Source organism: Chelonus insularis, unplaced genomic scaffold (genome assembly GCF_013357705.1).
Source record: "Chelonus insularis isolate UGA/USDA-ARS -01 unplaced genomic scaffold, ASM1335770v1 contig_131_pilon, whole genome shotgun sequence".
Taxonomy (NCBI): Eukaryota; Metazoa; Arthropoda; class Insecta; order Hymenoptera; family Braconidae; genus Chelonus; species Chelonus insularis.
This window is the reverse complement of record NW_023276372.1, coordinates 2,728,827-2,971,665: the sequence shown is the minus strand read 5'-3', so window position 1 is coordinate 2,971,665 and position 242,839 is coordinate 2,728,827. Positions and strand designations below refer to the sequence as shown.

At 29.9% G+C, this 242,839-nt stretch overlaps 26 protein-coding genes and 2 long non-coding RNA genes across 49 annotated transcripts; 12 read left to right on the top strand and 16 right to left on the bottom strand.

The window, feature by feature from the left end:
• Positions 1-8,246: 8,246 nt before the first annotated feature.
• LOC118073867 (Basic helix-loop-helix neural transcription factor tap) lies at positions 8,247-9,387 on the bottom strand. Its single transcript, XM_035094634.1, has 3 exons — positions 9,248-9,387; positions 8,987-9,176; positions 8,247-8,852 (listed from the first exon to the last, which is right to left on the bottom strand). Exons 2-3 carry the CDS (start codon positions 9,173-9,175, stop codon positions 8,322-8,324), a joined length of 720 nt encoding a protein of 239 aa, XP_034950525.1. The 5' UTR covers position 9,176; positions 9,248-9,387; the 3' UTR covers positions 8,247-8,321.
• Positions 9,388-12,269: 2,882 nt separating this feature from the next.
• Positions 12,270-19,608, top strand: Cad74A (cadherin-74A). Of its 2 annotated transcripts, XM_035094929.1 has the most exons (5): positions 12,270-12,485; positions 13,585-13,888; positions 13,969-14,844; positions 14,923-19,063; positions 19,150-19,608. In XM_035094929.1, exons 2-5 carry the CDS (start codon positions 13,591-13,593, stop codon positions 19,364-19,366), a joined length of 5,532 nt encoding a protein of 1,843 aa, XP_034950820.1. In that variant the 5' UTR covers positions 12,270-12,485; positions 13,585-13,590; the 3' UTR covers positions 19,367-19,608. The 2 variants fall into 2 exon arrangements, with proteins under 2 accessions (XP_034950820.1, XP_034950821.1); XM_035094930.1 differs by lacking the exons at positions 12,270-12,485; positions 13,585-13,888 and having other exon boundaries at positions 14,384-14,511; positions 14,574-14,844.
• Positions 19,609-19,914: 306 nt separating this feature from the next.
• On the bottom strand, positions 19,915-23,283 carry LOC118072925 (uncharacterized). Its single transcript, XM_035093103.1, has 5 exons — positions 22,915-23,283; positions 21,793-22,211; positions 21,265-21,720; positions 20,685-21,182; positions 19,915-20,377 (listed from the first exon to the last, which is right to left on the bottom strand). The coding sequence occupies exons 1-5, from the start codon at positions 23,077-23,079 to the stop codon at positions 19,915-19,917; spliced, it is 2,001 nt and encodes a 666-aa protein (XP_034948994.1). The 5' UTR covers positions 23,080-23,283.
• Positions 23,284-23,526: 243 nt separating this feature from the next.
• LOC118072565 (proline-rich extensin-like protein EPR1) lies at positions 23,527-27,593 on the bottom strand. Of its 3 annotated transcripts, none has more exons than XM_035092552.1 (5): positions 27,445-27,593; positions 26,080-26,225; positions 25,133-25,960; positions 24,302-25,020; positions 23,527-24,253 (listed from the first exon to the last, which is right to left on the bottom strand). In XM_035092552.1, the coding sequence occupies exons 1-5, from the start codon at positions 27,445-27,447 to the stop codon at positions 23,811-23,813; spliced, it is 2,139 nt and encodes a 712-aa protein (XP_034948443.1). In that variant the 5' UTR covers positions 27,448-27,593; the 3' UTR covers positions 23,527-23,810. The 3 variants fall into 3 exon arrangements, with proteins under 3 accessions (XP_034948443.1, XP_034948452.1, XP_034948436.1); XM_035092561.1 differs by having other exon boundaries at positions 23,528-25,020; positions 25,133-25,670; positions 25,827-25,960; positions 27,445-27,592; XM_035092545.1 differs by having other exon boundaries at positions 23,528-25,020; positions 27,445-27,592.
• Positions 27,594-29,656: 2,063 nt separating this feature from the next.
• LOC118072620 (uncharacterized) lies at positions 29,657-30,368 on the bottom strand. Its single transcript, XR_004691022.1, has 3 exons — positions 30,256-30,368; positions 29,951-30,098; positions 29,657-29,858 (listed from the first exon to the last, which is right to left on the bottom strand). It is a non-coding gene; the product is annotated as an uncharacterized lncRNA (long non-coding RNA).
• Positions 30,369-31,256: 888 nt separating this feature from the next.
• On the bottom strand, positions 31,257-33,514 carry LOC118072582 (uncharacterized). 2 transcript variants are annotated; one of them, XM_035092574.1, is made up of 3 exons: positions 33,368-33,514; positions 32,969-33,047; positions 31,257-32,743 (listed from the first exon to the last, which is right to left on the bottom strand). In XM_035092574.1, the coding sequence occupies exons 1-3, from the start codon at positions 33,383-33,385 to the stop codon at positions 31,299-31,301; spliced, it is 1,542 nt and encodes a 513-aa protein (XP_034948465.1). In that variant the 5' UTR covers positions 33,386-33,514; the 3' UTR covers positions 31,257-31,298. The 2 variants fall into 2 exon arrangements, with proteins under 2 accessions (XP_034948465.1, XP_034948474.1); XM_035092583.1 differs by having other exon boundaries at positions 32,978-33,047.
• On the bottom strand, positions 33,401-35,023 carry LOC118072597 (uncharacterized). 3 transcript variants are annotated; one of them, XM_035092604.1, is made up of 4 exons: positions 34,818-35,023; positions 34,521-34,617; positions 33,912-34,144; positions 33,401-33,545 (listed from the first exon to the last, which is right to left on the bottom strand). In XM_035092604.1, exons 1-4 carry the CDS (start codon positions 34,830-34,832, stop codon positions 33,537-33,539), a joined length of 354 nt encoding a protein of 117 aa, XP_034948495.1. In that variant the 5' UTR covers positions 34,833-35,023; the 3' UTR covers positions 33,401-33,536. The 3 variants fall into 3 exon arrangements, with proteins under 3 accessions (XP_034948495.1, XP_034948487.1, XP_034948504.1); XM_035092596.1 differs by lacking the exon at positions 33,401-33,545 and having other exon boundaries at positions 33,782-34,144; XM_035092613.1 differs by lacking the exons at positions 33,401-33,545; positions 34,818-35,023 and adding an exon at positions 34,724-34,773 and having other exon boundaries at positions 33,782-34,144.
• Positions 35,024-41,731: 6,708 nt separating this feature from the next.
• On the bottom strand, positions 41,732-45,430 carry NT1 (Neurotrophin 1). Its single transcript, XM_035092625.1, has 10 exons — positions 45,308-45,430; positions 44,661-44,837; positions 44,351-44,524; positions 43,775-43,883; positions 43,498-43,621; positions 43,254-43,415; positions 42,825-42,989; positions 42,449-42,756; positions 42,092-42,365; positions 41,732-41,990 (listed from the first exon to the last, which is right to left on the bottom strand). The coding sequence occupies exons 1-10, from the start codon at positions 45,344-45,346 to the stop codon at positions 41,753-41,755; spliced, it is 1,770 nt and encodes a 589-aa protein (XP_034948516.1). The 5' UTR covers positions 45,347-45,430; the 3' UTR covers positions 41,732-41,752.
• Positions 45,431-47,754: 2,324 nt separating this feature from the next.
• On the bottom strand, positions 47,755-90,071 carry LOC118073348 (serine-rich adhesin for platelets-like). The gene is made up of 7 exons (XM_035093807.1): positions 89,728-90,071; positions 52,728-56,317; positions 51,111-51,236; positions 50,695-50,992; positions 49,549-49,730; positions 48,508-48,748; positions 47,755-48,216 (listed from the first exon to the last, which is right to left on the bottom strand). Exons 1-7 carry the CDS (start codon positions 89,846-89,848, stop codon positions 47,969-47,971), a joined length of 4,806 nt encoding a protein of 1,601 aa, XP_034949698.1. The 5' UTR covers positions 89,849-90,071; the 3' UTR covers positions 47,755-47,968.
• A 2,100-nt stretch (positions 90,072-92,171) lies between these two features.
• Hr39 (Nuclear hormone receptor FTZ-F1 beta) lies at positions 92,172-102,317 on the top strand. 2 transcript variants are annotated; one of them, XM_035095188.1, is made up of 4 exons: positions 92,172-92,886; positions 93,876-93,947; positions 98,358-98,828; positions 99,056-102,317. In XM_035095188.1, exons 3-4 carry the CDS (start codon positions 98,516-98,518, stop codon positions 101,449-101,451), a joined length of 2,709 nt encoding a protein of 902 aa, XP_034951079.1. In that variant the 5' UTR covers positions 92,172-92,886; positions 93,876-93,947; positions 98,358-98,515; the 3' UTR covers positions 101,452-102,317. The 2 variants fall into 2 exon arrangements, with proteins under 2 accessions (XP_034951079.1, XP_034951078.1); XM_035095187.1 differs by lacking the exon at positions 93,876-93,947.
• A 2,974-nt stretch (positions 102,318-105,291) lies between these two features.
• Positions 105,292-107,584, top strand: Irbp (Inverted repeat-binding protein). The gene is made up of 3 exons (XM_035095189.1): positions 105,292-105,610; positions 105,676-105,874; positions 106,007-107,584. Exons 1-3 carry the CDS (start codon positions 105,449-105,451, stop codon positions 107,446-107,448), a joined length of 1,803 nt encoding a protein of 600 aa, XP_034951080.1. The 5' UTR covers positions 105,292-105,448; the 3' UTR covers positions 107,449-107,584.
• Positions 107,585-107,873: 289 nt separating this feature from the next.
• On the top strand, positions 107,874-111,861 carry Efhc1.2 (EF-hand domain containing 1.2). The gene is made up of 10 exons (XM_035093090.1): positions 107,874-107,942; positions 108,035-108,341; positions 108,426-108,892; positions 109,083-109,309; positions 109,413-109,610; positions 109,689-110,165; positions 110,297-110,410; positions 110,492-110,671; positions 111,172-111,406; positions 111,762-111,861. The coding sequence occupies exons 1-9, from the start codon at positions 107,874-107,876 to the stop codon at positions 111,395-111,397; spliced, it is 2,265 nt and encodes a 754-aa protein (XP_034948981.1). The 3' UTR covers positions 111,398-111,406; positions 111,762-111,861.
• On the bottom strand, positions 111,576-118,736 carry LOC118073281 (protein Wnt-11-like). The gene is made up of 5 exons (XM_035093688.1): positions 118,311-118,736; positions 115,977-116,218; positions 114,978-115,330; positions 114,346-114,617; positions 111,576-112,005 (listed from the first exon to the last, which is right to left on the bottom strand). The coding sequence occupies exons 1-5, from the start codon at positions 118,406-118,408 to the stop codon at positions 111,828-111,830; spliced, it is 1,143 nt and encodes a 380-aa protein (XP_034949579.1). The 5' UTR covers positions 118,409-118,736; the 3' UTR covers positions 111,576-111,827.
• A 2,400-nt stretch (positions 118,737-121,136) lies between these two features.
• Positions 121,137-123,674, bottom strand: LOC118072907 (arylsulfatase B-like). Its single transcript, XM_035093079.1, has 8 exons — positions 123,498-123,674; positions 123,187-123,346; positions 122,862-123,094; positions 122,430-122,697; positions 122,197-122,354; positions 121,819-122,110; positions 121,355-121,638; positions 121,137-121,271 (listed from the first exon to the last, which is right to left on the bottom strand). The coding sequence occupies exons 1-8, from the start codon at positions 123,672-123,674 to the stop codon at positions 121,137-121,139; spliced, it is 1,707 nt and encodes a 568-aa protein (XP_034948970.1).
• A 710-nt stretch (positions 123,675-124,384) lies between these two features.
• Positions 124,385-127,880, bottom strand: LOC118074085 (arylsulfatase B-like). 2 transcript variants are annotated; one of them, XM_035094996.1, is made up of 8 exons: positions 127,219-127,880; positions 126,567-126,726; positions 126,242-126,474; positions 125,715-125,982; positions 125,492-125,649; positions 125,109-125,400; positions 124,668-124,951; positions 124,385-124,584 (listed from the first exon to the last, which is right to left on the bottom strand). In XM_035094996.1, the coding sequence occupies exons 1-8, from the start codon at positions 127,393-127,395 to the stop codon at positions 124,450-124,452; spliced, it is 1,707 nt and encodes a 568-aa protein (XP_034950887.1). In that variant the 5' UTR covers positions 127,396-127,880; the 3' UTR covers positions 124,385-124,449. The 2 variants fall into 2 exon arrangements, with proteins under 2 accessions (XP_034950887.1, XP_034950888.1); XM_035094997.1 differs by lacking the exon at positions 127,219-127,880 and adding an exon at positions 126,867-127,015.
• Positions 127,881-127,954: 74 nt separating this feature from the next.
• On the bottom strand, positions 127,955-132,029 carry LOC118074101 (arylsulfatase B-like). The gene is made up of 7 exons (XM_035095014.1): positions 131,767-132,029; positions 131,017-131,176; positions 130,688-130,914; positions 130,258-130,498; positions 130,023-130,180; positions 129,200-129,781; positions 127,955-128,604 (listed from the first exon to the last, which is right to left on the bottom strand). The coding sequence occupies exons 1-7, from the start codon at positions 131,890-131,892 to the stop codon at positions 128,344-128,346; spliced, it is 1,755 nt and encodes a 584-aa protein (XP_034950905.1). The 5' UTR covers positions 131,893-132,029; the 3' UTR covers positions 127,955-128,343.
• A 1,554-nt stretch (positions 132,030-133,583) lies between these two features.
• Positions 133,584-134,437, top strand: LOC118074042 (armadillo repeat-containing protein 7-like). The gene is made up of 3 exons (XM_035094933.1): positions 133,584-133,774; positions 133,865-134,032; positions 134,092-134,437. Exons 1-3 carry the CDS (start codon positions 133,666-133,668, stop codon positions 134,400-134,402), a joined length of 588 nt encoding a protein of 195 aa, XP_034950824.1. The 5' UTR covers positions 133,584-133,665; the 3' UTR covers positions 134,403-134,437.
• On the top strand, positions 134,384-134,940 carry LOC118074043 ((R)-specific enoyl-CoA hydratase-like). Its single transcript, XM_035094934.1, has one exon. The coding sequence runs from the start codon at positions 134,416-134,418 to the stop codon at positions 134,902-134,904; it is 489 nt and encodes a 162-aa protein (XP_034950825.1). The 5' UTR covers positions 134,384-134,415; the 3' UTR covers positions 134,905-134,940.
• A 94-nt stretch (positions 134,941-135,034) lies between these two features.
• Positions 135,035-135,907, top strand: Fcp3C (Follicle cell protein 3C). Its single transcript, XM_035094935.1, has 3 exons — positions 135,035-135,174; positions 135,252-135,527; positions 135,610-135,907. The coding sequence occupies exons 2-3, from the start codon at positions 135,258-135,260 to the stop codon at positions 135,781-135,783; spliced, it is 444 nt and encodes a 147-aa protein (XP_034950826.1). The 5' UTR covers positions 135,035-135,174; positions 135,252-135,257; the 3' UTR covers positions 135,784-135,907.
• Positions 135,908-136,189: 282 nt separating this feature from the next.
• LOC118074041 (zinc finger protein 239) lies at positions 136,190-139,645 on the top strand. Its single transcript, XM_035094932.1, has 6 exons — positions 136,190-137,287; positions 137,454-137,539; positions 137,622-137,937; positions 138,188-138,291; positions 138,634-139,346; positions 139,427-139,645. The coding sequence occupies exons 1-6, from the start codon at positions 136,288-136,290 to the stop codon at positions 139,428-139,430; spliced, it is 2,223 nt and encodes a 740-aa protein (XP_034950823.1). The 5' UTR covers positions 136,190-136,287; the 3' UTR covers positions 139,431-139,645.
• Positions 139,646-139,955: 310 nt separating this feature from the next.
• LOC118074161 (uncharacterized) lies at positions 139,956-140,673 on the bottom strand. The gene is made up of 2 exons (XR_004691184.1): positions 140,394-140,673; positions 139,956-140,297 (listed from the first exon to the last, which is right to left on the bottom strand). It is a non-coding gene; the product is annotated as an uncharacterized lncRNA (long non-coding RNA).
• Positions 140,260-150,824, top strand: ctrip (E3 ubiquitin-protein ligase ctrip). 11 transcript variants are annotated; one of them, XM_035095144.1, is made up of 11 exons: positions 140,260-140,508; positions 140,687-140,828; positions 142,727-143,050; positions 143,132-143,440; positions 143,535-144,961; positions 145,033-145,413; positions 145,488-146,058; positions 146,154-146,394; positions 146,559-148,986; positions 149,063-149,381; positions 149,475-150,824. In XM_035095144.1, exons 3-11 carry the CDS (start codon positions 142,756-142,758, stop codon positions 149,669-149,671), a joined length of 6,168 nt encoding a protein of 2,055 aa, XP_034951035.1. In that variant the 5' UTR covers positions 140,260-140,508; positions 140,687-140,828; positions 142,727-142,755; the 3' UTR covers positions 149,672-150,824. The 11 variants fall into 11 exon arrangements, with proteins under 11 accessions (XP_034951035.1, XP_034951030.1, XP_034951040.1 ...); XM_035095139.1 differs by lacking the exon at positions 140,687-140,828; XM_035095149.1 differs by lacking the exons at positions 140,260-140,508; positions 140,687-140,828 and adding an exon at positions 141,122-141,448 and having other exon boundaries at positions 143,562-144,961.
• Positions 150,825-151,304: 480 nt separating this feature from the next.
• LOC118074160 (transmembrane protein 256 homolog) lies at positions 151,305-152,192 on the bottom strand. The gene is made up of 4 exons (XM_035095150.1): positions 152,051-152,192; positions 151,833-151,986; positions 151,658-151,767; positions 151,305-151,559 (listed from the first exon to the last, which is right to left on the bottom strand). The coding sequence occupies exons 1-4, from the start codon at positions 152,141-152,143 to the stop codon at positions 151,416-151,418; spliced, it is 501 nt and encodes a 166-aa protein (XP_034951041.1). The 5' UTR covers positions 152,144-152,192; the 3' UTR covers positions 151,305-151,415.
• Positions 152,193-152,770: 578 nt separating this feature from the next.
• Positions 152,771-153,801, top strand: LOC118074099 (mitochondrial import inner membrane translocase subunit TIM14). The gene is made up of 3 exons (XM_035095012.1): positions 152,771-153,023; positions 153,262-153,396; positions 153,481-153,801. The coding sequence occupies exons 1-3, from the start codon at positions 153,021-153,023 to the stop codon at positions 153,691-153,693; spliced, it is 351 nt and encodes a 116-aa protein (XP_034950903.1). The 5' UTR covers positions 152,771-153,020; the 3' UTR covers positions 153,694-153,801.
• On the bottom strand, positions 153,793-155,911 carry LOC118074098 (growth hormone-regulated TBC protein 1). Its single transcript, XM_035095011.1, has 5 exons — positions 155,798-155,911; positions 155,490-155,691; positions 154,567-155,067; positions 154,311-154,496; positions 153,793-154,227 (listed from the first exon to the last, which is right to left on the bottom strand). Exons 1-5 carry the CDS (start codon positions 155,815-155,817, stop codon positions 154,120-154,122), a joined length of 1,017 nt encoding a protein of 338 aa, XP_034950902.1. The 5' UTR covers positions 155,818-155,911; the 3' UTR covers positions 153,793-154,119.
• A 290-nt stretch (positions 155,912-156,201) lies between these two features.
• On the top strand, positions 156,202-189,258 carry LOC118074003 (14 kDa phosphohistidine phosphatase-like). Of its 2 annotated transcripts, none has more exons than XM_035094853.1 (5): positions 156,202-156,294; positions 156,530-156,703; positions 187,765-187,895; positions 187,959-188,078; positions 189,076-189,258. In XM_035094853.1, the coding sequence occupies exons 1-4, from the start codon at positions 156,228-156,230 to the stop codon at positions 188,049-188,051; spliced, it is 465 nt and encodes a 154-aa protein (XP_034950744.1). In that variant the 5' UTR covers positions 156,202-156,227; the 3' UTR covers positions 188,052-188,078; positions 189,076-189,258. The 2 variants fall into 2 exon arrangements, with proteins under 2 accessions (XP_034950744.1, XP_034950734.1); XM_035094843.1 differs by lacking the exon at positions 189,076-189,258 and adding an exon at positions 188,748-188,924.
• LOC118073976 (arrestin homolog) lies at positions 157,394-179,786 on the bottom strand. 3 transcript variants are annotated; one of them, XM_035094803.1, is made up of 10 exons: positions 179,216-179,786; positions 175,841-176,080; positions 169,518-169,574; positions 168,891-169,026; positions 168,660-168,809; positions 162,467-162,614; positions 159,754-159,924; positions 159,478-159,641; positions 158,216-158,539; positions 157,394-157,956 (listed from the first exon to the last, which is right to left on the bottom strand). In XM_035094803.1, the coding sequence occupies exons 2-10, from the start codon at positions 175,972-175,974 to the stop codon at positions 157,672-157,674; spliced, it is 1,569 nt and encodes a 522-aa protein (XP_034950694.1). In that variant the 5' UTR covers positions 175,975-176,080; positions 179,216-179,786; the 3' UTR covers positions 157,394-157,671. The 3 variants fall into 3 exon arrangements, with proteins under 3 accessions (XP_034950694.1, XP_034950702.1, XP_034950710.1); XM_035094811.1 differs by having other exon boundaries at positions 179,490-179,786; XM_035094819.1 differs by lacking the exon at positions 179,216-179,786 and adding an exon at positions 177,011-177,087 and having other exon boundaries at positions 175,841-176,159.
• Positions 189,259-212,470: 23,212 nt separating the features above from the next.
• On the top strand, positions 212,471-226,091 carry LOC118073996 (homeobox protein ceh-31-like). Its single transcript, XM_035094831.1, has 3 exons — positions 212,471-213,734; positions 218,409-218,628; positions 224,278-226,091. The coding sequence occupies exons 1-3, from the start codon at positions 213,296-213,298 to the stop codon at positions 224,762-224,764; spliced, it is 1,146 nt and encodes a 381-aa protein (XP_034950722.1). The 5' UTR covers positions 212,471-213,295; the 3' UTR covers positions 224,765-226,091.
• Positions 226,092-242,839: the final 16,748 nt, after the last annotated feature.

Below are 242,839 nucleotides of genomic sequence, written 5' to 3'. Positions count from 1 at the left end.
AGCAATAGTCCTACAAAAAGAAGGGAGTGATTTAGGTCATCATTACACAAAACTGCTCATAATCTACAAAACAGGAACCGTTGCTACAAAGAAATCATATCACTAAACCATTCTACAGCATAAACACAGCCTACAAAAAAAGGGCTACTCAGGACCCCTTCGTAAAAACGACACATACTCTACGGAAAAGAAACCGTTCCTACAGCGGAATCATATCACTTCACGGTTCTACAGGAAGAACATCACCAACAACATCGGAAAACAATTTACGCCACTCCATGGTAATACTGCACCTACCCTACGTCCAGTTAGACTGTTCCCATAAAGTACTTATACTTATAAACCGTTTCACATGAGAAAAACGGGCTACAAGATACCTGGGCTACGTTACAGCATTTCTTATCAACTCGAGTATACTCAACATACGACCGGCCTACTTTTACATTAAATTCATATCAATACAACATCCTACAATGGAACCATCTACTACACATTACAGGCAACATTCGACAATGTTTCTCTACCTAAACGCCAGTGATACAAAACATCCCATAATTTCTACATCCTCTACTTCCCCCCACATCCTTACCAACGAAATTGGTGCTCGCGCACCATCCATCCACTACTTCCTTTTCTACACATTACACCACAATAATCTCTCCAATTCCTAACACCATCGCTATGTTGCCCATGCCAATCATGCTACCTGATTAATCAACATGTAATATCACAGATCTCAACCTGTGAATTGAAGCATTCGTCTTCTCGTTAACCTACTTAATATAAACTATTAGTACATCCCCTTCATTTCTTTTCCAACACATTTTCTTTACTTCTACAATTCTCTTTTTAATAATGTCACTACAATCGTTTCTTCAATACAATTTATAACACTATACTTATTTCAATTTACCTTCTTCATTTGCTATACTACCCACTTTCATAATACGCCTGTACAAAGCCTACATGCATAAAACAATATTTACTTTCGTACCTAATCAATATCATAACGCATTCACACTATACATATAACGTTTTTTTGCATCTACAACACATTACATCGTTATATTCGCTATGGTTTTTACGATTGCAACTTAAGGGAGTTGCATAATAGAACCCTTCATCGAACCCCTTATACACATCTAACATCACATGTCTCATCATTCATGCGGGAAATATAAGAAATTTACTGCAGTTACAGGCCACTCTTATCTACAATAATAACCAATTTCCTTATTTATTCGATATCTGCCTTTGCTCCATTTCCAATTTCACTTACTCCTTCTACAATTACTCGCAAATGCTTTACTTGCTATAAAACGAATATTTTCTATATTATCGCACGATCGACGAACAAGTATCATTTTTTACAACATAATAATAATCTTTATTTTCTTGACAATAATCATTTTTAAACTCAAAATAAATAACAACGGTAGACTTATACATGTATTGATCATTTTTTCCACACCGTCCATGTTCTGTTGCATTAATCTGGTCTTTCAAACGTAAATGGAACCCCTTATATATGTCACAGCACGGATGACTTATTGTAAAACCATGAAGTAACCCGCAAAAGGGTTCAACATTCTAGTAGCATTAAAAAATGTATTAAAAGATAAATGTTTGTATCTAATCCCTCATAAAAACGTGTAATCTTTTTAATCGCTACAGCAAGTACTATTTCGATATTTCATGCTACATGGTTCCTACAATTTTCTACGGTTGATATTCAATTCGATACATACATCAATGTCAATTGATATTCCACTTCGTTCGACATCTACATACTTGTTATTTTTAATAATATACCTTTACTACATCATATTAAAATATACTCCTTCATTGCATCATTAATTCGTTGTTACAATCAACATGCTATAAATTTCCTCAAGTCAGAAACAAAATTACGCCGCTCGAGCAATCCACTGTCGTTTATTTTTTTTACTATCCATACTATACTAATCCCATTCTGTACAGGCGTTCAACTAGAAACATTTTACAGGGGACACCAATCGTCAGCAGGTACTTAAAAAAAATATGCAATGACGTTAGGGCTACATTCAAGGGTGAATCCACATAGGGAAGATCTTTGATGGTAATTTATTTACATCCACAAATCATTGATTTCTTTATCTTTATAACTTTTTTTTATATTTCCAAAATACCTTTCTAAAAGTACCCCAAATATCTTGAAAAATTCGAAAATTCGCCTTCTATTGTTAATAACATTTACATGAAAGCTAAACTCCTATTTATGAAGTATTCTTAAATATTTTCGAATTTATCAACTTGACATCATATAATAAAATACAATCTATTATTTATTGAAAACCTTACACGTTTGTGTTTATTTTTCATTTCACCCTTACTTTGGTCACCCTCATAATAGAACTACTATTGCGAATCATCTTTTTTGTAAGCTTTTATTATTTTTATCATAAGCAACTGTTTCACTGGTTAAGATCCACTTTATTTTCAATAGTTACTTATAATGAATGACTATTATCGAGCATCTGTACAATGTAACATAATTGAATTCAGTACAAACATTATGTATTCGATGAACCACTCGAGAGTCCTCTAAAAATTCACTGAGCTCAATTTAATTCATAAAATAATACTTTCTAAGTTATCTGTTCAAGTAATTATTTCTTTTCTACTCAAAAAATTTCGAAATTTGATATTTATCCAGACATTTTTTCTCTACTTTTCCCTTATTTTGACAATAAACATTTGGTTGCAAAAATCTTACGGTTACTACTTCCATTCTCATTAGGAACTCTAACCAAGATTGATTGACATGATTTATTAAAGATATGTCCAATAATAGGCGAAAAATATAATAATAATATAAACAGTAACCGTAAATAATAGAAAGTGATTACAATCGGTACATCATTTTTTCACGTTCATACAAGGAGACCCACTGAAACAGCCAACACTCAATGCCAAAGAGTGTTATCCGCTCCAATTAACTCACCTGGCGTGTGAAGCACATTCTAACTTATGTTGTATTTGTCTACATTATCTAATACTTTTATGGTGATAAATAATCATTCAAAAATAATTAATTTTTTTTAATCCTTCAATCCTACCTTAATATTACAATACAATCAATCCTAATTTTTTGTAATAATTCACACATTTTATATTTTAAATCGATACAATCTATTTAGAAAAAAACATTTTATGTTAAATCATTTGTCAATAATATTACATATAATTTTGTTCTTTATTCCTGATAAACTTAAAAATAACACTCAATTTAATTGATATCTCCTTACATTAATTTCTGTTAATTTTAATTTGTCTTTTGTTTATAATGGAATGGATATTTGTAGCATTACCGAGTTTTAAACTATTTACTTCGTAAATACACATAAATGACACGTGTATGTAATAGGCGTAAAATCGCGGTTAATTCGTAACAAAGCTGCTCGGCAATAACCCACGTATTGTAAATTTAGTACAACCATTGACACTCATAAGCGTATCGGCTAGAAGTGAGTATAATATCTCAATTATCGTAAACTTTGGCACGTGACTACGCTATTTGTATCGCATATATTCTTTTAATATACATATATCCGATTAATAAATGTAAAATCCTTGTTAATAACACAGAGTATACTTATATGACGAAAACTACTTTGATAGTTCATCAAATTTATATCACTGATATTAGGATTCACTATGTAGAATGTATTATTCAATTTTTTTATATCATAAATAACACTTTAAATAGCACGTGTCGTGATAGGATTATTATTTTCCAATATAATTCTTCTTTACTGGATTCACTCAAGTGATATCGTATCACTATATAAGTCCAAGTATTATTATCTGAATTAAATAGATATGTTTAATAGAACTTGACAAACTATTTATTTGTGGCCAGTTCGGAATACATCTGAAGTGTCAGAACGTTAGTTTCAATATTAATTGTATAGTTACACACGTGTCAGACACGTGACGGGATATTCTGCGGTTAAATGTTTCCCATAGTTGTTCAATTATCATATTAGTACACTTTACTTCATAACAATTCTGTTTATATTATCGAGAAATAAAATTAAAAAAAAAACTAGAAAACAAATAAATTTAACATTTAATGTATTAAAAACTTTCAAATATACTAAACACACTTTTTAATTTCTAATAATGTTTCATAGTGACAAAATAATATTCTCCATTTTCACATTTTCTCGTAAGCATTATATTATGTTAAATCACTTTTAAATAGCTTGAAATTACAAGAGCGGGTGGTTGAGGTCTACAGAGCGCATCTAATCGATTCGATACTCCTTTTTGACATCACTCGTGTGATTCTACGTATTTACACACCGAGTATAGTAAGTATTTTTCTTCTTATAATTACATATTATTATTATTATTATTATTATTATTATTATTATTATTATTATTATTATTATTATTATTATTATTGATAGGTAGAAAATTTTACAATAACAATTTTTTTTTACACTATTACTACATTTGTACTTTTGAGGAGAGAGTTCAAATACTCATCTACTTAACGTATGATACTTGAAACAAATTCTATCATATTATTGTTTTTTAAATGCATCATAAAATACATTTAATTTTAAGAAATATAAATAGCTATTAAATATATTGTAAATTTAACAGGAAAAGTATGATTTTTCAATTATATTTCAAAAGTTATTGACGATAATAAAAACTATAGTATGTATATGCTTAATACTGTAAAATTCAAGAGCGCGAAAATCCTTCGAGGTAACGCCCATTCATATTTTTTTTTCGATCAAAGAAAAACATCAAAGATATACCGCATCTCTTCAATTTATTACTAAACTAAAAACCAACATATATGGTTACACATTAAATATAAGTAGAGGAGAAATTTTCGACAGACAAAGATCCCGCAAATTTACTGTAAAGCTATATTTTTCAAATTATTGCCGCTTTCTTTGACCCTCTCAAAAAACTCTTAAACTTTCTTTACCCTCTGGGAAAAATTTTTTAGTTATAAATCAGAGAAATTACTCAGTATTTTGTTCATAAATTTATAGAAAAAAATTTTAAAAAATTGATTTTTGTTAAAAAAAAACAATAACTATCACAGTGTAAAAAGTATACCCGTCATTTATACATTTTTGATGGTACTCAATTTTTTCTAACCATCATTTTTTTTTTTTTAATATTCTAAAAATTAAAAAACTTCATTTTTTATTATTCCAATTTTATATTTCTGTTAGAAAAAGGATATTGTTTTTATATTAAATATGTTTAATAATTTTTTCAGTCGCCGATACTATTTATCAAGGTACGTATCGCTGTATAATTCGTACTTTGTAGGACACACACAACGATAAAGTGCATAAAAGTATGGACAGATGGTTGAGTCTTTGCCCCAATCTTTCAGTTCAAGTCTATTTCATGTATTGTAGTGTGAGTTTGTATATGTAAGGGGATACAAATACTAAAGCATACTAAACAATAGTTAAATCAGGGTACGGATCGTTCGAGGGGAGCCGTGGGTGTTTAATGAGCTGCCGCATATAGCTTGAGGCCTATCCTGTGATTCGTTGGTTACGCCATTGAGGGATGTCAGGGAGTAGAAATGTCGTTTCATGACAGAAAAAGAATCTACGCCACTTGACTACTACTGGTAGTATAACTCTACGTGTAAAGTGTTCAAATAACACTCACATATTTATGATTAAATTATCTATTAATATTATTTCCATATTAAATAGTTTATTTGTTAATCATATGAAATAAAATTATTAATTAAAGTAAAACGTTATTATTGCGTTTTTCAAATAAAAAATCATAGAATTTATAATAGTTTTTTTAAATTATTGGATTAATTACAATATTTACTAAAGCATCTTATCGTAAACTTTTTTAAATTTTTCATTCTTTTTATTGTTCAACATCTATAGATAATGCATTTGAATTCAATTCAAAAAAGTAAATAAATTCCATATCAAATAAAATAGACACAACTTGTAATCCGACTTAAGTTTACCCTAGTAAGCTAATAAATTTTTTTCACTTTCTTTATTATACATTCATATATAAATGTTTTTTTTTTTTTAATCACATCAATTTATCGATTTGTCTTAAGCTCAACCATAAACGTCAAATTTCTACTACTTTACATCGGATTAAATTGAACGACATACGATTGATAATGTTAAGCAATATTTTTTGTAATCAATTACGGAATAAATATAGTAAATATAGAGCAATAGATAAAATAGTTGATAAATAAAATCACATTTTAATAGGTAAATGCTACGTCAAACTTAAAAACATTCTTTCAGTAAATTATGGCTTTGAATGGCAGCGCGACAGGAGGTTGGTTGGCACGCGTACGTCAGTTTACACCTGCCTTTCTGTAGACATCTGTCATTTGAAAACCTCAGCCACACGAGTTAAGCTGAATTTTTTTTTATTTATTTACATGTATGTAATATTGATTTTTGTGCGAAATATTAATATTAAAAATTCCTTTCACGATAAAATGAAGAATAATATACATCAAAATAAAAAAGTAAATAAATATGTAACTCAAAACCACGATACTATTCTACATTGTACAAAATTACAGATATTTTATAAATCATAGCTTAAAGTGAATCATACTGTTCGTTTAAAATTAAAGATATAAGTCTGCAAATGCAATTATTACAAGAAAACCAAAAATTACCCTTCTCATTCCTATCTCATTTAGTAAATATTTGATTAAAATCTACCAATATTACACTGTGTGATACTCATCAATTTTTTCTTTATTCTTTAAAATAATAATCTTGTTACGTTTAAAAAATTTCATGTATAATATTACTTGAATATCTTTTATAATATTTGCTTCCGTTTATAGCCACTGTATTTATTTGTTAATTGTACCATCAAATCATAGCTATTAATCATCGATTAAATGCTCAAAATAATTAGTCAGGGTAATTTCATGAATTTTCGTGAACCAGGAAAATGTTTTCTCCCCTTCATTATTTTCCTCTGGTGAAGTCATTTCTTCATTCTTCTCTGCAGTCCTGTCATTTTTACCCCTCAAAGAGGGTTCACCTATGCCACCAGTATGTCACTATACAGACCAGCACCCCTACACAATGAGCAACAGTAGTTTTATGCTATGGTAATGGATCGATATGTGCACTCGATGATAATAACCACACCAAAATGCCTATTGACAAAATATAACACTAAAAACTGTTATCGATGTGAAAAATTTATCATAAATATTTTATAATAAAAAATTATACGATTTAATTGTTAATAAATACATCTATCAGTTGATTTTTTTTTTGTGCATATGTACAGAAATGAATTTAATATAACTTATTAACTTGGTAATTAATAATTTTTTGTATCTAAAATCAACTATTATTTATAAAATGGAGTATTTAAATTTCAATATATTCTAAAATATTAACATTAACCATATTTTACTAAATACAAAAATGATGTTTTTAATGATTTATTAAAATAATTTTGCACTCGGATCGAATACAATAACATAAGATGTGATTTAGCCTGTGGTAATTTTGATACTGTTTTAGTCACGTGCCAGGGCACGTGCAAAAATTCAGTAGCATCTCTTTTCATTCCTATAGAGTGTATAAATTGTTTAATCATAATCACATCATAACCTTAGGAAATTTCTTAGAAAATTTATATCAACGAAAAAATATGAAAAATAATATTTTTTATTCAAAGTATTTATTTTTAATAAAATAAATTTACTTTTATTATTAAAAAAGACAATATGCTGTACAATATATAAATTACGCTTTTTTAATTGTAATTTAATTTAAGAGCACTGACAGAGGAATAGTTGATAGTTCGTTTATTTTATTTTTATTTAATATGAAAATAAGTATATTATATAATATAAGAATATAAATAAATTTAAAAATTATATACTCATATTCATACAAATGGTAGTAAAGATCAATATTAGCATTTAAATATATAACTTATAAGCAGAAAGTCTTTGACTAGATGATACAATTGATGCAGTCTATGCAATTGTACTTTGAATTATTCTCACAATAAATTAATGAAGCATAAAATTTTAGCTTCAAAATTTTACTGTAGATAAATAAAGCAATCTCTTATAAAGTAAATAACATTCTGATTAATCAATATATCAATTATGTAAGTGATAATTAATAAAATAGATTGTCATAAAAATATTAAGTTATTCTACAATTTTTTTTTTCGTTTTTAAATTCTATATTGTAGTTGATCAAATCAATTCCACTGCACATTTTGGACACTTATAATTATTTGAAGCACTCACAATTTCAAAGACACTGATAGGAATTATTAGGTCCCATAAAATGAGTTTGATCAAGTTGATGTTGAAGATGAACATGATGAGGATATTGCTGTGATCGTTGATCATAACAAGAAATTTGATACTGAATAGGTGGGCTAATACTTTGATCACTATAGCAATCGTATTCATGCCATTCTGGTACAATTCGTTCTTGAGGATATGGATATGGAGGATGACTGGGACCGAGACGTTTTTGTGCTGCTACAGCGCAACTCCCTGTTGAAGACGTAATCATATTGCCGTTTTCACTGATACTAACTGTTACGTTCCCAACATTAACAGTAATTTCACCAGTTTCTGCATTTCCCAAAGTTTGTGACAATGCCCAAATATAATTATGAGCAAATCTTAGAGTTTCTATTTTGGTAAGTTTAGTATCTTCAGGAAATGTTGGTAATGCCATACGTAATCGTTCTAAAGCATCATTCAAAGTATGCATCCGATGTCGTTCTCTGTCATTTGCCTTTATTCTTCGTGATCTTTTTAGTCTCAGTACCTATAAAAATAATAATTGACAATCATTTTTACGTATCTTTTTTCTATTTCACTTTAAAAAAAATATTTTAATATAATATTATATCAAATATATGTTATTAAATGTGATTTAGAAGATTATCCGAATTGAAATACCTGAGTTGGGCTTTTGCATCGTGTGTTTCTTCCTTTTTTTCTCTTCTCTTCTTTTATTGGCGGAAAAAGTGAATCAACTGACATTATATCATGCTTTGGTGATTCAAAACTGATATCAAAACCTGAATCTGAAGAACTTGAAAGTTCATCAAAACAATTTTCGCTACCATATGAATATTCCGATGACATTCTGAAAAAATACAACTTATTTTAAACATTTCAAGTAAATTAAATTATTTAATCAACAGACAAAAAACTTACGCAATATCTTTTTTTGTTAAAAAAAAAAAAAAATCACTATAATATTTGTCAAAAGTAAAATTATAATCGAAATAGCATGCTTATAAGCAACATCTAAAAAATAATCTAAATGACTGAATCGTCGACGACGAACCGATAAACTCGGGGTACGAATCGTCACTGTGCTTGTACTAAGGGTCTCTTGAGGCATATATAGGAGAAGTATTGGGGGTTGCTTCCAGTTTGTTATCCCCCTCTATATATCCTCTTGTATTGGGGTACCCATGAATGAGAGCTTCACCCTGTTATCGGCTGTAAGGGGTCCCGGTTTTTCTCCACCCCTCTCCAATACATTGTAAGCGCGTGCCATACGTCGAGAAGCAGACGCCTCGTTTTAGGATTAGAGGTTTCCTGCGCGATTGGACTTGGCTCTTTCTGCCTTTACTTATAATAAACTGCCTATGATTTGCTGATGATAATTAATTTTTAATTATTTTCTTATTTCGAAAAAAAGTTAGAAACATCATTAGCACCATTTAATTATATTTACAACAAATGTGGGTTCAATAATTTTATTCATATTTCATCTTCTACTATAATTTTTTTTCTCTATCAACAATTCAATATGCAAATTTATCAATAAATATATCAAACTTGTTTAAATAAATATTATAGTTTCTTCTTCATTATACAATAGTATATGTCAACTATTTTCTATTAAGAATTGAACATTTTAAATTCATTATGTATCATAGAAAACAATATTATTTTGCAATGCTTATATTAACTGAAATATATAATTATTATTAAAAAAAAAAATTCATGTTATGTAAATAAAATATAATTATAGTTCAGACAATTTAAAAATTTTTTCAGAAATTAAGTAAGTAAAAATTGTACTTATTTTTGTTTTTTTTACTTAATTGAAAAATTAAAAACAAATACTTACTTTTAAATGTAACAGGAAAAAAATAAAAATACTCGATGTAAGTAGGATGACGACGATATACCTGTGACTAGGATCAAGTGGAAGATAATCTAATAAAGACCATATGTTGCTTCTGCTCATCAACTGATAATAAATTGCTATAGAAACCATAGTGTTAATCAAACTTCTATGACACTATCAGGATTTAATGTTACTTATCCATTTGTAATTTTTTTTTTTTTAAAAAAAGTAATATTAAATTATTTATTTTACATTTTCACTATTTTAACGCCTTTTAAATTATTTTTACTTGCAATTATTGATCTCACCATCATCTCTGTTTCATTCATTTTAATATTGACTTTAATAACTATTTCGATGTTTCTATGAACTGTGTGTATTGGTTATTAGCATATGACTAACTCATGAATTTTCGAATGATCAACTTCAATACTTCAATGTGTAAACATATGCGCTTTCGAACGATTCAACATTCTGTGACGAATTTAGGCTATAAATTATTAGAAATTAGTGTTGAGAAAATTTTTATACAAAAAAAAAAAATCATCTTCTAAAATGCTTCATTAGAGAATACCTAATAAAAAAAATGGAAAATCATTTTTAATTAGAAAAGAAAAATATTTATTATATGAATTAATCATTAAGAATTATAAAACATGTGTATGGAGTTTGAAGATGTAACATTCATTACAGTAAATTAATGACGTAAATCATAAACTTACAAAAAAAATGTAAACTTTCACTTCTTATGTGAGACTATTTACACCAACAATCATATTGTTTAGGTAACAAAATATTATAATTTTTAAGTATATTACATCTTACCTTACGAATAAAATTAAAAAATTACCAAAAAAAAAAATTAAACTTCTTTATAACTATTAGCGATGGATATTCCAATCGTTATATTACAAGTTATGTTCGAATATATATATGAAAAAAAATGTTTTATATTAACTGAGGGTTAAAAAATATTGGAAATTACACGAAAGATTTGTTGGCTGTGCGTAAAAAATTGTAGATCAAATAAAAGGGTTTTACTCATGTTCTTTTTTCAATTCAATCTGACAATTCGTTACGATTTGATAATATATATTGGCCATGAATCGGGTTAACCGTCACAACTGATTGCCCAGATGTCTCGAGTAAATTTAACAACAAACGTAGGGAAGTCTAAAATAAAAATCACGCAAAACATCAAAGTTAACTTTTGACTTATTTGTATCGTAAAAAAATCTTTTGCTAAAATTTATTTTTTTTACTTATCGAAAAGAAAAGGAAAAAATAAAATGATAGGAACGTGATATTAAACAATCACCGAATGAAGAAACATCGTGAGAAATAGACTATGTGTTTGGTAGTATTTCCACTCTCTTTTATTTTTCGAATGTTGATCATAATGTCCAGTATTTCTCAGGAGTAGCAAATGAGATATATTACAGTGAGCTTCACTCACAACGCATGCCTTTCTCTGCTCCTTCTCACCGTTACGAGCAACAAGTTGAAGTAACAGTTCGTGCGATGATCTTTCTGACTATCCCACGTCTTGGTAGAAAATTGAAAAGGTCAAACCTTCTCCTTATAAATAACAAAAAAAGCAATAAATAACGTAAGATTGAAAAATTAAATGATCTTCATTCAGATATGTAGTAACCAGTTCACCTCCAGACGCAATCACGCGTTTCAATACTAATATTAAGTATGTTAATGAATTTGTAAAATTTATAAAAATAGGTTTACCGATTTATATATAGATATATGTATATGCATGGCTGGTATTTCATTTGAACATTTCTGTAATTTATGGAGTAAATTACAATGAAGCAATTGACTAAATTCAATCATATAAATAAGATAAAAAAACCATAGTTGCTGTAAAAGTGACCAACTTGACGCTTTTCTCCCTCATCTATTTTCAACTATAATTCTACGATGTCGGTACCTACCTAGAATATAGTAAGATCCGCAGTTACCTGTTAGAGTTACGAGAAATCGACTGTAGACTCTCCTCATTCTTTTTCTTTCAGTTATTTCATTCCTTCCACTCCCCTTAGTTTGAGGCCACATACCTTCTTACGATGCAGTGCTTGCTTGTTCATTGCCTGATCAACACCAGTTCTCCTTTCAATCTTTTTAAATATCTACAAAGATTGACTATTTACACATCAAATAAATACATAAACACAACAAATCTGACTAAAAATGAGTTTTTATTAAATAATTTATTTCAACTTATTAACTATATCTTAAAAAATTGAAGTAATGTAAAAATGAGGTGATTTAAAAGTTGTTTTAAAAATCAATGAAGTGGTGAGTTTTTTTTTTATAACTAGGAGCTGTGTACATAAATATGTTAAAGTAATAATTGATCAATTCAATTATTATAAATAATTTACATATATTAGTTACTACTTACATATAACAAACAATAGCTGAAATTAATACATTAATTAATAATAAGAATTTTAAAATTCCGCTTTAAACACGTAATGCTCCGTTTTATAACGGTTCTTTTTTTCTTTCCTGTGATTAAAAGACATGGCTATTGAGTGGCAACGTGACAGTTAGATTCAACATGCCGTTAATCATACTCGATTCGGTCTGATCTAGATTAGATATCAAATGAAAACGAGTCTGAGTCTTATTAAAAATATCTGAAAAATTCAGGTACATTAACGAGACACAAGTCACGATGTTTTTACGATGAACAGTATTATATGACTAAAGATTAACTAAATCGGTCCAATATTTTTGTAAATAAATTTGAAAAAGTAAATAAGTTCAAAATCGCTTTTATCAATAAACAATTTATTTTATATTAATCTTTATTAACTTATGTTAGAAAATTAAGTATGCTACTTGCACCTATAAATGCTATTTAATCAACTATATTAAATTGTAAAAGAATTACTTATATGCGAAAAATCATATTATTTCTATTTCTGTTAAAACATTTGTAACAGTTTATTTCTTTCATATATTGACTTTATATATATTATTATTAATGAGCATTAATAACTGTAAGATATAAAAATTACATAGAAAATGAATCTCAGTGTTACTTTTTATTATTACAATACAGACATATCCTTGAAGCCATTAGAAAACAGATTGCCATCAGACTTACGTATGTTCCTTGTCTTTTGGTTTTCTAACATGATAAAAATTTACAATTATTCATCAATAATAATATAATACAGACTAAAAAAGGTGTCTGATTTCTAACGGTTTGTTTACTGTATGATTATTCTGTAATGGTTTGCACGATAGAAACAAGAAATAAACCGGTAGCTGTTCAAGCACGTTCTTGACCACAATATGCCTTTTTAGCAACAAAATATTCTGTTATGTTCTTTTAAACGTATAGATTTACTTTTATCAATATAATTGACAAAATCAATTTTTTTAGATAACAATGATGACGATCCTGTTTTTTTGGATCGTATTGATGACTTCATCATACGCTCAAATTATTAATCGAGCTCCTCATTTTATTCATGGAGGTGATATGTCGAGGCTTGCAGTTTCTGAAGGAACACCACCAGGGATTGCCGTTTATACACTACAAGGTGAAGATCCTGAAAATTCTGAACTTCATTATTCAATAAGTGGAGAATATTTTACGGTAAATCGAGATACCGGGGTAGTCACTTTACGAAAACAATTAGATCGAGAAACTCAAGATCTTATTGAAGTTATCATAAGTATTACTGGTAAATATATATTTTTATGTACTTTTACGCATATTTATAAAATCTATATAATTATCAAAAATTTTTAATCTTTTTTACAGATGAAGGTATTGCAGGTTCAGAACCTAATACCGTATCATTAAGAAGAGAAATAGCTGTGTTAGATGAAAACGATAATTCTCCGGTATTCCATGGACGTCCTTACGCAACGAGAATAGCGGAAAGTGCTACCGTTGGTAGTTTATTACTTCCTGAAAATACTATTATAGTGACTGATCAGGATGGTGGTATTAACGCCGATGTCGAAGTCAAATGTGTAACTATGTCAAATGAAGATGATACATGCTCGATTTTTAACATTACCACTGATAAAATTTCTGAAGGAAAATTTGATATTAAAATACATCTAGTACAATTATTGAATTACGAAAGAAGAAGTTCATATCTAATTACACTTCTTGCAACTGATGGTGCTAGTGATTCTACTAAACGACTAAGTTCAAAAGCTACTATTGCCGTTGATGTATTAGATGTTCAAGATCAACCACCTATTTTTTTAAATGCTCCTTATAGTGCTGCTATACCAGAAAATATGTTTCCAGGCTTTACAGTTTTAACAATAAAGGCTCGAGATGGTGATACTGGTGAATCTCGTAATGTCATACTTAATCTTGAAGATGATTACCTTAATCATTTTGAATTAAAGACCTTTCAGGATGGAGACATTACGGTGGGAAATTTAATAACAACTGATGTTGCGCTGGACCGTGAAGAAGCAAAAATTCTTCATGATGGAGGAATTTATACTTTCAAAGTGAGAGCAACAGAATTAATTAATGATGAAATACCGGCAGATACTACCACGTCTATAGTAACTATTGTTGTAACAGACGTTGATGATTTATCACCCAAATTTAATGAAAATTTTTATCATATCAAAGTATTAGAAGATATTGGAGTCGAAACACCTCTTCCCGGTAATTATTCGTTTCTTTTAAATTTTTATTTTCAATTAAATAATATTATTTACTCATTCATTATTTATTTTATTTTAGGTCTTAATATGATAGTTAGTGATGACGATGTAGGTGATAATGCCAAGTTCAATTTATCATTAAGAGATGCACCAGGTTATCCAGGAATTAGTAGAGCTTTTAAAGTAAATCCTGAAAATGCTCATGGTCGTGTTCCTGTAGTAATTAAAGTTAAAGATCCACAAGTTTTAGATTATGACGTTGATGATATTTTAAAACGTGAATTAGAATTTGATGTTACAGCCTCGACAAGTCAAAGAGTTGTTACATTTGCGAGAGTTCATATTAAATTATTAGATGCAAATGATCATTCTCCAAAATTTTCTCAGGATCTCTATCAACTATCTATTCGTGAAGATTCAAAACCAGGTACAAAATTCGGCGATATTTTTGCAACAGACGCTGACAGTGGCATTTTTGGAGAACTAACTTATACTTTACGTGGTTTTGGCGCAGATAAATTTCGTACAGATTCAAAATTGGGAGGAATTTGGGTAGCAAAAACTCTAGATTATGAAATTCAAAAATCATATTCATTAACAATGGAAGCTAAAGATGGTGGTGGAAGAGTAACAACAGTAAATATTCTTATTGAATTAGACGATGTTAATGATAATATCCCAATTTTCGAACACAAAGAATATTCACGAACAATTAGAGAGGAAGCAATAAGTTTTGAACCTCAAATGTTTGTCAGAGCGACTGATGTTGATGGTCCAGCTCATGGAAATGGTAAAGTAACATATTCAATTACGAAACAAAGTGGAATGAATAAAAATGTTTTTGCAATTAATTCTCAAACTGGAGAAATAACAATGAATTACCCAGTTAAATCTGGCGATACTGAAAGGGGACTTTATGAATTAGAAATTCGTGCAACTGACCATGGATATCCTCCTCTTTATTCTGAAATAAAAGTTTTTATTAGAGTTGGTGTTCCTGGAAATCAAAGACCAATTTTTAGAGGAAATTACAAAGGCGGATCACCTGGACCCAATAATTATCGAGCTAGACTTTTAGAAAATGCAAGTTCTGGAACAGAAGTGATTAAAGTTATGGCAAATGATCCTGACGGAAGAGATAGTTTAATTCAGTATTATATTGCATCTGGTGCTAAAGATAATTTCGTTATTGATTCAGTTTCTGGAATTATAACTGTATCTCCAGATGCTCGATTAGATCTTGAAACTGGAGGAGAACAATACAATGTCGTAGTGTATGCTGTTGATTCTGGAACTCCTGTAAGAGAAACGGCAACAACAACAGTCACAGTTTCTATATTAGATGTTAACAATAAACCACCTAAATTTAATAATTTAACTTATTTGGTATATGTCTCTGAAAGAGCTGCATTAGACGATACAGTGCTTAAAGTGTCAGCAACGGATCCCGATTCAGATGCAAAACTCAGATACTCAATTATAGATCCTATAAAAGCAGTAGACAAGACTGGAGTGGCATTAAAAAGTACATCATCTTACGATTATAAAACTGCATTTAAAATTAATTCAACAACTGGAATAATTTCTGTCAATCGAGTTTTAGATTATCAAGTAGCAGCTGTAATAATTCTAACAGTAAAAGTAGAAGACATTAATGGGATTGTCAATAAAGATAACCAAGTCGATAAAGCTGAAGTAACGGTTTATATACAAGCATTTCGTGATGATAATCCAATTTTTTTGAATTCCGGATGGTCAGCAAATAATCCAATCATTCGAGTAACAGTTCCTGAAGAGCAACCATTAGGAACAACACTTTTAATGCTTTTAGCAAAAGAACCGAGTGGACATCCCGTCCAAAGGTTTGAATTAATAAGAAAAGATGATGATGAATACTATGTCAATGTTGGAGTTCAAAGTGGAAATATTGTATTGAGTAAAAAGTTAGATTATGAATCTTTATTGGATAAATTTATCAAATTTAAAGTTCGTGCATTAGCTAGAGATTATGATATTACTCGTAGAATGTCCGAAGCAACAATTATTATTGATGTACAAGATATCAATGACAATAGTCCTATTTTTTCTCAAAAAGAATATAAAGTATCAGAACGTGAAAATTCGAAAGCAGGAAAAATTATTTTAAATGTTAAAGCTACAGATATTGATAGTTCAATAACAGAGCAAGAAATTAGAAGAGGATTTGGAGAAGTTCGATATGCGTTAACTGGTGAAAATTCCAATTTATTTGAAATAGATCCGATTAATGGTAATATTCAGATAGCTGAGAATATTACTCTTGATCGAGAGAGACAATCTGTTTTACGATTCTATGTTATAGCATCTGATATTCCACAAGGAGGAGCTGACCAAAAAACCACTAGAGTATTAGTAACTGTTAATGTACTAGACGTTAATGATAACCCTCCATATGTTTATCAGACTGCTTATACTGCAGTAATTGCTGAAAATGCTCCAGTAAATGTTTCTGTTATTAATATTACAGCTACCGATCCTGATGAAGGTAAAGGAGGAATAATTCACTTTGAAATTATTGATGAAGGTGAAGCTAATGGATTATTTGAAATAAATCATCAAACTGGCGAAATATATTCAAAAAAAAAATTAACCGGCAAAGGTAGAACTGAACCATATAATATGAGAATTAGAGTTCAAGATGGTGGGCATCCAATTCTTTATACAGATGTTTCATTGATACTTTATATTGGTGATGTTGTAAGTAATGATGGAGTACCTTTGTTTATCAGGCCAACTTTAGATGAAATTGCTTTTATTTCTGAAAATTCAACTATTGGAAGTCCAGTATTTCAAGTTGTAGCATCAGATCCCGATGACCCAAATTTACCTAATGGAAAAATTACATTCAAATTCCTTGAAGATGGTAATTTTGGAAATGATGCTAACACTTTCAAAATTAACCGTGATACAGGATTAATAACAACAAAAAAATTATTAGATCGAGAAATTAAAGATAGTTACACCTTAATTTTAATTGTACAAGACCTTGGAAGCCCTCCTCAACAAGCATCAAGAATTCTACAAGTTATTGTTAATGACATTGATGATCATAAACCACATTTTAAAAGAAGTCTTGACAGTCCACCGATCGAGATGACTGTTGAAGAAGAATCACCTATAGGAACTTATGTAGGCGTAATTGAAGCTCTAGATGAAGACATTGGAGAGAATGGAATGATTGATTACGTATTTATTTATGGAAATGAAGACGGACTATTTTCCATTGAAAGATTCGACAATAATTCTGCTATCATCAAAACTATAGGAGATTTAGATAGAGAAATAAATGACCATTATTTATTAACAATTAAATGCTATAAATATCCAGTAAAAAAATCTGATGTAATTCCAAAACCTTATAATCGCCAAGACCCATCAGAAAGGCAAATTTTGATCAAACTTATTGATATCGATGATAATAAACCTGAATTTAAAAAGTACAATATAACATTAGGAGTAAGATTAAATGTACCAATTGATACAAGTTTAATTACAATAGAAGCATATGATAGAGATCCTGATGCTCTTCCAATTAATTATATTATGAGAGAAGTATATTTTACATCATTAGCTGAACCTTCATTGTCTAAGAAGAAAATTCCACCTTATTTAACTCTTAACCCTAAAACTGGAGAAATTAGAACTACTGGATCTATGGCAGGATTTGCAGATGGTTTTATGGAAATTTCAATAACTGCAAATAATTCTAAAATACCAGAAAAAGAAACGAACATCACGTTGAGAATATTCTTATTAAGAGACCGTGACATGTTAAAGTTCGTTTTTTCAAAACCTCCAGTTGAAGTTAGAAAAACATTAAATGACTTTGAAAAGGCTGTACAACAAGCTTTAGCACTACCTGTAACTGTGAATGTTTACGATACCCAATTTTATTCAAAAGATGATAATTCATTAGATTTTTCTTCTACAAGCTCTTGCTTCCAAATGGTTGGTAAAGAGGCTTATGATCTTAAAGAGATGAAATCATTATTAACAGATTCAAAAAATGAAGAATTGAAAAAAGTTTATAAGAAATTCCATGTAGAGAAGGTCCAGCATTGTGCTGCATTAGTTGCTCGAGCTGATGCATCAATTACTCAAATGTGGGTTCTTATTATTTCAGCTCTTGTTGGAATCGCTACTATCATTTCAAGTTGTACACTTTGTTGCTTGCATTCCAAGTAAGTATTTGTATAAATATATTCTATATTATAAAGTAATATAGATCATTCAAATATATTATTCCAATTTTTGCGGTCATAATTAGGTATAAAAGTCGACTAAAACATGCTCGATTACGGGATCAAACTCGTCCACCTTTAAGTTTTGTTTCTTCAGGACCAGGAATAATGAATGCTCAATCGAATACGACTTTAGGTACTCTTGGACCTAGTACAATGGTAACATTAGGTCCACATGACGGTTCATTCGAATGGGGAGCCGATACAACTCTTTACCATCCTAGTACGTTATCAAGAACGTAATTTTGTGAATATATGTATGTAAGTTAGTAATTAATGATTATGGTGCTCTGAAGTTGGTAAAAAGCTTTGTACATTACGAATTAATTAAGTTAAGTTGTGTATTATAGTAGTCATATTTAAATAATAATCATTATTTTATTTGTTTACCAGAAAGATTATGTACATTTTACTATATTTATGTAAAAAAAATGTGAAGATATTAAAAAAAAATACATTCCAGATTATATTTAATCTTTATTCAATGTATTACATAGACACAAAGTATTGGAAAAAAAATTTATATATATATAAATATATATTTCAAGTGATAAAATAATTAGTCACGTCAAATTATTAATTTTTAATGTTATCTAGAATTATTTTCAAATGAATTGATTATATATTAAATAGACTGTGCGTTAATTCGTAAATCACTTTTTTTATTTACTTGGATTTTTTTTGTACATATTTAATGTTTAAGTTTTTTTTATTTTATATTTTTCAAAACTTTTCATGTAATTTTATTCTATTAATTTATCGACTGAATAAATTGGATAAAGATAAAAAAATCAAGTTGCCGACACAAGACCATCTGCAAATTTTTGAAAACCTTCAATTGTGTCAACATCTAACATTGTTGTATTTTTTGAACAATCTTCTAAATTTGACGTTAGTGTTACTTGCTGAGTCATATTATTGGGACTTTCTGGATATCGAGTAATCGGTAAATCAGTTCTTGAAATATTTTTAGATGTTATTTCCATATTTCGATGATTTTTTGGAACTTCAATTTTCAATGAATTGTTTTCCATTTCTTCTTTTGTGTATTCATTTGGCATTTCTACAAAACTCTCATGATATCTTGTAAGTTCGGATGTATTAAAAGCATCGGTTTCTACAAATTTTGATTGCTCTAAAGCCGATTGATCAATTAATTGTTTTGTAAGAATTTCCAATGGTGACATAACTTTTTTAATAAATTCTTTTTGTTCATCATCATGCATTCTTTCTGATCTTTTCAATATATCATACCTATAACAAAATATTCAAAAAAAATATGATTCTTTTCGTTAATATTACGTCATAGAATATTCTCGATGACATTTCACGTTGATCAACGCTGGTTGTTGTGTTCAAGTGAAAGTCTCAAATAGTCTTTTATTTTTGTATAAAACTAACATTAAATAAGCAATTGACCTTGTTAATGAATGCTTTTTTATAAAAGAATTAATTTTAAACACTAATAAATAATAATTACTGTCGAAACAATTATTTATCATTAGCACGAAATTGTAAATTGCCTATTTATAAATATCAATACATGATATATAAATATTACCTGCTTGATTTACTTTTCCTTCGTGGATATAAATTTAAGTGAAATATCATCTGTTTTTTTTCATCTTCTTCAGGCAATCCTGATTGGCTAGCTGGAATTGCAACTATTGGAATTGGAGTCGAATGATATCGAGCGCCTCTTTTATATATTGGAATAAGCGGTCTTTTAAAATCTGGACGATAGTGAGAATGATGATATCGGGAATCTTGGATACTTTCTTCTGAAGTTGGTCCAGTCAGAGGTACGCCTATGGCTGGTTTAGGTTTTGAAGTAATTTTAGTTGATACTTGATCATTAAGATCTGTGATGGGATATATATCTAACATCACACTAAAAGGTTTTGGTTTCTTTTTTTTTCCATAACTTCCAGAGTATGCTCCAGTACTATCGTAAATTGGTTCGTTATTGATTACTGGTTTACTTGTTAATACAACAGGCCGATGAAAGTAGGGATGCTCAATATAAGGATTGTATCTATTGATGTTGCCAGATGAATACCTAAAAAAGATAAATTAAATTATTAATATGATTTATTAGTATTTGAATAAATATATATATATGTATATATTTTTTAGTATACCTAACATTAGCTGGTGCCAAAAAATTAATGTCAGAAGGATGTTTAGGCTTATATTGATAAAATGGATCATGGTGAGTAACAGTAATATGAGACGTATCTACTTCTTCTTCTTCCTCTTCTTCATCTTCTTCTTCTTCAGTACTATTTACTTCGTCGGACTGTTCAGTTTGGTCATTATGGATAATTTCACTAATATCCGAATAAAGATCATATTTTTTTGGATTTACATAAACTCCAGTAAATTTTATACCATGTTTAGTACTGGTTGGATCTTTGATTAAATATTTAATAATATCTTGAATATTTCGTGATGTATGAGGATACCTGTATTGACTCAACTGGGGATATTTGATTTTTTTAAATGATGAAGGATGTGGTGTTTTTAATTCAAAATGAAACGGTTTCGGTCTAAATTCCTGTCTGTTCAAAGATTCTTTAAAGTCAGGATGTTTATACCTTTAAATAATAAAATAAATAGAATTTGTGAAATTAAAATATTTCAAAAAATTTACTCTTTTATCAACTTACATTTGTCTAACTCTATACATAACAGCATGATTTTTAATCAATTGTTTACTTTCAATTTTATCCTCATCCGCTTCTTCTTCTTCTTTATTTTGGGAGTTTAAAAATTTTTGGCGCAATTTAAAATTTGATAAATTTTGGCTTTTCATTTCAAGATTATCTTCATAGAAATTTTTATTATCATTATTCACTGTCGGGCTTAAATCAATATATGATAAGTTTTCATCAACATCAGATCTATCTTCGATTGCTAAAGATGTAAGTTTTTGAGATTGGGGTAACGGAGAGATAGTTGTAGATTTTTTTGTTAAATATGACGGTTTTTTTATAGAATTTTGTAAAATATAAACATGTTTCGTTTCTTGACTGACTTTACTTGCAGTCGTTGCTCCAGAAGCAAAATCATAAATGAAAATAGCCGCCTAAAGAAAACAATTAAATGATCGTGAGTCCATGAAAATTTTAATGAACAAATAACAACATGTATACAATAGTATTTAAAATTTCACTAATTTGCTTTTCATTTATTTAATTGTTAAATTAAGTATTTACTTTTGTTAAAATCCCTATAAAAGTGTAGATTTACTTGGCGTATTGTGAAATGTCTTAACTATGTCAGTATACAGTTAACGCCCTATATGTGTAACATGCAGAAATTTTAGCACTGATTTTATCACGCACTATGCACTGAGGGTTATTTATAAAGAGAAAGCAATTTAATTTAATGTAATTTCTTGTCTATGTTTTTTTCTTTAATGAGATAAAATTAAATTATAATTGACATGATATTTTTTTTACTCAATTTGAATGTAAATATTTTTGATCAAATCAAAGTAAATCATCCATTATTAACAAAATGAATAGATAAAAAACCATAATTAATACTAAATTAATATATTTTGAATTTTAGAGTGTTTAAAATTTTCTGTAATTAAGTAATTTTTCTTTTCAAATCATTTGACTATTACATTTATGATTACAAAAATTTTTTAATAAGTCATGAATATATATTTAATGCAAGGTATTAATTTTTCAATTGAAGTATACTTTTAAAATTAAAGTAAAAAATAATTCTATAAAGTAAACTATCAAAATATTATTACTTATAAACTTATAAATATTTACCAAAATTACAGCAACAACTGCCATTACTCCGATGACAAATTTTTTTATAACTTGTCCGTAATTATTTCTATTATAGTAATCGAAACGATCAGAATAAAGTCCGAGTTCTGAGCTACTTATTGCCGAACGACGACCGGTTTGAAACATTATATTCTCCACTTTCATACGTGATGAAGCATACTTTTTCTAATAAATCACTGGATAAATTTTTTTAATTTAATTGTCGAGCAGGAAAAAGCGCTATTAAATGTTCAATTTTCCTATGTTCATGAAATGTTAACAACAAAGACTAAAGTCTAAATTGAATCTATAACAGTTTTAATGACGAAAGTACTGTAGAGAAAATATTTTTTTGTGGGGGCGATGAATAAGTAGTAGGAGAATGCATAAATGACTGAACTACTTCAAAGACGATGTATGTAATTATTAATGATACAATAAATCTATTCAACGTTAGACAAATATTTATAGTCTAAAAAAGTCAATTTATTATAAATTAAACATGTATCACACTTTTATTCTCGATAGTATATTTTTTGTAATAAAAATTGGAATTTGCAAGAAATTTTGTTGTGTCCAAAACATTTTACGACTTTCGATTCTTTTTTACAAATATTTATTTGTCTTGTACAATAATTGTTTTACACTTTAATTATAGATTGAGTTTTAAAAAAAAACAAATAGAAAACAGTTGGCTTTTGAAAGTATGATAATCTAAAAAATGAGTATTATGTGCACATGAAGGAAGTCGAATTATCTTTTCTTAGATGAGATAATTCTTAGTCTTGTATCGATATTAAGAATAATATTTATTAGTATTAAACCTCGTGATGTGATTGATCGAAATTGAGGTATTTGGAAATTATGGCAGTGTTGTATTTTTTCTGTTTATTCTTTCAACGTTTTCGAAAATTGAATGGTATATCAGGTATCGGATAGTTATATCCTGTAGGTTTAAATGTCGTTGGTGGTAAAGTAGGCGTTGGACCAGGTTTTCCAGTAGGAAGTCTATAAGTTGTTGTACTTACAGTCGTACTATAAATTGGCGTAGGATAAGGTGGTGCAGTTACAGTTTGATAAGTTGGTTTAGGTGATGAAGGTGGAAGGTAAGGAGGAGGTCTTGTTTGTGGTGGTTGTGGTCGTGTTACTGGTGGAGGTGTTGGTCTAGGACCTGGAGTAACAGGTGGTCGTGTAACTGGTGGAGGTGTTGGTCTAGGACCCGGAGTAACAGGTGGTCGTGTAACTGGTGGAGGTGTTGGTCTAGGACCTGGAGTAACAGGTGGTCGTGTAACTGGTGGAGGTGTTGGTCTAGGACCTGGAGTAACAGGTGGTCGTGTAACTGGTGGAGGTGTTGGTCTAGGACCTGGAGTAACAGGTGGTCGTGTAACTGGTGGAGGAGAAGGCTTTGTATCTTGTTGTGGAGGAAGATACTCCGGACCAGTCGTAGATGGTGATGGTCTATAAGTCGATTTTGTTGGTGGTTGTGTTACTGGAGGAATATATCTTGTTGTTCTCTCTGTCACTGGAGGAATAAATCTTGTCGTTCTCTGTGTTACTGGTGGTAAATATTTAGTAGTTGCAGTTGTGGGTCTTTGCTGAATCGTTGGTGGAACATATTTCGTTGTTCTTTGAGTAACTGGAGGAATAAATCGAGTCGTTTTTTGTGTTACAGGTGATGGAGAATATGTGGGAAAAATATCATTCGAAGTGGGTTGATAAGGTGGTTTAGTTGATGGTTTTGATCCAATTGGTGGTAAATAATCTGGAGGACTCGTTGATATTCTTGGTGGCCTTGTAGGTGCAGTAGTTTGTGGTGGAATATATTTTGTAGTTCGTTGTGTTACTGGTGGTACATATCTTGTAGTAGGTGGAGTAGTCGGTGGTGGAATATACTTCGTAGTTCGTTGTGTTACTGGTGGTACATATCTTGTAGTAGGTGGAGTAGTTGGTGGTGGAATATATTTCGTAGTTCGTTGTGTTACTGGTGGTACATATCTTGTAGTAGGTGGAGTAGTTGGTGGTGGAATATATTTCGTAGTTCTTTGTGTTACTGGTGGTAGATAGTCCGGAGAAACTGTTGTTATTCTCGGTGGCTGTGTCGGTGGTCTATAAAGTAATTAAAAAAATTTATTTTTAGAGAAGCACATGAATGATGTTTATCAAACCAATAAACATAAATATAATAAGATAATCTGAGAGGTAGAGAGTGTTACTTTACCTCGTGGGTCGTGGTGGTGGTGCTGGTTTTACAGTAGTTCTTGGTTCATTGGGAAACGGAACTTCCGGCGGTTGATAATTGTACCCATCATCATCAATTGGCTTCGGTGGCGGTCGAACTGTTGTTGGCCTTGGTGATGGTCTTGTTACTGGGGGTGGAGACGGTTTTGTAGGAACAGTAAATGGTTGTGGAGGTTTTGGATAATCATAAGTTGGAGGTGGTGGAGGACGAATTGTTGTGGGTCTTGTTACAGGTGGTGGCGGTCGAACTGTTGTTGGCCTTGGTGGTGGTCTTGTTACTGGGGGTGGAGACGGTTTTGTAGGAACAGTGAATGGTTGTGGAGGTTTTGGATAATCATAAGTTGGAGGTGGTGGAGGACGAATTGTTGTGGGTCTTGTTACAGGTGGTGGTGGAGGCGGTCTAACTGTTGTTGGCCTTGGTGGTGGTCTTGTTACTGGAGGTGGAGACGGTTTTGTAGGAACAGTGAATGGTTGTGGAGGTTTTGGATAATCATAAGTTGGAGGTGGTGGAGGACGAACTGTTGTGGGTCTTGTTACAGGTGGTGGTGGTGGCGGTCGAACTGTTGTTGGCCTTGGTGGTGGTCTTGTTACTGGAGGTGGAGACGGTTTTGTAGGAACAGTGAATGGTTGTGGAGGTTTTGGATAATCATAAGTTGGAGGTGGTGGAGGACGAACTGTTGTTGGTCTTGTAACCGGTCTTTTCGTAACGGTAAACGGCTGCGATGGTGTCGAATAATCGTAAGTTGGTGGAGGCCTTGTTGGCGGTGATGATGGTCTTGTTACTGGTCGTAAAGTTGTTGGTTGAGGTCTGTGTAATAAAGTGAATATTAAGTCAAATAATTGGTATGCGTGAGTAACGTAAAAAAAGCATTAACATTGAGGATAGTACTAATTATCACAAAAATAAAAAAAAAATATAAGTTTTACCGTGGTGGAAGAGTAAATGGTTTATCCGGTGGATTATACTCGTAGCCTTGAGGTTTTGGGTAGCTGTCAATAGCTCTTTTAGTTCTACCATCAACATGACACGTCAAAATCACCACCACTAATGTGGTGGTCCACACCAGCTTCCACTGAAATTAAGAAATCTATGTAGGTATAATGTATAAGTAGGGAATGCAAGAGCAAAGTAAAACGCTAGAAAAAATTTACAAATTCACTAAAATTAGTTTGAAAAACCGCTTTTTACACTTTTGGAACTTCAATTTTTCAATTTATTAATGTATGTAATAGTTAAATTACGTTGTTTTGTGGTACCACTTTACCCCACACCTTTCCATACCTCGATACTTAAGATGTGACAATTCATTAAGAAATAATTCAAACTTAAATTTTCTTTAAATATGACAGACAAATTTTTTAAAAACAAAAAAATTTACCGAGATAATCACATGTTCTACCTCCTACCATCAAATGATCTTATATAAGATTTTTCAGTAATAATATTAAGTGCTTTATGTATGATGAATAACTTATTGTGAAAGGTTTTTTCCATAACGATGGGTCCATTAGACTCTTCATCAGTTGCTGAAGTTTCACTCATTATCCCAAGGATATCAATCGAATTAATATTACAGACAATTGCACAGCAATCCGAGGAAAATTATTGAACCAGTTCAAAAAATATCAAATATTTAATCAAGTTTGTAACATGATAGTTCCTTTTTTTTTGGTTTTTTTTTTAAGGAAATGATCAGTGACCTTTAAAGAAATTATTTATATAAATGATCGAGCTATAGCGAGTAGACATTATCATGCTTCACGATTTTCAAAAGGTTAATGGAAGTTTTTTTTCGCACATATGAAGCTGATATATTATACAACTTTATAGATGATTCAGAAAATAAAAAATATTCACATATATTCGAACTCATAGATCTCATTGATAAATTTACAGATTACACAAGTAGACTAGATTTGTAGAGTTGTTTGTAATCAAGACAGAAAGAGAAAAATATAAATGCCATATTTGCAATCCGTCAATGAATAATATGCATTCACTGGACATTCCAAAACGACAAGAAATACGAAGTATAATCACTACGGCTATTGGCAATCTGTAACCTTTTACAATCAGTCTTTTAAGTCATGAATCGAAAGGTAACGTCTTCACCATGCTATGAGGAGATTATTTATCATTTGTATTCATATAAGTTAATAAAATTTCAACGAAAATCTTTCTATCACATAATTTTTGACACGATTAACAAACAATTTTCAAATTGTATAATAATCAAAAAATCAACTAATATGATAACACTTGGCACATTTAAACACCCACTTTTTACTTACCATTATTAATTCCAGCACTTTCTAAGTACTATTTAATCAATAATCAGATTTAAACATCCAGTAGTTATATCACTAAATAAATAAATATATTGTGTCTCACGGGAGCAGAAGTCCCGAGAGTTAACTTCTTCGGCACAGTTATCGAAGAGCATTTATAGGATTCATCCAATCTCTCTTGCAATCAAAGTGGGGGAAAGGCACTGAACGATGGTCCAGCATTTATTACAGACGTAAGTAAGATGCTGTAACATTTTTTTCTCTTTCGTTTGATTCGAAAACTATAAAAGAGTGGGAGTTTGACTTCATCAAAAACAACTTGAAAAAATTTTTTTCTCGAAGAGTCTAAAACTCTTACGATGATACTCAATTTAAATTTTCAAAAAATTTTGGATTTCTTATGATCATTATTCTAATGATGAAGAATAATTTATCAAGATATATTAATTACTATGTTTACTTCCGTAAGAAACAAATAATTAGTAGACAATTCAGTTATGATGTTAATTATTGGATGAAAATTAATGAAAAACTTTACTATCTTTTATTTCATTATCTTAAAATAAAAATGGCCTTGAAGAAGTACACATTCAAAAATGTTTTCTTCTAAGGTATTGCTAGACCATAATCGAAAAATTTTGAAGAAACAAAAATAGATTCATAGCTTTGTATTGTAATATTATTTAATTTGTCGATTTCCTGTATTTTCTCCCTTAAAAAAAAATTCATATAAAAGTTGTTTTTTAGAATTCATATCTTTTGACTCGATAATTCAAGGATAACGTCTATTAAAAAAAAATAATTCACGAATCCTCGTTGAAAGGATGTGAATAATATTCTCGATAATAATCATAAGATTACCAAATATTAGAGTTTATCACGATGACCTTTCGATTACGTAAATAATTTTGAATTATTAATTTACTTGATATAAGATGAAAATAAATAAAGGAATCTACTGACAAAATAAAAAAAAAAAAGATAAAAGTTGTCATTAGAGTGACATGACCTTCATAGGTATCATCACTGAAAGATGTTAACTGATTAATAAGAAAATTTATTCTAATGATTTCATTGAGAGATATAAAAATTTTCTTAAACAATTAATTAGAAGCATTCGAAATTAAGGTGTGGATTCTGCAGATCACTATAAAGGTAATGCTTATATTTAATGAAGAAGGCCAAAGAGACTCTATGTATATAACCATTCACTCTAGTGTATATAAGAAAGGTCGTACATTTAGGTTGAAAAATCTCGGACCTACGTCGTCCAATGATGGTTTTATTCAAATATCGAAAGTCTGATTCACTCGAATCCGTAAATGATTATCATTATTATAATATTCTGTAATGTCTCTGTCTCATAATTCTCAAAGTCGATGGCATTGAGATCTTCTCTCGTTTTTGATCATTATTTCATAGTTGTCTAGTCCACCCGGATTCAGTGAAATTTAACATTGGTTATATTGAGAAATGATTTCATGGTTTTTTTTAAATTTATTTTTTATGTGTTAAAAAAAAAAACTATCTGTTAAATAACAATTTCTAAACTATTAAATTCCTTTCATATCTGAGAGTTATAACTTTTTATTCAAATTAGATAATGCAGATGATTTATTATGCTATTAACCCTAAACAAATTACAAACAAAAAACAATTTACTAAATTGTAGCTATTTTTTAAAATGATTCTATTTTTAAAATTTGGTAAGCATTTTAATTTTTTTAAATGTCAGTTTTATTCTTCGTAATTATTCTTTCCTATTATAGAGAAATAAATAATAATGATGATAATAATGATAATAATAATAATAATAATAATGAGAGGATGTCATCAGAACTTGACAGAATATATGGTGAAAGCCGTACGCTAAAACGTTAGTTCGTTTGCATACATGTTTTGCGTAATATGTTGCTTGAAATAAATGCGCCCGATTCACAATTACATTCTTGTAGAAAAATTAACAAACAATTTTCTACATAAATAAATCTTTCTCATTAAATAGGGACAATTGTCAGATTACTTTAATATTTTAATATATAATATAATACACCATAATGTATTAAAAAAAAAAAACGAGATAATTGAGTTTTTATCATCTATAAACAAACAAGGACAATCTTCTTGTAATCATCATTGTTATTATTATCATCCTTTCACACATTATATCAACATTTATATTTTATATCAATAAATATATCTGTAAGTAAATAGATTGCTATAAAAAATTTTTTATTGATAATAGACTCAACATATTACAGTGACACAATTTTGATGTAAAATATTTAGAAAAGTAATTTTGAAATTAAACGTATTTCTAAATATTAATGAGCAATAAATTCTTCTGTTAATGTTCTTATGTTGGTTTTAAAGATAATGGCCATAGTAACCATATCCATGACCGAAGTAAGGATATCCTGAAAACAAATAATTTAATTATTTTAATATAATAAATTAGCAGAAACTAATTTTGATTTTAATATCATTTTTTTTTTCTAAAAATTATTACCGTATCCATAGTAGCCATAAAAAGGATATCGATAACCACCATAATACGGATATCCAAATCCATAGCCATAACCTAAACCATATCCTAGATAGCCACCTGGGCGTGCCATAGCCATGCTAAAGATTATGGCGAGAATAAGGAGAAAGAACTTGAAAAAAATGGTAAAAACATGTATTTATTAAATATTGAAAAGTCATTACGTAACATTTATTATCGTTTTAATTTATAAAATAATTATGTAAAAATTTACTTTAGTCAAAATTAATTTTTGCCACAATATTGTGATAAAATTATTGACTACTCACAATTTTCGGAAGAGCCATCTCAAAGATATCGTTTGCTTTCAAGCAAAATTTTTCTTGAGACTGCAAATGTTCAAGTGTCTTATAGATATGAATATCAACTTCTTTTATTTCAATAGTACTTCCTTCTAAAACCCCACTTATACTCGTCAATGCTAAATATTTTTTTCTCATTCTTATTTTTTCAATTAACTAGCGAATAATAATATAATGCATTGTTGAGAGCCTCTAGAAATTACATGAATGAATATATTATGAAATCATCAAGTGCTAGACTGTTCATTTACGTAGTTGATACCATACCTTGACATCCAAATATCATTCCCAAGATGTAAATAGCTAATAATGATCTAAGAATATGTAATACATAACAAGTGTCACTGGCACATTCATAATAAAATTATATGTAGAATCTAACCAAGAATAGTTGTTATCTCAAAGTTGTGTAATTAATTCATGTGTGTCATTAAATTTGCAATTGAGAAAACGAATGATTAATTCGGTCAATGACTTTCATCCTTTTCTTATGTACTTTATGACTCCGTACGATAATTATATTAATATCAACATTTTTACAAAATTTACTATCATCTTATGAATAAATTTATGATTGAGAAATAATATAGTAAAATTTAACTTGATGATGAAATTTTTATTATTGTGCAACAATATTTTTAACATTGACTAATATTTTTATCAATTATTTATATGAAAACAAACAAAAAGTACTAATATTTCAACGATAATTGATCATTTAAAATATATATTACTAAAGTTTAAAAATTTATTTAATTAGAATATTTTACAATACTTGAAGTATCTTTCAAACTGAGAGAGGACGAAAAATAATTGTTCTTTTTGTTCTTCTTTATTTTAAAAGTACTTAAAATAGGTTTTACAATAAAAACAAAAAACAATTGTTTTTTAATTTTTTTTATTGAAAATTAATATAATAAAATTTTATTATATATTTTAATATAGAAATTTATTTAATTTTTTTTTTTTGTTAATGTGACAAAAATATAAAAATAAATTATTTTTAAAATTTAAATGACATTTGTTTTGGCATATTTTTCAAGAATTTCAGATTTAAGAATATGCTGCTTAAAAAAATCAGGACTAACACGGATATCTGAATAGTCATCTTGTTGAGGGAAAAATAATTTTTCAAGTTCAATACGATCTTGAAGACTTTCAACACCAGGAATTTTTGTCGTAATTTGTTCGATATTATTAGTCGGCTTTGTAAGAGAATCCTCTGATCTTCTTGATGAAATAAGTGATGATTGTGTCACTCCACTATTATTACCATTATTGTTATTGGAATTTTGAGAATCTATTAAAGTTTTAGAGCCAGGGGACACCTGACTACCGGGAATATCAGGAAAGTATAATTGTGGAGACACTGGGGGATAATTAAATCCTTGCTGAGAATTTCTGTTATCAGGAAAATTATTCTGAAATCTTTGTGAAAAAGAATCAATATTTTCATTAATATTCGAAGTAGGAAAAGAAGGATTTGCATAGGATCTAAAAGGTAATCCAATTGGTACTCTTTGATTATTAATTGGAGAAGTAATTGGTTGATTGTTGATAACTGTATCAATTGCTTGATTATTTATTGGTGAATTTGGAAAATTATTTCTTAAATTTTGACGATAATATAGTGGAAAATCATTTTGTGGATATAGTTGACCAGCAAAATTATTATATCGATCCGCTTGTCGAACAATATCACTTTCTATGCCAACTCTGGAACCAGTTTCATCTCCGAATTTGCTCTTCGAGCCACTGTCTGTTCTAAAACTTGGATCAAAAAATTGATTTGAATCAGAATATCTTCCATCGTACCTAAATCTATCAAAATTCTGGAATCTATTAAGATCTAGAGGCAAAATGTGAGAATTAAGAGGTTGATTAGAATCATTGAAAATTAAATTCCTTCCAGGAATTTGTGAACCGCTAATTGCTTGAATTCCAAGTATATTATCGTTCGACTTTTGTCGATCTAATGATGTCAAAAAAGGAAATTGATTTGATGTAAATGAATCACCATTTCTAAAAATTCCTTCATTTGATTGTCGTCCAACACCTGGAAACCCTATGTTGAAGTGATTGCGAAAATCAAAAGGGAATTGATTCTCTAGTTGTCGTTGTTGTGCTCTTGCAGAATCTAATTCTAGTTTATCTACATTAATTTTCGATTTAGGTTCTATTTTTTCTCGATCAGCTGGAATAAGTATAGTTGTTGGTACTGTTGTAGATTTGAATTTTCTCATTGGTGAATTAGAAGATTTAACATTTTCCTTCAGTTCAAAATTTGGTGTAATAGTATCGATATTTATAGGAGTTGATGAATCAAGTTTTTCAATGGATATCACCCCATCACTCAATGCAGTATGATTTAATAAACGTCTCTCAACTTGTTTCAATAAAAGTGGTGTCAAAATGTTACCAACCGTACTTATTAGATGGCTTGAATCATTTCTAACTGGAAAATTAAAAAAAAGACCATTTTAATTGATGAATTTTCTCGTTAAATATTTTAGAAATATTCAGTTTTAATATTAAAAAACAAATGTAACTATAAAAAAATTGTTCGAATTAAAGAATATTAATTTTTTATATTTGAGCGAATCGTTTACTACAGAATAGTATTTAGTGTTTAAAGAATAAATATTATCATTTACAAATTAAAAATAAATTCTAATCGTACTTGGCTTACCAGAACCTGCATTTTCCGCTCGACTTCCATGATCTAAAATTGCTAAGCAAAGCGTAGCACAAATAAAAATCTGAAAAATAGACATTCAATGAATATACATGTCTTCTAATCGATATTGTCTAACACTTATCATCAAATATTATCACATTATATGAAAAGTGGATTAATTTATGAGATATTACATTTGAAGTCAATTGATATTAACAAAAAACATTACAATACATGAGTTACGATTAAAGATTAGAACTAAATTAAGAATATAATTTTCAAAATTCAAAAAAGAGCAATATTTATGATAAACATAAATAGATTTACTTAAATCTATATATTTATGATGTAAAAAAAATTAATTTTAAGTTTTATTAAATTTACATTATAAAAAATACTTACTTGCTGTATGTAATGCATGATACGTGCTTGTATTGTAAACTAAAGGGTTTACTCCTTTGTTTCGATCATTTATATACTTTTCTTGATTCTCAACTGTATTTACTACAATCTCAACAATTCAGGCTAATGACACTTGACGTGGAAAATTTTCACGCACGAAAGAACGTTGTTAATACTTCTGTAATAAGATGTATGTTTCTTGATGAAACTTCTAATATTTTTTTTTAAAAAATTAAAAAAATAAAGAAAATTTATCATTAATAAATAAAAAAAATTTGATGATGAATAGTTTTATGTGTCAATAGAAAATGAATTTAACGTATTTAGATATTGTGATTTAAATATAACATATACAAAAAATACATATAAAACATATATTTTGACAAATGAACAATTGTTACATCTTGACTTTGTTATAGTAACCGAGAAACTCTTTTTAAAAAACTAAACATTTATATTAAAGTATCATTCAATTAAAACGTTTTGTTGAAATTAAATTAATACATCGAAAACTGAGTTTAATTCAATATCCTATTTGGCTTACTGTTCCAAGAACTCCAGGAGCAACGACTCCAGGTAGTTTATAAATTTGAACGGGACCATATTTTCGAGCTTCTACACCAGCAGCTCGAAAATTAGGCGATATAACAATAGGAGATGGTACTCGAAGTTGAGATTGTGATTGAATTGTGTTATCTTGACGAAAATAGAATCCAGAATCAGGCGATTGATAATTTATTCCAACCTTTCCAGATACACTGCCATACGGAATACCTCCTATTGATCGAAAATAAATCATTTATCAATTATAAGTATGAAATTGATTTAGTAAAATTTATAATGTATTATTGTTTTTAAATCATCAACTTTATAATTATAATTAAATAATTTTCCGAATTTTTAAACGGATCATAAATTGCTCATTTAATATTATTTGAATTCTTATTTTTATCCATTGCTCAGAATAAAAAGTTTCAACTTCCACAAAAGTGAAAGGAACTATTAAGTCCTTCGAGATACGATGAGTAGAAGCTGGTGCAATCTTTCAATTATTATAGAAACTTTAAAAATAGAAATTTTTATCATCAGATGGTTTGAGTTTGTTTATCTCAGAATAATTAAACATAGAAATATTACACTTGTTAATACTCACCGTATGCTAATCCATTTACCATTTCAACAATACCAGCACTATCTGGAGATGCGGATATTATTTTTGCTATTGTTATAATCACAAAATACATTAAAATCTGAAAAAAATTACATTATATATAATTTAAAAAGTATTTTTTATTCCGATAATATTTGGTATCCTTAATAAAAATAACTCGAAAGAAGTTATTATTTACGTATTACGTTATTGTTCACGCCTTCGACACAGATAACATGTGATCATACAAAAATTTTTTTTACATTTCATTTTATTTTTGAAAATTAATAAACTTCTTACCTTTAAAGACTCCATATTGAATGCGAAAGTATATCACGACTTATAAAAAAATAACTTAGTTGATAAACGAATAAATTATAGAGCGTTGGTGTGGTTTTGTCTCAATCTAACCTTAAGCAGGCGTTTCCTTTCCAGATCAACTATCATATACAGTTTGAAGGTACATGCAATGCAAACTCTAGTTTATAATACCATCAGGTGTATTATCTCAAATACCTAAACCTTGAATAGACATGATTACTCTACCTCTCACATCATTGCCTTTAAGAATAATCAAGGTTTCCTCCGAGTTCTTACATTGACTTGTCTTGAATGTTTCTTATTACAAAACAACTAATTAAGTGTGAGATATGAAAATATAATTTCATCAAATTAAAATACAAAAAAATACTTTAGCCAAAGTTTATTTATATATCTTTGTTATTTTTTCATGAATACTCAATTGTGTCAAATGAAATTTTTAAAAATGGGTCGAGGCTAGTGTAACAATTCGATTATTTATGTATGAATTACAATTACATTGGAAACAACATTGTAGCCTGTTCAATATTTCTGCTATTGTCAAATTTTAAATAGTACAACTATTAAGGAAGTAAAAAAGATGGGATCATACAGAAATTTTTCATAGAATACATGAATAAATATCGACGCAAGTAATTCCAATAATTCAACAAAATTGATTTAGCAGAAAAGTTTTATTTGATTAATAATAATTGTATACATTCTTTATCTTCCTAATGAATAATTAAGTGGTAAAAAGTAAGATTTTCTATATTTTATATATAATTATGAATCATTAATTTGTTTTTTTTCATCTATTTAAACTAAGTTAATAGTTATGTATCATAATTTTCTGATATCCAAGACATTGATTCCATCATTTTTTTTGTATCACGTTCAGTCAACTTCAATTTATCATTTAATGGTAAACTTTTGTCTCTTTCTTTGGATTCTTGGCCATTGCTAGTATTTTTATATAAATCTTCAATATTAATTCTGTCAATAACCACATTTTGAGTATGATTATTTGGTATAATAGTAATGAATAAGTTTTTTCTACCATTTTCTTCAATTTCTTTAGTATGGAAAATGTGCTCTGGATTTTCATTAGTTATAATAGACAATTTTTTAATCATTTCATTGATTTGAGTATTATCATTATTGTTATTACCATCATGACGTTCATAATTGTTATCATTATTATTTATATTTCTTTCTATAATTGGCTCCGTTGATGGAAAAATAGTTTTTGTAATAATTTTCTCTTTCGACACCTTTGATCTATGTTCAATTTTTCGTTTTGTAGGTTTTGTAGACTCACCATCTATTGAATAATTCGATAATTTTTTATAAATTGGCTTTATTGTAGTTGATGTTGAAATCATTCTAAATCTTCGATTATTATTATTTCTGTCTGGCAGTTTACGCTTTCTGAGTGTTTTTTTTATTAAAAGTTTTGGCATCGACGATGTTACAATTTTCGATTCTAATTTCGATTGATCATTTGTTAAAACTCCTGTATTTTGAATGTTTCCACGCCTTCTACTTTGCGGTTTTAATTTAAATACTTCTTTAGAAGTTGTAAGTAAAACGGTTGGGGTAGTAGATCTATTTTCGTCAGCTAAAAATTTTGCAGAAGTTGCGGGTATTTGTAATATCGTAGTTGTTACTGTTGTCATTCTATCAGTTGAATTTTCTTGTTCTTCTTTTCTAGGTTCTACGAAAACCTCTTTTTCTTCATTCGATGCCTTTAGATTTCTTTCTTTTGAATGATTCTGTTTAATTGGATATAATTTTGAATTCATAACATGACTATTAAAATTATCATCATCCATCCAAAAATTGCTTCCAAATTTGTTAGATCTATGATTGAACGATGATTTCCAAGGATATATTTTTTTAAATTTTCTTACTGACTCTAATGGATAATGCTCTTCAGCTAATCTCCTGTCGATTTCTTCCCTTATGGCTCGTAATCGTGCTCTTCTTTCCCAAGGAAATTCATAATTGCGACGTATTTTTTTATAATTTTTTATTTCTTCAGAAATACTTTCATCATCTTCATGCCAAGGAAATGTAAATTTTGATATTCCATATTTATTTTCATGCGCCTCTTTACTGATTGACACATCACGATACTTTTCATCGTGATTTTCAGAATCAATAGATTCAAAAAGAGGATGATAAAATGCTGGTTTATTTATGCGTGATCCTAAGGAAGCATATTTTGGGTCGTCAAAACTTTGATAAGGAGAGAGAGGTCTAGAACTGTATCTTTCAAAATCTTTTTCATGATCAGATATAGTAAAAAAGTCACTCTTTTCTTTATGATAATTTTCAGAATTATCAGATTCATCGACATTACTTTCATCATCAGAATTACTATCAATATCAGATTCATATGGTCTTTCCATCTGTTCTACTTGTTCGTCACTTTGTTTTTGTTTATCATAACCCCTTGGCTGATCATCATCACTACTAGATTCATCATCATAAAATGTAGATCCTGAAAATTGTTTAATGTTACTATTATTTTCAATATCATCTGAATCATTTTTTGAAACATCATCATTTTCTTCTTTCTGTTTTATTTTTATTGGATTTGAAATTTGTTCATCTTGATTTTCTTCATGTACATCATAACGTTCATTGATTTTCTTCGAATTATTAGAATTATTGAAAGTTTTTATTTTATAGATGTCATCGTCAAATCTCCTTATTGTTGTATATTTTGGTTCATTTCTTGCTGTTGATGTACTTTTATCAGTTGTAAAATCACTATATCTATTACTTTTTTGATTATCAAAATTTTTTGCACGATCTATAATAGTGTAAGCAATTTTTTTTGTAGCTATGGAAGTTTGATCTAATTGTGTATTATTTTGTGGTTTTTTATATCTTTTTCTAAGTGTATTATTACTCAGATTTATCGTTTTGGACTCTCCGAGATCTAAATCTGAAAGATCAACTTGTCTTTTATTGACTCTAACAGTTTTGAAATAGCCGATAGTTTTATTAGATAAACCTCGAACTGGTCTTGTAATTTTGCGAGTTCGATACGTGACTTTATTTGTTTTGTAAGGAAAAATTTTTAACTTTCTATGATTACCTTTATCAGTGGATAATATATCATTTAATATATCTGGTGTTTGAGTAGTAATATAAATGAAGTGATTGTTTATTTTCTTTCGATTTGTATTTTGAGAAATATTTGAAGATTTTTTTACTTTTTTGAGTCTTGAAGAAACTTTTGATGGTCGTGAATTTAATATCGTTGGATGTTGTTTATATAAATGTGTTAAATTTTTAATCGTATCCATAACATTTTCATACACTAATTTCTGATACGGAACGAGAGGTAGAGCAGTTGTTGTTTTTAATCCATTTCGATGTTTTCTTGCATGATTAGACCAAGCTGTTGATTGTTCTGCTTGATATCGCTTATACTGATTTGGATCAATTATTTTATTTTTCCTACTTTCTAGTGGTCTTATATCTATAATTTCTGGTTTTTTAGAAACTCTTCGATGAATGTTTTCTTCAGGATTAATGGATAAATGTGAAATACGTGTAATGAAGTTAAATGAATTTAATTCTTCAGGTATATTAAGAGGTTCTACTTTTTTTTCATAAAATAATGGATTATCTAGTGGATTTTCATCAAAATATTTAGCTTTATAACACAATATTTTATCACCAAGACCTCGAAGTCGTGGTAAATTTATTTCATGATCTCGATTAGACATTGGTTCTTCTTTTTCAGGGACTACTTTTGACAAATCAGGGTCAATTTCTTCACACTGTATATATTTATCACGAGATTCATAAAATTCATTACCTCCAAGTGTTTTGTGAGGTATTTGTTGAGGATCTATTATATACTTTAATGGTGATGATCTCAATACTTCTTCATTATAATAAAATGGATACTTTTTATTATTGAATTTATTTTCTATTTTTTCAATTTTGTCCTTGTTATTTTTACTTATTTTTATCGATGGATTGACTTCAAAGGAATCGAATTCTGGTACTTCAACTTGAACTTTCTTCTTTTCTTCACTTACATTTTCTATTTCTTCGATTGATGAGTGTTTTTCTTCATTGTTATCATTATCATTTTGGTCCTTCGGAAAACGCATGTCAATTTCTTCATCAATGACTTGTTCAACAATTTTCGGTGCTTTATTTAATAAATCATTGACATTTCGTTTACGCCGAGAACCAATAAATTGTCTCTTATTTACGGATTTAAAAGAATTTTTCACACCTTTTAACGGTACTTTCTCATAATTAGGTTTCTTGCCAACCGTAAAATATTTTTGCTGTTTTTCTGGTGATTTGTTATTCATCCGGAACACCATTCGATTTTTCAAGACTTCTGGACGGAAATTATATTGTGGTTTATTGTTCCCGTTTCTCTTTTTAGTATTATAATGCGCGTATTCACTTCGACTTGTACGAGTTGGCGGGATCATTTCAATTGATGGTAAAATATAATTTTTTAAATCTTTCCAAGTGGGTTGATGACGATAATGCGGTTGTCGATAATAATGATAAACAAAAATTGAAGGAGGAATATTATTCTCTTCAATGCTCGTATCTATTGATCCACTTTTCTGTGTTACACTTGATTCGATTGAGTTGTCGTGATTTTGAAGTAAAAAGTCTGCATACATGAGTTGTTGAGATGGTGGAAGTGATGGTGGTGGTCGTAATACAGTTAAGTCTTTATCATTCCAAAAATACTCTTTATTTTTTGAATATAAATCTTTTGATTTTGAATCGTTACAAGACAATGTTGGTTTTCTTACTAACAAAATATATTTTTTATTTAATCTTTTAGATGTTTCTAATTCAGTTGAAGCCTTATCTGATTTTTCTTCAGAAGAGTATTCTCTCGATATTAAGTTATGTTCACCGTCACGTATTTCAGATAATTCTTCATATTTTTCTTCAATTCCTTTCCTTTTCCACGTTTCATAAATTTGAGATAAAGATGGATCATGACTTTTTGGAGTCGTTAAATCACTAGTTATTTCGTCAATTGAATCTAATAAAGGTTTCGATTTTAATGTTGCATTTTGAATATTACTTTCAGTACTTGTTATATTTGCCTCAAAAAAGTTTAATGATAAATCAATAGGTGCTGCTACAATTCTAAATTTACTTTCTGATTTTTTTTCAAATTCTCTTGAATCACTTATATCATTTTCCTTACTATCATCATCGTTTAAAGAACTCGAAACTATATTATATTCATCACTATCACTTGTATTATCCTCAAAATTATCAGTTGAAAATCTTGAATTTTTAGGAATTTCAGTTTCTGCATTATCAGCCAATTCTCGTTTTTTCTCTATTAAATCTTTCTCTAATTTCCATATTTCAGATTCTGTAAATTTTTGTGGACTATTTCCAGACTCCTCCCATGTATGAAAAAAATCATAATGAGGATAAACATCATCAAATTTTTTAAATTCTACACTTCCATTAAAATTATCATCATCATCATCATCAACAACATTCTTATAGTTTTTATTATTTTCATTTTTACGAGGAACAATTTTCTTTGAAACATCTATATTAAAATTTTCATCGAAATCAGCATCTCTGATGTGACCAGCATGATCATAAGCAGCATCTTCATATCCTTCTTCAGTGTAATAAGTATTAATTTTTTGTTTTTTTACAACGGCTCTCAATCTATTGATATTTTCTTGTTCTTCATCAGTTTTTACTTCGTCTGAAATATGTCCTCTTGGTAATCGTTTTACAATATCTCGATGACGAACTTGTGCATATAATCGATTTGGTGTAAAGTCCAAAGACACATTATTTATAAAAAATGGTTTACTTCTATAATTTGAATTGAAACTATTTAAATTCCTAAAAGGTTCAGAAGGATTATCATGTTCAGAATATTGAACTATAGGGCTTAAATTTTTATCCTTCAACTCTTTACCCTCATGATGCTCTTTAGATGAAGAATAAAAAATAGCACAATAATAAAAAATGAAATAAAACAATAAATAACGCAGCATTTTATTATTTGAACACGATTAAGTCATACAACACATTATTTTTTAAATAAATAACATTTATTTCATCCAAAATCACTGTCAATTTAAGTAGCTTAAGAAAAACACTAGTCTGAGGAAAGTTTCACAATGATCTATGATAGTCTCTATTCACTAGGACACCCAATCGGTTACAAAGCGAAATCGCTTGTGGTTTCTAATCATCATAGATTGAAAGGCTGTTATGGACTATTCACCACGTGACAACTAATTCTTAATTTATATTTCCTGGACTAAGAAAATTGAAAAGTTGAGGTAGAGTTATAAGTGAAAAGTAGTACAATCATAATAGACCTTCATAAAAATAAAATTAAATGATTATTTAAACTATTCAATAATTTTTAAATTTTTGTAAAATTTAATCTTACACTAAGAAAAACTTTAATATTTAGAAAAAAATTGAAATTTTATACACTCGATTAATTAACCGAAGGAAAGGGAACTTAAAAATATTTCTGTTCAAAACTTAATTTTTTTTACTAAGACACCTTTTAAGTCTCAAGTTTGCTTACAAAAATTCAAAATTTACTATCTAATAGAAATATTTTTACTTCTAAATTTTGAAACGTGGACTTGTCACTTTTTGCACTTATATTTAGTGAAAAAATTCTTTTTGCGTATTTTTTGATAAAAAATTGAGAATTGTCTATTTTATTATTAAACACTCAAATTTTTTTAGTACAAACAGTATCTATAATAACAGAAATTATCATAAAAAATTTATAAATACAACACAATAATAAATAAATAATAATTAATCATTTTAATAATTTAACAAATAACTTAGTCAACATTAATGCAAAATACTTTTTACATAATCATTAATCACTAATACAAAATAAAAATAAAGAAAGTATTTTATGTTTTAATCATGGGTTTCCATGAATTTAGATTCTCATTTGAGTCAACAAATGATGATTTTGCTGTGAGAGGTTCAGCTTGTAACATGGATGCCTTTGGTTCAAAAAATTCAATTATAGGATGATAATTATAATTAATTCGTCTATTATTTCCCTCTGGATAATCTTCATCGTCATAATTTTCGTGGTGAACTTGCGTCGAAGTATCAATTTCTAAATCATCAGATTGATCAAACCTGAAACAAATTATTTCAATTAATACATATAAATATAATAATGATCTTTATTAATGCTAAATTTTAATATGAATTATTAATTTTTTTTATTATTTATTTACCATTTATTAAAATGAGAATTTTTAATTTCATCATTATCCTCCTGATTAGAATCTCTTCTAAATGGCCGATTCGGTCTATGTGGTCTTTTAACACCTTTAACTATTGGTCCTTTATATCCTGGTGCACGTGTATTAGGTGCATGCTGATGCGGTATTTTATCGAATGGCCGAGGAATTGCTGTCGATACTTGAGGTTTCTTTTGTCTAGGTCGGGAAGGTAGTAAAAAACTTGGATGATTTGAGCTGCTAGCATCAATAATTGGTTTAGAATTACCTGTGAGAACTAATTTATTTCTATTTAATTGTAAATAATTTTCAAAAAAATTATTTAATTGTTTATTAAAAATAACACTATACCCTGATTATTATCATAATTAAAAGAATGCTTATGTTTTGTCAAATAACTTGACGGTCGTTCATCTTTATTTGAAGTAAAATCATACCCAGGAAAAGATTCTTCACTCAATGATGGAGGATCCTTTTGAATAGGGGGAAAAAGTTCAGCATATCCATGAACATGACAGCTACAACAAGATGGAATTTTGAAAATATCTATATGAAGGCCAATATCTTTATCCCATGTTAGTAGCCGATGATAATTATATACTTGAACGCAGGATGATCGATAATTATCTGATATGAAAGAGCAGCTTGCCTTTGCTTTCCTAAAAAAATATTAATTTTAAAAAAATTAATTTTTAAATTTTATTTCAACTTTTCTTCTATTACTTACGAGCATTTCTCAAGTCTCAATGTTTGGGTATGTTCTCCAGTATTGATGATATACTTCCAAATGCCGGAAGCCGCTCTGGCCAATTGAGGACGAGCATACATTACTTGTGATGGACAAGTGAAACCTTCTTCTGTGTTGTCGTACGACAATGTATAATCAGATTTTCTATGATTAAAAAAGAAAAGTAAAATGATAGAAGAAATAATGTAATAAAGAAATAAACCTATATTAATTTTTCAATATTCACCAAAACTGTTTTAATTTGTTAATTATACATATATTGTCTCAGAGACATTATCATTGAGTTTTTTCTTCAATTATTTTATTTTTAGTTGGCCAAATTAGAAAGCTTGACTTAACATTAACTAATGGTAACTTGAAATTTGGTGATCTAATAATGTTATTTATAAAAATACGAGTTTCATTTACCTTTTAATTTCATTATTATCGTATCGATTGTCATATCGATTTTCTAAAGGAAAAACATCGGCTTCAATGTTATCATTTTTATCATCCTTTTGGTTATTATAATCTTTAAGAAGATGAACCATCATATCTCTATTACCTCTAATACTTCTAAGAATAGCTTCTCTGTTGTTAATATAAGTAATAACCATTATTTTTATAAAAAGTACTCGAATAAATAGATCCATCGAAAATACTGCATACTTACTGAGGATAATTAAGAGTTTTTAAACATACTGTTTTACCGAAGAAAGTACATTCTTGTTCCGTTGGTTCACGTTTATTATCAATAGGCTTTCGTATTGGTCTTTTGGATCGTAAAGGAACTTCAACTATAAATGTAACGTAACGCATATTGTAAATAAATCCAACACTTATACAATCCTATTTTTTAACTTACTATGCATAATTAATGTATATAAAATATGTAAAATTGATAATTTTCGTACACCATAAATGTATTAAAATATTTAAGTATTCTTTACCTGGATAAACATTTCTTCGATTGTTATTTAGTGGAATTTTTCTTAGTGGTGGAGGACGATATAACGGACGTCTACGACTTGTTGGCCTCAAACCCCTTAATGCCATTGCCTGAAGAATAGCCCGTCATTGATTTCATTCAATTATTATAATTATTAAGAATTATTAATAAAAAATATAATAATAGTAGTTTTTGACACTGATATATATATACATGACTCAACTTGATTTTCTCTAGTCATGCACTAATTATAGTCTAGATCATATTCTTACTCCTTTCTCATACGAAATTCGATTATATTGAAAAGAATTGAATAATATTATACACTCAACTAATAGTGTCTATAATACTTAGTAAAAAAATTGTTTATGCAATTTACAAATAAAAGTGTGAAATTTTTAATTAATCAACATTAAAAGTAGGCAATCATCAACTATAAAACAAATTTACAATCAAAAATATTATACATATTTTCATTACTCATCGAATTTCCATTCGAAAGTCTGTATTTGTCTACAAATTCTTTTCAACAGTTTTAACTGTATTTTTTTTTTTTTTTCAATTAAATTTCAAGTACCTCTGGAAGAGCCTCAGGCGATTCATCGCTCTCATTTGTATCCTTTTCATTTTCTAAGTCTTTATCAGTTTCCAAATCTACTGTGTGTTTTTTCATCCCATTCATATTGGTGTTATTATTGCCTTTATAAAATGGTGATGATGATGATGATGATGATGATGATGATGAAGAAACCTGAAATAATATTTATCATTTATTTCCCTATATATAAAATTTCTATATTTATATAGGTCTATCAAAGAGAATAATTCTTTTAAACAGTATTTTTTTTTAATTGGTTGTGAACTAATGATTATTATTGTACACTTACAGATACTTCAACTTTAGAAACAAAAGTTTGATTGTTTGTGATATTATCTTTAACAATTAACGATGTGGATATTTTTTCACTGGTAGAATGCTGATCATTCTTTGCCTTATTATTTTTAAAGTCATTAAGATTTTCTTCACTTTCTGCTTGAGTCGTTGTAGTGAAAAGTAGTATTCCCTGTAGAGAAAACAATTTAATTATAATTTTTCATTTATTCCTTTATTGACAAAATAATAAATTAAAGCAATTAACTCAGTGTAATCAACAAATTATAAGGGTATAACTTTCGTTGTTATAACATTTAGTATTTAGGAAAATAAGAATAAATTTAAATGAAAAGCATATTCATGATTTTTATTTTTATGAAATTAATTTTATTTATTAATAAAAAAATGTACTTATTTTTTTAATGAATGTGATAATCATATATAGATTCATATTTAAAATTTCTATAAACTTACTAAATTTAATAATTCCACTTAGAAAAGATATGAATTGAATCGATGAAATTTCAAATCATACAGTAAACAATAATTTATGTAAAATTAATATTTTATGGTATTTTTCGTTATTCAACTGATATTTTTTGCTTTATAGAAAAAGAAAAAAACAAAATTTAGTTAATGAGTTTATTTGTTTAAACTTACCAGTAAAAGTAATAACCGTAAAACTTGAATTCCTTTCATTGTACACTTTTGTATCAACTAAAGATATATGAAATATTATTTCTGCCACTTAATAATAAAAACTTTCAACAACCTCAATTATTTAGTTGATAATTCTTTTTATAAGTACATAAATAATTTTTATATTAAATTTTTTTATAAAATTCAGTAAGTAAACTGAGTTGTAAGTACGTAATTCACGTGTGCACAAGGCAGATCTTGAGCAAATTGCGAGTGTGCATCTTCGCAAACAGTTTCACGAGCGAGTACGATCTTTTCTCTCACTGCTTGTTAGTTTTACTACTTCAAGTTCTCATACCAATACTTTTTAGTCTTTTTTTGTAGGTCAAAAATCATTGGACATACGGTAGTAAAGGAGTGGGAAAATGATAGAGTGAAGATTGTAATTATGATAATAAGGAGAAAAAGAGAGAAAGAAAGAAAGAAAGAGAAATCAACAACATTAAAGTATAGGTAGGAAATGTTTTATCATAAATAGTTTACAAAATATTTTATAATGAATAAATGTGATGACGTTGGTACAAAAGTAAGAGAAAGGAGAGTGAAAGAATTAGTAAGGATATAAATAGAATTCTTAGATGGAAGAAAATTGTCTGCATCATTGGAGATACTTCATCGCTTTTTTGTACTCTTTACTTTATCATATCATATTAATTATGAGAAAGCTAAGTCTTTTGAACAAGAGGAAGTCGGTCATCAACATTTAGTCACTATTCTGAATCTTTCCTTAGTTATAATACTTAACTGTACACTCCATCATAAGTTTTATCTTTATCATTATAATAATTTAATTATATTATATTCGTTTCTAATTGAAAACATTAACGTTGAAAATGATTCTACATGAAATTATCAGAAATAAGTTTAAACAATATTAGATTGTTTCAAGAATTACAACTTACCGTTATTTTTTACTTTTTATTCACACAAAACATTTTGTATCATTTATTAATTAATGTATGCCTAACGGCTTTTTCAACTTTCATATCTAATTAAATAAATAAAAATCTAATTAATAATTTGTTAATTAATTTTTTTTTTCTATTTCTAGACATTGAGATTAAACTACTACATATGCCATCAAGTACTTGGGTCCTCTTACAAGTTGTTTACTTTGTCAATTAAATTGGCTGACATAAAATATAAGCACTGATCCAGGAGCTTAGCATATCATCAACTGCATCCTTAATTACATTAATTAGCGCATACGTTCAAGGTGAAAGATCACAATCCTCATGAACTTGAACAGAGATTATTGACGATGAATTGAGAAATGCACTCGTGCCAACCTTGATCTTCAAACTATGTAATTAATCCACGGATATAAAGTTAGAGTTGTAAAATAAATAATCATCATACTGAGAGAATAACATACAAAAAAAAAATCAGTTTAGACTATGATAAATTTACTCATAAAATATCAATAACTAATTGAATCAAAATCGTTTCTTTAAATTTATTTATTCAATTTTTTTTTTTCATAACAACACTTTATAAACTTAATTTTTTATAAATCTTAGTACAAGCATTATTCTTTCATTTGTTTTGTAACTATTATTTTGAAAAAATATAAATTTTTTAAAAATGTAATTTACAAAAATTTTTCTATAGTAATGACTTAATCAATACTATACTGTTATCAAAATATAAACTAATAAGAACAGAGATTTTATCAATTATTTCTAAAAATTGCTTGAAAATTTGATTAATTTAGATAATTTTGAATAATTAAATAAAATATCACACAAGTGTTGTTTTATATTTTTACATTAAAAAATTAAGTTCATGATTATTGAACATTCCCCCGAAACTCTTCAAAAGACTAGAATAATAAAGAATGATTTCAAATTTATACATAAATATAAATCTTATGATTTAGACAGTTTTGTATTTAATTAATCGATTTGATGTTGATTTTCGGTGATTTTTATCGCAAAATTCTATTTACAAGTTCAGATAAAAAACCTAATAAAAAAAGAAAGGATAAGTCTGGGAAATATATCTATAATAATGGTACTAATGAGATTAAGAAATTAATTACAGTTTTGTCAAATATTATTATCTCAAGATAATAATAGATCTCACTTATCCTTTCTCCTTTTTTTTTTACTTTATTAGCCACTCAATTAAAAAAAAAAAAGAAAATGAGGGCATATTAAAATGGCATAATTATTACTTAATAATTATCTATTACTAATTCTAAAAAAATCTTAAAAATATTATTCTTAATTACTACTTTTTACAAATTATATTTTTCTACTCATAATGGAAATAAATTTCCACATACGTTTAAACTAATCAAAAATTGATATTCACATGATTTCACATCTATTTGAAAATAAATAATTAATACATCTTATGTATATATATATAGAAAATTAGTAATATGGTAAATTAAATTTGTTCAAAATCATTTTTTGTTAAGAATTTTTCGATGAAAACTATTTCAAATTTTACAGAATTTTCTTGTATTTAATAAATATTCAATCACAATTAGAAAAACTTTACAAATGTAATATGTAATTAAAGTTTTTTATAAATACAATAACAATACTATTTAGAGCCTTTTTTTCATACGGATAATTTCAATTGTTATTTTGATATTCGATATTCAGAAATATATTAATCAGTACACTCAGAAGCAAAGCTTTCAAGATCAACATAATGACCATTCATATTGTCTTCAAGAAGTTGAGCAAGATCTCTTCTAAGCATCTGAAACTCTGGTCGACGATCTGGATCTGCATGCCAACACCTAGCGATTACCCTAAAAAGTTCACTTCGACAGTGTGATGGTCGTTCTAGTCGGTATCCGTCTTGTACGTTTCGCATGACCTCTCTAGCAGCCATGTCCGGATATGGCGTTGAACCTACAAAAATCAGTTACCAGTTAGTATCTTTTTATTAAAACCCATAATTTTATACCAGTATCAATATCGTTTATGATCATAATAATTTTAATTTTTAATTTTTAAGTTGAACACATTAATTTTTTTTTATTGTAATATATAATTTTTTATTATAATATATTGAAAAACGATAATCTTTCAATAAAAAAAATTTATGAATATATTTATATACAAAATAATATTATTTTTTGACGAGGATAAAATTTATCTTGAATAAATAGAATATTGAATTAACGTCAAGAAAAAACATACCAAGAGTTACAATTTCCCACATTAAAATCCCAAAACTCCAAACGTCTGTTTTTGTAGTAAATAATGAATAAATCAATGATTCGGGTGCCATCCATCTAATTGGTAAAGCATTTCTTCCATGTCTTGTTTCAATACACTCTCCATCCTCATTTGCAAATCTAGACATTCCAAAATCTGCTATTTTACACAATTTGTTGTGATCAACAAGTACATTTCTTGCAGCAAGATCTCTATGAATTATCTGAAAAAAAAATCTTTCATGTTAAATCTAGGAAATATATTTATAAACATAAATTAAAAGTAAAAATTTTTGTTTTGAATTTTACATAATTTTCATGACTTTACATAAGAATTTGTAGTCAGATGATGAAGAAAAACAAAAAATAAAAAGATCGGATCAATATTATCTTTACTGATGTAAAACTGTATTGTATGTTAATGAACATGTATACGATTGCTCGTAGCCTCATATGTTCTTATAGATGCAACTGATGATTAACAAACAATTTTCTATACTATACTCGTTCAGTAAATTGACTCTGTACAGAAGATGAAGAAGAGAATAATAAAAGATAAAAAATAACGGTTTAATTATGAGTTATATTGAAGACTTAATTCCATGAAAAATATTAAGTTATTGTAAAAACCTTGATTACAAAAAAAACCTTACAGTTTTTTTAATATAAAAAATTTTTTTATATTTTTCATACTTTTATACATATATAATTTTTCACTTTAATTTACACGTATAATCGTACGTTGAATGAAATGCCGACATACATTTTCGTATAAAAATCAAAGCCAGTCGGCCAGCCGGTCTTTTGTGGGTCTTCATATGTACTCATTATGATCTTTTTTTTCTTCCGTTCATTTTCTACTCATGGTTAAGTACACAAATATGTACGATCAAAAATCTTGAACCAGCAAAACCGGTACCCCTTACGTATTTTTTTTATCTCTCCAGGGGAGAAAAAACTTATCGACTTGTATGAAGAACATATCTATTCAATGAGCGATGATATAAAGCTGTTAATTATGTACCTTTTTTGAAGCAAGATATTCCATTCCTCGAGCAACACAGTAACCAAATACTGTGAGGTCTCTTGAGGTCAATGCTGCTGAGTCCTCACTAAAATTATAAAAGTCTTGTCTTGTTCGATGATCTCTCAAATATGCCAAAAGTTTTCCATACATGACGTATTCGAGTATTAAGTAGTGAGGCTCTGAAAAAAAATATAATTTAAAGAAAAAAGAAGTAGAAAGATGATAAAAAGTTGGCAATAAAGAGAAATTAATAGTAGTCTTTTAATTAAGTAAAAAACTTTAAAGAAAATTTCATTTCCAAGTTTTACTCCAATATAGTTTTTCATACTTTTCAATATTTTCAACATCATTCAACGTTTTTTCTGCATGTAATTTTTTATAACGAATTTCTGACCAGACAAAATAAATACTAAAAATCAAATAAGTGTAGTTGTTAAGCGATATAACACGCATATGATATTACCGTGTATATTACAAATATTTATTCAAATCAATCACGTTGAAATGTGCTAACTAAACGTTTTGCGTTTTAGGTACAGTAATAAAAAAAATTGCATAGCTCACGTTTACTAACAGAAATATCAATTAATATATAAAAAATCCAAGAAATGTTAAATGTTAAAAAGCTATAGTGATTATTTCAGTTGTATCACAGATAATATTTTTTATGTATAATAAAAAAATTCATCATATTGAGTACATTTATTATTACGTCTATAAAATTTTAAAAATATTTTTATTGCTATTTCAATATTTTATTTTCATTTTTTCGCATAATCTAAATAGATATAAAGGTTATATAAATTTCATTTAACACTCTTTTTAGAATCAACCATTGTATGTCTGAAACATCTAAAATAAAAGAAAAAAATTCATGTTGTGAATCTTCAACTTTAAAAATACGTTAAGTTTTTTCGAAGGGAATAACACACCTTTTTGATGTTGTTAATTGTCAATTAAATTATTCTTATTTAAGTCTTTTTTATTCTTATGGTAGTTTTAATATATTCTATGTCAAGTAAAAGTACATACGGATTTGATATATATATATATATATATATATATATAAATGAAAAAAATTATCGCGATATATCATTAATATTTTTATTATAAAAAAGTTGATAAACAGAGAAATATAGTTACCTTCTCCGGTGCAACAACCTAACAATGTCACAACATTTGGATGATTTCCCAATTGCTGCATTATTTCTAATTCTCTTATTAAATCTTCTTTTTCTCTAGTTGATGCACCCTCCTTGACAGTCTTAACAGCTACAAGTCTAGTCGTTCCTTTATGACCAGTTAAATCATCCGCTTCGGCTTTCCAAACTTGACCGAAATTTCCCTGTCCTAAAACAGTTTGAAGTCTCAACTTTTCTCGAGGAAACTCCCATCGTGACTCCTGTTGTAATGGAGATGACGGTTTTTCTAATTCATGACACTGAAAATAATAAATAACAAAACACAAAATGAACAAATTTTGTAGTTCATTGTAAAATTTAAGTTTATAAAATTTGTACTTTCACTTGAGATTATTTGTCTTTGCTTATTCAACTTACAAGATGCTGTATTCTCGGTAATTTTGTTATCGTTTTCTCAATCGAGGTCTTGAAATCCCCATTCTCAAGATTCAGCGCATCCTTCCTGCAGCTTATCTCTGATGATGTGTCAGACTCCTCTAGCACCTGCTCAAGTAATTTCAAAATGTTAGCAATTTTTCACAAATTTTTTTTTTCTTAGCTTTAAAAATATTACAAAAAAGTAATCCTTCTAACAAATAAATCGATTATTAAAAATTTTTAATTTTTCAATATATTTTTATTGTGTCGTTTGAAATAATGATTTATTACTTTTAAAATAAATTTAACAATCAATTCACATAACTTTGCACAGAAAAATTTGACTAATAAGACACATATCACATAATGATAAAGTATTTTTATTATTTTACTTTGAATTTTGCGTTATAGTTAGGTAAAAGATAGTCGTTAATTACAGTTTGTTTTAATATTATAATTATGAATTTTGATAAGTTGACATCAGTATTTTTATTTGTGAGAATGCGAATTTTTTAATTTTTTAAATCAAAATATACTAAATTGACATTTAACATACTGAATAAAATGAAAAGATAGAGAGATTTTTGTTTCAAGCAAATGTGGTATATGTATATAGTCAAGCAAAACCCTTTAACGTGGAACAAATTTAATCATAAAGTCAAACCAAGCATAAATTAAATCCAACCTGACAGCTACAGGAATGAAGCTTGAATGGTGGTACAAAAGGGCGACAGAAAAATGCTAAGTGAAGAAAAACATTTTACTATAAAAGAGAAATATAACTTTATATGACACTATGCAATTTAAAATCTTTCAATAAATGTAGTATTTGAACAATTGTACGATATTAGTTCAAAAATCATCATCGTGTGTCCGGTAAGACGAATTATTCTATATAAATTAAATGATTCTTCAATTTCTTATAATTGGCTGATATTCAATTGACAAATGAATATAAAAATGTTAATTTAGCAAAATGTTATTTGTAAAAAATTGATTTCTTAATTATTCAGATATCAAATAATCTCTAATATATAACAAATATACAGTAATAAAATATTTATTAACAGAAATATTGATATATTGAGAATTGTAAAAAATGATATTCTATTTTTGTTAATAACACAAGGTTGCAATTACTTTTAAGCCTTTAAATTTCATTTTGTCGAGAAAATTTTAGTTATTTATTTTTTATTAATTGTCCGGAGTTTTCGCATGTATAAAGATCAAGAATCGAGGACAAGGATAATAGGATTAATGGTTTATAATCAAAATGAAGATTCACCATGCATGGATACCTACTGTGTCATTACAATTTAAACCGTGAAGCATATTTACAAACTACCAAGCAATAATTTATATTTCTCGTCGAATCGCGTGTCCATGAACGTTCAAGTTCATTTTTCTTAAATAGAATACGCACTATAAAGAAAGTACAAGGTGAATCATACTAATTTTATGGTGCTTTTGCACGCATCTACCCTAGTAAAAAATGAAGCATCGATTGTGATAATATTTTTATATATTTTATATACCATATTAACTACGTATGAATTTTTTGGAAATTAAAAATTTTTAATTTAATTAAGTAAAATTGATGTTAAAAAATAAATTTACCTTTCGATTTTTGATAATCAGTCTTCTAAGAATAAGTCCAACTCCAACAGCTATTGGAAAGACCACTAAAGTTGCTAAAATATAACTAACAACAGTTACAGTTTCTTGAGTAGCTAAAGTATCACCATCATGGCGTCTAGTAATAACTTCACTAATATTTATTAGATCCCTTGGATTTTCTGAAGTCATCTTAGGCACATAAAAAGATGAATTTAAATCTGGATTATACCTATTGGATTCTGACGAACCGATGTAATAATTAGGCCTATTTTTTGTTTTATTTCCAAAAGTATTAACTCCAATTGACCAATTGGTAGAATTTTGAATAACTTCCTGATTCACTTCTTGTTGATTTTTATTATTCTTTGTTATGTTTCCAGTCTTGCCATTCTTTGATTCAAAGTCTTGATCTCGTTCCTCTAAATGTATCACTTGACTCGTATTTTTTGTGATTATTTTTTCATTTGGATTCATTGTCATTTCAATAATTTTCGTTTTAGGACTTGTTAAAATTGTTTTAACTATATTTGCACCATTTGTTAAATTACTTTCTGTACCATTAAAAATGTTGGAAGTATTGTAAAGATGCATTATAGGAAGTATATCGTCTTTATCCTTGGTTTTATCTGATAAGTTTCGTCCTCTCACTTCAGGTGACCTTTCATTACTCTTCTTCGTGGTTATATCCATTTTCGGTTGAGAGGTCATTGGGTTCAGTATTGTCGTCGGAAGTGTCGTCATTGTTGGTTCCGTTTTCAAGGTTGTTTGTGATCGATACATTTTCTGAATTTCTGATGGATCAAGATCTTTGGCAATTCCAAATGGCCTATCAAGTATCTTTTCGCCTTCAATACTTAAATCCATTGTTTCTTCCTCTTTTTCAGTTTTCTGTGAATTATTTAACACTGACGGAGTTACGGGAAAAATCGGAATTGACTTACTAGTTGTTGCTGTTGTTGTTTTTATTATTGACGTTGTTGAAGTTAATGGCCTAATTGTTGGTTTTTCAATTACTGACGATGGCGAGGTTATCATTAAATTACCGGATCTATCATTCATAGTTATTTGATTATGTATCGAGACACTTGTGTTTCTTGATATTGCGCTAAAATTTACTTGATCATCACGTATTGTTGTAATACTATCATTCTCATTATCCTTTGGCTCATGAATTTGTATCTTTGGAGATTTAGTAATTATTTCGATTAATGAAATGGTTTTATTTTCTACCATTTTCTCCATCTTATTATTATCAATAGTTTTATTATTGATATTATTACCGCTATTATTGATGTTATTGAAGGGTAAAAAGTCAATTATTTTGTATCTTTTCGTCTCATTAGATAACGAATTATTTTTCTCTTCAGCATGAGGAGAATCATGAAATTTTTGCAAATCAAAAAGTTGTGATATAAAATCTTTATTTAAATTGTCGCTGACTCGTTGATTTAACACTGCACTTGCTGATTTTTTCAAGTATTTTTTTTCACTAATAATTTCTCCTTGAGTTATTTCTTCTGTTAAAGTATGGTTCCATTTTATTGTTGAGACTAATTGATCACTTATTTGAGTTTTATTAAGAATTTTTGTTGTACTCACAAGTGGGTTTGAAGTGTTGGGTTGAACTGTGGCGACGTGTTGCGGGAAAGTTGTACCTATTCTGCCGCGTTCTCCCACCAACAAGCTCGACGAGGAGGTACTGGATACAGCGGCAGTTGGAACAACACTGACTAGGCTGGGCGTGCGCGTCGACTCGCGAGTATTAACCATAGTAGAGAGAGGAGGAAATAAAGTCACTTTTTCATCTGTTCTGACTACCGTCGTTGATGTTGTCAACTTTGATATTGTAGATAATTTTTCAATTATCTTAGGCTCAGAATAATTACCAAGTAATCTTGTGACATTAGTAATAGTATATGCATACGGGTACATTTGTTGTGTTAAAGCAACAGATGTTACTTGGTTATTTGAAATAGCTACACTTGTTGGTACTGAAGACTCTGATGTTATTATGTCAGAAGTAGAAATGCTACTGATAGTCGTTGAAAATTCCTTTTGAACGGAAAAATTACCTGTATTAACGGTATTCCGGTAATTCTGGTCTTGTGAAGTCTCTATCGTTGGCTCTGTTACTATGATCCTTAAAGATGACGGTTGTCGATGAAGCAACGGAATAGTGGGTGTAGTTTGTTTATTGACTGAGCGTAATGTAACAAATTCTCGTAATGACAATGTCACTGGATCAGAATTAATTGATAACCAAGTAGATATTCTTTCCGGTTCAAGAGATAATTTATCTTTAATAAGTGAACTTGTTACGGTTAACATTGACTTGTTTAATAAATCATGAATTTCTGAAGAATACTCGGGAAATTTATCTATTTGCATTTTCTCTTTAAAAATCGTTGTTTTTGTTGTAGTTTTAGTTTCATAATCGACAACTCGATCTCTATGTGGAATAGATTCAATTTTTTCATTTTGTAAAAAAATTTTTAACTTATCCGATTTCATAATTGATTCGTCACTTTGGTATTCTTCACTATACGGAAATGATGTCGTTACATCATTAGAATTAGTAGTTTCACTCTTTAGCATATCATTATTTGTATTTGGATATTTTTCTTGTGAAACGTTGGTTGATACATTTACCTGTTGAGCTATATTACTTTTTACATTATCTATTTGATCATGAACACTTTTATTTGTTTCAATGACATTAGATCCAATAACTAATTCTGACAATTTATTTGATGAATTTTTTCTTAAATACAAACTAGTAGTTCTGAAGGCGTTTTTTACCTTTGAAATTTTATTTTTGTCAATTGTTGATTTATCTAGAGCAATATTCATTTCCTCATTTGTTACTTCTTCCAATTTAGAAATTGGTGTTGATAGGCTGATATTATTTAGGCTTTTTATAAGAAATCTACGGCGTAAATTAATAGATACTGGCGATGTTGAAGTTATTTCAACTGAATTATTGCTTGTAGTATTTTCTAGTCGAATTTTTTGACCAAAATATCGAAACTGTGTCATATCTTCAATAGGAATGTTACTTTCAACTGGTCTAAAATGGTTATAAAGTGATTCTGGCATTGCAACAGTATTTTTTCTTCTCGTAGAATCATCTGAATGTTTTTGAATTCTTGGAAAAAGTTGAGTAGATTTTTTTATTATTGCATCTTTTCGAAATCTTATTGTTGTATTATTTTGATCAATATTTGACACTGATGACTCTTGATTGTCTTCTTCAATGTTTATCTTAGATGTTGATTGATCTTGTAGATCTTCATCATTATCAACATTTACACGAGTTCGATTACCGGAGGAAGCTGTTACATAAATGCTGTGACGAGTTTCTTGAACTTCTAATAGATCTAGAGGATCTTTAGAAATATTTACAAGTACTCGAGATCCGATAATAGAATTATTAATAATACTTTTAGATACATTGAAACGTGATGAGCTTAACGATTGTCGTCGACGTAATGCCAAACGATTTCGAAAAATTTGTTCTCTTTTTGCCTTTGAAGATGGTGACTCTGCCTGTAAAGCCATCCTACTTTGACGATAATCAGATGTGACTCCATCTAAAAATAAAAAATTAAATAGAACAATCATTATTATATTCCATTCTAACCAATGTAAATATAATTGTTGTTTTGTTATTTAAAAAAATATTATTCATTAATTTTTGTTTTACTAATTTTTTTTTTGTCTAAGTTCAACGATGTTATTATTACAATAACGAAAAAAAAAATAATCGCACTTTCCAGTTCCTACTGTTTTATGTCATACCACTAAAATTTTACGTTACACTTATTATATACATGCTCTGACTATTATACATATTTCAGAAAAAACTATTCTAAAGTTCTTGAACTCTGCTTGATGTCACACTTTGTATCAGCTATCTGTCAAATATATTACTGACCATTGAGAAATTAAATGCCAAATAATAATTTCAATAAAATTACAGATTAATTCAATAAATAATAATGAAAAAAATCAGTATTTAAAAACTATATATAATCATTGAGTTGAGACCAAATAGAAACGATATAAGATAAAGTATTATTATCAGTATTATAATATAATTGCATTATTAAGTTTATTACAAGTCTCTTTAATTACCACAACCGCAAATAGGGCAACACTCTATTTCACAAGTAACTTTAATAAGTCAATGTTCTTATTTGCGGTTACTCAGATTACATTAAAAAAATCATGTTTTGTATCAAAAAAAATTCTATTCTTGATTATAACATTCTTTAATAAAAGAATAATTTATATACGACATATAATACAAATAAAGTCAGAGTAAGGAAAGTAGTGACACGTGATGATATCAGAAATTTCATTTTGCACAAAAATTATTCTTTTACTTGAGAATACTATGGTAAAAAGTGTAATGATTTTTAATCCAAGAATATTATTTTGTCTATGTGTATCAACTAAAGTAAGTTTTTAAACAAATCTGTTATGTAGGTGATAGGTTTTTGTTGACATTATAGAGATGTACATACTATCAATTGTATAACTTGTTAAATTATTTATATTTATTTGAAAAAAAAAATTTATATTATTTTAAATGAAGAAAACGAAAGAAAAAAAATGGATTTAAAATATTTCATGTACTCGTAATAAATCATATAATACAATAGGAGATATATCAAAAAAGTTTTAGCAATGACGCATTTATATTTTTTTGCTCATCACTGGTTTTCTTCATGGTCATCGTACAATTGTACGTATGTATATAGTATTGTTATCCAGGACACTGGCTGATGTTGGTTATATTATATAAACACGTATATACATTTAGTTTACTGTATATATATATATATATATATATATCACTATCAAGAAAACAGGAGCAATACTGACCTTACTCATACACGTGTTCACGTAAAATATTACAGACCTTTTATGCAGTCACGTTGCTGCGATAACCTGACCAGTTGACTTTAAAAAACTTCAAGTAAAATTTTTTTATTTCGAAATATATATATATATATATATATATATATATATATATATTATAAAAAAAATTAATTTAATCAATTATTGTTCATCCAATCCACATTAACTTTAATATACAATTTCGTAAAGGGCTCATGTCTAATATAATAATATAAAAAATTTATCTTTTTCAAAATTGCATATTCATTTCATTTATTCTATTTATGGAAATAAAAAAATAGTTTTCAATTCTTTAAGCATAAATTAACATTTGAGAGTTACTTTTTTGTTCTTTACGTGTATTAAATTATACACGCGATATCACTTTTTTGTGATACTTATCTCAATGTTTGTTGGTCTTCATGGAGCGTATATCCGTTTCCGGTATCAAATACAATGCATATTACTGGTCGGAGGACATTTTAGTCATTGAACATGCATAACTTGATGATAATTATATAAGTTAATTTGTGATCAATAAAACTTGGGTTTAATTTTATTTATGCCTAATAAAGAAAAAGGAATTTACGTTTTTTTCATTCGGTAATCGATAATGATTAAAAATATTTATTTTATATGATGCAGAACATTAATTTTTCATTCTTTTAGTTAAAACTTATTTTTGATATTAATTATATATAAATACCATTCGAATGATTACCAATATGATGATTTATCAAAATTTGATGAATTATCTTTAATACTTTTTAACAACAAAAAGAATATAATAATAATCAGTGTCTTTCCTTTTTTCTTCAACTGAAAACTTACATATAATGATGCAAATTGATTGGAATGACTGCCAATAAGTAAAATTATTGATATATAATATGTTTACTAAAAGTAAATAAAATTATGCAGCATCTTCCTTATAAAACGAGACATTTTATTCATAAGTTTTTATCTTATGCATCGTTACCTCAATTGCATTACACAATTTTTAGATTTCAGATTAAAAACAATAGAGTCAACATCCTGGAAAAATCTTCCGGGCATTCTTGAAGTTGCTCTAGAGATTCCAAGTTTTCATGCGAAATCTTTTGTTTTAATGATTTGGATAATTTTTAATATAAAATGTAGAGACATTTGATAATGTCAATCTCTACTAAGAATAGACGGAAAAATTTTTTTGTTTGTCAATAAAAAATAAATTATGATAGCTCTACAAACATGATTTATTGATAAACTTTGCCCTGCACTGGTAAGTCCATTTTTTTCGTTGCAACTGTTTAAAAAATTTTTCCGTTCACAATATAGAAATTGATATCGTTATAAAAGCTCATTTCTAGAATGATGCAAATGATAAAATAGTTTTTTTTTTATAAAATACTAGTCATGTTTTATACTCGAAGGTGAATGAGCGCACTTACAGATCACGATCAAGATCATTGACTTCTCGCAGATGTAATACGATCTTCTCGAGACTCCTCTACTCTTCTATTCTGTGATACATACTATCGTGATAATTACAATAATATAATATTCTATTATCTCTGATTCACTATTTACTTAAATTATACTTTTTTGCCTCATTAGCTAAGGTTATCAAATAAAATATAATAATAAGTTTGATTAAATCGAAAAATTTTATTTTTACAATAAAATAGTAAAACTGAATGATTTAAAATCATATTGTAAAATATTAGATACAGACAACAGATATTGAAAGAAGAAAGTTGATTAAATGGACAAATTCAAATACAGAATCTTAAATATGACGTCTAATCAGAGATAGTTTCAGTTATAAACAAAACTAAAAAAACCAATCGCGCGTTGATATAAACAAATTCTGTCTTTCGTCAATTCATCTATAGATGGACACACATTGATTTTACAATATATATGATATGGTAAATATAATTTTACAGCTGATAAATAATTTTCTCATGCTTTATTTGATTCTGACAGAAACAAGTCTTTCACATAACGGTACAGACAAGAGGTTTATCGCAAGCAACAGAACGAAATATCACTGAATAACTTTGATTCTCAATATTGATAACGAATCAACAGCTCTTCCTGGTATGTATTAGTACATGACATTATAACAGCATTTTAACCGGTTTTACTTAATCTATATTTTTATGTAATGTTATTTTCGTAGTTGGCAAGAAGTAAAATAAAAGTGAAAGTCCTGGGAGGAAAATGGGTTTTGAGGTGATGATGTCGTCGAAATTCAATAGGTGTGGCCCAATTTATATAGTGATAGGGTGAAACGAGTCTTGTTGTGATTAAGAGAGAGAAAAAGAACCAAAACACGTCGCATACTGCCAAGGTTCAACATCAAGATCACGGCCACTTCTCTAAGTTGCCGCGTTCACCGGACAGTTATTCGCGGTCAACGCTCGAGCGCAATTTCCGATAATCGTTTCAAATGCCCGCAGGCTCTATTTTTTTCCATCTATACGTTTTTCAGCCTCTCGACTTCTTATTTTTCATCTCATTGTCATGGCCAACATGTTTTTTTCTTAATATTATTATTATTATTATTATTCACGAGAAAAAAAAACCAATATTCTCTTGACTACATGTAAAATAAAATTTGAAAAATTTTTATTCAATGATTAAAAATAACTAAAAGAAAAAAAAAAATTTTTTTTCCCTAAAAATTAATAAAATCTTGGATAAATAGTAATTTTTGAACTTTTTATAGTAACAAAATAGAAGAAAAAATATATATTAAAGAGTTTAAAGGGCATCCTTTTTTTTCTTAAAAAAACGATTGTTACGGAAGTTGTCATTGAGATGCATCGATTCTAGAATAATCCAGTATCATTGGCTGTGTATGGTGATAATTTACAAGTAATCTTCTTCCGACATGCAATGGGTTGTAGCTTAATGAGACCACGTGGTTGGTTTGTATGTTACGTAGAAGATAACGTGCCAGAGAATAAACTAATGTATAAAGAGAGAGATAAATAGATATATTGATAGAGAAAAGATTAAACAAAGAATCAACTTGATTCCGGATTGGTCAATCGGCAAAAGATATAGGAAAAATCGGCACTGTATTTTTTTTGCAAAAGAATCACAAACAATGTGAATCGATGCCTATTGTATTCTTTCATACATGAAACCTCTTGAACCTCCCAGCGCGACAAGGTGAAACATTGGTATATAGAACTCCAACTATTCTACGAAGTCAATATAACTGTTGATTAGTGATATTATTTTTGAAATTGCGAAAAAATTAATAAATATTCTTGCATTTTTTAAAATTATAATTATCCATCTTCATTTATATATATAAATGTATTGTTTTGTAATGAATAATTTTTCTTATTTAAAATGATTAAATTAAACGTTAATATTATCATTAATTATATTTCATATTATTTGGTATAATTTGAAGCGTTTTATAGAAAATAAAAAAAAAAAAATAGAGAGTTGATTAAAAATGAATATGAATTTGCATTTATTTGTAAGAAATGAAGTAGTGTCTACTTGGAATTGCGAACAGAGATTTAACGACTCGATGAAGAAGAAAACAAGTCATCCGCTGCGACGTCGATCCGCATTCCGGGAGTGACGTTATAATAAATGACCGATTTGCATTGCGGATGGATGCTACTGTCGATTTGAATAACTGTCCTCCTGTATATATTTAACATTTTTCCCTTACTTTAACTGTCTCCTTCAGTAAACGTCATCAATTTATTTTTTATTACCTGCATAATCATTTAACATGTCTAATTTCGTTGTTTTGTAGTCGTCAAAGTGTATTTCTATGTTCATTTTTTTTGCTACCTACGCACCTTGATTTCAACATTAACTTTCTTCAACAATTTATCTTCGACAATAGCCTTTAACTTTTCATTCATTTCTTTGATCTCGACACAACTGTTTTTAAAGTTTTGTGCTTTCAGGATCAATGATCTATGATAAGATATATATGTACATTATACTATTTAATTAATACTCAAAATTATATATATATATATATATTTTAAAAGTATTTATTCGTTTTTTAATATCTTTAACATTGTCATTTTTATTCATAACCTTTCTTTTAAATTATTATTTTTTTTATTATGATCATACAATTCTAAAAACTCATAGCTCCAAAGTCGCAAATTAATCGAGATTTCATTGTATTTTATTTATTAAGTAAAGCTATTTTCTGAACTTTGAACTCTCAAATAAATTCTTTACAATTTTAGCATTAATCGATATTCAAAGCAAATAGATGGGATATTTTATTTTAAATAAATTTCAATTTTTTTCTTTTAGTGTCTTCTGTAGGAGAAGCACCACCAGATAACATACAGATTTATAATGTAATGTTACATAACACTATAAAAGTGTTTTCTATTCTATGAGTAGTGCAATAAGACAATGGAACAGAAAATTCGTGAGAATCGTATATAGAGATTCATGCGACAAAATGTTGGTGGATATGTTAGTATAAATAACGAGAGAAAGGGAAGCAAAAAGAGGAATTCCCGAACATCGCAGAGAAAACGTGCAGGTTTCACGTTTGTATAAAACATTGTCGCAAAAGAGTGGATCGTAAATTGCCTAAAGACGATTCTAAATCTTACTTTTTTTGTTCGCAATCAAACAGAAGAAGAAAACCTATAAAAACCAAGTAAACTGAATGATTTTGTTTTTTAACTTAATAGTAATAAAATTAAATATTACTGAAATAATGATTTGTCATTATTTCTGTAAATTTTCTATTAAAGTAATCTTTCGGAGTAAAAAAAAAAATTAAAAAGTAATTCTTATTATAATTTTATAATTAGATACAATATTTATATATTTAGTAATGTTTGTATTGATATTTTATAAATTTTGATGATCAATATTTTACATTTAGCGATTGACGGCTATCAGAAACGATCGGTAGACATGTTAGAGAAGCAAAAAGATAAATTTAAGACAAGGCGTGAAGGACACATACTGTAACGTGAGGATCTTGCAAAGCGTCGTGGTTATTTATTGTTTTATGTAGTATGTACAGCAGCATTTTAGTAGAAAAATAAATCTTTCCAAGAACTTTAATATCCTGTTATTGCTTTAGTGTTATTTTTCACATCCTGTAAATACCAATAGTGGCAGATAGTTCTTGCTAGACTGTCAATAAGAATCTAATGGAAGTCGTTGATCCCTTTGTGGCGACATATGGTCGAGAGACATGAAGAAGAAATGCGTCGGGATATTTGCGCTTAACTAGATGATACTGTGGATATATAAGCTCTAGATAAAAGTAAGAGGAAGGTATGAGACATGAACGAGTGACGAAGTCTCCACAAATACAAGACATATAGTCGAGAGCAGAAAAGACAGCTAAAGGATTCCAAGAGTGACGAGAAGAAAACCGACGTACGTTTATTTTAATTGGAGCCTCACGTCTTTGCAAGGACTTTTCTTCTTCAAGGCTGCCGCTAGTGTACATGCTACTCACTTGTCTTTTTATTTTAACTCTTCTTTTTCATTCTACCCTAACGATAATTCAACTGCGAGAATATGAACGCGTTGAGAATAATTATCAACTTTTTTTTCACATCATCCTTGCTTCTCAATATAACTATTTTTATTTTTATCTGTTTATTTTTCATTTTTTCAATTATTTATTAATGATAAAAAATATATAATAAATATAATTTAAATATATCGAAAAAATATATCTTAATATGTAAAGAACACTTAAAAATTTATTGTAGAAAATTATGACAATTTAACATGCATATTATTCGTAGAATCGTGAAATTTAAGTTGTTATGAAAGTGAACTAAGAAAGATCCATAAAGCCAGTAGGATGTATATATACATATATATATATATATATACATGTATATCTTTATGTATAGATAGCAGTGCAACAGGTTCGAAGAAATATACAACGTTATGTGCGTATTATCCGGCGTGGAACCATAAAAGTCATAGCTAGCTACTAGTCATGTTTAAAGCATGAGTACGCAAGACTTGAGGACTGTAGGGGGTAGTTGGGCGCGCGTACGTTCTTTCCAATGAATAAATGTTAATGTGAGCCACTATAATAATTACCTTACGATCAGGCTATCAAGGTAATCACTTTAATAGCTGGTCATGTCAAACTTCAACAGGAGATGAAATTGAATACTAAGAAGAATCCATCGTTAATGGTCTTCTTTTACAATCATCATTTATTCCAAGTATTGTAGACTATATCTACATTAGTATACAATTGTTCAAGGCATGTAAAAGATTATAATCTAACAGAAAAATTTTTATTCTCGGTTGTCGTTATCTCATCACAGTACTTTAATATCAATAATCCTTTATAAACTATCAATATATATATAATAATAATAATAATAGCAATTAAACAATATTTTGTATAATTAATACATATACAAAATTTAAACTTAACTTGAAGTGTGTGGCTAATAATTATTTAAATATTTAACCTCTCTGCTTAAAGTGGTCTAATTCCAATTCAGCCGACTGTAGACTCTTCAAAAGGTAGCCAAGCGTATACAGCAACAAGGTAAAACGTATATGTACGAACATATAGCTTATGCATTTACGAGACTTGTTTGAACCGCCCACGACTGAAAGCTCTTCGCGCCCAGTTGGTATTATCGCGTCGCGATAACCTCAGAATGCCTACCGCCGTGCAATATTTTCCTTTTACCGTACAAACTCCACTCTCGCTCTTGAACTATCTGACGTGCATCTGCCATACCGTTTATGCAAAACGTATACTCGAGAATCTCTGAGACATACAGCCATACTACGCTAAGCTAGACAGTTACGTGGTAAATTGAACTCTAGAATATGAAAATGTTTCAAAATTGAATAATTGAAACAAGTCATAAAAATTACTTTTTGATAAATTAATTAGTTTTCTAAACTGTTTAAAGGTTAAGAGATTTAAATTATTATAGTTGTATATAATTTATTTAGTATATTAAAAATATCCGTACATATATTAGATTATTGATTTATTTATAAAAATTTCAATGAAATCCTTTCATTATTGTTTATAAAATATTTACAATTAAATTGCAACTCTCATATGTTGTTTTTTGACTAAAATGCCCTTGTTTTATTGAATTTTTACTGTAATTATTACATAAATTATATATTTTTTTTACACTAAAATGAATGTATAATATAATATGTAAATATAAATAGTCAAAAATACTCATTACATTAAACAAATACGAGCCGTTTATTTCCTGTGCTACCCGACTTTCCCACGCGTTCTTTATCCCTTAATGGCTGAAGAGTCCACTTCCACTTATATATTATGTAGAGAGTAGAAAGAGTTACATTACTACAGCCAATCTTTACTTGTCTTTTCTAAACGTTGTACAAACTTACCTACAAGAAGAAGAGGAAACCGGACATTAATTAGACCGCCTTGGAGTGCATTCTTTCAGTATAAACTGGATTATAGATCGTCATAAAATACAGAAAGAATAAAACTACAGAATGCTTCAATGGAACATCTCTCAACTAATTATCGTCGATAGTCATTAATCGTTTAATAATAATGATAGGACTACAAAAATATATGTATTCGAAATATAGTTTAATATTACAAATATTTTATATGCAAAATATTAAATATATCCTTCATTTATAAATATTTTCGTAGTAGTATAACTTAATGTACGTATCCGTTATGTTATTACATTACAGTACATTTATGCTATGTATTAAACTATAATGATTTTAAAAATACATACTTCTGTTAATTGAATTTATCGATACAGAATACGTTCTTATTTTATCCCGGTCACTCACAATTCAAGATTCCTTTCTTCCCTCTTTCCTCCTCTCTCTCCCTCTATCTATCTATCCATCTTTCGATTCACAACATATATTGTCCATTCATAACTAAATGTGTAGAGAAATTTATTCGTGAACCATAATCGTCAAACCATTATCAAACATAATATAATAAAATGTAATAAAATATATAAAATTGTCGCAAATGAATCACAGGCAAGAATAAAACCTCGTATTTGCATGTTTTATAGTTTTGATACGCCCAACGATAAAGCAGATGATGGGCGGGTTCTTTAAAATATTGAACCATCTTCAATACAGAATTCATACTATAGCTTTTCTCTTTATACAAGGGAGATACTCGATGCCCTTCAATGCACCCTACAATTATGTTTTGATACAAAACGATGTAGGGTTAAGGATCATAAGATTTTTTAACTTTATTCCATTATTATTATTATGTTTATTATTAAAAATAATATTATATTCACCGTTAGTTAAAGAAGATCGTTTAAAAAAAGTTATAGTACTATCTTTAAGAATGTTTTAAAAATGTCAAATGAAATGAAAAAACAATTACGAAGAAATATCAAAGAACACTTTTTGGCCTAATTATATTCAATCTTACTTGATTATTGAATAAATTAACGATTTATTCAAAATTTTAGACTATACATTTTTAATGGGATTAATAATTCTAAAATTTATAAATATAAACTACAAGTGTAATTAATTTTTTCACAATAAGTTTATTATAGATCAATTAAATATAAATGTTGAAGTTGAAAATAATTTAAATTTAAATCATGATGAAAAATTATACCATTTATCTTTTTCATTTAAAGAGGCTTAAATAAAATTCTTTAATCATATGTTACATCGAAGCGTGATCCTGTCAACTCTTGAAGAAATATATATATTTATCAGATCATTGCATTCGTGATGATTGGTGAAGAAAAATGGCTCAATAATATAAAGAATGATATAGATAAATTAAGAATAAGAAAAGCAATATTGAAATAATAAATTGTTTTGGTTGTATATTTGCAAGTAAAATATTCTGTTCCGTAATAAATACATTCTTTATCGATCAACAAATTAGTATTTTTTCAAACGTCAATAAACTTTTTTATCAATGCTAACGGCACTTTATTATTTGATGATATCCAAATAAATAAGCATCAAACTTATTGTATACATATAGTAACATACGACGAAGCTTGGATTCATTAAACATGACGATCGATCCTTATCCCGATCAAGTCATTTTGATTATGTTGATTTTCTTTACTAGTGTTATGCATTCAAGCCGCTTAAATCGATTACCTGTGGTCTCTTCTTGGTTCATTATAACTCTACAAACCAAGATCGCACGACATATGTTTGTTTAAGCAGGCAACCATGCCTATATGATTTAGTTTAATGATTATTTACTTTATTTCTTTAAATATTTATATACGATATATTAATTACATGAATAATTATTTAATTCCTATAAAATTACTTGCAAATATTTGTATAGAAATTAATTTATTAATCGACAAGTTATAACTTAGGATACATATCGTTATTAAAAATCGGTTTGAATTTAAAAAAATGATAAATAATAATGATAAAAATCAAGCATGGATTAACGATTAATTCCGAATGACTGTGGAAAATTGTGACAGCTATAGATGGGTCGATAGTATAAAAGCGAAAGACTTATTTTACTTTCAAGGATATGCATCAGCAGTTAAATTTACAAGTATCTTTGCTGAATCTTTAACGTCTCAATACTGTATGTACTATTTTTTTTATTTTCTATATACTTAAAAAAAAAAATTTTTCAACTTTTTCTGTTGACTAAATAAGTATGGAATAATTTTCATTAATTCAAGTACAAAATAAAATAAGTAAATGATAATTTATTTTATATAATTTTTTTGAGTAATTTGTTAGTGTTTATTTCTAAATGTCTTAGTATGAAATTGCTAATAGTGTTATTAAGAGAAATTGTCTGAAGTAACCCTGTTCAAAGAGATGAAAAGTGAGTACGTGCAGGTGCGTGTACATTGTGCACTGCAAAAAGCTAGAAGGGGTATATATTCCTTCTTGAAAGCGACGATTTTATCGAAGAAAACCTGTTGGAAGAAGTGTTATTGCAGGGTGCTGTGTATCTCGCGCGTACGATCACTAATAAATTCTTGGTCGAGCATCTTTGAACACCTCACACTCATGCATTTGAGTGTCCAGAACCAAGATTCTATGATTATCGCTCTTACCTCCTCTATCTTGTTTTTATATTTATATATACTCTATACATATTGCATAAATTCATAAATATTAACGTTTAATATATATAAATGAAGATGTTTTTTTCAAATTGATTGATTGTATTTGAATTTCTATTATACTTGAAATACATCAAGAAAAAAAACATTGAGTTTACAATATAATGCATAAAAATATTACTTTAATTTCAAAGTTCTTTTTCAAAAATTAAATATACTAGTTTCTAAACTACTTTCAATAATTCATTAAATAAAAGTAAATTCAAACTGATCTTCTCAAAATATTAATATTATTCCTTTCTTTCTGTTCATTAAGTACACAATAAAAAATTCGAGTCTTAGTTAAAACCATTAAGACCCAATTGAATAGTTCCTTGAATGAAAATCGTTCCCAATACAGATGAAACATAGGCAATGTTGCTACTTAATTTTTACTAATATACATATATATATATATATATATATAATCACACTTCTCAACTATAGTGTAATTTTTTTTGTTGAGAAAATTATGATTCATAATAATAAATGAATTTCTATTACGAAAGTGTCTAAAAACGGAATTCAATATCAACACTAGACAGTGTTTATTATTGATAATAATGAAAGATAATTTTTATTTAAAATAATAGTGTTTAATTTATTTCAATTTAGAAAAGGAATCTTTATTTGAAAGGTAAAATATTTGTGGATACAATATCTATATATCTAAGTCAAATATCTGTATGATGTGTGAAAAATGAGAATAAGATAATATTGTAGAATGCATATAAAGTAAATGATTGGTCTCAGCAACTTGTCAAGATAAGCTAATTGGTCAGTATTTTTTTTTTTTGCGAATAAAAAAAAACAAAAGTTTTACAAGCAATCGCATATATGAACGTAGTCGCATTTATGAGGATAATGAAGGACTTTCCGTCATGAAAATAGCTAGAAGTGCCGACTAAGAGTGTGGGCTGCAATGTAAGTACTGGTGTAGAAAGAACAGAGAGAGCTATAAGAAATAGCAAGAAAAGAAAACGAAAGAAGAGGAAAGAAGAAAAGTGCCGGAATGATTTGTTATACCTATCGTTAGTGTAGGTAAGACCGATCGTTTCTTCTTCGATACAGGAGAAAAGAAAATTTTGCAGAAGGAAGAAAATAAATCCCACGAGTAAATCATACTGATAAAAGCTATATTGTCATTCCTAACTATTTTTGTTAAACCCTTTGATACTTGTTTACGACAATAAACTCTTTCAAATATTATAAAGAATAATCATCTTTTTTTCGAATTTTATTTCCAACTACAAAATTTATTTAATTAAATCGTTATTCAATTCAACTTATTTATTATAATCATTTTAAACGTCTCTAACAATTATTGTAGCTATAAATTTAATTGGTTAATTTTGTTTATAAATCATTTAAAATATTTAATTCAACAGAGTTACTATTTTTTGGTATTTTATATTATTCCATCACCAATTATAAATACACAATTTATTTTTTCTTTTATCATTATACCATATAACACCAGGATGCTAGAAGAAAATTAAAGCTATAATATTAATACACATAACTATACGAAAATAATAATAGTTTAAACCATTATAAGTGCTTTACACTAATTCTCGAAGGTATGAAAATAAATAATTCCCATTAATCTATTGTTATGTGCACTTTTAATTTTCATAATAGAATATATTCTACAATACTTTCATGAAACCACTCAACACCCTGAGAGAGTACAATTAATATTTGAATTATTCAAAAAATATAACTTGATAATAAGTCAATCATAGTTTACTATCTATTCGTAATTTTGTTTTTTTGTTAAATAATAAATAAATAACAAAAACAATCATTATTATTACGGAAATATGGAAAATTTGCACAGATTTAAAGCCAAAAATAAGTTGTAGAATTGTGATTTAAATTATATCAATGATAAAAGTTGAAAGTAAAATAACCTAAACAGATTTTAGTGTTAGAATGTATTTGTGAGGTTACTTTTAATTTCAGATACTTATAAACAACGATTCGACCACGATGTTGTAGCTGTCGAGGGTAGCGAGAACTGCACACGCGAAACTCTTGTCTGCTATAAGCAGAATTCATGCACGGTTTGTAATAATGTTGAAAAAAATAGAATTGTGAGAGGGTTGGCTATGGATATATACAAAATGCAAATGGATCTCCTTCGGCATATTTCTGTAGGCATATCCGGTAAACGATGTACTCATCTCTGCACGCAAAGATGCATTTATAGACACTCTATACTCATCCATCCCTCTTCATTTTTCTTATCTCAAATGTGTGTTTACTTTTACATGCAGCTCCACATCTATAATTTTCACTTAAAAAAAAATTATTTACAATGCTGAATATATTACTTGGAACAAACTTTTAACAACAACGATTATTATTATTATTGATCGAAAATTACTTACAAATAGTTTATTTAATTTTTAGATGAATGATTAATAAAATATTTTCGAATGTACGTTGAATAAAATTAGAAAAAATATTCACTTTAAAATAAAATTAGAAAAAACAAACAAGTAGTTGAGCGTTATTTTAATTGAAAAAAGTATCAATCTTTAGTAAAATAAAGAAAATAATGTGTGAAATAAAAGACTATTAATTTAAAGATGTTAAAGAAACAATGACACTCGAAGGCCATCTACAAGTTGAAGAATAACACTTAGGCCTGGGGCATCAGTTGGTCTTGGAAAAGCTTATGATTCCAGCTGTGCATTACGTTGTACATCAAGGAATAATCACCAAGGGGGAAGCTGGCTAATGGCGCAAGAATTATCATACGTACCGACAACGTTATGGCCCCGCAAATAGAAGTGCGGACGATCAGTTGAATATAAGAAAGCTCAGTCGAGAAACTCTGGTTTGTTGGACATGCCCGAGTGACTTCCCCTCTCGACTCTGTATTCACTGCTCAAGACGTCTTTAGATACCAGTTCAAATGACTTTAGCCTTGCTTTCATGATGATTGGCAAGAATTATTGACAGGATTACCTAGCGATTTAAAATTTCTGCAATCTTACTTCACCCATCAATTGCTTCTAATCATGGATAATAATAAATTTTATATTTCTCCTTATATATATAAAAGTTATAACTGAAATTATTTTAAGACTCATCATACAAGCAAACTTTTTGCTAGAAAACGTCAATAAAAATATCATAAAATATTCCTATCAAATGACAATAATGATTAATGATTATTTGAATAATTAATATTGCATTAAAAAAATGTCAATATTGAATGAAAAAAAAATGTAAATTTTCTCAACTGTAATGACAAATACAAAATATATACTGTTAATAGTTTAAAGTCAATGAGTATTCATAGGAGGTGTGTGTTTATGTTAGTCTCGTAAAAGATAAGAAGGAAGTATTTCTTCGATGAAGACCGCGCGATTCCTTTCACCAAACAGTTCCCATGTTGGCAGTAAACGAGTCACAAGAAGAAGAGGGAAAAGACTCTCCTGTTTGTCGGTCGAAGATTTTAAATCCCAATGACAAGCTTCCAGGTCCATTCTACACATGATGATTATGCTTTTACCGTTCCAACTGGTGGGTTTAACGTCCTTCAAGAATGCACTTAGTCGTTTAGAATAATCCACTAGAAGCTCTTTACATGTACCTATACATACGATTCTACTATTCAACTTTTCTTATAATCTTCTGCTAATAAAGTACAGAGAGAAAGTCGAAAATTGTTAGCGATGTATGTAATAAATGTTAGTCCTATCATTACAATCGGAAAAAACATGAGAGTTGAAATTCTTGTGGCAGGTCGTCAATTTACAAATCTCAGTGATTACCGATGCGACCAGTGAAAGTTTCAAGTATTCAAATATGCACCGTACGCACTCCTTAATACATACGGAAGTTTATGCTGCATTCACACACGAAATTTTATATATTTTTATAATTATTATTACAAAGTATAAGTATTTTATTAATATTTATTTATTGTAATATCTTTTCGATAAAAAGCATGTACTGATATCATACAATAGCCATGAAATTAGTTTAAAATATCAAACATAATATGAGTTTGGAACAAATAGACTATTATATACACTAAATAATACTTATTATCGTAAAGATGAAACACGAGCTGGTAGATTTTTTCAAGTTGGTGACTGCAAAGCAACGTTGAGATTATATAGCTCTTTAATTTTTTCAATTACCTTCAGGGTAAAAATTAAATTTCAAATACAAAGTATTAAATGAAAATTAATATAACTATAGCCTCAAGCAGGAGTTTAATATTTGATATTCTCTTTGCAATACATTTAATCAAATGTAAGATAAAAATATTTTAAAATGTTTCATTATTAAAGAAGATAATTAATAATTGACTGGCTTTCATTTCTCAACATTTAAAAGTGTGTTTGATGTAATATTATTAAAATTAAATTAATAAAAATTTACTAAAAATATCAATAAGTATTTCAATTATAAAACAAATAAAAATCTTATTAAAATAATATTAATTGTATTATTTTTTCTATAAAGTTATATTCATTTTTATATACTTTCAAAGATGCTAATGCTTATGATCTCAACTTACGGCAGTGTATAAGATGTGTCTGAACGTCATGGACAAATTAGTGTCTTAAGGTTATCGAACCTCTTTCACTCTCACACTTCTCTATAGTCGAAGGACTAATACATGACTCGATAAATACACGACTTATAGCTTTAACGAGCAAAGAAACCACGTAATTTGTCAGACGAAGGTATATCTGATTTTATCATCTTGAAAAGATATACTCAATGTATTATGAAGTATATAAGATTACTCAATTTTATTGAATGAGGATGAGGAGCCTACTATTGCTTGTTTAAATTTGTTCAAACAGTATAAATGAATAACAGAAGTGAGAAAATGGACATTTGAACAATTTAAAGTATACTTTTCCGCAATAGCCTGAGAAAATCTGGCAAATATACAGATGAAATAAACGACGGGAAGTCAAATGAGGAAACGAATAGAAACATTTTAAATCATACAATTACATACTATCTTTTGTATAACGACAAGCTAAAGATGTGAAATCTAATAATAATATATTTATTTTTTACATTTGATCAAATTTCATCTAAATACATTTCTATAATTATTTATGATTGATAATATAATTAATAAATTGTTTATAAAAATTTTCTATAATAGTTAATTAATGATTATTCATACAATAAGGTTTTTTTTTCTATTATTAAAATTATTTACTCAATTTTTCATTTATAAAGAAAAAAAAAATTAAAAGACGATAAGTGATTTTATTTAATTAAATAATCAGTGTCCCAATTGATCATTTCGAGGTCATCATACACATCTCTAAGTCTTGGTTGAAAAATTCATTCAAGAAGATTACCATGACCGCAATTATAATTATTACAAGAGAATAAAATATGTTATTCATGGGTCATCAATAGTTTCATAATTATTCATATAAAAAAGTAATTACTATATGCATACATTCATCGAAAAATTATCTAGTATCATCATTTGTTATACATTATGTATACTCAATTTTCTTTAGAATAATATAAGTTTAATAATTTACAAAATTATTGAAGACATAATTTTTTTTAATTTTATTATCACATAATATTCAAAAGTATACGTGATGATTTTATTTGTTATATGTACTTATACGGAGAGAATTTTTTTCACTGCTCGGAAGTAAAAAGAATGAGAAGTAAAAATGTGTGCATGCAGAAGTGAATTTTACTTACAGTAAGTAAAAATATCAAATATGAAATATAAATTCATATTTTGCTAAAAAGACAAAAATAAATATCATATCTTGGAGAATAACAAAAAAAAAAGACTGTTAAAATAAAATAAAGCTGATGAACCTGCGACCTTTGAACAGAACATCAAGGAGAGAAATCTATGAGAAAGAGTGTATGGATTTTGAATAGATACATTCTCCGAGAATATAAAAGAGTAATTCCAATGTTGAGAGGAGAGACTGTGCCACTTGGACGCAAAACCCGGATGGAAGTCAATGAATAGCGATAAATAACTAGGCTCTATTGGAACGTCACGTAAGAAATCGAGATTGAAAGTCTATAGCAATGAAATGCGAATATTCATGAAGAGAAAAGTTAAGTCTGTTAAACGTCAGTTTAATGCTGAAATTGACAACGATATCCATATCTTGAAGTAGTAATGAAAATAAGATGAAAAAGGCAAAAGTAAAGAGATGTGTAAGAAAAGTTTCGAAGATTCCTACTACACGAGTTGAAACTTGGAAAGTGTAATAATGATCTCAATGTTCGTCATCTTGAACTGGCTAAACGAAGATACTGGTCGTAAAGAGTAACGTAAAGAAGAAGAAAGAAGCATCACAGACCGGTTCAAGATTTATAACCACGAGTCATTTTATTCACGACGTAGTTAAGGACTACTGAGAAGATTCTTTAACGATGCCCATACGCGAATGCTAACGCAAGGGAAGTTAACGTCGCCACCAAAAATGGATCTTCAATTCTCTTATCAAAACAATTATTTCGTAGAAAAAAAGTATTGTTATAATTATTCTAATATATTGATTGACTGATACAATCAAAATATATTTATGCATTCCCTTTTTTCACAACTTTGATAAATATATCGTTTCAATTCATTTTTAATCTAAAACTGTCCTTCTGTTAAATATTGAAAACCTTTCTTAGATAGCAATTGATTCATAACTCAATTTCTTATATTAATTAATAAATATCTTATCATAAGTACCATTATAAGAGCTTTAGGTATTTGGCAAAGCGTATTAAAAATTAAATGTTGGATTTAAATGGTTATTTGGAAACATAATTGTATCATATCTATTATTTTATGATAATTAATATGAGTTTAGATTGATCATATAGTAATATAACTTTGAAAAGTCAATTAATAAATTGATCGAATCGAATCAACAACTGGTTTTATTGTCAAACGAAAATTCTAAACAACGTTCCAGTCAACAAATCTTATATTTCTTCTCTCTCCCTTTTTCTTCGATTACCTCTCATCACATTGACTAGTAAAATATGCAAAAGATCCTGTTTGTGATTTTTCTGTATCGTTTATTATAAAAGTGAACTTGTAAAGGTACCTCGTTCGATTAAGACAATCCGGTTCTACTGCTTGATTTCTACGACAGACAGATGATAATATGTACTTCTAGTCAGGATTCACACTCATTAGTTGGCATGTAATTAACCAAACTAGTTGAAATCTCAGTCATATTGATAATATGTTAGTATAATTAACATGGTAAATAATAATATTTATGAGTTGCAATCTGAGTATAAACGTGTGTAAAATTCTTTTAAGGATGTATTGCTTAAATATTTTATATTTATCTAAATGATTTTTTTTGCAATTGAAAAATTATCATACTTTATAAAACACTCGTCAGTATTATTTTGTTATAGTTTATTTAATATTTTTACCTTACAATATATATATATATATATATATTTTTTTTGAGAATTATTTTATAAGTATTTTAATAATGAAATTCAATAATATCGAATATACTGTTAATTTTTTTTTCGGTTGCGTTTATTGAAATACCAGTTAAATAAGTATAAGCAAAGCAGGTATAAAATGATTTTTTTTAAATAGCTTCAATATACTCTAGTGGTTTAGAAAAACCACCTGTGTTCATATCTAATATGAATGGTGCAATGATCACATTATGTAATACATTTTTGAATTTATTATTTAATTATTAATTTTAATAGTGTTATTTTGTATCATTATTCCATACAATTTTACAAGTCATTTCGCACAATTGTTATTAATTTGAATAATTTCAACAATTTTCGCTTTCATTTGAATTAACTCTTCATTTCCAGTCAATGTTTTTGATAGTTTTCAGTTAAATTTATGAAAAGTAAATTTTTATATTGTGACAAAATAAATATGTGTAAAAAAAAGTGAAAGAGAAAAATTTTAAAAAGCTACATTACAGATGAACATGTTATCTTTTATATTAGGTGATTCCTACTTTATCATTGCTTACATTCATAGTTTCAATTATTTTATTAATCTCATTTGCCTTCACTATTTTACAAGAATTTCACATTTTCAAGAATATGTTGAGAAAATTTGTTTTTATTATTAAACAATTCAATCATGTACATAGATAAAAACTACACTGCATAATGAAAATACTTTGTATGTAAGAAGTGGTATTTATTATTAAAAAAAAAAATTATTTTATTCAACATAAAAAAGTAAATGATGAAAAGTTTAAAGTAATACACGTTTATAGATGTTTATAATTGCATAATGTTTGCGGCCAACTATGAAATAATATAAGAGTATAGATGGGTTGATTTATAAAAATAATCAATGCTGCGGTGAATAATAGGAACAGTGACCATTTCGACATTTGAAACACAGAAATCTATACGTCTATTTATATTTTAAAATTTTTTTCAGAAAAAATAATGTTAATTGAATTATATTATTAAAAATATATATATATATAAATAATTGAAATTATGAGATTTATGTGGATAAATATGATGCTAAAATCTAGTAACGGAGGAAAAAAGAAAATGACGAAAAACAAAAATAGAAAATAGAAATGGAGAATCTCTATGAAACTTGATGTGGTCGACCTCGCCCTGTTAGCATCTTGTAGAAACCTTCATGCCAACCGCAATGTGCTTACTGAGGCTATTCTAGTTTTCTCAATTCGTCATCTAATTACAAATAAAAAGAAAATAAAACTATACTAATCTAACGGGTTTTACGTTTATTTATATCCCCATAACTTTAAAATAATTATTTATAATTGTAACTTACATGTGAATATATAATTAATTAGTGATAATATTATTACCGAGTTTCAAATTAAAATTTGATCTTTTTAATGTGTAACGATCCATCAGCAATAGATAAAAATTTAGTTCAAGACCGATATATACACAAAGTATCGGATCAAGTTTACTTTTAAAGGTGTACACATGTGGCTAGAACGCCTTCGTTGAATATATTTACATATTTAATCGGTCAGGTGTATGATCATCAGACTTTCTCACGATGTATATCTTACATTGATGATTCTATTTCATTACATTACTTCTACACTGCACCAATTATAACATATAATAACTAAAATTATTATTCATAAACTCGCAGACACTCATAATAAGTTTTAGAAAAAACTTTTCTTTTAATATACCAAATTCATTGACTACAGGAATAGTAATCAAAAAATTTTCAAATTCAAAGACAATGAAAGAATAAAAGAGATACAAATATAATTTCTAACAACAGTGTGTTCTTATTTGCAATTGATCATAAAAAAATCAAGAAAAATCAAAATTGACTTTTAATATTTATATAATATGCAACTTAAAGTTTATAAAAAAAATAATATAAAATTAAAGATGGATAGGAATGTAATTATTGGTATGTTACCTTTTAATATTATGATTATTATTCATTGTTTGATTTTTAAACTGGTTTCAGGAAGCATTTTATTCACAAGGACATCCTGTAACATTTTACCAAATATATACCAGTAAAATTTCAAGGTTAAAATTCAGAATGTTAAATGCCTTATCCGTTTCTTTTAGGCTTTCGAGAGACACATAAATTTGATACAAAAAAACAATACTTAAACTATTGAATTTGCAAAAATATTCATCATAATATTAACTTATATTTTTGACTTTTATTTGAATAAAAAATTCAACATTTTATATTGTGAGCTGCATGAAAGATGATTAATGAAAATTTTTTCAAAGTTATTCATGATATATTGAATAATTTATTAACCCATAACAATTTTAATTTTATTTTAATATTATATATATATATATATATATATATATATATATATATATTACACGACATAAAGTATAATGAAGTTAATTTGTAATTAATATATATCGATTATTAAATAACTATATAACTATATGAATTTATAACTAGGATCTCTGAAAGTTATTCTCACTCATTTTATTTCATAAAATATTTATGTCAGCTATGCCTATTCTATTGTATATGTATATAATTTTAAATAAAGAACACATTTTGTGATATTTACTCAGCAATTTTAACTTAATAAACTTTTTGACAAGCATTAAAGTCAACAAATCGACATTTTAAAACCAAAGGTAATAAAACAATCTATCTAGAAATTTTATCTATGTATTTACCGTCATTTTGAAGAGCCACCAAAGATAGAATAAACCGTAAACCTAATGTCTCCATTCGCATTTGCGTGGGTAGTTCTCTGTACAGACATATATACGCCAAGAATCTTGTCGAGAACTCGCAATAAGTAGACAGTTAAGATGTGGGTGACCCAGTGCCAGAACGGGTTTTCATTCTTTCTGGAATTCGATTGGTCCTCCAGGAAGTTCAGTTATATAAAAGAAACATAAAAATGACGAGAGTATGTTTTTATACATTAGCAATTTGATATCAAACTTTTTTTAATTAATTAAATTATTCGTCATTTAATTAACAGCCTACAACTGCTATTCCAGTAGTAAAATCAACAGAATTGCACATCTTATATCTAATACTGCTATAATGACCCAGATAAATTATAATAAGATTTCAGTAAAAAATACACTAACCATTCAAAGTTAACCTAATTGAATTCAATGACAAAAAATCACTTTTACAATATATTTAAGTTAAATTGAGAAAAATAAAAATAAATGCTCAGTAGTAAAGTAGGTTATATAAATGTACCGAAAGGGACGTTGCTCTTGGATGATAGGAGAAATGGTCGCAAAGAGTCAGACATATCTTCCACAAAATATATATTATTATGCTCATGTATCTTCATTGCATTTCAATTTACTTTTAAGACATTCAAACTTCATTTCACCACAAAATATACTGTTACTTGAACACTTTATACTTTTTTTTTACAACAAGTGTCATTTTTATTATAAAATTTTGAACAAATCATAGCCAGAGTAATTATTGTATGAGTAACTTACTTTATGAATGCGGTACATGGGTAGTTATTTATAAAATTTTACATCTAAGATTGTATTTTTAAATTAATTCGATATAATCATAAAAATATTTATTGTAGAAATGTCATTATTTTAAATACAAAATAAAATCACTTGAATATCTGAATAATATGACAAAAAATTTTCTATTAGTGTTAAATGCATTTTGCGCAACTTTACGAAGGATCTCTTGGCCATTAATCGTTTGCTGCCTCCTTAATCACGTTCCTTGCGCATAAATTCCGTCTAACGCCTCTCAGAAAACTGAAGACAAACTTGAAGAGAGATCAAGTGAGACAGAGCATACCATCTATAACATCTATAGTATTTTTTCAATCCTTCAGTTGTACTGAGTTGGCGAAGCCACCGCATACATTCGCTTTCGAATAGCACGCGGCTTTTATGAATATAACGTCGTCATGATTCCACACTTGATTATGAAACCGTCCATAGTACAACGCCATTCGAACCTTAAACAATCGTATATAAAGTATATATATATACATATACTCAGTCTACAACTGCATGCGTTGTCGTCATTCGTTGATACGACATCGTCAAGCATCAGAACCTACCTACTTGCTCCTTATTACAATCTCTCTATATACTTGACAATTTTGCTGCTAAAATACATCAACACACTTGACAGTACTCAATCATTTGTTAAGCATTTCATCACATTATATGGCTGTCTTTAGTTGAGAATACTGTATAATCACAATATTTATAAAAAAGAAAAAAAAAATTATGCAAGCATTACTTTTGAATGTCTTCTTTCTAAATACTTGTATATATATATGTTTGCTTATACACAAACGAATGTGGCACGAGGACATGTACTATTACTCACTCTTTTGTCACTTATCAACGTTTGACTTGGATGTATTGTTTCTGCTTTGACAAAAAAAATATTGTATTTTTTAAAATAAAATACTATGTTGAATTTGATGTCAATTATTTGTTATTATTAAGTAAGATTTACCATTTAAAGATGCCTAAATAATTAGTAATAATATTTATGTAGAAATTATTCTCGACAATACTTTGAACAGAAAGAAATCAATATTCCGTAAAAATACTCAAAAACTCATTGTAATAATCATAAAATCAAAGTACATCCGTTCTTTCTCCACCCTCACGTTTGTCCTGATACGACAAAGCCGTCTGTAGGTGGCACACGATCTCGTGTTTCATATTTATATTCTCATCTGCATATTACGAGCGAGGTGTGCCTAGTCCCTGAGAGTTGACTCGTGTCTCATCTCACGGCATATATATATATATATATATATATATATATATATATATATCTGTAAAGTACCAACATGTTTTACAAGCTTTTAAACAGCAGCATCTGGTTTACAATATTTTCAATGAGATAAACTTTCAGCTTTATCTTCATTAATTAAAAATTAATTTCCAAAGAACTAATATATCTTTGAATACTTTGTTACAACAAAATCAAAGAAAAATATTTAAAATACGTAATTATAATGATTATAACCATAAGAGAATGAATTACTTTTGACATTAATTTCAAATGTTGATATGTAGTTTATAGATTGATACTTTTCAATTGAACAATTTTGTAAATATTGTTGCTAATTCCTGAGAAACAGTGTTACTTATTTACTATGATCCTGAGAACACTTATCTAGACAAGGTAAATCACAAATTCAAGCTGCTAGATACATAAGAAGAATATTATTGTTATACTGGTATGAAGATCGACGATCAACTCAAAGAGTTGCGTTGGGGTGCTCAAGTATATACGCTTAAGGCAAGTGCTGGTAAGCCAGCTGGAACGAGGATTCACGGTTATTTCTCTCAGGAAATATTATGCACCTCACACCGGGGAAAAATATCGCTTTCGTTACGCACGTCACTCTTGAGCGAATATTTTCTGTATTTTGTTACGAAAGAAAAATATAGAAAAAAATGTTATTACACGGAAAGAAGAATTGAGTAAAATTTACCCTCTAATTCAGGGCAATCCAGTTATTGGGTTTAAATTTACACTTTACGATGGGATAATGTGCCTTTAAAAAGAGGAACTTTTACTTTTGGGTAAATTTTCTGCTGTTTATACAAAGTACCCAGGTCACCGTGAATTACAGAATAATTTTTACTCCATTCTTTTTTCTGTATTATTGATTTGAGAGATATTTTATCAACAATTTACACGTAATCATGTGAATTCAAATTACTTTGATTGATGTCTGTAAACTGATCCATCATGCTGCATAGTATTCTATCATCGAAGAAAATTATTTTTGAATTATAGTAAATTTTTGGTTATTAAATTCCACTACGTCGATTCTTCTTCTGAAGGATAATTATCGTAAATAGTGTTCATTAACTTGATTGGCCTCCCATAAGCAAAAATATCGACATCACTGTGGCATTAATTGTACATGCGTTAACTGATTTATTTATGACTGGTGATATAACATTATAAATTGATATAAGTATAGAAAATATAAAATATGTAGGACTAAAGAGGCACGCGCACGATCCAAATCCACGATCAAGCTACAGAAAGACTATAAAGACACGTGTTGGTGCGTCACGAACACACGGTTGAACACGATCACGAACGAATGAGTTTGCAGACAAGAGATCTCATGAAGCATCTCTTATATTCTCTTTCCCTCGTAGTTACACTCGAGTTAAATCTTTGAAAGTCACTTCGTGTCTTGAGGTGATCACGTTCCGCATTACGGTCCTCATTTTTCGTCTTTTCTAGACGCTTATTTCCTCCTGAGGAATTCAATTGACTTCTTTTAATAACAAAATATATTCAATAACTTACACAAATCCTCTTTTAAAAAAAAAAGTGAAGATGGTTGATTACATTATATTTAATTTTATTAAGTATGGTAAAAAGTATTTTAAAAAAATATAAAATATATTCTTAGCTTTTTGTTTTAATCATCAATGTCTAAGGTAAAGATATGAGGGATACAACTTATTGTGATGCACTTGGTTTTAATATACGAGTTTCTCGGTTGAAACGCGTGGGCTGTCTTCCTGGAGACCAACGGACAGCTAATGGCGTCATTGTTATCGATGATAATGCTCTCCTACGCTTCGAACATTGCAAATTAAAATAAAAACAGCATAAGATAAAGAAGCACTGAGAATATGATTAGATCTCACAAGAATTTTATCTAGTAGAAAATGTTGATTTTCAGTGACATAAATTATATCATATTGTGTGTGTGTGTGTGTTCATTTCTAATCAAATAAATATGTAAAATCATAAATATTTACTGACCGAAATTAATTTTAAGAGCAGTCGATACATACTCATATATATATATATATACATATATTACATACGTGGATATTGTCATCAAAGTTTGACGATTAAACTATCGAATGTGTGTCAATTCTAAATGTTTTTACTTTTTCATTTGTGTGCGGTAAACTTGAAGGTTAAACATTCCGTTGTATATACACAATTGTTAGTAAAACAAACCTGCAATGACATCGATTAATATGATACAGGAAGTTTATGAGATTAGCTTACATATAATTAGTCAGCAAACTTGATGTGATTAGCTCATACTTTTTACCACGAAATTATAAATAAAAACTCAACATATGACTTATACAATCACACTTTACATTTTACAGGGTCAAGATCGAATAAAATTCCATTGCAAATTAAATCGGTTCTTACATAAAACCGGTCTTTAACACATTAATACCTAATAGATGAAAATATGTACACTGATAAAAATCGAAAAATTAACTCTAATATGCCTGATCTAAATCTCTTTGAAATGGTATTGAAATTTAATCAACATCTTTGATTTTATAACAATAAGAATAAATACCAATGTAATTAATTGTTTTCTTTTTTGTTATAAAGAGCATGTTTTTAGTAGGATAATCGTTACAATAAATTTAATTTTTAATAAACAATTAAAACTAATACTGTTTTTTTTTTTAATTTTCACACAACTTGAATAAAAATACTATTATAACTAAATGATAAAATAATCGAATATTAAATATTTCGAATCTATTCAAGTTTTAATTAATTTTTACTTTATAATGGGAAAACTGATAGATTAGAAAAATTAAGATCAGGAAGTGTGTATTATTTTTGAAAGCCTTGAACAAATTATGCTAGTAGATGTATGTTAATAACCATATTCTACGCAGCATCAAGCTCATGATTATATTTTTGTAAACGCAAAGAGTCTAAGGAAATTTATTTAGTATTAAACATCGCAAATCAATCAACAGAGTATCCTCCTTCACTATCTTATTTTCTTCCGCATTGCTTAATCAAATATTATGAAGATCCAATTGAATGAACATTTTCGTTGCGCATAAAGTCATTTTCATGATCATTACAAAACAGAAAAATCCAATATCAATGATCTCAATTTTTATTAAACTAAAGTCTTCTTTGCTGTTAATTACTGATCGTTCCTCTCTTTCTTTCGCGTGAGAAACAATTTTTACATCGATCTCTGCACGAGATCTTTCAATGAAACAAACTCAGCACACATGGATAATAAATAATTCTGTCGTGAGAATGTCGAGAAAGAGAGTAAATAACACTCGTCTTTGAAATTTATAGCAAGCCTTGAGTCAATATTTTTTCAATCAACTATTTTATGGAATAATCCACGCACCCGTACTTTTAATAAATAAACTTATATACATGACGTGAGAATCATGATTATATATATATATATATATATATATATATATATATAACTACTAACCAGAAGCATACATTTTGTTATGTTAAAGAACATACACGAGTGGGCGGCCATTCATGGTAAGTCACTTTCCACCTGACTAATCCTTATATATTTTATTGGATAAAAATAAAATTTTCAATGATACTTTTTTGTTACTGTTTATTACAAAGAATCTATTATAATCGATCATATAAATTGATTAGATTTATCGTGAAAAATAAAATATATATAATGTACAGCAGGAATAAACGAGAAACAGGTGAGACATGAGGTCTAGGTCACTTTAGGTCATCAGTGTGCACCCGAGAATAAAGCTCAGTTAAAAAACAGACTGCAGAGAAATACGATACGACATACGTTGGCTACGTGATGTTTCAAAACATGGATTAACAGGTGATACGAGTTCCAAGGTCTAGGGTTATAACCGGTCACTTCACTTGGACAATCATTACTGCATTTATAAACATTTAACCTTGATTATAAACAATGGAACAATTATTTTTTTTATCTGGTCGATATTGTAAATTTTACATCCAATAAAATATTTGATCTTTTTCGTTTATCTACAAATGAAATAATATACGTAGATACGTATATTACTCAAAGATTCTCGTAGGTCAACAAAAATAACGAAAACTATGAAAGTCCGATAATAGTGAGAACATAATGTACATACCGCGCATTCATGCACTTTCACTAACGTAAATTTACCATCTCAGAATATATCTTACAATTGCTATTTATTTTCAAAATTTTTCTTATCATGATATACTACAAGTTAACTTTCTACTTCTTTCACAACAGTTAAGTCTTCTATTGTCCTAAAATTTCGTTTTTTTAAATAAGAAATTGAAAAAATTTTATATTTTTATTAATTTTTAACTTGCCTTTAAGTTATCGATATAAATAACTACAGATTTTTCCATTTTCTCTCACCTGAAACAACAAAAAATATATACGTCAATAAATTTTAAAATTTGATATGCAGTTTCAAGTGAACAAATAATACCTATAGTAGTTATTTTTCAATATATTTGTGGATTAATTGATGGAAGACGCAATGTGTTTGAAAATTAAACGAATAGATCATATTAAAGACTGGACCATAATCCTATCTTCTCCTCTATTATTTGTGAATGTAAGTATGGTATTAAGAAATAATTTGATCAATTCACACAGAAAAAACAGAGAAATAGAGAATTACTTTTGATATATTTCCGATTAGAGATGTATTTATTGTACTAGACAGGAAGAATGAAGTTAACGTTTTAAAGAGGAGCCATACAAGAGTAGCAGTTAGAGGCAATGTACTCACAAGTTTTAAAAAAAAAAAAAATACTTGGGAAAAACTCTTAAGCGCAAATTCCTGTTTCTCGGGAGCAGCACAAGTCGTAGTGAGCCTTGATGTAATTCTACGAACCACAAGAACAACGTAACACGTAGCAAAGTACCAAGTACATGAGATCCCGATTCAGTAATAGCTAAAGAAAAAAAAAGTGCAAACTCCAAGAACGGAAAAAGCTGCTTCTATTCCCATTCGCTTTTATAGACGTTTTCCCAAATAAAAATAACCTTCGTATAACTTATAATATTTTTTAAAACACAAGAAAAATAAAAAATATTTTTTTTACTGTGAATCTCAAGTTACGCAGCTTTTATTTGCCTTGGTTTCTATTTCTATGTCTCGAAAGGGCGTAAATCCTTTTGCGATGGTGATGTTGAATTCCAATAAGCTGTAGATGTATATACCTTGTCGAAGGAAGTGGAAAAACGTTAAAAAAAAATTTTAAAAAGTGAGAGAATAGGTGAAACGCGTAGCCAAGTAGTTGTCTGTGAGATCCTGATTTAATGCCAGTGCGAGATAGGAAACAGGTCTGTTGGTGATTTTTATGATCTCTAAGAAAAGACGAGAGCAGAAGACACTCATCCACCTCTTGTAACCACACCAACAGTTCATGGTTTCATATTACAAGGACTATAAAACATTACAAGGGCATTGAACTTGATACATAATATCTCTTTATTCCTAATTGAATTTTAGTTCAAAAATGATTGATTTATCAAATAATTAATCATTTTGGTCATGAAATATTTACATAAACTTTGAAATTTTTCTAAACTCATTTTATTCAAGCATCCAAAATAAGACCATCATCTATAAACGTATTGGTCCAGTAGCTTCTGTAAAACGCGACAATATCTCGACGTATCCAGTGCTATTCTATAATTCTATAATCCTGAATAAGTAATCCTTTAGGTACATAAGAAACACATTGTTGCTCTCTCTCTCTCTCTCTCTCTTCTGTGCACGTGTCTACCAAACATGGAGAATCAAACGCGTGGGATTATTCCATTCGCTTACCTGCATGGACACCAAGACGCAAATATATGTTAAATTATCTTTGGCAACAATCATTTGCCGCAGAAGCACGAAGATATCATTACCAATCCTGACACAAATATTTATGATTTTTTAAATCTATTTCTAACAGCATATTTTCATATTTATCATTAAATTCAATTGTTAATTATTTAAAAATTAATGCAATCAAATGTACTAAGTATAATTATCAACTAATCAATTGATAATAGCAAATATATGTATATGAACTTTAGACTTTTAGTTTATAATAAGAATTTATCATCGTTTGTTATTTTCAAGTATTAAAGTTTTATCTTTAATAGTAATTTTGTTAGAAATACAAAAATAATAGAAATTAAAAAATAAATTATTAAATGAAATTGAAATAATCAATAATGGTATAACATTATCTTCTATACGTGAACTTGAATCTGATGAGACCTTTTAGGTCATTGACTTTCTTAAGTATAAACCATGATCTAAAAGTATCCCTCCCGTTGTGCAGTAGTTTTTTCATTTTTTTCTTTGCTCTTTTACTGTAATACCCTGTATTCGATCTAGCTAATAAACTTCTATAATTGCAAATCGATTCTTTCTTTATAAAAAGCAATTGTGAATTGACTGAACCTTTACACAACTTTTTTACACTCTCAGCTCCTTCTCATCTAAGTTTAACTTTTTTTTACAATAGGTCAACGACTTTCTCCAGAATAGAAAGGTCCTGACTCATCTAAAAAGCATGATGTCAACAAAGCAATTCAATATGCTACTCAATGCTGAAAAAATGTATTCTTCTAAATAATAGAGAAATTTTAAAAATTAATTTTTTAAATCGATTTTTTAAATTTAATTATATGTTTTTTTCATATATTTTTTTAGCCATCTCTAGATAGAAGATAATAAAAACCACTATACAAAATATAATTAATACATGTGATATCATGTGATAACCATCGAATTAATTTTATCAAATATAATAGGTAGGATATATAGTTTTATTCTTATTAAAGTTTTATCAGAATCTTTGTTTATTTCCACCCCTTTATTTGGTTACGAGTACTTATCTCGACATGGAATAGAGTCTATAGTATGCTCAAGTAGGCACTGCTATTATGGATACAAACGTTCTACAACCAGCTAAACAATATGATAGACATAACCTGTGACCTTGAGCATTAACGAGAGATTCGCCCCATGAGATTCTATAAAATAATATATACACCTATAACTCTGGAGCTTGCACGCGCCTCTTTAGTCGATGTAATCACCATGTTTCTGTCCAGTGAATTGGATCTTACTCATACTACACGATTGAGATTATCTCGAATCAAAAATAAATTTAATGTGAACAAAATCATCAATAACATTAATTATATTCAGTATAAACAAATGGAATTTTTTTTTTTATAGTTAAATGTAATATACATAAAATTAAACTTTTTTCTTGTTTTTACCATTCATATTTTATAAAAATATAAAGTAAAAACTAGAGAGCATAAAGTGAAAATTTTTTAAGCTCATTTTTTTTCACTTGTTGACGAACAATCATATAATATCTCGAGTAGACTAGACTACATCACAATAAAATAACTAACTTTTGTAGCATCCAAATTTTACTAATTATTTCTTAAAAATAGATAATTGTAACATAAATTTTAACCAAATGTAAAATTTAATTATAAAATAACTTATGTAAATTTATAATAATAATATAGATTTAAATACAAATAAATGGTAAAAAAAAAATAATGGCAATAAAGTTTACACAGGAAAGAGAAACTTTCTAATTAAATACGAGAGTACGTCTTTACACCTACATTGTGATTGCATCTATAGGTTTGACTAAACAGAAATACATGTAATTGTATTGGATGAACCTAGGAAATCATTTAGAAAAAACTTTATTTAGAAAATTATTTTCATTTTGAATTCAAACAGAAACAATAAGTTTATTCTTTTTTCTTTCATATTATTTATCAGTTTTTGATACGTTGACTATTAGTATTCTAAAATTTTTAATTGAATTTTTATGTATTTTATCGATGTATATTTTATCAATTTTATATCGAAACTTTGCCGACAATTTATGCCTCTCTTGTTGCGTGAGTTTCGTAGAAAAAAATTAGCAAAAAATCGGGGCAAACTTTGAACACGCAAGGATTCTTTCCTGCAGATAGTTGATAAATAGAAGAAGAGAAAAATCGCATACTTTAAAGCTAATATCAAAATCACGTAATCAATGTCATCACCATAGTATAATTTATTTTCAAAAATCAATTAATTGTTTGAATATTAAATATTATTCAAAAATTTTAAAGTTAATTAGTTAATAAATTGAAAAGATAAATAGAATATCTGTAGATATGACGATCATAAATTTATTATTAAAATTAATAATAAGTAAGACAAATAATTTTGTTCATGCTAAGGAATTTAATGAATGAAATTTTCCCATATTAATAAATAAGAATAATAATAATTTGGTTAAATTTTCTTAACAAAATGTAAAGTACAAAATAAATGATAAAATGATTTAGTAAATGAATATCTACTGCTTAACCTTCTCACGATTCCGAAGTAATCGTTAATAGAAAGTATATACATATATCACCCTTACGTAGATTTTGCAATTGGTATTGAATTGAGTCGACCAGCTGAACGCACATCATTTGTTGCTTTGTAAAAATACACGCATCAATTGCGTATTAAATGATATTCAAATATATTTTCTTATTTTATACATTTTTATAGCTCAAATGCTCAATACATCATCAACGCCTGCAAGAAGAATGTGTGAAAATAGTAATAAGATATAAATTTGTGTCATGAGAACTAGTTGTAATGCAAACGCTCAATAAAGTATTATTTCGATACTATCATAATTTTATATTTTTTTAGATTTAGTTTTTTTCTCTTTTTCTCTGATAACCATCTCCCTGTCTGTCACAATAATGCTTGTAATTAAATAATGCGCGAATTATATTGTATTTTTAGTGCTAATTATATTCTCATTGAGTTGAAAACGGCCAAGCGCATCTCCTGTATTTATTAAATATACACATTAAGCATGACAATTTAGACATAATATATATATAATAATTTATATGAATATATATATATATATATTCATATAAATGTTATTCGTATAGCATACATCAATGCGTTATTATTTTTATATAGTAAAATTATACGTACACTTTTCTCAACAAGTGAAACTTAATAAGCACTTCATACTATATGTTACTTGACTTATCGCATACATGAGTTTCTAAATACTGTTCACCGTTTTTACATCCTTGCTTTCTGTTTAACAGAAGTAATTTTTTCAATACATTAGCAAATTTAATATATTATCACTTATTTATTTATAACGGCAGTAAATTCTTTACATGAATTGAACTAATTATTAGTTACATTCATTTTCGTGAAAAAAAAATTAGAAACAAAAAAAATGGATGATAATTTTTTGACAATAATTGAACGTATTTTAATCTTGAAATTAAAAAATAAATAAAGTAAATTCTGAAACTGTGCTCTTAGTAAATAATGTACAGATGCAGTACTTTCACGCGATACGAAGAAATAGGAAGGCGAGAGCAAAGGCCGCAGTGTTCGACTTGCCCGTATGTTCTACTCGTGCTCATTCTCTTCGTGCTAATAAAGTTCAGACGTTCACCATCGTCGTCGTCTCTCATTCTCTTTACCAACAACCACGATTCTATAACTATGAAAGAGCTCTCAAGTTTTCACGTGACCCAGGATCTCTATGTTTTTTATCTATTTATTTTACTCTATTATTCTTATTGTTATTTATCTACCTTTCAGTTTTGAAATGTATTTGACGAGTTTTTAGCTATTAAATTTATCAATAGATCAAAAGTATCGTGAAATAATATTTTTAATAATATTATTAATATTAATATTGTAATTAATACCTTTTAATTATTTTTTACCTTTATTAATAAGTTGACGATCTTTGATTAAAGAAACAAGTTCATCTGGCCGCTGGCTCTTTGAATTCCCAAGAATTAGTAATAGTAACGTTGTAATTAGCACCAATCGAACGAATATCATCTTGATAGTGTAATAAAAAAATTAACCAACACTTTAACGCTCTCAGAGGAGCCTTCACTCCGTTTTACGAAGCATCATTCGCGTTTGATTACATTTTGTTTACGTATTTTATTTCTTAGACACTTGTGTAATTTACTCAACCCAATAACAATCCTCCACTTGTGTATTTCTTACAAACTATTATTCAATCAACTTAATTATTTACTTAACCATCTTCATTTCATTTCTTAAAATGTCACTTCACAAATTTTTATAACTCTCAATAAAATGAATATATTTTTTGATAACAGTATTTATTATATGTTAATTATAATAAAATTAAATATTGTTAAAATATATTTTTGCCTTTATTTTGATTTGCCAAGAACGTTAATAAACTAAAATAATTTATATTTAAACAAACTACTAATGTTTTTAAGAAGTTGTTGGCGCACAAGTTCATGCTGCACTGTGAGTCGTCAGGTGTTTTCAAGCAATCGACACAAACATTGTGAGCGGCATCTGCCGGACCATCATTTAACCGATCACTCGAACATCACGTGGTTGTTGAGATTTCATTCATGAGAATGAAATAATTCTGTTGGCATATTAATTTACATCTAATTGTCTAGTAAAAAATAGTAGATAATATTTATTGTCTCTGATAGTATGAATAATAACATTTTTATTCAATGATCAGTTTAAATCATAGAAAATCTTTATACTAATTTTTATTCTTTGTATCAATCAAATTATGTATTTAAATAATAATATGATAAAAATTTATTTTCTCATTTATTATTGACAATAAATTTGATGAAAAAAAAGCGAATGTTTCAAAATTTTAGTTTAATATAAAAGTAGAACAACTATTATTGTAATTGGAAAAATAAATGACGAAGGAAACAGATCGATGGATCGCGTGTTAAAAGATTGCAAAAAAGGAGAGTCACCCAGAATTTCCTACACAATAGAGTTTGTCTCGTTTGCAGTTATTTACGCAATTATTAAACAATGTCAGTGATAAACGCAATTTAAATTTAAAAAAAAACTAAGATAAAAACATTCACAAAATTCGTAATTAATATTCTATCTGTTAATTTTTTGGTAAATTAAATAAATAGAAATTCTGCATCTGCAGACATTACAAAATAATATGTCACTTTTGATTTTTTTCATTTACATCATATTGATGTTATTTTATCGAATTTTTTAAATCAAGATCGTTGAAAAACTTTTATTCCGAAATTCTAAGCTACATAATAAGCATCTTCTTTTCTCTTGCATGCAGCAATTGAAAATTTTTCTTTATTTTTGTAATTTTTTTGTATAATAAAATATTGTCTAGATTTAAATTAAATTTTAATTAATAAACAAATTACATTACAACAAACAATACTTTTAATTTGTAAAATTAACATTATATAGGATATTGAGGTTAAAAATATTTACATGATATAAATGGTGATAGTAGTGATTGTCCGAAAGTTGCTTGAGTAATATCTTGAGAGGCACTGTAACTTAGCGGATATTACCTGGCACGATCAGTATTTGAGGAAGCTTGATGGATAGTTAGGTAATTCGATTAGAAGTAATAGCAATAAATGTAATTACTAACGTCACGTTTGAGACAAGGGTGTCCATTGTTTTCGGAATTTAAATTGATACAAAGACTGTATTGACATATGAGAAAACAAGAAAATATGCCGTCAAACTCGCCTTATAATTTTCTGTTTCTACTTTCTTATTTTTTAAGAGTTTTAAATAGCTACTAGTCGAAACAATTAAATCTTTATACAATTAAAAGATTAATAAGAGTTTTTATTTTATTTAATATAATCAATAAATTTATACTTGAATAACATAAAGATACCTAACTTCATAAAACACATTATAGAAATCTGCTCTTTAAAATGAATTAATTGTTTATAATTTATTTTAATATCTACATACAGAATTTTTTATCTAAATTTATCTCATTACAATTTGATTTATAATAAAAACAATAAATAATATTGTAATTTATATGTTGAAATTATTCTTATTGTCATCTGGTATTTGACAACAATGACCATATAATGATTACTCACTTTTCTACTTTATTGACATTCAATAATTCATCAGCTCATTAATTTAATATTTTCATTTGAAGTAAGTATTGAAAATATTTATACTTCTCCTGTAAAATAGTAAATTATTTGTGAAACAGTATTATACAATGAGTTCTTTTAAAACTTGCTTTATTAAACAAGTAAGTTTTCTTATCTAGAAGTATTTAGTCGATGACTAACAAAATAGAAATATGGCCGTAATAAAACAGACAACCATTAGTCGGCCTCTGGCGTCGGTGCACTGTATCACGGTTGATAGTAACTTGGTTAGGTTGAAACAAACGTTCTTAGCCAAGCTCTTGGCCAGCGCAGCCCGGACTCGTGGTAGTTTAAGAAACGAGACGAGTCGAAGATAGAGAAATCTGCGGCGCAAGTGTGCCTTATAAAATCCGTTGTAACGTAACACAAAGGTGTGCCATAAAGTAATCGTCATTGACCCGTTAACTGTTCACCAGTTGAACTAGGTACGCGTCGTCATCGCCATCAGGTCTGGTACCTTTAAAATATAAAGATCTCTTCCTGGTGGTTGCAAATTGTTTCGAGAGGTTTGTCAGAAACATTTATTGGAATGTTGTTTGTCTGTGTTCGGCTAAGGTGATGAATCAGATTGAATAAGGTCGAACAAAAAAGGTTAGAAATATGGATATTATATAAAAATTAAGAAAATAGATTGAGGAAAGAAGAATGACAAAAAAAAGAGCTTAAGGATTTTTTAGTATCAAGTGACTAGTGAAAAAGAGTGTGCGGGTGAGAGAAAGAAAGAGCCAACAGCGATATGTGAGTGTATTGGAGGGGAAGAGGACGTGAAGTGAGACAACTACGACAACGACAACGCGACTTGAGCGTGTAAGAAGGAGAAGGAACAAAAAAGAGAGTGCGTGGCCCTGTGTGTCTTGTGCGCGTGTATTAGAGTGGTGCACACGGTCTCGAGGAACCACAGAGTATGAGGTAAGTCACGAGCGAGGCCGATCTGGTGAGAGTGCTCCTGAAATCGCCGCAAATATAATGTACTTGTTGAAAAAAGCTCTAAAACACCGGTATATCGTCTCAATAAAGTGGTTATGTACCACTTAGTCGAGTTATTTACTTATTGAATTTACATTTTTATTATGTCAAAAATATCAAATCTTTGTTTATAATATTATGTATTTATTTGTTGCTAATTGATTAACTTCTTTATTAATTAAATATTTGAATGAATCATTTTTACTTTCAAAAACGCAAATTTGTTTTAATTTTATGTCAAATATGAAATAACTTATAAAAGATTCAATAATTATTTAACCATAAACATAAAAAATTGAAATTATTAAAATATTATAAATAGCATTGCAAATACGAGTATCATTACAACAATGCAGTTAGCGATGTTAATACTTGACACATTTTTTAATATTTTTTTTTATTAACTCTGTACTTCTCTGGCTTTCTCTGGCACGTGACGACAACTCTGGAAACTTAAACCTGTCTCAAAGACAAAGTAGAAACGTTAAAATGTCATGATATGTGTAAGTGAGCAACTTATGTTGATATTTCAAAGTACATAACAGGCTTTTGACAGTCTAACTGACCTTGAAATGTTCTCTCTTCATATCTCCAACTATGATTTGATCTTGTAAATGCCGTTATTATTTTTCGATTTCCAAACAATTATTGAATTTATCACACAATTATTCTTTTTAATATTCATTATACATTTTTTTTTTGTTTTAACGATTATCAATGTATTTAATTCCAATGAACGAACAATTATCACAGTATACATATATATATATATATATATATGAACATGAACAAAAATAATACTATCAGAAGAAATGGAAACGGGAATGAATGTCTTTCTTACATCGTTAACGTAGACTGACTTAGCGGTATATTGACGGGATTACGGTAATACAATTGACGCTCCTGTCAGCACGACTTGTTTATGTTGGCAGATTCTCTGGAGCTCGATGACCGACCTCGAAAAGCTGCATCCAGACCGATTTCATAGTCGACTTTTCTATGAGGTTTAAAAGTTTAAATTAATTATTAATCTTTCCAATTTTTCATTTCATTTATTTATTTAATATTATTAATAACTCTCAACTGTAAAAAAGACAATAAGTTTTTACTTCGTCAATAGTTGATTCATGAACATAACAATTTACGTATGAGTTGTATTGTTTATCTAATATACAGTAGTTAACACGTAACTGAACCTCATACGTATAGTATATTTATTAATTGTACATACCTATTCTGAATATTATAATAATATGTGTAACCTAATTCCTTGTCATTCAAACACCACACGTTGAAGTGATTGATGTATATTCCTTACATTTTTATTATACATTGCCGTACATTCAATGTATATTACATCCTACGTAAGATATTTGCAACAATAATGCTTCAACTCTCTTGATTATATGCTATTATTTAATTTAAATTAGAATATTATTATTATTGATTTATATATTTGTGTCTTCGTGGAAATCATTCAGAATCCTTGGATCATAGACAGGGCAATGCTTATGAATATTGATTAATCTATTATCAACTCACTGCATGAATGACGGCACTTTAAACACTTATTTTCGTAAACACATCTAATTTTATTTGAATAAATTATTAGCTATGTTAGAAATATAAAGATTTACTAATTATTTATTACAATTGTTTTGTAACTATATATTATAAAAATTCATTAAGTATTAAATTTGGTTACATAGTATGAATTAATTTTGAAATAAATTTTTTTTTTCCTCTAAATATTAAATTATTATATATTTCTTTAAATTCATTCAATCACTATTTTATTTTCTTTCTAGTCCAAATTCAACTTAATCCCCCTAAAGATTCGTAAAGACTTCTCGCCTGTACGATCATGAGGGGCAACCACGTAACTGTACTTTCTGCTCTCTTGCGCGAACGATCGACGACCTTACATTAGTTGCAATGCTCCCAATTGATTTAGTTCTGGAGATTATTCTTTGACAGAATAATAAAATTTTTATATTAATATATTATTTGATAATTGAAATTTTAAAAAGTGTGTATAATATATTGTCAATTTTTTGATATTTTTCTTGATGACTATATTATATATTTTTTTAAGTATAAACAGACTTTCTTATATGTAGTAGAAAGAAAAGAAGGGAAAGATGGTGATTGAGGAGAACGTTCGTCCTTTCGATTATGACTTTGACATCGTCCTCGAAGATATTACGTAAGCCACGATTCTCATGGGATAATGGCTAACCTCAATCTATTTATTATTTCTTTCAATATACTTATCAAAGTCATTAATTTCCTTCCCACTAGATTTTTTTATATTTTTGAAAAACAACTGAATAAGTAATAGATAATTTGACTATATCCAGAATAGGATATATTTTGTAGTATTCAATATACATATAACTTCTTTCATATAATAGTATAATGAAAAATATTATATACACTAAATATTGTATAGTGAATCACTTACTCAAAATTTTCCAAAAATACAAATATATAGATAGAAAATATTTTTTAATAATCATTTTATGTATAAAACAATAGTAAATCAAATGAGTAGAGTTCTAAAATCTAATAATGTATATTTTTTCACTACTTTCTGTTTCTTTTATTAGTGTGCGATATTGAAGATATGTGGTGTATGTATAAACTATAAGCAAGGATCAAGAGTTTGGTGAAAGGAAAACATATAACATAATATAATACAAACGAGTTGGCATGTTGATATGAAGTAGAAAAAGAGTAAGAGAGAGGCAAATATTAGAATTGACATAGAAACTGAGAAAAGCTGACATTTGGACGAAGAACGTGTGTTAGAATACATATTCAACATAAAATGTATAAGGCAACACGAAAGGGGAAAATATTACATTACACAATCGTCAAGTTAACTTTAATCATTTCAATATTAATTTATAATTAAACTTAATTTAGATACACCTTAATACAATGATTTTGACAATAATTATGAACGTTTATTGAATTTGTGAATTATTTAAAAATTTGTGTTGAAATTTTATGTTTTAAAAACCAATTAATTAAATCATATTAATGTTTATCTACTTTTTATAAATAAGAAAAATTTAGAAGAAAAAATTTGTTTTTAATGATGAGTTATATTGTTTAATTATGGAATAAAATTACAAATGCTGTTATATCATTAGTATTAGAAATTCATTTCTCAGGAATGAAGAAAATTGTTTACATAGAAAATCAAAAATCGAGATGTATTAAAAATATATTTAAAATGTTAAAATTTTTTTGTAAAATAAGGGCTAAAAAGGCAATAAATAAAGTGAAATAAAAATTAAAAAAAAAGAAAGATATATATTATATTGTTTTTAGACGTTGCACTAGTCTAACTTAAATGCATGCTGCACAATAATATAGAGGGGATAAGAGACCTTGAATTGCGTCACGTGATCGCCACAATGCATAGAGGGTAGAGCATTGAGGGCCTTGACCTTACCATCGATGCTTGCATTCGCCCTCTCTGTTCTCTTCTTTCTTTGTTCCTCAACGGTGTTCAGAAGAAGAATAACAAGAAGATGAAGATGATGAGGAGCATGCGCAACTTCTACTCACTCTTACAATACGACTGTTACTTGACTTACTACAACTGTTTCCAAAAACGTTAATCTTTTGATTTTCATACCCTTGTGTTTATCAAAAACTTTATCATCTTTGAGTGTACGTTTTATGGAAAAACTTAATTTAAACAATTAAGTAAAATAAAGTAAAATAATATAAATTTTTCATTTGAATAAAGATGTCAATAAGTATTTAATGTTAATTATTATAATTTGCTTTAATTTTTGAAAAATTATTGTACTTTATTTAGATAATTCAAACATTTTTTATAAAAAAAAACAAATTAACTTTTTAACGACACACGAACGCCTCTTATAAATTATTTAAACTAGAAAAAAAAAAAAAAATGAGTTAATTCATGTTATATCTTAACACTATTTTATTTACATTTTGTTGAATTGTCATAAATTTTTATTAATTCTTCTAAAATATATAAGCAAAACAATTATAAAGAGTTAAGACAAGTTGGTGATAAATGCATGGAAAAGATTGAGAAATCGACGGGTAAAAAATTTATAAAGGGGGAATATAAGAAGAGGTGGAAGTTATAATAAGAGAGCAATGAAAAATTTTAAAAGTATGAAGAGAGAAGGAGAGAGAGGGAGGTAAAGTGGTATAGAGCAACGCCCAAACCAGATAACCGGTCGGTTTCACCGTGTGTGTCTTAGAAACGAGAGGAGAGGTCGGAGAAGGTGGTGGCCCGGTAGGAATGTTGGTCCTGTGATAATCTATTTTATTAACCGATAAAAAGCTTAAGAACAGGTTCCGGCAGCTGTTGCGAGGTTTTGTCGTCCGGTCCGGTTTGGCAGGAAAAAGTTTATAAAATTTTTCCTCTATTATTATTTAAATATAAATTTATAATAAAAGAAATTTTTTTATTAATCAACTAATTAATCTATCTATTTTCTTATTGAAACAAAAAATAATGTATTTTTTAGCCGTTAAAATAAAACAGTATTAGTTGGACATTGTATTGATATTTCATTGAAAATCTTAAAACTATATACACATAAATTGAATGATTTTTATAGAAATATAAAAAAAAATTATAATTTACACATGTGCAAATGCCAAGAATGCATAGATATTCTCTCCTTGTCGACTTCGCGTCAAGTCTCTTCTCCCTTTCACTCCCTTCCTCAGCTTTCTCATGGGCAAGCTCTCCCTTTCCGTCTTTCGCATGCGTCATATCACTACAACATTTTTTATACCAGCTTCAAGGCAACTGTGGTCTCTTGTACCCTGCTGTCTGTTTCCTCCACTTCAGACATTTTATCATGTTTCAATATGATCATTGCGCCCTCTGTTGTATACTTTAATTCATCTTTATTGTATTTATATCGTTCGTTAGTCATGTGCGTGTTCATTTCCGCGCGAAGGTCGTTCGCGGGACCGGAAGTGGGCCGGCCTTGCACGGACGACCGTTACGCACGTTCTCCGGGAAGTATCTGGCTTTTTATCACTATTTCTCTAAATTGGTTTTTTTTTTTTTTTATTTTTCAAAACTATACAAAACGTATTTTTATTAATTTTATCTTTGATAATTTTCCCTTTTTTAAATCATTCTACTCCTCAACTATTCGTCATTTTTTATTCATATTTTTCTTTATTATAAAAAACAAACTATAGTAAATATATTTGCCGTCAAATTTATTTTGATAGTTTAATATTTTATTATAAAATTTTCTTTATCTCTTCTAGTGTTACTATTATTATTTTTTTTTTTAAGTTATATTAGTAAATTTTGTTTTTTCTTATTATTAAAGATTAAAATGATAATGTAGATAAGATGACAAACTCTAAAAACAAATATATTGATTGTTTTCCAGAAAAAAATATCAAGATTCGAGCATCTTAGCCCGATAAAATAAAGAGCAACATTTCTTAGAAGGTGGGTCGTGCTCAGGATGCTGAGCAACCCGGCAAAAATTACTAGCTCACGTGACGACGCAAAGATCTACTGGCGGAGGTTAGTCACCAGCTGAGAATGTCGGAGCAAAACGGGCCCACAGAGGGCCCGGGCTGGTGGCCATCAGCGCAATCATGGAAGTTATCTTCAAGTTCCTCATCCACCACCACTATTACTACCACTACTTCTACTACTACCACTACTACTACTACTACTATCACTACTTCGACGACTTCTTCAACTATCACCAATAATAATAATAATAATAATAATAACAATAATAATAATAATATTAATAACAATAATACATCGTCTTCACGCACTATTGAAACAGGAAAAAATGTGTCTGTAACAACAATAAATGTACCGCCAATACAGGAAATACATGATGGTAATTATTATTAGTAATTTAAAATTAATGTTAACAACAAAAAAAAAATAAATATTTTAGTTTTAAGTAGGTAGATTAAAATTTTTAAATATAACTTTAAAAAAATACTTTAGAGTACTTGAAACTAATAATACTAATATTGACTTTTAATATCTGTTAAACATTTATTTATGTATAAAATTGTTATTTAGTAAATAATAATCAACAAAATTTATATTTTGTTTTAGGTAAAAGTGTAAAATATTTAACGGGACAAAATGGCATAACAGTATCGGTGGTATCATCATGTGGAAATAGTCAAAGCCCAATGACAGCTCCAGATTATAATTCTATAGATAATCTTGAAGATAGTGATGGAGAAATTAGCAAAATTGATTTTAGAGGAGTTAATTTAAGAACTAAAAAGAAACGTGATGGTGAAGCAGATTGTACAATTGTTGAAGATTCACATCATCAGCAACCAGAACGTCCAATGTCTTGGGAGGGTGAACTTTCAGATCAAGAAATGTCTTCCAATACATTAACTAATCAAGATCATGAAGAAACGTCAATGGAAGGTGTACAAATATGTAGTACGAGTCCTGGTATTCAAGAGCAAAAGTTTCCTATTAAACCAGAACCAGATTTTAGATCGAGTCCAGGATTAAACATTGGATCTCATACCGACACCGTAATGCCTCTTCATTCCCAGCAGCTTCATCATCAACAACAACATCATCCTCAACAGCGTGAACTTGAACAGAATCAACAAAGCGACCTTCCGCTTTTAGTGGGAAAATTGCTTGGTGGATATAATAGTTCTACTCCAAACCATAGCCCCGTTCTTAATCCTCGTCATCACTTGACAAAACACAGTCATACTAGATCACAAGTTCCGTCCCCTGATTCCGCAATTCACTCGGCATACAGTGTTTTTAGTTCACCGACTCAAAGTCCACATGCGGCTCGACATTCAGCTTTAGGTGCTGGTAGTCCAGTTCCTTCATCTTCACTTTCGCTATCTCGACATAGCTTTAACAATTCAACATCATCACTGTCTTTATCACTGTCACACTCATTGTCACGCAATAACTCTGATGCCTCGAGTAGTTGTTATAGTTATGGATCTTTGAGTCCGCCTACTCATTCACCCGTCCAACAGCCAAGGCACGCCCATCATCAACATCATCACCAAGTACCACAGAGTAGTCCTTTACACCTGCCAGTAACGTCAGCCACTAACGCCCACCACTACAATGTTCCTGAGCTTAACTCTGATCCGCATTCAGAAGATCAAGAAGACTGTAAGATTCCATCAACACCCTCAGGAATATCAACAAGACAGCAGCTTATCAACAGTCCTTGTCCAATATGTGGTGATAAAATAAGTGGTTTTCACTATGGAATCTTTTCTTGTGAATCTTGCAAAGGATTTTTTAAACGTACTGTACAAAACAGAAAGAATTATGTGTGTTTAAGAGGCGCAGGATGTCCTGTGACTGTGGCAACTCGGAAGAAGTGTCCTGCATGTCGCTTTGATAAATGTCTAAACATGGGAATGAAGTTGGAAGCAATAAGAGAAGATCGAACAAGGGGGGGTAGAAGTACATATCAATGTACATACACATTGCCGACAAATCTTATAGGAAGCCCAGCAGGTGTTATGCCTGGAGAAAAAATAACTGGAGGTACATGCAGTCCGGCACCACCAGGTGCTGAACACCATCATTCTAACCGTCATCATTGGAATCATTCTCACAAAATTCAAGTAGTACCACAATTACTTCAAGATATAATGGATGTTGAGCATCTTTGGCATTATAATGACAATGATCGAGTAAGTCAAACCAGTGGAAATGGATCTAGTGTTGATTCATGTTTAAGTACTGGTGAAAGAAGTACTAATGGAAACATTGAAACAAGAAGAGATTCTTCAAGACCTAATTCTACCGGTTCAATATCTCAAACTAATCATGATCAACATTCATCATTAAGTACAGCACTTGTTAATGATTTAAGTGAAAATCCCAATGGAAATTCATCACAACATCCCGATTTCCTTTCAAATTTGTGCAATATTGCTGATCACAGACTGTATAAAATAGTAAAATGGTGTAAGAGTCTTCCACTCTTTAAAAATATTTCAATCGATGATCAAATTTGTTTACTCATCAACTCATGGTGTGAATTACTTCTTTTCTCTTGTTGTTTTCGTAGTATGAGTACTCCTGGAGAAATTAGAGTATCTCTTGGTAAATCCATAACTCTAGAACAAGCTCGACAACTTGGATTGGCAACATGCATTGAAAGAATGCTTGCATTTACAAATAATCTTCGACGACTTCGTGTAGATCAGTATGAATATGTTGCAATGAAAGTAATAGTATTGTTGACATCAGATACCAGTGAATTAAAAGAACCAGAAAAAGTTCGCGCTTCACAAGAAAAAGCACTTCAAGCATTGCAGCAATATACGATTGCAAGGTATCCAGAGATGCCTGCCAAATTTGGTGAACTTTTACTACGAATACCAGATCTTCAGAGAACATGTCAAGTAGGCAAAGAATTGCTAAGTCAAAAACGTGCCGAAGGAGAGGGCAGCTCTTTTAATCTCCTTATGGAACTTTTACGCGGGGATCATTGATTTAATTTTATTTATTCTGTTTTAATAAACAGTTATGGTCAAAAATGATGCGAATTAGCATTATATTTTCAAATTAACATTTATTATTTTATAAAAAATACTATTTCATTAATTTCCATAATAAGTAAAAAATTTTCATAATTCAATTATTGATTAATTATTAAATAAAAATTTTAAACTTGAAGTGCTCAATTAAATGTTCATAAATATATAATACATATTATCATAATGACAATCGTTAATGGTCCATTGATTGTATTATAACAAATTTATTTTATTATATAACTTTGACCACAACTGTATATAAAAAAATTAAATAATCTGTTGGTGTACAGAGTACATCACTAGAATTTTTAATCGTTTATTAGGTCCATAAAGCTCCGGAAATCAGGTTGTAATAATACTAGTACTAGAAATTGATGTCTAGAAATAAAAATGACTGTAACTCATGCATAGTCCATAGTAGCATAGCTCGGTGAGGGGACTACATTTTTATAAAACTATTTTAAACTTATAAATGATGAGTTTATATAATAATATATTAAATATAATTAAGTAAAAACAATACATAAATATATTTTATATAAATATGCTTCCATTGAAAATTAATTGCAAAAATTAAAAATAAAAAAATTAGGAAAGGGACTTGCATTCCTGCCTTAATATACAGGACTTTTTTGCAAAGTTCCAACGTAAGTTCTGGTGCGAGTGAGACTGAAAATTTAAGGCCCGTAATTTTACAGAAAAATGAACATATGCATAATTTTTTTTTTATTAATGAAATATTGTAAAGAATAATGATAAGCGTACCAAGAGTGTAAGAATAAAAATTAGTTGTGTAAAATTTAGCAGGTTTCAAATAACTATGTCAATAAATGGAGGATATTTTTTTATACATCACCAGTATTTCGTACTGTTTCTTATGATAAAAATTACTTAAACAAAAATAAAAATAAAATATATTGTCTTATATCCCGGTGGATAAAAATGTACTTAAAAATTATGATAGGATTAAATTAAATTTTTACATGCAATTTTACAATGCTTATGAATCTGATTGGTAGTTAAGATAGTCGTGTGCCTTTTTTGAGGTGCCAATAAAAAAAAATTATAAACGTAATTTTCCATTAATGTGTCATTTTTTAAATCGTACTCTATTGAAAATATGAATGTGTCGTAAAAATATAATTTTTTCGGCAATATAATAAATAATATAAATTGAAGTATAATATAAGGGAATGCTAGGAGACTAGTTGTATGTAGAAAAGAAAAAAAAACGAGCACATAGAAATTGTTGGTCGTAGTCTATGTTTCATGCGCCACGTATCAAGTATGATAGATACGTGTAAGACGTGTATAATGTTGGCCTTTTCTCACGCGGCATTTCTAGTGATGCTGTCATAGGAATATTTATGAGTAGTAAACAGTTTTTGATAAAAAAAATATATTCCTCCATATGTGTCTGTGTATCTCCAAAAATAGATAAAATAAAGAAAAAGACTGCGATGTAAAAGAAAGCAATGATAATAAAGTTTATAAATTTTTTTGAAAGACACATTAGCAACTAAGTATGTGTATATGTAAAATGAAAAAAACAATATTACGTATATTTTGAATTACTCTTAGTATACGATAGAAGAGAGAAAGTAGATTTCCGCATTTAGTAACGCTGGCGGTACTCTACTCATCATATTGAGGCGTAATCTATTCGTTCATCCTCCACATACAAAATCTCACTAAAAGTAAGAATATTTTTTAAATAATTATTCATTTTATATAAAAATTTTTTATAATGAACCCAATATTAATCAAACTGCGTGTATAAAATCGGTAATGACAAAATTTTTTTTATTTTATTAATTAAATTTTATTAAACGTTGTCATTTAATAAGTATTAGTAATACTTAACATGATGTTTTGAAGTAATAATTGCTATTTGAAATTTTTTTCACTTTCTGAAGTGTAAAATGACATACACAATAGTTGTTTAGTGCAAGACTTTATACTGTTGTAACCATTCAATAAGTTATAAATAATAGTGCTAAACAGTAGAAAATATGTGAAAATTTTTTTTCAAAAAATGTAATCATTAATTATAATACAATAATGCAGTATTTTTGAAGATTTAAAAAATATTGGTATTATATATGTTATATACAAATATCATATATCAATAGTCATCATCATTATATAAAATGCGACAAACATAAAATGTAAAATTAAGCTAAAAATTTAAGAAAATGACTCGACAACTTTGTGCTGATTGAATGAAGTGAATTTTTTTATTTCCTTAATTAATCAAGAACAAAAACGTATGTCTGGTAGAACAATAGATTAATTAAAGATAGGTATTTGTCTGTTGCAAAGTGATTATTTTACATTGATACTTTATGATTTAAATATTGGAACATTTGTTTTTTAACATAAAAAAGTACATTAATTAATATTTGTTTAATATCAAAAACGAATTATTTTCTTAGATGAGGATTGATAAAAAAAATTTATAAAGACTAGTTTATTTGGTTCTCATTTATTAGAAAAAAAGTAAATTGGGTACTTTGTCTACAAAGATCAATTTATTCATGAACGATATAACAAATTTTATTCCTATTTTGGGGGAAAACGAATAGTGCATTGTTTATTGATAATGATAATATTTCAAACGATACTCCATGTAAATGAATATGACAACAAAAACGTTTTTAATATTTGAAGCGCTTGCAGACAACAGACTGTACTAACAATGTTTTATATAAATACATCTATACATACCTATAAATTAATAAGTGTAAAATTTATTTTAAAAAATATGTAATATTAAATGGAAAATATTCTTTATGTTGAGTAAAATGTTATGGATACATATAGTATTTTTTATCAATATTACTTGTATACTTGAAAATAACAATACACAGTGTTTGTTTTTGGTATTAAAATAAGTATCATCAAAGCTTGATGTGACAATTAATGTGGAATAAACTCTACAAGCAAACGATTAAAAATGCTATCTGTTTAATGCAATTTATAAATTGTAGTTTTATACATAAAATATCAATTATTATTATTATTATTATTATTATTATTATAGAATAAATAACTTTTTACAAATATAATGAGAACCATATTTTCTTATCATTTTGTATGGATTTTTTCCTTTTCTTTTCAAATTATTAATAAAGAATTTTATTACATCAATAAATTTTATACTTTGTACTATTTTCAACATTATTCTGATTGAATAATTCTGTTTATAAAAAATATCGACTAAATCAAACAATTTTATATTCAATAAATTTCATAATTTATTTATCAAATCGTATAATAAAATTTTTTTATTCACGATTAAGTATACATACATAATAAAAAATGTTACTTACATTTATTTCTTCTTTTCGACAATAAAATTACGAAAACACTAAAAACTATCAAGATGTCAACAAGAAGATTTTTATTAAATAATACACCCGGGTCTATTAATGGCTGGGTTGTGTTATCTATTGAGTCCGTCCTATACCCTCCGAGTAATTACCGACTGCGGGAAGATTTTTTTTGTGTAGAGAGTTCTCAATCTATAATTTTTCAAGTCTATGCTACATCGAAAAACACCATAAAATTAATTTTTATACTAAAACATCATATTTAGAATGTAATCATTACACGAATTTTATAGTTTTTTGAGTTCAGCCCAAGCCTAAAAAATTATAAAAAATTAGAAACTCAATGTAAAAAAAATCATACCTGCGGTCGGTAACTGCTCTCTAAGGATACACCAGACATCAATGATGCCGAGTGTACATACTAGTCTCTCTTCTCTGGGTCAAATATACAAAATCATGTATAGTGTACGAAGAATTGCATCTATAGTAAATGAGAGATCGCGTTTATCTTTAGTTTTGTAATGAACAGTCGCATTTTTTATGAATAAATTTTTCAAACAGTAAATTATATAAACATAAATAGATTAATTAAATAAATATAGTAATTATTAAAGAAAAAAATGGCTACACTATCACAAGGAGTACCCACGACTCAACGACATTATGGGAATCAACCGGTGCCATACGGTATACGAGTGGGTAATCTTTTTATAATCGAGCTTACAAAAGAAATGTTTATTGATAATGGCTCAGAAAAAATATATTTTCAACAATGTCTTGAGGTATGATAAATAAAAAATCTTGTAGTTTTTATTCTTTCAAAAAATTACATGAAATCATTTTTTAGGCATACATAAATATTTTAAGGAAAAAACTCTCGCATAACAAAGAAGATTGGATGGGATTGATATTTTGTAGGGCAAATAAACCTACAGATGATTTGAGTATTACAAATGATGATAATGATCCAGAGCCCGAAGGTTTATTAACCATACAAAAATTTAGCTTAATCGATCGTGATATGTTTTTTGATATTTCTAAAGCTTGTAAGTTGATATGATTCAACTATCATTCATCAAAAAAGATTAATCAAAAATATTACAAACATCAAAATTTTATATAAAAATTTGACAATCAAATGAACCATCGTACTATAAATAAATATTTTCTACTTGTAGATACAAAAGACATTGAATATTGGAAAAATTTGTGTTCTGATGAAGAGTGTTCTATTGGTGATGTTTTAATCCATGCAGCTAGGACCATTAATGGAGTAAAAAAGGTAATGTCCGGACGTCGAGTCATTTTTATTACTTGCAACGATAATCCATCACCTCATGATATTGAAGAACAAAATAAAATAAGAATAAATGCTAAAAGCTTCAAAGACATAGATATTAAGCTACAAGTTATAGGATTGGGTGAAGAATTTGATTATAATTGTTTTTATAAAGAAGTAGAAATGTTATCAGAATTCTCAGGTGCTCGAGAATTTAAGATGATGAATTTAAAAGACTTAGAGGAAGATATTATTCACCGATCTCATGTGGCAGGCCACATGGACCTGAGAATACAACCAAATATGTATATAAGAGTTAGTATTCAAGGATTTTGTAAAAGTCGCAAACATTTACGAGAAATTCCAGCAAGTAAAGCTACTAATGAACCTCTTGATCGATATTCGTGGTGGTCATTTGACCAAGATATTTCGGATGAATTAGATGATGAACTTAATACATTTTTAACTCAAAAGGATCCAGAAACGTTGAAAAAAATGATATCTTATGGTCAGAGAAATATTTTTTTTACACTAGATGAATTCCGAAAGATGCGTAATATGCGTCCTCGAGGAATTGATCTCTTAGGCTTCAAACCGAAAGATTCAAGAGATCCTTTATATCAAATACACCCTCCTCTTTTTGTTGGATGCCACAGTGGTGCGACAAAATGTGAAATGGAATTTTTTGCTGCTTTATTATCACGAATGAATGCAAAAAATCTCAAAGCAATTTGTGCAGTGACATTAAAAACTGCTCTACCAACTCGACTATTCGAAATGTGGCCTTGTACTAAATACGGAGGATTTTACATTCATCGAATGCCATTTAAAGAAGATGTACGACATTCGCTGGATGATATAACTGAAGGGTTTAATTTTACTGAAGACAACCCACCTCCAATCAATGATCTCGATATTAACTTAATGAAACATGTTGCTAAAAAATTATATTTTTCATATGATCCTAAAATGTTTAAAAATCCACGTCTACAAAAACAAATGGATTACGTTGAAAGCTTAGCATTAGAATTGCCACCCGGTTCTCCTCCTGTAGATACTACTTTACCTAATGAAGATGATATTAATGAACGACTGAGAAGAGATAATTTGCTTCAACGTTATAAAGATAATTTTGGTTGTCATGCACTTCAAGAGCAGGTGAAAGTTAAAAGATTAGAGGTAGAATGGGTACGAAATGCTTTACGGGAACAACAACTTCATAAGTATACCGTAGATGTATTAAAATCAATGCTAAAGACTCTAGATCAAAGAATTCAAGGAAAAAAACAAGAGCTCATTGATAGACTTGAAGAGTACCGAGTTAAGCATCTTGTTGAATAAATGTATTAATATTTTTTTTCTCCATAAAATGTTCTATACAAGTTTAAGTTTTCGTTATTGATTAGTATTACATAAACGTACTATTTTTGTTATTCTAAGAAATTTATATGTCTTGTATCTGTTTTTCATAATAAATGTAAATATAAAACTAAAAACTGCGACGTTTTAGTACGCATTGTTATATTTAGTAATATGATTTTATGATACATCCATGTTTAAATTTATTACAATAATATACAATAAGTACAGAGGTCCTTAATAAACGTCAACAAACTGGACATGTTACCAAGGAGACTTGAATAAATAAAGACAGTATTAAAGTCTTTGTCTAAGCAGGTACTTTGGTTATATAGATTATCATTATTATCAATAATTATTGGTTAAAAAAAATCAAAACTTTTATAAGTTGAAAGTATTTATGAACGATGGAAATTAATAAAAAAACCCAAAAAATTATATTTCCTTCCTTACCAGGCTACAACCCTCCTGCTGCGGTAAGAAAAATTTTTTACTCAGTGAGAAAATCTTTTAGAATCATGGTTTATATTTAATAGAAGTATAATTTGATTTATTTTAGAAAGGAAAAAAAAATTTTCATATATCCCAACAGTTTGAAAAAATTCATGATGGAGTTTATTATCTAGTGGATCGATTGAGTGTAGAAGATCGTAAACGGTATTCACCCCTTTATCCATTTCATGATGAAAAAAATATGCCACCATGGCTGGCATACGACAGCCAAAGACTAATGTTTACGGCATATTTTAAAGATGACAATCCCAATCGACGAGCACCAACTTATCAAATTCATGTAGTAAAGATTAGTTTCTTCCTAGAAGATGGAACGATAAAAATTGTTGAACCAAATATGAGAAATAGTGGATTACAGCAAGGTATTTTATTGTATTTTAATTTTTTCATTTGAATTAATTATTAAAAATTTTATTTTTTTTATGGTATCTTTAAAAATATTCTAGGAGTTTTGGTAAGACGTCAAAGAATTCCATTACCAGGTTCTTCAAAATATCGTTTTTTTGATATAATTGATTTAAATATTGGAAAACAAGTAGAAATATATGGCCGCATTTATAATATAGTAGATTGTGATCAATTTACACGACAATTTTTAAATCGAATGGGTATTGCAGTATCAGATCCTCTAGAAATTCCTTTAAATCCTTTTGTAAATACAAGAATTATTCCAATGTCCTCGAAAAAGCTACAGCAAAAGCCCGATACCCTTGGGAAATTTCTAAAATATGATAGAAAAGTATTAAAGTTTATCGGATATTGGGATGATACTGCTAATGAATATGGAGTTATTCATAGTTTGGAATTATATTATTATTTGGCCGATGATACTATTGAGATTAAAGAGATTTTACCACCCAACTCATCGAGAGACTTGAATGCTACCTTTCTCAAACGAATGAAAATACCCAAGGTACGATATAAAATATTTAAATTCAATTAAATATTGATAAATATTACGTGTTATAAAATATTAATTACATTTTCAATTATAATTATTATTGACATTTTGAATTAAAATTTGTACTTGAACACTTTCATACATTGAATGTTCATAGCAAAATCTTTTTAACAACACAACAAAGTCATTTGAAATATTTCAGTTTTATACAGGAATTGACCCCATTGGTGTTCATGATCCATTCACAGTTCTAAATGTCCTGGGAGACAGTACAGGCCAAAGTTATTACATAGCTGACCCATTAAACACAGGCAAACCATCATGTGAATACTACAAAGACAGCGATCTCGTAATTGGGGTCAGAATGAATGTGTTTGGTCGAGAAGTCGTTATTACTGACCTTGATTCAGCTACTAAAGAGTACTATAGGTACTTACCCACCTAAGTATTATTCTTCCGTTATTATTTTTTTACAACACAATGTGCGCATTGATCTTTATTAATTTGCTATGCTTCAAATGATTCGGTGAAGAACCAAGTATGGTATCGAGGAGTTTACACCACTTGAACGACCAGACATAAAACCCGATTACTACCACCCTAATGCTGACAAACATAAACCACCGCCTTACAATGGGTTTGGCTCCTACGATGACTCTTTCGGAAACTGCTTCAGAATTGTTCCCAAGCCGCCAAAAATCGATTATGTTAGATCATTTCAGTATGATAAGTAATTAACAAAATATTTATAAAAAGGGAAAACATTTACGTATGAATTAGTTGACTGATTAGAAAAATATTTTTTCAGAAAACCTGAGAACAACAACATACTAAGATTCACAGCAAAAATGATATCTGATGTCTCTTCAAATGCTGATCGTCAGTTTATTATTAACATTCATTTGATGGACAATACAATTTCAATTTTTGAGTTAGCTATGAAGAATACAGGTTTTCAAAGCTGCCGTTTCCAAAAAAGGATGCCAATAATGCTTCCAGATCAGGAAATTTATTCAAGTGATAAACCAAGATTTTACGATCCTTGTTTTTTTTACATCGGTGCTGTGGTGAATATTGGAAAATTCCAGTTTCTAATAACTTCTGCAGATGATTATACCATTCGTTATATGGAAGAAAATTGTGATAAGTTTTGCATAGCTAATCCTTTATTAATTATTGATAAAATTAGAGAAGCTATAAAACCTTCATATAAAGAATTTATTCAAAATTATGAGCCGGTCATAGAAAGTGGAGAAATTCCTGTATTATCATGTGATAAATTAAGGTATATATGCAGAAATTAACTAATAATAAATTTATTAAAAATAAATACTCTTTATACAACGTGTAAAGATTTTGACATCAAGAAAATTGATAATATTTCATTTATCATCATGGTGTGATGAACTTTTTCAGGGAGGCTTTGTATAAATATTTAGAAAAGAATATATGTGAACATGAAATCATAACTATTGCCAGGCATTATAAAATTAGACAAAAGCCTGAACGTAATTTACGAGAAGACATAAGGTGAGTTCTCATCCGTGTATCGTATTTTCATGTTGTGTGTGATAAGAAACATTAATCATTTTGATTGATGTTGGTTGACAGGCGTTTAATACATAATGAAATTAAAAGATTTTTGTGGAATGACTTGGATAGACTCGAGGAAGATATAAACCACTGGGATCCATCAGGTAGTGGACTTTTACCTCGTAATCAAGTGTATACTATTTTAAGAGGATGCAGACTACCAGTAGATCCTAAAGTTATTAATGCTATGCTAAATTGGTAAGCTTTTATAAAGATCAACATATATAGTTTTGTGAACAATTAGGTATTTTTTTTTCTATTAAATCAAAAAAGATGATGCATAATATTGAAAGGTTTTTCAAATGGTTTTTTATGATTAAAATATATATGTATATGTATATATATATATATATATATAATGAATTACAATAGCACATTAAAGTGAATGAATGAATCAATGAGAGGCTTCATTAATTTTAATGAGATTTAATTATTATTGATACATAAAGTGCAGTAAATGATGGTTGAGAAAGTATTTAATAAAAATGCAATAAAAACTATCTAATTAGCTTAAATCTTGTAACGTAAGAGACATGTAGTATTATTTATTCAAGAAAAAACTTATTGAAGATTGCGAGAAAATTGAAGTTAGTGCTTTGCATTTAATCAATCAAAACATCAAGCTCATTAAAATGAATAAAACCACTTGTAAATAGAAAAGAAGTCATTAATTGAAATAAATAAAATGTAAATTTCAGTATTACAAAGAATGAAGAAGGAAAAATTGATTGTAAGGATTTGTTGGAATATTTAAACGTAAAGGTGAATCCTGTTACCCCTATTCATCCAATGTCTTTGAAAGAAACACTTTGGTGGACTTCAGAAGAGAAGGATTATTGTCCTGGATTGAATTGGAGCAAATTCTTGAATGATCTTAATATTAGTGAAGACAATCCAATTTCAGCAATGACAGGAAGCCAATAATAATCAACGGTAAATCATAATAATTTTAATAATATAATAAAGTAATTTTTATGTGCATTTATTGATGGATAATGTAATTATGTTCATCATACATTCAACTGAAGTCGACATGCTATTTACACTGAACTAAAAACTATCACGCCGACATCTAGCATAATTATAATATAATAGCTTATTAATATAAATATACGCATAAGTACATGACTTGGAGTGAGAGTGAGAAATACTGGATTAATAAATATTGTTAAGAATAATATAAATAACGATTTGGTCAAGTACGGTATTAGTAGTAAATGCAATTATGTAGCAAATAATCACTTGAACTCTACAAGATATTAAATCTTGGTCAATTTCATTGTTTTAGATGAGCTTTAGCTTCACAAATGTCCCATTAATTATCACTTGAATCAAATGCTGAAGATCGATAATTTCAATTGCACTCATATGTGGTGATGATGTTTCTACAGGTTTTACACTTTACACTGTAACAGCAAGTAATGTACTTGCATTCGCATCGTTCTAGTACTTCACGTGTCATTGTGGTGTGTCCTCGTCCACAGCAAAGATATTCGCAGCCTTCATATCCAGAGCTACTGCCGTTACATTGCCTGGAATAATAAATACCGTTATATATCATATTACGTCTTTTAAAAAAGCATCAGATAAAGGAAGAATAATAGAAGAAAGAAACAAGGACGAATCTCCAATGCGTGATGGTATAAGCATGCATTTGAGAACAATAATTTTTTTTTTCAATAGCTGAGGAGTTAGCGTATCTAATTTGAGGGCGCGGTAGGTCGTAGGGACGTCATCGATTCCTTCATTTCCTCTTTGGCGGTAGAAAAACCGTAGCGAATTCAATAATTGTATAAAGACGCACGTGTTTCTTTTTATTATGCGAAATCACTCAAGTATAACTCATATTTTTCATGAATACGTCATTAAATCTTATAAAAATTATGTAATAGCTGAAGAATTCAAAGATTTTATTGTGGGCTTTATTATACTAAATAAAAATATATTTGCTATTAAATAGAATAAATTTGTTTTGTTGAAAAAGAAAAGAATAATGGCTCTTTATGGGTAAAATCCAATGTTTGAAATATTAATATAATATTATTGCGTCATAAAGAATATTTGTCCCATTAATAGTTTAATATACATATACATATATGTAAATATACATATATGTATGTACATATATATGATACTTTTCATTATTATTTAGACATGCTTGACCATAATAATAATTATTTGAAATAATTTATATTAATTATCAGTAGAGGCGAATTAAATTTTATGAGAAAATATTTTTCATCCATTTAAATCAAATAATTTCTTAATCCAATAATTAAATAAATTATGAATGTAACTTTTCTTAATTATAAGATACATTATGAGCTGTAAATTAAATAATTTTTTTTTAGTTAGAAATTGAACTTCTATTTTTCATTGATACCAAAAGAGTGTCTGAAAACTGATAATTATTATAGTAATAACTATTAATCATTTCTTACCATAAATACACTTTAATTAAGAGCATTTCCTTTTAATTTCTTTCATTTTATATCAAGTAATTTCTTCATTGACTAATTTTTTATTCATTATTTTTTGCAGTGGTTTGAATGATAGAATTAATGTTGCAAAAAAAAACCAATTTGTTGATGATTCAAAACTGGTTTGCAAGAATAAAAATCAAAAAATGGGTATTTAAATACACCCTATCTTTTACAACTTGTTCATTCTGACTTATAATTACTTGTACACCAGTATAAATAAGTTTGCATGAACAAAGTTCCTTGACTTGAGATAACAGGAGTAAAGATATTCATTGTGTAGGCTTTAGGGTACGCCACATCACACGAGTCTTGACACCAACCAAGAGAATGTAGTGAGGAAGAGTTCGTGATGGAGAAAAAATTTCATTATTAGCACCTGAGATAAAATATATGCCTCTTTAAGATGTTAAAGAGAATGAGACTGGAAAGATATACATATGCATTGAACGCGATAATAAAAGAAGCAATTTCCTGTATACGCCCGCATTCAGTGTGTGATCAAAATAAATTTACAAGCTGGATACAGGCGTAAAGTAAAAGCTTATATGATAGAGAATGGTCCGGATCTAACGAAAAAATTCTAATAAACAAATAAATCTTGAAATTGGGTAGGATTTCAAGACTACTAATCGATAGGACTAGATACGAAGAATATTTTTGACTCCCATCATTGATGATGGCATACCAGTTAAAAGCATCGTAAAAGTTAATCGAGTAAGCCGTTTTTACTGTGGCACACCTGGATGTCCTCTCCCTGCTGGATTTGTCGCGCTTTCAATACACAGTCACAAAACAGCTTCTCTTCCTTTCTCTTTTTCTCTCCTCCTCCTCCTCTGTCTTCGTTATTCTTTTTTACATATGCCGGAATGCTCGTTTAAATCGTTAAAAACTTTCTGCTACTGGTATATACAGATCATATCTGGAGGCCATTTATCGATCTCGTTAAAGATATATTTTTCAAAGCAACATCACAGATGATATTCAGCGATTAACGTGTAAGTTGATTTATCGTCTCATCCTCACAGTGACGACATATTTTTCATAATGAACTTATTGTCATTTGCACGAGTGATAAATCGAATGTCCAGCATTTTCTGCTACGCACTTTGGAAGAATAAGAGGAGAAGAATATCATTTCAAAAGATGACGACTTCTTCCCTTTATCTCTTTTCCAAGGATTATTTTTTGCGACTTTTGGACCATACACTCAAGTCCAACTTATTGAACTCCTTTTTTTTTTTCTCACACCCCCTTTTCTCCACGTCCAAACTTTTATGCTTATCCCCAAGTTTCTATAGCCTAAGTCTCGACAAACTGTGTATCAGCGAATTCCACAAGGGTTCAAGGACGTACTCCAGGTGATCAATAGTAATTTTTTATAATTCTCACCTTCCAATGGTTCCTAAACTGCCTCTCTTCTTGTCTGGTAAACAGTAGTCAGGACTCTTGGTGGTGTAGAGTAAATTATCATGATGATAAAGTGGTGGTAAACGACTTCCAGACTTGGGTTTTACTTCAGCAGCAGTTGCATACTTGCGAAAGAGCCGTGCACCCGCCGCTGCTGGTCCTTTGGAGTCCAGACCTCTCCAGCAAGTTCGGACGCTGCACGATCCAGATACTCCATGGCATTTGCACTCCAATGTCAGCGATTGTTCTACTGCCTATTCGAGAACAATGCAACCATTATCATATGTTAAATCTTTTTCAATTTTATTAGGAATGTTTTTCTTTAATAGGAGTTTCTTATATCCTTCATTTATTGCTAAAAATTTATCAATAAAATATTTTATAAAAACTAAATCTAAAAAAAAGTAATATTAATTATTTTAAAAAGGAATTTAACTAATTAGAAACTTGGAGTTAATTTGTTCATTCATAATCTGTCTTGAAATACCTTTTCATGAACTATAAAAAAGTATTCGTAAAATAATAAAAAAATTGTAAGACACATTAATAAGTTTTTAATTGAAAAAAATTTAATAAATTAAAAGGTAATAATTGATATGATTTCAGATACTAACCCTTCGACCAGCTCGATTATTGTGCATATTAACAGCATGAAGGAATTTACTCATTGAGCTGGAGCCAGATGGACTAGAACCTTGAAGAAACCTCTTGGCCATTCTTGAAGCAGACCGAACGTCATCACCACAGCCGCCCCATTTGAATGAATTTCTGGCGGACAAGGCGTCAAAAGACACGGATCGTGAGATGAAAGAATTAGAGGCCGTGAGTGCCGACGGTGACGGTGGTTCTCTACGTGGTGGTGTTGCACATGAACAAGCGGCTAAACTGCCTAAAGCACAGCCACGAGCAAGTCTCCAAACCGCAGCGGCGGCTGACATGGCATAAACAAATGCTTGCTCCCTGGTTCCTATTTTATATGAAGAAGCATAATAATTAGAATAAAATAGAATGAGTGACAGAGTAAAGAAAAGAGTTAAGCTGTGGATTGGTATTAAATCTCATTGACGAAAGACCAGTTCCATCATAGACGGAAGTACGTTGGAATTGAGTACTAATTAAAACCCGGGCAAGCTTGGAAACGAGTCTATGGTGGGCAGAGGAAAAGAGTAAAATGAGATGAGAGATGGAAAGAAAACGAAGAGGGAAGCCAGTTTGGCGAGAGAGCGCCTAATCTTTTTCGTTTGGTAATAGCCTCTAATTACGCAGTCGCTTCGGGGTCTTCCCATTGAATGGCCAACTCTCTGGTGCTCTCGCTTTTTCTTCATTCTTTCTCTTCTCATCTTGAAAAGGAACACTCGTACACAGATTGCTCTGTGAGTTATCGGCTCCGCCTCTCTTCCCACATAATGAAATCTCCATGTTCTCCACCAAGCAATGAAAATATTCATCGAGATATTTATTGTTTTTCCCACAGATTTAAAATAATTATACGGAGTCTTATTATCATCATTATTATTACTACCATTATCATCGTCATCATTATTATTATTTCAGTTATTATTGAATCAATAAAAAGATTTAATAGAATATTTAATAACGTGATTTGCTGATACCTAAAAGCAGCTCTGGTGTGTAATGAGGTGCACGTTCAATGCTACTGCAGTTCCACCGACGATTCCGGAACGCTTGTTGGCAAACAGAAGAAGTATCCCTTGCCGCTTGAACAAGACTCGACATTACATCTGGTGTAGCTCTACATGCTCGTGCTTGCTTTCTCTCCAGCAGGCCAGCGCTTCGTGCATTTGTACAAGCTTCTCTGGTCCAAATTTTACCGTCGGATGTTTTACCTAGAGCCCTAAATAATATATTCAAAAGTTTTTACGTTGTATCAAACGATTTATTCTCTCATAAATCATGAATAAATTTGTTAATTATAAGGCAACTAATTGACAGTGCTTTCGCACGGAATACAAGAGAATAATAATAATACTCAATAGAGAATGCACATTATAATTACTGACACCTTAAAGTTTCAAATGGCTTGACTACAAAATATATCTAGACATAAATGCCAGTTGGAATGGCCAAGTATCCAACCCTCGTGCTGTTGACGTTGACGATATTGCAAATATGATGACCCCATGAAAACGATCAACATTTAGACACTTCGCGTGGTACACGCGCCATGTGTGCAGCTTGTGATCGTCTGGCTTTTATAATTATTTGCATACCTACATTAATCCCTAATCGATTATCAGTGATTGCCAGCAGATGTGTCAAGAGAAATATAAAGCGACATTTTATTTATCGCTCGTGCGCTATTAATCTGGATGAATATCAAAGCTGTAATTAAATGCGTGATAAGTATACATTTAGCTCGCAATTTAATTCACGTGACAGTAATACCGAGAGTTGCATTTAAGTCTTGGCGAACCAATCTCCTGAGCATATAAATATGTATATGGACCAGTTGTAAACCCGTTCAAGTAGAGAGATGATCATCAAAGATATACGGAAGAAGGATGATCATCAAAGATATACGGAAGAAGGATGATCTCTATTGCCAATATTATTTATTCTATTTAAATGGCCTATCCGTAAAGTGAAATGGCAAGTTTATAACAAGAGGGCAATTATCTAAGATAACATCTTCTAAAATTACGTTAATTAAGTTGAATAGCGTCATAAGATTGCTATAAATATATAGCAAAGGGCGTAAAACTCTTACTAAAGCCCACGATTTTCAAATTAGTATCTTCTGCTGGACATCATCATAAAGTAGAATCTTTACTCACTTTGATAATAAGCGCCCACGACCTTACGGAACTCGGCCACACTGAAGTTAATACCATGTAATGTCCCAAAATTCAGATATTATTTATTTAATATGGAACCCGGTGGGCTTATAGGTAAGTTTGGCAAATAACGGAAATCTTATATTCATTTTTTAACTGATATTATTTTAAAATAATTACAGGATACTACACAAATATTTTTAGTTTATTAATTAAAGTCACTAATTGTCTATAAGCTACAACAGTTGAGATATAATTTATTGAACGTAAAACCAAGTTTTCAATTGATAAAAATAGTATCTTGATAATTACCGGACGCTATGAATATTCTCGTTCACTAATTGGCGCTGCTAATCGTCAATGATATGATACAAGAATTGAAAAGATAAAAAAAAGGATGTCTGAGTCAATTATTCATCTAGGAGAAGCTCGAGGTGTGGTTATAATTAAAATCAGGAATATAACAAAGAAAGATGTGGTTATCTACAGTACAGATGAAGGAAGAAAACATCATTTGGTTGGAGAAAGAGCTGCCTTTATAAATCACAATCTCAGTGAGTATGTACTATAGCCCCCTAATCTTTCTCCCCTTTTATTCCCCCTTAGGTTCGCGTCTTCGTCTTGCGGCTTCAACCCCGCGGGCTCCTTGTATACATTTTCGGTGTGCCTCTCAGCACGCAAAACCACCATCGCTCCTTCATTCATCATTCCCTCTCGACCCCTTGCTCGCGATCAAATTCTCCTACGGGGAGATCGCACAATAATTACATCCACGCTCACGCTTGCTTTTAAGCTTTTCCCATTCCATTATATTATTAACATGAGTCCAGTCATGCTTTCAAATGCCTTCTGTATATAGAGATACATCCTCTGATTATCCTATCATTTTTTGTAACTTAAGATATTGTCTGCCCGGTCTACCTGCATGATAAAGAATACGTCTGAGATCACCCGCAGTCACTGCGGTTGCTCTCGATCATCCTATTTGTTTCTCATTAAAGTAACCACATTAATCATGGACAGATGAATCCTGCGTGCGAGCACACGTCGTGAAGGACTTGTTATTGGCTCCAAAACGAGCATTAGACTCTGGACCACCGGTAGAGTATGCTGCACTTGCAGACTTTTCGCTGGTCATCAGCAAGTACTTACAGCCACTTGATGCACGAGCCATCCTGAATGACGATTGATAGAAAGAATACAAGCAGGACCACACTTTTTGATGTCTCTAGACACTTTAATACACGCATTTTTTAAACTTTATTTCACATTCTTCTATCCACCAATTGAACAATCAACTATCTTACAAACTGGACATTTAACTCAAATTAACAATCGAAAAAGCACTTGGTTGAAAAAAATCAAAAAACACAAACATTGTTGAAATGAAAATGAACTTGTTAAGGATGATTGTTGATTGTTTCACGCTTTGTCGACGACTACTTTGAAAGTCCGCGAAAGAGAGGTGGCTTGCGGGTTACAGGTGTCCGAAATGAAGCGTCTTACTTGAGGAGTGACGTTAGTGGTGGTGTCCAATGGATGGTGGTGGTAATCGCGTGATGGTATTGCGGTGGTTGAAGAGTGGATGCGCCCTAGGTGGAGTCGGCGCGTGGACAGGATCTAAAGTACGTAGAGATGAGAGTGCAGGATATTCTGACAAGTCTCCAGGACGATCAGTAGAAGGAGAAGAAAGTCTATCAAGGAAGGTAGTGGAGGTAGAGAAGGTGGAGACGAAGGAGGGTCCAGGTTACCCCACCATACTCTATGGAATCCAACCACTATCCAATAACCATCTGTCATATGTTCTGAAACGCGCTCATTCACTATTTTAGTTCTGTTCCCGCGCCTCCTTTCTATGAAGATTCCTTTAGGCAAACGTGTGGAAAGCGCCCCACACGTTGAATTTATATAAATCTTATTCAACTTGTTTCTTTTTTTGCTGTTTTATTCATTCTTTTGCTTTATTTTCAGATTCTTCAACAAATCTCAAGATGTCTCTATCAAAATATGCACACTTAAACAAAGAGAAGACATACTCAAGCTGAACGCGAAAAGATAATTATGTATTAAACCAAGTGTAAAGCAGGTAAAAAGAGAAGTGAGGATTTTGACAAAGAAACCGACCGATAATTACCTTGGGATGCTGCGGCAAAAGAAAGACTTGTGGCAAGACATTTTTTCACATCCCTTGCTCTCTTGCATTTCCTTACTTTTTAAATTTCTTCTGAAAAATCCCATAGGTTCAACAACCAGTTATTGTGTAAGTACAAGAATGTAAATACATAAAAATTCAACTTTAAATTGGTTTGTGTATAAACGGTATTTTACACGGGAAAATTTGCTACTGCAAGGGTCATATATACATACATCAATCCTCTTTCGTCTCTTGTTCCTGGCCATCAAAGCCAATCGGTCCGAGTCATTCCGCACCCTCAAAGCCATTCATATTGATAATTAGTACGATCGTGCTCACAATACCAGCCGGAGAGTTTCTTTTTACCTTTTTTCCTGCTCTTCTTTATTTCTTTCTTTTTTTTTTTCACCTCTTGTCCTCCTCCCACCGCCTATTTCATCCTTGCGGCCGTTACTCCTCTTCCTTCTGCCGCCTTTTTTCTCCTTCCACCGCCAATAAATAATCCTCTGTCAGACGTTCATTACGTCGTTAAGTTTCGGCCCAAACTTATCCCGCACCTTATTCTCGAGCGTCGAACCTAATAAGCACTTGTATACCTGTTTCTCTGCGTTCTTCTTCGCCACCAGTATCATCCCCTGAAGGAAGTTACATCAAAACCAATTTTACGATTTTTGCATGCTTCCTCCTCCTGGCTTAAAGTCTCTCACCTTCATCACTGATTTCTTTATCATCAACATCTTTATTTTCAAAATACTACCAATTATTAATTATTATTTTTATTATCAGGAAGTAATGAAGAAAAAACATCTTTTTCAGCTTGTCTGGAAGCTCTACACCTATCAAAGAAGAGGGTAAAGACATAGAAGCTGGGGTGGCAACGCAAGTGAGCGGCAGCTGCGAGTTGGTCGGCTATTAAAAGCGACTTACCCAACCCTCGCGAATGTTCAATCCGCGGGTCACCCCTCCGCCTCCTCTCTTCTACGTCACAACAACCCTCGCTCTTGTTTCGATCCTCGTCCACTGTGCCAACTAATATAACACACACTGGGAAAATATCACAATTACTAAATGAGCCATGACAAAGCGATAAGAGAGAACACATCAAGCCTAAAGACACGTCAGATGTGCGTGGAATAAGAAGAGAAAAAGATGTCGACATACAAGAATTTATTACGCATCTAAAAAAAAGCCCTGCGATCGACGTTAACCGTTCTAGCGTTTCGAATTGCAATGATTCACGTGGAACACGAACTAAAGTTGACAAACGCACACTTGGATAGAAGAAAAGCTAGGGTGTAACTGACATTTTGGTTATTGTTACAGAAATGTTTTCAACATCAAGGTGATCCTTTTCTTCGTGCAGATAAAATTATATCAAGTACAAGAAAAGAGAGTTGTATTTATATTAGTAAAAGCTAGTTGAAATAACTGATATGATTCTACGTAAATTTATGCACCAGTTGAATTCTTGACGTCGAGGGATGGTCATTAAAGTGATATCAAGGTATAACTTACCGATGAACGATTCTCATCTCCATAATGTCTATACAATGACATCAACGGCGCCACAGAAGTCAAAAATAAGTTGATTATTTTTAACTTTTATGTTAATTTTTTTTTTTTTAATTATTCACAAAAATATCGATATTTATGCTTTAATTTTTATCATCTAATTGCGTTAGTATAAATTACTAGTTCGCGAAAGATATAGTCAATTTTAATTCTTTTAAAGAAACTGGAACTTTCATAAATTTAATAACTTATTGAAATTTAAATAACTGACAAAAACAAAATCTTTTTATTCAATGTCATAATTTCTACAAAGTTTAGAAATTATACTAAAATTATTCCGTAGGTAACCAAGGCATCCAGACTCCCCCAAAGTGAAATGGTAAAGAATTGGGATCTATAGGGTTTTTGCTTTCTTCTACCAGCACTCCTCGGTATCCATTGATGTAATCCTCTAACGTTCGAACGACCTAAAAAAGGGGATGAGAATAAAAAACCATGATACTTTGTCACGTGTCGAGAATAATATTGCTAGTGAATAATAGTCACTCACTTCCGGATACTGCTGAGAGATGTCTGTTGTTTCACACGGATCAACAGTCAAATCAAATAGACAACGATCTGAGCAGTTGGAGTATTGACTAAACGGTTTACAAATAATTTTACTCGTCGACCGAAGCTGTAGCATTTGCTTTCGAGATAAGTAAGCTCCCGAGACTCGAGCGATAGCCTGACCAGCTAGAGAATTCGAGACTGCGTCTAAATCATAAGCAGGCGTCGATGGATCATCATCATCAATATTCTCCCCATAATAATCACCATATATACGACTTGCTCCTGCAAAAGAATTATGAAGTAGTATCAACAATTCATTTTATGGATACTAAAAAGTATATCAGATAAGAATTGAGCAGCCTTTGACTTTATTAAAGGAAGAAAAATGAGACTTATATAGAGCTTCAACGTGATAAAATATAGGTAAAATAATTTATAAAATAAATAAGATTTATTAGTAACCTGTGAGTAATTTATATTGTCCAATAATAGCTGCTCCAAGGTTCCCTTCATCATAAACATTTATTAACAAGGAGTTTCGTCGACCAAATTTTCCTTGACTAATCATGGACCACTGATTAACACCATCGATCACCCCTAAATCAGCCGTGTTTCCTCCTGCAGCAGCGTAAAGAGTTGGCATCCAATCAGTCATGTGGAAGAGATTCTCAATGACTCTCCCTTTGAAATTTATTAACGGAGAATAAATACAGGCAGGCGTATGCACTCCCCCTTCATACAGAGTGAATTTCAACTTCAACAATTAAACAAAAGTAAGTGTTACTGATCCACTCTTTTCGTCAAAATATTTTTCGTTATAAATAAAATTATTTTACTTACACCTCTTAATGGATAATTTGATCCATAATTAGCTAAAAATCCAGTAGTGGGAGCTCCATTATCACTCATAAAAACGATGATTGAATTTTCTAACATATTATTTTGATCAAGAGCCTTGACTACGTGTCCAACAGACTCGTCCAAAGCACTCACCATGCCTGAATGATTAGGTAAAGTTAGAAAATTACTTATTATTAGTATGTGATTATTAATGTTATAGAATTTCAGATTACCAGCATATTTACGACGGGAAATATCTGATATATGACCGAATGTCCTGTTTACTTCCTTCATATCTCGAACTTCTAGTGGATCTTCTAAGTCGGAACAGTGTGGAGCTAAATGGGATATTTGAAGATACAACGGCTTGATGTTATTATGGTTGTCAATGATCTTTATAGCTTCATCCGTGAATACGTCAGTAGCATACTCGTTTTTGTGAGACCAGTCTGGTCGTATTTCTTCCGCATTATCTCTGTGCATGTCGTATCCATTTACATTCTTCACACACAATATTTATATTTTATTAATTGATTATTCGGTTTAACGATACTTTAAGTAGCAATTAAATTTTTATTGTGAGAAAACGTTATCTTTGAAGACAAAAACAAATAATTCAGTTATATATCAACTCCTTCAAAGCAATGAAAATTAAAAATACTTACAAATTGTTTAGTTGTTATTGTATAATTGTAATACTGGATTTGGCCATTGTAGTATCCAAAAAATGTTTCAAAACCTCGCCGAGTTGGTGTGTAATCATTAGACTGATATCCTACATGCCACTTGCCAACCATATGTGTAGAATATCCTAGACCACGAAGATACTGGGGAAGCAAAGTAGTATTTAAAGGAAGCCCTCGAGGCTCACCAGCTTTCAAAGGATAACCATACATTCCTAAAAAAATTTTTAATTTAATATTAAATATATTTTAATGATAAAGTTGAACATTTAAAACTACATGACTTGTATTCGAGTCGACAACACACCGTCTCTTATCGGATAACGGCCAGTAAAGAATGCTGTTCGGGAAGGTGTACACATTGGTAGAACATGATGGTTTTTTAAAATCACTCCGTTGTATGCTAAAGTATCGATGTTAGGCGTTGGGATTTGATTAGAACCGTGATAACTTACATCGTTCCATCCCTTGTAAACAAGAAAAATCATTTTTTAATATAAAAGTAAATTAGCTAGCGAAGAAAGATAAAATCAAGTATTATTTTATAATCATAAAAATTTTTTAAAATAAAATGATAAAAATGTGGACTTGGATTTGTCAGGCTTAGGACTAACTCACCATATCATCAGCAATGATAACTATGATGTGAGGTTTTGAGGCGCTTTTTTTCCATAAAATATTCTCAGTACGAATGTTAAGCATCCAGATTGCCATACAAATACAAACAGAAAGCACAAAAACAATTGAAACAAGTGCAAGAATTTTGGAAAAAAGTGAGAACTTTGATGGTTTCATTGTTGAAAAAAATATTAAGCATTCGCAGTGACTGATTAGATATTAATACACAATGAAAAAAATTCTTGACTACTCCGTTGAAAAAAGAATCATAAAGCTGGATATGCTTTCTTGAACAACAAGGAAATGTAATCAATTACTTTCTCGAGTTATAACAGAAAATGTCACGTTTATAAAGTACCAATTTATATTAATTTTCCTTTCATTCTAATAGAATCGTACATGTAGATTAGAATATGTAATATTTCAATGAATAAATTTGAAGTAAGCTTGATAACTGATCTCTTTAAACAACTATTAGCTCCAGGTGTACGCTGATGGATATTACAATGACATATTACATTGGATACCTCTTATCTTTTACTTTGCTACATTTAATTGCAAAAAAGAGAATGAACTTTTCATTAATCTACTTTATAATATCGTTATCAATTGTGAACTAAAATTAGTTATAATGAATTATGTGCTCGAAGAATTTTTTATTCAGGAAATTACAAAAGAAACTAGCACGGAAGTTGATAGTTTAGAAGTATGCAACAGGACAATAATAGATCATATAATGATGACAAATGAAGAAAAAATGAAGGGAAATTATAAATTCTTGATATGAAAATTATTTAATGTGTCAATTATGTAAAAAAAAATCAGGAAAATTTTGCCAGAAATTAATAGAGAAGAGAAATTTTTAATTACATAATAAATATCACTAATTACAGTACAAAATTAGTTTTTATTCAGCTTAATGGTAATTATACAATACAAGAATATGTATCAATTATTTTGCAGGAAGCCAAGGCATCCAGACTCCTCCAAAGTGGTATGGCAAAGAATTGGGGTCCACGTATGTTTTATTTTGCTGTAACAGCACTCTTCGGTATCCATCGATGTAATCCTCTAACGTTCGAACGACCTAAAAAAGGGGATGAGAATAAAAAACCATGATACTTTGTCACGTGTCGAGAATAATATTGCTAGTGAATAATAGTCACTCACTTCCGGATACTGCTGAGAGATGTCTGTTGTTTCACACGGATCAACAGTCAAATCAAATAGACAACGATCTGAGCAGTTGGAGTATTGACTAAACGGTTTACAAATAATTTTACTCGTCGACCGAAGCTGTAGCATTTGCTTTCGAGATAAGTAAGCTCCCGAGACTCGAGCGATAGCCTGACCAGCTAGAGAATTCGAGACTGCGTCTAAATCATAAGCAGGCGTCGATGGATCATCATCATCAACATTCTCGCCGTAATAACTATCATACTCTGGACTAGCTCCTAAAAAATAATCATCATTAAAGTGTGCATTAGTTGCAAGAGATTGTGAAAGATAAAGTTTATGAGTGATCTAAAAAAAAGCTAGGTAACTTCTTTTTTCCTTTTAAGTTACTTTATTTTTATTGAGTCACCTTACCACAAAAAAATTTTTAAAAACCTTTGAGTAATTTGTACTGTCCGATTATAGCTGCTTCTAAATTCACGCTATCATCAATATTGACTAGTAAAGAGTGCCGTCTACTACGTTTTCTTCGACTGATAGTGAGCCACTGATCCACACCATCTATCATTCCTAAATCAGCAGAGTGACCTCCAGCAGCAGAATAAAGTGTTGGTAGCCAATCAGTTATGTGTATAAAGTTTTCACTGACTCGTTGCCTGTACTTTATCAACGGAGAATAAACACATGCGACACCATGTACTCCTCCTTCATACAGAGTGAATTTAAGCTTAAATATAATTAATCATAAGGTAAGTATCGTTGATTTTTTGTTTTCTTAATTTTTATATACGAATAAGTTATCAATCTATCATACTTACACCTCTGAATGGATAGTTAGATCCATGATTCTTCAGAAATCCAATGGTCTGAGCTCCATTATCGCTCATAAAAAGAATAATTGAATTTTCTAACATGTTATTCTGACTAAGCGCTTCTACAACTCGCCCCACAGACTCATCTAGAGCACTCACCATTCCTAGGATAATAACTAACGTCAGTATATTATTTTCTTAGAACATAAATATTAAAATCTCCATTTACCTGCATATTGACGTCGAGATATGTCTGATATATGACCAAATGTCCTGTTCACTTCCTTCATATCTCGAACTTCTAGAGGATGTCTTTGATCAGACGAGTGTGGAGCGAGATGAGAAATTTGAAGATACAGTGGCTTGTTGCTATTATGATTGTCAATTACCTTGATAGCTTCATCTGTGAATACATCAGTAGCATACTTGTTTGTATGAGACCAGTCAGGTTTTATTTCTTTCGCATTATCTCTGTGCATATCATAGCCAGTTACGTTCTTGAAAAATAATTTCATATTAAATTATTTAATTATTTGATTAATGGATATCGGAACATCATACGAAGAAAATTATAGATAGAAAATGATTATTATGAAATAACTTTTACAAGCTCTCATACCAATGAATTGTCACATTATCTCTGATGTAATTGCAAATAATAACATATTGATAAATTTACTAAATTCTTATAAAATAAATAAATGATAAGCTTTAATTACTTTAAAATAAATATTATAATGAAATACTTTTACATACATCCTTTTCATTGGAAGCCAAATAATCAAAATATGAAATATAACCATTGTAATAGCCGAAAAATGTTTCAAATCCTCTTCGAGCTGGAGTAAAATCATCAGATTGGTATCCAGTGTGCCATTTACCAACTATATGAGTAGAGTATCCTAAATTACGAAGATGCTGAGGAAGTAAAGTTGTATTTAGAGGAATTCCTCGAGGCTCACCAGCTTTTAAAGGATAACCATACATTCCTGGAAATATTATTAATTCAATATTAAATATAATTGAATATTGGAGTTAGATGCTGGAGAATATATTATTGGTGGTGGGTTTGACTACATACCATCTCTTATCGGATAACGCCCGGTAAAGAATGCTGTTCGGGAAGGCGTACATATCGGCAGAACATAATGATTTCTTAAAATCACTCCGTTGTATGCTAAAGCATCAATGTTGGGTGTTGGAATTTGATTCGAGCCATGGTAACTTACATCGTTCCATCCCTTATGTAAAAATTATAAAGTTTTATGAATTATTTAAATTAATAAAGAGGTTCAAGTGATATGCTTGTCAACATAAATCAACATATAACGAAAGGAGCTTATAAATTAAAATATCAATTTATAAAAAAATAATGTCTTACAAGATCATCTGCTATCATAACAATAATATTTGGTTTACTAAATCTTCGACGGTGAAAAATTATATGAGAATGAACATTGAATAAAGTTGTAAATAAAAGAATTATTTTTATTTGATAATAAATAAATTGACAGGTAGAATTCATGTCAAAAGAATAGAATAACTAACTGGAAAATTATTTTAGAACCACAGCTTTTTATATATTATGTAGATTACTTGAGCTCATATTTATTGCTTCAAGTGCAATAAAAGACAATTCAAGGTTTTACTTTTATCACTAAAGTAAATTGTTTATGTTTATTTTATAATGACCCAGTAAATTTTCCTGATTTGTACAAGTCCAAATGACTTACCATATCATCAGCAATAATGACTACGATATGTGGTTGAGTTTCAGGTTTATTCCATGCATCATCTTCAGATTGAATACTTAACTTCCAAATTGCAATGCAAATGGAAAAAGATAGCACAAAAACAACTGCGATAACTGCGAATATTTTGGAAGCTACTGAAAACTTTCGTGGTTTCATGATAAAAAAAAATACAGAGTATTCACAATGACTGATTAAATATTAATGAACGATAAAAAAAACATTCCTGATGACATCGGTGACAAGAATAATAAAACTGGATATGCTTTCATGAACAACAAGGAAATATTATCAATTACTTTCTCTATTTATTAAAGAAAATGTCACGCTCACAAATCAACCATCAATTATTATGTTTTTCTTTTTATACTCAATGGCTTCGTATATACAGATTAATTTTTGATATTTGGATGGAAAATTTGACTTTAATTAAAGTCTTTAGAGAATTCAATAACTGATCTTTCGAATCAACCAATGTCGCCAGATGTACACTGATGGATATCACATTGAAATGCTGAACAAGAAAATTCTTATCTTTTACTTTATTTCATTAAACAAAGTGGTGGGGAATTTTTATCCCGACTATTTTATCTACGTCATAGCAAAAGTTATATCTATTAACATGAATTTTATAAGTGATGTCTTACATTGAGAATATTAATTAATAAAGAATTTCTTGGCCAAGGTTTTATTATAAGGAGTCTTGATTATACAAAACTTTATTATTTACACTTTACTACTAACTTTTTTGTCTAGCAAAAAGTATAATATAATAATAAAATATGATAAAGTAAAATCATTAGTCCAAGTTTCGGAGAAATATTGATAATTACTCATTGAAAGTAATAAAAAAAATTTTACATAAATGATATACATGAAAATGAAACGGATAAAATATGATCAAGATATATATTAATTATATTCCATTTTATCTATTAATTATTTGTAAAAATACTATAGTTTATCAGTGGGGTTTGTATTCGTTATCTATCAGCATCTTGATCATTATCAAGATCGTGATAAAATTGTATTTACTATTAATTAGTTTGATTGGGTACATTTGAAGTAGACCGATAGAAAATAAAATCATCTCCATTCAACGATAGGCTAGTATCCTGGATTAAAATAAAGGTATCTTAGACCTATGATAAGCAATGCCAATCCTAGATGAGCACAGACTGTTACAGTGTTGACTGATGAAGCAGCATTATACCCATAAAGATGTTGTAGATCCATTCCAGTATTTAACCAGGACTCCCAAGTATTATTTCTCCTTCGAGGATCTGCCAACCAATCAATTGGAAGTCTTGGTTGTTTTACCAGGACATTGCCATATTTTTCCAGAAATAGATCAAGTTCCGTTACAACCTGTAATTATTTTTATTAGAATTAGTAATGAAGAATTCATTATTAATTGATTCTATTATGCAGAAAGGCGTTGCCTCATATGTAATTAGCATTTTAATCGATTCACTATTGCATAATATTTCTAACTATAATAGTACTAACACAAATACATTGAAGAAAATAATTTCAGCAACTAGTATTCTGTAAAATTTTGTTAAAAATTTCATTTAAATTCTTATGACTTCAGATATTCTGGTTTTAAAGTTTTTAGAAGTTGAAATTTAATTGAGTATCAAGGGCAAGGTATCTGATAACTTTTCCTTTTAAAGTTACCTTGGAACTAATAATTTATGACAAAAACATTTAAAGGTTTCATCATTTAATTAAAGAGAAACCTCTTAATATTGATAAAATTCCAATGAGTAAGTAAAAATAATTACTGACCTATGCATAGGAATTTTTTGTTATTTTTATTAATATAAAAATTATGACCAGTCATTAATTAACTTATTAAAGTATCAGTATATTAATATATTTTTATGTTTTTTTTTTTCTTCCAGAGTATCATAACGTGATTGGAATAACAAGTGAAATAATTTATCACGCAGTTACTGACCTTCGGATATTGCTTGGCGATATTGGTAGCTTCGCAAGGATCATTGACAATATCAAACAGACACTCGGTCTCATTACAATACGAAAAAGTGCTCTTTCTTCGACACAAAACAGATGCCTGTTCTCTTAAATGTGTCATGGCACTTGGCTGTGTCATTGGATCACCTAAGTGAGCACTGATAGCAGTGGCAACGAAGCTGCGATGAACTAGAGTATAATTATATGCTGGTACTTCATGATTCCTGCCAGACTCTCCATAGTATTGATCATAATAACCACGTTTGTAAGCACCTCGAACAAGTTTAAATCGCCTATGAATGGCACCTTCAGTCTTGGATATTTCATCAATGTTAAGTAAAAGTGTTTCTCGTGGAATCTCTTTGCCTTGACTTAAGTATGGCCAGTGATCTACACCATCAATTTCGCCTAAATCAGCGATGTTCCCACCTGCTGCTGTATACAAAGTTGGTAGCCAGTCAGTTACGTGCATCAGATTATTGGAAACACGAGCCATTGAGTGTAATCTCGGCGACCAAATTGCAGCTACACCTCTCACGCCACCTTCGTAGAGGGTATATTTTGTCTGTAGAATGATTTAACATAATTATTTGATATCCTTCAGACAAAAAACATCTTCCAGCTGCTGGCTTTAACCCATTAACGTTCGTGAAAAACTTGAAGCAAATAAAAAATTTTGAATCGCCAATGAAGAGAAGAAAATAATTTTTTTAAATTCATTTTGAAATATTGAGAGCAGAGTTCTTTATTAGACAATCAAACATCTTCATAATTAAAATCATAAATAATAATGGATTGATACTCACGCCTCTGAGAGGCCAATTTGATCCAGAATTTCGATATTTGCCAATAGTTGGTGCTCCATTGTCTGTCATGAAAATTATTATACTGTTTTTTAGCATGTTTTTATCACCGAGGGAAGCTACGATACGTCCCAGAGATTCATCCATGCGAGCTACCATTACTAACAAAAAAAGCAATAGTGGTTAGGGAAGAGAAATTTGATGAAAAAGAAAGAAATCAATAAATGGATATTCATACAGGCATAATTGCGCCGATTTGGCTCGCGAATATGTACAAAGTCATCCAGATTGAAGTTATCGTTTGGAGGTTCTAGAGGGGCATGTGCAGCAAGATGATTGATTTGAAGATATAGTGAGTTGATAGGGTCATGATGATCGATTATTTTGACAGCCTCTTCAGTGAACAAATCTGTAGCATATTGACCTTGAACATCATACGCAGGAAGATCACCACGATGTAGATCAAATCCACTCATATTCTATAATCAAATAAAAAATTATATTATTTACAAAATAAATAATTAAATCCAATCAAGATTTTATACATCAGAGCCCATATATTTTCTTTTCAACTAAAATTAAAATTCTTCAATATCATTTATCAAAATAAAATGTATTTCTGATGCTTATTAATCGATTGATAATTAAATTAAAATGCTGAAATTTACGCCTTGTGAATATCTGTAGTCATAATAAGCAATATGACTGTTGTAGAATCCGAAAAATGTCTCAAATCCTCGATGAAGTGGTGTGTGCTGTCGTGTGTGGAAGCCTAGATGCCATTTACCAACGAGTTTAGGTGAATATCCTAAATCTCGAAGGTACTCTGGTAGAATTCGTACGTTTAGAGGTAAGCCACGTGGCTCTCCGCCCATTATTCCTTCACCTTGCATTCCTAGAAATGAATTGAGTGAGGTAAAAAATAATTCAAACTATTTTCTATTTTTTAATTTTTAATTATATACACATTTATTTTATCTTTATAGGATATACCAACCCATGCGTATGGGATATTTCCCGGAGAAGAAAGCTGCCCTGGTGGGTGTACAAGAGGGAAGAACATAATGTCTATTCAAAATAATTCCATTGTAAGCAAGAGCATCGATATTAGGTGTTGGAATCTGGCTGGAGCCATGAAAACTAACATCATTCCATCCCTAATAAAAAGAAAAAATATCAAGCGAGTGTTAATAGTCTGGAATGACAATTGAACTTCAAAGAAGGGTAGATGCGACGATAAAATGCACATGTAGGAACGGCACGTTTGTTGTTGCTACTTTGAAGGAAATTTATTTGTTGTGTCGGATTGTGAGTCATCAGTTTAGTAAGAGAGCATCCTCATTGACTATGTGGGCGTTGATAACGTGTCAGTCTAAGTAATTGTCTTAACTGAAGCTCTCGTTAATTCAAGACAATTTTATACTGCAGAGTAATCATACCGAATTACATTAAATATGTAGATCCAAGTTAAAAAAATATGCACTCTGTTATTTAAATATAATCCTAGCTTCGATATAACATGAACTAGACGTTGAGTAGCTTTAGATTTTTTGCTTCCACGATTACTTCTTTCACTTAAGTACACGCGAAGTTCACATCAATCTACCACTTTCGTGAAACAATATGAGTTTAATTCATCATAATCTATGCTAAAGAATTAGAATCAAAAGTTCATTGTTTAATATTTTACTGATGTACATAACTGGATTATAAATAATTGTCGTTATTATTTAATAATTCCTCTCACCAGATCATCTACCATAAAGACGACGATATGGGGTGCTGATTGATACTGCCCGAAAGCGGTTTTTAGACATAATCCTGAAGAAAGTAGGACACCGCTTATCCAATAATAAATCAAAAGTAATCGCATATTTTCAAATTAATAATAAGGCAGAACCACCGACACAAACTTTATTAGAGCCGCAAAAACTTGAAAAATGGTACACTATTTCTTCCACAAACTTTCTTAAGATGTAAATGAATGAGTGGAGAAGATCAAAACATCATGAACTGGGAAGCGACTAAAACTTCCTGAAGAGACGCATTATTTATATAGTACACCTACGAATAAATACATGTGTGTCTGTGATGAATGAAATGCACAAAGGGGATGTGGAAGATGCTCGTTAATGACTACATCAATGGTAGAAATAACATGACTTACCTTGTAGTGCTTATTATGCGTCGTTTATACTAAAGATAAATTTATTTAATGAAGTTTAAAAAATATCTAATTTGTTTGTAACTATTATCCACTATTAATAAATTACCTTCCATTAATTCAAAGCTTGATTAGCAAGATATACTGGATTTATTGATTTATATCAGCTAAAATATTGATCACATTACAAAACAAGTATCAATATCAAAGTTTATCAAGTGATTAAAGTATTGATTTCTTTGATTAAAAATGATAGTTAACAACATTGAAGATTGAATTATCATAAGTAGTGTTTATCTATCAATTGGATTTAACAATTGCTTAGATTAAATTTTAAATATAAAAATAACTTAAGAGATTAAGAGGATAAATAAATTAATAGTAACTTGCTTTCGGTCTCTTAAAACTTATTAATCTTATTTATTAGTCCTATAATTAAAAAGACGAAATAGTCAGTCGCCCTAGAGAAGGGTAAAGGTCAAGTGATGTTAAGTAGGAATACCAATTACTTTATTCATCGCTTCCTTTCCGAAACACAGAGCATTTTTGACGCGTTGCTGATTAGAATATATAATAATTGCAAACGGCAAGAGATTCTGCAATAATAGACTAAATTAATGCAAAATAAATAAACTTCATTTGATCCAAAAATAATTTACTAAAATTCTTATAAAATACTTAAGATGGTTATAATTAGTCTTGACAATCTTATTTAAAGTAATGATTACCATACTCATAAATCTACTGAAACAATTCATCATTAGACTATTTATTTTGTTTGCATTATATTAATTAATTAAAAAGGTATGTAACATATCGTTGACTTTTCCACTTGTTAGCATGAATTAACTTACTAATCAAAATTATTCATTTGAGTCAAAACATCGGAAAGATCTAATTATATAAAACATATTGAATCAAGATGATAAAAATTTTAGATATGAGCATTTTAACATTTTCTTGAGTTACAAATTATGTAATTTTTAATTCTCTTTTAAGAATATTCAACAAAAGTGGTGAAAAAGGACGTTGAAAACCTCAATTGTGAGAAAGAAAAGTAATAATCTGTAGGTATAAAACACAAACATATTTATAGATAAAAAAATATTTTTCTAAATAAAAATAGTAAAAACAATACTGAATTTTAAATAGAAGACTTTGGTTTTACCAAGAAATATATAAGTATCCAAAATCAATAATTGAAAGAAATAAAAATAATGTTTGTAAGTTTTTTAAGTGAGAAAAGAAGATTATAAATACATAAATACATAAATTATGCATCTTTCAATTGTGCGATAGTTATAAATAAGGACTGAATGACGGCTCCCGCTTTACTTTTAAATTGTTTCACTTGTTGGGCTTGAGATGGCAGGAATGTAGACTAATCAGCTGATCGAGTGATGAGTGTTTGAAGGTTATTTTGTTTACAATTGATGCTGCATATTTTTATGATGAAAAAATACTATTATAAGGAGTGAGACAATGTTTTCAACAAAAAAACGTTTAATTGAACGTACTGGATATAATAACATTGGACGATATGATTATTTAAAGTTGTTAGCTACCGAATTTAAGACCACGAAATCCAGAGGTTAGAATACGTTTAAGTAAATTCTTTATTTGTATGCTGATTAAATAATAACTTAAAATTATTATAAATGAATAAATTAATGTTTTACAGAGGCAAAGAAACAAACTTTAGCCAACTTGGCAAATTTTGCGTATGATCCAATTAATTACGATTACATTAGAGAGCTGAGAATACTTGATCTTTTTCTCCACATACTTTCAGAGCCCGATAAAATTCTTGTCAGATATGCCATTGGCGGAATATGTAATTTATGCTTAGGTAAGTGGAAAGTTATTACTTAATAAATATTATTATTTCAATAATGACGTTGTTTTCAGACCCGCTGAATAAAGCATATATCTTGCGAAACCAGGGCAGACAGTTGATATTACCCCTTATTTTCTCTAATGACGAAGAATCTGTGCTTTCTGCTCTAACGACTTTGATGTTTTTAATTACGAATAGTTCAAAAGCTTCAATTGTCACACCTGATTTAATCAATCGATTAACTGAGCTATCTAATTCGTCTAATAAGCGTATCAAAAATTTAGTAACTATATTTGTAACTGATTACTGCGATAAACCAGAAAGTACTCTTCAAAATACTGAAGAGTCGTCATCAACTGATACGTCTGAAATTGTTTCGTAATTAATCATCTACGATGAACTATTTAAAAGACATAAAAACATTTTTGAATATTTCTCAAAAGCTTCAGATATTACAAGCTCATAAAAAACTGTCGAGTTCATCTTCAAGTGAATTATCTCGGAAATTTGAGCCTGGTCAGAAGGTATCAATGATTAGAACAGTTACAGAAGATGATGTAATTAATTTTGCCAAGCTGACTAATGATTATAATCCCATTCACTTAAACGCAGATAAAAAAATAGTTCACGGTGCTTTATTAAATGGATTCTTATCCGGAGTTTTAGGTACAAAATTACCAGGACCAGGAACACTTGTGGTTCATCAACTACTTAATTATCCAAAGCCTTGTTATGCTGGAGATGTTATTGAAATATCAGTGACAGTCTTATCGAACAGAAAGATCATAAAATGTAGTTACAAAATCGTAGCTAATTCTGAAAGAGTTGTTTTAGATGGAGAAGGGAAGTTTGTTTTCATTGATCGATTTAGTAAGATGACCTAGAATAAATGTTTGAAATATTTCAAGTGGATTGTTTTCGTTTCCTTTTATTATTATCATTTATAATTCAAATAATAATTTAATAACTTACGTGAATTATTACATAATTGAAACATTTTACGGTCACTTGCTAACGCTGCAAGTTTAAAATTCCACGAGTTCAATCTTTTGCTTAATTATTATTGCGATATTCACACGAAATATATAAGAGAGATTGATTTGAGTGACAGTACATCATTTAATCGTTATTAACGAGACCGATAACCTGATTAAGTAAGTGAATTAATATTTATATATTCATTTAAGTTATATATTTCATAAATTATTGATTTAAAATATTCGTTACGTAGTTCATAATGATGAAGCAGTTTGGAATAATTTTTCTCTGGATATACCTCTGCTGTGCCAACGAAAACAAAACTTCATCAGACGTGATCTCATCAACTGTTGAACCAATAACAGAAGATTCAATTGATTGCACTTGTGGCATATTCGTTAGTCCATCTATTAAAAAATCAAGCAAAGAACCACCAAAGGGTGAACCTACTATTATTCATGAAATATCAGGAAAATTTTCTTGTACTACAGCTGGAAGGAAATCATGCACCCATAAATGTATTGATGTGGTGAGTAAACAAAAATATTCTAATGAAAAGAGTTTCTCTGGATATTTTGTAATGGTAATTTATTTATTATCAATCATTATAGATCGCAAAACACATGGCGAATAGTACTGCAATTATTTGTGGAGCCCTCAAACGTGATTGTCATAAAGAAAAAGCATATCTATTTGTGAAAAATTGCACTGACAAGTGGATTAATACTCATTTGTCAGGTGGACGAGAATATTGCTGTAAAGATAATTTACCATATAAATGTTAAGTATTGAATTAATTTTAATAATGCTTTTTCTACTTTTTTTATGGTGTTAACCAGATTATTATTGTTCATTAAATAAAAATTGAAATGCTTTTTTTAAATAACTTTTTTAAAAATCCCGCCGGTAATCTAAAAATAATCTAAACACCCTGAAATCATTTTTAACCAGTAGCAGACATATTTAAGGCTCAGTCGTATATTGACAAAAAATAATTCAACATACTTCCCATGTCCTGAAATTCTTATTTTTTACATAAATTGAATTCTTAGACGTGATAATTACAATTAGTGTACCAATTAGGTCAAGTTTAACTATAGTCTTTACATCTCAAGAGTGACTGTTGGAGATAATTATAGTAATACTAGTGAAACATGTTGAGTGAATTCAAAAAGTTATTTGAATACTTATTTTTTATCAACCTTGTTATTTAAATAAATATACTTAAAAATAATTCACTATCCAAAGTAATGTTTTACTTATAATATTTCAATTTAAGATCCACAGAAATGTGTCCACAATTATTTTCTTGTCCTTTATGTGCGCGACCCAGTTTTGAATCACTGGATTCGTTGAGAATTGGTCTTGTAAGTGTAGCAACTCGTCCATTAATGTGTCCAATTTGTAATGAGACGCTTCTAGGAATAGAAAAATTAACAATTCATTTATTTGGTCATTCTATCAACACTCTTGAATCATCAAAATTACCCAAAGAAAATCAAGTAAAAATTAATAAGCCTCAAGATACTGCCAATGTAAACAATTTTGTTCCTCAAAGTACTTCAAAAGAATCTTCAAATGAATTAATTTTCGATAAACAATCACGATTATTGCATCAATCGAGTTCAATCAATTTTGAGCAAAATCTAGAATCCTACAAACTATTATCATCGAATAACACTAACCCATGTGTGATACAAGCTGAAAATTCAACGTCTATTAATAAACCACACCAACGTGATGCTCTTCAGCTGGCATCGACGTGGACAAACGATTTATTGCTTCATCCTGACAGAGAGAATTCAACATGTATTTTGAAGTCTTCAGTAAACATTGGAAACTGTAAAAATATGTTATCAAATCAATTGAAGAATCAAGTTCTTTCAGCTGAAACAGATAAGAAAATTGACTCGAAAAAGTTGACTTTGCACATTCCAGATACTCGTCACGCTCCAACTTCTATTGAACCTGAAGAAAAGAAAGGTGAACGTAAAGTGTCGTCTTCTTTCAGTAATAATGACATTCATGCTTTACCTCATTTAAAGTCATTGAGAAATTTAGCGTCTTCAGAGAAAACAGAACGATGTAACTTATGTGGCTTTCACTTTCCTGATTATAATATATTGATGTTACATAAACAACTAGTACATACGATAGCTGAAAATGATGTTAATGTTAAATCTGAAGTTTTATTAAAAAACTATCCATGTCATTTATGCCACAAAGTATTTAAAATACGAGGAAGTTTGATGGTTCATATGCGTGTTGCTCATACTAATTACAATTCAGGTAAATTTTTTTATTTAAATAGAAAAATAATTTATAATTACATCAATAAGATAATTGATCAAATAAACGTTATTTTTATCATACTTTTCTATCTTAAATAGTTGTAATTAAAGAATAAAATAAACATTAAACAAATTAGCTGACATGTGTATTAATTAATTAACAGGACTATTATCCAATGAGAAAGATTCAAATCAAGTGGGCTGTAGGAATGGCTTTAATTGTCCAACGTGTGGGAAGAATTTTCGTAAGGTAATTTCAATGTCACTCTTCATAATCTATACTTACGTCAAGCTAAACTATTTTATAAACTCATAATCTTTATCTATTTTAGGAGCAACACGTAACTCAGCATTTAAAAACGCACGAAGCTAAGCAATGGGAGTGTGATGTATGCAGTAAAATGTTTACGACAAAATATTTTCTTAAAAAGCATAAAAGATTACATTCTGGAGAAATGCCCTACAAATGTGATATATGCAATAAAACATTTACCTTTCAACAATCATATCACAAGCATAGATTATATCATAAGGACGATAAGCCTCATACATGTACTACATGTGGAAGATCATTTAAAGAGCTTTCAACATTGCATAACCATGAGAGAATTCATACTGGAGAAAAGCCGTTTGCATGTGAGACTTGTGGTATGTAATCATCAGAATATTCACTATATTATTGTACTTCATTATTGCTGCTACTCCATGAATTTTATTGCTTTCAGTTAATACTACTAATGGTGTTTCTATTTTGTATAAACATCTAATACAGTGTGTGAGGCATGGATTAATCTTTAAATTATTGATGTAAGTGCTCTCCGAAACATAAACGTATTATTATACTTTTGAAATTGAATTATATTATAATAATTAAGCATAAATATCAATTTTGTTCTAGGAAAATGTTTTAGACAGCGTGTTTCTTACTTGGTTCACAGGAGAATCCATACAGGAGTTATGCCTTATACTTGTACTGCTTGTGGAAAGAGCTTTAGATACAAGGTCATTATTTTAATAATGTTGTGTAATTGTTTATTTTATCTCTTCAGTTAGCACGAGAAATTATTTTTAATAGAAAGGCAAAAGTTGCATGTCTCACTAGTAATTGTTGATAAAGTAACATTTAGAAGAATAAATAATTGTGTAAAGTCCATCAACATGATCTTTGTGTTGAACAAAGATCCACAAATTTACATACATACATACATACATACATACATACATACATACATACATACATGTTTGTTTGAAGAGAATCTCTAAACTTTCATTTAAAAGAATTATAATAGATTGCAACTCTCGAAGAATAATGAAATGAATCATTTTCTTGAATTTTCATTTTAGGTCAGTCAAAGAACACATAAATGTCCAGCTGCAGTAGACACCAGTGAGTCATTAGAACAATCAGAGTCTCATTTACTTCCTGTTACCAAGATTACCAATGAAAATAGTGACCTTTCTCTTACAAGCAGAGAAAAAACTCCTTTACTATCAGATCCCCCTCTTTCAATAGATCCGAATCAGGTGAACAAATTTATTCTGATTGTCAATAGTGATGGACAAACAGTTTTAAAAAGAGAAAGTGATTTGAACTTGAATAATGCTAGTAATAACAATAAAATTAATGGAAATGAAAACAGTAAAATAAATAGTTGGGAAGTAAAAAATTCTACAGTAAATCTAATATCTCAGGACAATGGTGATAATGTTCTCAGAGAATTGTCTCAGAGAAATAATAGAGCTTTAGAAAATTTATTCATAAATCCAAGAGCAATTGATTTACCTGTTACTAATTATAATTCTCGTAGCAATTTGTTTTCTCCATCTGTAGAAATGAAACAACTAAGATTATCATCACCAACGAACGAAGATATTTTTATGAGGCCAGATGATCCTTTTAGGACTTTAAGGGAAATTCCAACCGACCTGCATAAAGACATAAAACACGCAATTGATGGTATCCTCAAGGAAAGATATATTGAAGATAATCCTCTATCTCTAGAAACAATAAATGAAGATTCGTTCAAGCAATTGTTATATGGAATCGATAAGGAAACGTAACATAGTTTGAATTATACTAAAAAAAATAGCAAAATTATATTAATTTATTTATGTACCCTTGAAACATTTTTTATAGATGAGTGATGTCTTTGAATGGATGCCGGACACATTGCGTATTCTTTACTGAATGATTATAGTATTGTTTACTTAAGATAGTAGTGAGAAACATTAATAAAGTGCTCAAATAAATGACACCATTAATGGTAATAATAGAAAAAGACGATAATAAAATTAACTATAATATTAATTATCATAACCAAAATTATTTGTAATGTTTTTTATAAATAACTTTATAATGCCCTCATAAAGACATATATTTAGAAAAATACCATTCTTTATTAAAAGTGAAAATAAAATTCAATCAATTTTCATACTTTTATTTTCATGCATGTAGAAAAATGAGAAAAGTGAAAAATTTTGGGTAAAAATAAAATAACTGCATGGAAATTAAAAACTGTCAATAACAAAATAAAATAAATATTTGTTAGTTAAGAAATATCAGAAATTTTTGTTGAATACAAATAGATAGTATTGGATTATTTAGTTGAAACGAATGAATAATTATTAAAGACTAGAGTTTTAGAATAAACATAAACAATATTTGCAATTGAAAAAAGTGTAGGAATATTTAATTTTCATCCTTGAATATTGAATGAGTACTTCCATTGCTAACTGACAAAAATACTGAACAAATTCATATGACTAATTGTAATAACGTAGGATTATTGTGAGAGAAAGCTTACAGACAATTTGCTTTTAAAATGGGTACAAATAATTTTTGTCTTTGGTACAATATCTATAATATTCTTTAGATCTATTTAATATAATAAATTGAGAAATCCTTTATCCATTGAGTAATCAGTAGGACAATTGCGAGTTTAAAGTGTGCTTCGTAGTTCAGTCAGCAGGCGGCTCCATTACGGAAGTTTGAAGGTTCACTGAAAAAACTGGCAGAAAAGTCAGAACTGAATAGAAGATTGGATAATTCTGGTTTGTCAAAGTGTTGAAAGATTTTAAGTAAAGAAAAAAAAATCATTCTAAACCTGATGGCAATCAAGAAAAATTTCTCCATTTGACAGTTCGTCTATATATCCACGTGTACTTTTGTGTCTCGTGTTGCGTAATTAAGAGTTCTACTGCAAGGAACTCCCTTTTTCGGTAAGTCCACATAGATGAAGATAAAACGCAGAATCATATCGAACGATAAGACATATTATGCGACTTGTCGTTGCTGATAGACATCATAAATTCTGCTTATTTTAAAATTTATTGATTCAATTGCATCAAAAGCAGTACGTTGTTTTGATGGACACGAGCTTTTATTGTCTTAAGTCAGTTAGATACAAATCAGCAGCCAATAAGAAGTCGTCTGTAATTTCCACCAATCGGTTGTCGTACTTGAAGGCCGAGACTGAACAAAAGGACCTGCATCAAACAGCTGTTAGAATATCAACGTTGTCATATCTATCATCTCATAAGTTAGTTAATTTTCACTATTAAATGCCTCGCTTTTGTCGTGTTTTCCCTTTAAATAGGATCATTTTTTTTAAAAACTATTATTCTGAATTCTTTAATCTACACCCAATGAGTTTGAAATTAGTCTGTTTTGACCTTTTCCTTAACCTCATGGTCATTTTTTGCTTTTACGTCATTTTATCGATATTTTTTTTATTTGAATTTGTCATTTTTCGCGCGCAATCGGAAAATGACGTGGCAACACTGTAAAATAAAGTGAACACGCCGCGTACACATTGCACGCACTTCAAGCCTATCAGAATTTCGAAGTCAGTCGTGAGTTTAACACCTGCGCAGTGATATCTTAGGTAATTTATAAGTATTTTACACAATCACGTAAAAATTAAATTATAACCGTATATACTGGACAAATTGCTATTATTTTGAGTGTTTATAAGTGTAAATTACAGTTATATATTATGTATGATGAGAATAAAGTAGTTGGTGAAATAATTAAACGTACTGAAAGGCCGTCTGAGGCCAAGACCAACTAGTGGTTCGTCATCATCTATAGTTTCAAGTTTTTCTTTTATTTTCTTTTACAATCAAGTGTGTTTAATTCTCGAGTCTCGAGGGAGTAATGGTAAGACTTATTTTTACTTGTTCATCATCTTTTTCTAAAGATTCAATGCTTTTATCTTCACTTATAACGCCTGTGATTGTGTCTGACATTTTTTTCATCATCTTTTTACCTTCTTGCTTTTTTTCGTTCTTTATCAAGTGGGCGGAGCGCCTCCCGTAGGTTCCCCAATCCTAACCAACCTAAGCTTGATAACCCGCACATTTTGATAGTAGATAGAGCTCAGTAGAGCCTCGTCGACGACCTCGACAGTACTCGATGGGGTAGTGACTTGGTGTTGCTTTTGTGTGAGTCATTTTTTCTTCATCCATATAGACACTACCCCCTACATTCGTACATGTGTGTACTGTTGTGTGTTATACATCACATCGTGTCTCGACACTGTATGTATTGCACACATAGAAGTGCAGAGTATTGCAAAGAAATCCATTTACTTCAGCCTCATCATGCCACGCGTATGCTTTCTCGTTATTCAGGTAACCATTTCCACAATAATACCTACATAAAGATAACCTATTCAATATTTTTGGCATGTAGACATCTACAATCGTCTCGTCTCGTATCCTCCCTCGTCCCCTTGATTTTCTCCCTCCCCCCTCTTTTATACCTCTCAATCCCAGAGCTCTCGGGTTCTGGCGACAAGAGAATCGGTGAAAGAGAGAGGGAGAAACCAACTCGTCCTCCATTACTTTACCAGCAAGCAAATGGTGGCTTGCTGTCTCTGTGAGGTCTGTGAGTAAGGGCTTTTGTTATACACCTACATTTTACTTTTCGTAGTAGGACACTATTACCGTTCTTGAAACATCCGAGTGCAGTTGATAGTTTTATGTGTACAGTGATTCGTCAGATTTTGTTCATACTTGGATCATCATTGGAAATTAAATTTTTCTCCTGAGAAAAAGACCAGACATATCACCGCTGTAATTGGTTTTTGTTGTTTCTTTATGTTTTATATTTACATTTTTTTTTTATCCATATAAATAACCACACTAATCATGAAGGAAAGTGCTACTATGCGAGATAAAGTTATCTATTTAGAGTGAATTTTTTGTTTAAAGAATAACAATGTGATTGTATAAAAATATTTTTGTTATTTAAATTATAGTCTATCTTCAAGTCAATTGAACTAAATTTTGATTAATTCATAAAGAATGTTTAAATGAGTTATAACCTCAAAATAATTCGTGATTTTTTTTTCTGTATTAATTAATTAGAAGAAACGTGATGAAGTTAAAAAATACTATTTTCAAAATAAAAATTGGAGAATTTTTTTTTTTACAGACAGAATAGTGGCATGCGTCGATTAATCTATGGCAGATCAACAAGATCAGTCGTCACTCGGGGGGTCTGTAGAGAAGGCTAGTGCTTCAGCAGACGCCTCTAAATTAAGGGGGAAAAATAGTAGCACTACTGGATATAGAAAGCGACAGGGAGCTGGAACTGTTGTTGCAACACTCGCTGAAAAACGTCGCAAACAGACTGATTCACAACCCTCTCAAACTTGTGGTATCCCCGTTCACCGGCGCTCAATCGATTCATCTAAAGGAGAAAGTAAAGCAAAGGGAGAACGTAAAAATCATGGAGGTGGTGTAGGATCGCTTGCTGGTATGTTTTTAGCTTTCTTCATCAATAACCCATTGTTTATTAATAATCACAAATGCTCATTGATGCTTATAAAACTTTCAGATACTGATTGGAAGCAACTGAAAGCACAAAATTCTTCTAACAATATCAGTAGTAGTAACTCTGGAAGAAAAACTGCTGCAAAAAGCACTTTACCTGAACTTAATTCTGCACCTATTGATTGTGTAGCTTCTCGAACTCGTTCTCGTGCTCCACAGAATCCAACTGTTCAAAGCACTAGTAATTTCGAAGTATCATTGGCCAATATATATAATATTTATAACAGCAAAAAATCATCGGCTAGTCAAGTTAATATAACGCCGTCATCCAGTAATTCTTTAACTAGTTATCCTTCTACATCTCGAGGACGAGGTAAATATAATTCATATGTTTCAAATTTTAATCAATATTATTACTTGTATATGAGGACATTATTATAATAATGCATAACGTTTTTTTGCAATAGTAAAAAGCTATTTTTTGGAAATGTTAGGTTCCAAAATACAAAGTGGTGGCGGAAATTACATAAACGGTGGAACGGGTAGTCAAGTTCTGGGTGTGAAGTCCAGCATCAGAGTGGGTAACGCAGCTAGTAACTCTGTGGAGAGTGGAGGGGGTGCGTTGGCACATGACGGGGCAGGCACAAGTGGCGTTACAACGACGTCCACTGGAAACCCCCCAGTGTCTGCCTCCGCGAGTGCCAACTCTACGCACCATCATCCAACGCATAAACATCTGTTACGATCACGAGTAAAGTTGTCTAGTGATCAACCAAAGGAGCTTACAACGAGTGGCAAATCTCTTGGGAAACATCATAAAAAAGATACAACGACGGGATCTTGTTCGAGTTCTCGACATCGCTCGCTGTCACGAGCACGCAAATCAGCAGGAGGAGAAACAAGTACTTCTGCTAGTACTGGATTGGTTATGTCGACAAGTGATTCACTAACCAATACCACTACACCTACATCTGCATCAGCATCAGTAACGCCGGGAGGTCCTCTTACTTCTTCAGTTGGTGAAGAAGAATCTACTGCCAGTGCAACGTCAGCTGCTCCTAGTGGAGGTCCATCTGGAATGTCTGGTACAACTGGTGACAGCGAAAGCGATGACGGAGAAGTTGGCCGGCTTCAAGCTCTTCTTGAAGCACGGGGTCTTCCTCCTCACGTTTTTGGAGCTTTAGGACCAAGAATGCAACATTTGCTCAATCGTAGTATGGGAGCTAGCTCAGCTGCAAAAGCACAACAGCTTCTAGCAGGTTTACAAGCCGTAAATGATGAAGGAGAACAGCTGCAAGCAGTTATAGGAATGGGAGAAATTCTCGTTATGGGAAATGAAGACACTCTTACTGGTTTCCCAGTTAAACAAGTTGTTGCAGCATTAATAAATCTCTTAGGAATCGAGCACAATTTCGTCATCATGACCCACGCGTGCCGAGCACTCACATATATGATGGAAGCATTACCTAGATCATCAACGGTTGTAGTAGATGCAGTTCCAGTTTTTCTCCAGAAATTAGAATCTATTGAATGCATGGATGTTGCAGAACAATGTCTAACAGCTCTTGCTATGTTATCACGAAGACATAGTAAGACAATCCTTCATGCTGGTGGTGTAAGTGCTTGTTTAAAATTCGTCGATTTCTTCAACATCACAGCTCAACGTGCTGCATTAACAATTACCGCCAATTGCTGTCAAAATCTTCATCCAGACGATTTCCACTTAGTTTCTGACAGCTTGACATTGTTAACAAGTAGACTTGCAAATCAAGATAAAAAAAGTGTCGAATGTGTTTGCCAAGCATTCAGTCGTTTAGTTGATAGTTTTCAACACGATCCTGTGATGTTGCATAAAATCATTACTCCTGAGTTATTGCAAAATCTTCAGCAATTGGTAAGTAAATATTAATTTTTTTCTTAAATATTGATGTGATATGCATTAACTTGGTACCTTTTTTTTTATAGTTAATGATTACACCTCCAGTTAATAGTATTAATAATTTCATCACTGTTTTACGAATGCTCTCTGTGATATCAAATCGGTGTCCCGATTTAGCCCAACTGCTGCTTCAACAAAATATAGCTTACACATTAAGCTATTTACTGACTGGTTCTCTTGAAGTAAAAACGGAAGATGTCGAATTGGTACCACGATCTCCTCAAGAATGGTTTGAAATAACATGTCTCATCGAAGAGTTGATGCCTCCATTGCCTACAGATGGAATATTTAGTGTAAATAGTCTACTTGAACGAACGAATAATCAACAAGAAACTGTTCATTGGGAATGGCGTGATGAAAGACATTGTTGTCATCCATTTAGCACCATTGATTCACGAATCATTGAAGTATGTTAATTTTTTTTATAATGTTTACTATTTTGTATACAAATTTAATTAATTCCGGTGTTATTTTCTTCCAGATGGCGTTTCAAAATGGCGAAGATGAGATTTGTCTTTCTACTTTAGGTCGCACTTATACGATCGATCTTACAACAATGAAACAAATAAATGAAGACATCGGTATGGCTCGAAGTATATTCCGTCGAGTGATGACGGATCACTCTGAGAATAAGAGTCCTACTTGTTCATCGAATATGGATGTTGTTCCACCAGTGATTGAAACAAATGAATGGCTGGTATCTTTCATTAGAACATTATTTTCTGTTCTCTATGAAGTGTATAGTAGCTCTGCAGGGCCTGCTGTAAAATGTAAATGCTTACGTGCACTATTACGTATGGTATATTATGCATCTACTGATCTTCTCAAGGACGTGCTAAAAAATCAAGTTGTATCATCCCACATAGCTGGGATGTTGGCGTCTCAAGACCTTAGAATAGTAATAGGGGCATTACAAATGGCTAGTATTTTAATGAAAAGGTTGCCTCAAGTGTTTGGAGTACATTTCCATAGAGAAGGAGTATTACATCAAATTCGACAATTGGCCGATCCTGAGGTCCCTCTTGGCGTCTCACCACCCAAGTGCTCTTCTGGTAATATATTATATTTTTTAATTAAGAGGTTAATTAATTAATTTTTTTCTTTATTCTGAAGTCAACTTATCGTAATTGTTTTATTATATTTTCAGGTACATCATTACCTAGTCCACAACCGGGTCCATCCAATACACCACTCTCTTCAGCTATGACATTGTCTTCTAGTAGTGCAATGACCCCTGTTGCTTCCCCAACCACTAATGGAAACATTCTATTTGGCTCACTAGCGACAAGCCAACTAAAGCCAAATCTTGCAACAACAATGGAAACTCGTAGCAAAAGTGATCTGAGTACAAATATTCAAGAAGCAACTACACCACAAAGTGCTCATCTGTAAGTAATAACTTATTAAGCTCATGAAAGGTAGAATAAGGGTTTAATCTTTTTATATTTATTTTCTGGGTTAGATTTGATTTAAACAGCAAACCCTTTTATTCCTACTTAATTAGAATTATTTCCATTATTTTGTCCGAAAATTAATTAAAAAATTTTCTTAGAAGAATTGGAGATGTACTAAAGAGAAAACGGCAGAGTAAGAAAGGAAGACTCGCACGTTTGGGCAATACTACACCTCAGCAAAATCAACAACCTGAGTCATTGTTCACTGGATTTACTCCAAAGAATAATAGATTTCTGGGTAATTTAAATCCAGCTCGATGGGGTAGAAAGTCTTCAACTTCAAGTGGCTCAGGTGAAAAAAGGGATTCTACTTCATCATCTAGCCTTACAAAACCACCAAGTAATCCAAGTTTAACTGGTGGAAATCGTGATAAAGCCAAGGCATGGGTACGTGAACAAGCTTCACAATTTTTATCGAGGTATCAAGATGATGCTCCATGTACTCATCCAGCTCTCACAGTGTTATCACGTCTTACCGCAGCAATTCAACGGCTACAATCAAATGAGTTAGATGAAATGTTATCAGCATTAACAGAACTACGTGATATAGTGCTTGAAAGTGACATTTCACCGTTTGAAATGAATTATAGTGGTCTAATTAAAGCTCTTTTAAATTATTTAACTACAACTGATGCACCGGGTAATCGTTATGATAGATTACGAATGTTTTGGAAGTTATTCGCGGAATCTACAATGCAACAGGACGGAAATATTGTTGATTTAAATCCTGGAGCTTTTGGAGCTCTTGTTAGTAAACTCAATAGTTGTGTTGCGCAATTGGAACAATTCCCAGTCAAAGTTCATGATTTACCAGCAGGTTCTGGTGCAGGACGTGGCGGAACAAGTGCTTTGAAATTTTTCAATACGCACCAATTAAAATGCAACCTTCAACGACATCCTGATTGTAATAATTTGAAACAGTGGAAAGGTGGTACAGTGAAAATTGATCCACTCGCATTAGTTCAGGCTATTGAACGTTATTTGATGGTTCGAGGTTATGGAAGAATTCGTGATGCTGAGTCTATGGTTAGTGATGATGAAAATAGTGAAGATGACATCGATGATACTTTAGCAGCGGTTGTTATAAGTCAAGGATCTAAACACAAATTACAATTTTTAATTGGAGATGAAATATTACCATTTAATATGACAGTTTATCAAGCAGTGAGACAATTTAGTTGCCCAGGAATGGATCATTCCGAGGCTGAGACTGATAGTGAGCCACCTCTTGGTCATGATGCCGTATGGGTTCAAACTCACACAATTTATTATCGACCAGTGCCTGAGGAAGACGCGTCGGTATCACCCAAACCAGGTTCTAGCTCTCAAGGTAGTTCAAGTAGAAAAGGCAAAGGTAAAAGTACAAAAATAAGTTCCAAGAGGAAAGAAGATAGCCTTTGGCTAGAAGGAGCAGTTCCACCACCCAAGTGCCCTCTTGCTCCATATCTTTCAGCAGTTTTGCCATCAGTGACAATTTCTGATGCATCATTGGATGGTTTATGTTTATTACGACTACTTCATTCTTTAAATCGCCACTGGGGTATTTTGTTCCCTCATATAAAAAGTACAGCTTTATTGTCTCCACAAGATTTTATCAATAATAAAATTGCTGCCAAAGCTAATAGACAATTACAAGATCCTTTGGTTATCATGACTGGTAATTTACCATCTTGGTTGCAACAAATCGCAACAGTTTGTCCATTTTTGTTTCCGTTTGAAACAAGGCAACTACTTTTATACGCAACTTCATTCGATCGTGATCGTGCTTTACAACGACTCCTCGATTCAGCACCGGAATTATCTGGCTCAGATAGCCAAGAACGTGTTACACCACGTTTAGAAAGAAGAAAACGGACTATCTCTCGAACAGATATTCTTAAACAAGCAGAACAAGTTATCCAAGATTTAGCGTCTAGTAAAGCTCTACTTGAAGTGCAATATATTAACGAAGTTGGTACTGGACTGGGTCCAACACTTGAATTTTACGCTCTAGTTTCTCGTGAACTACAACGGGCAGATCTGGAACTCTGGCACGGTAGTTCAAGCCCTGATGAATCTGGTTATGTAAATACTTTGAAAGGACTCTTTACTAAACCAACACCGTGGAATACTAAGGTTCCACATCTTGCAAAGCTTAAAGCTAAATTTAAATTCTTGGGAAAGTTTATGGCTAAGGCTATTTATGATTCAAGAATGATTGACTTACCATTCAGCTTAACATTCTATCGATGGTTATTAGGAGAAGAACAGACTCTTACATTGGCTGATATTGCTCACATTTGTCCGGATCTTTATCGTACACTGAGTAAGCTTCAAGATGTTGTTAGAAGAAGAGAGGCCATTGAACGAGATCAAACTTTACGAACTCATGAAAGAGCACAACTTATTGAATCTCTTGATTTAGATAATTGTCCTATTAATGATCTCGGATTAGTCTTTGTTTTACCGGGATATGAGAATATTGAACTCAGGAAAGGAGGAAGTGAAATAGCTGTGACTATTCACAATTTGGACCAATATATTAAGGTAAGAAACTTTTTAATTATTGATTAATGAATTTTTATTTTGAACACATTTTTTGACACAAATTTTATTTTTACAGCTTGTGGTCCATTGGTTCCTCTATGAGGGGGTATTTAGACAAATGGAAGCATTTCGAGAAGGTTTCGAGTCAGTGTTTCCTACAAATCAACTGAGATTATTCTTCCCTGAAGAATTAGAAGCAGTATTTTGTGGTCATGGACAAAGTGGTGGAAAGTGGGATGTCAAAACTCTTATGGAGTGTTGTAGAACTGATCATGGTTATACACCAGATTCTCGTGCAATTCGATTTTTGTTTGAAGTTATGGCGGGATATAATAGTGAAGAACAAAGACAATTTATTCAGTTTGTTACGGGATCTCCACGTTTGCCTGTTGGTGGTAAGTAACTCGATCTTTCTCATAAATCTTTATGAAAACATGAAAAAACTTTTCTCTAACTTAATTAATCATTTTTCATTGGTATTATTCTAGGCTTCAAGAGTTTAAGCCCACCATTAACAATAGTACGTAAAACTTTTGATCCTTCAATGAAGACAGATGATTTTCTACCATCTGTGATGACATGTGTCAACTATCTTAAACTGCCGGACTATACTACTTTAGAAATAATGCGAGAAAAGCTACGAATAGCTGCGCAAGAAGGCCAACATTCGTTCCATCTGTCCTAGAAATGGATTCCAAAAATCCCTCCTGTTAGGATAGGGACCATATGCAGATATCTTGGAAGATAATATATATTAAAAATAATTTTCAACATCGTTGCCAACATTATGATCATCATGGTAAAATTATTAAGAATTTTGCAACAAAGAAATTGTTTTTGTTGCATTTTTAATATGTATTATTATTTATTTTCCAAGATTATCTATTTGTAATAATATAGTAAAAAGCATAATGAATAATTTTTTTTTGAATTCATTTGATTTCATATAGAATTCTCGTCATTTTGACTTGTCTTGATGCGGTTTTTAATAAAATGTAAATTTGTGTTTGGTCTAAGACCTAAGTGTTGTAATTAATTTTAGATAATTTAAGTTAATTTGATAGGTAAAAAAACTAAGTCGATTAATCGTCAAATTTTTCATTGTCGATTTCGATTTGAAAGTGAGAAAAGCTATATCTGCGGTATGTACTGCGATTAATAAAAAAGGAAAAGAAAAAAAAAACAGAATGTAAATAAAAATAGTTATTTCAGCATAGTTTGATATACGTAAGTCTATATAAATACTTTATCATACAGCCACGAAGCACTGATACTAATGGAATTATATATTGTAGGAGTGTGAGAACGATCATTAAGTCTTAAGTGAAGTTTTATATCAGCGATGTACTCCATTCGTGTGCATCGCCAACTCTCTTGGCTCATGACGGTCAAGATTAGAGTATCATATTGATGATTAATGAAAAATCATTAATTGTGGTGCGTTAAAAAATGCGCATAATTGATAGTTGTAAGAAAACTTACGTCTTTGAAAACAAACAAAATCATAACTCCATGTTTCTTGCTCGTTGTGTTGTAATCGATCTCTTATTTGCTGCCAGATATTCTGCAGAGCTTATCGAGCACTGTTTAATATCGTAAGCAACGCTGTTTAATTTTACTTATGAGTTACAATTAATGGAATAATTAATATTATTATAATACTTATAATTATTAGCCTATTAAATATTATTTCTCATTGCTATTGTAAAGATAAGGTAGCGAAATCATTATTTAGTTACATAAGGGTGCCGTTATCATCGTCAGACTGTTTGGCTTAGAATTAATTGCATACTCTAATAAAAATAGTTCATTAATGGTGAATTTTCATGATCATAATATCTCCAAGCATACATACCATTTATAAATAATTCCCTTCACCATTATCATAATCACTTTTAAGAAAATGATATCGTATATGGATTATTTTGTTTATTCTAATGCTGACCTTAATTCATATGAAGTTGTATGAATTTTTTTATAATAATTTATTATATTTACCGAACGTCTATGTACATTAATATTAGAAGTAAATTCATCGAATTAATTAGATATTTTTATTTTCATGTTAACTTTTTAGTTCTTTTGTCTGACGATGGAAAATTGCTTTTGTTTATAAAGTAAGGCAATGTTATAACAATTATTATCTTCAGCCACTTTTCATATCTGAAAATATTATTTGTTTTTCTTTTTCTTGAAATTCTTTAATAAACTCTTTAGCAAGAAAAGTTTCAATAAGTTCCGCCTATTTCTAAAAATTTATTCTCCTCATGGCCATTATATCATTTAGTCAATATTCAAGTAAAATAAAAGAAAAATTCTTATGTTTTCAATATATCTTTAATAACATTCTTACATATTTATACGTAATAAAACGTACGATACATTATTTTAAAAAATACGTACTTATGTGATATTTGCATTAAAACTATTTAGATACACATACTCAACCAAGCGAGAATGAAACATATGCCTCCATAAGGAGTAATCATACTGAAACGTCTATCTCCAGTAAATGCATAATAATAACAGGTACCACTAAACATCACCATGCCTGACAGTAAAAGTGTAGCAGTCTGTAAATATAAAACTATTAGTATTTTTTTCTATATCAATATCCATAAAAATTAAAAGAAGTGAAAAATAGAATTAAATTTTGCATTTAATTACAAACCAAAAATGGCTTTCTACATAAAGATAATCCAATCATAGCTAGGGAATGATAAAAGTGATATCGATTTGCGGTATCAAATACTTGTTTCAGCTGCTCATCCTTGAACTCTTCTGTAAAATAAATTATAAAGTCGATAGGTAATATTAGAACTTTATTAGAATATTCATTAGTTTACTGTGAGCTCCGTAAGCGCCAAGAATGACTGCAGAAGCTCCACTGATTCCTGCCAGTCTTAGATATGGTCCAGCAGATGCTGCAAGTTTCCACAAAGGTTCAGGTGGTATCATTTTAGGTTCTACTTTAGGAGTCAATCCAGAGTAAGTGATAATCTATACAGAGAAAGATATATTTTATATGTTAATTAAAACATTTTAAACATAAAAATGAACTTACAGATGTTGCAGATGTTTTTACTAAATCGCCAACCGTAGCACTTATAGGATTAGTAAAAATCACGTAGCTTAATGCATTAGAAATTTGATCCATTAGTGAAGATAACTAGTGACTAAGCCAATAGACAATGTAACTTTACTAAATGCGTGAATGATCAATTGATCTCTAACCAATAAGCACGTGTTTAAACAAATGAAAAGCGGGTGTAAAAGTTTGAGTTCATATCAAAATAGAATTATCGATACTTTGTTATAACGTATTTTACTCACACGATCGTGTAAAAACCTTATTTGTTTTCTTTAAGAGAGTATTCGCTTGATCAATTGATGGACAGTTGAAGAATTATAAGTTGTTCAAAATTATTTTTTGATTGACTGTTAGGAAAGATTTGTTTTTTTGACTTATTGTTATAAATATTTCTGTAGAGTAAATAAATGTAAATAAATAAAAAATTCGCAGTATTAAACATTAAAATAGCAAAGTTACTATAATTGAAATAAAAAATACTACTTCCTATACATTCAGCTGTGTATAAGACAAGAGAATTAGTTAAATAATGATATAATAATTGTTCTTTGAATAATTAAATGAATAGAGTATTTACAAAATTGTATAATTGTTTTTTATAATGTTTAAATATTAGCAACTATGTGGCATTAAAAAACTATCAGATTATCTAGTTATTTAAACCATTTTTATCGATTGAGTATTTTCATTCATGTATTGAAAAAGGAGTCAGTTGATTACTCTGTTATTCTCTAACAAAGTTGATTATTAGAAAAAGTATCTAAATATAAAAATAACTATTTATTTAACAGTGCCAAATGGACGTATATAAATTTCGTATGACATAGAAAAAAACAATTTATTAGTTCGATTTTCAATATTAGTTTAACGACAGTGATACGATTACAAAGTTTTATTACATTTCGATTACGCAGCTGTTAATTTTTCACATTTCTGTATTAAAATGGTAAATAATTACATTGACAGCTATTTTTATTTAATGTATAATATAAATTTAATATTATTGATTGCTTCTTGTAAAGTAATTTATCGAAATAATTGTTATCTATGATATGTACACAATTATAACCTTAAATTTCATTGCAACATGTGATGAAAAATTACTATTATTATCATACTAGATATTGATTTAAAGTTTTAAACGATAATTAAATTTGTAATAATTTGAATAATTATTTTTTTAGGCAAGTACAGCAGTTGTAGTTGGTGTAGGATTAGCTGTAGTAGGATTTACAGGCCGTTATATTATGAGATCAATGCCAACGCTTTCTAAAAGGATGTCTGAAGCTTATAAAACTCTGCCAAAACTAGATTCACAAGTAATTTTTATCTTTTTACTTTATCTTATATTCATATTATTGAATATAATTTTAGCTAACGTTTAAAATTTGTTATACATATAGTCATTAGCAAACAGTAAATATTATAAAGGAGGATTTGAGCCCACAATGACGAAGAGAGAAGCTAGTCTGATTTTAGGAGTATCACCTTCAGCAAGCAAAGGCAAAATTAAGGAACAATTTAAAAAGATAATGAGTGCTAATCATCCAGATCGTGGGGGATCGCCTTATATAGCAGCAAAAATAAATGAAGCTAAAGATTTGCTCAATAAATAGTGACTGTTATATAAATTAGGTAAAAAAAATTATGTACATATTTATTCGGTTATTTGTGTGAATAAATAATAAGTTAATATTTTAATAAAAATATTTCAATAAGAAAAATTGTATCCAATATATTAAATATCATTTACAATTATCGATCCAGCGATTTAGATAAAAGATAAGAGACGATCCGATAATAGTCCCTTCAGATTGCTAACATTATATAATAATTTAAAATCTGTAGGAATTTTATACATCAAATTATAATTTCATAAAGAATTGTCAATAATGTAAAATTATTTACCAGCAAAAATATCCTTTTTACGTGTATATAAACATGAAAAATAAATTGCACAATGATTCAATGAAAGATATATAGAATAATGCTGACTTGACTAGAGCATGATGCAATCCACATTTAAAATAATTCAATAAGCGCTATCGTTGCACGGTAGATTTTTTGTTCATCGCTCTTTCCTGAGATACTTTTGCTCGCAGCTTTGCGATTGTGTTTCCAGGTAAAGATCCAGGTACTTTAAAAATACTCTAGAATTATAATATAAATATTATTGTCAATGCAAAAAAAAAAAAAAATACAATTAGCATCGGGTTTTCATTGTTTCAATTACCTGCATAAATTCGTGACATTGTATAACAATACTATCCTTCGTAATACCTTTAAAACAATCCGCTAACAATCCAAAATCATCACACGCTAATAAATTTTCTTTATTTCTTTTAATAAGAGTCAAAGCTACACGAAATATTATTTTATTTCCTTCGTAAAAAAGACAATCCCATATCCTTAGTGTTGTCTGAAAAAAAATAAATCGTTAGAGATGCAATAAATTATTTAAAGATAATACTTGGATTTATTTTTTATACCTCAATAGGCAACACTTCCGCAAAAAGGCATATAAACCACTTGGTTGTTATAACTGCCCAGGGTAAACCTAACTGGGTAACATGATTGAATACATCTGGTATCTTCCACTTAACTAATTCAGCTAAAACGTCAATATCTGTGAGCAATCCGTCCATTGTTGGAGTATAATAATCAGGCAATATTTTTTCTATTAATATTTTCAGTAACCAAAATGCGGTTTCTTCATTTTTTGTCACTAATAATAATAATCCTGCTATGTAATTTAAACCTTGGCAATAGCCAACAGCTTCGTTTTGATGAGCAAATGCTAGTAAAATATTGTAAAGTTGATGCTGATGGTTAACAGTATTATTGAAGAATATATTATCTGGAAATGTTCGCGGAAGATCAGTCTTGATTATTTCCGCTACCTGCTCATTGTGAGGACCATGAAGTAATCTCTGGTAAAGGTTTGGGTCAGCATTCTTCAAATCTTCCCCTCCGCTTACTGCTAACCAGACCTGAAATACAATAGAGACAATAATCAATTAAACTTTGACCTAAAAAAAAAAGAAAGTCAAAAGAAAAGAATTTGTTTTAGATTTAAAAAGCGTTTAAATAGAATTGCGTTTGAAAAAATATATCTGTCGAATGAAGTTCGCTCTGTTGATGAAATAAAAATATTATTATAAAAATTACTCACTATTTACTTTGCATTATTATCATGAAACGTGATCATCATTCTATTTTACACAATACATATGTGACACATACTCCTCTAAATGCTTAGATTTAATCATCATTTAAGCTTTACTAGATATATTTTTCCATAAAAATATTGACGCAATTATAAAAGATGATTTTTATATAAAAAAAAATAGAACTTATGATCATATTTCATCAAATAATATTAATAGAATTAAAATAATAAATAGTACATTACCATCCCTCGGTGATCTCCAGGAATGCCTTTACGGACATAACGTTTAATAGTAATACTGCGATCTAATGATTTTCCTTCACCTATTAATTCAGCCCATTTTTTTGCCCTTTTAGCCAATACTTTCAAGTATTCTGACATGAATTCTTCGTAAGTTTCATAGTCGAAATTCGATGGTCTCTCAAATCCATACTCATCTACATTACTAAAAAATATCAAAACAATCTTATCTTCTTTGAATTCAAATTAAAATGCAACATGTAGGAAAAAAAAATTAATTTTTATGATAATTAAAATAATAGAGTGTTTACCTGAAACACGAGGTGGCCATGCCCTGAGAAAGAGAATCGATGACATTGGGAGAAAAGAAAACTCAATGAGTACATTTGCTGAGGAAAGTACTTTGCTAGAAATCTAGATTTTGTTGATGGGCCATACACGGATGTGGATTGGTTCAATTTGATTTTTGATCCTGAATTGGTGAACCAATGGATGAAAAGGACTAAATCGCGGGAAATTCAACATTAAAAATGAATAATTTTCATTATACGACACAATAATAGTTATTTGATCATTTTCAAATAAATTAACATAAAATGTTTATTAAATTAATAAATGATTTTTTATTAAATTTCTGACAGTTGCTTTTTTAAAAACAAAATTAATTTATTTAAATTAAATCTGCCCGCCATTGCTATAATTAGTACTCGAACTAGCCGTACGATGTCGTGACAAGTGTCAATGGCGGTTGTTTGCACCCACACGCGAGGAGTGATCGCGTCATTTGTTAAAAAATTACATAAACCAGGTATTTTTACGTTATTTAAATAATTTTTAATTATTAATAATAAAAGATCATGATTTTTTGTAAGTTTAGATACGATTGCCATTGCTTAAATATGATATTAAATCGTACTTTTAGCTAAAAAAATTATTTAAAAAACACCTGTCTACAATGTTTACATTCGAACATTCATTCGATTTATCAATTAATAAACTCAAGTGTCTATCGAAAATTGATTATTATATGGATATTATTACAGGTTTTTTGAATTATTCTCGTACATTTTCTACAATGTCTGAGCCGCTTGATCAAATTCATGATGTTGATATCGACGCCAATGGAGTCTTTAAATATATTTTAGTTCACGTGCATGATGACAACAACAAACAGACTAAGCCGATTGTCCGGGGATATGCAAAATGTAAATGGCATGGTGAGTAAAAATAGGAAACAAGAAATATTTCAGTTGGTGTATTATTCATAAAATTTTAGAATCAACATTAATTAATCCTTTTTTATTTAATGTTATTATTATAAATTTATTTCAATATAATTGCTAACCATTAATAATTTAATTAATGTGATATTTAATTTAGAATTTTGTCATCATTAATTAGCTCGTTGAAATATTTTCGTAAATTAATTTAATAGAAAATTGTAATACCATAATTGGGTTATTACGACAGAATTGCACTTAATCGAACATTACTATAATTATTTCAGGGATGTCATACATAGTTAATTATTTATTTACATAAAATCATTTTTATTAAATTAAACAGACATATATAATGAGTTATTATCAATTTACAGTAATTTTACATTGAATATTTTAAATAGACAGTTAGAGTTCTTTCCATCATTTCGTTGAATTTTAAATTATTTACAAAACAAGTCATTTATATAGATATTTTTACTTTTAATTTCTTCATGCTATTCAAAGAAATATTAATAAAAATATTACATAGATTTTTAATAATATAACAGTTGATAACTTTCAGTGGCAGTAAAAATATTTCACATTCGATGAATTAAATCTGAATACTTCAATATTATAGTAAAATTATAATAATGTAAATGAATTAAACTTATTATCTAGAATGAATTACTGTTGCATCTACAAATGATATAAATTTGAAAAATTCCATATTTAATTAAGAAAAAAATCACGATGGTCAATAATTATTTTCAATGCACATTCGGATTTTTTAAAAATATTTCTTTTTTTTACTATGTTTATATCTTGATATACTAAGAAGCCCTGCGGAAGCAGCAAAAAGCTCTTTGGATATTGAAATTTTTTATACAACTTCTATGATCAGAATGTTTGAATGTATTTATCAATTTATTTCTATTATTATCATGGGGCCATGGTATATTACCGTAAGCCCGATCTTGTTCTCAGGTACTCCCTTTTGGTTCGCGATTTTCTATTAGGTTCACATCAGCTTTTTGATTAGTTTGTACTAACTCAGAATTTACTTTTCCATCACATTGAAATGTCTCCATAACTGCCAGACATGTATGCAATTTATCTTCTTCACGTTCAGTGTTTGCATTTGTTGTTGGTATGTTTCGAATCGGTGACGGGAATCCTGTTAAATCGGGCTCGGTACTTCGGTGCCATAGATTAAACGGTAATTTAAGTGATACTACTCCACATATTCGTGAAATCTGAAGTTTAACCTGTGAAACAGTAATCCAAAAATCAATAAATTTTGCTATTAATTACAAAATTAATAGTTGATACTAATGATTAAATCAACTTGTTCTAAATTAATAATTAAGATTTTTGTTTATGTCTCCCTGAAGAGTACGATTAGCTACGTCTAGGCAATTATCAAGTAGTTAAGCTTTTAAATAAGTTGTTGGATCAATATTATTTTAGAATGTAATTGAATCAGAATACTTAACGTGGTACATTAAAAATTATTGAAATATTTACCTTGACGTAGTAAGATATGTTGATATCAAATGCATGTCTTTCCTTCTCTTCTTCGCTATCTTCATCTTTATCGTCACCCCCTTGTTTAGTTCTAGGTTGTGGACATATAACTGAGCTAGCAAGAGTTGTTCCAGCCTTGGTATAGTTATCTTCAATAGCAATCCAATTTTTCGTTGAGGTCATAGTCGGTTTGACATTATACGTTTTCGTAAAATTAGATCCTGGCCCAAGAGGACAATTTTCCTTTTCTGTTTCCTTTGCGACAACATTTTTAAATTTGCCACTGCTGAACATACATACATCTACATGCTGAAGTACCAAGACCTTTAATCAAAAATATAATGCTATTTTTAACTATCATAAATATTCAAATGTTTCCCTTTATAAATGTAGTAATATCTTTAAATGTTTATTTTACTAAAACATGAATAATAATTTGAAAAAATTTGAAAAAAATTATTTTCTCTACTTTTATATAATTTTATGATATTGATTCAATTTTATAAATTCTTTTGGAAAAACAAATCTATTTACTTTTTTCAATATAACCGTGGTTTCCTAGTAAACTAGGTGTTGAAAAAACTTACTCCGTTATCTTTTATGGAGAAAGTTACATTGACGTAACTTTTTTGATGTATGTTTAAATGTTGCTTCTAACAATTTCATAAAGATAACTAAAGGTAATCTGGATAGTATTCAGAAAAGAAAATTTATATCAACATTACAGTTTTATTCAAAATGTAATGAAAGCTTAATCTGATAAAAAATATACATAGAGTAAAGTGAGATCGAACAATGAGTACTAAATACTTATTTTTAATGAACTTTTTAAAAACTGCAACTACCATTAAAGTTTTTATTTATTTTTTTTTTTTTAGCTAAATATATTCTTTGAATAATTAGAAATATCAACTTTATCTTGTTTATTATATACCATAAAAACGAGCAATAAGTTTTCATACACTATTTTATGAGAATAAAGTATCGAGAAGACAAATATGTAGCCACTAAAATCTTCATTCTAAGGGCATCCATATTTTAGGCTTTCTAGTCTAGAAAAAAAAAAAGAATATTTTTTCATGAAAAAGAAATCTTGATGAAAAAAAATTCTAATCTCATAATCGTATTTTTTTCTAGAAGTTTTTATGAAAGGTCCAGAAGTATTATTATAACTGAGAAATATTTAGATGTATATCAGTGTGGAATATACTCTAGAGTTAATCTAGAGTTTAGTCAGTGACTGAAACAGATTATCATATTACCTGGATTCTCCTCACAGATTTATGACTGTCATTGGAGATGCTAACATGGACCTGAATTGTATCTCCATGTGCATAATTAGCACGATCAAGATGTGCTTCTAGTCGAATGGAGCCTCCATTGAGTAAAAATTCTTTCTGAACAACTGCATGAGGTACTTGAGGTTCTGAAACATGTACTGCATTAGATTTTTCTAAATTCATTGATTAACTAGAGAAGTACTTGAGTAGATATGGATATATAAAAGTTACTTTCAAGTTATTTGATTTTTATTTTACCTTTAGTCTCAACAATTTCATTCTCACTTTGTGGATTACGTTCGTGCTGAATCGTTGGGGAAACTGAGTAAAGATTACTCATGGGCACAGCTGGTGAATTTGTCCGCTGAACAACCCTTATCCCCATTCTCACTGTCGTATTACGGTGGAGTTTTTCATCAAATCTCTCCGCTACACACATTCATATAAATTACAATGTCAATTTTGTACAGTTATTTTTTAAAAATGTAAACAATTTTTTCCCTTAGTGTATTCACGAAAAAAAAGCCACAGAATTTTTTTATGTGGCTTTTATTAATAAATTGTGAGTAATCTAAAAATAGCTGATATTCCTCTAAATGAAAAAGTTGTTTGTGAGAATAACAACAGGTTGGGATAAATTGAACAGACCACTTGATAAAGTATGAGTAAACAATAAAAAAAAAATTGAATTAAAATTTTTTAATTGGTTTGATATTTCATGAAATTGTTTTTAATTTATTTTTATTTAATACATGAATGACTTTTATTTTTTTATAAATGTCATTTAGCTGACTTTATTTTCTTTTATATAAATATCAATGAAATTAAGGTGCCTCAAGCGCCAAAAAATTCACTCAAATACTTGTGAAATTTGGCGCAGGAAATAGTTGTTAATATAAAGTTCCAATGTACTGAAACATGCACGAGTTCTTTTTTCTTTTATTCCTAGTATCTCGGTAGAATAAAATCGTGTGGTGTTAATAATTTTTAAATTGCAAGTCGATCTCGCTTTATCTGAACTGCTGGAAATTTATATTAAAATAGAGGTACTATTTTAGCTGTGAGAATAAATGTTGATGAACACAGTACTCGATAAAAATAAGTTGTTATGGATTATTTATTTAATTTTTTTATTGAATACAAATTTTAGTCAATAGCGATGTGAAGTTCACTATCATCGATTATGAACTGTGATCTTTATGAAATGCAAACGAGTCTATTTTGAGAAAATTAATTAGAACAAAGCATTGTTAATTACTTTGAGCTCAGAAAAAAATAACGATGTAATCGAATCGTGATTAAGATTGATTATTTTTTGTTGGCAAAAAAATCAATAACTGATTCGAAAAAATTCAGTGAGTAAAATTACTGACATATTGAAGATGCAAGCTGATGATAATTTAAATATTATTCCAGAGGAATAAAATAAATAAAATTTGCTCAAAAATTGATTAAAGCTAACTAATTTTATGATTGTTCAATTAATTTTTATGGATCACTTTGCTAAAGTCTATTCTCAGCTTGTTTTCCAATATGACGATAGATGTACCGAAAAAAAATTGGTTCATTAAAAATAAATGCCATGTTCTGGATGGCTCAACATGATGTTCTGCTAAATAGTTAATGAAAAATATTTGTTGTCTTTTAAATCGTATTTGTTCATATCCACATATCAGCTGTGTCTTATGAGAATGATATGTAGAAGTAGATAAAAAAATAGTTGGAAAATCTCTCAAGGATATTTTTTCTGAAAATTATATTTGCTCGTATGTTATATGGAAATGTACTGAATCGTAGCTAGCTTGGGGTGAAATATTGCATGACACGTGTTTTTATGATCCCTCATGTATTTTTCAGTGTTAAAATTGATTTATCTATGAACTAGACGAAAATTGCATCATGCTCATTATGATATTTATTCGATAATTATATATTAAGAGCCTCCTCAATGATATCGATGACCTGAAATATGTTATAAAGGCCATTGTCCGGAATTATCAAAGGTCATTGGAATCAATGAGGCACTGACTCACAACATACACATGATCAATATTTTTTTTTCTAATCCATTTTTCTATATTATCATCTCATTATATTCATGACTTTATTGGATATTTTTATTAGATTTTTTTTTATTCATCTTCTTTTAATATTTTTCAATTAGAATTCAAAGAACTATTTTTATATTTAATTTAGTATTTTAATTGAATACACATTCAGATGCAGTTTGTCGTGATTTGAAAGATAACATGTGGGAAAGAAGTGAGCAAAAATTAATTTTCCAATATTTTTAGAATTTATATTGCAATTTTTTTCTCAATGATTTGAGATCAACTAAAATGACATGGAGAGTAGGAAAAAAATGTAAATTTAAAACTAAATTATTTATATTAAAGCACCTCTATTGGACTACTTGCAAATTGTATGACAAAATTAAATTTGTTGATGTTATTCAAAAAATTTCTATACTTCATAAAGAATGTAGTCGTGTGTCTATCTTCACGTAACAGTAAACACAGTCTAGTTTAAATTTTTCTTCTTTTTACCACTGACTATAATTTCATTTTGTTCAATGCTCTAGTATTTTCTGCCACAATAAAAAAAAAGCTCCTTTTTTTAATATTTAATCATAATTTTTGAATTTATAACTTCAAGAGAATAATTTTTTTTTCTAACAACATTAAACATTGTATAATTTTAACTATTATTAAATTAGTCTAATTTAGTCATGTTATTTAATGAAAGTAATTCATAAAATTTATATTAAATGGGAATTTATTATTTTTCTAAAAATAATTAAAAATAAATAATAAAATATTTGAATTGTATTAACGTCAAATGAGCTTATTTAATTTTTTTTTGTTTCAATGAAATAATTAAAAAATGCAAACATTTTTTTGCAATTATTCTTATGAAAGTGTCAGACAGCTTTTTTTTTATCATAATAAATTAAATGCATGTTGTTACTGACCCACATAAGCTTTTACATCATAGCTCGTGCCAATCGGAGCACCATTGTACTCTTTAGCTGGAAGAAGACGAACAGAAGGTGGTACTACTCGAGTAATTGCTATGGTAAACGCATGAGCATTGGAACCCAGTCGTCTGATGAGAGCCTCCTGTATTTCATCAAGAACATAAAACAAATTAACTAATTAGTTGACTATTATTTCTATTATTTCGTTAAAATTTTATTCTTTGTTTGCTATCATCATTTGACACAATTATCTATTGATGTTTGTCTGTCGTGAGTATTCTAAAAAGGTAAAGAAAGTATAAAAAGATAACTTTTTATCCAGGAAGATGTTGGGATCAGCATTCAGATATATATATATATATATATATATGAGGGTATGTTTTATCATGACATATATAAATCGATCACCGTTATTGATGAAAGTTAGAATGAATGTTGATATCAATGTTGAATTTTCCACCCTAACTTTATTTTTCTATTATCAATATCTCGTTTCCCTCATTCATTTCATCTACGGAACCCTTAAAGCCGATTAATGCTTGGTTTAAGGGTTGAATGAAACTTTTCTTCATTCAATATGAAAGATATTTACTTTCTTAATAAACCCACTCATATGATACTCAAAGCATAAGTTGCTATTATTGGAACGATACTTTTATGAGAACTTTATAAAAACAAATCAACCAAGTTTTTATTGATATTTATTTTATCTTTTATCACATTACGTGAAGATGTTTTACAGCACACAAATATCATTTACATTTATTGCTAGTTTTTATCAACATTCAACAGTAGACATGGCTGTACAAGTTTATGAAATAAACGTTAAGTTAAGTAATAAACATCAAGGTGTATCTAGATATTCATGGGTTTCAATAATTGAACAAGTATTTTCTTCTGATTTCTTTTAAGTATTATCAACAAAAGGCATGACGTATTTTATTCAAGATAAAATTTCAAAGATGCTGTCACGGTAGAATCTGAACAAGCAATTCGAGACGCATTCTTTTTCTTTACTGACTTTTTGTCTGTCTGATATTTTCAACGAATGACATTTGAACTTACTTTGTGGAATACTTTTTTACTTAGTTGAAAGATATTGACTTAATACATGTTTTCAATCCTATATATGTATTTTTAATATATGTTTGATGTTTGACATTAGATTTATTATTAATGGTTGAATAAATCCTAGAGTCCTTGGTGGTTTATTTGAGTATCTTTTACCAGTATTATGTTTAAATAAATATACATGAACAAGACAGTAAAAAATGAAATAAAATTCTTCAGAACAAGAGGATGCACAAAAAAAATATAATGGTGTAATGAATTATTATTTTTTTTTTTTTTGTGTAGATAAAAGCTCACTTCCTAATGACATTCTAAATTCACTCACGAATGAACTTGCAAAGAATAAATATAACAATGAAAAATAAGTGGCATAACTGTAGTAAAATAAATTCATGAGATGCTTCTGAAGAATAGTTGAAAATGAAATCTCGTATTTATATTCTTTGAAGAAGAAATATTTCTTCTTGAAGCAAATTATGCAATTACATAATATCCCTCCATTTTCTTGTTCAACTCACAGCATTATTTTCCATTTATTCAATCTCCTTAATAAAACAAACAAGTTGTTTAAAATAAATTTTTAATATTTTTTTTTTTAGATATTTTTCATGTTAGAACATTTAGCAAGATATAAATAATTATAAATGATAATATAAGAAATGAAATATATAAACTATAAACCATCTTTTCATTTCTAATTATTTTTCTAGCATAATGAATATTGCATTCATGATATTTTTAAAACCACTTGATTTTTTTTTCTCTTGCTAGAATTATCTATGTTATTGACTATTATAGTTTAGTCTATTTACTGTCTTCGCATTCGATGATTTATTCCCTTGTAGTCTTTTAAAACACAGAGAGATTTTTATTTTATCCGAAAAAGCTTTCTAAAAGAGAGAGAAATACTCAGTTCGATAACTGCAAAAAATGTAACAGTTTTTCGACACAATTTATCTATTCTCTCCACTTTTGTAAAGCTGATAAAACGATTTTATTTCAGTGGAATTAAATTCAATTTTGTTTATTCAATAACCGGAAAATGAAGATGTTAGAGGAAAATGTTTCCTCTTCAGTTGGTGAAGAAGTAATTCCAGATTATTGAATATTTTATATCAAGGAATCAAGTTAATATTGTCGATATTGGATTTTATTAATAGGGATCATAATCTCTATTATATAAGATAGATTAGCTAGAAGAAGTGATAAAAACTGGAAATATTCAATTACATTCATTTTAATATTCTTTGATGGAGATAAATTTAAATCTTTGATAATATTCTGATCGATTTGGTTGAGTCATGTTTAGGCTTTAACTAGGTTCACTAAGAGGCATGCTCAACAGCTTTTAGGATTTCCATTAATGTTGATTAAGGAGCTTCTGTGTCTGCTAGAGTAACTTATCGATGTTAATAAATACTGAATTTTACTTTTAATTAGATATTGAAAAATATTTTTTACCGATAAAAATATTTCGAGTTTAGATTCATTAAAATTTAAATGCATTGATGATGAAGATAATAAAAATAATAATTTTAATTGGAAAAATAATTTTTTTTAAACGAAAAAATATGAAGAATAAATGCTAAACTTGAATGGAAAAGGTCAATATCACAGATGTAATTTAGATTGAATCATAAAGTTACAGTCAAGTAGTAAAGTTTCAAAACAAAATTAGAACTACTACTATTAGTTTCATAGCTCAGGAATTACACGAATATTCATAGCATTATAATTATTTCTCTGTCGAGAGAAGAGAAAAAAACATTCCACTAATCAGTAGCAAATTCTACGAGACCAAGATAATAGTGATTTCAAATATAACAAGCATTCGGTTTTATCACAATGTTTTATCTTGATGCTAGAAAATTTTATATCACTGGAAAATAGCTTTTTCCACGTGAAGATAACATGTACTATCGTTAAAGGTAACATTTGCTGGATAATTGTCACTTATTTTTGAAATTATTGAATTAGCTTTTTTATGACAAATTAGTGGTTGAATTGTCACTGCTACACAATTATGTGAATCGTTATATAAATTTTACGAGACAGTAAAAATCAATTTGTAGAAGTTATTGTAGTTGGCTACAATTTTTTTTAACAGGTGATTTTTTTTTAGTTGAATGTATAGCAATCAAATAATTTAATTGTTTCAGTCAATTATTAAAGCAATTATTTGTATATTAATCCGCAAATAAATTTATACTCATATTCTATTTCATAAATCACTAACTCCATGAAAGACTTCAACATTTCATGATCAATAAAAATAATTTATTAATGTATAAATAAATGAGAAATTCAGCACTAAAAAAAAACCAGCATGATGAGAAATTTCCTTAACAATACTTTTATTACCAGAGAGATTTTAAATTTGATAAATTGAGAAAAATAGCTTGGCAGTAAATAGTTAACGCCTTTGATATTTTCATTCTTTTTCTTCTGTCTAGATCAAAGAGATTTAATGGTTATAATCATCTTATGAACGATTCTATTCCGATAAAATAATATCATCTATTACAGAAGTGTTCTATAATCAAACTAATTATCGTTATTGATTTCATAAATTTTAATTTATTTCCTCAATTTTCTATGTAACGGTTATTCAAGTTCAAAACCATAAATATTAGACTACATTGGGTACTTTTATTTCTCGGTGACGCTAAAAAAAATAGAAAAATTTATTACAACAATAATTTCTTCTAAATGTTTTATACGACTGGTTTATTGTTTATCAATAACTTAAAGTTATCCACTTGAAGAAGAAAATTCAGTTATAAATAAAAATCAGAGAAGAAAAATCGAACGAGCGAACTGAAGGAAACATGTTATGGGTTAAAAATTCAATTGAACAAGAGTAGCTCAGTTCAAGTATCCAGTACAGCACTTTACAGATGAACAAATGGATTATTTTCCATTAGTGTTAGTGGCCAAGTTGAGCAATTTTATCCAAAAATATCGTACACCAAGTAAATGAAACAGTGTCCAATACGTACTTAAACAAGTCAACTCTAAATTAAACTAAACTTTAGTAGATATATATGTTTATTAGTCCAACTCATTCAGAATAAGAATAAGGTATTGTTGCGAAGCTTTTGATGCTCTTATAGGCGGTGAGTTCAAGGATATAAAGGTATGGAAAGATTTATGTTTGCTGTTAGGACAAAAACTTAAGGGTGGATAGATGGCGTGAGACACGAGATAGTATAAGTAACTGAATAGCAGACTGTTCTTTTGTATAACAATAACTAAATAAGCTGTATGAGGCCAGATGAAGATTTCTTCCTTTCTATATATTTTGCTACTCAGAACTTTGTTGTTGACGATTAATTGTAACTTGGTGTCTAGTATCTTCTGCAACCTTAACTGCATGACCTATCAGCTTTAATATTAATCTCACCAATGTTTTCAATTATCTCACTAGTGATTTGCAAACAAATTGATGAGTGTGCGTTGAGTCTTAGGGTATCAGTCGTTTGATCCTCATACAAGCATATATTTTCGTTAATCTGACAAGGTGGTAAACGTGCGAATGAATTCTCCGCGAGTGTATCAGGTCAAGGCCAAGGTCAGGTCTCAATAAAAACTCCACTGACGTCAGTAGGTACATCTCTCAACGCATAAAATGAAAATATTTCATTTTTCCAGATGCTAAAATATCATGAATATTTAACAGGATTCTATGTGACCATCACCTTCAATTTCATTCTCATGCCATCGAGCTACAAAAAATTACTCTTCCAGAGCTTGGCTCTCTGGTGTACACTAAAGAGTCAAGATGTTCAACACAGGTTCTTGAATAGTACCTGCACTAATATCAAGTATACTTGTCTGCTAACATTAACATCTTCACTTGCTATTGATTGTGCTATCGATATTTCAAAATTCGTCGTTTGTCTTGGCTTAATTAAATTTCAAAATTGGTTATAATTTTAGTGATGATGATCATAATAATAATGATAGACAATAGAAATGTTGACTTTACGAATAGGTACGGACTGGTGAAATTAAGCTAGAAGAGATCAATTAGATTAAAATGTCAAGCCAGAAATAGAACCATAGTTACGTTTCAGTGATCATTAATATTAATGATTGCTAGTTTGTGATGAATATTTAAATAAAATTATATTATTATTTCAAGTACATCAAAAGTTGAAAAAAGAAGAAATAAAAGCATGAATGGGAGAACAACTTTTAAGGCTACTTTCTTTATAACTGATATTTTAAACGTATTCTTTTATATGGGCTCTATAAAATTACCTGAAAGCTTATTTATACTACTTTTAACAAATGGCGTCTAAAAACGATGTTAGTATTTTTAGTTTTTATTAAATTGATTTAATTTCTATCCATAATAATAGCAAGAAGACTTAAAAAGTTTTCAACGTCTAATATTATTTAAATCTCTTATCCATCCAAGTTAATTTTCTCATTAAAAATAAGATAAATATAACAATAATTCGGTTCTTAATAACAACTATCACTAAACTTAACGAACATGCTTCTGTGAGCAATCCAGTTTTAATTATCGACTATTAAACTCAATAAAGGATCAATAGTAAATACATTAGAAAAGTATTTTCCAAAAGTTTGACAAAAAAACTCAAGTAAATTAGATTAAAGACTTTTTTTTTAAGTGTGCAAAAAAATAATAGTTAGGAATAGAAAGCAAAAATCAACATTGGTTTTACAATTATTCAATAATTTACATCATAAAATATGTTACATGTAATAATTAGAACATGTGCTTGGTTACATTGTATATGAGATGACAAAAAATTGATCTCTACTATTGACTGTTAAAATCAGCTCAAATTGAACCATGAATATAATTATTTCACAGCTCATTATTCGGTACAATATTGCATATTTCTCATTAAACTGATTAATAGACAGAGGACAAGGTAGTATGCTTGAGTTAGTCGTTAATAGCAATATGGTAGTGGCGACGAGTCAGTTACGAGAGAAACAATAAACGCTGCAAGCTATGTAATAACTCTCGACGCTTGTTGATAACCATTGGTGAAATAGTTTATGTATACATGTGTCCACAGAGGTCACAATTCAGTAGCAATTCACAAGAGTATTTGAGTACATATGTGATATTCAATACCTGTACAGGTGTTGGTTGTTGGTGATCAGCTCCCATGTATGGTGGATAGAGTTGGGCCAAACCGATGATCCGTTCAGCACAAAAATTTATCCCCATTACCTCCTCATCCTCTCGTCCATACCGGAAGGTCATCGTGACTTGTGCGTACACCTAAATTCATATCATTCCATCAGATCATTAAATGTGCTAACTAATTCTAAGCTATCAGTCTTTATTCATTAAGATACTTACTCGCTTATTTTCAACATAATCCGGGTCTACCAGCAGCACTCCTATGAGATTATCAATTCTGTTTTCGTATGCTATAAGATCTCGGTTAACAAGATAAAGAGTCATTTTTTTGTTAGGCAGAGATTTCATGAATACCCTGGAATTAGATTAGGTAAATTAATCAAAAGTGGAGATCGAGATTTGGATGATTACATTATAAGACAAGATTTATGATTTGCTTGCTTTCAGTGAGCTTTTAGATTGGTCTTAATAAACTTTAGTATGGTAATGTTTGCATTTTTGGTAGAAAGGTATCGTGGTGAAATGAAAGTAATTTTAATCAAGTCTGATTTATTGTGTTTTAATGATAAAAAATTTCATCAACTCTAATTAAATTTAATAATCAGTTGTTTTGAAGCAAAACTTTCAATTGCATGGGTTCTTTTGTGTACATAACGAATAATAATCGAAGCGTATAAATATTTTTCTTGTTGAATTTTTTTTAAAACAAAAGTTTTGATTTCAATCTAGACAAAGAAAAATTTTATGCAATATTTAGTGAATATTTTTTTTTTCAGTAATATAAACTGAAAAAAAAATCACTGATATTAAAAGAAATTTTTTCTCGTTTCGATCAGTAGAATTTACCTTTGGTTGTTGGACACAGGATCAGTTACAGTTAGTGGTAATGTTGCATCCAAATTCCTGCAATGAAAGAGATCAGTGATTTTATCATCATGAATAGTTTGTAAAATCTTGGACAATCATTTGTGACAGGTGGAATGGAGTTTCAACGACTTGGATATATGAATTTATGATAAAATGAATACATTCTTCATGTCTGGTGGTAGTATTCAATGACAAGAATCCTAAATGTTACTTTATTCTCCAGACAGATGTAGAAAATAACTTTTTCGCATATATATACGAAAAGAAGATTCTATAACGCATGAAGCTTTTTCATAAATTAAAATTCTGCATTTATTATATTTTTTATTTGTGAAGTACAAAGTTAAAGAGAATTAATTAAATAAACATCAGAATATTTTTTGAATATCATAAAAGTGAATGGAAAAAAACTGTTTTTTATTGCTATATGAATGAATATGGTTTAAAATTCTAAAACATTTCATGATGATATGAATAATCAAATTTTTTTTTTTATTAAACCAATCTATTGATTCAACATTGGAATTTGTGGTGGAATAATAAATTATATTTTAAACTGAAAGCTCTTTTAGTCATACTTTAATGTATATTCAATATTTACGTACTTTAATATAATTTATAATAAATTGAATAACAAATAATAAAATAAATGAATTTCAATAAACTATTTGATTGAAATAAACAATTGAGTTATTTTCTAAAAAACTAATCAAGTTGTTTCTAAATAATACCAACTTAATAATATTAAATTTTTTATTCATAAACTATTTAAAGATAGTGTATTAATCTATTTCTAACTACCTCACACTTCAATCGTAAATAAACATTATCAACCATGAAGAAAGTTCTTCTTTGTTAACGAGCAGCATAAATGATAGGTAATTTATGGTAAATTCTCACCGAGATTCTGATGCATTACAAATTGCAATAACTATAACAGTTAATCGATTGCTTGCAGTTTCTCGATTCAATTTATTATTGAAGTGCAAACTAACACAGAGACTGATCAGATTTCATGAATTGTAGGTCATAGGTTATTCTGAAAATATGTAAATGTTCTTGTAGAAAATTTTGTAGAACAAATTACTCATAATAATAAGTAATGGACTTGTGTTATTGAGAAAGACCATTGGAATGAAATGAATTTAAAAACTTTACTCATGTCTATCATGTACCAATAATAGCTCATACTCTGGTGATACATTGAGTGAAAGAAACACTTATGCTTTGGGAATAGAAAACAAATCACCAACTGCAGAAAGATAAAAGTTGGCTATGTTTTATATGCAGAGAGAAGGAAAAAGAATTTTTCTCTAGTGGGTATCTTTCCTATGTATGTGGAATTCCGGTATTCATCATCGTTTTCTACGACGCAATATTTATTTGATGCAATGCTTACTCCTGAAACACTAGCCATCAAGGCCAGAGAAAAATTGAGTAGTGTCCTTCGATTTCTCGGCATTGCTCTGAATAGATACTTTTGTTATTCAAAATGCATCTTATATGCTCTCGTTCAAGGTTCTCAAGTCTACTTTTAGGCGCTTAAGATCATCAAATATTCTACTTCGTGAATGATATATTAGAACTTTCATAAAACATTGCATTTACCACTCCTTTCTGGTTTTGGCTCGTTTTTTTTCAAGAATATTTGAATATTTTCTTTTGATCGAACAAAAACATACATTTTCAAAGTTGTATTAATTTTATTTAAAAGATTTTTTTTTTTTTATTTTTATAGAAAAATTTTAGTTAGCTAAAAAAAAATGTTTCCTTTTACGTTGAAATGTTTACTGTTGATGGAACAAATCAATGCTAGAAATATTTTTTTCATTACTATTTTCCTGACGATTCTAGAATGAACGAAAAACCACTAGTAGAAAAAATAGATATGTAGAGTTGAGAATACATAAAAAATAAAACTTATAGAAAATGTATTAATTCAAATCTTTTTTCTGAAAGAGAACAATTCGATTAATTCGTTTTTTTAATTAATGTTGGTATTTTACTTAAACTCGTCAATACTTGTGTCAAAACCAATACTAAGAGTAGAGAATTTTTCATAAATAATAAAAAAAAAGTAACTTCTATAATTACTGCATCATCAGAAAGAAATTATATACATAAGATTGGTTATGATAAATAATTAAGTTGCAATATTTTTTGTCATCTGTAGGTGACATGGAAAATTGACAAGTTAAACCTTAATAATACTTTATTAAATATACCACAATACCAGACACCAGGAATGAATAATTCATGGAAAAAATTATTATTTATTAACCAAAAAGTTTAATTCCGAAATATATAAAATTATTTTCATTTTCAATTATTTCAATATCTAGGTATTCTCTTTGAATTAATATTTATCTCTTTGTTCATAAAATATTTATACTAACTTTTAATTCGGTTTTATTTATTATGATATTCATTATATTTTTATTTGTTCAAGAAATAATTAAATATTTTATCATGCGTTCTATCCTCTTTCACGATTATAATATCATATTAAAATATACACTAATTAGATAGCTTTTCAAAAATAATTTACAATCTCTTAATGATTATTTTTAGAAAGTTTTTTTCACGATTAGAAATGTAGCTTCATTAACAAATATTTTATATAAAATTACTCTTTGGTTGGTAATTTTATTCATTTCGATAATAACTCAAATTTGTACAATGAAAAATCAAAATGTAAAAATGGTGTTGAAACAAAAATTCATCAACAATACTTGTAGTCTTCTTGATAGCTTTTTGAATTCTTTTTTCCACTCATTATTTAGCGATCAATAGAAAAAAGCTCCTTAAGAAGAATCCATTAAGCTTCTGTTGGTGAGTTATTTACTCATATCTTTTTATCGCTGGAAAATATTTATTATTTTTATTTTCCACGTTGTTTTTTTATATCATCCAAATATGATGAGTATTTCGTGGGTGATGTTTTATTTTATGGTACGATCAATTTGTTGAGAGAATTGTGTAAGTTACGGTCAATCCCATCGAGAGAGAATGGTATTGAATTATTGTCTTTGTCCAATTACGAGTCTGAGCGTGAGATATGATGGTAGAGGACATTATTAAACGAGATTAGGCACATTACTGCATATTACATTCCATGTTTTATGTATGGAACATACCAGCATGAATATTGGAGACCTCATTGTCTATCTTCCAATTTCACTCTGCCACTTGAAAATGTTCTGGAAATGGAAGTTTCATGATGACTCGAACTGCTCTACAGGTTGGAACTGAGAGAACAACTAGTGAAGCGACATATTTATCGTCAGACTATATAGTATAACAGCATGAGAGAGATGGAGTAAGTTTCTTCTCCCCTTCTCAGAAAGTACGACATTAAGTGTCTCAGACTTAGACTCCACTTGTCACTTTCATCATTTTATCTTTCCTTTATACAATATACTGTCTTTTGTTTCCTCAGATCTTTCATCATTTATTCTGACGACATTTTCTTCTGATACCCATCACAAAAATAATAAAGACGCATTACTAAATTGATGTGATGTGATCCTTTAGGATATAACTTTTTAGATATTTTTTCTATTATACTTTATATTCTAAATTTCATTCCCAAAAGTTTATTCCAATTTTCAAGGCGCGTTAATGAAGGAATAAAATTTGCATTTTTGATGAAAAAAATCATCTTTATTTTTACTTATTTAGTTTTTTTTCTAAATGATGGTATTATTAAATTAGTTAAAAAAAAAATTGAGAAAAAATCTCGTTTTTTTTCTGACTTCTAAATGAAAACAGAATTATATTAATTGATGTTTTAGGAAATTTAAAATAAATATTTACTTGATTGATTTCTCGAAATATAAATATATCATATGTTTACTTTAGTGGAGGTAGCTTGACTATCTAAAAATAATACCATGAAAAATTTTGATTTATAGTTTTTAAGAATGTCATTTAAACCTGCAGAGTTTCTGTCAATACTCGAGGATTTTTCTATTATTAATGATAAATTTAAAAAACACCCCAACAAAAAAAAAATAGATTGTTTCTACACTAGAGTCAGATGTGACTAGAATGTTTTATTTTTTCTCATTTCTTTTATGAAAACCATGAAGATTAGAGAATACAATGTTTTATTTGTGACTGAATAAATTTTATTTTTTTTCATTGTTAACGAAGTCACTCAGAGTTATAAATATTTATTTCACATAAAAATATCATAGATAATCCACTAGTCAATTTTTAAAAATAAAATTAATTGATAAAAATTGATTTTCTACACTGTCGGCATAAATAAGTTGAAAAATAAATAATAAAATGTTATTTTTTCACGATAGACCTGTGTCTAAAAAGTGTTATTGTAATCAAAAATTATTTATTGTGCTAGCATCATTATCAAACTATTCTTAAATCATTATATAATTTAATATTGACAAATAAAATATTGATTTTTTTTTCAATTTTTTCAACTTGGATAATTTTAGAAGAGAAAATTAGATTATTCAGCAATTTTTCCAACTACTTTTCGTTTGTATTAGATAATAATCCTGGAATAAAATTGATAATATAACTATAACTATTTCAATTAATCACCATAATGAAATTTAAGAAAAAAAAATAGACCATGATGAAAACTCAGTGACTCAAGTTACTTTTCTCAGCTAAAAGTTATCCAAGCTGACTCTAAAATGAATGTGAATTAAATAAGTGAACACGTGCAAATAATTCACACTTAATAAGTGAGAAAAAAATTCATTATTTAAAGTCTTCTATAGAATATTCATATTCTCGATTAGGGATAAGAAGACTAGAATTTCTTATTTTATTTCTATACAAAATGAAGAGAAACGTATTCTCCTCATTTTTTCCAATCATTTTCGATACAATATAATGTCAAAATGTCATTGAAACGTTTTTTATGCAGATTTGATATATTTAGCAAAGTTAATTTTAGAAGTTGATGATCCATGAATAAATTTAACGAATAGCAGAAGTAATGGCAAAAATAAAAAATTTATTTCCTCTCTAAAAAGTTTCAAATCTATTGGAAAGTATATTGCTTCAATCTGATTAGAATTTGCGATTATTCAAGCTTTAGATCACATCAACTGATCGAGGATAATGATTTCTTCATACTTAAAAGTTTAAAATATATTTCAAAATAAATATTTCCCTTTCTTAATTGGAATTTAAATAACTTCAAAAACATATTATTGATCCATCATAAACATGGAGCTTTTTTTTATTTATTAATTGTCAATTGCAAAGAGTAAATCAATCAATTAGAGTTTGTCTAAACTAAAACGATTAAAATAATTGAAATAATGAATTGTTGGTGTTGAAAATGATGTAAATTTTATCTAATCATTATTCATCTCATATCAAAGCTGTTGGTGATTACATTAGAAATATTATGAGCGTATATTATTAAGCTTTTATAAATAGAGTTATTTCATCATTAATTCATTTATTCAAGTGATGTATTACAAATATACAAATCAAAGCATAAAAACAACTATAAGCTCTAACTTATAGGAAAGTTATTAACAGAAAATTAAAAATATTTCACGGTCAAATCATTAGCTGAGTTATTCTCAACGAAAATTATACGATTAAAATGATCTAATAGTTTATTAAGATAAAAAAAAGATACAAACTCCTATATATTTATAAGCAATGAATATGAACCATTATTCTTCTGATAGTGAGATATAGTAAGCACTAAAATAACTCATAAAAAATGATGAATTCTATCTAAACTGAATAACTCTTTTTACTATGCTGTGATAAATATTACTATCACATTATTCTGTCTCTTATATGCAAGATCAAGATGTGTTTAAATATTTACTAATAAATATGTGATATAAATTACCACGAAATTCCCACCTGGTACATCAGTATTTAAATAATAGGTCCATGACCAGTTACTGTAATATTTACTTCACCAAAAAATGGATGTTAACTTGGATTAAACACATAGTGTTGATGAAGTCATGTAGGAATACATATCACCAGAGAGAGTGAGAATATTTATTCGCTAGGGAAGAAAATTTAATTATTTCACACCAGTTTATATTTATCAGGATGAATTGAATAAAGTTGTTGACACACATGAGTAAATGTGGTGGTTGGTAGTCTTTGTTCATGGGTTGATCGTTTAAAAATTAATGCTAGTTTTTGATGATGATTTAGAAATAAAATAGTTAAGATTGGATGTCCAAGTGTTATTTGATGTTTAAACAAGCAACAAAATTGTTTTTGTTCTTGTCTGAAAGACATTTAAATTATAGAAATGAATAATCCTTAGGTATTCACATACTTACCTATTAGATCGCGTGTCTATTTGCTGCAATTCATCCGTGCTCTTCTCCTCACGACCCAGATTTCTCTCTTCATTCTCACCTTCCTTTGTGTCATCAACACTCGGCTTTTCCTCGCTGCTTAAACGACTATCCATTGTAATGGCTCAATTCTCTTCAAATTAACAGTTCCAAATTGTTCAATGTCACACACATAACCGTCTACACTGTTACTGTTTTATGGTCTCTTCATTAGGTGAAGGGCTTGAATGAAGGTGAAGTCAAAAAGCAAATTGAGTTAATTAATGATCACTCTAGGATATGTTTACTTTGAATTGATCTACTGAAAAAATTTCATTTTAAATATTAACTTTTTTCATCACTATAATTAATTCTGTATAATTTTGCTTGTTAATATTTGAGATGAGAAAAGCTTTAAGGGATTTTTTCTAAGTGAAGAGTATAGAGTATTAATAAATTTATTATAAGTGAATTATAATTTTATTTATAGCTTTTAAATCGGTATGAAATTTTCAAGATAAGCTGCTTAAAAAAATTTGAAGTAAGATTGAAATGATAAAGTTGATTTATCTTTTTTTTTAAATGATAAAAGATTATTTATTCATGTGAAAGAATTTTGCAAATTTATAGCTTTTTATTACTTGAATAATAGATATAGTTAGATAAACAATAATTCGACTTTTGAGTTCCGTCGAGTAAAAATTTGTTTCAGAGTATATTAACTCATCAGAAGACTAGAATGAATAAAAAGAATAATAATTCATTAAGGTAAAGTTTCAATTCACACAGTTACAATAGATTTTCAAGTGAATAATTTTTCCCAAACATTCTCTTAAGCAGCTTAACGTGATACTCTTGCTTTAAAAGCTTCCCTGAGTTCATACAAAACCCCTGATTGATTTTCTGGGGTCCTAGCACGAGGTGTGGGAAAAGCTAAAAAAAATTCCACACGACTTTGTGGGGTTGATATTATGGTCCCTTAGGACTTTAGGCTTTCTAAAGTGTTTTGTCTTGATTTTCGTTGCGGTCAATTTTTTCATTTTTTTTTTTTTCCTTTTCACTGATAAAAATTCTAAAAATTTGATACACTAAAAATGGAATAGCTTTTATGTTATTGAAGGTTATAGAATATTTTCAATTATAAAGTTAATTTGATTACTGAAAATTCATTACCTAAGGTAAAGTTGATGCGTCACACGATAAAATCAGTAATCATCTGTTAATGAAATTTCGCTACAGAGAGATTGAAAAGAAAATACAGGAAGTTGAAAGAGAGTAGTGACTTGGTAGTCTGTCATCCACCTCAAATCCGGAAATCATATAATAGATTATCTCCTACCTGACGAAATAAACTATTTCATACTTTCGCCAACTTGCAGATTATAAAAAATCATATCCAATTATTTCCAATTTCCAGAATTATGCTACAAGATTATTAGAATCTGCCTGAATATTTCTGTTAATAAAATTACCTTTTTTTTTATCGAAACCTGTCATACGAGTTTAATGAGAAATTTTTCAATTATTTGAGTTACTTATTTCAATACTAGAGATTCAAGGAATAATTGTTGTAAATAAATGTTTGTAGCATTGAATAACATTTTAACCTCACCAAGTTTTCATGAATGTACACGAGTTTTTGAAATGTCTCAAGACCTTTACTTAACCTTGCACTGTTTAAGTGGATTATATTTCGATTCGACATGTATTTATATTTATTCACATAAATGTGATTTAAATTATATACAAAAGAGTGGAAAAGTTTTTTTCCAAATCAAATTCTATTCTTATGGAAAATGGAATATTTTTCATGCAAAACTATGATAACTATGATATCGGTTGTGTCATGTTTTTGTTGAGTTTTTACAAGATTAGTGGTCGGATAAACGTCGAACGTGTCTCGTGATAAATAAATATATGAATGCAATGAAAAATGTTTCGAGTAATTGTTGCATTCTCGGCATTCGTAAAAATCCACCTTTAGTTAGATCGATTAAGAATCCACGATTTCAAACATACTTTAATAACTTTTATCAAAATATGTCTACGTAGTTTGTTGAAGATTTTTTTTTATTGTTAAAAAAACTGATTATAAGAAGAGCAAAATTATTTAATTAAGATGTAAATGATAAACTATTTTTCTAAAGTAACTTTAATAAACTAAAAAGTCGTTTTATTGTAATATTTTGGATAGAGAAAGAAAAAAAAAGCTAAATGTCGGAACGCTGTCGCAGTTGAAAGCGTAAAAAAATTTTATTACTCCTCTGAGGGTGGAGTTTCACTTCTTATCAATTACTAAAGGTATCATTATATTTCTATAAATATTAATGTATGTATTATGAAGGAAAAAAATTGATGAGAAAGATATTATATTGTGAACAATATTGTTGATTAAAATAATAGATTATTAACTTCATTAAATATGAACTAAAAAATCAACAAATATTATTGATTTAAAAATTTTCATTTTATCAACATGTTGACGAAAAAAAAAAGAAATAAATAAATAACTAATGAATCATTTTAATTATTAATTTAAAAAAAAAAGGATTTTTATTAGAGAATGATTTCTTTGATTTAGAATCTACCTAAATTAAACATATCTTTGAACATAAAAATTATTCCTTATCAAATAAAATCAAATTTAATTGTAATAAAACAGTTACAAATGAAATAGAAAAATTCCAAGAAATTAAAATTGTAAATGTCGGAACGAAAGTGTGTTCATTGTCGAGTTAAAAAAAGAAACAATAGTTTTGCTCGATGGTGCATAATAATGGAATGTTCACTTTGGAGAGAAGAAGAACAAAAGGTCGGCGTTGAAGACTTTGGTGATATTTTTCGTGAAGAAAGTGAAAAAAGTGAAGAAGATTAAAAAAAGAGAGTCATTAATGAGGACCTTGACATCGTAGAAAAGTGGAAGTCACTCAAGTGATATACAGACTTTTCATTTGCGTTAAAAAGGTTTAAAAAATTTTCCCCTTAGTAAATATATATATTAAAAATGAAACGAAGCTTAAATGTTTACATAAGAATAATTAGAATTATTTTTAAAATATAATCTGCTTATTATTTTAAATAGTTCTCATTGAGATAAAGATTTGAATAAAATTCATTGAAAGCATCTTTCTAACTTTGATAATATTTCATAACCAGTCTTTTTTGTTTTAATGACTATAAACTTTTGAAGGTAGTCAAGACTATTAGATTAATTTTCATATCTACCACCTGAGCTCACCTCATTATTTATCAGTTAGTTTATTTTTAAAATCCAATCTAAAAAATTGCATTCTAGTTTTTAAATAAATTCATTTTATCTTTAAGAATTTGTTGTGAGAAATAAAGTAGATAAGCAACACAAAGAAAACCAACTTGTACCTTTTGAATTAATCATACAATTTATCCCTAATGTTTTTATGTCGTCTTTTATCGTTTTCGCCAATAAGAATAATTTGGTACACTTGCGAATGATCATTTATTACACATTAGAAATGTTATTTTATTCTTTTCTTACACCATTACACGATGCAAATTTAAAAATAAATTTATTACAAGTTGCTGAGTCAGTTAGTGAATATTTTAAAAATAAACATCATTAGTTACATCTATTTTGTCAACAAGATAATAAGAAAATGATTATTTTACAAATTACAATTTTTCTTTCTCGTCAGTAGAAATAAATTTATGATGCTGTCAACGTTTTTTTTTTGCAGCTAAAATTCTCTCTGTAATTCACTACACTTTTGTTTACATTTTTTAAATCATTTTTTCAACAAAACTAATTTTTATTTTGACACGTCAAATTATTTTTCACATCTCTAAGGGTTTAACTATTTATATGAGATAGAAAATTTTAAATTATCTCTACAGGAGTTTCGTGTAAAAATGATTTTTACTACTTGGGGTAATAGAACGCTAAGGGAAACTAGTCGACGCTACATCAGACCGGTCCGACATCTAAAGCGGCTCGTCGAGCACTGAAGGGAAACTCACGCAGGCGTTTCGGCGGGCTTCAACACTCGCCACTCTGTGCACTACAATATTTTCAATAAGTCTTTCCCTCTCACTTATTTTTTCTTCTTTTTACCTTTGTGAATATTTCATTTGTTACTCTTGTACTCTTGGTACTCTTGTTTATCTTAATAATCATAAAGGATTTAAGTTTTCATTATGAATTACAATCATCTTTGCAACAAGTTTTACATACGAAAATATTTATTTTCCCTTGAAAGTTCATTATAATTTTCACAACTTTACTGTATATTTTTTAAGTATTTCTAATTCTTTTTTTTAATTTACTCAGTCAATTGAGAATTCCTTTTTTTTTTGTTTTTTAATCAAGGACTTGTCGGTTTGTCTAATATAGTTGATGCTTATCTATATATCCTTGACATGTCTTATCAAAACTTGTCTTGGTATAAAAATTCTTTTAATGAATTAAAAAAATAAAAACAATTAAAACTTGGTTTGTAAAATAAGGGTGGAACTGAGAGAAGTTTGTTCTATGGGTACTTCTTTCCAAGTGTGTAGATTGGTGTTATTAAAAAAGAAATACCGTGACATTGTTGGAATATTATTGAAGGATTATTCACAAAGTACACGTACACCGATAAGAACATAAGTTTGTAGTATCGATAAAATAATCTGCTCCACATTCACTAAAAAATTTTATTCCATCATAAACAAGAGAAATATTTCAAAGTATTTAGTTCATCACATAAATAATTTAAAAATTATTTAAACAACATTCTCCTCTGCTAGTAGATATATATTGATGTATTCTTTTATAACTGGCAACGTTGTTTTTCAATACCAAATGTCAATATTTTTTTAATTGAAAATAAGAATAAAAGAGTAAATAAATAAATCTATGAAAATTCTATAATCGTAAAGAAAGGATAAAAAGTTCGAGCCGGAAATTAGGAGTGTCAAGATAGGATAAAGGAAGTTAATCATAGGATAAAGTGAAGGTAGTTACGTTTCTCTTCTTAACGTTTTTACAGAGTCGGTTTGAAAATTTTACTCCAACTCTAGAAAAGAAATAACCAATAAAACTTTCTTTTTCTATATGAATAGAAATAACCTTGTCAGTATTACTAGCTTAGAAGCTCGAAATAAAGCCAATGAAGAAGAAAAAAACAAAGAAAATTATTTTCAAAATTACGAATATTTTTCTGTTACTTTTAAATTACTATGATGATTGATATAAAAAGCTATGAAAAGAGAAGACTGTTATGATTTTTTTTTTTTTTCTGTTTTACTTAATGAAAAGTTATTACCAACAACAATAAAATACATCCCAGAATAAGTGAATTTCTGTGTTGAAAATGAGTCTAAAGAAGAAATAAATTATGTAAATATTAAAAGCAAGTGATGAGTGGATGTAGTCATGAAAGTCTAGTGTGGTCTTAAAGAAGAAGATTTTCGTTTGAAATAATTGAGAAGAGATACGTATGAGGGATGGTTATATAAATATTTTATATATTTTTATCACTAATTAAAAATATCCTAGCGAAATCTGCTTGTTGATGATGGTCATGAGCCAATCTATTTTTGGTGCTCGATGATTGACTAGTTAAGTTCACTCTCATATCGATAATCAAGAGGTGAATTCTATCAGAGGATTTTTAAAATTAACACGTAACAATAAAATTCAATCGATAAATAGATAAATGTCAAACGATGATATTTAGTTTTCCTTAATCAAACGTTAAATTTTTGTTTGAATCATCTCTGTATGTATTTTTCAAGAGAAATCATTCAAACTCGACTATTCATTTATCTAAATATTTACAAATTAATTATCCTTTTACTGTATGTAAATTGTTTAGAGAGTTTGTTGTTTGATGTAACATCAAAAACATGTTGGATAATATACTTTGATAATTTTCATTGTGACCTGAACATCATGAAACACTCTAACTTTATACGTCATGTTTTCGATGTTGATAAAGTTTGTTGGAATTCCCCTATCGACTCAAACACGCTAATCAGTAATTATAGTGGATCCTACATTAATGAGGCTGATTGTTGATGAAATTCCCTGGAGAATAATCCCTCTTTAATTTTCAATGGTCATTTTATCCTTTTTTATTTTGTTGATTGTTTGAAAATGAAAAAGTTAGAAATATTAGTTGAGATCTATTTCAATTACACTTCCGTTATTTAACAGTGATATTGGATTGAAAGAAATTCTTTCAATCAAAAATTTTGAAAAATTGTTAAAGTACAATACCTTTTTTTTTTTTTTATTTACAGTAATACAGTATTGCAGTTACTGTAATCATAATAACTTGTAGCTCGTGTTTACTTTAAACCAACAAACCCTAGAGCCATTGCAAGTATCAAAGAGAAGTGGATAAACTTCTTTTACATGGTACAAGTAACTTTAAATCAATTCTCTAATTTATGATCAATTTAATTAAAAGCAAATGATGGAGTGTTTGTGACGGGGTTCATTAGTTTTTATATGCATCCAGATATTGATTGCCAATGCTAAACCAAGTGACACAACTTCAGAAATTTTTTAACATGAAAAAGTGAATTTTAAATAAACTGTATGAACAGTCAAGTGAATAAAAATACTTAAAACAACATTGTTCCACTGGAAATTATTTAGTTTTTTATAAAATAATTTTTGTAAATTTATTTACAAATTAATATTCTATCAATAATTGTGAAATTTGGCAAAGACGTCTAATATAAATGAAAATTTCTAATTATCAGCATATCATTGATATTCTAAAACAATAGCTAACGATTTTAAAGTAGATAAATAACTTGTAGCATTTGTTATAATAGCTAAGTATAACTGTATCAATATCTCTGAGTGATTTACGTTTCTGATGCTTTTGTTGCTCACGGCATATGAATTTCCATTCAAATAATATCTCTTTCTACCAAAATGAATTGCTTTGATATTGTTAAACACTTGAGTTGGTTACAAAATAACCAAGCTTTGAATAATCAATTGATTTATCAACCACAAACAACTATCTCTGGTTAGCTTTAATATAATCTTAATTAATGTAATCTTGCTCTTGAAAAATGTTAAACATCAACTTGCCTTGAAATTAATTAGATGAGAGAAAAATATCTTGATTGAAATTGACCATTTATTTTTGAGCAGAAATTCATTGAAATAAAGGAAAACATTTTTCACTTTTTACACATGGAGAAATAAACATAGGAAAATTTATTTAAATTCACTAGTCCATGTAGAATTGTTTTCTTTATCCTATATTGAAAGTTGTTGTGTAGGAATGTCCAGCTTGAAGTAGAGGTTACTTGTAATTTTAGAGATCACTAACCTTAATCGATTTGGAAAGAACCAAATACGTCTGGACAGTTTTTGCTTGTCTCAAGAGCTCTCAGCAAGTGGATTATCATAGAGATTATTTGCGCTTCAATGACGATATAGACTATCACATTTTTTATCTGCTCCATCAGGTAGGTTGGATCATTTCAGAGTTGATCCAGTTTTACCAGTCTACGATGAGATGATATTTGTTTTTTCGGTTTTTTTATTCTGTCTTCAACGACCTCTAATTTAGCTGCCTCCATCTCCTCCTATTATCCACATTTAGATTTTACAACTTGAAGAGTATTTGGAGCAGCATGATCATTTTTCACCACTATACTCCGTCGACTTTGATACTTGTCAGAATAGAACTGTTCAATGAAGATATATACTTCGCTTCCGGGCATCATTAGCTGCTATTTTATTTATTAATTGCACCGATCATCCAAAGTGAACGAATATTTATCAAAAAACCCTGTCTACATCATTGAGGTGATATCTATTTAAACACCCTGGCTGTTTGTCTCATAAAGGTCTCATCGTTCGATGACCCTTTTATCAATAGAAGAATTATATGAAGAAACCAACTCAAGATAATAAAAGAAATACTTTTGTCATTTAGAACAAAATATATTTACCAGAGTTCTATAACTCAAAAAAAATACTTCATTATAAATGTTGATATAATATTTCAATTAATCATATTTAATTGATCTTAGTCTATAAATATATATTCAAACAAACTTTATTTATTTTATAGAACGTGGGTTTTATAGTATAATGTTAATCATTTTTAGTTTTTAAATAATAAATCAACCTATTTTATAAGCTTTTTCATCATAAAAAAATTTATTCAAATTTTTCTTTGACGTGAGATGTTGAACCTTCTGGAAGGTCACTCAACTTCAACAATGATTAGGCAACGTCTAAGGGGTGGCCTTGATCAATGATTTTATCAAAGCTTTTAGCTATTTGTAAATATTGTCATTATAAATAAACATGACTATTTTTCTTATTTATAATTTATAAAATTTATACTAAGATAATCAATTTATTTGAAAAAAAGGTTTTAAATTCATTTGATGAAAATTGGTAAAGTGTTGGGCTCTTGTACTCCATTGAATTTTAAATTTTATTAATTAATTCTGTTGATTATATTCTATTACACTCATTACATTTAATTGAAGTTAATTGAATTGGTACTCACGTTTGAAAATATTTTACATAGTTTAAATTTTATATTTAATTCTACCAATCATAGCATTTGTATGTTCGATTTTTTGCTACAAAAACACTTTAAACATCCGATAAAATAATTAGAAATAAATGTGACATTCAAACGGAAATTAAATCACGATCAATACATATCAGTAAAGTAAATCATTTATTAACTTTATGAAGGTTTATTTAGTGAGAAAAAATGAGTAAATTGAAATTAAAATTCAAAAGATACTTTTTAATTTATGAAAATCATAAAAGCATTCTTTTTAAAATATTTATATATGAAAAATTGTTATGTTTGAAAAACCTTTTATAAACGATATTTTTAATAAAGATATGTTTCTAGTGATCTTTATTGTACATGAATATGAAGGTCAAAGTTCAGTTTAAGAAGATATTTGAAATGACAGCGAAAAATGTTGAAAGAGAAAGCCAACAATCCGCTATTCATTTACATATACTTTTTCAGGAAGATAATTAAATCTAAAATTCATAAACAAAAGTTTTTATTCATTATAATCTTAACCATTGATATTTAGAATTTATATTTATACTCGAAGATGATTTATGTACCTCCATATTATTATTTATCTAATGGATAGCTTTATGATAATCGAATGATAGCGAGTAAATTAAATTCACACCAAGTTTTTTAATTTGATTTTACAAAGATTTTGTGTTGGATAAAATTTTTTTTTATTCATAAACACATTTTAATTAATATTAATAATTTTCTATAGTAAATAAACTAACAAGTTGAATAAAAATAAATTTTTTTTTCTACATTTTTTATCTCTATGAATAATATTTTATCTAAAATTTCATACATAACGAAAAAAAAATTGGTCTACATGTAGTGTTAGGGTAGGTTTTTCCGATGAAGTAAAAATGAGCAGAGCTTAATGTATTTTCAGCTGAGATATTGTCATATTTTTTCATCTCTTTAATTATCAGACCATTCTTTCGAGATAATCATGATTAAATAGACAAGATTGTGTTATTATTTCCGCATATTACAAATAAAAACATTCTATCCGTCCTTGGCGAGTTACTATTTGATTGTTTTCACTTGTTTTACGGAAATTGGCTGTAATTTATATTAGACAGCAAACCTTATATTATCGGTTTGACGATGGTTTGCACTTAGCTACTTCGTTGGTGCTTTTACTACCCGCTGTGAGAACGTTCATCGATTTCTGGTAATTTTCTAACTGCCGGTAGTGCTCTTCCGGTTTTTTGTACTTTTTACTTTCAATTATTCTTCTATTTTTTAACCAACGAGAAGTCTTTAAAAGCATTATAAATGTCTCGAGAGCTCAACAAGGTGCAATATTATTTTTCATGAATAATAAAATTGCTCGATATTCGAACTGCGTTATTAGGAAAAAATTGAATAAGTTGAAAACTAAATCTATAAAAAGGAAAGAAGCTTGCCCTGAAATATGTTAACAATATTAGAATATCCAACTCCTCCAAATAATTCAACGCATAAAATTTTTTTATTAAAATTTAGATCATTAATTATTATTACTTTTATTTCTTTATGTAACAGCTAATATTTTATTTGATATAGAAATAATTCAATTCATATCTGTGTGTTTTATTTTCATTAAAACAACTACCCTAGTTCCCTTATAACTGCTAATTTAGTGTATTCTGATGATTGGATTAATTGACTTTCACTTTATCAGTTTGAAATAATTGATAAAAATGAGAATGCTCCAATCAAATAATCCTATTTCCAAAGAAACATTTGGCTGCTACGACAGATCAAAAGAACAGCCCAACAACAGTCTTGATTACTGTTGTGTTTGCAGGGAAAGAATTGAAGACACAACAAATAAGATCCTCAGATACATCAAAAGAAGATCCGTTACAAATTAATAACAATAACAGCTCAATATACTTTTTTAGTTCAAAACCCTTAGTAACTTCCGATTATAACTGTTACTGTAATATTCTTATAAATAATTTTTTTAAATTCGAAACTCTTTATTTAAGTGTATTTTTGATTGGAACATTCTGCTATCAATGTTTAGTTCTTGATCGAGTTTCTCATCAAAGTATTTTTAACAAACTGTTTTATCAAATACTCTGCTAGTCTATTACTATCATTAATATGATGGATTCGTGAGACATAAATAAATAAAACTTATGAATATTTTATCTGTTTTAGTATTATTATTTTCTAGATAGATATTAGATAATTAAGTCTATTCATATTATTTCCTCCATCGATTGTCAGTGTTAGCTAGACAACGGTCGAGGATAAATACTTTGAAACATATTAAATATTGCAATCAACTCTTTTCCATTATTTACAACACAGTTCAATTACCAGAGAAAAAAAACCAATATATGTGCTTTGATATTTTTCTAGTTGTAATTTTTTAAAAAAAATTGTAATTTATTTTCTAGTTAAGCTCCAAAGCTTGCATTTCTAGTTCGGAATTTTTTTTTTATCTTTTTTAGTATGGTTTGTTTCTAACCTTGACATTTCATAAAATATCCAGGTTATTTAGTTTAACCAAAAAAAAATATTTTCCGAAACGTCAAGGCAGAATTTCTTTGATCAATGTATTTGGTGATTGAGTGGAATTATAACAGTATAGTTGACTAGAAGTTTATTGTATCAATGAGGTTATTTATCGATAACCATTCGTGATTTTGGTTGAATAGATTTATCGCTGATAAATGCATTTAGTTGGTGCAAATTACCTATTAATTCAAATATAAACAAAATCAACTAGTTGGAGGACATTTAATAAAGCACAGGTATCATAACTATTCTAGCGTGAAGCACTGAGCACTGGTATAAATGTGATGACTCGACAAGTAGTGGGACAAAGAGTTATATTTATGTATATGTATGCAAACATATGCTTCGATCATACGGCCCGTTGATAATTAAAAAAAAAAAAACATTAAATATCACAAATGAAAGTCTTTGTATATAACGAAACTGACCTTGTCCTCCTTTCAGTTAATTTCTTTCAATTTATAATTGATTTTTTTTTCTGTGCGAGCAGTCATAGATGTTCATTAGAAAGTTTCCAGCATAATTAATTGCAAGTTATGTGAGTAAAAAATACTCAGACTTTTCTTAAAGCTCAATTTTTAGAGTAAAAAATTTTGCGTTAGTACGTTAAAAAGTATCATTATTTCTCATTATTTCAAGTCAGTTTTTACGATATCTCACCCTCTCACGTGTATATACTCCATGTGTAACTTAGGAGAATAGTAAAAAGATAACATATATTTAGGGGAAACCGCAGACCCAACAATTATCCTGAATTTCAACAACATGAATAATCGTTAGATGATAATAAATGTATATTATCTCTATTTTTATTTGAAATTTATTATAATAATAAATAATATGATTTATTTATATTTTTATTTTTAGCTGATATCTATGATGAAATTGGAAATGAGCTGAAGAAATATGGACCAGGTATTGATACTGAATGCCTTGGAGGTGGAAGAATTGATCATAATGCAGAGAAAAAAACCATTAAGGTCTATGGGTACTCTCAAGTGAGTAGTCTATCTTATTTTTTTTCTCAATTCAATGTTCCATGCGTGTTTATTACTTTATAGGGATTCGGCAAAGCTGATCATAAAGTTTCCGTGGGTCTACTAGAGAAGAAGTATCCAGATTATAGCATTACATGGTCTGATGAAGGATATTAGAAGAATAATTAATATCTTTGTGATAATGTGAGTGTAATGTTAATTTATTTATGTTCTTTATAGTTTATTGATTTTATTGGATGGAAAATTTTTGTCTTATATGAATTAACATAACAAATGAGCTCAACAGGAATTATTGCAGTTGATATTGCAATGTTATATTTTATTCTCATTATATAAAAATTAGAAAAAAAAAAGAATATTTGGAATAAAATAAGAAGGAATAATTTATAATTACTTGTTATGGAGTATTCAATTTTTAAATAATTTTTGTACCAACCGACTGTCGATAATAAAGAAGTCGTAAGAATTTTTTTTGTCAATTTATCATATGTTGAATAGAAAGAATTTTTTTATATTTATCTGTTATCGGTTAAATATGAATATTTTCTTCTTTATCGATACCGTTAACAAAATTTCTTCCTCAAAGATGGCATTTAAAGATCAAAAAACAATTTTCTAGTTTACTATTCAAATATGTAATTAGTAAAGAATTTTTTGTCATTTTTTCACGAAACTATTTCATTTGTTTTTTTTTCTTCTTCAATGATAGGTTAATCATCTTATATTAATATCGGATTATCTGCAAAATTATCAGTATGAATATAATAAAACAAATACAATCTAAATTAGACAAAAATTTTCCATCATACTATTTACACGAGCATAATACTATATTTGTTCATTTCTTATCAGACCGTAATTATAGTGATTCTTCTTCATCAACTTTTTCTAAGTGTAAAACTGTTCATGAAGTTTGCGAAAAAAAACCGTGTAATATACCAGAATGTCCACAAAAGCCAAAAGTGGGTTGTAATTTAGATAAAGTTAAATGCTTAGAGATAAAGAATAAAGAAAAAGAGATTCCTAGAGGAATAACACCTCCAGTAAATGAAAAAATTGATTATACCACTGTAAAATGCCCTTTACTGAAATTTAAAAAACCAACACCTTGTCCGACAATACAAATACCCAAAGAATTAGAGAGAATAAAAAAAGAAAATGAAGCAATTTTACAATCCAGATTGTTGCCAAAACCACCTTCACAACCAATAGTTCTTTGTCCATGTGCGCCACCTCGAAAATTACCTCCAGGTGATTGTCCATGTCCTCCGGAAATCCAGAGTCGAATTCCTCTTGTCAGACGAGAATTATTGTGTAGTTTTCGAAATAAATAATTACTATTCAATAAAAAGAATCAAATAAATTATTATTACTAAAACGAAAATTTCTTTTTTATAAAATAAGTCAATGTCCCAATTGTCATTTATAAATCTATTTTTATTCAGTAAATATTATTTTGTAATATGAAAATATTTTGTTTTAATATTCATTAAAAATGATACTTTTATAATCACATAAACATTCAATCATTAAAAAAATATAATTATATTCATGTATGTTTTATATAGAAGAAAAAATAAAAAAATTTATCAAGTAAGAGATAATAGGTTCATCAGCGTCAGTGACCTCAAGTTTATTGAAAAAAATTATATACAAATGAGAGAAAAACTAAATATTGTGGATCTTGTTATCATTTTATTACTGAGTGGAGAGTTAATGTGTACACCCTTGGCATTTTTTTTCCTCGACTTGGGCATTGTCCAACTTGGCTTTTTCATTTCCCTGACCCAACCGTATACAGTTGGACGTCATAAATAACATGATTATCCTTGGCTGAGGAGCATTAACGCCCTGTCATCACGTTTTTTTACTTTAATCAAGATTCTATGTATCTTTTTTCCCCAAGTGTTTTCTTCTACTAACACTTCAATGTACATATTTACAATTTAAGTGAAAAATATTAATACCAAGTAAATATTGAACATAAATATATTTTTTAACACTTAAATACCATTCGATGATTTAAAGTAATTCGATTGGTTCAAGCAGCTCCTCCTACTCGCGATATTTTCATCCGCGTGATCGTTCGCGAACGTAAGTGACGTTTCCATTCCGGCACGAGAATAATCCAGGGGGAAGGGGAATCCTAGATGGGTTGGCTCGATGGAAATGAGCGGGACGGATAAACTTTGAAGCGACTGGCCTCCTGGGTAATGCATAATTCAAGAATCGTCACTGGCGAGGATATTGCCAATTTGGCGTCGATGAAAATACGATCGGATTCGTCGAGCCGACGCGAAAATAGTTTGTCCAAATCTATACCACTTGGATACAGTGAATTTAGCATCCACAACTATTATATCTATGATTACTATACTTTACAATTATTTCCCACCAATCATTTGTCGCAGTAATTTTAATTGTAACTGTTGTTAAAAAAAAAAAAAATAAATAACATTTGCAATTCATAGATACACTTGTTTAGTTGTACTTAATATTCTTAACTACATTGCTGTTATTTAAAGAGCTTTTTTACTTGTTAATTAAAATTCATTCATTATGTAAACGTAATAAGAAACTATTAAAAAATTAAAAATAACGATAAAATTAATGCATTGACTATTTTAATTATTTCATTAAATGTAGTTACAATTTTTTAAATATTCCTTTATTATTTAATCATTTAATAAAAGATTTATTAATAACTATTTTGTTTACAAATATATCTTTACAGTTTGCATGATAAATTATTAAATTATTCGATGAATAAACATACAACAAATGTTTCTGATAAATTTATTACACTATTTATTCTTTAAATAGAGGAAATAAAAAATCTATTGAATGCATTTTATATTCATAATTTATTCTCATATGATTAGATGATTTTTATTTATTATTACTGTTGATTTATTACCGACATGACGTGTAAATAAGTGTTGTGATAATTTATAACAGTGAATATCAATATTAATAGACAAACGATTGTTCCTGATAGGAAAAGCAAAACGAATTTGATACTGATTGATGAAAGATGATCTTATTTTAGTATTGAAAAAATTCTCTAATGATTTACCACACAGAGACTATTCTAGTGGTATAAGAGTATGAAATATTTATAACGAGGCATTAGGGTTTGGAATCTCTGAAAAGAATACATTGGAATCAATTCAATTTGTCAACACGTTCGTAATTATGTTATTATGCTGGACGTGGGTGGACGGAGTGAAATCGGAAGGGTCGAACGAAATAGCAGAACGCCTCGATCATCAATAATCCATAAAAACGTCTTCTATAACAAAGAATCCGTGACGAAATGTGTGGACGAAGCTGCTATGGATTATAACGTTTCATGACGTCAAGAGAATAATTGTGATTTTATGTTATAACTTTTATACTCTTTACATTTCCGTGAATTAGATGGCATCTCCCGCTAAAATAAGGATTATCTTTATCGGATTCCATCGTCACGCGTCTGTCGAGAATTAAGATGTGAGGGTTCTGGTAAAGTAGTCCAGCTGAAAACTCTGCTATTTTATTTTATTTTTTTCTAGTGCATTAATGTTTTTCAATAGCCATTAACTGATAAAATGATTGTTAATTAAACGTTAAAATATTTTCACATTTTATTTCACAAGTTTTATTGAGTTTTTGGACTCCATTTAGATGATTTATAGCTAAAAATTGCAATGAATATATGTTGGACTGATTTAAAAGGTATAATTGAACATTTAAATATCTAGATGAATGTTGATTAATATCAAAATAGGAATGACTTTGATAATTATTAAACATTTATGTTGTTTATAAAAATAATTCATCTACATTTAAATTCCAAAGCAAACATTAGAGTTTGTGAGTTAAAAAATAACATTTGCAAATTTTATTCGTCGTTGAGCTTCGACTTGGCCAATGGAAACGTCTTGAGGGCGCGTCTCTGTGAGGGAGAAAGCGTTATTTATGACTCCGGATACGCGAATACGGTAAAACTTGCCTGATTCCGGATCCGCCGGAAACTTTCTTCGGTCTTTTCACGTGGTTTTTTTTTTCCTTGGGTCTTCATTAATGTCAGTGAAGAGAGTGGAGGTCATCTTTGACAAACTATTCCACTGCAAGTTCCATTTTTAAATCGAGAAATTCCATTAAATTTCTACCGTTTACTCAAGAAAACTTGAGAGAGTCAAGACAATAATACAAATAAAATAAAACGATAAAAAATTTTCAAGAAACAAGTAAAGAATAAAATAGCAGACTTTATCTCGAGTAAATTGGATTTTAGACTTTTAGAACAGTAGAGTAAGAAAGTTGAGAGGGATAAGCGAACAAATAGTTGATTCTTTCAAGTCTATGGAAGCTTGACACAACCTTTTTACTTGGCTTTCATAGGGTGGACTGCATTAAGAGCAGTAAAAATCAATGTGATCTTATAAAATCGATATAAAAAATTCATGAGACAATCTTTAACATAAAAGAATACACGTCTCAAGAGTACTCGACTGCGCATTTCGCAGCACAATTCACTGCAATCATTAATATATATCCTTTCCCCACGATACTTGTACATGTATACACCGACCAAAGCCAAATGGAGTCCCCTTGGCTGGCCAACACACCCTTGTATCAGATTCGTTTCCCTTGATCACTTGAAAACAATTGCAAGTGGTTATAAATGTATTAAAGTCACTAAGGACCTATTGTGGCATTTGTCAATTTTTCAAGTCGAATACTTGGACCCTTGACTTGCCCAGTGTAACTGCTCCATTTCAGTTAACGTTCGTGAGAGCTTCACCCTCTTCCCGAGCACAAGGAACCACTTGAGTACTCTTAGTCCTTCATTATATTCATATTTAAGACGTGAGACTTTCAAAATAAAAAATTTGCCATTTTTAACGATTTTTTTACTTAATTTAGACATGTTGAATCCAGTTTAAAAAAGAGTGTTGCATGCTAAAAAAGAGTATTTCGATGGGTTAGGAAGACTAGTATTAGAGATAACTTATTATAAGTATCAGGGTAAAATCAGAAAGCTCAAGTGTTCGTGCAACACCTGCAAGTTGTTGTTGAATTTATGTAGAACTAGAAGTGATTGACGTGGCAAATGAAAGATAAAGTAAGTGAGAGTGTCATGTGATATTTAATCCAAAGTAGCAAAAATATCTTGAGGTAATATAAGTTAATATATCAGATTGTCGATAATTTTAATCGTTAGATAATCCATCATTGATTATTTAATAATCATTTTCTGTTGTTGGATCAAATTAATGAGATATTCAGCTGATGAACATGTTATTAATTAAACATGCAATGTTAAGCTGGAAAGAAGCAAAATGCAATGTAGTTGATAGATGTGTATGTAGAAAAATCCTGTTAAAAAATAAATCTACAGATATAGGTTTAATTTAAAAGCCGATCTAGTCATGCACTAGACTCTCACTCCGTTGGGGTTACTGTGGACTGTGATTTTCTGATTAGCAGAGGCTCGACTGGTTGCGGTTAACCGGCGTTAGGTGGTGGACAATTGGTATGCATGGGCTGGGACTAGAGCCTGGGGCTTTGAACGCTCACCTTCATCGTCGCCAATAATCTGAGTGTATCTCCTGCAGTCGTCGCCATATATGACTAGAGAGGTAGTAGATAAACCACTGGATTATTGACTATAGAGCGGAAATACCTCTCATGCGTGCATTCAAATGAAATTTAATCGTGCTAAATATCTAGAATTACAATTGTGCTAGATACATCAAGAATAATTGGCAAAAATAGCTGTTGGGCATACATGGAAAAGCATCTACGTGGTCATTTTTCAACGATTGACTTCAGTTTGACATCAACCACTCAACTACCCTTGCGGCGTTACGCGTGTTGAAGAGGGGATTGTGTAATAACTCTCCTCCCTCTCTTTATACACTAGACCTTCCAACTCTGCTGCTGCTGCTGCTATGCCAAACTATATGGGGCGCTCACTCGCATGAATATACAGACGCCCAATTGAGGGTTACTATTTCCCATGGGTTCCAGCACTTTGATTATCCCGTGACGCCGTATTCTGTCAAGTGACACGCTAAACCGCAGTTGAGAAAAATTGCACGTTCTATTATAGACTCTTATAGAACGTGCCAATAGACGACTTGGGGTCAATTGAATCATTTTTGATACACTCGTTATGTATCCAGTTCACTATAACTGCTCACATCATCAAGAGAAAGGAGAATTACTCTTTCACTTTAGCATTTTAACAGCATACGGCATACTATTATTGTTCTTCAAGGATCCTTTTTTAACCACGAACTCTAAAGCAACTGGATTTGAGTCTTTAGACTGCCACTCTGTTGCCAATTCATCAGTGGAATCAAGGATCTGTGAATAAAGAATTGGATTTAAAAAATATTTAACAGTTATAGTCAAGCTTCAATGTAGGATTTAATTGAATTAATGAGGATTTAAAAGTGATATGACTAGACGGTGAGAATGATGAAATAGTTTATTAAATATTCCAGGTGTTGACTTTTAGAATTAATGATTTGATAGATGAAGATCTTGATGATTTCATTGCTTCTCAATAACATCAACTATTGAAAAGAAATTTATTTAAATACATTTCTCATTTTTATTTTAATATTTTGAAAATAAAAAAATGATGTGTAATGATTTTTTTAATCATGAAACAGAAATATTTAATCGTCAGTATTACTATTCGCAGCTGCAAATAAAATATACATGAATTTTTCCTGTTTTCTCTTTCGATATTCAAAGCCCGGATCGGATAACTCGCTGAGGTATCGATTCTCTTTTTCTCTTATGCGCGTCATACGACCCCAAGGTGGTCCCGAGCCATGAATATCATGACTGACCAAACACTGACACCCTGAGCTCTGATTTTATTTTATTTTATTTTATTTATTTATTTTTTTTTTTTTATTTTTTTTTTTGCAAATATCTGCTTAAACCAATTTTTATCCCCTTTCAACGATAAATAATTCCTCACATTTTTTTAAATAAACTTTCATTCAACAATAAACAAACACATGATCATGATGTTATTACATAACTCAACAGTAGAACAATGATAAAAAAACAGATAAAATAGAAATTGTTGTGATAAGAACACTTAAACCAATATGATTTCTAACTCAAAGTCTATTGTCACACACATCAGACAGTTGGGATGATTTGATGGTCCTTATTTTCCATTATATTGGAGTATAAAGCATCCTTTCACTATCCACAAGAATGACATGAGCTGTATGTGGGCGAAATATTCTTCAACAGAGGATAATACACCATGTAGAATCAGTCATTGTCTACTTCTCATAAACTATAAAACACACGATAATTCGCGAAGAAGGCACGGAACGAGTTTAGTTATTGTTTGCATATGAGAATAATTCCATGTGAAAATGATTCTGTGAAAGCAATAACCAAGAATGGCGTCACATCTGTAGTCTCTCTGTTGACAATAAATAGCTTAGAAAAAGTCCAAATAGTATTAATCAGGGCGAATCTATTTTAAACACACAGAGACAAGATTGAATCTAGAGTTAGGTTCAAATGTAACACATTTATATGATAGCTGCTATGACCACACTGGAGAGGACATAATGTACAGGGACGAGCCACGTGACTTCACGTGTCAACGATTCAGGATACAATCCAGCATTACATGAAGAAAACTAAGCATCGAGACTAATGCTATCATTATAACGGACACAAATCAAGATTTATTTATCCTGAAGAATCAGAGCTATCATGTAAGTCAACACCTGGAATGTTTAATAAACTACATCATCATTCCAAACATTGTAATATTCTTTTAGTCTTATTAATTCAATTAAATCTCACATTCAAGCTTGAATATAACTGTTAAATATATTATTAGCACTCAGAAGATACCTTATCATCTTGATGATTATTTTTGTCCAATCATTTGTACCAGTTCTTTACACTCAGGATTCTCTTCTGGTGATAAGGATGAAGGATATGAATAATTTTAAAAATCACTCTTATCAGACTAATCTCAACTTCTTTTTGTACATAATAAATATGTTTGTAGTTTTAATTTATAAAATTAAGTTGGACAAGTTTTTTAAAATAATTATCAAGATATAATTGAAATTGAAATGTAATTGTTTTTGATGTAATTGAAAGAGTATATATGTTTATAGCTTATTTATTATTCTCTCTGAATTAACATCAATTATTTGGATAATAAATAAAAAATTCAAACAATGACTAGAGCTTTTTATTATCAAAATATCTGTAAAAAGGAGTATTTTGAAAAAAAGAATCTACTCACTAGGGACAGGTGTTTGGTGTGATTTTTTTTTAGGGCAACAGATTTTTATGTGGTCACACGTGATCGGCGATTAGACATGTGCGCGTATGTATTTCCGATTTGTCGTGCTATTCTTTAGCATTTTCGTTTCCTTTTAATCGCGTTAAACTTCCGAAACACATGACGTCTTGACCACAGTATTCAATTCTCCCAACTGTTGCCTATAAGAATACTATCGATGAATCGTTAAAGATCCATCGCACGCGATGCTTCTCTCACTCACGCTCTTCCTGTCCTAAACTTTGACAAAATGCAAATCCGACATTTTTTCTCGATTTTTGTCATCTGTTAAATCTTTTCAATTATTTACCGGACATCCGATTGATATTATTCTAACATCTTGCAATAAAAAAGTAAAAGAGAAAAAAAAATATTCTCAATTGGACTTGAATTTGAGTCTGAGGTTTATGTAATTCTTAAGTAGGCGCATTATTGTTTGTAGACAGAAAGTATTTGTTAAGAATAATATCACCTGCTTGCTTGCTTCACGGCCACGCAATCGTCGAGTGTGTTATTAATTTTTATGAAACAAGTATCACGCGAGCCGTTGACTTCTATCGAGAAACCAAATCGAATCAAATACGTATTTCCTCGTTTCCGAGTAAATATAATAATAGACCCAGCAATAACAATGAATCAATTATCATTTCCACGTAGAACATATGTATCAGTCAGTAGATATGCTCCAATATTGCTGTGTATATCATTTTTAATATCGTCTACAGTGTGAAAAATTTTAATTGCTTTTACCTCTTGTATAATATCTGTTATTTTACATTATATCGAATTTACTTATTAAAATGAAACGTGATTGTAATGACACAGAAGCTATATGAAGATGACTATCTCCAACTAAAATTAGGGTGAGTTCCGAAGCGAAAAGGCAGGTGTACGGAAACCGATTACACTTATTTATCTGAACAAGTGCACTCGAAAGCACCAACTCTGTGTTGGTGTCAATAATTAATACATATTGTAGCTTAATCATTTATGGATAGTTTGTTAATTTCATTTGCTTTACACTTCAAATTTAATTCATTTCACCTTCTGATAAAATCTCTTTTATTATTTTGCTATTTTTTTCCTTCAAATATATTTTTAAAAAAAAATTAATTTGTAAAAAATTGATTATTAAAATTGTTGATGCTTTGTGGGATTAATTAAAATTTTTTTTTTTTTGAGTTAACAAGTCATTGAATAATTAATGAATTAAAATATTTACTGCTAACAATGATATTAACATAATAATATCAATGATGAACAGCATTAAAGGCAGCTGTTTTTGTTCTTCCACTTCAGTTCCATTTTTTACCCTTTTTTCTGAATAAAATATTTTCGACTTTAATTATTCATTCTCACCGTCATTTAATATAACTGCTATTTAAATGTTTCATCATGTGAGAAAAAAACTAATAGATTTTTCCAAAAGCCCATAAATATTCTATCCTGACTTAAAACAATGTTTAAATAAATAACAAATTTATTCTCTCAAATATTTCATCGTGAATATTTATTTCCATTAATAAAAATAATTACAGTCATCACAAAGATTAATTTGAAAATATTTCTCTGGTTAAAATTAATTCACTAAGCGATAAAATATTTTAAAACAAACCCATTAAATTACTATTCAGCCACTAAAGATGTCTTAAATGATGACAAAATAATCGACGAAATAAAATAGAATACAACGTTATTGTAGCATTCTTTTTAAGGAAGTAATGGGTGCCAGTACAGGAAGACATTTTTACTGGGTCTCGTAACAAATTTCGGGCGATTAAATAGCCACTTAACACGGATACCCTCTTAAAAAGAGGAAATCCTTCTTCCAAATAGAGCCGTGATTAGGTGGGCGATGAGATGAAGGAGAGGACAAGGTGAGTGCCTGAACGGTGTTCCGATAACTTAAGTGACCGTACTAATCGCCTCACTCTGTAGATAGAACGTTTTTCGGTTCTTAGATAACAACGTTGAGGTGAGAGGAAATATAACTGCTGCACTTGTTTAACATTTTTTCTTTCTTCTTTTCCCTTTTTTTTTTTTTTACTTCAACAAATATTTCTTAAATATGTATAACATAAGCTACAGTCAACCATTAAATCCATGGGACTTTTAACCATTCTCGACACATTTTATCCCCATGATTTAGATTTATTCACTTGTCCATATGCTTATCTTATTATTTATCAATCTAGAGTCGTATCGTTGGTAAACATGTCGGAATTATGTTGGATGTTAACGCGTGGGCAATCTGTTTTATTTACTTATACTTTTATTTAATTTCTTGTGATAATCTCTGTGATAACGAGAAAAAATTGCGATAATAAAAATAATTGTTATAGAGTAACAAGACAGTTGTGTGATTGGCTACAGATAGATGGAAAATATTTACAAATTATTATCCTTTATTTGTTTATTGTATTTAATATTGGAAACATTAATAAATTTTTTCATTTATTTGAATTTGCAATGTCAAGTTCAGATAAATTGTCATTAATTTCAATTTTATCTATAAAAAAAAATTGTCTGAATAATTTATACATCATTAATGCTTCATAAAAATATATTTTTTTATTATTATTGTTATTAAAGAAACTCCCTATGGGATTAATCATATTTAATTTATTTATGAATCTTTATGAAATTAGCTCTGTCGATAATGATATCGATAATATGAAAAAATTATCATATTAATTAAATTGATAAAATATGGTAAATAAAAGTAATAATTTCATTTTAAATTATCAACTAATTAGGATGCTTTTATTTAAATATGTTTACAAATGACAAATAATTAATGAGATAATTATTGTCAAGTATAAAGAAAAAGAATGTTGATTTTATTAAAATGTTAGTTTCTCTTTGTTGAAATATATATTTTAGTGTGACCAATCGACCGTATTATCTCTATTTTAGACTCTCTTGTAAACGTTCTGAGGGATGCATGAATTTTTAAGATAAACAAAAAAGTTGAAATGAAAATCAGGATAAAACAGGTCTGATGGAATGAGAGACAAAGAGTGAGCAAGATAAAGAGTGCAAAAGTATTACTGTCGTGGAGGTATATATTATAGGCGCCAACGAGAAAATTAGTAAAGCTTGTCTGCTTGATAACACTTCTCACAACAAGTTTGCAAAATTTTACAAAGTCTGAATATTTCTTGGAATAAAAAGGGAAAAATATTTCAATAAAATAATCAAACTAAAAGAAAGAAAGGACGACCATTTAATTAGTCAACAGTTTATAGCATTTTAGACTTGGAAATTTGGAGATAGATGAACATAAGCTTGGTATAAAGTACATGGAGATATGTATAGTGCTGGTAGACGTAGGGATAACAAACCTGAACGGTTTTTAATAAAAATAATGATAATATGAGCATTTGATGTCGTGGTAATGAGAGTCTGGGTATACAGACTATCTTTTAGGTCCGTGTTCCTGATAACCACGTCGCATCAATCATCCCCCTCTGGTTCTTTTTAAAAGAGAAGAGAAAGGAAGAGAGTCCTCGAGATACTTTCAAGACACTAGCAGTAATGAAGATACCCATGCTGTCCTCGGCTCACTACTTTCAATAGTCTGAGGAACTTTAGGGGAGGATAGCGTGGCCAAGTGACACATTATCCACAACACAACGACCATTTTTGTGGATGCAAATGCCTACACGAGGCTTCTCAACGGTAGCAGACTCGGTTATTAACGATCTGAATAATCGACCGGTTATTATAGCGCACGACTGGACTTGGCTTTTTTTTTTTTAGTTGCTTGCTGATGCCGTGAATATATTCCTTCATTGTCATACTGATAATTTTAATTGACAAACAAAACCATTTACGTTGATATCACTGATTAAATAAAATCCATTCAGCTCGTTATGTGTATATATATATATATATATATATGTATGGTTTGTAGTGAGCACTGGGAATATAATTGACTGCGGCGTGTATATATAATATATAAACCGCAGCATGGCCGACGCCCGGGTAATTAAATAACAATTACAGGACTCAGGTGGGGCGTGCAGTCGCGCGTGCACTTTGGATGTGAACTGTAAACTCACATATGCCTCATAAAAGTAGCTACTATACTCCACAGTGTGCCGGACATACGTCCAAAATCGTCGATTCACTTCTCGGACCTCTTATGCACTCTACTCCTCTCTCTGACCATTGAGCTCCATCTCTCTCAATTTCCCTCAGCATGTTTCTATCCCCCTTGCTCGTGCACGCTGAGTGTTGTTCGTGATCGTTCGGCCGCGAAAGCACGATACCAGCCGCACGCCATAACCACAACTTCCTCCGTTTTACTTTTTACCTATTCTCTCTCTTTTTCTCTTTGTTACTCTTCTCTTTCCAATCTGACAGTTCGTATACCTGCGACCTTTTGTCTCCCAACTTAGACGCAATCAGTTGGTTATAATAGGAAGTTACCTTTGGTCATTATTAAATATATATGAGGACAATCTGCTGTTTTGACTTCTTCCGGCTCGATCATCTGTGATATCCATCAGTTTTTCAGAATGAATGGAGATGAATTAGTTATGAAGAAACTTTTAAATTATTTTGTGTTGGAATGATATTGGAGATTAGGCTGACTTGAATGCTTTACATATGCAACATTTGTTGACGTTTTTAATAATTAGTGGATTTTGTCTATTTGACGAAAACTTTTAAGTGAATATTCTTTTCTTTTAGATTGATTACGATATGCAAAAAAGTCAATTTAAACACTAAAAAATTTTTAATCATTTACACGAGAGAATTTTTCAATATTTTTCACTCCATCTTTTAAAAATCAAATTATTATTCAATTTAACATTAGTTTAATGGAAAATTATTTAACAAAGAGTTTTTGAAAAAGTCAACTTAAAACAATTGATTATCTAAGGCTTTTATTATTAAGATAAAGATCAATAATTTAAAATAAAATGAAATTTATGTTACATTTAAAATAATACCATGTACTGATCTTCATCGATCAGATAAAAAACAAAGCGATAACAAACTTTGTCTCTAAATTCATATTTCAATATCAAGACCACGTCCTTTTAAAAACCTCATCAAAAAGGTAAAAGAATACAATAAACCAATCTGCTGTCTTGACTTCTTCCGGCTCGATCATCTGTGATTAATTGATATTTTTCGAGCGAAGGAAAATAATTGATATCATGCGTTATCCTTCTAGACCATTTTTTTAATATTATTATATTTTCTGAAGATAGAAATAATACATATATCCATTAGATATACATCTATTAAACATCTGTTTCCACCATTTTATGTATTTCAATACATTTTCGCGTGTGGCCTGTGTTCTGCTCCGCAGGGGTGTTGAATAGGATAATATTCTACTAATACAAGAGTCACCTGCATAAATGACAGCTTAGCAAAGCTCTTGAAAATAATTTTCTAAGAATGATAATAAATAAAATAAAATAAAAGGTAGTAGGAAAAATGTGTAATTACCTCAAGTTTATTTTTTTTTATGATTACAGTGATTATAAGTCGAAATCACTTTTTAAGAGAAAGATCCTCCCCTGAGGCAAAATTTTAAGCATATTCGAATAGTCCTAGAGTGCATCCGGTGGCAAAAGATAGAAATGAGAGCTAAAACAAAAAGAAAAAAAAATAGCTGCTGTCTCATCGGAAAAGAAAATATTTAGTGGCTTCTAATTGAAACAAAGATCTAAAGTTAGCCGCGCACGACACGTATATATTATTACCCAGCATTGTTTCACACACCTGCAGGGCCAATTAAGAGGTAGGAATCCTTGAATTCCTGTCCTCGCAATTATGATACTGATGTGTTGGTAAATCAGTGAGCGAAAATGACGCGTAATGCGTCAAATCGAATTAAGCGGGCGCAATTACGGGATACAAATCCGTGGCGGGCGTTAATGAGCGCCAGCGGAAGTGTTGGTTGTAGTTGTACTCTCTTGCACGTGATTGCTTTCCTTGTCTACTCTCCCCACTGCGTGGCTTCCGGCTCGGTTGGGGGCTAGGGATTCAAGGGAGACAGAATGCAGGTGGTGAACCGCGATAAAATCACCTAATTGTTTCACTAAGCGTATGCGACTGTTCGTATTTTCCTGTCGCATTTTCAAAAACATTCTCCGCTTCATTCAAACAATTTCCAGCACTACTTGACTTTCAAAACAATCAAAATGTTAATATACTACACCACTCATATGTAAATATCACCTAATGTTTTAACGTCAATTATTTGCTAATAACAAATTAAAGCTACGATAGTGCTGATTTAATTGATAATGGTAATAGCAAAAGAGTATGAGGGTATATAGTGAATGACGTTCTAACATTATTAGCACCTCTTGTTGACTCTCAACAACTACGATAGGCCGGTGGTCATTATTTCCGTGTTTAGATAAGAGTCTGACAGAATGACCAGGTTGAAGGGAAGCTTGTGGGAGCTGTATAAAGAGCCAGTGAATAGCCAGACATGAGTGTAGTTGATGGACATATATACTGGCGCCAATTATACCTACACTTTCGCTTTCTCATGTCTTTTATTTTCCTTTAATATGATGGTTTTAAAAATAAAACATATCATAATGTTGGAGATGTTTTTTTTTTATTTCACTCTTGAATTAAATGAATCGAGAACAGAATCGTATATCGAAAAGATAGTTATAGGTTTAGGCCAGTCACGATTCAATATTTCTCGGATTGTGTTCGACCTCCCTCGCTTCTCTGATGAACGATATAACCCCTTATTGCCTCCCAAACTGGAACGACCGTTGTTCCCATGATTCGTGTCGATCATTATAAAAATTAAACGACGTTCATGCGATTGATTATTAAAATTACACGGCATCCACAGACTACAGTCCATCGAGTAATCCACTTGGGTCGCCACTCGGCAACTAATCAAAGTCGTTTCCAACGATAATCCACGCGGGTGTGTCATTTCATTTCGAGTAATTTCGAGGGGCGACCACAGAGGAATGCTTCTCTCTTTCTCACGTGATAGAACAATCAAGAACCAAGATTACACTCATTCAGAGTCTCCTCAATATTTTTAAAAAAATACTTTTTCGTTTCTTTTTCTTTTTTGCGTCATTCCTCTCTTCATTCAGACCATCAAGTCTATTTTTCTCCGCCTATTCTTTTTCACTTTGCACACACTTGGTTCGTTGATGCAGGATACGAGAGAACCTCGCCTCAGGGAAAGTCACTCGTTCATTCAAGTGCTTAAATTAAATTTGAAAAAGATGTGGCATTCTTTTTATTTTGTATCAAAGCGTAAAAGAGAAATGAATGATACTTTTTCTGCGTAAGGGTTGATTAAGAAGTTTCAAATCGACTTTTTCAGAGAAATAACAATAAATTTATCACAAATAATGTCATTGTATTGTTGGTTAAAATTGATATATTTTTATTTAAATATTTTATGTAATAAAAAATGAAATAAATAAAAGTGTATTTATTGGAGTAAAAAGTAGTCTAGTAGTTGTAGAGATAACAGATAAATCTGTACACTTATGTATAAAATACATACATGCATACGTACATACATATGATTAGGAAAACATGAGGCTCAACAGCACTAGAAAGCATACTAGCTTTTTTTCAGTCTTTGTCGAGCAGTTGTATAACTATAAGTATAGAATTTCACTCCTATTTGAATTATTACTAATTACTCTACTAAAGATGTGCATACATAATATATAATAAACAAATTAACATACATAATTAATTGTTTATAATTTGTACAGGTTCATTATACTCTGTGTTGTCAATTAGACGTGATAGAAATGTTTGTAATTTCACTTAAAAAAAATTCTCAACTTACTCGGTTCAACATTAAAATAAAAACCAATCATATTAATAAACATAAACAATTCAAAAACTACAAATAAATCTTAAAAGAATTTTGAATATAATGTTTAGTTTAAATACAATTTTAAAGATAAAATGATTAACAAAAGCTTTAACTAATAATTTCTAAATGATTTATTGAAAAAAAAATAATTGATTAAAGTTGTAAATAAAGTAGTTGATTAAAGATGAGTGTCGATAAAATGTGATTTAAATGAATGTATAAATGTAATAAAATGGATGTAGGTCCAATTGAGATGATTGAGTTGCGCAAAATGACGAAAAATACGTGTGTTCAGATGATTTCTTGATGATAGCAGGTAAGTATAAAATTAGACAAAGAGTTGACATGAGCATTTTACTGGCGCTTCAACCGTAGAAGGTCGATTCAAATGAAATGTGCGGGTAGTAAAAAATGATGGTGTAATGACAGATGGTTAAAAGCACCTTGGTCACATATCACTGACGCGTTTCTGGGATTGAGGTTTGGTCCTGGGGATGCCGGATACGCCAAGAGGGAGAGCGTATGATTACAGACGAGCCAATAGCTGAGCTCAGCAGCCATCATGGTCCAGCCCGAGACGTGCAATCATGCGTTCCCTTGCATCTCCGCGCAAATATAATACGAATGTCTGCCTTTGGCCAATAATATTTATCCTCATGCCCTTGAATTTTATTTTTTATCTTACCCAAGACAACTGAAACATTATTTGCACAGATATTAAACTGGTTTGCCATTATTTTAGCATTAAAAATATATTCAAGATAAGTGAGAAATCAAGAGTTAATTGAGCTAAGAAACATATATTGTCTAATGGTCGCTTTCACGTACCTCTCTGGAGGGAGATATGTAATATTTATAATGCAACATTGTTCCTGGTTGGTATGGTGGCATGCTGGTGTCTTATCCGACGACTTCATCGACCGAGTGAAGCACCCGCCCGTCGACTTCATAACGCTAATTACCGGATCTGCAAGAATATTGTTGGTAACACTCTTCATCCACGCCACGATGCCTTCATCAGGAGCATCACACAGGAACTTACTCGATTATTTGTCACTTAAAAAAGACCTTTTAGTAGCTCATAATATTATTTAATAGTTCACGAGAAAATTTTAATTAATTAATTGCAATTAATGTGCTCGGTCGGTAACATGTGAGGTTTTATAATGAATTTAAAATGATAAGTAATAAACAATTTGATGTGTTTTTTGTTATAATAACAAATATTATCTAGAAACAATCGAGATTTCACTAGCTGGATCGTGTGAAACACGAATTCACAGTAATCATAATAATGAGCTTCGTCCAAGAGCATTTTAGTTAGGCTCTTAATAACTCGTTAATTATCGTTTTAGGAAATCTACGATGGAGCAACCAATTACTTTTACGTAACCTCGTCTTCCTGTACGCGTTTACACATGAATCGCCTAATTTCTCTCTACTCCGCATCGTGGTAATTGATTTAATTGCAGGAGTAATGAAAGGGAAAAATAATTCTGAGGAGAATATTTTTACATTACAAAATAATTTATGAAAAGGTTCATGTATTATTCATCTTATTATTATGTACTTAGGAGAGTTTGCTGACTTTTCCATTTGTGTGGTGCAAGTGAGAGGAAGGAAAAAATTATTTCGAGTGTAATGATGGACAAGAGTTCAAGATTTACTTGGTTCAACTCAAGTCCGAGGCACAATTATGTCGGTTTTAACGGCACATAACGTTACTAACAAGAAGATCGCGTGTTACGCCGAGTCCCAGGGTCGAAGAAGGTAACCACGCGTGCATGTGGGTACTATTCTATACCTATACTTCAGTCATAGGTAATTTTTTTGTTTGTTTTCTTTGTCACTTTCGTGATTTTTTACTCATGTTCATCAAGAATCATATTAAAGTCTCTTATTTGTTTGTTTTCACTGATTATTATACTATTATATCAATATTATATACAGTGAATCAAGATAACTTCTTTCCTTCTTACTTAGAGAGTCGTGAAATTATTCTAAATCATACCTAATTCATCGCTTCGTATAATCCCTTTTTTCAATGCACAAGATAGTTAATCAAAATCAAAAAATTCTTCTCCACAAAAAAAAAAAAACTTTCAAGTCTTCTGAAGTCAATGTCTTCAACTTCTTTAATCATTTCAAAATAAAAATCCAATTTTTGCACTGCAATACTATGAATAAAATGTTTAATTCATCATATAAGTTTATTCCTTGAATTCACCAATGTCTGATAATTAAAATATTTTGCTTACTTGAATTCTACTGGAGTAATTTTTTTTTTTTTTAATATTAATACTTGCAAGTTAGAATGCAAAAAGATTATCTTAAGTTATAATGTATATTTATTTGTATTTCATAAAGCTAACTTTTACCACTGATTCGAGAAAGCCAGGTAAGATGTTGGCAGAGGAAAACGCGCGAACGGAAGAGAACTTGGTGTACTTGCGACCCGAGACAATGCCTAAAAGAGGAAGGTCTGGCATTCTAGTGTTTGTTCTTCAGCAAAGTAGTCGTCGTCTTGCAAAACTTAGCGCTTATTTTACACGCTGTTAGCTCGGCAAGTTAGTCTCTCACTTGAGTTTACCCTGTTGTCCGTAATATTCTAATGAATGGGACATTAAAGTTACTGATGTGATGGAGACTGATGTTTAGTGTGACAAATACAAAGGTCTTGAATTATTCCATCTAGTATCTTAGCAGCTCTACAGTGCTGCTAAAAGTCATTTTTTATCTAGAAAAACCATTTTGTTTATCAACAAGCATAAGTAAAAATTCAAAATGTCTGATCAAAACAAAGCAATTTCACTTTTTCAAAGATGTTGACTTATAGCTCTAAAAGAGGTGTGCATTTTTACTTGCCACGAGGTCATTGTTACTATTCCACTTTTGGAACAATGGGAAAGCTTGAATATGTATAAATGTAAGCTCATTGTCTATATCCATCTGTGTCCAATAATAATGACTATTTATGTAGCGAAAAGGTCAGAAAAATTAAAGAACACTTTCTTGACATTAAATTATCTAAAAATAATCTAAAACTATCATAACAATTCCAATTAAAAGGTAAAAAAAAAAAACTAATTCCCTTCAAATCTACCATTAAAAAGGCTGAAATATTTTTATCAGAGCATCATTCTAATTTAACTTTTAAATTTTTCAATAAAAAATGTTTTGTTCCAGAATATACATAATATAATAATCGTTTAAAAAATCTATTTTTTTATCCAAGCATTTAAATTCTATTAAAAAGGTTGATATAGTAACACGGAAAGAATGAAATTTGAAAGAATAAAGCAACAAAAATGAAAAAAATATACTTGGTTATAAAGAAAGGAACTTGAGATTTATCGTGGTGATAGGGGTGGTGGGCAGGAACCCATGAAAAATAACGAAAATTTTGGTGGGGAATGAGAGTAAAGCGATTAAGTCTATTATACAGTTTTATCAGCATGAGAAAGATCTAATAATGGGGGAATACCACCCCGTCAGACTAATTCTCGCCCCTGTTGAAAGTGTGCTCTGCTGTACTCAGGGCAAGTGACACCCTCTCGTGCTTGATGTGTCATACACGCTACTCGTGCTTTTATATTAGCCACCGTGTATAAATTATAATAGCTCTACCTTTTTTAATATACACCCCATCCAGGTTGTAGAGGTAGACCAACACCTGCAGGAAATCACAATAATAAGTGCAAATATTTTTTTTTTTTTTTATTATTATTAATTTCTAAAAAAAAAAAAAAAAAAATTGTCATTTACCTTTTTTATTTTATTATCATTCAACCTGTTAATAAAATTTTTGAAAAATTTCCAACTGTTTTTTATTCTGTAGAAGAATTTATAAAATATTGATTTATTAAATTGTATCATGTTTTATAAGCTTTTTTCTCGTATGTATCACGCAAAGTCTCTTTCGACATGAAACAGTTTATTGCTTCGTTATTATAAAGTCATTCGATTAAAAATAACAGTTAAAGTCTAATGCCTATTTTCGATCATTTATTATTTAATTCTAGAATGTATTATACAGTTCATGGAAATGTTAGAAGTGAATAAAAGATATAATAGTAAAATATTAGTAGTTTAAAAAATCCTATAGTTAATTATACTTTTAAATATTTTATATTTATTTTAAATAGTAAATAATATTTATACTCATTCTTGATGTTTTATTTTTTTTGAAGATATTATCACTTAAATTAATTATACGTATCACACATTGTTATTATCTACCAGTACATACTTTTCATTTTATTTGTATTTTATTAACTTCAATAAAGACTATATACTTTTTTTTACTCAGCAATATTCTATAACAAATTGAAGTACTTTTTTATAATATTTCTTGGAATAAATGGCTTTAAATAATTTGTAATATCACGAGATAATATCTATCAATTCTGTTAGTTTTCATAAATTGTAATTTTATATTACATAAAATGACCTTTATTTTTATCTTTTATTCAACAAAAAAAATTTATCCTCAATTGTCAAAACAAATTGTTTCTTATATAATTGAATAGAATAAAGTTAAATATATTTAACTAATTATTCATTTTATATATTAAATAAAAAAATTAATATATTTTTCACTTGAAACTGGAAAAAAACTATAAACTTTATATTTCTTTTCTTAAAAGTATGCAATGATAAATTACATAACAACATTGTACAATTATTCGAGATAAAAAAGTTGATGAAATAAATGAAAAAATACATTCAACAATTTTCCAATTATTTTAATGCATCATCAAGGGTTCATATTTATAACAATAATATTGAAATAATGATGATGATTATTCATTTACACGCATGCTAGGAGTATAATTCCTTTGTTAATATTTAAACAAGTATCCTTATAAATTTATTATCCCACACTGAATCTAATAATAACAAGTAATAAAAATTAATGAAAATCGACTAAATAGTGATGAAAATTAATCTAAGAATTGATAAAATTAACAAGAGCACCATGTTCTTGGGAAATTAATCACCCTGAATGCCTCATGATAAACGAAATCCGAGAAGTTAGCTAGTAAAGTAGCTTTTAGATCGGTTTTAAGCCGGTTGCTTGTTCCTATCAATGCAAATTGCCGGTAATGGAGGCTCGTAGACGTAACCCGAGCTGTGAGCTGATAATCCGTCGAGTGAACGTCTCTTGCCAGTGCTCTTCTCTTGGGACATTTAAAACAACCAGTGACGGTAGCAACACTTACGACATAAATGCGCGCGCATATTTTCAACTTTGCCAATTCAAAGGGGACTTTGCAAGTTTAGCCGTTAACTTAACCGGCGTTTACCTTAATCTAAGATCGACGTGTTGGTTGGCTGTATGCCACAGTAATGTATGGCCATATGAATATGCATTGGATACGCTAGACGGGTCATACGTGTAGACTATAAGAACGTGCATGTAAGTGCGATCACAAACAACTTGCTGCGATCACCATCGTCCTTTTCCATCAACATTTTAGCTTATTATGTGTGCTCATGCACTTGGTAATCTTTGATGCGGCTATTCCCCAATTCTTCTAGATGTTCATTCATGAGGGAAAAATTATTTTCATTCGTGAGAGAATATTTTAGCAGTTGAACATGTTAGCTATCGTGCTGGAGTATTTATTTATTGTGTGACTTTTTATTCATTGGTATTGGATAGTTCAGGTGAGAACACTTAGTTTCAATCCTGATAATAAATTGTGATAGCATTGATGATAATATATTTCATTGATTTTTTTTTTTTATCACACTCTATTATTTTTAAAGTAATTATTAGCAGTTTCAAGCTCATATTGCACATGATAACACATTCCATTTGATCATTTAATTACAAATTAATTATCAGATATCTACAAACACATTTGATAACATTTAAATAATTGTTTTATTACAATATAAAACACTAGAGCTATGTTGTTTCTAATGAACAATCATTCATTCAACTCTAGATGAGAGTAAAATTTATTTATCATCTTGATATAAGAATATTATAGACAAGTTTTTTTTTATCAGTGGTAAAATAAATATTTCATTAGTTGCCCATAACTTTTTAAATAGAGCTCGTGCGAAACTTGGTGATTTCTACCTTATATGCCTGTCATCTAGTATTTTCTACGCCATATCAGTTCCCTTAGAACTGAAGTTCGTTTTGCTCGACCGGATATGCTACCGATATTCACTTGGTTTAGCATTACTTATGTAAAATGTGCGTATGTTAATGTAGAAACATTTTTCACTCATTCAAAGAACATATGTGTTACTTCCCGGCAGGATTCTTATCAGTAATAAGAGTTTTCAGAAACGCTTTAAACGCTCATTAATTCCATTCACGTTCATATCCTATACGGACTTAAGCTTTTTTCCTTTAAAATAAACCATTTTCCTAATAGGACTAAATAGGTGTACCTATTATGTATAATATTTTTTTCCTGCTTTACATACACCGATTCTGGTAGGAATATTACACACCCATATGCTCCCATGAACTTCATAAAATTTAATTGGAGTACAATTAAGAGTGCTTTTAATGCTATTAACTTTTTGCCTTACTCATGCTACTTGATATGTACGAGTTTGTCTGGAAAAATAATCTCATGTATTTATTTAAGGTGATGTGTTTTTAGGTGTTATCATCAACTATTTCTTTACTTTTATACATTGGTCTCTTCATAAGACGCTATGTTACGCTTTGATGACCACGTTACGAGCTCCGTTAACTTTTTTTCCACTCTTCTGACCAACGCATTTTGTCGCGCACACTTGCCTGCATGTTTTTTCTTTAATGTCAATGTCATTTTTCTGAAAAAAGAAAAAAAAAAGTTAATTAAACCATTTTAAATCTTACAAAACGACAAAGTTGCTGCTTTAAAAAATAGTTTTAACAGAAATAAATTATATTTCTTTTTTCTCATTCTCACCTGCATCTTGATCAATTACTACTTCATTCTTTAATTAATTATTTTTATTCATAATTTATAAAATTATCTAGAAAAAAGTAAATTAGTTTCTTAATCATATTTACACAAGCTTAGTTTATCTATTATGGAGGAAAAAAAAAGAAACATTTTCTATTCTAAAACAACTGTATTTATTTATAGAAAACAACCTAATCATTGAAATCAAATGTATTAATTCGAAAGAATAAAAAACCAACCTTCGAGGAAAAAATTAAAGTCAAAGTTTATTGACATCAGTTGATATTAAATTACATTTAAATCCGTTTTTTTTTATCAGCTCTGATTATTTATACATAAATAATGGAGGAAATCCTTTCACGGCATAAAAAGCAATTAAAGATACTAATTTTGAAAATTAAAAATGCATAATAAATGAATGAAAATAACAGTTATAAATAAATAATAAAAATCTACAAAGTGCTCTATATCATTCCCTGTATTATTGATAACAATGAATTCCGGTGGGTCAAGTCAACATGTGTCAATTGTAAACATTTTTATAGGCATGTCGTGACCGTGATTGACAGGATTGGTATAGAATATATTCACAGCGCAATAGTCAAGTATAAAAGCTTGGAAAGTACAGAAAAGTGGCCTGAGGGCGCAAGTCATTTCCGCCTGAATGTATGTAAGCACAAATTAAATGACATAAGCAAGTCCAGATGGTAAAGAGCCAACTTTATATATGTGACTGACTAATTTATATTAATTCCACAATTTCCAGATTCAATCAGATAAGCATAATTGTTTTTTATAGATACCACCCCATAAAATAATACTAATTACAATATTGGACAAGTAATTCAATAAATAGGTTTGAAATGATTTCCAAAAGCTTTTACAAATCGAATGGTTGATGTCAGATGGAAAAGTGAAGAGGGTGAATGGCAATAAGAGAAATTTGCTAATTCAAAAGGCTTTTGCCAATATAAGTACACAGAGTTGTTCCTCTTGCTCTCAATCGTTTTCCTGGCGTTGGTTCGATCCATTCTGTATATATTCTTTTTTCATCACATCTTCGATCTCACTTGGTCTCACGTGCAAATCGCAGCTTCCTTCTTCTCATACTTCTATATCCCTATTATACTCTGTCACTTTCTGCCCCACGTTTCATCGAGGGTCTTTTTTCTTCCGCTTGGCCCCCCGCCAGTAATCCTCCTCGGCACGACCGACCATAATGAAAGATATTAACTACAATTTTATATCGAATTACTGCTGAAACACATTTCAAATTACTTGGGCGTAGCTCGTGAACGGTGGAATGCTGAGGTTTTCATCATCACCATTGGCTGACTCGTTACAATCTCTAGAATCCATTGGCAGAGAGTTGAGTATAGTGGGGTTGACTTGGGGCGTTCCTTCACCACGATATGGCCGCCCCAGGAGCCTTCGTTGGCCTCGACTTGAACATTTTAGCTCAGTCGAGTCAGCTCAATCCATACGTTCACATGTTGAACGATACGAGTCCTTGATCACGAGTGTATATTACATGATTACATCTTTTAACTATTTATACTCACATTTCGAGACTATTTGTGTTGATTAACTGAGTTAATTAATTGGTTTAATTACTAGCCTGTGGATGCCATTAAGTGATTTTAATGACTTGAGAGCTAGTTGTTTGAAAACTATTTATGTATGTGCTGGTGAGAGTGACTCTGTTTATTCATTTTTTATCATTCTTGGATACGTTGATAATCAATTTGCTGAGTAATTAATTCATTAGCTGTGAGATACATTGGAAATATTTTTCATGTATCTGATGAAAAAATGAGTGAAAAGATAGCAACATTTAGTTGAAATCACTGTCACTAATAATTATAACAACAGCAGAGGAAGAGTTTAAAAGAGGAAAAATAAAAGCGGAAATGGCTGACGGGCGTGCTTCTGTGCACGGTAATTATGTTAACTGGGCAGTTAGCAATTAAGCAAAGAACCGAGCAAGCGCAGCCTCTTAATTGCTGCGCGGCCAAACGAAACTTATATGTACAGTCTGAGTAGTATATCAACTTTGTTCAATATTCCTTCACCTCTGCTGTACTTAACCATCATTTCTTCCACTTTGTTTGCCATCACATTTCCCATATCAATTAGCTAATCAATTATTCGTCTGGCTGGTGAATGTTAACTGCCAAGTATCAGCAGGTGACTCTTCACCGTCGGCAAAATTTTATCATCTCGATTCCACGAGAGTCTAGACGTGGTGGCGACAGCAGAGGAATCAGTAACTAAAAGCCCTCCGGGGTCACCAATCCTCGCAATGACAGTTCATCATCAAAGTCATCACGTAACAGCACTCAGTGGCATCACGGTCCAAGCTGGAAGTGGTGCTGGGCTTAATCTAAGTCGCATGGCTGGTCTTGATCATACTCATAGGGGGCTAGAGAGTCTTGATAGGCTCTCGAATGGCCTTGATGCTCGAAATAACAACGTCAACAATAGCAGCAATCATAGTAGCAATCTTGAACGATCAGGTGATGCTTCCACAACGATGCCACATAGGTCAAGGTTTATGATCACTGATATTTTGGCCGACGCATCAAGCCCGTCTTCATTACCAAGTCAAGAGCCACCTGGTAGTCCTCCTTCAGCTCCACGAGACCTCAGCATCAGACAGTCCCGTACACCCAGCCTCAAGAGGAAAAGAGATGACGACAGTGATGCCAGTCATCATGATCCTTCCTCTGTGCCTTCTAATGGTAAGTTCTCATAATTATCAGCATCATCACTGTCGGTAGTCAAACTATACCTAAAACATTTAAGAATTGTAATATTCCAACAGACTTAAAAGTAACATTATTTTTGTATTGGATTTTTTTTAACTAATCATATAGACCCTTGTTGGTTGACTCCATTCATGTATATACCTGACACGGAAATCCTTTGAGTGACTATCTCTTGACTTATACTAGCTTTTAAGTATCAGAAAGATGTTTCTTTTTCTTGATGATGAAGATAATGACATGGTACCTAATGGCCTTAACCCAAATCCTGTTTTCTGAAATGAAAGAAAAATACAATCTATTATTATATCATATTCTTTCTCATTTATAATATTTTTTCTGTTTGTTTATTGGGGCAATTAATTCCATGATTATTCGAACAATCAGAAAAAAACGCGTCACACAATTGTCTGTGATTATCATTTGTAAGCCTTAATAAGCATCTATCTATGTAGAAACGAGAATAAATAAAAACAGCACCAAGTAATAAAGGTGGAAGTGGTGATACGAAAAATCGCATTTGTTTTATCTAATAACATGCTCTAGGCTGTTTTACGTTATCATTGAAACTTGATTATCTGAATAGAGGCAATTTTGCTCGAGTGTTTGAACCGACGGTTAAAGGAATTAATGTGCAGTGATTAGCTAGCATATGAGGCGCGTGCTTGGGTAAGTATAACATTGGAAAAAAGCTTTTTGAAATTATTATACAAAGCGTCAGAAGTCAAAAAGCGTGAAAACTTGAGAAGCGTTGATGGAATATGTATTATAAAAAGAGGAAAAAGTGTGGGTTTTGAATAGTGATGGTGGTAGAATTGGCTTTAATCCGCTTAGAGAGTGTGCCTCGCCCGTTGGAAACATGTAGATCATAGACGACCATCAGCTTCACGCCCTGTCGGAATAACGCCAAGGTGTCGAGCAATTGTCACGGCCCCGTTTATAATCCCTAAACCGGAAATGATTGGCAAGCGTTTAGAGATCTCAATGTAATATTGTATTGCTTGACTATGACTCTCCTCAACGGCTGTCAGCATCTTGACCTGTAGGATTAATTTTTTGGTTGGAGCCTGTCACACGCGGGAAAGCTTAAACACATCAAAGGGTGTGCGAAATTCATCTGACAGTTATACGGAAGTTAACATTAAAATGAGAGCCCACTACTATATTCTATGAGATTGTATAGATTGTATGTGACACAATACGATTGAATTAAAATAAGCAAACGTATGTGTAATACCAAATGAATGCTAATGACCCGACCAACATGCTGTTATTCACGCGCGAGTCATCATTATCTGTCGAGACTGAATGCTGTCACGCTGATGGAGTTTTATGTATACGTATATGTGCATGTATGATATTTGTGTAAGTGTAATACATATATTAGTGTGGGCAGTCATCGTGTAGTCGTCAGGATTCGTGTAACTTGTATATATTCAACGCTAGTATAACGAGATTCGCAAAAGCCTCTTAACCTCCACCATTGTCGAGGGCAAACCACTCACATTACCCTTAGGAAGAGATTTCTTCATTCAATTCTGCCCTCCCTCTTCTTTGTGCCTCTCTGAGAAAATTCTTTCACTACTGTGCAAAATAATAAACCCATGAAATATTCATTTGGATAATTGTCGATAAAAATATCATCATGTAAATAACAACTGGTTCCCTAGATTACCAACTACTTTCACAGCTTTATTAATTAACAATAAAATGTTATTTATTGTAGAATATCAAATACTTCCGCATCTATTTATCGCTTTTTAATGGAACCTGAATGCTTCGTTTAATGAAAATTGTCCATGCCATGCTTGGAATAATATAACTATTAATCAAATCAAAATATGCATCGATAAATTAAAAATAAATATCGTTTAATATTTTCTTTTTATTATTATTATTATTATTTTTCCTACTAGTTTTTATTTGTCATTTTCACAATACTTATTATTTATGTCGATAAAAAAAAATCAATATATACTGAAAAATATATTTAATACATAATTTTTGTAATTAACATTTTCTTTTTATCATATTAATGTCAGATGAAATAAGTATGCTAATTATTTCTTCAATAATTATCATTCCTTGTAATAATTAACTAACTTTATCAACAATTAAACATTTAAATGTTCTTAAATGTTTCCTGTTAAATACTTAAATGAAGTATTTAAGTAGAAAACTCGTGACAATAACAATAATTAATTATTAAAAAAATATATATATGTATATAATACTTGGAGAAATATTTTATGACAGTAGTATATGTAGGGTTGGTTATTTTAAAAATACTAAAACAGTTCCAGCAACTGCAATTTATTTAAAAATAAAATCTCAAACTCATCATAAACATTTTACTGTATCTGACAATGTCAATGTCCTCTCTTTATATTAGTTTACACACATGTGTATTCCATGTACGTAACAAAATATAAGATCGAAGTGCGTACACGCGCAATTGGCACGCGACAAAATCGCTACGTAAACTCTTTACAAATTGAACAAAACTTGTGGTGAACACCCTGCTGTTGCAGGACACTCAACTTGCGATTCTTCGTACGCATCAAATACATGTGTTTGCTACAATTTTAAATGTAAACTTACATACACGGAACGAGCATGTAAACCACTTGGTGACTCGCTAACAGGGTTATTGCGTGACTAAATCCCCTTTTGCCCCTCGACTCTTTATTTTCTCCGTGTGATACCTGCTGGTTTATTAGACAAGAGATCTGAAAGCTTTTATATCTTTTATAATGAAATAAATTAAGAGTAATAAGCTAATGACTTTTTTCTCTTTTTTTTTTATAGCATGTATCATGCATAATTGAGTATTGATTTGGAAAATAGATTTTAAGTGTTTTGTCAAGTGTACAGGGAATAAATAAATTAACCAATAAAAATGAACCATGACGTTCATTCCTTGTTCCCTAGAGGTGTCGAAAGGTAACACAATGACTCGAGGGTCAGATTCAAGGATGCATTGACTAGTGACTGTTGTACAAGGGGCAAAGACCAGTATCCAGAGAAATTTAGGGGTTGCGTATTATACTCTAAAGCACTTGAGAGGGTAACTTCTCATGAATTGAATACCATTTTTCACGCTCTGCCTTTTTTGACGACTCTAAAATCACTTCATTTGCGCAACCACAAATATTCTTTTTATTCCATCCTGTTTTCATTTCTATTTGATCAAGTAAAATCCCAATATTTAGACACTGTTTTTTTATTTATCAACTAATTAATTATTTATTGGAAGACATTAGGCTTGATGGAAATCATTTCAGTTAAATTGTTGATCGACTTATTGTTCGAATAATTTAACCCAAACATTTTATCTTTATTAAATGAAGAGATAAATATTTGATCAAGTAGTATTAGTTTAATAAAAAAGATCATGTCAGACATTTGGAGTAATAAATGAATTAGAACAAATTTATTGATAACCTCGATAATATAGGAAAGTTTTTGATGATGATGTAGTCATTAATAATATTTATGTAGTATATTTATTAGATTTTTTTTCATCAGAGTGTTGTTATTGTACTTCAAGACAAACAATGAGCCAAAAAAGAAGTTTATAAATTTTCTAGCAGTATATAAAGCTCTGAGAAGTCATATACGAAACAGTCTTGAGTTACTTTGGGATCTAAAGGTTGAAAAACTCAGGGAAAAGTTCCGACTAACGTTTTGGAAGTGTCTCAAAAAGAAAACTCCACCAGCGGGACTCCTCTAAGTGTATCACATAGTAAATTTAGTTTTCCAACCTCCGTTCTTTAGAGTGTATTCCTGCATCGCTGGTCTGCTAGTGGAGTCTAGCTTCTTTTTTATCATGTATTCTTTATCTCAGTTGCACTGAAGCTTTTCGCGTATTTTTCGTGAAGAAATGGCTGCCATTTCCCAACATGGTGGATGAGTCAAATCGTTCAAGCGAATCTGGCCGATCAAACGGGGAGTAAGAGCCGCGCTTTCGCCTGGGTTAACTCAATCTCAATTCTTTCTTTTTCTCTCATTCTATCCCTCAATTCCATCCCCACCATTATCATGTTCGGCTATTGCCATCATCAACTATATCCGCCGGTTCCAATCGATGAACTCCCGACAACGGGCCTTTTAGATATACTTTACGATTCCCAGAGGAAAATATTTCTCATCCTCTTCTTTTTTTTCTTTTTTTTTATCCGCTACAAGAGATAAAGAAAATTTAAACATCTTTTGTTTCTCCGAGGGAACACCCACGCTTTTAGAATAATTTGCGCGGTCAACGACGCGGCTGCGTAATCCGCAGCCGTTAGCCAATCACATCTCGTGGGCGCGGAAGCATCTGAAATAAAAAGAATTGAGTGTCAGATCGTTAGAATCATAAAAATACGAGACAGACAAATAAATAGATAATTTTATGACATCAAAATATTTCTATGCCATGCAAATTTTTTTTAGAGAAATTAGTCTTCAGATTAATGATGACCAGGTGATGAAAGTTCCACTTTTAAAAATGACAAAAATGAAACAAACTTCAATTAAATAACTTAAATTATTTTAAAATTAATCTTAAAAAATATTTAAATTTACCTTGATTCATTTTGAAGTTGATTTGATAAAATAGTTATATTATCAATCCATCATAATAATAATCATTTAATGGTGTTCCAGGTGTGAATGAGGACAATCAGAAGGATTCTTCAATAACACCAATATCACCACCGAGCAAGAAGCAACGTAAAGCCCGAACAGCATTTACTGATAATCAACTTCAAACATTGGAGAAAAGTTTTGAGAGACAAAAGTACCTGAGTGTTCAGGACCGGATGGAACTCGCGGCTAAGTTAAATCTAACCGATACGCAGGTCAAAACGTGGTACCAAAATAGAAGGTAATCATTAACTTTTCTTTCCTTAACTAGATAATTAAAAAGATTAAAAGCAATTTTTGAGTAACTTTACGAAGTAAATTGTTGTAAGAAATAATTAAGAAGAACAAAGAAATGGATAATTAGAAAGAGGATAAAACAAGAAGCTTTTTCTACACTCAATTATCAAAGTCTTGTATCGGTTGAGATGAATTTGTATCGGTTCATTCTTCGTCAAAACCCATAACGAATTGAAGGACTCAAATCGGCATCCGATAAAGGCTCTCGTTTAAGAAGTTAAACGCATCTTGCCACTAAATACCCGAGAACCTTCATATTACTCCCAGTCAAGCTCGTTTACTTGCATCGTTTTTCCCTGTTTGCTACTTTAAAACAACATCGAGCGCATCATTTGAATTTTTTCCGGTCACAACCGGACTAATCGCTAGGGGCGGAGGATCTAAAGCCATCGCTATAGTCATCAGGCGCCAGTGACTTGGTAGAAATCTTCAGAAGCGGTTATAAATGACTACTTTTTCATTTTTTATTGCTACAACTCTTTTACACTCCATTCAATTAATCGTAACTCTCCTCTATCTCTCTGTTTTGCTTCAATTCATCTTCCAACCGGAAAAAAGAACTAAACCGAAAAATAGTCGAATTTTGTAATGATCTATCGGGAGGAAAAAAAAAACAAAAAGGAAGAAATATTTTTACCTTGTAACTCATTTTTTATTTTTTAATTATCATCATCAACGTTGAAATAAATATTCTTCCTCACCACACCTGATTAAAATCGTATTGCATTCCCAATGGAACGTTGATGTCAACATATCTCTTATTTATTTCTATTTGTTACTTAAATCAGCCGAATCAAATTACCTGTCTGAATACCAGATATGACATTTATAAACAGGAATAAATTAAAAATGTTATGTTGACATAATATAATTATTATTATGCAAATACTGATTTCATTTAAAGTCTCATTTTGTTTCTATTGAAAAATATCTATCATTTGTAGAATTATTTTAATTATAACTGATACACTTGGACAGCTATTGCTAATAAGTAGAGCTATTTAATTTTGTTCTGACATTTCATTACACTAAACATTTCAAAAGGAATTTAGAAATCAATTTCCATTAAAATAACATTTTTTTTTCCCGCTAAATGTATGAATAATAAAATAACCCTAGAGGCTTTTTTTTTCTAACACTCTGAATAAAAGTTTTCACTTACATAGCAACTTTTTTACTTTTTGTTGCTGCTAGCAAAGCACTCTTTTATCACAGCTATTATAAAAACATTTGCCAAAGATAGTCTTGATAAGTATGATAATAATATCCAAGTATCAATTGATCTAGAGCTATCATGAGGTTCTTTTTAAGAATAACTCAAGGAAAAAGTGTACATTTGATTTTTCCCCGATTATGTTCCAACATGGATTATGTTTTAGGAACGTTGAGAGGCGGGCAATCGTTACGGGTCGTTAAATTATCCCCCGAGAAATCGTTTCTACTTATCAGCTAATCACGGGCGCGAGTATGGACGTATGGGCAAACCGCCATAGCGTGACGTACAAGTTTTCATGTTGATGTAAACCTACATTAGTCAACTTCTAGTCTTTGAGGTTTAGTTAAGTTGCTTACTCGTGAGCTTGCGTATCGCAGAATCCATTAAAAAACTCACCTTTTATTTTCTATTTAGTCCAACTTGAAACTTTTATTTCTCAAGTATTTTAATCTTGCTAAAAAAAAGAAAACAAGCTAGAGGACATCGCACGCCACATTGCCTGCTACATATAGCCTTGTAAAGTCCAATTGTTCATTTATTTCCGCCGTGTCGTTGGAGCAATTTACCTGGCTATCCTAAAATGCGGATAGAAAAATGGTTTAAAAGAAACAAATTAGCTAGTACGTTCGCTTGAGCTACCGCATAATACTCTAGAATTATGAGTCGCGTCCTGAGGGCAGAATCCTCTTACACGCATGGACTACTGTGGTGGCTAGACTTGCAAGTTGACTTGTATACATATATATCCAACTGACTGATGATGACCACACTTTGAAGACTATAAAGAAAATTATTATACGTTCACGCTGACTCCTATAAATCTATTTTCATCCTTTTTTAAATCCCTCCAATTATCCCACAATGACAGATCGCTCTATGACTCCTGCAAATAAATTTATACGGTAAATATAATGATCTTAAAGACAAATGACAATTGTCACTGTAGTAAGAAGTAAAAGACACTTGTTTTGTACTTGTCAGAATATAATATTGTGTCACTGCAACACCGTGAGAATGTCTTGCTGAAGTCAATCCAGGAAGAAGACACTGGCTTTACTTCCCACGCTACTTCCAATGTCTATCGTTATAACGGCCACACACGATCATTATTATTTTTATATGTTCTCCTTTTCGTGAAAAGTCCACTCTATAAAATCATAAAATGATCATAATATTAAAATAAAGCCAATTGGACACGTACTAAATAAGTCTTTGATGATGAAATTCCTGAGAACATCTAGATGTTAGCTAGCAAATTGTTCTCAGTTATAAAATAAAATTTCTTCTTACTATTTGAATGAGTTGATAAAGTTTTACTGCTAAAGCACAGATTAATTAAACTCGATAGTAAAGTTGAGGTTGAAACTTGGGTCACTTGGATTGTTATTAATTTAATAATAATGTTGCTGCTATAGATAATCGCATTAATTTTGACCTATTTACCAACTACAATTCTTCAACAATGTATAAATATGTAAAGAGGAAATAATTTATAATCGAATATCAGTTAGTTAATTTGTGTACACACATTTAAAAGGGCGATTAATAGATAAGTTGATGATATCATGTATTTATTTATCATAAAGTCGTAATAGTTATAAGCAACAATTATAATTCCCTTTGTTACCATTCTTCCCCTATTTCATATTAATTCTCATCAAACAGATGTTTTCTTTATTGTTAGATAGAGAATTAATTTATTAAAAGAACACCCTCTTATACACTTTTCATAAATTTTTACTCTTTTTAAAATGATTGTACCTATTATTATCATGTACTTTAGACGTCAATGACGTACATGCCAGACCCCTACAACCGCAGACGAGAAACTAGAAACTAGAATTACAGCCATTATAAATACATTAACTCTTGTATTGTATAGAATATATACTCTGAGGATGTAATTCTATTATTTTTTCTTACCTCTTACAACTACTTATAGTCGATAGATTAATCACTCTAACTAAATATATCACTAATTTACGCAATATCTCATACTTCTAAGAAATGATACACTATAAATTAGTTCTTTGATTTATTCATTATATATATTATTATTTTATATATCATTGAATGATGCATCTAAGTCGTTAATTTCTTGATAAAAACCACAATCATTTTTTTATCCATCTTCCAATTATAATACGTTTATTTTTTATCACTTTTTTTCTAATATATTGTTTCAATTACCACGAACTGATTATTCAACATTCAATCGTTTAATGCGAAATTAAAAAAACCTTTTTCTATAAAATTGATTGTTAATTACTATACTTTATCATTATTGCTAATTATACCATGTCATATAATATTTAATTGCTATTTATTGATTTTTAAATTCAATTTATTGTTTAAAATATTCTACAATTTAATAATAAAATTACTAATAATTATAAATGATAAATTACGTAAGAATATATTGAAAATGATTCGATGAATTGATTGAAAGTTGATAGTTTTGGATTAGAGTAGAAAAAAAAGTATTTTAGGTTGAAGATAACAATTAAAGTAAATTTATTACAAGTCTTTTGAGCAGATATTTATCTAACCGAAATATTTGAAAGCATAAAGACATCTTTAAGGTGATAAATCAATAACGCTCGAGTGCACTGAGAGGGTAGAAGCCAATTAAGGGTGTTTTGGAGTATAGTTGCACTCAGAGAACGCCTGTATACCAAAAAAAAGGGGGAGGGGGGGGAAGAGCAATAGAATAGTGACGAGGTATTAAAAAACATTACTCATCATATAATCGCACTCGAATCAAATGTCCGTACTCTCCATTCTCCGCATCCTTCTCCTCTCATGTCAGACTAAAATGAGAAATGATCTAAACTGTTTAAAATTCATAAACGACTTTTATAATGCCATACAATATATCTCTATATAAGTTACTATTTTGTTCAATGTGCCCTATATATGTATATCCCTTGGCAAATTTTCCAAACCATCAAGTCATTGTATGTCAAATAAAATTCATCCAAATTACCAACTGGTTCGAGTTTAGAATCAATTTCTTTCTTATTCAAAAGATGTTCTATAAAAAGTAATACGTTAACGGCTTACTTTATGGCTTCAACCTCCAGTGTGTCCAGTTGTTTATCTCTAATCATTATGATTATTAGTAACAAATGAGTGGTAATACGCGTGCGTAAGTCATGATATGTCTTCTTGGAAGCGTGTAGGCTAGGAGTAGAAAAGCGTTGGGCGTCAGTGTGCGTGGCATGATACGCGATGATTAGCCACTGAACTCCATGGGCTATTTGTTAGTATAATAAGGGCCGCAGTGTGGCAAACGTAACCACTTGGTAGCACGCCATTCCGTTTTAGCGTAATTTTCTCAGATGAGAATTTACATACGACTTTAGGGTCAAGAGAGAGGGTAGCAAAAGGGAGTTGAAATTGTGATTACTCGATGCGATTCATAGGATTGCTCGGTCAGTCCTTCTCCACCCACTTTTCCAATGCCCTATCATTCTCTTGCCATATAAAACCACCGTGTGCCATACTCCAAAGTCAACCTGGTCGATTCGTACTCATGCTTCCGCTAATTTTACACGTGATGTCTAGATATACTATTCGATTTAAACTACCTACATACTAATACTCTGCATAAACATCGTAATAACATGTTTAAAGAGCTTTAATCTTACTTCATTTCAATATTTATTCACTCTAAATGTGCACCAACAAAGAAATGGGCTTTATAAAAATTTAAATTGTTATTGACCAAAGTCTTTTTATTTAATTTTTTGCTTCAATCTTATAATCACTCATTTTAAATGGTCTCCATACTAGTATTTATTTTACAAAATCTTTTTGTTTTTGTTAATTTTTTTTCAAATTTTTTTTTTTTTATTGTAAAGAAAATTATTTTATTTTGACATTTTTTACGACCTAACTCAACTTCTTGACCATTAAAAATTGATTACTGATAAAACTTTCCTTCAAAATAATCTTTTTTGGAGCCCAGCAAACACCTGCTTACTTCAAAGACTTGGAATATCACTTTTTAGAGATATTTCAGAGCTATATAGATATTATTTTTACTAAATTCCTCATTAACAAATAATAAAACTGCAAAGTTATCATATCTTTACGTCATTCTTGATTGTAACAAAATTATCATATCTGTTAGATGTCAACAGTTGACAACAAAATAACTGAAAATAGATGTACAAGCAATTATTTATAGCAGCATTAAATATTTTTTTATCTTCAACTTTAAAACCTGTTTTTTAACTAATTTTTACCTCAAGATAAATCAATTACTGATAAAAAAAAATTAATCTAAATGATTTCAATTTAAAATTATTTTCTCTGAAAAATGAGTACGTTGTTAGCAAGAAATTTAATTTCAATTTTTTTTTTCTGTTCCAGAACCAAATGGAAAAGACAAACGATCGTGAGTTTCGAAATCTTAGCCGAGGCAGGCAATTACGTGGCTCTTCACAGTATGTACGGAAATCGTCCTGGAGTTCCAACACAACCACCTTACTGGTATCCTGGAACACCTGTAGCACCACCAAATGAACTTTTCTATCGACCACCAGCAGCTGCAGCAGCAATCACGTTACAAAAACCAATGCCTCACCGATTTTATCCACCAACAATGCAAATGCTGACTGCTGGACCAAGCGCAACATTAGGAAGTTTAGCTGCTAGTTCGAGTCTTTCTAATTTAAGTAGTTATTACAACAGAGAAAGTCCTGAAATCATGCAAGATCCTCGAGATCGAGAACACATGGAACGTATAGCAATGGAAAGAACGAGAAGCAAGAGTCTAGAGAGGTCCCCACCACCAAGAGAAGATAGTCCAAGAAGCGAACGAGCTGACAGTGATGATGAAAGTATACATGATGTCTAGGACTGGGAACTTTCGTTCCATATTTGGAACATTCAAAAGTCTAGTGATCCTGATCAGTCACCAGGTTGATGATAGATTAGCAAGTTAAGTGAATAAACAGAGTGTTACAGAGACAACCGGATAACGGAAACAAGGAAGAAACGTGATACGGGCCATGGCATAAAGTTTTCAGACATCTGAGATTTGCGAGAAAATATAAAGCCAGGATGTGACGTGCGGTTAACCGACTTGAGACTTTATGCACATTAATAATGTTTGTGGTGGATAATCGAGTGTGTAGGATGGATAGATATATTCATACATATAATAAATCTGACGTGTCAATTGCAGAAAATATGAGGTATTAAATTTAAATGTGCAATTTGTTTGGCCAAACTCTTATTCACTACTCTCATATCCACAAAGACAATTAATTAAAACGAAGGTAATAATAAGTGTTGAAGGAAAAAAAATTATCATGATCCGTTCTATTAATTTAAATTAATGGCTCAAATATTTTGTGTTAAGTATGTTGGAATCGATGGATAATTGTTGCCAGGTATGAATATTGTCATCAAACTAAATCATAAGACTTGTTGCTGAATCATGATTAAATATTATCTATGATTTTTTAATTTTACATGTAGACAATTGGATACATTGTGAAGTGTAAATAATGATACTCAGACTGTGAGTCTTTTTTTTTCAATTAATAAGGAAGCAATTAAGCTTCCAATTTAGTTTAAGACTTGAAGTTGTAAATATGCTGTTCATTACGAGCGAGAATATACGTAATTTGAATTGCGAGTGCGGAAGTATGAATGTGAAATGAGTGAGTATATATGAGAAAATCTCAATACTTCACTAATAAATTAATTCTAAGATAAATCAACTAATTGAATAAACAAATAAAAAAGTGAAAATAAATCTATATGTTGGCATATTGCAAAATATTTTTCAGATTCAAATATATATATTATGCATTTTTATTTGGATAAAATGTTTTAAAAGCGCCTAGCGCATTTTATTTATTTTTTTTTTAATTTTTGGCCACACTTCTCCATCAATTCGTAACTACGTTACTTAAGAAAAAAAATTACCAGTATTATGAATGTATAAAAGTAGATTATATGATAAAAATATGAATGTGAGGATATATGGTAATGGTGATGATGATGATGATGATGGTGATGAAATGATGTAGTATAAAAAAAGTATGATATTAACAGCGATAATACTTAAAAAATGCGTTGTCGTCGCATCGAATGCGTTCGAAAAAAAATGTAACTTGTTCGCCGTGCGATTAATGTTAAACCTTGCAGCAAAAAATAATAGCGAACTTATGCTTTGTATAATAATGTCTGTATAGCAAAAATTATTATATGGAAAATATATTATACTAAATTTACTTCTAGACATTAACATAATTTTTTGAATATCATTAATCATTATCCTTCTCTTTATATTAATGATTCTCATTGCAATTATTTACCTCTCGTCAATTACACGTAGAACAGCAGCTTGAAGTAATTATGCAGAGCGCTGATATTACAAAGAAAAAGGCTTATTTTGTAGTTATTAGGGTAAACTATGTAGTTGCTTTAACTCATCCAATTATGTGAAATTAATTTGGTGCCTATTAGTGGTTAGATAGTATGGGGCTAACGATTTTCTAGCCGGTAAATTCATCGAACCGGGACAATTTCAAGTTCTAGACTCACCCACCGTAAAAGCCAACTCTCAGTTACACTACTAAAGTCTTTCATCCCTTAAAAAAAATGGATAAAAAAAGAATATTACTACTGCGGTAACTACTGTCAATCGTCATCCAAAGCGACGTTTCCGCTTGACAGAAATGTGAGCAGTTCCGTTGATAGAGAAACAGAAGATTCAACAGAGGATGTGGTTAACCCTTTTGGTGTGTAAGGTCGTATAATATTTTTACAGGGCTTCCTCATGCTCGAAACTTGCAAGTGGCTCGCGCAATTTTGTAACAAAAACTCTCGAGTTTAGCACATGAATAAAAGTAAAGTGAGAACAAAATACACACACTCAAGCAAAAGTGTGTAAGAAGCACCTGCCTTTTTGCTATCTCATCATCGACAAGTGGCGAGAAGTCGAGCTCGACTCTCGGGCTAAATGTGATTTTATCTCTCTTCAAGACCAACGGACCACTTATATCGTTAATTGCTTCAACTTCCGCTTTACCATTAGAACTCACGTATTCACTGAATACCTTTCCTCATCCTTTTCCACGCTTGTCTTGACAACTTTTAGTACAGGTAAAATACTCGTATTAAATACTGGTGTCTGTGTTGTGTGATTGGTGCTGTAGATAGTGAGAATCTTGATGCACAATACGCACTTCATCACCGGAAAATTTGCATATTGACTACTAGCTACGTTGTTCTAATCGATTAAACTGGACCACTGGTATTGGAAATCGAGTATTATTGCTCTGTGAGATGAGGGAAAGGATGATGATGCTTGACGCTCGCTTCGTCGCTCACATGATGACAAATGGCTGATAAAGGTCACATATAAATTCTATTATACATTATACTATTCAGATGGTGTGTTTATTATCCACAAAATGACTACGTAAAAATTTAATCTGCTTCTTATTTCGTGAATTAGTTACATCATTAATATTTAAATGTATTATATCATTTGTCACACTCGAGAATTTTGTGGAAAATAAGGGGTTAATCATGAGTTATTTTGATCATGATAATTCACTATTGTTGTTTTTATTCTGGGAATATAATCATTTTTTATTCTTGATAACTCGTCCATATAATACCGAATAAATTATTAAACCATTATAAAACATGAATTATTTAATTTTTTTTTTTTTTTAAAATACAAATTAAATATTGAATTTAATTTTGTTTTTTTTTTTTTGTATTCTCATCAAACATAGTCCATCTTAAAATTAAATAAATAATTCACATGTAATTCTTTTCCAAGTAACAACATGTCATATTATCATAATGATCCCAAAAGAATTATTTTATTTAATTTTCATGCTTTATTAAATTTTTATATAAATAATCTGATATAGAGCTTATTTATTGGCTTGAAAACGATGACAAAAATGAAACGAGCTCATTATTTAATGAATTAGTTATATCATTAATGGTTAAATGTATATATATATATATATCATTTATCAGAAGCTCAAATCTTGTTAAAAATGAGAGTTAATGAGTCATTTCGATCGCGATAAAAAACGAATGTTTATAGACAACAGTGGGCGCATCCGTTTCTCTAAATTTTTTGGACTTTGTGATGCACACATATGTCGGTGGGGAATTTAAATATTGTAATTGAGTGTGATGATTATCACAGTTAATCGTGAGATGAAAGCTTCCTCCTCGTCATCATTTACCGTTTCTCTATAATACACTAAACACCAAGTTAATGCGCAAACATATGGCGCCTCTAGAAAGACCGATTACAGAATAGAATGCGGTAAAAGTGCTCGTGTAGCCTTATCGTACATGAAGATCCGTTCCAAACGGCTAATCCGACATCTCTTAAGACAACCACAGTCGGAATAACTTGGGTTAATCTGCACTCATTATTAATTTGTATCCTACTTTTTTATGGCCACTATGTTTAATTATGTTACATCAACCACGCGTTAAAAAAAAAATAAACATTAATTTATATTTGCTAAATAAGCTAACTTTGGAGAATATATCAAGAGAAAGTTCTAAGAGCTAAGTATGTTTAATATCAATTCTACTGCAATAAAATACTATCTAAACTAATGAAAACCTAAATTAAAAATTTATCTTTCAACAAACTAATAAATATAAAATATTATGAATAAGTATTTGTTCATTGGTAATTACAATTTCACATCATTATCTTCACCAACAATAAACTTTAGAAATTTCTTCATAAATTATACTCCAATTCATTCAAATAATTTTTCTCAAGTTAATAAACATGTTTTTTTTTAGCAATAATGATTATAACTATTAATAGGTTGTATTGTTTGAAAAAAATAATAGACATCATCATCATTCATCAATAATATCGATTCTAAAAGCTGTAAAATTTTCTTAATTAAACTACTCAAAAGTCCATTATTCAAGTGAGATAGCTGTGGAAGGTAGAAGCCAAGTATTGAAATGCTAATAATAGCTAGATAGATCTATGGATCAACAATGGTGGTGAGTAATGTGGATTTTCTGCATGTAATGATATTCGATTCAAGGCATATGTGAATCAAATCAATATTATTAACCGGAAGGAGGTGAGTAAAAATTCTTGGAATTAAGATCCGGATGTCAAGAAACTGGCAGGCTTTGAAGATAAATGGTAAATCATTTAGGTAAAAGTAGTAGGCTCGGTGGGAAGGACTATTAATTATGACAAAGAAACCGCAAGAGTCCAGCAATCGGAGCCAGGGCTTCCCGGAGAGGAGCCGGCAAGTTAAAAGAAGCAAACGATTAGTTACTTTAACTAAATTATTCGTCAAACAATAAGACATCGTTCATCAGTGACGATGAAACACATGGGTTTGTCTTTTTAAAAAATATGCATCAACATTTTTTTACATAATAAGAATACGAGTATGAGAGAATATTATAAGCTATAGGCGAAAAAAAAAAATCACTAAGAAGTTAAATTGTAATGAGCACGCAATTACTAAGAGAAAGGATGCGAAGCCAAGATGATGAGGTGGCAAGCGACTCTCCAACAGCATTGTCATGATCGTCGCTGCAGACAGCATGATCGTCATCCATTTGTTTCCTGGCGGGCGGCGGCGGTGTTGGAGCTCATCTGTAATTTCGTACGTCAGCACCGAATATTAATTTGAATTCCTTGAGCCTGGCTGTGGTGAGAAAAAGAAGATACTCAGACTATAGCTTTTTGTCTGGTAAATGAAATATTCTCAGTAGCAAGATAGCCACATTCGATCTCTTACATTGTCCTACGTTGATTCTTTTGTAGCTCCCCTGTGGCGAGTAAGCGGAATCATTTCGACAGATCGTCTGATACATTTTCAACCTATATACCATCAGCATCTCCATCTACAGCTACCGTCATTTATTTTTTGTCTAATCTTTATGTGAATTGTATTGACTAACATCCTCCAATCATTCGATCATGAATTTTTGAAAACCCTCTATTTATTTATTAATAAAACCATTAAAAAACACTTTAATTGAAGTGGAGATAATGCGACGAGAGGGAGGATGTGATAATTAAGGTGCTATGTAGTAAATAAGGCTGTGTATCGAGGCGGAATACATAACTTTGTGACATTTATTGATGATGGTAGCACTGCCATCTTTTAACTACCGCAGCGTTCAACGTCACGCTAAAGGGGAGAGGGTGAAGGTGAGAATAAAGAAACGAAACAAAAAAGTTTGACTGAGATAATAGACTCTTGAGGTATTAGAGACTAATTTGGCAGCATAGCTTGTTAATTTTAATTACCAATAAAATTACTATCGTTATAAATTAAAGACTGCTTGAAAAAAATTCTTTCAATGAGTCTCTGATGCTGAAGAAAAAATCATTTCGTTGGGGGAAAAAATTCGAAATAGTTAATATTAGCTTTGAGAATTACTATTTTCCTTAATGCTAAGAATTTTTTTTCAAAGTAAAACGATCGCTATTGGAATGATAATTATGATTTAGCTTGAAATTTTTCCTAAATGTGTCGATTTAAATCGGTATAGATTGTAAGAAAAAATAATTTGTCAAGCTTGTCAAAAAAAGGAGATTTTATCCCAAAAAATTCCGTACTTTCTGTCTTAATGAACCGTCAAAGATTTTAACAAGTAACACGTTGACATTTTATCCAAACCATTGCACTCAGTATTATAAGAATGAACAAATTTAACGGAACGATGGTGGCTCAAGAAAATTTTGTTTCTATTTTTACATGACGATTTGAAGGAACCATTTATCATCGATAATTCATTCATAATATTAAACTAAACGGATGTTTTAAATTTTCAAAACTGAGACTCTCAAAGGGTGAGTTCATAATGTGAGACTAATTTAGTGGATGGTATAATAGGCTGAATATTTTCTCAAGTCAATTTTCTGGAGTTTTATGCTCATTCTGGCTTTAACTCAAATTTCATTTAGTCATTGTACAATCATTACAGGCTTAGTGAGAACTTTATTTGTTGATGTTTGTCTACATGCCAAAATTTTTATTCAGCTGCGGTTGTTTTGTTTTCAAGCAAACAGTGGAAAATATGAAAAGAAAATCAGGAAGATATCCCATTTATTTATCACAACAATGATTTTAGATAAAATCTTTTTGGATAAATCATTTCAATCTACGAATTAAAGAAAGTAGAATATCATGGAATCTTCTGTGCTGAATGGAGTAGTAAACATCAAAAATTACTCTAAAAATATTTTCGTTCAATTTTATCCTTTTAATGCTTGGATGAGTTTATCTAAAGCCCTAACTATCCATTATCAGAATAATTAAACAAAAAATTTCTTTCAAGGTCCATTTTTTGTCCTAGTCACCATCTGAAACATTAAAAAAATAATTGTAGTAATGTAAAATAATAATTAAAATTTATTGTAGCTTTTATAGCGCAAGATAATGAAACTGAATCAAAGTGAAATTAAGCCAATGACTTGATAACAATGAGACACTTACGAGAATGCTAGAATTGCAAAAGCTCGAGGACTTAACATCCCTCTGGTTGCCACGCCCTACCTCGGTACACCCCCGCTACGGCTTTTGTTTCGCGGTTCATTTGTCTCTTTGCTCGGCCCACTCTACAAACGACGGCAGTCCGGACTACAGATCGCAAAGAGGAAAAGAGAGAAAGAGCAAGAGTGGACCATAAAGCGATAAATTAAAGTCCCGCGGAGACTGCAGCAGGCGAGCGTAAAGCCATCATTCCCCTACTACTGGTACACCGCACATTATTACCCGATCGGCTACCGTTACTTCCCGAAGATATGTCGCTTTTTGTCAGAGTTATAGGTGCATTGTTAATTCTTTGTTTCAATTGATTGTCTGGGAATTTTCTTCTGACGTTTCCTTGCAATTAAACAATTTTTTTCACCTCTCTGACTTTCCGATATTTTTATGGATGTCATAAAAGTTTGAGGTTGTTTGTTTTTCACTAAAATTATACAAAATTTATTGCTCGCTCAATTATTTATTCTCTTTTGATTAAACTTTTACATAAATAAATTCAAAGAACGATGATTCAAGATGTTTTTTAGTTTTAGATAATTTTTTGCTTCAACGAAAAAATTTTTTTCCCAGTATTTTGGAATCAGAAATATTCTACAATTGACGTTACATCTCAAATATCCTCTGGAATATAATGCTACTTCTATTAGGCATTTAATTTTCAACCAATCCATTGGTTCATTGTGAGGGAGGAGAAAAATATACTAGAATCATTCGACTTTAGCCAGCAAAAGGCCATTCCGGTGTCTCGAAATGACAGTAATATTGTCTGTCTTGTGGTTTTGGGCACCATGGTCTGATTATAGTCTACTTCCGACACGTAAACAACGGTCTTGGAGCAAACCTTTCTGATGGCTTCCCATCTACCCTCTCTTACTCTAGTTTAAACATACCAGTATAAAATATAAAATATATACTTAAAAAATTATCCCCATTTTCCTTCTCATTATTGTGACCTTTTCTCCTAAAATATCCAGACTGACTAATGCCAATTTAAATGTCACCTGGATTTCAAATTTCAGATACTAAAACTCCCAATTAGGAATCGCAATAATATGTATGAGGGATTTCAACCGACAGCTGCGGGGATATTTAACTAAAGGATTCACCGAGTGCGTGTACACATGGCCCGTGCGCATGAACCTCTTTTACAATAATGAATTGTCTTTTATTTCGGTTGCTCTGAAACGTGTAATTTTGCCGGAAACTCTAAACTCGGTCTGCCTAATTAGACAACATCTGGGCCCGCAGGGGCTCTCAAATAATTGCAAAAGTTTCATGATAATATTCTGTATTAATAGGAAAAGGTGATATGAAATGGATACTTGTCATTGGTTTACATTCTAAACACTCTCATTAAAATAAATTCAACTAATAGAGCATATTATTTTTTGTATGTATTACTGTATTTAAGTTTAATTTTACTCCCCTTACTTCGTAACAAAATTATTACTTTTGTCACAATGTAAATAATTTTTTGTACTTTAGGTATTTCTTCAATTTTGAGTCATTAAAATTTGAATTTTAACGTTCAAAGTTTACTTTTGCAAATTATCAGTAATTTGCAATTCACTGCAATTATTTATATTAAATAAACTGAAATTTAAGCATATAAATGATTATCTATTATTACTTTGAAATCAATATATACAATGATGGTGGTGGAAAAAAAAAAAAATAAATAATTTAATGACTCTCTAATATGTAGTATATTTTAAACTTAATATTGTCCCCTTCAAATACACCTCTTTGAAAGATGTAGCATACGAATTAGAGTGTAAGTTAAATTTGTTCAAGTCGTACATACATATAACCGTGAAGAGAATTGAAAGAAAATAAAGATGGAGAAAAGAGAATCTGCACCAAGCACGTCCCCTTTCGGATCTCTGTAATTTTGCACTAATCCCCCGGCACGCTGAGAGAAAATATTATCCCTTTGCCAATTGCAATATAATCTTTCTATCTATTACAGGCACTCGAAGGCACTTGTATCTATATCTATTCACTGACATACCTCAGAGTATTTTCTTGAGAGAGAGTATCTGCCCACGGGGGAATCAGTAATGACGCAAATTCCATTTTTTTTCTCCTGGCCTCCTTTTCTCAGCTCAGTTTATATATTTCTTATGTCGATTAGAAGTGAAAGAGGAAGAGAGTCCAGGTCCAAATAGGTAGAAAATAGTTTTTATCACCGCAATCACACGAAAGTTGCTAAAAACAAGTTACCTGCTTGTCGAAAGGAATATAATAGACCACTTCTTACCTTATGCTAGTATTTTTCACGTGTCATTCTTTCTCATTCTCTCTTTAGAGAATTATTTTACTCCAATCATATCGCTAGGACTATCACACATTTGAATCGCTTGCGTGCTAACAGTAACATAATAGTTCTCGAATGGAGAATCGTTTTATCATGATAACCAGTAAAAGATAAAATGTTGATACTAAACTATTTTTGAGTAAGTTAATATTATTTCCATTAGTGTATATACTAGCAGTAGTTAAACATTACACTAGTGAGAGTTAAATTCCGTGAGAATTAACAATGGTTAATCCTGTTAACTATAGGTCTTGAGCCTTTTAAAATAGCAACGGTATCCTTTATTTAGCCAACAAGGTGTGAGGCGTATGGTCAACTTGTGGCTTTGTATTCACTCTAACTTGATTAATCTCTCCTTCGTCTTACCTCTTTCTCACTAATGCAGTCGCTTGCACTCAATTGGTCTGCTGAAGTTTACAACACTCTAGAGACTTTTCTCGCTTGAATTGCAATCTGTCAACAATTCGCAACGGCCCAACCTGGAAATCACGTTAACAAGAGTCAAGCTTTGAAGGAATCTCTTGTCTACTTATTCAACTATGAGAGACTTGCTTGTAAAGAATAATATACATACCCTTAAATTTATTATGTTCTTATCTGTGCTAAGCGCGTCCAATCTTCTCTCTACGACTCAATTATTCACTTTGACTATTGGACATTTCTACGCTTGGACATTAATATTATGTGGATCCTCACAGACATTATGCTAATATTTTATAATCGACTGAGACACCTCGACGACATTTGGGCATTCGCTTCATCGCCTAGATGATACGTTGACTCTAACATGCCACGGGATAACGATTGTAGCACGATTATCTTGAAGACAGTCTACATCCGGAGTTGCTTTTCGATTGTACCTATGATCCAATCACTTATGTATCAAGATTTCTCTCGCTCGGTTGCACTTGAATTTCAATACGTTACCTTTATGACATACATCAAGGCCCAAATATTATTTGGCACGTATGTTATTCAAAAAATCAAGTCCAGGCAGGCGGGAGGTAAGGGGACATGGAAGCCTCTTATGAAATCCCAATGGTTCATCCTGTTGGAAAAGACGGTAGAGACCTCCCACGTGGTAAGTAACTCGATACATGGAGACTGCTCTAACCGGGTGACGATCCCCATCGCTAATTGACCATATCCGAAGTGAAGCGATGATCTTAAAGCGTTCCATAGATGGTATAATCATTCGGGACGTGGGACACTGTATCATCCTAATTTAATAACTCGAGCCCTTAATCGGTAACTCGAGATACGTGTCCTTACGGTGTCTTTCCTTTTGTCCGCTTCCCTCGGGAATTTTTGCCATCATTATCAAAGAATTCACTATACATCCAGCAGAAGCTTTCTTCATAATTTACAATTTCATTAAAAATTATTTCATTTTTTAAAAGAGACTTTTTTTTTCATTCTCTTGATATACCTTTCTATAGATATTAAAAACTTTGTCTGGACAATCATGTTAATTATTTTTTCTCTGATCAATATTTGCAACACCATTCTTTTCAGTTCAACAGTTTTTTCTTTATCACTAATTCGGTCAATCTGAAAGTAAAAAATATTTCATTTATATTTAGTTATTTTCTCTAGGAGAAAGTGTATTAAAATCAAGAATGAACATTTTTGATTTCTGTTTCAATCTTGATATAGCGAATAGTCATCAAGTATTTTTGAAACTATCATCCTTGAATTAATTCTAGATACGACTTGCAAAATATTCCAAAGTACACTTACCTTACATGAGTTTACATTATGTCTACTTGGAGGTAATCATCAGCAGTTATTTATTCGCATAACGATTGTTTTTGTGGTGGCCGATGATGATATATATTGGTATGTATATTCAGATGGATAGTCAGCACGGTAGCTATACTCCCGACAGCCTCACAAATTTCGCGCAATCATGGTGAATTACTCGACTGATTGGATCGTTTATGCTGATCTTTTGATCCTGCCCCCCCTGGCTTCTGGCTTCTCTATATCCACCACCGATCTTCCTCAGCTGTTTGAGTCTTCCTTACTCCTCTTCTTCTTCTTCTGTTTCTCTATACTCGTACAGCTATATTCTCCTTTACCCGTTAGAATTTATCATTAACCAAATAAGGCAGGAATAAAATGAGGAGGCGATTCTCAGGGCCCGCGTTGCGGTCAGGGACAATCAACCAACGAATCACCAATATGATTGCTACTGACATGCTTATGCCGACAAAGCTGTGTGAATATTTCTCTATATTCAACTAGAGATATTTTATTTTTTGTTTGTTTTAAATTTATATTTCTTACATAAAGAGAAAAATTCACCTGAAAAAAAAAAAATTATTATTAATGATTGATCAATTGATAAGATATTGATTGGAATGGGGAAAAAAAATATTTAACATTTTATTTTGGCCATAAAATAATAAATATTTTAATAATAATAAAGTGATTCAAATAATTGCTATCACCAGGTATTAAAGAGCTTACGATAGAAAAAAGTTAATCCTTTTTTTTTTCTCTTTGAGTAAAAAATTGTTGAGTCTATTAGTTATTTAATTATAGAAATAAAAATCATTTATTAACCTGACATTGTTTAATTTCCGACAATAAAATTAAATATTAAAAAACCAAGGATACAACAACTAAAATTAATGAAGGAAAATATTATCAGTTGACTTTCCATTATATATAATTACTCATATAATTATATTTATTATAAATTCAAAACCATAAAAGTTTTTTTATGAGCTGAAAATTGATATTCGCTTCACCATTAATTATCATTTCGGTCTCCCTAATTATTGAACCTTAAGATTTTATTATTAAAAATTTATCCAAAATTATTCCTAAGCTTCAATTATGTTTTATAATAGAATACATTTTTTTATATAACATTTATTAGAGAATTAAAAAACAGTCTAGTAATGATAACAAATGATTGTTCTATTGTGTTGAAGAGAAATGACATATTTGAACTAATTAAAAACAAATATAAGCCAAGTTTCGTAACAAAATATAGCATCATTAAACTAATAACAGTCATTATTAAACAATGTTTTTGAAATAATTAAACGGTTTAAAATTTTAAAAAGAAAACGTTGGACGCGATAAATGAATTGCAAAAAACCGAGTAAGTACAATAATAATTGGTTATTTCAGCGGACTTTACTTATACTTAAGGCTCATTACGGGTGTTGTTAAACACCAGTAAAAGACTGTAACTGACATAAGCGCGAAGTTAAATTCTAAAGCAAAATTATGAACAAGTACATAAATTCCCACATGCTCTGTAATTGACATTTTCCTTCGTACATTGCACCGGCTTATAGAGTACATTCATATGATGGACATACATCTTCCGCAAGTAATAAGCTACTTAGCATTTTCTTCAACAAATTAGAAACCTGCATCATACAAAGGCAGCAAGAATGTAATGATAAATGTAAACTCTCTCGATTGCGTGGACGAGGCATTAAGTTGGTGAGCTGCAGGATTCGAATTTAGTTTGAGGGAACCCCGCGGGTCGCGAACCTTCTCCTCCCGAGCGAGATGGATTTGTGGCAAAGTTGGCGCGGAACGACGGCAATTAATAGCGAACTATAGGGTGCCTGCGGAAGTTAAATAAAATGCCACGAACTCCAGTCTTTGGCGGCACTCTTGCCGAGTCATTAGGAGAATAAAAGTGGTGCGAGATGAAGGGAGAAGGCATTGTATAATTTCGTGCGTTACTGAGCAGCCGTGCATGTGCATATACACTTGAAAAAGAGACCAAGAGGTACTTGAAGAAGTGCAGGAGGGAGACAAAGTAACCTTGCGTTTCACCGCAGCTGCATTACCGGCACGAGCGAAATAATAAAATTTATAATTGCCTTTGATTGCCGCATTCAACAGACACCAACGCGTATGGGTACTCGACCTTACGTTCATCTGCCTCTTATTTATAAGTATATAATAATAGAAAAAGTAGAAATATCATTTTTTTTCATTTTAAATTGTTGCTGATGTGTCTACCGGACTTGAACGATCTACTTTGTTGCCAATGCACTTGTCGGAAAATCAGTGATTATGACTTTGATGCAAGAAGTTATGATTAGGAATAATTTCTTTAAAAAAAAAGTTTAATAATACGCTGAAAAAAATTAATCACTGCATGATGAGTACGGCAATCATTTTATTTATTTGTTATTTATATGGAGATTTATGTTAGAATCAAATAGGATACTTATTATTTAATGAGATTTTCCATATTATTGACTGCAATACTTATCTCACGATCATAATTACACGTGGAAATTTAATAAATTACACTAATTAAAGATTTATCAGCAGGAAAAAATTCCAAATTAGCTTTTGCAGATTGTTATACTGATTTACAATAATAGTTGTTTTGATTGTAGAATAAAAATTTAAAATATTTTATCAAGACAAGATTTAATAATAATTTGAGGAAAAATAATTGAAAGTTATTATTCATTCTTGGTAGAAAACAAATGATATGTTTAGTTTCCTGAACAGCCTAAATAGGTGTTGCTGATGACGTGAACATGGCAAAGTAAATAAATTTTATAATTCACTTATTTTTCTAATTTCAAACTCTCCTACATTGTAATAAGTCTCTAGAATTCCATTAGAAAGTGACTCAACAACTGGAACTCTTTTCATTACATAAAAAAAAAATAAAATAAAAAACAGTTAAGAGCTCTTCACATTAATATTTTAATAACTTAATTCTTGTAATTGCTTATTATTTATCCATTTATTTACTAATGGAATTTTTTTTTCATCATAAATTATATAAAAGCTATTTATATAAATAACATTTCACTGATTGAACGATTATTTTTTCAATCCAGTTGAATTTTTTTATGAATAATTCACACTAAATACATAAAGCTGAAAATGCCTCATTACAGCAGCTCAGTTGTTAATAAAGGTAATTAAGTTTTTATGTTCTCACACTGACACCCCCGCATCCTGCTCTGTACCTATTTCTCTTTCTCCTTCTCTCACATGATGATGGATGTCTCATGAGCACCCGCCTAACCACTATAAAAGAAGCGTGATACGACGCTGGACAAGCCCACAAGCCTACACCAAATAAACGAAAAGAACTAATGAAAAATTAACTTCTCGAGACACTTTTTGCTGTGTGTCTATACTTGTATATTTTTTTATCAAAAATTTCATCATTAATACAGAGATTGAGCACTTGCCACCAATGAACTAGATTTTTTGTGTGTTGGCATCATTAAAAAAAAGGCCAGATAAAAAAGATAGAGCGAGAGTTGAGGACACTTGATGGGCATGATCGAATCAGCGAGGCGCGAAGGTATCGGTTAAGATACGGAATGCGGCTCCACAGCTTTTATACTTTGTAACTGATCGTTTGAATCACCTCGTCTTATTTCTCTTCTCTTGCTTGCACAATTTTTGTCTCCTCTCGTTGTTGTTTGAGCTGCTCTCAGGTCACATCAGTTACACGATACGTCTCGCTTCGTTGTTTCGCGTGTCCCTTCGCCTTCTTGATCGTCCAGGGGCTCCTGACTTACTTCTGTCTTTTTCCATCTCTAACCCAACTCCAACCAGCATTTCAGTGCCACGCGGCAGGCTTCAAACCACAAACTTAACGTTCCCATATGTATCGTGTGTTGCATACTTTGTGGGGTAGACAATTTTAAGATTGAAGACGTTATTGTCACTTCATTCGAATTACCTGTAACCAACCGCAATATTAGTCATCATTACTTGTCCCTGTTAAATAATTATTCATTCATTTTTATTCCAGAGAATAAATCTTGTGAATAAAATTTTACTTCTGATTAATGCTATTTTAATTAATACAACAAATCAAATTGGACATAAAGTAATATTTTTTGGAGTATAATTGACCAAAGAAAAAATTATTTTGCAGGAAGCAAGTAAAAAAAAATGACGTATATGCATCTACTAGGACAAATAAAGAACTTTAAAACTAATTTCAACTAAAAATAGTCATAAATAAAAAACAATAAAAATATCTTGCAATCCTGCGGTTGACGCAGTAGATTATATTCATTTACCTTGCATTAATAATGGCATTTTATAAGTAATTTGATAGCGTCCTTCTCAATGCTTGGCACTAGTCATAATTCTGCAATTGATCCATCAATCGATACATGCTATTCGCTTGGAAACGTGTGCAATAGTAATGCGATATATTGACTTGTCTTTTACGTGATCTAACCACTTCAACTATACATTTCCTGGCTATTCCAAACCGTGGAATTTTCGCATTTTTTTTCATCACTTATAATATCTGTTATATCCATTTATAGACAGAGTGATCCAATTACAATTGAATGACTTCTCATGATGGGTGACGATGATAAAGTTAAGGAAAGGTTTTATTTGTCTTCCTCTTCCTGCCTTTTTTTCCCCCTTTTCTCCATCATTTTGATGATATACAATACTTCGAGTGGTTAACTCCATGCATGCTCCATCGGCTTCAATCACATTTTCTCTGCATCAATATCAGCAAAAGAGAGATGTTGCCATTTGAACAACATCCTCAAGTGGACCATGATTGAAAATAAATGTGCAACCTTGAGATGAAGTTGGATAAGTAAAGTTGCATGATAAAAAATTCCAACAAATTGTGCGTATGAATAAGTGAGAAGCATGAGAGGCATCAATAATAAAGGAGTCTGTGTAATTTTTGTGGTATCAAATGCCACAGAACAAACTTTGGTCGGCCACAATTCTCGTCCAATTTTCTCTTCTCCTTCTCTCTTTCACCCAATCACATCATATTGATTCTGAACAAATATAAAAAATAAATAATCATAAAAAATAACGAAAGATCGGTGAAATAATGATCTTTTGTCGGTAGCAAGGAATGTTTTTTCAGTAGCAATTGGAAAAACAATCAGTTTCGAAGATAGACTTTGGTCCGAATGATTGTTTCAATTTTTATTCATTGCACATAATAAACATTTAAATGTTGATTTCAGTCAAATATTAAGGATAATTTATTTTTTGTTTTATTATCCAGTGTAATATTAGGGGCATATTGAGGAAAGAAAGAAGAGAGGTTAGCCATCAGCCTGGTGGAGGTAACAAATGAGCTTTAGACAGCCGAGGTTGAAGGCGGTGCTTTTGAAGACCTTTTCACTGCTGCCGGGGGTCAAAACTGTCCAGTAGCAACATTCTACCTTACTCTTTCTTTAATATATATCCTTTTATTTTTTTATTCTCTTTCAAGCGTATATACATCTACCCTTTCTTCATTCTCACTTTTAGCTGATCAACCAATTCGATCCTGTAAGAGCACAATAATGAATGAGAAGGAACAATAGATTGACTTGGAAGTCAGGATTTATAGAATGGCTGGCAAGAGGGGTTAATGAGGCTCCCTTATTTTCGATTAATCGTAATTACACTCTCTCAAGCTTATACCAATGACTTATTAAGACTCTACACCTGAAAAAGAAAAAAACAGCGTTACAATAGTGATCCAGTTTTGAACAATAATTAATTGAAAAAAATTTACTCTTTAAATTAAAATCGATTAATATTGTGACATTTAAAAGAAAAAAAACTTTGACTTTAATGACTTTGATAAAAAATAAATAGAAAAAAAATTTTTTAATGAATTTAAAAAAAAAAGAAAATTATCGCAACAATTAATGAATAAAAATAGTAGAATGTCAATCAATTATCTTGGTAATTAATCAAAGAGGAAATAATTTCATAGGAAAATTAAAGTTTTAGTCTCTGAGAATTTAGTTTGCTTGATATACAGTTAAATCGTATTCGGGCGTGTTTCTAATCCTCGTGGCTGTCCACAAAGAGGTCGGGTAATTAATTAGGTTTGACTTGGCGCACGTGAATTACACCAGGGAGAGTAAGAAAGAGGAATGAAGAGAAAGAGAGAGGGACACGATTAATTAATGGTAAGTCAGAGTCAGTATAGGGGTTGATTTAGTCACCTTTTAAGAGTCCAATATAACTATATACATAGATATCCATTTAATATAGGTGCTACTATGCCTAGGCATTATACATTAACTTGACGACAGAAAAATAATGATGAGACTAACGCTAGAGGTAATTTGAGCTTGATTGTTATGCGCATAACACTAGCTAGTCAGTTACCATTGAAAAAATATGTGATTGCAGTGAGTGTAGTGGAAGAGGTGATAGAGGAGGAGGAATAAAAGAAAGTTAGTAAGAGTAATGCTCTGGGGAAGCAGTTAAATTCGTTGCATGTGTGCCCTCGAGAGATTCACCTCAGCCCTATATACTCGCACGTAGTACTCTTTGTCTCTACGTTAGTTAAGCTTTTGTTTCGGTTATACGAGCGAGAATAGCCAACCAACTCTCCCTCTTTTCTCGCAAACCAACGCGCGCGCTCTAATAAAACGAAAAACATCGCACACTTTACAATGCCTCAGCTAAATTTGCATAATTTCGCGTAATCTCCGCCATTTTGAGTCTCGCGATCCATTCCCATCTTTTTGGCTCTCTTGCGAAGAAGACAGCGAGCGAAATAAAAGAGACAAGAGTTACCCGGAGGAATTTATATTCTCGAGAAGAGCTTTTCCCCCGAACGCTTTTATCGCGGCGTCGCGCAGGCACTTTGTCTCCACGGGAATGCTTCCGTAAATAAAAATAAATGGGCTAAGAGAGGGTGGGAGTGTATGAAAAAGGGTATTAAAGAGAAAGAAAGGATAGACTAATAAAAGAGTGTGAGTCAAAGACAATATACTTTTCCACGATCACTAACCGAATCGCGAGAAATGTTTGCTTCAATTATAAAACCTTAGCACGCTATTCCCTCGTTATAATCATTGCCGCACACTACACATAACGCGCTGCGCAATGAAAATTTGTTGATACATGTGTGAACGCTCTTTTATAGTCGACAGTGCACTTCAGCTTAATAACAAGTACTCATGCATTCTGATAAAACTGTATTAATCGAGTCTCTCTGTCTTGTAATTGTAATTTTCTACCTATACTGCAAGTCATTAAGATTTAGATGCAATATCGTGCTGCTACTACATATAGACTGTTCATAATGCACTATCGGGAAATCCATTTGCCCATCGATTAC

Excerpts from the sequence above, each read along its gene's own strand:
- LOC118073867 (XM_035094634.1), bottom strand. The coding sequence starts at position 9,175 with ATGTCATCGGAATATTCATATGGTAGCGAAAATTGTTTTGATGAACTT. Across the intron at positions 8,853-8,986 it reads GATGCAAAAGCCCAACTCAG|GTACTGAGACTAAAAAGATC; the intron begins GTATTTCAATTC and ends TTATTTTTATAG.
- Cad74A (XM_035094929.1), top strand. The coding sequence starts at position 13,591 with ATGATGACGATCCTGTTTTTTTGGATCGTATTGATGACTTCATCATAC. Across the intron at positions 13,889-13,968 it reads AGTTATCATAAGTATTACTG|ATGAAGGTATTGCAGGTTCA; the intron begins GTAAATATATAT and ends TCTTTTTTACAG. Across the intron at positions 19,064-19,149 it reads CTTTGTTGCTTGCATTCCAA|GTATAAAAGTCGACTAAAAC; the intron begins GTAAGTATTTGT and ends GGTCATAATTAG.
- LOC118072925 (XM_035093103.1), bottom strand. The coding sequence starts at position 23,079 with ATGAAAGTGGAGAATATAATGTTTCAAACCGGTCGTCGTTCGGCAATA. Across the intron at positions 21,721-21,792 it reads ATGTATAGAGTTAGACAAAT|GTATAAACATCCTGACTTTA; the intron begins GTAAGTTGATAA and ends TATTATTTAAAG. Across the intron at positions 20,378-20,684 it reads AGGAAAAGTAAATCAAGCAG|GTATGATATATTGAAAAGAT; the intron begins GTAATATTTATA and ends ATTTTGTTATAG.
- LOC118072565 (XM_035092545.1), bottom strand. Across the intron at positions 25,961-26,079 it reads CCATTTACTCTTCCACCACG|ACCTCAACCAACAACTTTAC; the intron begins GTAAAACTTATA and ends TTTATTACACAG. Across the intron at positions 25,021-25,132 it reads CCACCACCACGACCCACGAG|ACCACCGACACAGCCACCGA; the intron begins GTAAAGTAACAC and ends ATTACTTTATAG.
- LOC118072582 (XM_035092574.1), bottom strand. Across the intron at positions 32,744-32,968 it reads TGCAGGTTCTGGTAAGCCAA|TTAGAAATGATTCAAGCCAT; the intron begins GTACGATTAGAA and ends TTAATTTTCCAG.
- LOC118072597 (XM_035092596.1), bottom strand. Across the intron at positions 34,145-34,520 it reads GGTAAATGGATTAGCATACG|GAGGTATTCCGTATGGCAGT; the intron begins GTGAGTATTAAC and ends TTCGATCAATAG.
- NT1 (XM_035092625.1), bottom strand. The coding sequence starts at position 45,346 with ATGAAAGGAATTCAAGTTTTACGGTTATTACTTTTACTG. Across the intron at positions 42,757-42,824 it reads TTGAGACTTGAGAAATGCTC|GAAAGCAAAGGCAAGCTGCT; the intron begins GTAAGTAATAGA and ends ATATTTTTTTAG. Across the intron at positions 41,991-42,091 it reads AATTCTCATTTTAATAAATG|GTTTGATCAATCTGATGATT; the intron begins GTAAATAAATAA and ends AATTTGTTTCAG.
- LOC118073348 (XM_035093807.1), bottom strand. The coding sequence starts at position 89,848 with ATGATATTCGTTCGATTGGTGCTAATTACAACGTTACTATTACTAATT. Across the intron at positions 56,318-89,727 it reads TCGTCAACTTATTAATAAAG|ATGGAGTCACATCTGATTAT; the intron begins GTAAAAAATAAT and ends TTTTATTTTTAG. Across the intron at positions 49,731-50,694 it reads AGGTTGTTGCACCGGAGAAG|AGCCTCACTACTTAATACTC; the intron begins GTAACTATATTT and ends ATTTTTTTTCAG.
- Hr39 (XM_035095187.1), top strand. The coding sequence starts at position 98,516 with ATGTCGGAGCAAAACGGGCCCACAGAGGGCCCGGGCTGGTGGCCATCA. Across the intron at positions 98,829-99,055 it reads AATACAGGAAATACATGATG|GTAAAAGTGTAAAATATTTA; the intron begins GTAATTATTATT and ends ATTTTGTTTTAG.
- Irbp (XM_035095189.1), top strand. The coding sequence starts at position 105,449 with ATGGCTACACTATCACAAGGAGTACCCACGACTCAACGACATTATGGG. Across the intron at positions 105,611-105,675 it reads ATTTTCAACAATGTCTTGAG|GCATACATAAATATTTTAAG; the intron begins GTATGATAAATA and ends ATCATTTTTTAG. Across the intron at positions 105,875-106,006 it reads TTTTGATATTTCTAAAGCTT|ATACAAAAGACATTGAATAT; the intron begins GTAAGTTGATAT and ends TTCTACTTGTAG.
- Efhc1.2 (XM_035093090.1), top strand. The coding sequence starts at position 107,874 with ATGGAAATTAATAAAAAAACCCAAAAAATTATATTTCCTTCCTTACCA. Across the intron at positions 108,893-109,082 it reads AACGAATGAAAATACCCAAG|TTTTATACAGGAATTGACCC; the intron begins GTACGATATAAA and ends GAAATATTTCAG. Across the intron at positions 110,672-111,171 it reads ATTAATGCTATGCTAAATTG|TATTACAAAGAATGAAGAAG; the intron begins GTAAGCTTTTAT and ends TGTAAATTTCAG.
- LOC118073281 (XM_035093688.1), bottom strand. The coding sequence starts at position 118,408 with ATGCGTGTATTAAAGTGTCTAGAGACATCAAAAAGTGTGGTCCTGCTT. Across the intron at positions 116,219-118,310 it reads GGCTCGTGCATCAAGTGGCT|GGCTCTAGGTAAAACATCCG; the intron begins GTAAGTACTTGC and ends TATATTATTTAG. Across the intron at positions 112,006-114,345 it reads AGTTTAGGAACCATTGGAAG|GCAATGTAACGGCAGTAGCT; the intron begins GTGAGAATTATA and ends TTATTATTCCAG.
- LOC118072907 (XM_035093079.1), bottom strand. The coding sequence starts at position 123,674 with ATGAAACCATCAAAGTTCTCACTTTTTTCCAAAATTCTTGCACTTGTT. Across the intron at positions 122,111-122,196 it reads CAAATTATCCATTAAGAGGT|TTGAAATTCACTCTGTATGA; the intron begins GTAAGTAAAATA and ends TAATTGTTGAAG. Across the intron at positions 121,639-121,818 it reads ACAATATAAATTACTCACAG|GAGCAAGTCGTATATATGGT; the intron begins GTTACTAATAAA and ends ATTCTTTTGCAG.
- LOC118074085 (XM_035094996.1), bottom strand. The coding sequence starts at position 127,395 with ATGAAACCACGAAAGTTTTCAGTAGCTTCCAAAATATTCGCAGTTATC. Across the intron at positions 125,401-125,491 it reads CTAACTATCCATTCAGAGGT|CTTAAATTCACTCTGTATGA; the intron begins GTAAGTATGATA and ends ATTATATTTAAG. Across the intron at positions 124,952-125,108 it reads ACAGTACAAATTACTCAAAG|GAGCTAGTCCAGAGTATGAT; the intron begins GTTTTTAAAAAT and ends ATTATTTTTTAG.
- LOC118074101 (XM_035095014.1), bottom strand. The coding sequence starts at position 131,892 with ATGCGATTACTTTTGATTTATTATTGGATAAGCGGTGTCCTACTTTCT. Across the intron at positions 130,915-131,016 it reads GAAATATCCCATACGCATGG|GAATGCAAGGTGAAGGAATA; the intron begins GTTGGTATATCC and ends ATTCATTTCTAG. Across the intron at positions 129,782-130,022 it reads CAAATTGGCCTCTCAGAGGC|ACAAAATATACCCTCTACGA; the intron begins GTGAGTATCAAT and ends ATCATTCTACAG.
- LOC118074042 (XM_035094933.1), top strand. The coding sequence starts at position 133,666 with ATGTTTTCAACAAAAAAACGTTTAATTGAACGTACTGGATATAATAAC. Across the intron at positions 133,775-133,864 it reads TAAGACCACGAAATCCAGAG|AGGCAAAGAAACAAACTTTA; the intron begins GTTAGAATACGT and ends AATGTTTTACAG. Across the intron at positions 134,033-134,091 it reads AATATGTAATTTATGCTTAG|ACCCGCTGAATAAAGCATAT; the intron begins GTAAGTGGAAAG and ends CGTTGTTTTCAG.
- LOC118074043 (XM_035094934.1), top strand. The coding sequence starts at position 134,416 with ATGAACTATTTAAAAGACATAAAAACATTTTTGAATATTTCTCAAAAG.
- Fcp3C (XM_035094935.1), top strand. The coding sequence starts at position 135,258 with ATGATGAAGCAGTTTGGAATAATTTTTCTCTGGATATACCTCTGCTGT. Across the intron at positions 135,528-135,609 it reads CCCATAAATGTATTGATGTG|ATCGCAAAACACATGGCGAA; the intron begins GTGAGTAAACAA and ends CAATCATTATAG.
- LOC118074041 (XM_035094932.1), top strand. The coding sequence starts at position 136,288 with ATGTGTCCACAATTATTTTCTTGTCCTTTATGTGCGCGACCCAGTTTT. Across the intron at positions 137,540-137,621 it reads GTGGGAAGAATTTTCGTAAG|GAGCAACACGTAACTCAGCA; the intron begins GTAATTTCAATG and ends TATCTATTTTAG. Across the intron at positions 138,292-138,633 it reads GAAAGAGCTTTAGATACAAG|GTCAGTCAAAGAACACATAA; the intron begins GTCATTATTTTA and ends TTTTCATTTTAG.
- ctrip (XM_035095139.1), top strand. The coding sequence starts at position 142,756 with ATGGCAGATCAACAAGATCAGTCGTCACTCGGGGGGTCTGTAGAGAAG. Across the intron at positions 146,059-146,153 it reads ACCACCCAAGTGCTCTTCTG|GTACATCATTACCTAGTCCA; the intron begins GTAATATATTAT and ends TTATATTTTCAG. Across the intron at positions 148,987-149,062 it reads ATTTGGACCAATATATTAAG|CTTGTGGTCCATTGGTTCCT; the intron begins GTAAGAAACTTT and ends TTATTTTTACAG.
- LOC118074160 (XM_035095150.1), bottom strand. The coding sequence starts at position 152,143 with ATGGATCAAATTTCTAATGCATTAAGCTACGTGATTTTTACTAATCCT. Across the intron at positions 151,987-152,050 it reads TAAAAACATCTGCAACATCT|ATTATCACTTACTCTGGATT; the intron begins GTAAGTTCATTT and ends TTCTCTGTATAG. Across the intron at positions 151,768-151,832 it reads TGGCGCTTACGGAGCTCACA|AAGAGTTCAAGGATGAGCAG; the intron begins GTAAACTAATGA and ends TTTATTTTACAG.
- LOC118074099 (XM_035095012.1), top strand. Across the intron at positions 153,397-153,480 it reads TGCCAAAACTAGATTCACAA|TCATTAGCAAACAGTAAATA; the intron begins GTAATTTTTATC and ends TTATACATATAG.
- LOC118074098 (XM_035095011.1), bottom strand. The coding sequence starts at position 155,817 with ATGGCCACCTCGTGTTTCAG. Across the intron at positions 154,497-154,566 it reads CGGAAGTGTTGCCTATTGAG|ACAACACTAAGGATATGGGA; the intron begins GTATAAAAAATA and ends ATTTTTTTTCAG. Across the intron at positions 154,228-154,310 it reads AATGTCACGAATTTATGCAG|AGTATTTTTAAAGTACCTGG; the intron begins GTAATTGAAACA and ends TTATAATTCTAG.
- LOC118074003 (XM_035094853.1), top strand. The coding sequence starts at position 156,228 with ATGGCGGTTGTTTGCACCCACACGCGAGGAGTGATCGCGTCATTTGTT. Across the intron at positions 156,295-156,529 it reads TAAAAAATTACATAAACCAG|GTTTTTTGAATTATTCTCGT; the intron begins GTATTTTTACGT and ends ATATTATTACAG. Across the intron at positions 156,704-187,764 it reads TGCAAAATGTAAATGGCATG|CTGATATCTATGATGAAATT; the intron begins GTGAGTAAAAAT and ends TTTTATTTTTAG.
- LOC118073976 (XM_035094803.1), bottom strand. The coding sequence starts at position 175,974 with ATGGATAGTCGTTTAAGCAGCGAGGAAAAGCCGAGTGTTGATGACACA. Across the intron at positions 169,575-175,840 it reads ATAGACACGCGATCTAATAG|GAATTTGGATGCAACATTAC; the intron begins GTAAGTATGTGA and ends CTTTCATTGCAG. Across the intron at positions 162,615-168,659 it reads AACAACCAACACCTGTACAG|GAGGCTCTCATCAGACGACT; the intron begins GTATTGAATATC and ends GATGAAATACAG.
- LOC118073996 (XM_035094831.1), top strand. The coding sequence starts at position 213,296 with ATGACAGTTCATCATCAAAGTCATCACGTAACAGCACTCAGTGGCATC. Across the intron at positions 213,735-218,408 it reads TTCCTCTGTGCCTTCTAATG|GTGTGAATGAGGACAATCAG; the intron begins GTAAGTTCTCAT and ends ATGGTGTTCCAG. Across the intron at positions 218,629-224,277 it reads ACGTGGTACCAAAATAGAAG|AACCAAATGGAAAAGACAAA; the intron begins GTAATCATTAAC and ends TTTCTGTTCCAG.